A 222409-nucleotide genomic window follows, 5' to 3' on the forward strand; every position below is an offset into this window, starting at 1 on the left:
ATTTAGCTCCAGAAAACATGATAACTTCCTGTTCGAAACCTCACAGTCAGAGCTGGCACCGCCCGGCCTCAGTGTCCAGCCCCACCCCAGTGTCCACCCTCTGCCCGCCCCGCCCTCTGCACACACATTCCCTGTCAGTATTCTGCCCAACACTGACCTGTTATCACTACAGCATTGCAAATAACAGCCCTACATCGGTCTCTACACCCCACACCACATCGGGCTTTGCACCCCACACCACATCGGGCTCTGCACACCACACACATATGGCTCTGCATCACACAAATCGGACTCTGCACCACACACACACATATGGCTCTGCACCGCACACACATCGGACTCTGCACCGCACACACACATATGGCTCTGCTCCGCACACACATCGGACTCTGCACCGCACACACACATCGGACTCTGCACCGCACACACACATAGGGCTCTGCACCGCACACACACATAGGGCTCTGCACCGCACACACCCAATTTTGGAAACTGGACACCTCAAGGATTTTATTCAGAAGTATAGTAAGCATTTTGAATCCACAAGTACTTCACAAAAATGTTGCTGTAGCAACAAATTTCTCACTTTCCGGCTATGTGGCCATGATCCAGCGACACGGCGTCTAGTACACAGTGTCAGCCTTCCTGCAGAGATATGAGGGTTGTCCACGGGAGAGCGCAGCTGCCATACCCACGATTTAGGTTCAGGCTGCTGTGGACTTTCGCTCTATTCTACCTGCAGAGAACACTCTCGTCTCCGCAGGATAAATTGACATGCTGAGGCTCAGGAAGGAGTGCCGCAGGTCAGTTTATGCTGCGAAGAAAAAAAGCACAGTGGGCATAGGATTTCTAAAAATCCTTCCACTGTGCTTCTACTGCACAACGCAGCGTTATGGACGCAGGGAAAACACTGCGCCCAAAACGCTGCAAATCCTGATTGTGGGCACACAACCTAAAATGCTACAATGGATGAATGGATAGATGTCAAACATATATAACGTCCCACCCCCCTGCATATTCTAAGCTGGCGCCCTTTAGTGCCTTTAATGTGGCTCTAAAAAATGCCTAGTCTTGTATTTAGACCCCCCAAAAAAAATAATTAAAATAAACAACGTGGGGTCCCCCCTATTTTTGATAGCCAGCTAGAGTAAAGCAGACAGCTGTAGCCTGCAAACCACAGCTGACAGCTTCCCCTTGGCTGGTGATCAATTTGGAGGGCCCCCAAGCTGTTTTTTTTAATTATTTATAAATAAATAATTAAAAAAAAAAAAAGTGGGGTCACCCCAAATTAAATCACCAGCCAAGGTGAAGCTAACAGCTGGGGTCTGGTATTCTCAGAGTGAGAAGATCCATGGTTATGGGACTCTTCCCAGCCTAAAAATAGCAGGCCGCAGCCGCCCCAGAAGTGGCGCATCTATTAGATGCGCCAATCCTGGCGCTTCGCCCCAACACATCCCGTTGCCCTGGTGCGGTGGCAAACGGGGTAATAAATGGGGTTGATACCAGATGTGTAATGTCACCTGGCAACAAGCCCAGCAGTTAGTTATGTCACGGCGTCTATCTGATACCTGACATAACTAATTGACAGTAATAAAAAAAAATTGACAACAAAAAAAATAAATATTTGAAAAAATAGTCCCCAAAACATTCCCTCTTTCACTAATTTATTGAAAAGAAAAAAAATTAGGTCCCACGACGATTCTGGACCTTCTAGAATATGGGGGGCACGTTCAGGGAACGTATCCCCCATTTTCTAGGAGTGCAGACCCTCCATTTGAGGAGAGTGGGTGCAATGACACTGCATCCACCCTCCCTGGGTCACAGCTGCAGAGAGCGAGCAGCAGCCAGCGTCTCTGAACACAGGAAGCAGAGCTGTCAGCTGCTCTGCACATGTGACCAGCGTCTGCTGTGAAGGAGGAAGGGGCCTCGGGGATCAGAGCTGCAACAGGTACGGGGAACACCGGGGGGAATAGGGGGTGACCTGGCAGGCCCTGGGGAGCAGTTTTCTGTTGCATGTCTCATGGTACATGCGACAGAAAGCAGAGGAAGAGGGTAAATGAGGCCGGCACGCTAATGTGCGCGCGGCCATCTTGGATTTTCGGGAGGGGGTCGGGGGTGGGGCACTTCGGTGACACCGGGGGCCCGGAGGGGACCGGGGAAGAGATTTATCTCCCATCTGACATGTTTGTTCATGCCAGATGGGAGATAAATCATTTTTTACCGGCGCTGTCATTTACTGTAACGTGTTCATCGGTATACGGTGTATACCGGTGATCACGTGAGCGGGGATCGGAAAAACCGGCCTGAATCATGATCTACAGGGTCTCAGCTACCCCCGGTAGCTGAAACCCCGGAGATTTTCTGACGCTGGGGGGCGATATTTACCTTTTTCTGGCCGCTGTTTTAAAACGGCAGAAGGGAATAAGTACCCTTTTTTGCTGCCGTTTTAAAACGTAAGGCTGTCGTTATGGGGTACAAAAAACAAAAACAAAACAATCGACATGGGCTTTGCCCATCAAGCACCAGAGCATTTTACTGCTTAGGCTACTTTCACACATCCGGTTTTTGCTCTGCGGCACAATACGGCGCTCTGCAGAAAAACCGCAACCGGTTTTTTTGCCGCCGGTTGCGGGTTTTTTTTGCACAGACTTACATTAGAGCTGTATTGTGCCGCATGTGCTTGCGTTCGGTCCGGTTTTTGCCGCATGCGGCAGATTTAGCTGATGCCGCTGCCGGATGGAACATTCCCTGGCACGTTTTTTGCTCCGACCGCTGCGGCGCATTTTTCAATGCATGCCTATGTACGCCGGATGCGGCAAAAATGCATCCAGCCGCCGCATACGGTTTCATCCACTGCGCATGCTCAGTAGCGTGCCGCAACCGGAAAAAAACGGACGGGCCGCATGTAAAAACTTATGCAAAGGATGCGATGTTTTCGCCGCATCCGTTGCATAGGTTTCACAGCCGGATTGAGCCGCACTGCTCAAACCGGATGTGTGAAAGTAGCCTTACTCATCCCTACTCCTGACCACAGCGCCAGCAGAACAAATAATCAGATGACTCCAGTGTTGGCCGATTACTTGTTCTGTGTCTCCCTGCATCCATCGCAGCGTGTGCAGGCAGTGAGGTCACCTGAGTTCAGTCCAGCACTGGAGTCAGCTGATCTGAACTCAGCTGAACTCCAGCCCGCACACGCTGCGATGGATGCAGGGGGACACAGAACAAGTAAGGCCTAAGTCACACGGTGAGAAAAACGGTACGAGTGGAGTGCGATAAAACATTGCATTCCATTCGGACCAATATTAGCCTGTGTGTCAGCGCACATGAGCGATTATTTTCTCAGCCCTAATCGGACCGAGAAACAATCACAGCATGCTGCAAATGTAATGCAAGACTCTTTCTCTCGCACCCATTCAAGTGTATGGGGTGAGAGAAAAATCGCACTGTACTCGCGGTACATCGGTGTACCGCAAGTGCAGAGCGCGAATCGCAATAGCCGACTACAGAGGAGAGAGGGAGAGAAATCCCTCCCACCCCTCCTCAGTGGCAGCCCGCCCGTCCCTCCGCAGCGCTGGGCCGCCCCTCCTCAGTGCCGGGCCGCCCCTCCTCAGTGCTTTCCCGCCCCCCACAGCTGAGGTCCGCTTGCACAGTCGGACCTCAGTCACAAGGACACTAGCATGACACTCGGCTCTGCTGTACTGCCAGCGTGAGCCGAATGTCATGCGAGGGGATCGCAGTAAATGGCATAACCAGACTTTCAAAATGGCCGTCGGGGGGTATTGAAAGCGTTTTTCCATTCATCCCCCTCCTTGATCCTAACCAAATTGTACACCCCCCTCAAGTCCAACTTGGAGAACCAATTAGCTCCCACCACCTGGCTAAATAGACCAAGATCCAGAAGAAGAGGGTACGGGTCACGGACTGTGATAAGATTCCGTTCCCGAAAGTCCAAACAAGGACGAAGGCCTCCATCTTTCTTTTTAACAAAAAAAAACCCACCGGCGAAGGTGAAGGTCTAATATGTCACTTCTCTAGACTTTCGGCAATAAATTCCTTCATAGCCTGTCTCTCAGGCCCCGATAAACTATACAGTCTAGATTTGGGTAGCTTAGCTCCGGGAACAAGATTAATAGGACAGTTGTATAGAGATGAGCGAACCGGTCGCGGTTCGGCTCGAGCTTGGTTCGTCGAATGGAGGTCTAGTTCGAGTTCAGTTCGGTGAACCGGTTCGGCGAACCACTCGAACCCGTAGAAAACAATGGGAGGCAATCACAAACACATAAAAACACCTAGAAAACACCCTCAAAGGTGTCCAAAAGATGACAAACAACTCACAACACAAACACATGGGAAAGTGACAAGGACATATACTCATGCGAAAACAAAAGAGCTGGACAAGGAAAAAGAGGAGGAGACACAGATATAGGCATGGCATGCCCTACTAAAATGATGTAAAACACCGCAAGGTGACTCAAAGTGGAGTCTCCCTTTTTTCCAAAAATTGGGCCACACAGACACCCCTTCAGTGGCAGCACTTGTGCCCCAGTTGTACACTTCACAGGTAGATTTGCATCAAGCACATTCAAAAATACGCCATCCTTAACCGTCCCCAGGATGACACCGGGGTGGGTAGCAAAGTCTTTGCTGATCCCAGATCTGTTCATCTTGGATCATTTTTAGAAACACTGCAAGTAAGGGTTACTCCAAGCGGAGTCTCCCTTTTTTCCAAAAATTGGGCCACACAGACACTCCTTCAGTGGCAGCACTTGTGCCCCAGTTGTACACTTCACAGGTAGATTTGCATCAAGCACATTCAAAAATACGCCATCCTTAACCGTCCCCAGGATGACACCGGGGTGGGTAGCAAAGTCTTTGCTGAACCATGACTTGTTCATCTTGGCTCCTTTTTAAAAACACAGCAAGGGTTACTCCAAGCAGAGTCTCCCTTTTTTCCAAAAATTGGGCCACACAGACACCCCTTCAGTGGCAGCACTTGTGCCCCAGTTGTACACTTCACAGGTAGATTTGCATCAAGCACATTCCAAATCCACAAGCATTTACTCTCCCCAGGATGACACGGGGGTAGTAAATTCCTTGTGGATCCATGACTTGTGCATTTTGATGAATGTTAGTCTATCCACATTGTCACTGGACAGACGCATGCGCTTATCTGTCAGCACACACCCTGCAGCACTGAAGACACATTCAGAGACAACGCTGGCAGCTGGACACGACAAGATCTCCAAGGCGTAAGTGGAGAGCTCTGGCCATTTTTCAAGGTTTGAAGGCCAAAATGAGCAAGGCTACATTTGCAAAGTCATGGCATCGATGTTCATTTGGAGATACTCCTGTATCATCCTCTCCAGCCGTTTACTATGTGCCAGACTTGTTGTCTCTGGTGGCCTTGCAAAGGCTGCTGATACGGGTAGACTGTTGAAGATGACAAGACCGTCCCATGTTTGTCATGTTACAACTGGGAGATTCACTCCGTGCACCACGGGTGTTTGGTGAAAAGCCGAGTTAAGATCGAGTAACAGCTTTTGCTGATACTCCTGCATACATGCGTCCCTTTTTATGGCTGGAATTATGTCACAAAATTTGGACTTCTACCGGGGATCTCAGTGTGGCAAGCCAGTAGTCATCATCACTTCTAATTTTGACAATATGAGGGTCATGTTGGAGGTAGTGCAGCAAGAAGGCGCTCATGTGTCTTGCGCAGCCATGCGGACCAAGTCCACGCTGTGTTTGTGGCATAGAGGTGCTAACCATTCTTTCTTCCTCTGACATCTCCCCCGAACCTCTTTCAACTGAAATTTGACCAAGGTCTCCCTCATCCGCTGAGTCTTCCATGTCCATGGACAGTTCGTCCTCCATTTCTTCATGTTCTCCTGCACCTTCCTCAACATTTTGCCTGCTACCATGCGCCCTTGTTGAGCACCAGTGCTCGGCGGTGCTGCCACAGTCGCTGTAACATGTGGAGAGTCGAATTCCAGCGTGTCGGCACATCACATTTCAGGCAATGAACCGGCAGGCCGAAAGACTTCTGGAGCGATGCAAGTCGCTCAGCTGTGGCGGTTGAACGGCGGAAGTGAGCAGACAGTTTTCGTGCCCTGTTCAGAAGGCCATCTAGGCCGGGATAGTGTGTTAAAAATTGCTGGACAACAAGGTTCAACACGTGAGCCATACAAGGCACGTGTGTCACCTTACCCATGCGAAGGGCCGCACCCAGGTTTGCAGCATTGTCGCACATGGCCTTACCAGGCTGCAGGTTGAGTGGAGACAACCATTTACCAAACTCAGTCTCCAGAGCTGCCCGCAACTCAGCCGCTGTGTGACTTTTATTTCCAAGACATTTCAAGACAAAGACCGACTGATGCCGTTGCGCTCTGCTGCCAGCATAGTAATGAGGGGTGCGTGATTCCTTGTGCGCAGTTACAACGCTGGTGGCCTGACCAGGCAGGCTTGGGGCGGAGGTGGAGGACCCAGACGAGGTTGAGGAGGCAGAAGCAGTGGAGGAACTTGGACAGACAGAGGATTGACACACAAGTCATGGGGACGGCAAGACTTGTACAGCAGACCCTTCACCATCTATCACCATAGTTACCCAGTGCCCAGTCAGCGACATGTAATGTCCCTGTCCATGCTTACTGGTCCAAGTATCGGTGGTGAAATGCACCCGTTCACACACAGAGTTTCTCAAGGAAGCGGTGATGCTGTGTGCGATATGCTGGAGTAGCGCAGGCACACCTTTCTTAGAGAAGTAGTGGTGACTGGGCATCTGGAACTGGGGCACAGCGACAGACATTATGTCTCTAAAATCCTGTGTGTCCACCAGGCGGAAAGGCAGCATTTTGGTAGCCAAGAGCTTACAGAGGGATAAAGTCAACCACTTAGCTTTGTCATGGGTCGCAGGAAATGGCCTTTTATTTGTCCACATCTGAGGGACAGAGATCTGGCTGCTGTGTGTAGACGGTGGCGAGTAGGGTATCCCTGGAAAATGCAGGTTTGTGAGGAAGGTGCATGCGTAGACATGATGTTGCCTTCATCCAACGTTGGTGCTATCGATGTCTGAGAGAGCTGTACACACGCACTTGTTTCCCCTTCCAAACCAACTGACGACCTACCAAGCAAACTGCCTGTTGCGGTTACAGTGGTGGAAGTTGTGCTTGGAAAACCAGGTGTGACAGCTGTCCCCACAGTGCTAGAAGAGGAAGAGCGCGCGGATGCACTGGAAGGGGCAGGCGGTGGATGGTCCACTCCGCTAGGCCGCATTGCAGCACGGTGAGCTTCCTACTGGGACATATGATATTTATTCATGTGACGATTCATGGAAGAAGTTGTCAAACTGCTGAAGTTTTGCCCTCTACTAACAGAATCACGACAAATTTTACATATCACATGATTTGGGTGATCTTTTGCTATGTCAAAAAAGGACCAGGCTAGGCAAGGCTTAGAGGGCATGCGACCTGCTGAGCCACCCCGACTAGTGCTCAGAGGCACAGTGGTGGCTGAGGATGAAGTTGTAGACATGCTACCAGTACTCCTCCTCTATCCAGGAAGGCGCAAGGTAACTTTGTCGTCAGTAGCATCCTCCTCCACCGCCTCTGTTGACCTCCTTGAGTGCCTGACTGTGGGTTGACAGTAGGTGGGATCTAGAACTTCCTCATCAAGCGTTGTGTTTGCACTCCCCTCCCCCTCAGACCGAGCCTCTTCCTGCCCTGAACAAATATTTAAGTTGTCATCCCAATCTGGTATCTGCATCTCATCGTGATCAGTATGTTCCTCATTGTCTATTACAACAGGTGTTTCAGTTTGTGAATAAGGGTCAACATTATGCTCAGAAACTTTGTCATAATGGCCTGAATTTGAGTCACAAAGTTTCTGGGCATCACTGCAGACCATTTTCTGGTCTGTACTCACTGTAGCTTGGGAGCAGACCTCTGATTCCCAGGCTATAGTGTGACTGAACAGCTCTGCAGACTCAGCCATCTCTGTTCCACCATACTGTGCAGGGCGGATGGAGATTTGAGAGCTGGGAAAAAGCAAGTGTGATTGGGATGACAACTCAGAGGACTGGTGTTTTTTGGATGCGGTCGTTGAGGTGGAGGAGAGGGCACTTGTTGGACCACTTGAGATCCATTCAAGCATTTTTATTGTTTTGGGCAACATCTACCTTTGTTCCAGTTGTTAGTGTTCGTAAAAAAGGGAGCACATCCGATTGTCCACGGAAAGTAGTAGACATCTTACTTTTGCTGGAAGATGGCCTATCTTCAGCAGATGTTAATGGAGCTTTGCCACCTTCCCCACGGACACAAACTTTTTTTCCTTTTCCAACACGCCTATTCCCCTTTCCACCAGTATCTGTCATTTTGCCACTCATTTTGATTGCAACAAGATTTTCCACTTAAAATGTGGTAGTAAAAATTGAGAGGTGGTGTAGATTGCAGCGGTGGTCTACCTTTATTGACATCAGAACAAACAACAATAACTATCCCGGACAATGAAACTATGGCCCTTAAAATGGCAGCACAGTTTGCTAGTATAATAGCTTAGTAAAAATGAGCTTCAGTGTGCAATGCAGATGTGCTGCAAATAGATTTGCACCAGTGGGACACTAATGAAGTCCAACAGCCACTTTTAGGATGCCACTAAGTTTCCTCAGTGTTTGGTATTATAATGGCTTTGTAACAATGAGCATGAGTGTGCAATGCAGAGGTGCTGCAAATATCTTTGCACTAGTGGGACACTAATGAAGTCCAACAGCCACTTTTAGGATGCCACTAAGTTTCCTCAGTGTTTGGTATTATAATGTCTTTGTAACAATGAGCTTCAGTGTGCAATGCAGAGGTGCTGCAAATAGATTTGCACCAGTGGGACACTAATGAAGTCCAATAGCCACTTTTAGGATGCCACTAAGTTTCCTCAGTGTTTGGTATTATAATGGCTTTGTAAAAATGAGCTTGAGTGTGCAATGCAGAGGTGCTGCAAATAGATTTGCACCAGTGGGACACTAATGAAGTCCAACAGCCACTTTTAGGATGCCACTAAGTTTCCTCAGTGTTTGGTATTATAATGGCTTTGTAACAATGAGCTTCAGTGTGCAATGCAGAGGTGCTGCAAATAGATTTGCACCAGTGGGACACTAATGAAGTCCAATAGCCACTTTTAGGATGCCACTAAGTTTCCTCAGTGTTTGCTAGTATAATGGCTTAGTAACAATGAGCTTGAGTGTGCAAAGGGCAGGAGGGTACAGTGGCCGGGTTGTGGGTCAGTGTAGAGGAAAGGAAGCCTCACTTTCTATCCCTCCTAGCAAGGAACTCCCTGACCTTAGCTACACAGACGCTCTTATCTGTAGCTGTTAAACAACGGTTTCCACGGACCTGACTGTCACCTATGGCTCTGAGCCTGCTGTAATTAGCCCTTACAAGGGCTGAAAGAAACTTCTATCCCTATTCTGTATAGCGCTGTGTGTAGAGCGTACACAGCAGTATCGGAGACAGGAGCTGCGCCAGCGGTGACTGACACCCAGACGCAGAAGGCAGATAATGCCGTGCTGGAACAAAATGATAGATCGTCGGGGTCACGTTTTTTGTGACGCACATCCGGCATCGCTGGCGATGCCGGCCTGTGTGACACTTCCTAACGACGCAGTATCACTCACAAATCGTGAGTCGTGTACTGGTCACTAGGTTCCATAATATAGTTTAATTTAGTTGTTCATCGTTTCCGTGGTAGCACACGCCGCTCCGTGTGACACCCCGGGAACGATGAACAGCAGCTCACCTGCGTCACGCGGCCGCCGCCGACTATGTGAAGGAAGGAGGTGGGCGGGATGTTTACGTCCCGCTCATCTCCGCCCCTCCGCTTCCATTGGCCGGCGGCCGTGTGACGTCGCTGTGACGCCGAACGTCCCTCCCACTCCAGGAAGTGGACGTTCGCCGCCCACAGCGTGGTCGCACGAGAGGTAAGTACGTGTGACGGGGGTTACCGACTTTGTGTGACACGGGCAGCGATTTGCCCGTGACGCAAAAAGGATGGGGGCGGGTACGATCGATTGTGAAATTGCACAATCGGTCGTACCGTGTAAAGCAGCCTTAAGAACATCACCCGTGCATTGAACAACGCAGTTACTGGAAAGGTCCTCTTTATAAACAGACACGTGCTTGTGGACAGGGAGGTTACATTATCCTGACGGCACACTGGGTGAACCTGGTAGAGGTCAAGACTGAGTCGGACCCTGGGACACCACACTTGCTTTAGACGCATAGAAGAGTGGGCCCAGGTTCCATGATGGTAACCCTCTTTTCATACGCCAGTTCCTTTACACACTCCTGCTCCTCATCCTTGGCTGAATTATCCTCCCCATCAGTCCCAAGCTGGAAGCACTGCAGCACCACCTGGGCAAAGCAGCAACATGCTCTGCTGAAACACATCTCTTTAGATGATAAACCACACATTGCAGCAGTGGAAAGGTCTGAAAGACCTAACCAATCAGTGGCTCTCACCTCTGAACCTGGGACCAGGCCTGGTCATATGCATCAATGGGCGTAACATTGTGAGTGCACTGAATCTTCACAACTTGGACCACATTCAATGCCTGGCCCATGTGCTTAACTTTGTTGTCCAGTGATTTCTGAAATCATACCCAGACTTGCTGGAGTTACTTGTCAAGGTATGCCGCGTATGCACCAATTTCAGAAAGTTGCCAACCACCATTGCCGGTCTGGCAGTGCTGCAGCAGCGCTTTCAATTGCCACCTCACCAAATGCTTTGTGACCTGCCCATGTGCTGGAAGTCAGCATTATTCATGTTGGCAAGGCTTAGTGAGCAGCAGAGGGCAATAGTTGATTGGAAGTCCAAGGCGGGCTTTGCACGTTGCGACATCGCAAGCAGATGCTGCGATGTCGCACGCGACAGTCCCCGCCCCAGTCGCAGGTACGATATCTTGTGATAGCTGGCGTAGCGAAAATTATCGCTACGCCAGCTTCACATGCACTCACCTGCCCTGCGACCGTCGCTCTGGCCGGCGACCCGCCTCCTTCCTAAGGGGGCGGGTCGTGCGGCGTCATAGCGACGTCACACGGCAGGCGGCCAATAGCGGCAGAGGGACGGAGATGAGCAGGAATGTAAACATCCCGCCCACCTCCTTTCTTCCATAGCCGCCGGCGGCAGGTAAGGTGATTTTCCTCGCTCCTGCGGCTTTACACACAGCGATGTATGCTGCCGCAGGAGCGAGGAACTACATCGTACCTGTCGCGGCACCGGCATTATGGAAATGTCGGAGCCTGCAACGATGATACGATAACGACGCTTTTGCGCTCGGTCATCGTATCATCTAGGATTTACACACTACGAGATCGCAAGTGACGCCGAATGTGCGTCACTTTCGATTTGACCCCACCGACATCGCACCTGCGATTGCGATGTCGTAGTGTGCAAAGCCGCCCCAACAGGCATGTTGGAGCTGGTAATCAGCCTCTGCACATAATTACTCAGTGGGTTGGATGTCTGACAGCACTAAATTTGCACCTCCTGGCAGAAAACTACACCAAAACAGCGTCAAAACTGTTTTTGTGCATTTTTTTTGCCACAAGATGCAGATTTGGTGCTAACATTTTTACAACATATTCCTGCACCCAATCTACGTCTCCTGATGAAAAATTGCACCAAAACCGCATGCATATAATGCGGTATTAATGTGATATATTTTTGTGGTTTATTTATTTTATTTTTTTTTTTGGCCAGGAGGTGTAGATTGGGTGCATGAATATAATGTAAGAATTCCAGCACCAAATCTGCATCTTTAACAAAAAGAATGTAGTTTTCTGTCAGAAAATGCAGGTCTGTGAACTCGATGACCTCCCCTCTGTGAGTTCATTGAGGTCCCCTGAGGTCATGTTACCTGTGACTGATCACAGGTGCAGGGTCCTGGGAACCTCCAGCTGTGACCGCAAAGAACCTAAGTGACGTCACCGCTAATAGCTGAGGCTCAATCTCTGCCTGAAGCTACAGCGGGCTGTCATGTTCTATGGCCACACGCTGACAGTTCAGATGTAGCACAGCTGGAATTGTCGTGGGATCTCATGTGGATTATGTTGGACCTGGGTCTTTTGGGGTTAATAAAGTGGTGAAAGAGGGTGAGGGGCTTTTTTGTATTTTACTTGAATAAAGGATTTTTTCGGTGTTTGTGTTTTATTTCTTTTCACTTTTAGATTAGTAATTGGGGGGGTCTCATATACACCTCCCATTACTAAAGTATGGCTTAGTGACAGCTACAGCTGTAGGATGCCATTAACCCCTTATTACCCCTATTGCCACCGCATCACGGCAATCGGCAAGAGCCTGGTATAGTTCTAAGATTGTCGCATCTAATAAATGCAGCAATGCTGGGCAGCTGCAGCCTGCTATTTTTAGGCTGGGGTAGCCAATAAGCATGGGTCTCCCCAGCCTGAGAATAGCAGCCCCCAGCAGTCACTTGCATATGACTTGCACCAATGCAATGTGAGAAAATCTCACATTGCACTCAGCTCCATTTAAGACAAACGGACTGAGGAAAAAATTGCTGGTTGTCGCGATTGCCTACGAAAGCAGTGTCACTTGCACACATAAGAGTCTATGGGTGTGAGAAAAACATTGGACTGAACTTTAATGTCATTCAAGTGCAGTGTGATATATGCACAGGCTGACAAGAGAGGAGATAAGAAGATTAGTCCCGCCCTCGCCTCTGCAGCTGTGACCTGATCACAAGATCGGGTCAGTCGCATTACACTCTGCTCACACTCGCAGCAGAGCTTGAGCCAAGAGTCATTAGTATATCGCATCTGTTGCTCTCGCATCGGATGCCATACGCTAATGTGTCCCCAGCCTTAGGGTAGACCGCACACAAATTAAAAAACAATTATTTCAATAATTACAACAAAAAAAAGCCACATGCAGATTCTCTTATTTTGATGCACAGCTAAGGTAAGCGGATGGCTGGGGGCTGCAGCCTGTAGCCGTGCGCCTTATCTGTTCTGGTATCAATATGTAGGGGGACCTCACGACTATTTATTTATGGTTATGACTCACCCCAGGGCTTGGGGCACTCGGTCCTGGGCATGTGCGACACTCAAGGAGATAATCGTGGTCGTGGCCAGTGCCCGATCCCGGACCCTGGGGGGGAGCGGTCAGAAAATACGAGGGGAATGAAAATAAAAAGGGGATTTGTCGTGACTATGCCACTTGCGGTTTGCAGCCAGATTTGGGGGCCGCCACTGCGGAGTTCTGCAAGTGCTAATGGAATATGCAGCTCTTGATGACTTGGGCCGTCCGCAAGTAGGGCCAGGCCCCGGCAGGTGATGATGTTGATAGTAGTGTTTGAAGCTGGTGTTGCAGTGCAGTGTGCTGGCAAATAATTCAGTCCACACGAGTGCTGCAGTTGATGTCACTTTACTCACGGTAAAAGGTGCAGACACCTGGCACTGTCTTCTACCGAGGTGGACTCCAAGGAATACCGTCTTCTCAGACTCCCGTGCCGGTACCGTGTCAGATGAACCCTTCCTGCACCTTCAGTTTCACCAGCGGTTAACAGACAGAACCTGGGCTGAGCTCAGTTACCAGCCCCAGGCTACACACAGCTTCGGCTTGTGCCAGCTCTGGGGTTGCTGCGCCACCAGACCAACTGGCCTCTCTCGACCCTCACTGCTCTCATCCTTTGCTCTGCTCCTCTCTGCCCACTCCTCTGGTCCACCTGACACCGGTGGCCAGGCCGGACCCCAGTCCTAACATCCAGGGCCGCCATCAGGGCATTACTATTGTGCCTGGTGTACTGGGCCCGGTGAAGAGGGGGGACCCGGCTGAGCCAGGGACAATTACTTAGTTTTATTAAGCCCCGGGCCAGCCGGACCCTCCCCCCTCTTCACCGGGCCCCAGTCACAGCCGCAGCAGAGGGGCCTAGCTGTGCTGCTTTTGCCGCTATACACGTGGCTAATTTGCATCGCATGCAAATTAGCCATGTGTGCTGGACATACCGCTTATGCAGCTGCACTGGGCCCCGAGGTTCAGGGGGACTCCCTGGCCTGTCAGGAATGAGAGCAATCTGACCTGTAGCTGCTCAAGGCTCTGGGGGCTCCTGGCCATATTGCCCTCATCGCATGCAGCGTGCAGGGCAGGGAGCGATCCACAGCTCTGTACAGTGTAGAGAGCGGAACTCAGGAGTCCGTCCTCTGCTCCCTGCCCTGCACTTTTCTGTGTGACACAGGCGCGCACTCCTTGATGACATCATCATGCTGCGTGCGCCTGTGTCATTTGAAAAGTACCCGGGAGGTGAATGAAATACTTAAAAAAGTGTGAAACAACTGAAAATATGTCTTATATTCTAGGTTCTTCAAAGTAGCCACCTTTTGCTTTGATTACTGCTTTGCGTTCTCTTGATGAGCTTCAAGAAGTAGTCACTGGAAATGGTCTTCCAACAGTCTTGAAGGAGTTCCCAGAGATGCTTAGCACTTGTTCGCCTTTTGCCTTCACTCTGTGGTCCAGCTAACCCCAGACCATCTTGATTGGGTTCAGGTCTGCTGACTGTGCAGGCCAGGTCACCTGGCGCAGCACCCCATCACTCTCCTTCTTAGTCAAATAGCCCTTACGCAGCCTGGAGGTGTGTTTGGGATCATTGTCCTGTTGAAAAATAAATGATGGTCCAACTAAACGCAAATCGGATGGAATAGTGTGACGCCCTGGACTAGCCAGGTGGTCACAGGTAGGCCCTTACACAAACACCTTGTCCCCCCCTTAATAAGGTGACATCAGCCAAACTATAAAACCCTTGTCACCTCTCTCAGGGTTCAATGGGCACACCAGGGGGGTGGGGACAGACGGTTGGCCATGCCCACCGAGAAGTCCGGAGAGCCTGAGACAGGAAACAGAGTAATTGAGTCTGGACTGTGAAGTGGAGAGTTAAGTTCAAGTGCAGCAGGCCTGAGGTGTAAGGCTTGCAGCGTTAACACTGACCGGTGCCGGGGTCGTAGCCCTGGTACCGTGGGAAGGAGGCAGATGGTGGTGGCCGCCTGCAGGAGCTGGGATTACAGCCGGTGGAACCGTAAGGGACCGGGACCGGGTAGTGGCCCGCCGGTACCGAACCGGGGAACTGATTGGAAACCGGAGCACCAGGAGGGGTACTCAGACCCAGTACGAGGCCCAGAAACAACTAGACCGAGTCAAAGCAACTGATAGAGGACTGGACTTTAGGCCCTTTCCCACCTAGGACCCGACTGAAGAGAACAGCCCAACGATAGGGGTAGAAAGCCACCGCCCAGGCATAGAGACCCCACGGGCCAGCGTCTGTGGGCACATGGACTCTACTGGCATACATCAGGCTGGGGAGCGGATTAACGTTGCTCAGGCATAGGAGTCATGATTTTCTACAAAAGTGAGGTGCAGAAGAAAGGTGGAAACCACCAACCTGAAAAGGGGAAAAGCACAGCCGGCTGCGGGCACCATCCACCATCTTGTTTGGTTTACCAGAGACTCCAGCGTGTTTGTACTAGTGAGTACAACAGTGCCTTCGGGCCACGCGCCGCATCGCACCGACACGCCAGCACGCATCATCCATTCCCCCGCCTCAGCACCTCCCTTGGGCCCCCGGGACCATCATCCCCCTACCCACGGATGGGTCAACACCAAGCTGCACAACACCGTCCCCGGGAGCCTAGTCAACGGCAGCAGTGGTGTCCATCCATTCACCACAACCCGTGGGTGGCGTCACGAACTTAATCCCCAAACAACCGCGGCCCCGGCCGTGGACCTCTCCACCGAACACCACCCCTCACGTAGCGCCAGCGAATCCCTTTCAGAGCGACGTGACCCCTGGGTCCGTGAGGAGCTCGAGCCACCCACCGATGAGCACGGATCCGAGCGGCTCGGCAACCGGCCGAGCCCCGGGGCAGTACAATAGCATGCTGCTGCAAGATGCTGTGGTAGCCATGCTGGTTCAGTATGCCTTCAATTTTGAATAAATCCCCAACAGTGTCACCAGCAAAGCACCCCCACACCATCACACCTCCTCCTCCTCCATGCTTCACGGTGGGAACCAGGCATGTAGAGTCCATCCGTTCAGTTTTCTACAAAGACACGGTGGTTGGATCCAAGATCTCAAATTTGGACTCATCAGACCAAAGCACAGATTTCCACTGGTCTAATTTCCATTCCTTGTGTTCTTTAGCCCAAACAAGTCTCCTCTGCTTGTTGCCTGTCCTTAGCAGTGGTTTCCTAGCAGCTATTTTATCATGAAGGCCTGCTGCACAAAGTCTCCTCTTAATAGTTATTCTAGAGATGAGAAGGTGTGTCACATATATACTGTGTGTATATATATATATTATATATATATATTTATATAGCTATATAATATATATATATAATATATATTATATATATTAATATGTATAATATATATTACATATTGTATATATATCACAGTATATATATATATATATATATATATATATATATATATATATATATACACATATATACACACACACAGTGTATATATATATACAGTTAGGTCCAGAAATATTTGGACAGTGACACAAGTTTTGTTATTTTAGCTGTTTACAAAAACATGTTCAGAAGTACAATTATATATATAATATGGGCTGAAAGTGCACACTCCCAGCTGCAATATGAGAGTTTTCACATCCAAATTGGAGAAAGGGTTTAGGAATCATAGCTCTGTAATGCATAGCCTCCTCTTTTTCAAGGGACCAAAAGTAATTGGACAAGGGACTCTAAGGGCTGCAATTAACTCTGAAGGCGTCTCCCTTGTTAACCTGTAATCAATGAAGTAGTTAAAAGGTCTGGGGTTGATTACAGGTATGTGGTTTTGCATTTGGAAGCTGTTGGTGTGACCAGACAACATGCGGTCTAAGGAACTCTCAATTGAGATGAAGCAGAACATCCTGAGGCTGAAAAAAAAGAAAAAATCCATCAGAGAGATAGCAGACATGCTTGGAGTAGCAAAATCAACAGTCGGGTACATTCTGAGAAAAAAGGAATTGACTGGTGAGCTTGGGAACTCAAAAAGGCCTGGGCGTCCACGGATGACAACAGTGGTGGATGATCGCCGCATACTTTCTTTGGTGAAGAAGAACCCGGTCACAACATCAACTGAAGTCCAGAACACTCTCAGTGAAGTAGGTGTATCTGTCTCTAAGTCAACAGTAAAGAGAAGACTCCATGAAAGTAAATACAAAGGGTTCACATCTAGATGCAAACCATTCATCAATTCCAAAAATAGACAGGCCAGAGTTAAATTTGCTGAAAAACACCTCATGAAGCCAGCTCAGTTCTGGAAAAGTATTCTATGGACAGATGAGACCAAGATCAACCTGTACCAGAATGATGGGAAGAAAAAAGTTTGGAGAAGAAAGGGAACGGCACATGATCCAAGGCACACCACATCCTCTGTAAAACATGGTGGAGGCAACGTGATGGATGGGCATGCATGGCTTTCAATGGCACTGGGTCACTTGTGTTTATTGATGACATAACAGCAGACAAGAGTAGCCGGATGAATTCTGAAGTGTACCGGGATATACTTTCAGCCCAGATTCAGCCAAATGCCGCAAAGTTGATCGGACGGCGCTTCATAGTACAGATGGACAATGACCCCAAGCATACAGCCAAAGCTACCCAGGAGTTCATGAGTGCAAAAAAGTGGAACATTCTGCAATGGCCAAGTCAATCACCAGATCTTAACCCAATTGAGCATGCATTTCACTTGCTCAAATCCAGACTTAAGACGGAAAGACCCACAAATAAGCAAGACCTGAAGGCTGCGGCTGTAAAGGCCTGGCAAAGCATTAAGAAGGGGGAAACCCAGCGTTTGGTGATGTCCATGGGTTCCAGACTTAAGGCAGTGATTGCCTCCAAAGGATTCGCAACAAAATATTGAAAATAAAAATATTTTGTTTGGGTTTGGTTTATTTGTCCAATTACTTTTGACCTCCTAAAATGTGGAGTGTTTGTAAAGAAATGTGTACAATTCCTACAATTTCTATCAGATATTTTTGTTCAAACCTTCAAATTAAACGTTACAATCTGCACTTGAATTCTGTTGTAGAGGTTTCATTTCAAATCCAATGTGGTGGCATGCAGAGCCCAACTCGCGAAAATTGTGTCACTGTCCAAATATTTCTGGACCTAACTGTATATATAGACATATATATATATGAGTCGCCCACCACAGCGCTGCAGCGGTCGCCTCCAGGACACTGTGGGGGCTCCTCTTTAGGGACCGCTCTGGCAACAGGTAGGTCAGGTTGTGTACTTCTAAGTCATGACGCCACTCTCGGTTTTGCGGTCAGGGTGATGGGTGACCGCCACTGCAGTTTAACGAGCGTCTGGGGCTGATGGTACGTGCGTGCTTCATTACCAGGAGTCCTCGTACTCGACTCCTTACTGCTCTCTCTCTTCAGGTGTCTTTCCGACTGACTGTGTGGCAATGTACTCCCCCGTCAGCAGCACCTACACGTGCAGGGTCTAACTAGTGTGTTCGCTCTCCTGCGTCTGCACTTCAGACTCGGCTACCTCCAGCTCCTGTTCCCTTGACTGCCACTGCAACTCCTGGTTTCCAGCTTCTCTACTGCACCACTAGCTGAGATGTGGAGACCACGCCCCCTCCTGGGTCTGCCCAGGGGTCCCCTCTAATGTGTGTGTGAGACCTGGTTACAATGTGTCCGTGCGTACACACCCTACTTAGCCTTTGGGATTACCTGTTTGCACTCACCCAGCATGGGTGCAGTACTCAGTGGCGCCTGACCAGGTCAGGGGCGCCACATTCCCCCTTGGTTATCAACAGCACGTCCTCGGGCTGCAAAGACAACAACAATTTTACTTTTAATACAACTTTAAGACAACTTTCCCCACACAGGAGAGGCATTCACATAAAAATATTTAAAACATTATACCAGGTACCATTCTTTACCACCCAATACCCTCAAGTCCGAAAGTGCTTGAGTGCTTTGGACTTCTTGGGCAATTTGTGCTGCATCTGGAGCTTCTTCTTGAGCTTCATCGTGTGCTTCATTGTGTGCTGTAACTTGAGCTGTATCTAGTGCTGTATCTTCATTGGCACCTTGAGCTGTAACTTGTGCGCCCCCTGCTGGCGGTGATTTTGGGGACCTGGTAGCAGCAGTGGGGGTGGAGATTGGTCTTGCCACTGTGTCCTTAGGGCACTGCATAACATCTAAGGCATACCAGCCTCTTTCACCCATGTGCCTGGTGAATTCTATAACATCTCCCGCTTAGAGGTCTCGATCTGGGTGTCCTCGTTGTAGGTGGGACTGGACATCCCTTCTGGAAACAAATATGCCTTCTCTTACACCAGACTCCACTATGAAGCCAGAGCCTGTGCGCAGCTTACATTCCTCCACTAGCCCACGGTGGAGAGGACCTCTGGCCTGAAACCTGGTCTGCCGCAGGGATTGCTTCTCCTTCAGACCCCTGGCCTCCACTCGCTCTTTCTCTAGGGTAGGCTGCACAAGGGGGTGTCTTGCCCTCACATGCCGCTGTCCTCTGTGGGCTGGCCTCCTCATCACCATCATTTGGTCTTCAGCCGGCTCCCAGGTCACATACATGCTAGGCATATAGGCTGTCAGGTCTTCTTCCTCGGCAGGGAATGCTACGACCCCCTCCGGTCATTTGGGAATCGTCGGTTCAGCCTCCATGCTTCCCCTCCTCCTTAGATGTGCTGGGTACTCCTCCAATTGCTCTGGCTGCGGCTCCGGGGATGAGCTTTCATCAGCTGGCCAGGGTGGTGGACCCCTCTCTGAAATAGAGGGTACTGGGACCACTTCAGGTCTGGATGGAGGCTTTGGGATCAAGTACGTCTCCACCAGGTGTACAGGAAACAGAGTACTCAATTCCTTCTTCAGCTGCAGGAAGACTGGGTCTTCTCCAGGCGGGGACGCAGGACCCGGTTCTTCAGCCAGCGGCTGGGGCGCGGTGACCACCTCCGGTCGGGCAACCAGGATATGAGACGTTGCGGCCTGCTCTGGTCTGGCCGGGGCGGGCGGTGCTGCGGCCTGATTTGGTGACAACGCCAGCGGGGTCAGCACACCCGATCGGGTAGGGGCAATGTGGGACTCACCCAGGGTTAGGCCGGAGATATCCCTCAGCAGGGTCGCTATCGCCGGTGATGACTCAAGATGGGCGTGGGCAGCACCTCCACGTGGGCCTCGCTGCACCAGCATCTGCAGGTTTCTTATGGCCCGTACCATCTCCTTCCTCCACACGGCTATCTCCCGCCTGTTCTGCTCCTTCATCCTGTCGGCCATTCTCCCGACTTCAGCCTCTAGCTCAGCAGCGGTCATCGGCCTGGTCCATCCCAGCTCTTACTGGTCATCTCTTGCGGACGCCGTCTTGCCTTGCTCGCTGTTTGCCAGGTTCCGCTCACACACTCCGCTCAGTTTCGTTTCTTCTACCAGCCCGGGACGTCTCCGCCGTCTAGGGACAGATCCGCCCCCATCTTCTCCTCTCGCAGGGCCAGAGCACTCCAGGGGTTTCAAGGCAGCCATACCTCTTCGTGGGCGATACTCTCTTTCTGCATGAGCTGCAGTCTTCAATTTCGCGTGCTTTTGCAATGTCAATATGGCGGCGGTCCAAATTTTCTGATTGTAGCTCCAAGGCGCACGGTCACCTGTCTTAACAGGTCTAGTTCTTATCCTGTTCGTGACGCCAGATGAGTCGCCCACCACAGCGATGCAGCGGTCGCCTCCGGGACACTGTGGGGACTCCTCTTTAGGGACCCCTCTGGCAACAGGTAGGTCAGGTTGTGTACTTCTAAGTCGTGACGCCACTCTCGGTTTTGCGGTCAGGGTGATCGGTGACCGCCACTGCAGTTTAACGAGCGTCTGGGGCTGATGGTATCTGCAGTTGGATGGTGTGGCCTCCCGAGAGTGAGGCTGGCCCCAGGGGCTCGGGTGTATGTTTGTGGAACAACAGGTCGCAGAAGAACTCAGTCTCAGTCCAGAAATGTCTTTCAACTTGTTTACTCACATGCAGCTGGTTCTGTGAGATAACCCGGGCGATACTGAGATAGACCAGAGAGAACCAGGTATCCTTCAGGCTGGTATAGGGGTGACTGCTGACTCGCCTTCCTAGCACTTCTTGTTTTGGACAACCCCTGACTTAAAGTACCGTGGGATTCATCCAGAGAAGTCGCAACTGCCTTTTCTCCCCTTTCTGGCCCATTTGCTGGCAGCGTGGATCAAGGTGGATAGCTGCAGGCTCGATCCTCCTTATGGGCCCCCTCGTTGCTGCTAATGCTCGGACTCTGTGTTAGTTGGTGTGGAACCTCTAGTCCCACCACCTGCAAGATTTAGCAGACCACTAAATGGATGTCTGGCTCTAGGGACCTGTTCCCTGTGCGTGCTCCATTACCAGGAGTCCTCGTACTCGACTCCTTACTAGAGATGAGCGAACCGGTTGCGGTTCGGCTCGAGCTTGGATCGGTGAACGGAGGTCTAGTTAGAATTCGGTTCGGCGAACCGCTCGAATCCATAGGAAACAATGGGAGGCAATCACAAACACATAAAAACACCTACAAAACACCCACAAAAGGTGTCCAAAAGGTGACAAACAACTCACAACACAACACAAGCACATGGGAATGTGACAAATTCTCATGCGAAAACAAAACAGCGTTACGAGGAAAAAGAGGACGAGACACAGATATAGGCATGGCATGCCCTTCTAAAATCATGTAAAACACCGCAAGGTGACTCAAAGCGGAGTCTCCCTTGTTTCAAAAAATTGGGCCACACAGACACCCCTTCAGTGGCAGCACTAGTGCCCCAGTTGTACACTTCACAGGTAGATTTGCATCAAGCACATTCAAAAATACACCATCCTTAACCATCCCCAGGATGACACCGGGGTAGGTAGCAAAGTCTTTGCTGAACCATGACTTGTTCATCTTGGCTCCTTTTTAAAAACACAGCAAGGGTTACTCCAAGCGGAGTCTCCCTTTTTTCCAAAAATTGGGCCACACAGACACCCCTTTAGTGGCAGCACTTGTGCCCCAGTTGTACACTTCACAGGTAGATTTGCATCAAGCACATTCCAAATACACAAGCATTTACTCTCCCCAGGATGACACAGGGGTAGTAAATTCCTTGTGGATCCATGAGTTGTTCATTTTGATGAACGTTAGTCTGTCCACATTGTCACTGGACAGACGCGTTCGCCTATCTGTCAGCACACACCCAGCAGCACTGAAGACACGTTCAGAGACAATGCGGACAGCTGGACATGAAAAGATCTCCAAGGCGTAAGTGGAGAGCTCTGGCCATTTTTCAAGATTTGAAGCCCAAAATGAGCAAGGCTCCATTTGCAAAGTCATGGCATTGATGTTCATTTGGAGATACTCCTGTATCATCCTCTCCAGCCGTTGACTATGTGTCAGACTTGTTGTCTTTGGTGGCCTTGCAAAGGATGGTCTAAAAAATTATGAAAAGATTCAATAAAATTGCTGTTACCAGCACCAGATACGGTGCTGCTGGTACGGGTAGACTGTTGAAGATGCCAAGACCGTCCCATGTTTGTCAAGTTACAACTGGGAGATTCACTCCGTGCACCACGGGTGTTTGGTGGAAAAGCCGAGTTAAGATCGAATAACAGCTTTTGCTGATACTCCTGCATACGTGCGTCCCTTTCTATGGCTGGAATTAGGTCACAAAATTTGGACTTGTACCGGGGATCTAACAGTGTGGCAAGCCAGTACTCATCATCACTTCTAATTTTGACAATACGAGGGTCATGTTGGAGGTAGTGCAGCAAGAAGGCGCTCATGTGTCTTGCGCAGCCATGCGGACCAAGTCCACGCTGTGTTTGTGGCATAGAGGTGCTAACCGTTCATTATTCCTCTGACATCTCCCCCCAACCTCTTTCAACAGAAATTTGACCAAGGTCTCCCTCATCCGCTGAGTCTTCCATGTCCATGGACAGTTCGTCCTCCATTTCTTCATGTTCTCCTGCACCTTCCTCAACATTTCGCCTGCTACCATGCGCCCTTGTTGATCCCTGTCCCCCATGGTCCCATGCCTGCCACCTTGGTGATGAAGAACGTCTGTACCTTGGTGATGTTGTTGTCCCTTGCGCATATGAATCCTCCTGTACTTCCTCCCCTTCCTGTTGTCCCACCCCCTGACTCCGAATAGTGTTTAGCGTGTGCTCCAGCATGTAAATGACTGGAATTGTCATGCTGATAAACGCATTGTCAGCGCTAAACATATTTGTCGCCATGTCGAAACTGTGCAGAAGGGTGCATAGGTCCTTGATCTGAGACAACTCCATCAGGGTGATCTGCCCCACCTCTGCATCTCGTTGGCCCAGGCTATACGTCATGACATATTGCACCAGGGCTCGGCGGTGCTGCCACAGTCGCTGTAACATGTGGAGAGTCGAATTCCAGTGTGTCGGCACATCGCCTTTCACCATCTATCACCATAGTTACCCAGTGCCCAGTCAGCGACATGTAACGTCCCTGTCCATGCTTGCTGGTCCAAGTATCGGTGGTGAAATGCACCCGTTCACACACAGAGTTTCTCAAGGAAGCGGTGATGTTGTGTGCGACATTCTGGTGTAGCGCAGGCACACCTTTCTTAGAGAAGTAGTGGCGACTGGGCATCGGGAACTGGGGCACAGCGACAGACATAAGGTCTCTAAAATCCTGTGTGTCCACCAGGCGGAAAGGCAGCATTTCGGTAGCCAAGAGCTTACAGAAGGATAAAGTCAACCTCTTAGCTTTGTCATGGGTCGCAGGAAATGGCCTTTTATTTGTCCACATCGAGGGACAGAGATCTGGCTGCTGTGTGTAGACGGTGGGGAGTAGGGTGTCCCTGGAAAAATGCAGGTTTGTGAGGAAAGTGCAGGCGTAGACATGATGTTGCCTTCATCCAACGTTGGTGCTATGGATGTTAGAGAGAGCTGTACACACGCACTTGTTTCCCCTTCCAAACCAACTGACGACCTACCAAGCAAACTGCCTGTTGCGGTTACAGTGGTGGATGTTGTGCGTGGAAAACCAGGTGTGACAGCTGTCCCCACAGTCCTAGAAGATGAGAAGCGCGCAGATGCACTGGAAGGGGCAGGCGGTGGATGGTCCGCTCCGCTAGGCCGCATTGCAGCACGGTGAGCTTCCCACTGGGACATATGATATTTATTCATGTGACGATTCATGGAAGAAGTTGTCAAACTGCTGAGGTTTTGGCCTCTACAACAGATTCCCGACAAATTTTACAGATCACATGATTTGGGCGATCCTTTGCAAGGTCAAAAAAGGACCAGGCTAGGCAAGGCTCAGAGGACATGTGACCTGTTGAGCCACCCCGACTAGTGCTCAGAGGCAGAGTGGTGGCTGAGGATGCAGTTGTAGGCGTGCTACCAGTACTCCTCCTCTGTCCAGGAAGGCGCAAGGTAACTTCGTCGTCAGTTGCATCCTCCTCCACCGCCTCTGTTGACCTCCTCGAGTGCCTGACTGTGGGTTGACAGTAGGTGGGATCTAGAACTTCCTCATCAAGCAATGTGTTTGCACTCCCCTCACCCTCAGACTGAGCCACTTCCTGCCCTGAACGAATATTTAAGTTGTCATCCCAATCTGGTATCTGCGTCTCATCGTCATCAGTATGTTCTTTATTGTCTATTACAACAGGTGTTACAGTTTGTGAATAAGGGTCAACATTATGCTCAGAAACTTGGTCATCACGGCCTGAATCTGAGTCACAAAGGTTCTGGGCATCACTGCAGACCATTTCCTGGTCTGTACTCACAGTAGCTTGGGAGCAGACCTCTGATTCCCAGGCTATAGTGTGACTGAACAGCTCTGCAGACTCAGCCATCTCTGTTCCTGCATACTGTGCAGGGCGGATGAAGACTTGAGAGCTGGGAGAAAGCAAGTGTGATTGGGATGACAACTCAGAGGACTGGGTTTTTTTGGATGCGGTAGTTGAGGTGGAGGAGACGGCACTTGTTGGACCACTTGAGATCCATTCAAGCATGTTCTTTTTTTGGACATCATCCACCTTTGTTCCAGTTGTTCGTGTCCGTAAAAAAGGGAGCACATCGGATTGTCCACGAAAAGTAGTAGACATCTTACTTTTGCTGGAAGATGGCCTATCTTCAGCAGATGTTAATGGAGCTTTGCCACCTTCCCCACGGACACAAACTTGTTTTCCTTTTCCAACACGCCTTTTCCCCTTTCCACCAGCATCTGTCATTTTGCCACTCATTTTGATTGCGACAAGATTGTCCACTTAAAATGTGGTAGTAAAAATTGAGAGGTGCTGTAGATTGCAGAGGTGGTCTAGCTTTATTGACAGCAGAAGAAACAACACGGACTATCCCTGACAATGCAACTATGGCCCTTAAACTGGCAGCACAGTTTGCAATTATAATAGCTTAGTAAAAAATGAGCTTGAGGGTGCAATGCAGAGGTGCTGGATATAGCTTGGCACCAGTGGGACACTACTGAAGTCCTACAGCCACTTTTAGGATGCCACTAAGTTTCCTGAGTGTTTGCTATTATAATGACTTAGTAACAATGAGCTTGATGGTGCAATGCAGAGGTGCTGGAAATAGCTTGGCACCAGTGGGACACTACTGAAGTCCAACAGCCACTTTTTTCGATGGCACTAAGTTTCCTCAGTGTTTGCAATTATAATAGCTTAGTAAAAATGAGCTTGAGGGTGCAATGCAGAGGTGCTGGAAATAGCTTGGCACCAGTGGGACACTAATGGAGTCCAACAGCCACTTTTTGGATGCCACTAACTGGCAGCACTCTTTTCAATTAAAATGGCTTTGCAAAAATGTGCAGGAGGGGAGAATGCAGAGGTGGTGAGACTTGCTTGGCACAAATGCCACAATAATGGAAGACAGCAGCCACTCTTTGGATAGCACTAACTGGCAGCACTCTGCAATTAAAATGGCTTTGCTAAAAATGGGAGGAGGGTACAGTGGCAGGGTTGTGGGTCAGTGTAGAGGAAAGGAAGCCTCACTTTCTATCCCTCCTAATGGTGAAATGCAGCAAGGAAGTCCCTGAGCTTAGCTACACAGACGCTCTTATCTGTAGCTGTTAAAACCTGTTTCCACGGACCTGACTGTCACCTATGGCTCTGAGCCGGATGAAATTAGCCCTGAAAAGGGCTGAATTAAACTTCTATCCCTAATCTGTAGAGTGCTGTGTGTAGAGCGTACACAGCAGGATCGGCGGCAGGAGCTGCGTCAGCAGTGACTGTCACCCAGATGTAGAAGGCAGATAATGGCGTCCAGACGGGAACATTGCCGTATTTATAATGCAATGACATGTGACATGGACAGCCTATGACACATGGCCTTGCTTGTCTGGCAAAAACTCCACTTAGCTGTGTGTGTGTCTGGGATTGGCTGACATGCTGGCCCGCCCCACTACACGCGCGCTTAGGGAAGGAAGAAAAAAAAAAAAGCAGCAGTGATCTGAACGCGCAGTCCCCGCACACTATACGCAGACATTTCATAATAGTGTGAGTCACAGAGTGACTTACACTATTACAGTGAAAAGCCAGCTAGTAATTAGCTAGGCTTTTTGCTGATAGAACCGTTCTCAAACATAACTCGAGCTAACGAACTTTTAGCAAAAACCTCGAGTTCTAGTTTGATCTAGAACACCCCCCAAAATCACTCGAACCGCGAACTGGAGAACCACGAACCACGAACCGCGCTCAACTCTACTCCTTACTGCTCTCTCTCTTCAGGTGTCTTTCAGACTGACTGTGTGGTAATGTACTCCCCCGTCAGCAGCCACTACACGTGCAGGGTCTGACTAGTGTGTTCGCTCTCCTACGTCTGCACTTCAGACTCGGCTACCTCCAGCTCCTGTTCCCTTGACTGCCACTGCAACTCCTGGTTTCCAGCTTCTCTACCGCACCACTAGCTGAGATGTGGAGAGCATGCCCTCTCCTGGGTCTGCCCAGGGGTCCCCTCTAATGTGTGTGTGTGAGAGACCTGGTTACAATGTGTCCGTGCGTACACACCCTACTCAGCCTTTGGGATTACCGCTTTGCACTCACCCAGCATGGGGGCAGTACTCAGTGGCGCCTGACCAGGTCAGGGGCGCCACACACACACATATAGAGATAGATATAGATTTAGCTATAGATAGATATATATATATATATATATATCTCTATCTATCTCAGAATTCCCTGCCTCACCAGCTTTGATAGCAGCTGTTTCTGCGCTAATTAGGCCTGTGACTAGTTGCAGGGGACCGTTGTTTCCCCAGACTAGTCGGCCATCTTTCCACGCTATCCCACCTCTGTGGGCATAATAACATGATTTCCACAAGTTGGCGTCACCGCTAGCTCCTGGAAATTTTGCGCATGCGCTCCGCTATGCTCACTCATCCACACGTCCCGGCTACAGAGAGGCGCACTGAGCATGGTCAGAGGTGCAGAAGCTGTTCCTCCGATCATGTAAAGTGTGCCTGTATATATATTATATATATATTTTTCCAAGAGTAGTGGCAGACTGCGGAAAGTTTGCGGGGTGGAGGCGGAGCAGGGATGGAGCCTGGGTGGAGTCTCAAGGGGGCCCCATAATTTTGCCAGTATGAGGCCCTGAAATTCCTAGTGGCGGCCCTGCTCACATCGCCCAGACTGCGCGTGCCACAGAACTCTCCCTTCAACTTCTTCTTCTCACACCTCACTACTGACTCAAAACTGAATTACTTCCTCCTAGCTCCCATTTACCACACCACTGTTCTCTCCCCCTGCTGGGTCTCTCCCTCCCCCCATTTGGCTGCCTGTTAGCTCACAGTGCCCAGCTCTGTTACCTGGTTCTAAGGGAGTGCCCCAACCTGGTTTTGGGTGTATGTGTGTACCTGATGGTGCTGGTGTGTTAGTGGCTTTTACCGACACAGGAGTCCTTAGAATTCAGGATGGGTATCACACCTCCAGAGATGCATTACCCTGTGGCAACATGGTGTCTCAGGGGCGCCACAGTTATCACTAATATAACACTGTCAAAGAGGGTGGGGCGGTGAATATGTATGAGGGAGAATTATCGGCCCTGGAAGTAGCTTGGAAGTCGCGGCAAGTATGTCCTGCTTTAACCATTTTGCTTCCTTTTTTCATAACCACCTGCTGATACTTCTCCAAATTCTTCAGCATGTAACATGGACCTTGAGGATCCCCAACCAACACAGCAGGGCAATGTTCTTCCTCTATTCCCTCTTGAATTTTGGTGGGTTTGATTTCTAGGATAAATATAATGGGTTGAGTTATTGAAAACTCGATGGCTGCTTTGTTTGTTTTGGTTTTTTTTACAAAGTGGAGAGGTTGACATTTACAACACATGATCTTTTGCAATGAACTGACATTTTCCTGGCCACAGCCACCAACTTTTCTTCAAGCTTCTATATTTGTTAAATAAATGTTGCACAAATTCAAGACCTGGGCCATGCATGGAGTTAATTTCGCTGCACCGTAAGGCAACCAGACAGCTAATGACATTTCCAAGTTGCTGTTCAGGGGGAGCCAGCCAATGTGCAAGTTGATTCTTGATGTACAGCGGTAACTTGTCCACCTTATTCCAGGTGCACACGTTGAGTATTTGAGTTTTTACCTCCAGTATATATAAGCCAAAACGAGGAGTGGGTAGTGGTGTGCATATTTCTATTACAGTTTTCCTCTGATTGTACAACTCCTGGTTTTGTCTTAAAAATAAATACTGAGGTAAAAAAACACACCAAATACTCAACGTGTGCCCGTGGCCAAGATGTAAAACTGCTTTGCAGGGATTTATCTTGCATGAGTGAGGGTGGTGTGGAATCTATGATGTGTTTGTTGGGGATAGGGGATCTTGTCAGTAGGATCCATAGGAAGAAGCTGATAACTACTGCAAAATTGTGGAAAGTCGCAAAGGCTTCACCACCTGTCTAATTGTAGTGGTGCATTGCTGCTGCTAAAATGGTTTACCAGTGAGCTATGAGACTCCTCTATTGTCCCTTTCCAGCTGCCTCAGGGATCTTCAGTGAAGTGTAGTTTAGAGTTCAAATACAAGTTAAGAGCACAAACTGCATTCTCCTTCATGTGAGAACAGGGGTTGGGCGGTTTGTTTTTTTTGTTGTTTTTTTTTGCCAGAAATAATTGCAGTTTTAGGCTATGTGCTCATTGTGTGCGTTTTTGTAATGCTGCGTTTTTGTGCATTTTTGGCCACAAAAAACGCACAAAAACGCACCCGTGGTAAAAATGCACCGTTTGTGCGTTTTTGGCTGTGTTTTGCTGCATTTTTGTTTACTGCGTTTTGCTACGTTTTTCCAATGCATTGCATGGGTGGAAAAACGCAGAAAAGAATTGACATGTTCATTTTTTTTTTTCAGCTTAAAAACGCAGCCAAACAAAACTGCACTGTGCGGACAGCAAAAATGAAATCTTATAGGCTTTGCTAAGGAAGCAAAGTCATGCAATTTTGAGCCCAAAAAACGCACCCGAAAAACGCGCTAAAAAATGCAGCCTTAAAAAAAGACATAGCCTTATAGCTTTCAGTGAGTCTAAGGCTGAGAACACACTTTGCGTTGCCCTACATGCAGTTTTGAACGCACGTTTTTGCCTTAATTGATTTGACCAAAGTTGCCTTTTCCAGAACTTTAGCTCTGAAAACGCATGCGTATTTACCGCGTTTTAGGTGCGTTTTCAGCGCTTTTTGCATGCTTTTTCACCTGCGTTTTGACAGATGCGTTTTGCACATCAAGACACTGCTAAATAAAGTTGAAACTGTCAAAAGTAATGAATAAAGAAAATAAAAAGAATACATCATTTCAGAAATTAAAATGAAAATAGAAATATATAATAAAGTTATAGCGGTAATATAGTATTTTTAAGAAAAATAGCAATAAATTATTAATTTTCTTTAATTTGTCGTTTTTTGTGTGTGTGTAAAGGGACATATGAAATCTTTAATTTGATGTGGAAAAAGCATGCGTTTTGGTAGTCCAAAACGCATGTTTTCTGCAATGAAAAAGCATGTAAAACGCAGGAATGTGTAAGAATCTTGGTTTTTGCCATTTCTCATTGACTTCAATGTTAGCAAAACGTACCCAAAATGGCAAAAACAACTGATATGCTGCTTCTTTGGACGCATGTTTTTTGCCACAAAATATGCAAATTAAACGCAGCGTTTCAAAACGCAAAGTGCGGTCAGGATTTCTTCTTTTTCCATAGACTTTTCTGGAAAACCAAAACACATGTGTTTTGGCACAAAGACGCTGCTGCACAAAAAGCTGCGGAAACGCAGGTAAAAACGCAAAGTGTATTCACAGCCTAAAGGGGGCTTTACATGCTACAACATCGCTAATGCGAACTCGTTGGGGTCACGGAATTGGTGACGCACATCCGGCCGCATTAGCAATGCCGTTGCGTGTGACACCTATGAGCGATTTTGCATCGTTGCAAAAACGTGCAAAATCGCTCATCGGTGACATGGGGGTCCATTCTCAAAAATCGTTACTGCAGCAGTAACAAGCTTGTTTCTCGTTCCTGCAGCAGCACACATCGCTCCGTGTGACGCCGCAGGAACGAGGAAGCTCTCCTTACCTGCCTCCCAGCCACTATGCGGAGGGAAGGAGGTGGGCGGGATGTTCGTCCCGCTCATCTCCGCCCCTCCGCTTCTATTGAGCGGCGGTTCAGTGACGCAGCTGTGACGTCGCTGTGACGCTGAACGAACCACCCCCATGATTGTGAATCTACAAATTTTAGAGTCATGAAAATAAAGAAAACTCTTTGAATGAGAAGGTGTGTCCAAACTTTTGATCTGTACTGTATGAGCATGACAAGAAGGGGAAGGTGGACAACTTCAGGCTTCCTCTGATTGCTGGATCACTTTGATTGTGCCAAATGAGCAGGTGATGTCACTTCATGTGTTGGAGAGCTGCAGTTCATTGTTTACACAAACTGGGACATCCATAGATTATTTTTCTTTTGCACATACTGCCAAAGAACAAAGAATCATCTGATGGAAACATGCAAAAGAAATGCCCCCAGTTTTCATGACAGTGAAAAGCCCGTGCAGCCACTGATGAGCCTCCTCCAAGAGCTGCATTTATGGCATCATTTGATCCATAGTTGGTGGCAGAAAAAGTTGATTTTGCCCCAGAGGATCTTTTAGCAAAGCTTTGCCTACGTTGTTTATCGCTGAAGCAAACACCCTTCTCCTTATAATCTCCTCACCAATTTCTGATTCCCAGATTTTCTGTACCGCAGAATTATCATTATCTCTGATTTTGCTGATGGTGCAAGAGGATGCACCATCCATCCGGTACCCCAGGGAGTCTTCTGCATTTGCCATCTACCTCTTGGTGTTGTCCCCTGATAAACCCCTAGCACGTTTGGGGGGGAAATACATCGGGACTGCGTCTCTGGACACCGTCATCAGATAAGTTACCATTTGTTGGCCCACCGTTGCACTGCGATGGGGGTTAAATTTGTGTATATATGATGTTTTTAGTCAGTGTAGGGTATAACAGGGTGATTTAGGGATACCTGCTGGTGAATGGGGCGCTACAACCCTAGGGCGTCATACCCTCCATTGCTAGGTAGGGAGAGCCTAATTAGGGCCAGTTTATATTTATCTCCATTTCCCACTTAGCTATTGTTACTATAGACACTGCACCCTATCTTTTCTCTGAATTTGTGTGTTGTTGGTCACTTGCCTTAGGCTATGTGCGCACTTTCCATTTTCACCTGCGTTTAAGGTGCGTTTAGGATCAGTTTTGAACTGCAGTGTTTTTGTGCCCAAATGCATGCGTTTTGGTTTTCCATTAAAGACAATGAGAATTCATAATTTCTTGTCCGCACTTTGCGTTTCAAAACGCATCTCAAATTTGCATACATTTGGTCAAAAACCATGCGTTCAGAAAAGGACCCTGTCAATTGTTTTTGCCATTTGTGGTGCGTTTTGTTAACATTGAAGTCAATGAGAAGTAGCAAAAAGCAAGAAATATCAAAATTCCAGCGTTTTACCTGCTTTTTCATTGCAGAAAACATGCATTTTGGACTACCAAAATGCATGCTTTTTGGACATCAAAATAATGATTTGATATGTCCCTTTACACACACACATAATCCGACAATTAAATTTAAGAATAATATGCATTTATTGCTATTTTACCGATAAAATGTATATTAACGCTATAATTTTATTAAATATATCTTTTTCCATTATTTTTCCCATTAATATAGATTTGTCCCTTTTTTTTCTACATTTCCATTCCGTTTGACTGTTTAAACTTTATTTAGTAGTGTCTTGATGCTCAAAACGCATCTGTCAAAACGCAGGTGAAAAAGCATGCAAAAAGCGCTGAAAACGCATCTAAAACGCTGTAAATACGCATGCGTTTTCTGCGCTAAATTTCTGAAAAAGGCAACTTTGGCTAAATCAATTAAGCCTAAAACGTGCGTTTACAACTGCATGTAGGACGACGGAAAGTGCGCACATAGCCTAACACTCAAGTGATATGACTTACTAGGATGCTTGTTGTAGCTTCAATTAAATTAGTGTTTTATCAACAGGAAATTATCCCTACTCGACTACCGTAGTTGTCTCTTGCTATGTAGTCTACCTGCTTCGAACTACAATTTTTTCTAGCATTGGTCCTTCTATGGTCTATATGCTGTGTTGCATATGGCTGTTTAATACTTTTGTCTGAATGTGCCCTAAGAAATATTTGTTTTAACACCTTAAGGACGAAGCCAGTTTTGTAATTAAAGGGAACCTGTCACCAGATTTGGCGACTATAAGCTGTGGAAACCACCAGTGGGCTCTTATATACAGCATTCTAACATGCTGTGTGGAACATAAAAATCACTTTATAATACTCACTCACCTAGGGGGACGGTGCAGTGCAGACTGGTTGGATGGGTGTCTCCGTTCTCCGGTACCGGCGCCTCCTCTTTTGGCCATCTTGGTCCTTCTTTTTCTGAAGCCTGGGTGCATGACGCGTCCGACATCATCACACTAGCCGGCATTGAGGTCCTGCGCAAGCGCACTACAATGCCAGCTACTGTGGATGCCGTCGGATGCTTCATGCGTCAGAAGAAGGAGGACAAAGATGGCTGAAAGAGGCGCCGGTATCGGAGAACGGAGACACCCATCCGACCTGTTTGCACCGCACCGCCCCACTAGGGGAGTATTATAAAGGGATTTTTACGTTCTACACAGCGGCCTGGGCTCCTATATACAGCATGATAGAATGCTGTATGTAAGAGCCCACTGGTGGTTGCCACAGTTTATAGTCGCCAAATCTAGTGACTGGTTCCCTTTAATGCCCAGGCCATTTTTGGTAATTCTGACCAGTGTCATTTTGTGAGACTATAATTTTAGAACGCTTCAGTGGATCTCTGTGATTCTGCGATTGTTTTTTCGTGACATATTGTACTTCATGATAAATGGTACATTTAGGACAATACTTTTTGCTTTTATTTCTGAAAAATCAGAAACTTAATGAAAATTTTGAAAATGTCACAATTATTTTTCCACCCATCAATAGGACAGGAAATCCACTGAAGATAAAAGGGTAGCACCTCTCTACTGCATCAGCTCTGTTTCCTGTCCCAGGATGGGAGACCCAGAAGTGCTGTGGCGCTGCCAAGTGAAGGCGTCACAGCTCTGACCCCAAGGCTCTGGACTCCCCGCTCTGTTTTTTTAAAAAAAAAAATATATCAAGATCTCTTTTATAGCTTTTTACGCCTTGCAACTGTTGGGGCATTACGATCTTGTGGCTTGGGTCTCACTGCTTCTCTGCCTTTGACCTTCACTGCTTATTTCCTGGCTCTCTGCTTCACAGGCATGCCCTCCAGGGTGCCTCCGGGATTGTCCTCTGGGCCTGTGCCTCCGGGCCTGTGCATTGTGCCTCTGTGCCTTTGAGCTTGTGCCACTTGCTTCCAGGCTTGGGCCTCGGACCTCTGAGCTTGGGCCTCTTGCCTCCGGGCTTGGGCCTCAGGACTCCGAGCTTGGGCCTCGGGCCTCTGCGCTTGGGCCTCGGGCCTCTGAGCTCTGGCTTCTGAGCTCGGGCCTTTAAGCTCGGGCCTCTGAGCTCGGGCCTCTGAGCTGTTGCCTCGGTGCCTCAGAGCTGTTGCCTGGGCGCCTCAGAGCTGTTGCCTGGGCGCCTCAGAGCTGTTGCCTGGGCGCCTCAGAGCTGTTGACTGGGCGCCTCAGAGCTGTTGACTGGGCGCCTCAGAGCTGTTGACTGGGCGCCTCAGAGCTGTTGCCTTGGTGGCCTGGCGCCTTGGTGGCCTGGCACGTTTTTGGCCGTGCACCTTTTTGCCTCACGCCTGTCACCTGGCATCTTTGGCTGCATACTGTGCATCCAGGGATTTTTCCTCGACTCCGGTTAGAGGAGCCTTGTTCTTTTGGACCTGGGCTTTGCATAGCATAATAAGCCCTATCATTAGCTTGCCATTATAATTCCCCTCCCTACTGTTTCGGTATAGGACTCTAGGTTCACCTACAGTCCAGTCTCTTGTTAGTCGGGGGTTCACTGTTCTTAGGCCCAGCCTCTCCTTTATATCTTATTGCTAAAGAGAGAGGGTTATAGAATTCATTCTTTCACGTATCAGGCCCCAGTAGAGGCCTTTTTTGAATATTCTTCGGAGGGGTTTGGAGTGGGCTTCTCTGTTAACATCTTAAAAGGTCCAGATTGTGGCTTTAGGTGCCCGCTACAATGACAACTTAACAAGTAGGTGAAGACATTTATCTCCTCTTGTCAGTGATCTATGCCTGTCCCCTGTTTAGTTTCCTCCTTGGGAGTTACATTTAGTTCTTGACTCATTAACAGGCCTCCCTTCAAACCCCTTCCTCAGTCTCCTTACCCTTAACATAGTCCTACTGGTTGCTTTTAACTCAGCTAGGAGGGTGTATGCCCTTTAAGCCTTTTATGTCAGTTCCCCTTTATACATACTGGAAGACAGAGTAATCCTATGCACGGACCCTGCTTATTTGCCTAAGATGGCCAGGGCTTCCACAGGTTAGGGGATAGTCCTTCCCTCCTTTTGTTCTTTCCTGAAGAGGAGAGACTCCATACCTTAGCTGTCAAGAGCACTTTGCTAGTGATTGGAAGAACGATCCAACATTATTCATCGTTTCTAGGATGCTAGGAAGGGTTTTTTCGACTTCTAAAGGATCCTTAGTTAGGTGGGGTTGCAGAGGCGATCAGGGAGGTCTATTTAGCCCAACTTAGACAGTTACCGCAGGGGGATTACTGCTCATTCTTCCAGGTGGGTGGCGACCTCCTGGTCTGAGTTGGCGGATGTGCCCTTGAAACAGATCTGTTCAGCAGCAACTGGGTCTTCTCCTATGACCTCTTTTAATCACTATCGATTTAACTTGTCTGCCACAGTGGATTTGACTTTAGGTAGAAGGGTGCCACAGGCTGTGGTCTCTCCCTAATGTTTTTTATCTTCAGAATCTCTCTGGTGGCGCTGTCGTTGTGAAGGGAAAAATCGAAATTACTTACCGGTAATGTTTTTTTCCAGAACCCTACGACAGCGCCATTGCTTACCACCTCTTTTACATATTGCACCCTTCAGGGTTTGGTATCCACAGTTTTACAGGTGTCTCATTCATATGGTGGAGGTTTTGGTTATATTGTTTATATTATTATTTCTGGTATTCCTCTCTGTGCTCTGTAACCTAACTGTTGCGGTAGAGAGGTGCCGCCCTTTTATTTTCAGTGGGTTTCCTTCCCTAATGATGGGTGGACCTCTCTGGTGGCGCTGTTGTGGGCTCTGGAAAAAAACATTACTTTTAATTTTTATGCCCTTAACCCAGAGAGTTACATTCCCCACATGTCTACTTTACAGCAGCGCAATTTATTTATTTCTTTTAAACTTCTTTTTATTATGTCTCAAAAGTTGCAACATGTAATTTGTATGTCAACAGTAATAATGACAAGAATTAAGACATTAATATATCAAATAAATCATCAAAACCGACCCCAACACCCTCCCCCCCACCCCCGGAATTGTTTTAAATCATTTTTTGGGGTTAGGAAGTTAGAAGGGTTCAAAGTTCATCAGCAATTTCAAATTTTTTTCAACAAAAATTACAAAACCATTTTTTTATGGACCACATCACATTTGAGGCCTAGGTGACAGAAAATACCCAAAAGTGACACCATTCTAAAAACTGCACCCCTCAAAGTACTCAAAACCACATCCAAAAAGTTTATTAACCCTTCAGGTGCTTCACAGGAACTAAAGTAGTGTGGAATTAAAAAAAAAAAATAAAAATTATCATTTTACCTGAAAATATTGCTCTAGATCCAATTTATTCACTTTTAGAAGAAATAACACAACAAAATAGACCCCAAAATACCCCACATATGGTCAGAAACCTCTGTTTGGAGAAATGTGAGGGCTTCGAACAGAAGGAGCAATATTTGAATTTTGGAAAGCAAATTTGGCTGAAATAGATTGTGGGTACCATATTGAATTTGTAGGGCCCCTAAGATACCTAAACAACAGAAACCTCCCACAAGTCAACCCATTCTGGAAACTAGACCTCTCAAGGATTTTATCCAGGGGTATAGTGCGCATTTTGAACCCACAGGTACTTCACAGAATTTGATCATCCTAGGTGGTCCTATTGAAAATTTTCTTTTTCTTTCACAAAAAATGTTGATTTGGCACCAAATTTCTCACTTTCAACACGCAAAACCAAAAATGGACCCCACAGTTTATCCAATTTCTTATGAGTGCGATGATACCCCACATGTGGCCAAAAACCTCTGTTTGGACAAAAGGGAGGGCTTAGTATGGAAGGTGCACCATTTGAATTTTAGAAAAATTGAAATAAATTGTGGGCATTATGTCGCATTTGCAGGGCCCCTAGGGTACCTATACAGCAGAAACGCCCTACAAGTGACCCCATTTTGGAAACTAGACCCCTCAAGGATTTTAATTAAGGGTACAGTGAGAGCATTTTGAATCAACAGGTACCGTATTTTTCGTTTTATAAGACACACCGGATTATAAGGCACACTCCAAATTTAGAGGAAAAAAATATGGGGTCGATTTTATAATCCGGTGGGGGCGGCAGCGGTGGTCACAGGAGGCAATGGCAGTGCTGGAGTACAGCGATGCTGCGGGTGGTGCAGAGAGGGGCCCAGATACTCTCTATGGGCTCTGCTCTGTCCTGGGGCTTCAAAGAAATGGAGGCAGGAGTCGGAGCGTGAATTATGAGAGCTCCATCTGCGCCAATTCTAGACGCCATTATTTGAAGTACTCACCGCTGACATCTTTACATTGGCCCGTGCGTCGCCACACAGAGCTTCGCAGCCTCTTCACAGAGCAGCGCCACTGCATGGCCCCTACCTCCTGTGACCCCTCTCCACCACCCCCTGGTGAGCTACATTTGTTTTTTAAGATGCACCCCTCATTTTCCTCCCACATTTTTGGGAGGAAAAGTGCGTATTATAATCCGAAAAAATATGGTACTTCACAAAAAATGTTGCTGTAGCAGGAAATGTCTCACTTTTAGGCTATGTGCCCACAATCTGGCGACACTGCGTCTAGGACACAGTGCCAGCCCTCCTGCGGAGATGTAAGGGCATGTGCGCACGTTGCGTTCTGCCGTGACAAATATTCTGCAGCGTTTTGTCACTGCATGTGCGTTTCAAAACGCAGCCAAAATGATGCGTTTTGGATGTATTTTGAATGCAGAATGGCTGCAGAATTCATGCATTCTGGATGCCAGTTCTCCCATAGACAGAGTGGTAAAAGCATCCAAAACGCACAAAAGAAGTGGCATGTTGCTTTTTAGAAGGCATCGATTTTGTAAAAAATTTGGCATGCAAAACGCTGCGCTTTAAAACGCAACGTGAGCATGGAATTTGCTAAATTCTCATAGGCTTTGCTGAGGACGCAGAATGCATGCATTTACGCTGCAGTTTAAAACGCTGCGTAAACGCATAAAAAACGCAACATACGCACAGAATAGGCTACATGCGCACGCTGCTTTTTTTCCTGCTTTTTTGCTGCTTTTTTGGCTGCAGTTTTGTTGTCAGAACTTTCTGACATTTGACTTCCCAGCAAAGTCTTCATGCGCACGTTGCAGTTTATTTGTCAGCGTTTTATTTGTCAAAGGTTTGTGACCAATGAAATGCAGCATGTTCATTCTTCCTGCGTTTTTGTCAACATTTGTCACAAAAACGCAGCAAAAACGCAGGGTGTGAAAAACGCACCAAAAACGCACCGAAAATGCACCAACAAAGCACCTAAAATTACATGCGTTTTTTGTGACATTTCCAGGCACTCTCTGACAAGGTGCAGTTTTGGCTGCATTTTGGCTGCAGTTTTGGCTGCAGCTTTGGCTGCAGTTTGTGAACACAAAAAGATGCAGCGTGCGCATGTAGCCTTAGGCTACATGCGCACGCTGCTTCTTTTTCGTGTTCACAAACTGCAGCCAAAACTGCAGCCAAAACTGCACCTTGTCAGAGAGAGCCTGGAAATGTCACAAAAAATGTAGGTGCTTTTTTGGTGCATTTTTGCTGCTTTTTTGGTGCGTTTTTGGCTGCAGTTTTGTCAACAATTGTTTCATGTATTTTTCAGTTCAACAAGCCCATAAAGCTTGTTGAATTGAAAAAAAAAAATTAGAAATAAATAAATAATTAAAAAAACTGGCGTGCGGTCCCCCCCAATTTTAATGCCAGCCAGATAAAGCCATACGGCTGAAGGCTGATATTCTCAGGATGGGGAGCCCCACGTTATGGGGAGCCCCCCAGCCTAACAATATCAGTCAGCAGCCGCCCAGAATGGCCGCATCCATTAGATGTGGCTGTTCTGGGACTGTACCCGGCTCTTCCCGATTTGCCCTGATGCGTTGGCAAATCGGGGTAATAAGGAGTTATTGGCAGCCCATAGCTGCCACTAAATCCTAGATTAATCATGTCAGGCGTCTATGAAACACCCTCCATGATTAATCTGTAAATTACAGTAAATAAACACACACACCCGAAAAATCCTTTATTAGAAATAAAAAACACAAACACATTCCCTCATTACCAATTTATTAACCCCGACAAAGCCCTCCATGTCCGGCGTAATCCAGCATGCTCCAGCGTCGCAACTAGCTCTGCTGCATGCAGGTGACCGGAGAAGCAGCAGACACCGCCGCTCCGGTCACCTCCATGCAGCTAATGAAGACAGCCGCGCGATCACCTGAGCTGTCACCGAGGTTACCCGCGGCCACCGCTGAATCTAGCGGTGGCCGCGAGTAAACTCAGTGAGAGCTCAGCTGATCGCGCTACAGCGTGGAGCCGGCAGGAGCGTGGAGCCGGCGGCAGGAGCGTGGAGCCGGCGGCAGGAGCGTGGAGCCGACGGCAGGAGCGTGGAGCCGGCAGGAGCGTGGAGCCGGCAGGAGCGTGGAGGACGGGACTTTCAGCGGTGGTGGCAGTGAGAGGGGTCCATCATCTCCCCTGTGCGTGCACGCTGGGGACAGCGGTACTTCGGGGAACACGTGGAGGACGGGACTATCAGCAGCGGCAGCGAGAGGGGGATGGACATTGGCAGCTGAAAACATTGATTTTTCCCTCTCGCTGCCGCCGCTGTTGATAGTCCCGTCCTCCACATCATCTCCCCTGTGCGTGCACGCTGGGGACAGTGGTACTTCGGGGAACACGTGGAGGACGGGACTATCAGCGGCGGCAGCAGCGAGAGGGAAAAATCAATGTTTTCAGCTGCCAATGTCCATCCCCCTCTCGCTGCCGCTGCTGATAGTCCCGTCCTCCACATCATCTCCCCTGGGGACAGCGGTACTTCGGGGAACACGTGGAGGACGGGACGGGACCACTTGCCTGACCTCACTTCCTGACAAATCACCTGCGTTTTTGCTAGCAAAAACGCAGGTAAAAGGCAGGTAAAATGCACCACTTTTGATTAGCATGCATTTTTCCTGCGTTTTTGATGCCCTCATTGTTTTCAATGGGTGACAAATGTTGACAAAAACGCAGGAAAGAATGAACATGGTGCATTTTTTTTGTCACAAACTTTTGACAAAAAAAACGCTGACAAATAAACTGCAGTGTGCGCATGACAAATCTGACTTCTCATAGACTTTGCTGGGAAGTCAAATGTCAGAAAGTTCTGCTGACAAAACTGCAGCCAAAAAAGCAGCAAAAAAGCAGGAAAAAAAGCAGCGTGCGCATGTAGCCTAAGGCTACATGCGCACGCTGCTTCTTTTTCGTGTTCCCAAACTGCAGCCAAAACTGCAGCCAAAACTGCACCTTGTCAGAGAGAGCCTGGAAATGTAACAAAAAATGTAGGTGCTTTTTTGGTGCGTTTTTGCTGCTTTTTTGGTGCGTTTTTGGCTGCAGTTTTGTCAACAATTGTTTCATGTATTTTTCAGTTCAAACAAGCCCATAAAGCTTGTTGAATTGAAAAAAAAAAAATTATAAATAAATAAATAATTAAAAAAAACTGGCGTGCGGTCCCCCCCAATTTTAATGCCAGCCAGATAAAGCCATACGGCTGAAGGCTGGTATTCTCAGGATGGGGAGCTCCACATTATGGGGAGCCCCCTAGCCTAACAATATCAGTCAGCAGCTGCCCAGAATTGCCGCATACATTAGATGCGACAGTTCTGGGACTGTACCCGGCTCTTCCCGATTTACCCTGGTGCGTTGGCAAATCGGGGTAATAAGGAGTTATTGGCAGCCCATAGCTGCCAATAAGTCCTAGATTAATCATGTCAGGCGTCTCCCCGAGATACCTTCCATGATTAATCTGTAAATTACAGTAAATAAACACACACACCGGAAAAATCCTTTATTAGAAATAAAAAACACAAACACATTCCCTCATTACCAATTTATTAACCCCGACAAAGCCCTCCATGTCCGGCGTAATCCAGGATGGTCCAGCGCCGCATCCAGCTCTGCTGCATGGAGGTGACCGGAGCTGCAGCAGACACCGCCGCTCCTGTCACCTCCATGCAGCAAATGAAGACAGCCGCGCGATCAGCTGAGCTGGATACAGCGGTGGCCGCGAGTAACCTCGGGAACACGGGGAGGACGGGACTATCAGCGGCGGCAGCAAGAGGGGGATGGACATTGGCAGCTAAAAACATTGATTTTTCCCTCTCGCTGCCACCGCCGCCGCTGTAAGTCCCGTCCTCCACATCATCTCCCCTGTGCGTGCACGCTAGGGACAATGGTACTTCGGGGAACACGTGGAGGACGGGACTATCAGCGGCGACGGCAGCGAGAGGGAAAAATCAATGTTTTCAGCTGCCAATGTCCATCCCCCTCTCGCTGCCGCTGCCGCCGCTGATAGTCCCGTCCTCCACATCATCTCCCCTGTGCGTGCACGCTGGGGACAGTGGTACTTCGGGGAACACGTGGAGGACGGGACTATCAGCGGCGGCGGCAGCGAGAGGGAAAAAATCAATGTTTTCAGCTGCCAATGTCCATCCCCCTCTCGCTGCCGCCGCTGATAGTCCCGTCCTCCACATCATCTCCCCTGTGCTTGCACGCTGGGGACAGTGGTACTTCGGGGAACACGTGGAGGACGGGACTATCAGCGGCGGCAGCGAGAGGGGGATGGACATTGGCAGCTGAAAACATTGATTTTTCCCCTCTCGCTGCCGCCGCTGCTGATAGTCCCGTCCTTCACATCATCTCCCCTGGGGACAGCGGTACTTCGGGGAAGACATGGAGGACGGGACGAGACCACTTGCCTGACCTCACTTCCTGACAAATCACCTGCGTTTTTGGTACCAAAAACGCAGGTAAAAGGCAGGTAAAATGCACCACTTTTGATTAGCATGCATTTTTCCTGCGTTTTTGATGCCCTCATTGATTTCAATGGGTGACAAATGTTGACAAAAACGCAGGAAGAATGAACATGCTGCATTTTTTTTGTCACAAACTTTTGACAAAAAAAACGCTGACAAATAAACTGCAATGTGCGCATGACAAATCTGACTTCTCATAGACTTTGCTGGGAAGTCAGATGTCAGAAAGTTCTGCTGACAAAACTGTAGCCAAAAAAGCAGCAAAAAAGCAGCAAAAAAAGCAGCGTGCGCATGTAGCCTAAGGGTATGTGCGCACTTGGCGTTTTTTTCACGCTGCGTTTTTATGTGCGTTTTTGTCAAAAAAACGCACCCGCGGCTAAAAAACCGCGGCAAAAACGCGTGCGTTTTTGCCGAGATTTGGTGCGTTTTTTGCTGCGTTTTTGCTCACTGCGTTTTTAATCAGTGCACATTGCCATTAAAGATTGTTGATGAAAAAAAAAAAGGTCTGATGTCATTTCCTTCTTCAAAATGTTCATTGTATGCAGGAGAGCAGACAGCTGCAGAACTAGTGTATGCAGGAGAGAAGACAGCAGCTGCAGAACTACAAGTCTCAGCATCCTCCATTCACTAGTGTATGCAGGAGAGCAGACAGCAGCTGCAGAACTACAAGTCTCAGCATCCTCCATTCACTAGTGTATGCAGGAGAGCAGACAGCAGCTGCAGAACTACAAGTCTCAGCATCCTCCATTCACTAGTGTATGCAGGAGAGCAGACAGCAGCTGCAGAACTACAAGTCTCAGCATCCTCCATTCACTAGTGTATGCAGGAGAGCAGACAGCAGCTGCAGAACTACAAGGCTCAGCATCCTCCATTCACTAGTGTATGCAGGAGAGCAGACAGCAGCTGCAGAACTACAAGTCTCAGCATCCTCCATTCACTAGTGTATGCAGGAGAGCAGACAGCAGCTGCAGAACTACAAGTCTCAGCATCCTCCATTCACTAGTGTATGCAGGAGAGCAGACAGCAGCTGCAGAACTACAAGTCTCAGCATCCTCCATCCAGGACTGTATGCAGTTTTTTGCCCAAAAAGAAAAAAAAAATGACATTTTTGTATGCTAGCCGGGTACAGCAGGCAGGTACGGGCTGCCCCCAACCCCCAGCTGCCTATTTGTACCCGGCTGGGAACCAAAAATATAGAGAAGCCCTTTTTTTTTTAATTATTTCATGAATTTCATGAAATAATTTAAAAAAAAATGACGTGGGCTTCGCCTAATTTTTGAGTCCAGCCGGGTACAACTAGGCAGCTGGGGATTGGAATCCACAGTGCAGGGTGCCCATGCTTTCTGGGCACCCCCACTGCGAATTACAGTCCGCAGCCACCCCAGAAAATGGCGCTTTCATAGAAGCGCCATCTTCTGGCGCTGTATCCAACTCTTCTAGCTGCCCTGATGCCGGGTGGCTAGCTAGGTAATAATGGAGTTAGGGCTAGCTGTATATTATCAGCTAGCCCTAAGCCCGAAATTCATGGTGTCACGCCAATATTAGACATGGCCACCATGAATTTCTAGTAAAGATAAAAAAAAAAAACACAACACAGAAAAATATTTTTATTAGAAATAAAACACAACACAATTAGTGACTCCATCTTTATTGAAATAAACCCCCCTCCGCAGTAATCCTGGGTCAGGGTCCCGCGCCGTCCAATCCGGATCCAATATCATCTGATCGGTTTGCTGGAAGGCAAAGCGATCTGATGATGTGTCAGGATCAAGTGCCTGAATTCCATCACACATCAGCTGATTGTATAAAAGCCGATTATACAATCAGCTGATGCATCAGTGCCAAAAAAAAAAAAAAAAAAATACATACTCACTTATGTGCTGTGGTGATTACCGGCAGCTCCTGGAGCGATCGATTGGACAGGAGTCTGATCCCGTCCGATCGCAGCAGGAGCTGCCGGTAATCAGCTGATGAAGTCCCCTGACGGCAGGATCAGCTGATAGCCGGCCGGGCGCGAAGAAGCCGGCGAGACTACGATCAGCTGATGCGTCAGGTGACTGCATCAGGTGATCAGCGCCAGGTCCTGCAAGCAAGGTCCTGCCCCGGGGAGACTGCACACAGCCAGAGCGGCGGTACCTGGAGGAGCTGGGAGCGGGCATGGCACCGGGACCCTGCGGACAGGTGAGTATATATGACATTTTTTTTTTTCTACTGTTCACTTTGGTTTTCGCCGCTGCCTCCACCTCCCGCCCAGACATGGCGCCGCACGGAGCTGACATGGCACCGGGCGGGCTGTGGACGCAGCGGTGACGGTACCGGGAGGATTCACACTTCTGTGTTTACCAACAGAAGGAATCCTTCCTGTACACGTCACTGTAGTGCCCACCCCTTGCGTTTATAGCTGCGTTTTTAGTCATAGAAACGCGGCTATATGTGTTTTTCATTGCGTTTTTAACATCTAATTGAATTCAATGGGTGAAAAACGCAGTGAAAAACGCAGAAATAATTGACATGCTGCGTTTTTGTGGTCACCACAAAAACGCAGCTAAAAAAAAACCGCTGTGTGTGGACAGCACTTATGAAAACCCATTGACATTGCTGGGGAAGCAATGTCACTGCGTTTTCAGCACAAAAACGCGGTAAAAAACGCCGCTAAAAACGCGGCAAAAACGCCTAGTGCGCACAAGGCCTTAGTGTTGTCCACAGGAGAACGCAGTTGCCGGGTGCCCAAGCTTCGGGTTCAAGCTGCTGCGGACTTTAGCTCAATTCTCCCCGGGGAGAACAGTCTCGTCTCCGCAGCATAAATTGACATGCTGAGGCTCAGGAAACCGCGATGTAGGTCAGATTATGATACGAAGAAGAGAAGCGCAGTGGGCAGGAGATTTCTAAAAATCCTTCCACTGTGCTTGTACTGCACAACACAGTGTTATGGACGCAGCGAAAACACTCTGCGCCCAAAACGCTGCAAACCCCGATGGTGGGCACATAGCCTAAAAAGCTACAGTGGATGAATGGATAGATAAATAGAGGTAAAACACATATACAGTGGAACCTTGGTTTACGAGAACAATCCGTTCTGAGAGTGTGCTTGTAAACCAAGATACTCGTCTAGCAAAGCAAAATTTCCCATAGGAAATAATGGAAGCTCAGACAATTCATTCCACAACTTGTTCAATGTCCCATCCTGATCCCCTATTGTGCCATTCCACACACGATCAAACACACACGCACACACATATTATGCTCACCTTACCATCTGTTCCCTCGCCGGCCTCCTGGTTCTTGTAGTCCGAAGGTACAGAATGTGTATCTGGTAACCATCGCGACCGATGCTGGAGCGTCCGCTGCCAACGCGCTGACCAATCAGAGGCATGTGGCTCATCCCTTTGTCTGCCTTTGAGAAGCGGCTTGCACTCTGATAATGCTAAAGTATGGAAACCATGAATATGTGAACATGGACCTGCATTACTGCTAAGGAAAATCTGAGAAAAATGAGATATTTAGCATATATAAATGGCCATTTGTATATCTGCCCAGTTGCCCCTTCACGGCATATCTCGTAACTGGGTCCCTGATGCTATGCTGAAGCCTCTCTCTAGGTTAGCGAGATATGCCGTGAAGGGGCTACTGGGCAGATATACAAATGGCCATTTATATATGCTAAATATCTCATTTTTCTCAGATTTTCCTTAGCAGTAATGCAGGTCCATGTTCTGCTTTCCATACTTTAGCATTATCAGAGTGCAAACTGTTTTTTTGTATTTTATGTCATGTTCAGTTATGCACCTGTTCACAGGTCAGGTCGAGGAGTGCAGTCAGTCTTTTTTGTCTATTTGAGAAGCGGCTGACAGCGGAAGTTCCGGCATCGGTCGCTATGGTTACCCGATACACATCCTGTATCGGCAGACTACAAGAACCAGGAGGCCGGTGAAAGAAGGGAAGGTAAGGTGAGCAATTAGGCCATGGCCACACGGGGATTACTGTGATCCTCTCGCATGACACTCTGCTCACGCTGGCAGTACAGCAGAGCTGAGTGCCATGCGAGTGTCCATGCGACTGAGGTCTGATCGTGCGAGTGGACCTCAGCTGTGGGGAGCGGACCAGCTCTGCGGAGGGCGGGCCGGTGCTGCGGAGGGGAGGGATTTGTCTCTCTCTCTCCTCTGTTGTCGGCTATTGCCATTCTCGCACTGCGCTCGCGGTACACCGGTGTACCGCGAGTGCAATGCAGTTTTTCTCTTGCCCAGTAGAGTTGAATAGGTGTGAGAGAAACAATGATCGCGTTACAGTCACAGCATGCTGCAATTGTTTTCTCGGTCTGAGAAAATAAATCACTCATGTGCGCTGGCTGACACATAGGCTAATATTGTGATGTTTTATCGCACTCCACTCGCACCGATTTTGATGTCGTGTGGCTTAGGCCTAATGTGTGTATGCGTATGTGTTTGTGCGGACTGCAAAAGCGGCTCAGAGCGCGGTGAAAGTACGGAACCAGAAGTGTGTGCTGTATTTGCTCGTACAGCAAGCTTTGCTCATATAGCGAAATACTCACACACCAAGTTACTGGTAAACAAAGGCGTAATTAGAGTTTGATGGGCCCCGGTGCAAAGTTCAGACCTGGGCCCCCCCTCCACGTACATTGACATTTAGGGTACAGGATAATGACACTGACACTCGGGGTACAGGATAATGATGCTGACACTTGGCTTATACCCACATCACCCAGATTTCCCATGATCTGAAATCCCTCTATCAGCACCCAGCTTTCCTATTTTCTGATATCCATCTTGTCCTCGGCACACTGCTTCCCCATGCTCTGCTATACATCTTTCCCTCAGCACCCAGCTTTCCCATATCAGAGCATGGGAAAGCTGAGTGCTGAGAGAAGATGTATAGCAGAGCATGGGAAAGCTGGGTGCTGAGAGAAGATGTATAGCAGAGCATGGGAAAGCTGGGTGCTGAGGGAAAAGAGCCTTTTTCCCTCAGCACAAAACATTCCCATCCCCTGCTTGTTCTTTGTCCCCCCTTGTATATAGTTCTCCAAATACAATAATGGCACCCACATAGCCTTCCAAATAGTATAAAGGGTCCCACATAACCCTTCATATATTAGAATACACTTCCATAGTACTCCATGTATTATAATGCTTTTCCCATAGTTCTCCATGCATTATAATTCACCCCATAGTACTCAATATATAATACTGCACCACATAGTCCTCCATATATTATAATGCACCCCCATAATCCTCCATGTATAAAGTAGCCCTTCAATTATTATCTTGAATTTCTCATAGTTCTCTATGTATTATATTTCACCCCATAGTTCTCCATGTATTATACTGCACCACATAGGCCTCCATATATTATAATGCAGCCCTATAGTCCTCCTTGTATAAAGTAGCCCTCCAATTATTATAATGAATTTCTCATAGTTCTCCATATTATAATTCACCCCATAGTTCTCCATATATTACACTGCACCACATAGTCCCCAATGTTTTATAATGCACCCCCATAGTCCATGTATAAGGTAGCCTCCATAGTCCTCCATATATTATAATGTAGCCCCCATAGTCCTATATGTATTATAACGCAACCCCATAAAACTTCATATTGCATTATGCAGCCCCATACTCCTCCATGCATAAGGCACCCCTATATTCCATGTATAAGGTGTCCTTCATTTTGTATTATGCAACCCTCCCAGACCTCCATATAGAATAATGCAGCCAGCCACTCCAGGCCTCCATGTATAACAATGCACCCAGCCTCCTCAGGCCTCCATGTATAATATAGCACCCAGTCTCTCCAGACCACCTCCATGTATAACAATGCACCCAGCCTCCTCAGGCCTCCATGTATAATATAGCACCCAGTCTCTCCAGACCACCTCCATGTATATATAACAAGCCTACAACCTACAATAGCCCTCAGCCCAGTAGACCACTGCGCAACCAGCTCTGTCCTCACCTATTGTACCATCACCCATTCCCTGTAGACTGTGAGCCCTCGCGGGCAGGGTCCTCTCTCCTCCTATACCAGTCTGTCTTGTACTGTTAATGATTGTTGTACGTATACCCTCTTTCACTTGTAAAGCGCCATGGAATAAATGGCGCTATAATAATAAATAATAATAATAATAATAATAATAATAATGTATAACAATGCACCCAGCCTCCTCAGGCCTCCATGTATAATATAGCAGCCAGCCTCTCCAGGCTTCCATGTATAACAATGCACCCAACCTCCTCAGGCCTCCATGTATAATGCAGTATCTCCAGGCCTCCATGTATAAAGCAGCCTCTCCAGGCCTCCATATATAATGCAGCCTCCTCAGACCTCCATGTATAAAGCAGCCTCTCCAGGCTTCCATGTACAATAATGCAGCTTCCCCAGAACTGCCTTCCCAAGCCTCTGGCCACCGTTTACTCACTTATATTAAAAAAAAAAAACAAGTACTCACCTTCTCTCTTCCTTCCAGCGCTGCTGTCCTCCCCGCTGCTCGTTCTCCCGGTGCTGCGGTCGGCGTCCTCCTGTCCTGCACTCTGTGCACTCAGCACAGCAGTCGCTCGGGAGTTACGTCATCGCACAGGGGGAGAATGGTGATGCATAGCGCGGCACCGGCCGCGCTATGCTTCATCATTACTGTGCGCGGTGACGGGGGAGACGCCGCAGCCGCTGACACCAGGTAGGGGGCCCAGGTGCCGCCGCTGACATCAGGCAGGGGGGCCCGGTGTCGGCGGCGGCAGCGGGTCAAATAGCAGCCGCGAGGTCTGTGACAGATCAGCGCAGCTCCTCTCACACTGACAGGAGCTGGCTGCTGATCTGCCTGGCGGCCGCCGGGCCCCTAACCTCCCGGGCCCGGTCGCGTCCGCTGCGACCGCGGTAGTTACGCCACTGCTCGTAAACCAAGGTTCCACTGTATAATGTCCCATCCCCCTGCATAGTCTAAACTGGTACCATTTACTGACTTTTGTGTGACACTAAAGGGTGTTTAGCATTGTATTTAGCTAAAAAAAAAAAATTAAGAAAGCAACGTATTTTTGATAGCCAGCTAAGATAAAGCAGACGGCTGCAGCCTCCAGACCACAGCGCTCAGCTTTACCTTGGCTGGTGATCCAATTTGGAGGGCACCCCATGCTGGCTTTTTAATTATATATAAATAATAAAAAAAAAAAGTAGGGTCCCCCCAAAATGGATTGCTAGCTAAAGAAAAGCAGACAGCTGTGAATTGGTATTTTCAGGGTCTGAAGAGCCATGGTTATTTGGCCCTTCCCAGCCTAAAAAAAGCAGGCCACAGCCGCCCCAGAATTGGCGCATCCATTAGATGCGCCAATCCTGGTGCTTCGACCCAGCTCATCCCATTGCCTTGGTGTGGTGACAAACAGGGTAATATATGGGGTTGATACCAGCTGTGTAATGTCATCTGGCATCAAACCCAGCAGTTAGTGATGTCACGGCGTCTATATGAATATAAGATACCCGACATCACTAACTGTCAGTAATTAAAAAAAACAAACACTTTTTTTATTTGAAGAAAAAAAAAAAAACACTCCCCAACACATTCCCTCTATCCCCGATTTATTGAGAAGAAAAAAAAAACAAATCCGATCCATTTTGGAGGTCCCACGATGTTCCAGGAGATGAGGGGCACGCTCAGGGAACGTATCCCCCATTTTCTGGGAGTGCAGACCCTCCATGCGAGGAGTGTGGAAGCAGTGATCTGAGTGAGACTGCTGCACTACACTCACACTGCGATCGGGAAGCCGCCTGACAGCCGCTCTGCGCATGCGCCAGCATTTCCTCTGACCGCAAGGAGAAGGAGGGGAGGCGGGAGATAAGAGCTGCAAGAGGTAACGGGGGACCGGAGCAGGACCGGGGGGGAGAGGGTGGGTGACAGCCTGACGGGGGGGAGGACCTTACTGTGCCATCTGTCATCTCGGGTTGCACAGAACTCAGAGGAGACGGAGGATGGCTGCGGCTGACACACAACTCGTGCGGCCGCCATTTTAGATCATCGGGACGGGGACCGGGGGGGCTGACCTTGGCCACACCGGGACCGGGGCAGAGCATTCATCTCCCATCTGATATGTTTGATCAGGCCAGATGGGAGAAGAATCTTTTTTTACCGGCTCTGCAGTAATTTGCACATGGTCGCTGTTACACGGTGTATAACGGCGATCATGTGACCTGGGACCGAAAGAAACCGGCCCGGGCCGTGATCTCCAGGGTCTCAGCTACTCCCGGTAGCTGAAATCCCGGAGATCCTCCGACGCTGGGGGGCGCTATTCCCTTTATCCTGAGCGCCGTAATAAAGCGGCGCAGAGGAATAAGCACCTCAGGTAGGGGCCGTTAGGAGGCGTGCGGGCGCGCGCTCTGGGGTTAACGCATTAGTGACCGGGGGAGTTTGGGGCTCACCTTTTCTTTCCATCTTCCTTGTAATTTTCCATGTGAAATACACAATGAGTTCGGGTTTTCTGCAGAGAAGCGCTAGTCTAGGGATGACGTCACTCTGCAATGTACCGACCAATGAGAGAGCTCCAACCGGAGGAAACGGGAATGGCACGGAATTTCCCCCATAGGTGTGTGTGGTCCATTGTGATCCGGGGCCGTGATTGCAGCAGCCCCAGACTTGTGCCAATGGAGTATAGAACGCAATAAAGACTACAATGGTTTCCTTCTCTGTAGCAATTTCTCCTAAACCTCTTCCCTGTGGAGCCATCGGTTTCTTGCTCCTAATCTGGAGCACAGAGCACATATCCCCTCCATCAGAGGAAGAGATTGAAAGACTCCACACAATCATTTATTTTATAGTCTTCATTTTATACAAAACCAGATATTATTTTCCCTTTTAATATTCCGGGTGCCGCGTCCCTTCCTGTTCACCCCGTCGTTCCGTCAGCAGGGCGCCCGTCTCGCAGGCTCCGTGTGAGGATCTCATAGCATGGGGCGACGCCGAGCTCCCGCTCCAGCCCACCGCAGACAGCCGAAGCCCTGAGGAGGTGCATCCAGGCCCGAATGCCGGCTTTTGGTAAGAAACCAAACTTCCACACCGGGTCGGACCTGGGAGAATCCGTGGGTTCGTCCCATCAGGACAGGAAACCAAACTGATGTGGAGGAGAGGTACCGCCTTTTTATCAGTGGGTTTCCTGTCCTGATGTGGGCGGAACCTCTCTCTCAGGTGGTGCTGTCATGGGCTTCTGAAAATCCCATTACCAGTAAGTAATTAAGATTTTCCCTTTTAATATTTGGACTGGGGAAAGGAGGGGATTTCTAGGTGTTTATTGTATGTTTATAGACTTTCTATATCACCTTTAGCTGATCCTGCGATCCTCTGATCCTTGCACTATAGGGGTGCTTGGCAGTTGGTGAACCCTTCAAGATTTTCCAATATTTTTGCATAGATTTGGCCTAAAATCATACATCAGATTTTCACACAAGTATTAACAGTAAATGGTGAATAAAGATTTTTTTTTTTTTATCATGGAAAATGATCTGATATTGCATGTCTGTGAGTGGCAAAAGTACGTTCCGTATTTTTCGGATAATAAGACGCACTTTTCTTCCCAAACATTTGGGAGGAAAATGAGGGGTGCATCTTAAAATCCAAATGTAGCTTACCGGGGGGTGGTGAAGAGGAGTCAAAGTAGGCAGGGATGATGCTATGCGGTGTGCTGCGGGCTCTGCTCTGTGCAGTGCATCTCTACTCTGTTGGGCAGTGAGGGATTGGCCATTCTGAAGATGTCTGTGGTGAAGGCTTCAAATAATGGCGCCTAGAGTCGGCGCGTGCACAGATGGAGCTCTCATCTTCGTGTGCACTGACTCCGGCCGCCATTACTTGAAGCCCTCACCGCCAAAATCTTCAGAATGGCTGGAGCCACGCCGCACAGACCAGTGCCCATAGTAAGTATCTGGGCCCCCTCTTTACCACTCGCAGAATCACTGTACTCCAGTACTGCTGCCCCCCCCTCCCTGGTACGACACCACCAGATTATAAAACAGACCCTATATTTTATTTTTTTTTTTTTTATTACTTTTTCTTCATCGTTCCTCATGGGAGACCCAGACCATGGGTGTATAGCTTCTGCCTCCGGAGGACACACAAAGTACTACACTAAAAAGTGTAGCTCCTCCCTCCGAGCATATACACCCCCTGGATGACCAAATCTAGCCAGTTCAATGCTTTGTGTTCAGGAGGATCACACATGCATTTTCATCTGATTTTTGATTTTAAAGAGTTGGAAGAAAAGCGGGTCCAAGCTGGACCCCCGGCATGTCCCTTCTCACCCCACTGTGTCGGCGGTGCTGTTAAGGTTGATTTCAAGGCTGGAGCCTTTACATGCCGCGCTCCTTCACCATCCCTCGGGCTCTGGCTTGAAGTGGGAGCCAGCACGGTTCTCACTGCTTTGCAGGAGACCGGTCTCCATCCGCAGCCCTCTCAGGACCCTGCCGGACGGAGCACTCATCCCTCAGGGACCTGGCCCTGCGTCTCTCAAGCTAAGTATTGAGACGTTATTGTCAGGGGGTCCCTTGCATTTTTTATTGTTGGGGAGAGTGTGTTAGTTATTTTGGTGACATTTCCGGCCGGTTCTCTGGGTTTCCCCTGAGAACCGCGCCGAGGGTGCCTGCTCGCCGGCCGCACTGTAAAATTTAGTCCCCGGCTTCAGCTGCGGCCTACTTTCGGTTTCACTGCCCCTGCATGTCAGTCAGGCAGAGGGACAGTGCGGCGCCTCCCACCGGCCGTTCAGCAGAGGGGAGGACACTCCTCTCTGAGGAGATGTTTCCCTCCCCTGTATATCCCCTTGGCCCTCCGGTTCCCGCTCTTGGACTAGGCCCCCCCCTCCTCACTCCGGCGCCATTTTATCAGCGTTCTCACACTGATCGGCGCTGGCTGCTGCATCTCTGCAACCTGTCTGGGGGTCTGAGTTGTGGGATCCGGTGGGCACTCAAATCGGTCTGGTAAGCCACAACCTCTGGTTGTGGACTTTATTATACACTCTCTGGGGGTCATTCTGAAGGAGTGTGTTCTTACTGCAGAGCCTCCACCTCAGCAGCATCTCACACTAGGAGCAAGGCTGTACTCAATATGCACTGCATGTAAGCTCGTACTGCCTGAACCGAGCACATATCCACATTGTGATGCCTGCTCTAACATGGTGGTGCCTCAGCCTGGAGTCTCCCCAGTGGTCCCTCAGGCTGCTCCGGCCCCGGTGGCTGAACCCCCGGCTTGGGTAGAATTGTTTACTCCCCTTCACAGGGTGCCTCTGCTGCTTCGGCTCGCTCTCCAGAGCTCAGAGGATTCTTCATCTGCTCCCAGACCCCGTCCTCCTAAAAGGAAACGCAGGAACCCCTCTCTCCTTCTTCGTCCCGCGGCTCCGATTCACGAGCCGATTCGCAGGACGAGGAGGATGTCTTTACTGGGGGCTCGGACGCTACCTCTATGTGCCCCATTGATCTGACTGAGGGGGATGCAGATGTTAGTGATTTGATTGCGTCCATTAATACTGTTCTGGACCTCAATCTGCCAGTATCAGAGGAGAAACCCTCTCTGGCAGAAAAGCACCAGTTTACTTTGCCTAAGAGACCAAGGAGTGTGTTCTTTAACCACTCCAGTTTTCAGACCATTGTGTCCAAGCCCAGAGCCTGTCCTGACAAACGCTTTCCTAAGCGTGGTTCTGATGACCATTTTCCTTTTCCACCAGAGGTGGTCAAGGAGTGGGCTCTCTCACCAAAGGTGGACCCTCCGGTGTCTAGACTCTCAGCCCGGACAGTTGTATCTGTGGCTGATGGCACCTCACTCAAGGATCCCACTGACCGCCAGGTTGACCTCCTGGCCAAGTCTGTCTATGAGGCGACAGGGGCCTCGTTCTCCCCATCTTTTGCAGCAGTGTGGGCTCTCAAAGCCATCTCTGCTTCTCTGGAGGATATGCATACCCTCACTAGGGACTCTATGCCTGAATTGGTTGCTTTAACTTCCCAGGCTTCAGCCTACGCCATGTCTGCCATGCTGGAGGCCTCTCACCGCACTGCAGTGGCCTCCGCCAATTCCCTCGCTATCCGCAGGATCTTGTGGCTTCGTGAGTGGAAGGCGGATGCTTCCTCAAAGAAGTACCTTGCTGGGCTCCCATTTGCTGGGTCCAGGCTGTTCGGTGAACAGCTGGATGAAATTATTAAGGAGGCTACTGGCGGGAAGAGTACTTCCTTGCCACAGACTAAAGCCAGGAAACCTGTCCAGGGCAGGAACCAGTCGAGCTTTCGTTCCTCTAACTGGTCATCCTCTAAGCCCTCGGCCTCGTCCACTAACTTGGCCAAGGACCAGAAGCCCACCTGGCGCAAGAAGCCGCGTCCACAAGGGTCCGCAGGAACTGCTGCCACCAAGGCAGCCTCCTCTTGACTATCTGGTCGAGCCAGCAACGTCTTTGGTCGGTGGCAGGCTCTCCCACTTTGGCGACGTGTGGTTTCAACACGTCTCCGACCAGTGGGTGCGGGATATCATCTCCCACGGCTACAGGATAGAGTTCTCTTCCAGCCCGCCAAACAGATTTTTTCTGTCAACTCCCCCCTGCTCCAAGGCCGCTGCCTTCTCTCAGGCCGTGGCATCCTTGCAGGCCAACGGAGTAAATGTGCCGGTTCCCGCCAGGGAACGGTTCAGAGGTTTCTATTCAAATCTCTTCCTAGTCCCCAAAAAGGACGGTTCCTTCCGGCCCATCCTGGATCTCAAGCTTCTCAACAAGCATGTTCAGGTGCGGCATTTTCGCATGGAGTCTCTGCGATCAGTCATTGCCTCAATGACCCAAGGAGATTTCCTGGCATCCATCGACATCAGAGATGCCTATCTGCATGTGCCAATTGCAGTTTCACACCAGCGTTGGCTACGTTTTGCAATCGGAGAGGAACATTTCCAATTCGTGGCTCTCCCCTTCGGGTTAGCCACGGCCCCTCGAGTATTCACCAAGGTCATAGCAGCAGTGGTTGCGGTCCTGCACCTCCAGGGGTTGGTAGTAATTCCTTACCTGGACGACCTTCTTGTCAAGGCTTCATCCAGCGCAGACTGTCAGCGGAGTGTCTCGCTCACTCTCGCCACTCTTATTCAATTCGGGTGGCTTGTCAATCTGCCCAAGTCCACTCTGACCCCGACCCAAAAACTCACGTACCTAGGGATGCAATTCGAAACTCTGCCGGCACTTGTCAAGCTGCCCTTAGTCAAACAGCAGTCCCTCCATCTGGCGGTGCGCTCTCTGTTGAGGCCCCGCCGTCACTCCATCAGGCACCTTATGCAGGTGCTGGGTCAGATGGTGGCGTCAATGGAAGCGGTTCCCTTTGCCCAGTTCCATCTGCGTCCTCTGCAGCTGGACATTCTCCGCTGTTGGGACAAGCGGATTTCTTCCTTGCACAGGTTGGTGGCTCTGTCGCCACAAGCCAGGAGCTCTCTTCAGTGGTGGCTTCGGCCTCTCTCTCTGTCTCAGGGACGCTCCTTTCTGACCCCGTCCTGGGTGATCCTCACCACGGATGCCAGTCTTTCCGGCTGGGGAGCAGCATTTCTCCACCACCGAGCACAGGGCATTTGGACTCCGTCCGAATCAGTCCTCTTGATCAATGTGCTGGAAATCAGAGCTGTGCTCCTAGCTCTCGTAGCCTTTCACCACCTGTTGGCGGGCAAGCACATTCGAGTCCAGTCAGACAACGCGACAGCAGTTGCCTACATCAATCACCAGGGCGGGACTCGCAGCCGCCTGGCAATGTTGGAGGTTCAACGCATCCTGCAGTGGACAGAGGACTCCAAGTCCACCATATCCGCAGTCCATATCCCAGGCGTGGAAAACTGGGAGGCAGATTATCTCAGCCGTCAAACCGTGGACAGCGGCGAGTGGGCTCTGCATCAGGCAGTGTTCCGGTCGATCTGCCGCAAGTGGGGCACTCCGGAAGTGGATCTAGTGGCATCCCGGCACAACAACAAGGTCCCGGTTTACGTGGCTCGCTCCCACGATCCTCAGGCCTTTGCAGCGGACGCGCTGGTTCAGGATTGGTCCCAGTTTCGTCTGGCTTACGTGTTTCCCCCTCTAGCTCTCTTGCCCAGAGTCCTGCGCAAGATCAGAATGGAGGGCCATCGGGTCATACTCATTGCCCCAGACTGGCCCAGGCGAGCTTGGTACCCAGACCTGCTCCGTCTGTCCGTAGAGGTGCCGTGGCGTCTCCCGGACCGCCCAGACCTTCTCTCTCAAGGTCCGTTTTTCCGCCAGAATTCTGCGGCTCTCAGATTGACGGCGTGGCTCTTGAGTCCTGGATCCTGTCGGCTTCCAGCATTCCTCCCGAGGTCATCTCCACTATGACTCAGGCTCGGAAGTCTTCCTCGGCAAAAATTTACCACAGGACTTGGAGAATTTTCCTGTCCTGGTGTCGTTCTTCCGGCCATGCTCCTTGGCCTTTTTCCTTGCCAACCATCCTGTCCTTTCTACGGTCCGGTCTGCAGCTAGGACTATCCCTCAATTCTCTTAAGGGACAGGTCTCGGCTCTGTCAGTGTTCTTTCAGCGGCGTATCGCCCGACTGGCTCAGGTGCGCACCTTGATGCAGGGCGCATCTGACATCATTCCACCTTACCAGCGGCCTTTGGATCCCTGGGACCTTAATCTGGTCCTCACTGCCTTACAGAAACCCCCCTTTGAGCCTCTTAGGGAAGTTTCTTTGTTTCGACTTTCACAGAAAGTCATCTTTCTGGTGGCCATAACTTCTCTCAGGAGAGTCTCTGATTTGGCCGCGCTCTCTTCGGAGTCACCTTTTTTGGTTTTTCACCAAGACAAGGTAGTTCTCCGTCCGACTCCGGACTTTCTTCCTAAGGTGGTGTCTGCTTTCCACCTTAACCAGGACATTTCATTGTCTTCCCTTTGTCCGGCCCCTGTTCATCGCTTTGAGAAAGCGTTGCATACTTTAGATCTGGTGCGGGCGCTCTGGATCTATGTGTCACGCACCGCCGCTCTTAGGCGGTGCACCTCTCTTTTTGTGCTGACCACAGGTCAGCGCAAGGGTCTCTCTGCTTCTAAACCGACCCTAGCTCGTTGGATTAGGTCGGCCATATCCGATGCCTACCAGAGTACTCAGGTGCCTCCCCTGCCGGGGATCAAGGCACACTCGACCAGAGCTGTCGGTGCCTCTTGGGCTTTCAGGCACCAGGCTACGGCTCAGCAGGTCTGTCAGGCTGCCACTTGGTCTAGTCTGCACACCTTTTCAAAGCACTACCAAGTGCATGCTCATGCTTCGGCAGATGCGAGCTTGGGCAGACACATCCTTCAGGCGGCTGTCGCCCATTTGTGAAGTTAGGTTTTGCCTACTTCTCAGTTTTCTGTTTATTTCCCACCCATGGACTGCTTTGAGACGTCCCATGGTCTGGGTCTCCCATAAGGAACGATGAAGAAAAAGAGAATTTTGTTTACTTACCGTAAATTCTTTTTCTTATAGTTCCGACATGGGAGACCCAGCACCCTCCCTGTTGCCTGTTGGCAGTTTTCTTGTTCCGTGTGTTTTCACCGGCTGTTGTTGTAGTCAGAGGTTCCGGTTGTTCCGGGTTTTGCTCTGTCTCTACTTGTGGGTGGATGTCCTCCTTCAGCTTTTGCACTAAACTGGCTAGATTTGGTCATCCAGGGGGTGTATATGCTCGGAGGGAGGAGCTACACTTTTTAGTGTAGTACTTTGTGTGTCCTCCGGAGGCAGAAGCTATACACCCATGGTCTGGGTCTCCCATGTCGGAACTATAAGAAAAAGAATTTACGGTAAGTAAACAAAATTCTCTTTTTTTTTCTTAAAATTTGGGGTGCGTCTATAAAACGAAAAATACAGTAGTAATAATAATCATTTATATAGCACTATTAATTCCACAGCGCTTTACATACATCAGCTCTGTCCCCATGGGGCTCACAATCGATCTCTACATCTTTGGAGTGTGGGAGGAAACCAGAGTACCCAGAAGAAACCCACGCAAGCTCAGGGAGAACATACAAACTCCTTGCAGATTATGTCCTTGCTGGGATTTGAACCCAGGACCTCAGCGCTACAAGACTGCGCTGCTAACCACTGAGCCACCATGCCGCCCATACGTTATCAATTGTATTCAGTCCATGATGTGATCCCTTTGTGCAGCAATAATTGTACCTAAACATTTTCGGTAATTGTTGTTTAGTCCTGAATAGTGATGGGCAAATTCAATCTGTAGAGTTCGGGGTTCGTACTGAACATAGTGTTCATGCACACGATCCCGAACACTAGCTTTCTGGGAAGCTCGTGTTACAGTTCGGGTCCGGGGGCTGTAATAATAAAAAAAACTCCACACATTAAAAAACATTATTATTATTATACATACAGGTCCCAGGACACGTCCTGCAGACTGTCTCCCGGCCGCTTCTGCTTCCATGTCCGATCAGTGCTGTGCCGCCCGGTAAGCACCACTGAATAAAGGACCTTCCATGACGTCATTGCCATGTGACTAGTCTGGTGTGAATGTTGTACAGACATTGGCTTACAGACTAGTCACATCGCTATGACGTCATTGAAGGTCCTGTTAACTTACGGTGGTATTCACTGCACTGTTTGTCACTCGGCAGTCTTCAGCTGTTTTCGTCCTTGTTCGCAGTTACCTCAGGGTTTACCCGAGTCCATGGCTCATGGACTCGATTGAACTTTGTGTGTCACAGCGGCATGACCTGGTACGGCCACACACTCTCCTGACAAAAGCAGTCGGCTGCATGTATTTCTATGTATGCTGAGGCGCTCGTGTCCGGACAATGTCAGTCCGTGTCGGGTGATGGAGATGCGAGACTGCACAAATCATACGCAAGTGGAACTCTGGCCTCAGTGTCAGCCTGCTTCTCACTCTGTATAGACGCTGTCTATACAGACTGATGAAACAGAGCTGACAATGCTCCACCTGTGACGTCCAAACTCTTTAGAGATGGGTTTTGTAACCTTTTTTTTCACCCTGATGAGCAACAATTCATCTTCTAATGTCCTCAGAAGTCTCCTTTTCATATCGTGACACACTTCCACAAGTATTTGTTGTGCAGATTGATAGGTCCCTATTTTTAATTAAAAAAACAAAAAAAAGGGGTCTGACCAGAGTTATTGGTCGGCGTTCCATGGGCACTACCGGTTTTGGATATTATGACCGATGCCAGCGTAGTCGGCTGGGGGTGTCGGGGGGTTCTTCCAAGTCGGGGAACTGTGCACTTGGGAAAGGTTTTTCTGCTCTCTCCTCTGCTAGCGGGTCGCCATGTACGGATCCTATTGGACAACAGGGGGGTAGCTGTGTCACACATCATTCACCAGGGGGTACACGGTCAACCACCCTAATGAGGCTAGCACGCCATATATTCTCCCTAGCTCAAGTCCACTTATTGTCTCTTACAGCTCTACACATCAGGGGGATGGACAATGCAGCTGCCAAGTTCCTCAGTCGCATCGGTCAGGGAAGTGGTGTTTTCACGAAGAGGTCTGGATCCTGTGGGGGAGACAGACTCTTCTCCTTCAGGGCCCGATTCTTTCTTTTCAATGTTTTATTTAAATTTCCATATAAACATATGTTAGGGCCAGATGGACGGGTAGACCCTGGAGGTGGATCCACTGGGCCGAACTCCCGGATGAGGGAAAGGAGTCCGGTAGCCGGAGCACTGTAGGTAGCAGGACAGTCCGTGCACTGGGAGAAAATGGAGAAGTCCCTGGGACCACGAGGTCACTGATGGTGGTCCGGGTGACGGAGCTCAGGTTCGGAAGCCGTGATGATGTCAGGCGGGGTCCGGAACCGTTGGAGCGAGATGACGGGTCACCGCAGGGATCCGAGATGGTACGGACTGTCAGGATGGCAGATGGGCAGCGTTCGGGGTTCGAGGTACCGCAGGACCGGATGGCGATGCAGGATCGGCTCTAGAAGACAGAGAGGTAAGTATCTCACAGAACACAAGGAGACCTGACTCCTAGCTTGGGAAACACGAAGAACAGGCCCCGCTCCCTTGGACATTAACCCCCTATATACCCTGTACCTGTGTGCCTCATTTCCTGTTAATTGACACTGGCCCTTTTAAGAAAGGGTCAGTGACCGCGCGCGCGCCCTAATGCGCATGCGCGCGGCCCGGGTGCCAGAAGCCAGGGCAGGAAGCTGAGGGGAGGACGCAGGGGAGCCGGCCAGGGACTGGGAAGCCGTCGGGCGCCGGGAGCGGAGACCAGGGGGCCTGGGAGGTACGGGCACCGGAGGCTGGAGAGCGGGGAGCGTGGCAGGTGAGCCGGGGAGCAGAGCAGAGGACCCGGGGAACGGAGCAGAGGACCCGGGGAGCGTGACAACATACAGCCCATTAGAGCACTTTGCAAAAAACAACATTATATATCACGGACAACAAAATCGTGAATACAGGTAGCTATTACAGCATGCCACTCAAAAAGCCAGAGTTTAGCCTCAGCCACGTGGTGGCGCCACCTCACTGCTTACATTGGACAGGGCCCTCTTCTTCATCCTCAGGTTCAGGCCTCCATCTACGGCCTGGATTTTAAGAGGAGCGGTTAGAGAATCGGAGTTTTCCTCGAACCTGGTGCCACTCTTAAGTAGTAGGAAACCTTCTCCCCCTAGTTTTTATAAACAGAGTATGACAGAAATTCCTTCCTCTACAGGTCGTTACCCGGGGGAAGAGGCCCCTGTTCACACGATTCTGCAGTCCAGGGTGGTCTGGAATTGGGGTTGTCAGTCAGTGCCTTAAAAATGCAGGGGGTCAGCCTTAGGGGGCACTGTTGTAAGGTGTTACGGTAAATATTGTTTGTATAGAGTCTAGTACAAGGGAAAGGCCTAAGCCACACGGCGAGAAAATCGGTGCGAGTGGAGTGCGATAAAACATCGCATTCCCCTCGGACCAATTCTAGCCTGTGTGTCAGCACACATGAGCGATTATTTTCTCAGCCCTAATCGGACCGAGAAAACAATCGCAGCATGCTGCGATTGTAATCCGAGACTCTTTCTCTCGCACCCATTCAAGTGAATGGGGCGAGAGAAAAATCGCACTGCACTCGCAGTACACCGGTGTACTGCCAGTGCAGTGCGAGAATGTCTATAGCCGGCTACACAGGCGAGAGGGAGAGAAATCCCTCCCTCCCCTCCTGAGTGCCGGCCCGCCCCCCGCAGCTGAGGTCTGCTCGCACGAACGGACCTCAGTTGCAAGGACACAAGCATGAGACTCGGCTCTGCTGTACTGCCAGCACGAGCCGAGTCTCATGCAAGGGGATCGCAGTAGTCCCCGTGTGGCCCCGGCCAAACACAGAGACACAGCTTTAAACGCTAAACAGTTCTTGTATTACTTCATACAAGTAATTGCACAAAACATGAAGGGTTAAACAGTTGCAGGGTGCAGAGGCTGAGAAAAAATTAAGCAAGAATGGATCCTCAAAGTTCAGCAGAAGTGTCAAAGTATAATTCAGTCTCTTTTACTGTACTTGTAAATATCCATGGCAGAGCAGAAGGTTCCTGTGTGGACACGAGTTCCAGGGATTCAAAACAGAGGATGGCAGAAAAGTAGTTTTTCCAAAGACTTCAGGAGATCAGGTTACAGGCAGACTGCAAGCAGGATTCAGAAACACTGGTCCATCAGCTGAGATGGCTTAAGCAGGTAATTGGCAGGGAACAGGGCGGGAACATAGAAGCTGAGGAATCCATATTGACTGAGGGCAAAGGTGAGGGCAACAGAACAGGAAGGACATCTTGATGTCCAATGAAGAAAAAACAGATTAAAGCAAAATGTCAAAACAAGGCAAAAAGTCAGAAATCCTCACATTACTCCCCCCTTAGGGACAGCTACTGGACGGCCCCAGACCAGGCTTGTCTGGGTATCTCTGATGGAACTGGCGGAGTAAGCAGGGAGCATTGATGTTGTCAACTGGTTCCCAAGTGTTGTCTTCCGATGAGTAGCCCTGACACTTAATCAGGTATTGTAGCTGATTTCTGTGCAACCTTTGAGTCCAGGATCTTCTCCACTACAAATTCTTCCTGACCATCAAGTAACACTGGATCAGGAGGGGAAGGAGAACGTCCAGGAAATGTATTAGGTACTGCTGCCTTTAGGAGAGAAACGTGAAACACAGGATGGATTCTCATAGTTCTGGGCAGTTGAAGACGACAAGCCACAGCACTTACAATCTTAGTGATCTTGTAGGGTCCAACATACCTTTGTCCCAATTTAGATGATGAAATTCTCAACTTAAGGTTTCTGGTTGATATCCAGACCAAATCTCCTACCTTGAAGGCTGGTGCAGGCTTACGAAACATATCAGCTGCTTTGTTATACCTCTCTTGAGCCCAGGTTCTCCTTTAGAAGATCAAGATTCTGCTGTAGCGAAGAGATTCTGTCAGCCACAGCTGGTAAGGGCGAATCTATGGGAAGGCGAGGAAGAATATTAGGGTGATAGCCTAGATTAGCATAAAAAGGAGACTGTTTAGTGGAGGCGCTCTGAGAGTTGTTATATGAAGAGGCTGCTTTCACACATCCGGTTTGTGCTGAGCGGCACAATCCGGCTCAAAAACCTATGCAACGGATGCGGCGAAAAAAACGGATCCATTGCATAAGTTTTTCCCATGCAGCTCGTCCGGTTTTTGACGGATGCGGCTTGATACTGAGCATGCTCAGTACAAAAAACCGCATCCGGCGGTTTTTGCCGATGCGGCGTCCATAGGCTTGCATTGTGAATCGCGCTGGATCCGACGCGATGCGTTTTTTTCGCCGCACAAAAAACGTGCCAGGCAATGTTCCATCCGGCCGTCGCATGCGCTAAATATGCCGCATCCTGCAAAAAACCGGACGCAACGCAAGGCCATGCGGCACAATACGGCGCTAATATAAGTCTATGCGGGAAAAAACGCAACCGGCGGCAAAAAAAAGGTTGCGTTTTTTCTGCAGAGCGCCGTATTGTGCTGCAGGGCAAAAACTGGATGTGTGAAAGCAGCCAAACTCAGCCAGTGGGAGAAGATCCACCCAGGCATCTTGTAGATGGCAGATGAAACAGCAGAAATACTGTTCCAAGGTCTGGTTGGGTTCGCTCAGTTTGTCCATTTGTCTGGGGGTGAAAGGCAGAAGAAAGATTAACTTTGATGTCTAATGCCGTACAAAAATTCTGCCAGAACTTTGAAGTGAATTGCACCCCTCGATCAGAAATAACCTCATCTAGTACTCCATGCAACGGAACACATTTTGAATGATTAGGTCAGATGTCTGTTTTGCAGTGGGTAAGCCGACACAGGGGATAAAATGAGCTGCTTTCGTTAAACTGTCCACCACCACCAAAATAGTGTTCTTCCCTTGGGAGGTTGGCAATTCTACAATAAAGTCCATTGCAATGGAACCCCATGGACGGGATGGAATAGGTAGGGGCTGTAATAGACCTGTAGGTGAAGAACGTGGAGTCTTGAATCTCGCACAGACTTCACATGAAGTAACGTAATTTTGAACGTCTCTTCTGTAAGTGGGCCACCACAAGAAACGAGAAAGGAACCTCTCCCCCCCTCCTCTCCCCCCCTCCCCTCTCCTCTCCCCCCTCCCCTCTCCTCTCCCCCCTCTCTCTCCCCTCTCCTCATCCCCCCTCCCCCTCCCCCCCTCTCCTCTCCCTACTCTCCTCTCCCTACTCTCCTCTTCCTCCTCTCCTCCCCCTCCTCTCCCCCCCCCCTTTCCCCTCTCCCCCCCTTTCCCCTCTCCTCTCCCCCCTCTCCCCCCCCCCCCCTCTCCTCTCCCTACTCTCCTCTCCCTCCTCTCCTCCCCCTCCTCTCCCTCCCCCCCCTTTCCCCTCTCCCCCCTTTCCCCTCTCCTCTCCCCTCCCACCTCTCCCCTCCCCCCCCTCTCCTCTCCCTCCTCTCCTCTCCCCCCTCTCCCTCCCCTCCCCTCCCCCCCCCTCCTCTCTCTTCTCCTCTCCTCTCCCCCCCCTCTCCTCCGACTGACCAACAGAAACAGTGGGTGGAAAATGCTACCAAAATGCACTGAAGAAGTGACATGCTGCTTTTTTTTACTCAACGATTTTGTCAAATAGTTGCCATCCAAAACGGTGCCTAAGGCCTCTTTCACACGTCCTTGTCTCCGGTACTTGTTTGGTCCTTTTCCTCACGTACCGAGACACGGGCACACGTAGACCCTTTAAAATCAATGGGTCTGCGCTCATGTGCGTGTTTTGCCATGGACCGTGTATACGTGTGGAGCATTTGTGTGTCCGTGTGCTCCACACGTCAACATGTCCGTTTTTCCCCGGCATCACGGGTGTCACACAGAACGCAAACGGACCACACGGAGGTGTTCTGTGTGACACGCGCCGGAGAAAACACACGTATCTCAGAAAAAAAAACTTGACTCACCTTCTCCAGCCCTCCTGTCTCTGCTGCTGCTGTCACTTGCTGCCGACCGCCGCTCATTATGCTCATTGCATATTCACTTCACTGCGGCCGGAAGCTGCAGCAGCGGGGAGTGGGCAGGACCAGAGACCGAAGATCAGCACCACGGACAGCGATGCCAGGGACAGGTGAGCAGAAAGTTCCCGTTCTCCGTGTGTTATCACGGATAACACACGGAGAACACACGTATGCCATAAACACGGTTCACGGAGGGGAAAACGCACCTTTCACACGTCCGTGAAAAACGTGCGTGATTTTCACAAACGTATGAAAGAGGCCTAAAAAAAAGCAACGTGCGCATGGAATTTGCTGACTTCTCATAGACTTTGCTGGGGAAGCAAAACACATGCATTTTGTCAATGACAGTGCAGTTTTAAACGCAGCCAAAATGCAGGAAAAAATGCAACGTGCGCACACAACCTTACTGTTTCCCTATAATAGTTTACTTTATGTTTACGCCTCCTTGCCATGGCGACCGGCCACTGCTGCTAGAAGTTGTCCAGGATCACTGGATCAGGCTGTTACTACGTTTTCCTGGCCAGCTTCAGCGCAGTAATTGCAAGCTAAACAACCGCGGTGGTCAGCCTCCTAGGCAAAAGAAGTGTTAATATCTCATGAATAACTCCCAATCTTAATAAGTAAAGTGCTCATTATTACAAGCACTATTTGACAATAGCCATCTTGTATCTGTTCATTTCAATAGACTCCTGACAGTAAGAAAATGGATGGAGTTCCTTTCAAAACACGTCTGGAAAGAAGCCAGCACAACTTTCACATACGAATGATGGCCATATATGAGAAGGTTAGTATTTTTTTTTCCCTCATACCACAAATGCAGGCCTCAAAAATTAAATTCTTTGTTTTAGAAACTATGAAAAAGGGGAGAAAAAGATGTTACACAAGCACAAGACAGTATAATGTGATAATACAAAAACCATTATTGAACAACAGTAAAATCAATTAAAATACAAGACTACACACCCTGTAACCCATGGTCTCAAATAACCTCATATGGTAATATTATCACGGTGCAAAACAATCAAGTGTTAATAATAGATCACAGAAGTATCGAACCCCAGTATGACACATCTATGACCGGCAATTATATTATTCAACCCTGTAGCCAAATGACAATACAATCACAATTCGAATAACGAGACAAAAGCTATGCTGGTCATTAGTACCTACATAAATGGTAGTGCAATCATAAGATTAGAGCAAAACTAGAGAATAGAAGATTGAAATAACAGAAGGCTCTGGGAATTACCCGCAAACCTGGAGGAAAAAGTGGCCAACCAGGAACTCTGCATAAGAATTGATAGGGACACAGGGACGCCTGGACCGCTGCAGAGCGAGATGGAGAGAAAGCCTGGTAAGAACACCGATGCAAGAGCAGAGCGGCCAGGGGAGGGAGCTCCTGTGTCATGAGACCAAGGTGGGTAAGCGGGTGTGCAGCCAAGCCCCATGCGTATCGCTGTTGCTGCAGCTTCGTCAGGGAAAGTGTGGGGATGTAAGGTTCAAGAGGCTTATATATATGTTTATAACAAAAGATAATATTATAATCACCTGTTTGTGGACGCTGGCACAGCCCGAGCCATGGAACAGGAAGTGCGGGCACGTGCGCAGTAGCAGGTGGACGGAGAGCAGGATAGGACAAAAGCATGGGATCACAGCGACCGTAATGGCACAGGGCAGGATGCAGGCACAACTACCGCATATACACAAGGGAAAGTGTCAGTGTGTATGGCAGAGGTCAGCTTGGTGCTGAAAGATGTAGGAGTGTATAGCTCATTAGATGCCATAAGAAACAAATAAGGCAATATATTGCATAAGTGTTGGTAGATAAAAAATTGAACACTAGCAACATATTACAACCATCCTAAGATGGACAATAATTAAGATGGTTGTAAATTGGAGGATAGTGAGCATATTCCCACACGTGCAGAGTAGCATTGATCTGCACATGAAGGAAATGCACAAAAAACAAGAAAGCCCCGGGGCGGAAGACATTGGAAAAAGCAATGGAACATAAGGGGGTACACATGATTACTACCCCTGTATATGTTGAGGAAACTTATGCATCTGAGAACTGTGAGAAACTGTGCCTAGGTGGTCAAAAGGACAATGGAAAAGGTACACCAAGGTTCACTCAGAAGTCAAGTAGAACCCATATGTATAACCGGGAGGAAAATGCAAACCCTAGAGAAACCATGTGTGGCCGCACATCACAAGGGTACACAAAACAATAAAGGGGATTGAACTCTGAAAGGTTCAGAATGCGGAACCAACACCACACAACATGGAGAGAAAAAAAACACAAAGGGTAAACACAAAACCGGTTAAGGATGAACATTATGTTAGAAAATGTATTTATCAAAACATAAAAGAACCGGAATAGGGCATACAGTTGAAGGGAAGTCCTAAAGAGGACATTAAATCATAGGGGCATCCAAATGGGTGAGCAGGGCTAGCTGAAATCCAAGCAGGAAGCAGGGCACAGATGAACAGGCACAGTCCATAGCATGTAGTTTCCAAGGCAAAAGGATCCGACGACAACAGATCCAATGTTGATAATACGACACGGCATAATTCATATTTGTTGATGAGACAAGATATCTTCTAAATTAAGAAATCATTTTCTTTAGAACACCGAGGGTAACTTGATGCCAGGAAAGGTGCAGAGACCTAGGGATGGCAAAAAAGTGGTCTTTATTAATATTATAGTAATAAGAGATCAGTACCAAAAGTCAAAGAGCCAGGTTATCCAAGGAATCCTGTGAGCAAAAGTTCTTTGTTTAAACTGCAGGGGCAACCGTGCGTAAAAGGAAAATCCATTTGGATTCATGTTGCTGTAGCCACTTATGGCATGAGCCTCCCCTGCCATTCTCGACAAACTTCTGTAGGCCAAACACCCGAATGTCACGTGTGCTTCCCTGGTGGTGAACTAAGAAATGGGTAGCCACCGAAGTAACAAACTTGCCTTTTTTCAGGTCAGACGCAGCCAAATTGATGTTAGAAAAGTGTTTCTGAATCCTTTTGCGACATTCTTGCATTGTTTGTCCCACGTAGACCTTATCACAAGGACATAAGAAACAGTAAATCATATCCCTGGTCTTACAATTTATGTAGCTGATAATGGCGTAATCCTTGGAGTCTTGTGGGTTTCTAAAGACATTGGGTGTAGGGTGCATGAAACTGCACACATTACATTCCCCACAGGGAAAAGACCCTCTGAGGACAATGCCCCGATGAAGTCTGGTCAGCGGCCTAACAAAGTGACTTCTAGTAATGAGGTCTCTTAAATTGGGTGCCCTGCGTGCTGTAATCTGGGAATATGAGCATACCACATCTGATGTTTGTATATCCGTGGTCAGAACCGGCCACCGATTGTGTAGTATGTTCTTAATTCTGTTCCACTGATCATTAAAAGTGATGATGAATCTGGCCTTACCGTCAGTCCACCCAGTAGTACCAACAGCAAGAGAAGCCTGTGTCTCCAAAGAAGCATGTTGATAAGCTTTAGACAAAACCCTTTTAGGGTATCCATGGGCAAGAAACCTGTTGGTAAGCAATTTGGCCTCTTGACGAAAGTCACTATCTTCGGAACAGTTACGTCTGATACGAAGAAACTGACCTGTGGGGACCCCGTTCTTAATATGCTGTGGATGAAAACTGTTATATTCCAGGAGGTTATTAGTTGCTGTCTTTTTCTGGAACAGGGTAGTAGACAAACCATCTTCCTTCACCTAGACTTGTAAATCCAAATAGGACACACTGATGCGTGAACTGTTGTGGGTCAAAAAGATGTTAAATACGTTATTATTGAGGGATGAAATAAAGTCCCCACATTCATCTTCCGTCCCAAGCCAGATAAAGAAAATGTCGTCGATATATATCGACACCAGTGGCGAACCAGACTTTGCAACCGTTCAGAGGGGAACACAACAGTAGCCTCCCACCACCCTAAGAACAGGTTGGCGAAGGCAGGCGCACATCGCATACCCATCGCCACGCCTGAAGTTTGTCTATAGAACTCTCTGTCAAACAGGAAATAATTATGATTGAGCATGGAGTCCAGAATGTCAATCAGAAAGGAATCGTGCATTCGGTCAGAGTGTCCCTGTGCATCCAAAAAGTACGTGACCGCATGCATTCCCTCATCGTGCCTAATGTTGGAATATAAAGACTCCAGGACGTTGCTTCGGCCTCGCGCCTTGTTTGTAATGTGTATATTTCCGATTTCTGGTGGTTCTTCCTGCGGAAGCCCCTATTGCGTCCCCCTCGTCTGGTCCTGTGTCTGGATCGCTGCCGGTTGTAGACAAAAAAAATCACTGGAACTGGCATCCCTGGAGATGGCGTGTCCCTGGGAATTTGCCAGATAGGTCCTAGCGGGTTTAGTCTGACGATTGTTCCCCTTATGTTTCCATCTAAAGATGGTTTTGAAGTCAAAATCAGAACGGTCCCTCTGGAATTATTTACGCTTTTTGTCAATAATATCATGCTCATAGCGATCAACAGACTCATTAAGCTTGCTCTGAAAAGCTGAAACCATTGATTGATCATCCAATTTACTAAGCTTGGCTTCCAGATCTTTAATATTGGTCTTGGTGGTGGCAAGGAGCGTCCGATCATGTTTGATTACTATGTTGGAGCATCTGAGGAGGCCCTGTTCCCAAGCCGGAAAGATGGAAACTCTTAACCCCTGCGGTAGAATACCAGCCCTTAGGTACTCCTCAAGGCTGCATGTATTCCACCATAATCTCACGCCTGTTTTGTGAGCCGCAGTCAAATCTTATGTAAGTATGGAGAACTCATCAGATGCATGGGAGGGCGTACTCCCTGATAAAAACACGCTACCTGATTCCTCGATTGCTGATTCCTGATACCCGAGGGTTAAGAGTTTCCATCTTTCCGGCTTGGGAACCCTCGGTTGCGTTTCAAGACACTTGGGAACAGGGCCTCCTCAGATGCTCCAACATATTAATCATGAAAACGGAACGAGAGAGAAAAATAGTGAATTTAGAAATTATAGGGCATCATCAATTCATTACGAATCGACACCTTGCATACAGAAATGCTATGATATGAAACCTATGACCCGCCCCTAAAACATTGAATGCTGGTCACGCATATGGCGCTCATTTAACTTTGATGCTCAAAGTGGCCGCCGTCAGCTACAATGCACATCTGGACAGCATACTGTATCTTGCTGCACGTTGTGCAATATGGTAGGTGACACGTTTGTACAAGCATCTATGATACGTTGTCTTAGGTCCTGCAATGTTGGTGGAGGGGTCGCATACACCTGCTGTTTCATGTGACCTCACAGAAAAAGTCCAATGTGGTTAGTTCAGGTGAGCGTGGAGGCCACTCCACGCAGCCACCATACCCAATGACATGTAGGAAGGTCTCCATGAGGTATCGCTTCACGTCCGCAGCCTTTTGAGTTTTACATGTTCTAATCATAGCATTTCTGTATGCAAGGTGTCGATTAGTATTGAATTGATGATGCCATACAACTTTGTAATTCACTTTTTTCCTCTATCTCGTTCCATTTTCGAGATAAAAATGCTAACTCCGGAGTTTTTCACCAGGTGGCGAAATAGGTGGTTTCATTGCGTAGCGCATGGCTACTTTACTATACCTAGACACCACTTTTATGCTTATAGCAGCCGCCATTCTCAAGTTAATGGCGGTGGACAGGATATGGGTGGACACACTGTGCGTGAATGTATGTATGTATATATATATATATATATATATATATATATATACAAACACTATGTAATAAACTATGTGGCAAAAAAAAACAGTTTTTAACAAAATATCCTAAATAATATTGTGCAGTCTATGAATTTGTTCTAAGAAATAGAATAGCCTCCATCAGATCCTCCTTCATAGATGACCTCAAATCTGACCTGATAATTTTAAGGCTAGAGAACAACCTCTTTACACTAACTTGGGTTGGAGGCAAAAGGCAAAGCCGTAACCACATGGGCAACATCTCTTAACAATTTCCGAGTATAAAGGAATTGCCTCATGCAGTCAGTTTTGATGAACGGTTGAATTTTTCTATTATTTGAGAGCAAGTGAAAAATGTTGCTGAAATATGGTCAATGTGCTTGCTATAGGAGACGGAATTAAATATTTTTCCTTGTGGCAACGCTTTGCCTGCTCCTTGTCCAAATAGTTGTCAAAGTTAAACTCCTCATCTGATGAGGATGAAAATATGGCAGCAGTAGCACTGTCAGGACCCAAGTCCTCTTGCGCCTGGGACTCCTGTAGGCCACTCATGCTAACTGCTACCTCAGTCAGAGCTTCTTTTCCTTTAGTAAGCTGTTGATCATTAAGCAGTAAACGATGACTTGGGTCTACATAAACAGCTGCCAGAAGAGTATTATTTTCCAATAGCTGTGTCTCTCCATTTCATTAAAGCAGAAATGCCATCTGGGATTAAATCTCTTTGGGACAGGCAAAATAGCAAGTTCTTCCACTGCCTTATAAAAATGCCAGGAGTTAAATCCTCGGCTTGTAATTTTTAGTCACAGTAAATGGGTGGTTAAGCAATTCCTTCAATTCAGCCACCTGTGTCCATTGACCTTCATTTAGTGTTACCTGAAGGTTCGCCATATCTATAAGAAATGGTTTTAGTTCAAGCAATCACTCAATCATTAAATAAGTGCTGCCCCACCGTGTGGCTTGATCAACAATTGCCCCTTTCCCAGCACGTCTCTTCAAAATGGAATCAATTTTAGGGGTTCTGGCGGCAATAACCAATTTCCTCACTTTTCCAATCAGATTTCCAGCATTACCCTCTTGCAGACTATGGGGTACTTTGCACGCTGCTACATCGCTAGCGTTCTCGTTAGCGATGTGAAATGCTAGATCGCAAGTGCGATCTTTCGAGATCGCACATGCGTAAAATGACCTATGTGCGATCTCGAAAGATCGCACTTGCGATCTAGCATTTCACATCGCTAACGAGATCGCTAGCGATGTCGCAGCGTGCAAAGTACCCCTATCTCTTATTGCCAGCTGCAGTGTGTGAACAACACAGCGCATGTGATGAATATGAAAGTGTTTTGAAGCAGCTTCAACAAGATCATCTAATTCTAAAGTATCATTTTGCTGTTCTTCTGTTGTAATATCTGTTTGTTCCTCAGTTACATGAACAGCACTGTGGCCTTCCGTCTCAAACATTCTGAATCCTAAATTTTCTTCTAGCTGTTGTTCATTACTCTCATTCATTAGTTTAATTGTACTGATCATGTTTGAAGCATTGTTTTGTGAGGATCCGTTTTTGGGCTCATAAATGGATCCTCACGAAGAATGAGCATGTAGGTTTGTGTAGCGTTTTTCTAATCTGCTTTTGCTATTGAAAACAATATCTATTAGCTCAAAAATCTTTCAGGTGATGCGGTTTTTTAAAAAAAACGCTGTGTGTGAAAGTAGCCTTATTGGCACTTTACACGCAGCGATATCGCTAGCGAGCATACCCGCCCCCGTCAGTTGTGCGTCACGGGCAAATCGCTGCCCATGGCGCACAACATTGCTAACACCTGTCACACTACTTACCTGCCTAGCGACGTCACTGTGGCCGGCGAACCGCCTCCTTTCTAAGGGGGCGGTTCGTGCGGCGTCACTAAGCGGGCGCCCAATAGAAGCGGAGGGGCGGAGATGAGCGGGACAAACATCCCACCCACCTCCTTTCTTCCTCATTGCAGGCGGCCGCAGGTAAGGTGATGTTCCTCGTTCATGCGGTGTCACACATAGCGATGTGTGCTGCCGCAGGAACGACGAACAACACCATACCTGCAGCAGCAACGATAATCGAGAATGGAACGACGCGTCAACGATTAGGTAAGTAATTTTGATCATTAACGGTCGTTCGTGCGTTTCACACGCAACGACGTCGCTAACGAGGCCGGATGTGCGTCACAAATTCCGTGAACCCAACGACGTCTCGTTAGCGATGTCGTTGCGTGTAAAGCGGCCTTTAGATCAGGCATAGAACAGCCATTTATAGGACATTTCATAACTTTCCCAAATTCCTATGAAAAAATATTCCGCACATTCTGCATTGAATTACTGTACGCAATTCTGGCCAATGCCAGATTTGCCAGTCCCTGTGGTGGGCCGGAGCCTGTAGTGGGCCGCTGTATCTGCAGTCACCGCCACGCTCCTCAACAGTCTGTGCATGCCGGGCACACTAGCTGCAGCAGGACCAGGAGGCAGCGCTGCGCTTTCCCTGCTGTGTGCCCGGCATGCACACACTGCTGAGGAGCTCGCCGGTGCCGGTGACCGCAGATACAGCGGTCCACCACAGGGACCGGCCCATCTTTCAGACGTAAATACATTTGAACAGTGCACCGGGACTGGGCCCCGCCCCTGACGTGCAGCAACGTGATGAGATCAGCATCTTGCTGACATCATCACAGTGCTGCGGGCGCCACACAGGAGACATCAGGGAGCGGTAAGCGCTCCATGGAGGAGCCGAAAATGGCAGGTTTAATTATTGAGGATGAGTGGGGAGGGACTGAGGACACATAATGGGGAACATTTGTGAAGGAACACAGCTTTGTGACAGGCAGAGGGGGAGTGCTGTATTCCGAGGGAGGGGGGAGGCAGGAGTGTGTAGTGATGGGGTAGTGTAATTTGTGTGTGTAAGGGGTGATGGGGGGTGCATTGTATTATGTCTGGGGAGGGGGTAATGGAGGGTGCATTGTATTGTGTGTGGGGCGGAGGGATAATGGGGGCTGCATTGTAGTGTCTGTGTGTGTGTGTGTGTGTGTGTGTAGAGGGTGATGGGGGGTGTATTGTATTGTATGTGGGGGGAGGGGTAATGGAGCGTGCATTGTATTGTGTGTGTGAGTGAGGGTAATGGGGGTGCATTGTATTGTGTGTGTGGGTAATGGGGGTGCATTGTATTGTGTGTGGGGAGGGGTAATGGAGGTGCATTGTATTGTGTGTGTGTGTGTGTGTGAGGGTAATGGGGGTGCATTGTATTGTAGGTGTGTGTGTGTGTGAGGAGTGGTAATGGGGGTGCATTGTATTTGTGTGTGTGTGTGTGTGTGTGTGTGTGTGTTGGGGAGTGGTAAGTACTCACATAATGCCATACGGTGCTCACTTAATGCCATATAGTACTCGCATAGTGTCATACAGTACTCACATAGTGCAATACAGTACTTACAATGCCATACAGTACTCACATAATGCCATACAGTACTCAGTGCCATACAGTACTCACATAATGCCATACAGTACTCACATAATGCCATACAGTGTCAAATAATGCCATACAGTGCTCACATAGTGCCATACAGTACTCACATAGTGCCATACAGTGTCACATAGTGCCATACAGTGTCACATAATGCCATACAGTGCTCACATAGTGCCATACAGTGCTCACATAGTGCCATACAGTACTCACGTAGTGCCATACAGTACTCACATAGTGCCATACAGTGTCACATAGTGCCATATAGTGTCACATAGTGCCATACAGTGTCACATAATGCCATACAGTACTCACATAGTGCCATACAGTGTCACATAATGCCATACAGTACTCACAGTGCCATACCGTACTCACATGCCATACAGTGTCACATAATGCCATACAGTGCTCACTTAGTGCCATACAGTGCTCACATAATGCCATACAGTACTCACATAATGCCATACAGTACTCACATAGTGCCATACAGTACTCACATAGTGCCATACAGTACTCACATAGTGCCATACAGTGTCACATAGTGCTATACAGTGACACATAGTGCCATACAATGCTCATATAATGCCATACAGTACTCACATATACAAGTGCAGAAATATATCACACATTCACCATGCGAAAAGTGGGCCTGTGCACCCCCAAATGCCTGGACTGAATTTTAGTCCCAGTCCGGCACTGACCCAATTCATTATATATTTTAGGAGTCGGACCATTTTATACCGACTCCGACTCCACAGCCCTGGTTCTAACAGGCCAAGTGTCAGTGTAAAATGGAGAGGTCTTGTGTCCTTCCCTGAGGTTTTCCTGCAGTAGGCAAAGCCACCTGTCTTTTTCTTAAAAGTTTTTTATGGTGGTCTTGCCATAGTTTTTACAGCGTCTCCACCGCTGGCAACTTATAGGCTAAATTGTAAACAAAAAATATCTAGCAGTTCCTAACAGAAGTCACCTGGAAGGTTAGCACGCTACTATTAGGCTGCTTTCACACTACGTTTTTCTTAACATTTTTTTTAACGCAAAAACGGATCCAGTGCAAATGCATTTTCATTTCAATGCATTTGCAATGGACTCGCGTCAACATGCGTTCACATGCGTTTGCGTGCGTTATAGTGAGGATCCAGCGACTTGCAGTTTTTTAACTTTTTTCAAAACCGCTACTTGTAGCATTTTTGAGCTGCGTCCAAATACTGTTTTTCACTGGATCCTGACTATACTGCACGCAAACGTATGTGAACGCTGGCATGCTGATAGACAGGATCCTGCTTGCTCTACTGAGCATGCCCAGAAACCAGCCTGGCGTGATCAGTCTCTCTCTCTCTCCCCCTCCCTCTCTCTCTCCCACCTCTCTCTCCTGAGAGCGGCGGACGCTCGTAACCAAGGTAAATATCGGGTAACCAAGCAAAGCGCTTCGCTTAGTTACCCGATCTTTACCTTGGTTACGTGTGCAGGGAGCAGGCAGCCCGGCTCCTAGCAGCTGCGGACGCTGGTAACCAAGGTAAATATCGGGTATCCAAGCAAAGCACTTCGCTTAGTTACCCGATGTTTACCTTGGTTACCAGCGTCCGCAGCTGTCAGATGCCGGCTCCCAGTCTATCACGTTCAGTTCCCCCCCTCCCGATCATATGACTCCAATGCCCGCCCATAAACTTCAAGTGACAGGATCCTGCAAAATAACACATGCGTTTGCATGTGTTTTTCTTTGTAAAAACAGGATCCACTTTTACAACAAAAAAACGTTCTAGACGCATGTTAAAAAAACGTAGTGTGAAAGCAGCCTTAGAAGTTTCTCAGTTTCCAAACAGAAGCGATTAAAAAGTAAGTTACAAATGCTGAACTTGCGCACGCAATGTTGTTTTTACATTGCTGTGCATTATTTCTTTTTTGCTGAGCATTTTCACCTGAAAGACATGCACACATCTATCCTGTGCTCTACCCTGAGCACCTACATCTGGGTTACGTTCCAAATCCCCTTAAAAAATTGATTCATACAAAACCCCTGATTGAGCCATTTATTATAATGCGGCAGATGGTGTCACTTTGGACTCCCTCAGGCCTCTATATCATTAGTGTGACCTCTTTTTACTGTATTTTTGCATGCACCTAAAATAGATGGGAAAACACCTGGAAACAGAGACCAGACAGTCCAAATTGATTACCAGTCTTATTATAGTGATTTGTTCTGTCTGGGGTTTTATATGAATTGCATTTTTTGGGGGGATTAAGACAGTCCGATGTAAGCGCTCAGCAGGGAGCACAGTATGTATACCGTAAATATGGACTAAGCCTTATACTGATATTTATTCCAAAACTGTGGGTTTCCACTTTACTGGTAGTCCAAAGTCTGCATAAAAGCAATATAAACTCCACTCCCCCAAAAAATAAATAAAAAATTATTCTGTAGAATTGTGCTCCCAAATGCCCAACTCCCATCTGATCTTCCCAATGAGCCTAATCCACCATTAACTCCATATTTCTGCCATGAAGAACCCACCTGACTATATACATGATGCATGTTTCTAAAAGCACAAGCTGGGCACAATGTATGGGTAGTAAGCTGGCATATATGCAATTATATCTCTGAAATGTCACATCATGAGTAGTGATGGGTGGACCCGAACTGTAAAGTTCGGGGTCCGTACCGGATACCTAGTGTCCGTGCACAGACCCCGAACAATGACTTCTCAGGGAAATCTATGTAGCTGTTCAAGTTCAGCTACCCAAATAATGATAGAAATTTAAAAAAGAAAATCAAAATAAGGAATAAAGCAGGAGCGTTATACTTACCCACTTTCCCCACAGCTGTCACAGTGCTTCTGGGTCTGCTCATTAGCCCTCAGACATAGCCACTGCTTCCACCACGCGTCTCTGATTGGTTGCAGTCAGACTGCGCCAACACCCTGTGTGACAGCGTCTGGTCGGTTGGAATCCTACACGCTGTCTGCTTTGTGTTTGCTAAGAAATGCATTTTTGTGCTGAAATTATACACCAAATTCCTGCACCAAATGTCCACCTCCTGGCAAAAAAGTCACTTCAAAACTGCATCGCATTGTTTAGATATATATCTATATATTATAAAAAAAAATAGGTATTTGATTCTTCCCAGCCTAAAAATAGCAGCCCACAAATGCCCCAGAGGTGGCACATGTATTAGATGCGCCAAATCTGGCTCTGTACTTTTCTCTTCCCATAGCCCTGGTGCGGTGGACATCTATAATAAATGGGGTTGATGCTAGTTGTGACTTGCCATCTGGCATCAAGCTTTTGTATTAGTAGAAATATTAAACATTTTCTTTCCGCCTTCTAACTCACATCCAGTTGAGCAAGGCAGGGACTGGGGTACCACGGCGATCTCCCGCTCCTGTCTTCATCTCACGGAGCGCTTACCTTTCCCCTCCTAGCTGCTGCGTCCTCACCACCTCCATGGCTTTGCGTTGCCTTTAGCAGTGTGATGAGATTGCAAAGTGATAATCTCATCACACTGCTGAACATTGGGCCACGAGATGGCACAATGGCACAATGCTCTGCTCCACTGACCTTGCCTCCTCCACATGGCTAATTTGCATGTGATGCCCCTGAAGTGCTTTGCATACAAATTAGCCACTGTAGTGACCAAAGCAAAATGGCCGGGCCCCTCTACTGTGACGAGGGTCCTGTAAAGAGGGGAGCCTGCGGCTTAATAAAACTAAGGAATTACCCCAGTCCCCCCTCTTCACCATATACCAGTCATGGTTGTCATGCCCTGGTTTTGAGGTACTGTGAAAAACTCCAGCTGTGACCACACATAAACTCAATGACGTCACAGCTACGGCTCAGTCAGTCTCTGCCTGCAGCCACAACGGGCGGTCATGTTTTGTGCCTGTTCGCTATGACTTCAGGATGTAGCAGAGCTTTGTCAGACCTGTGTGTTTTGGGAATTAATAAAGGGGTGAAAGAGTGGTGTTTAATCTTTTATTTCAAATAAAGGATTTTTTCTACAGGATTAGTAATGGGGGGAGGAGGGTCTCATAGACCCTACTCATTACTATTCTAGAGCTTATTGGCATCTGTGAGCTGTCATTAACCCTTTTATATTAACCGAATTGCCACATCACCAGGGCAATCTGGATGAGCCTGGATTGTCCCATCTAATGGATGTTACATTTCTGTGTGGCTGCAGGCTGCTATTTTTAGGCTAGGGGGCCCAATAACCATGGGTCTCCCAAGCTTAATAACACCAGCCCGCAGCTGTCGGCTTTATCTTGGTGAGTATCAAAATTGAGGTGGAAGGGGGCTGCATGCCGGTTTTAATTTATTTAAATAATTAAAAAAAAAAACAACAACCCGCCTAGGGTCCCTCTTATTTTGATAACACAGCCAAGATAAGCACACGGCTGGGGGCTGCAGCCTGTAGCCTTATGCTTTATCTGTGCTGGGTGTTATAATATGGGGGAACCCTACGCATGACAGCGCGATCAAAATGGTTAACAGGCGCAAGTCACCCTCACTTGTTAGCTACACATGTGGACTGATCTGATTAGAACATGTCGACTGATCCCCGTGTCAAAGGGAGGGAGGCAACCTACGATGTCTATTTACATCCTAGGTCGTTAAGGGGCTTTCCAATGAACAATGTCAATTTTAAAATTTTATTTAAATCTGTGGATCTTGGCATAGTAAATTCCATAATTGGATATTTAAAAAAAAATTCCTGTACTGAGATTATTATGATTTCCTACTATGCTGTGTAATGGATGTGTCTGACTGAGCAGGGATATGGTCTGATCATACCACAGCTCCTGAGCAGGGGAGGACAGAAATCAAGAGTATTCAGACAGCACAACAGAGGATCATAGCTGATTCTGTTTGTGATGCAAACCATTTCCCTGTGTGGAGTGGGGTTTGTTTTTTTTGTTTTGTTTTTTTTTCTTTCTTTTTACATAAAATCGCAAATATTTTTTTTTTTATGCTGTAATGTCTGTATACATTAAGTTATAATTAAGTTATAAGTTCCTCCCTGGTCCAGGAGATGTGGTATGATCAGATTTTGTCAGTGTACGGTCAGACACAGCCATTACACAGTACATGGCAGGGACACATTTATGAGATTACCTCAACACAGGAACATTTTATTTATTTATTTGTAAAACACATTCAACTGTGGAACTTATTATTCCTAGATTTATTGATTAAAATGAACTTTGTTCGTGAGAAAACCTCTTTTTAAAGGCATCAGTCAGTAGGTTTTTGCAATGTAAGCTGAAGACAGCACGCTGCAAGGGTTACAGCATAGAATTCAAGGATTCGTGTCTTGTCATGTTCCGTCCCATTGTTTATTTGCTTAAGGCCCCGTTACACGGGACGATATATCGTGCGATTGCAAAAGCGATCGCAACCGTCATTTGTGCGTCATGGGCAATTAGTTGCCCGTAGCGCACAAAGTCGGTAACACTCGTCACACGTACTTACCTCCCGGACAACGTGTCTGTGGGCGGCGAACATCCTCTTTCTGATGGGGGAGGGACGTTCGGCGTCACAGCGACGTCACACAGCGGCCGGCTAATAGAAGCGGAGGGGCAGAGATGAGCGGGACATAACATCCCACCCACCTCCTTCCTTCCGCATAGCCGGCGAGACGCAGGTAAGGAGATGTTCGTCGTTCCCGGGGTGTCTCACGTAGCGATGTGTGCTGCCTCGGGAACGATGAACAAACGACGCACAGAAGGAGGGACGATATGAAAATGAACAACGTGTCAACGAGCAACGATAAGGTGAGTATTTTTGCTCGTTCACAGTCGTTCGGTGGTGTCACACGCTACGATATCTCTAAAGATGTCGAATGTGCGTCACGAATTTTGTGACCCCCAACGACATATCGTTAGATATATCGTCCCGTATAACGGGGCCTTTAAACATCAGGATTGATTGTTGCTCGGACCACACTGTCATGCACGTGGCAGTCTGCACTTCCCCTCTTCTGACTGAGCATTGACTTTCAAGATGTCAATCTGTATAGAGTCTGGTATGGGCGGGGGCAGCTTTCTCAGCTCAGCTACATGGCTAAATCTAAAATTTGCACCCAATAATCTAACTGATATATTGTTGGATTCAGGGTGTCTGCTATCTCTTCTGAGAGCAGCATGATGTAGACAAAAAGCTGCTGACAGATTTTAATTGGGGTCCTGGTGCTGAGACCCCCACAGATCACGAATACTGCACAGTGGAACTATTCACTACTCTCCTCATAGACTGACGACTGCTTCCCTAGAATCCTCTTCAGTCTGGGAGGAGAGACTGAGACTGTTCCTCAGTTTTAGTGATCACTGGAGGTCTCTGTACCACAACCCAAAGCAAACATGACTTCCCTGTGGTTGCCCTTTTAAAGGGATTGTTTGTGCCATGTCCCCTAAGTTATGGTGTTGTTTTGGTAAAGTTTGGGTAACTCAAAGATTCCTTTTATTAATTTGGGACTTAAAACCTTTTATGCTTATGACCAACTCTACAGCCTTCTGTGCTGGAGCTAGATAATGCACATTCTGCCCATCTGTTCTATACTGGTTTTCACTGAATGTCATATCTGATAATGAGTGTTATGCCACTTACATACAATGTTAATTTGTTCTTATGTTTCCTAAATTTAGTACGACCGACCCTTTGAGGATGATATTGTTGTGAGCATGGAAGATCTGGCTTATGACACCCCCAGAGGTAAGCAAAGTTTTTGTGCTTTAAAAAAAATAAATAAATGAAAAAAAGTTTTATTTTGGGGGGGTCCAATTTCATCTTTACCATTTTTCACTATGTTTATAATTGATGCAACATTTATTGATATGTAATAACATTATAGGATTGCATTTTAAAGGGAACCTGTCACCAGAACGTTCGCTATTAAACTAAAAGAATCCTCTTCTGCAGCTCCTGGGCTGCATTCTAGAAAGGTTCATCTTGCTACTGGCCCCCCTTTCAGACCTAATAACAACTTTATAAAATATTACCTTTTGCTATGGTAATGAGGTTTGCTGGCCCCGTGGGCGGGCTGTATTTTACCTGTTATCCCACCTCCTGCCACTGTTTGCCGTCCCCCAGTGTTCATTTACATAGATGAGGCCGCCGCCCTCATGTTCCGCACAGTACTCCTGGAGTCTCACGCATGCGCAGCAGGACTGAGCACTGTTTTCAAATCGCGAGCGCCGTTGATGTTATTGCGCAGGCTCGAGATTATAGGTGGGTACTTGGATGACGCTGGTGATGACATTCACAGCGCCGCCCATAATCTCGCGCCTGCACAATAACATCACCGGCGCTCGCGATTTGAAAACAGTGCTCAGTCCCGCGATAGTGCCACTGCGCATGCGCGAGACTCCAGGAGCACTGTGCGGAACATGAGGGCGGCGGCCTCATCTGTGGAAATGAACACTGGGGGACGGCAAACAGCAGCAGGAGGGGGGATAACAGACAAAATACAACCCACCCACGGGGCCAGCAAACTTCATTACCATAGCAAAAAGGTAATTTCTCTATCGCTTTCATTGGGGGACACAGGACCATGGGTGTATGCTGCTGTGACTAGGAGGCTGACACTAAGTAGAGATAAAAAAAGTTAGCTCCTCCCTAGCAGTGTACACCCTGAGCCGGAGGCGGATCTATGCCAGTTTTTTGCTTAGTGTCGTAGGAGGCTGAAGTGGGCCCATATCTCTGTGGGCCAACCTCAGCCTAGGCTATTCCTATTCGTTTTTTTTGTGCTATACGGCGCCGCTCAGCCTTCTCATCTTTCTAGGTTTTCTTTGTCGCTCCATTGGGAGACCCAGACAATTGACAATTGGGTGTATAGGCTATGCCTCCGGAGGCCGCACAAAGTATTACACTTAAAAGTGTTAAGCCCCTCCCCTTCTGCCTATACACCCCCCGTGCTCCCACGGGCTCCTCAGTTTTTTGCTTTGTGCGAAGGAGGTCAGACACGCACGCACAGCTCCACAGATTGGTCAGCAGCAGCTGCTGACTATATCGGATGGAAGAAAAGTGGGCCCATATAGGGCCCCCAGCATGCTCCCTTCTCACCCCACTCTTGTCGGCGGTGTAGTTAAGGTTGAGGTATCCATTGCGGGTACGGAGGCTGGAGCCCACATGCTGCTTTCCTTCCCCATCCCCCTCAGGGCTCTGGTGAAGTGGGATCCTATCGGTCTCCAGGCACTGAGACCGTGCTTCATCCACAACTCCTGGGAGACTGCTGGATAGGAGCCGGGTATCGTTCAGGGACATGGCCCTGCTACTTGGAGGTACTCTCGTGTCCCCGTGGGGACCGCGCACAGCAACACTCCAGCATTGCTGGGTGTGCTAGTGCACCGGGGACCGCGGCGCTGACCGGGTTAATATGTGCCATTACACACTCAGCGCTGCTGAGTGTGTTTATGTATAGGGACTGCCGCACTAACCGCCGCTGCCAGGGAAACACTGCGGCGCGGCTGGGACTTGTAGTGCGCCGGGGACTTTCGCGCCGGCCGCGCTTTTACAGCGGCCGCGTTTATTACTACAGTCCCCGGCTTTTTGCGGCCTAGTTTCCTTTCCTCCCGCCCACAGCCCTGACAGGCAGGGGAAGGGCGGGACGCTGCACAGAACGAGCAGCACTGAGGGCTGGAGCATGCTTTGCATACTCCACTCCCCTCACTGTGCACAGTGCAGGCACCAGCTCCCGCACTTTCTGAGCCACGCCCACGGCTCCCACCTCTCCTCAGGACGCCGGCAGCCATTCCTGTCAGCTCCTTGGACGCTACATAGGGGGACAAAGTCTGGGAGACTCAGGCAGGGACTCTGGTGGCCTCACAACCGCTTTAAGCGGGTGGTAAGCAGCACCTGTGGTGCTAGCCCCATTGTGCAGTAGTGTAACATTATATGTTTATGGTATACATATTTTACACTGTATGGTGCACAGTTGATTTCTGGCTATATACCCTATTGTGTTACTCAGGGAAGATAATAGCATGGCGCCCACGAAAGGCAGGGGTGCCAAAACACAGGCTTATTATGCTGCCTGCGCCGCATGTATGACCCCGCTACCGGCAGGTTCCACTGACCCTCATTGTGTGCACTGTTCGGCCCCTGTGGCACTTACTCAGCTAGAGCCTCTGCTAAGGGGGGCCCAGGGGGAGCCACCTGCTGACACTGTTCAGGTGACGGGGACAGAGTTTGCAAAACTCTCTGAGACTATGGCTAAGATACTAGAAGCCTTGCAGTCCAGGCCGGTATCTCAGCACAGGGACTCTGTTGAATCTTTGTCCCCTGGCCCACCTCAGTTGGACCAACAATGTCCTCCTGGGGTGTCTCATGGATCCCAGGCTGAGGGTTCTGACACAGACCCCGGCCCCAGACCGACTAAGCGAGCTCGCTTGACAATTCCCTTGACATCCTCATATTGTTCAGGGTCTCAGCGGGGGGAATCTCTAGTTGATGATGCGGACACAGCTGATCAGGATTCTGATCCTGAGGCCGCTCTCAATCTTGATACTCCGGACGGGGACGCCATAGTGAACGACCTTATTGCGTCCATCAATCGTATGTTGGATATTTCTCCCTCAGCTCCTCCGGTGGAGGAGTCAGCTTCACAGCAGGAGAAATTCCGTTTCAGGTTTCCCAAGCGTACACCGAGTATGTTTCTGGACCACTCTGATTTCAGAGAGGCAGTCCAGAATCACCATGCTTGTCCAGATAAGCGTTTTTCTCTGTCGTTTCATTGGGGGACACAGGACCATGGGTTATGCTGCTGTCACTAGGAGGCTGACACTAAGTAAACAGAAAAAGTTAGCTCCTCCCCAGCAGTATAACCCCTGAGCCGGAGGCGGGCTCAATCAGTTTTTTGCTTAGTGTCGTAGGAGGCTGATGTGGGCCGTCTGGGCCCCCTTCAGCCACTTGAATTTTTGCGTTATTTTTTTCATTTTTTCTCGGCGACGCTCGTCGCTCTCATCTGTGGTAATTTTCTTTTTCTGCAGGTATCTTTTCTCTACCTCAGCTCTCGCAGCCCGTGTGGGTACCGCTCCCCTAGGTCGCAGAGGCTTGAGTTGTCGGGCCCTCTCCCACGTCCAATTCCACGGTACCACTCCCCGGTTGGCACGCGGGGCTGAATTTTCCTGGGCACCCCTATTCACCCTGCGGTACCACCCCAAAGGGTCGCAAGGGGCATACAGCAGGGACTGGACCTCCGCAGCGCATCTGGAGTTTTTGGATGGGGCCCGCAACGCTGCTACATTTAGGGGCTTCCACCCCAATGGCGTCCAACTTCCCGCCTTCTTCAGCCTGCTTCCAGGTGCCCGCAGCCATTCCTTCGCTGAGCGGAGCACACAGGAGCATGTGCAGAGTCTCAGCCTGCACACTGGACAGCGCGCCGCGGATCAGGTAGGACCCCTACCTTCTCCCCCCCTCGGACGGCTGCAGAAATTGAGGCCCCGGTCTGGGCCTACTCGCCGGACTCCCCCGCTGCGTCCGTGGAGCTCCCTGCCGGCTCCGAGGTCGGGCGGCCCCGCATCGCTGCTGCGCCGCCGCCGCTTGCGGCCGGGTCCGCCGGCGCTGCCCCTGTACCTTTTAACAGCGCCTCCTGAGGTTGGCTCCGCCGGCGCTGCATCTGTCCGCAACGGCACCTCCGCTCGGCCACTGTCCTCGGTCCCCCAGGCCCCGTCCTCGGCGTGCCCAGGCCGCATCCCGCACGGCGCGCCGAGGATCCTCTCCGCCGCCGCCTGCGGTCGGGTCCGCCGGCGCGGCCTCTGCCCGCGACGGTCCCTCTGCTTGGGCCCCGTCCTCGGCGTGCCCAGGCCGCATCCCGCACAGCGCGCCGAGGATCCTCTCCGCCGCCGCTGCGGCCGGGTCCGCCGGCGCAGCCTCTGTCCGCCCCGGCACCTCCAAAATTTAGCCCCCGGCTTCGGCCCTGTCCTCGGCGTCCCCAGGCCCGCCTCCCGCACGTCGCTATTGGACGCCGGCCTCTCCGTCCCGCCCTCCGCCGTGCTCCAGGCATCACTTGGGAGGTGGGGGATATTTTTTTCCCGCTCACAGCGTCCATTTTAAATAAAGAGAGAAAGGGGAAAAAAAAAAAAAAAAAAAAAAAAAGAGAATGGGAATTTATTCCAGACTACTAGTCTGGGTTTACTGAGGCCTCAGCATCACCTTATTTTTCCAAGGGAGAGACTGAAACACACTTTTCTTAGTGGATATTTTTTATTTTAGGTCGATTTTTATTAAAAATTTTACATACATGAGTTTTTTGCACCTTAACTCCTACAGTACTTTCGGGCACTTGTTTTGTTTCACCTTTTTTATATCGCGCTCCCAGCTCGAGTTTTTAGTTTAGTCCCCTCCGGCGGGTTAATGCCCTGTCTCAGGTCATAGATCCCCTCGCCGCCGTCCCTCGGCTTCGCGCGCATGCGCTGCGTCCCCGGCCAATACTCGGTTATACCTTCCATAGGTCTAGCGCAATCCCCTTGGGGAGGTGAGTCTCGTACCAGGGACCTTTCCTATGCTAGAAGCGGACCCGACAGGTCTCGTCTTTTGTGGCCCCCCTGTTTTCCACCTTATTCCCCAGGTCCAGACTGCTTTTTCTCCGGCAGTCTTCCGACCTCTCGGGTGATGGCCCAGGCTTTCCACCTCTGCTGGACTCCGAGTAGGACCTGGATGTTTTGGCGCATGTCTAAAGGCCTGCTGGAATTGGTGAGTCAGGCCGTAAGGCTACGGACAGCCCCCTTATCTCCATGCACGCAGGTCCCCCTTAAGTCATTTGGAGCGGACCCTGCTCAGACGACATCCAGAGCTCGCTGAGTTACCGCGTGCTCACAGTCAACTGCCATACACGACGTTTACCAGCGGTAAGTCTAGTCATCGTCTTTATTCCCTTCTACAAAAAGGGGTCTCGGTGAGAATGGGCAGGCCACACTGGAGTCGCTGAGTGATCACAGACAACAACCAGACACGGCGTTTACCTGCGGTAAGTCGTGTTATTGTCATTATCATTCCCCCAGAGGGCTCTGGAGAGAGGGGGCATGGCACCTTGCAGACAGGAAGGTGCGGGCCCCTGCGGGTTTTCAGTGGACATCCAGTTCGCCGTGTGACTGCGTGAGCACGGATATTCCTCGGACACAATTTTTACCAGCGGTAAGTCCCTTATATTGTCTTACCCCTTCTCGTAGAGGGCTCCGTGATGAAGGGGCACTCTACCCTGTACTTCACCCGCCTGGGTTCCTCCTGGCTTCTCGTCCCTATCGTGACGCTCCGCAGGGCCTCCACGGTCACTCTACGCAGAGGTCCGCGCTCCACCTATGCCGATCCAGGACTGGTTATCAGCTTCTGTGAGTACCCTCTCTTTACAAAATCTGGTGTCTCCCCGCTACACGGCCTGAGCCTCTAACATCAGGGTACCTACTCGTCGAGAGCTCTGACTCGGGATCAGGAACGCAGATTCGACATCTAGGAAGTCGCTGACTTCCTTTCCGGCTCTCGGGATCGCCCTTTCGGAGATAGGCGAGTCCAGTTATCCCCTAGGCTACGTCAGGGTAGACTGGCTACGTAAGGGAAGGGTACATCCCTTTCCCGGCATCGGCTCTGATGCACCAGGACTCGTTCCCTCACGTTAGGTTCGTCAGGGAACCTTTATCCCTACAACAGCCATCTCCGCTTTGCGTGGCTGCGGACCGTCCCAGCTTTCTAAGAGTGCTTGCAGGGATCACGATCCCTACGCATCCCCAGGCTCTCTCTGCCCAGGAACGACCGGGAGACCCAGAGTCTCCCTTCCAGTACCCTCGCCTTGAGGTTTAGACCATCATCATCACTTTTCGCTACTAGGGTAGCTGAGCTACAGGAAGGAGTCCTCCCAGACCCGGCCCGGTCCATCACTCCTCAGGCACGGTATTCGAGCCGTTCAAGGGTTGCTACTCCTCACGCAGGAGCAGTTTCCCTCCTGGCATAGGGTCCTGCGGCTCTTTGCCTCCCGCTCCCGTTTTTTCCCTTCGGTTTTTTGCTATGCGAGTCCTCGACAGCATGTGGCGGTGTTAGCGATGGTGCACATACCAGATTTCATCCCGGACTCTCCAACGGAACACACTGAAGAGCGGGGACAGGAAGGCTCCGTCTTCGAGGGTGACCGGCCAATTTCCTCCTAGATGACCAATCTTCCTAATCATCCCTGGGAAGATTCCCTTTCCTCCTCTGGAGCTTGTTATCAACCGTCACCAGTCTCCCGTACTAGAGTATGCTACCACACCATTCCTCGGCACGGTCCCGAGGGACACCCCTAGAGTGTCGTCTCCCCTTCAGCATTCCGGACTCGGAGCCATTCGGTTAGCCCGGTTACAATTTCTTCTCTGGGTTGTATTGTCCAGTCAGGTTCCAGTCGGACCATGCCACAGCAGTGATGCGCATCATCCACCAGGAAGACGCAAAGAGCGTCATGGCAAGTGAAGAGGCCAAGAGGTTCTTGCTCTGGGACAGGCTCTTTCATTCGCTAATCTCGGCAGCACATCCCGAGCGTGGCCGATTTCCGCGGTACGATAGGTCTCGCGTAGGGAAAGGACTCCAACAGGGATATCAACAGCCAGATCTCTGGCGAAGGAAGACCTACAGTCGTGACTTTTTGGCCTTCCGATCCAACTCTCAAGTCAATGGTGCGTCGAGTACGCCACCGGCTCTGGACTAGAGGACGACGCCCAAGCCCGGTCGTGTTGCCTGTTCAGGCTCTCGTGCATCTTCCCGCTGCGTTCCATGTTCTCGAGGGTTCTCAAGAAGGACCTAGGCAGGCGATAGCTCGGGAGTGGCCCAGGCGAGCATAGCTTCGCATAACTTACTCATCTCCTCGCAGATGCCCCGTGGCTTCTTCCAGACCGCCAGATTCTTCCGTGTCGGGGCCCCTCTAGTCTACCAGGACTCAGGAGTCCCAGGTTCCATGGCCTCACCAGTGGATCCCGGGTGCTGGCTCGGTCAGGTCTGTGAACAAGATGATGGCAGACATTGAGGAGGGCATGGAATCCAGTTCCCTCGAAGATTTATTTCCACGTGGAAAGAGCTCCCCCGGTGGTGTGAGGACCGCATCTTCAGAGACTTTTCACTTTCCGTCAATCAGGGCCTTCGCTCAGAGAAACGTCCATCTGGCTCGGCGTTTTTCATCGTTCACTAGAAAAGTGGGACCATAATCCAGTGATGAGTTTGCTCAAGGTACCCCTTTTTTCCCTGCTCCCACCTGTTTTGATAGGTGGGCTCCTTGTGGCCATCTGGTTGTTATAGACGGCATCAGGGCGGACAGCCCTCTCGTAGTCTTTTCTCCCCCTTTTTCCGCTCCGCCAGCAGGATAAGGGGGGGTTCCAGCCAGAACCCTTCGTTTCTGTCCGAGACACCTCGGCTTTCCTTCCAGAAGAGGTCTTTAGGTTTCGTTTTTGTCGGTTCTAGGCTCCCCTCTCAGCCTGAAAGAGGCATAGTTCGTTCTAGGGCTGGTACGAGCCCTCAGTCTTTCGTGTCGGCAGGACACCATTTTTTTGTCGGTTACACCGGCTGTCAGTCCATCCTTCCGCCCTTTCCCAAGAAGCATAGGCCGGCGCAAAGGGCCTGAATATCACATGGATCCTTTCCTCCATATGTGAAGACTATCGCATGAAGGTCGGACTTCCGCCGCGGTCTACCGAGCAAGGGGCACCCTTGCACGATTGGGCTCCGGACGTCGGTCAACCAGGTCCTCTGGTCCACCACCCGATCTAGTCGGCGTACCTTTGCTAGTTTCTAACAGGTTCTCACTCAAGCTTCGGCAGAGGCCAGTCTTGGTGCAAGGTTTGCGGGTGGCAGTGGCACACCTGTAACAACGTAGGCGCTTGTAGGTCCGGGTCAGCCCGGCAAGGGGAAGCGACTTCCTTCCTATCTCCGGTGATGGTTTTCTTCCCACCCAGGGACTGCTTTTGGACGTCCCATGGTCCTGTGTCCCCCAATGAAACGACAGAGAAAGTAGGATTTTTGTGTACTCACCGTAAAATCTCTTTCTCTTAGTCTTCATTGGGGGACACAGCACCCACCCTGCTTGTGTTTTTTCGTTATATATGACATGCCTGTTTCCCCAGTGCCCACATTCCCAGGTCACTGGTCACACGACTGTTCGTCATAGTTTTTTACCTTGTTTTTTATCCAGGATTGTTTGGCTCTCCTCCTACTGCTTGTGCACTAAACTGATTGAGCCCGCCTCCGGCTCAGGGGTTATACTGCTGGGGAGGAGCTAACTTTTTCTGTTTACTTAGTGTCAGCCTCCTAGTGACAGCAGCATAACCCATGGTCCTGTGTCCCCCAATGAAGACTAAGAGAAAGAGATTTTACGGTGAGTACACAAAAATCCTACTTTCTAAGCGCCTTAAGGATACACGTTATCCCTTTCCCCCTGACGTGGTCAAAAGTTGGGCTCAGTGTCCCAAAGTGGATCCTCCAATCTCCAGACTGGCAGCTAGATCCATACTTGCAGTGGAAGACGGGGCTTCACTCAAAGATGCCACTGACAGGCAGATGGAGCTCTGGTTGAAATCCATCTATGAAGCTATCGGCGCTTCTTTTGCCCCAGCATTCGCAGCCGTATGGGCGCTGCAAGCTATCTCAGCAGGTCAAGCGCAAATCGACGCAGCCACACGCACGTCCGCGCCACAGGTGGCGTCCATAACCACACAGACTTCGGCATTTGCGTCTTACGCTATTAATGCTGTTCTGGACTCTGCGAGCCGTACGGCGGTTGCAGCCGCCAATTCGGTGGTACTCCGCAGGGCCTTGTGGCTACGGGAATGGAAGGCAGATTCTGTTTCCAAAAAGCGCTTAACCAGTTTGCCAATTTCTGCCAACCGATTGTTTGGCGAGCGTTTGGATGAAATCATCAAACAATCCAAGGGAAAGGATACATCCTTACCCCAGCCCAAACCGAAAATACCCCAACAGAGGAGGGGGCAGTCGAGTTTTCGGTCCTTTCGGGGCGTGGGCAGGTCCCAATTCTCCTCGTCCACAAGGCCTCAGAAAGATCAAAGGAACTCTGATGCATGGCGGTCTAAGTCACGTCCTAAAAAGGCCACCGGAGGTGCCGCTACCAAAGCGGTTTCCTCATGACTTTCGGCCTCCCCACTCCGCATCTTCGGTCGGTGGCAGGCTCTCCCGCTTTTGCGACACCTGGCTGCCACGGGTAAAAGACCGTTGGGTGAGAGACATTCTGTCTCACGGTTACAAGATAGAGTTCACCTCTCGTCCCCCGACTCGATTCTTCAGGTCATCCCCGCCTCCCGAGCGAGCCGAGGCTCTTCTGCAGGCGCTGGGCACTCTGAAGGCAGAAGGAGTGGTGGTCCCTGTTCCTATTCAGCAACAGGGTCACGGTTTTTACTCCAACTTGTTTGTGGTCCCAAAGAAGGACGGGTCTTTCCGTCCTGTCCTGGACCTGAAACTTCTCAACAAACACGTAAAGACCAGGCGGTTCCGGATGGAATCCCTCCGCTCCGTCATCGCCTCAATGTCCCAAGGAGATTTCCTTGCATCGATCGATATCAAGGATGCATATCTCCACGTACCGATTGCTCCAGAGCACCAGCGCTTCTTGCGCTTCGCCATAGAAAACGAACACCTGCAGTTCGTGGCACTGCCGTTCGGCCTGGCAACAGCCCCACGGGTTTTCACCAAGGTGATGGCTACTGTAGTAGCGGTCCTCCACTCTCAGGGTCACTCGGTGATCCCGTACTTGGACGATCTGTTGATCAAGGCACCCTCTCTAGAGGCATGCCAACACAGCCTCGACGCTACCCTGGAGACTCTCCAGAGTTTCGGGTGGATCATCAATTTTCCAAAGTCAAATCTGACACTGGCCCAATCGACATATCTTGGCATGGAGTTTCATACCCTCTCAGCGATAGTGAAGCTTCCACTGATCAAGCAGCGGTCACTACAGACAGGGGTACAATCTCTCCTTCAAGGCCAGTCACACCTCTTGAGGCGCCTCATGCACTTCCTGGGGAAGATGGTGGCAGCAATGGAGGCAGTTCCGTTCGCGCAGTTTCACCTGCGTCCACTTCAATGGGACATCCTACGCAAATGGGACAGGAAGCCGACGTCCCTCGACAGGAACGTCTCCCTCTCTCAGGCGACCAAAGCTTCCCTTCGGTGGTGGCTTCTTCCCACTTCATTATCGAAGGGGAAATCCTTCCTACCCCCATCCTGGGAGGTGGTCACGACGGACGCGAGTCTGTCAGGGTGGGGAGCGGTTTTTCTCCACCACAGGGCTCAGGGTACGTGGACCCAGCAAGAGTCCTCGCTTCAGATCAATGTTCTGGAAATACGGGCAGTGTATCTTGCCCTGAAGGCGTTCCAGCAGTGGCTGGAAGGCAAGCAGATCAGAATTCAGTCGGACAATTCCACAGCGGTGGCATACATCAATCACCAAGGCGGCACACGCAGTCGGCAAGCCTTCCAGGAAGTCCGGCGGATTTTGATGTGGGTGGAAGCCACGGCCTCCACCATCTCTGCAGTTCACATTCCAGGCGTGGAAAACTGGGAAGCAGACTATCTCAGTCGCCAGGGCATGGACGCAGGGGAATGGTCCCTTCACCCGGACGTGTTTCAGGAGATCTGTTGCCGCTGGGGGGTGCCGGACGTCGACCTCATGGCGTCCCGGCACAACAACAAGGTACCGGTGTTCATGGCACGGTCTCAAGATCCCAGAGCTCTAGCGGCAGACGCCTTAGTTCAGGATTGGTCGCAGTTTCAGCTCCCTTATGTGTTTCCTCCGCTGGCACTGTTGCCCAGAGTGTTACGCAAGATCAGGGCCGACTGCCGCCGCGTCATCCTCGTCGCTCCAGACTGGCCGAGGCGGTCGTGGTACCCGGATCTGTGGCATCTCACGGTCGGCCAACCGTGGGCACTACCAGACCGACCAGACTTGCTATCTCAAGGGCCGTTTTTCCATCTGAATTCTGCGGCCCTCAACCTGACTGTGTGGCCATTGAGTCCTGGATCCTAGCGTCTTCAGGGTTATCTCAAGACGTCATTGCCACTATGAGACAGGCTAGGAAACCAACGTCCGCCAAGATCTACCACAGGACGTGGAAAATTTTCCTGTCGTGGTGCTCTGCTCAGGGTTTTTCTCCCTGGCCTTTTGCCTTGCCCACTTTTCTGTCCTTCCTTCAATCTGGACTGGAAAAGGGTTTGTCGCTCGGCTCCCTTAAGGGACAAGTCTCAGTGCTCTCTGTGTTTTTCCAGAAGCGCCTAGCCAGACTTCCACAGGTACGCACGTTCCTGCAGGGGTTTGTCACATCGTTCCTCCTTACAAGCGGCCGTTAGAACCCTGGGATCTGAACAGGGTGCTGCTGGTTCTTCAGAAACCACCATTCGAGCCAATGAGAGATATTTCTCTCTCACGCCTTTCGCAGAAAGTGGTTTTTCTAGTAGCAGTCACTTCACTTCGGAGAGTGTCTGAGCTAGCAGCGCTGTCATGCAAAGCTCCTTTCCTGGTTTTTCACCAGGACAAGGTGGTTCTGCGTCCGGTTCCGGAATTTCTCCCTAAGGTGGTATCCCCCTTTCATCTCAATCAGGATATCTCCTTACCTTCTTTTTGTCCTCATCCAGTTCACCAATGTGAAAAGGATTTGCACTTGTTAGATCTGGTGAGAGCACTCAGACTCTACATTTCTCGTACGGCGCCCCTGCGCCGCTCGGATGCACTCTTTGTCCTTGTCGCTGGCCAGCGTAAAGGGTCACAGGCTTCCAAATCAACCTTGGCTCGGTGGATCAAGGAGCCAATTCTCGAAGCCTACCGTTCGGCTGGGCTTCCGGTTCCCTCAGGGCTGAAGGCCCATTCTACCAGAGCCGTGGGCGCGTCCTGGGCTTTGAGGCACCAGGCTACGGCTCAGCAGGTGTAAATAATTCACAAGTTTTGCCTACTGTAACATACTTCCACCACCGAGGTGGTAAAGCTTCTATTACAATTAAATCACACAAAAATCTGTTATGGGTATACAGATATTAAAGAAGCTCAAAGAAGCCAATAATAATAAAAATACTTTTTATTTATTATTTATTAAAAATACATATATGAAAAAACTCCACTATATAGTACCCAAGGACTAGGTTAACAGGTCAGAAGGTTTAATTAATAGTCCCACATTAACATATGGATTCAAGGCTTCATAGTGCCCTATAGTTGATTATATATAAGGCTAAAATAAAATTCAGACCTCCGTTTTCCCAAATGCAGAACCAATTGCATAAACCATAATCATAGCAGCATACTGTGTGGTGACCAATAGCTGGGTGCAAAGTACCAAATACCAATTCTCTAGGTCACTAAGGGATTCTCAGTTAGCATTAATGTGTATCCTGCTATGTGGGCATACAACCGGAGCACCATTCCAATAAGGTTACCCCATAATGCACCGCATAGCTAATCAGTAAGGATAGTAACCCTTAATCCCCCAGGGAGACCACTAGCATGCATTACCTGTTAGAAGACCTGATATCCACGTCCTGCGACCCCATTTCTTCATGCAGCGCAGGAGCGCTCTGCAGCGTTCCCCAAGCTCCCCAGCGCTTCCCCCCTGGTGTCTCCCAGAGGCAGACTGGACTCACCGGCAGCCGCAGCATCAGAGGATGGGGCCGTGGATCAGAGCGACGCCGCCAGGACGCAGGTAGGATCTTCTCCGCGCGCAGCGCTGCGCTCCCGGCGGCCGCTCAGTAATTTAGCCCCCGGCTTCGGGCCTACCTCAGGCTGGAGCGACCGCCCCCCTGTTTGCGCGCGCGCTTTTCCGGCCACCCCCCCCTCTCCTTCTGCCCGGAGACAGCCAGCTCAGTCCTGCAGCACGCCCCCCCATTCCTCCCAGCGTCCCCTACGATGCAGGATCCATGGGGAGGATCACAGCTGCAGCGCAGGAGCGCTCAGCAAATCCAGGCTTCCCCAGCGTTTACTTTTTCCCTGGGCCCAGGCAGGGGATCGTGGTGACCACAGCACAGTAGCGCTCGGCAGTTCTCCCCAGGCACCTTTCCGGCAGGCAGGATGGGGCCGAGGATCACAGCGACGCCGGCACAACGCAGGTAAGACTCCTCTGCGCTGCGCTCCCGGCGGGCCGCCCACTACTCTAGCCTCCTGTTTCGGCCTGCCTCAGGCCTTCAGTCCTCCGCCTCCCCGTTTACGCGCGCGTCTTTTTTTCCCAAGCTGTACCCCTGCATTTCCTGCCCGGTCCTAAGCCGGCCTGCCCCCCCTACTGTAAAAAAAAAAAATGAATGAAGGGCTGCGTTTTTTCTCCAGCAATGCTGTCCCCGCAGTTTCTGAGACCTCTGCTGACCTTAACCCTAGCCTCTCCATCCAAACCGGGGCCCCTTTATAGTTTCTTATGCATGCACAGCCTGCTAGGTAAATTCCTCCCAAGCCAGGCTACGCCCCCGCTCGGCTTGCACCCCAAACCATCCTGTCACCTCCAGCACCCGAGCTCCGCTGCGCTCCCTTACCCCGAGTGGTAGACCCCCTATCCCAGTCTGTGGACTCTCTGCCAAGGGCGTCTATGACCATCGCGCAGGCGTTGCAGTCGCTCCCTCCGCCCGGGACATGCTCCCCCGGTCCAGCTGGCTCTGGACTATAGTCGGTCTGATCCAGACCTACTACTGGAGCGCAGAAGGGGACCGGCTGGGCCTCCTCTCAACCCCTCCCGGAGATCTCTATCACCTCCAGGCCCCGAGTGCTCCTCGTCTCCGCGACCGGCCGACCTTTTCTCAGGAGAAGAGTCGGATGCAGCCTCGATGCTGATTCCAGATCAGAGGGCTGATGTCAGAGGTAGGGTGGATAGTCCGGTCAAAGTGGTAAGTCATACACAAAAGCCCCAGACGGGCTCCGTGACTACCCAGTGCTTGCATGTCTCCTTCTAACTGGTTAAACGGGCACACAGGCAATTCGGTAACCATTCAGACTTTGCTGAAATTCTATACTAGTACAGATGACAACCGGTCAAGATATTCAACAATGGTAGGTCGTTTGATTTACTTTTCTTCGGCGCTCCATTGGGAGACCCAGACGATTGGGTGTATAGCACTGCCTCCGGAGGCCACACAAAGCAATTACACTAAAAAGTGTAAGGCCCCTCCCCTTCTGGCTATACACCCCCAGTGGGATCACTGGCTCACCAGTTTTCTGCTTTGTGCGAAGGAGGTCAGACATCCACGCATAGCTCCACTGTTTGTAGTCAGCAGTAGCTGCTGGCTATATCGGATGGAAGAAAAGAGGGCCCATATAGGGCCCCCAGCATGCTCCCTTCTCACCCGCGGTGGTGCTTGTAAGGTTGAGGTACCTATTGCTGGTACAGAGGCTGGAGCCCACATGCTGTTTTCCTTCCACATCCCCTGGAGGGCTCTGTGGAAGTGGGATCTTGCCGGCCCCCAAGCCCTGAGGCCGGGCTCCATCCACAGACCCAGAGAACCTGCTGGATTTGGAGCATGAGTACAGTCAGGGACAAGGCCCTGCATCATTCAGGTACTCGGTGTCCCCGGCAGGCACGGACACTCTCAAGGCTTGCTGAGCGTTATAGTGCGCCGGGGACATTAGCGCTGGGGTTAGGTCACTGCAGCTTTGCTGAGTGACGTTACATGTTGGGAACTACTGCGCCGACCGCTCCTGGAGCGGCGGCGCAGCTGCGACTTGTGGTGCGCCGGGGACTTAGCGCCGACCGCGCTTTTACGGCGGCGCTTCTAACTATAGCCCCCGGCTTCTGCGGCCTAGCGCCGCTTCGTTCCCGCCCCCACCCTGTCAATCAGGGTAGGGGAGAGACGCTGCTCAATTGGCAGCGCCGAGGGCTGGAGCTTTATTTACATGCTCCAGCCCTCTCACTAGGCACAGTGGGAAGCAGGCTTCCCGCTCTTCGTCTGTATACACCCAGGGCCCGCCCCCCCTCTCCATAAGGACGCCGGCAGCCATTACACATGCGGTCTGGCTGGGGAAAGGCAGCAGGCTCTGGGAGACCCAGACTAAAGGGATTTCGGCGACCACACACCCGCTCCTAAGCGGGCGGTAAGCAGCACTTTAGTGCTGGCCCCACTAGTGCCTCAGTGTTATATTAGTGTACTTTTTTCGTGGTACCATATATATATATAGTTGCACTGTAAGGTCGCTTCTTGGCTGGACACCCTGTACTGCTCTGAGGAGGCAGCAACATGTCATCCGCAAAACGCAAGGGTGCCAAGGCACAGGCTGTGTACACTGTTTGTACTGCATGTGGGGCTGATCTACCGGCAGGCTCCAATGACTCACATTGTGTGCAATGTTCAGTCCCTGTGCCACTTCGTCAGCCAGAGCCTATGGTGGTAGTAGTGGCCCAGGCAGAGACGCCTGTGAACCCTGCCCCGGTGACGGGGACAGACTTTGCAGTTTTTGCTGATAAAATGTCTGTGACTATGACAAAAATCCTGGAGACCTTGCAGTCCAGGCCAGTTACTCAGACCATGGACACTGCTGTGTCTATGCTCTCCGGTCCCCCTCAGTTGGAACTAATCCGTACTTCAAGGGGGTCTCAAGCATCACAGGCTGAAGTCTCTGACTCAGATGACAGTCCCAGGCAGCCTAAGCGAGCTCGCTGGGAAAGACCCTCGACGTCATCACACTGCTCAGGGTCTCAGCGAGAAGAGTCTCTCTGTGATGAGACTGAGGACGGTGATCAGGATTCTAATCCTGAGGCCCCTCTCAATCTGGATGCCCCTGATGGTGACACCATGGTTAATGACCTTATATCGGCAATTAATAGACTGTTGGATATTTCTCCCCCAGCTCCTTCAGCAGAGGAGGCAGCTGCACAGCAGGAGAAGTTCCATTTCCTGTATCCCAAGCGTAAATTAAGTGCTTTTTTGGACCACTCTGACTTCAGAGAATCGATCCAGAAACACGACGCTCATCCAGACAAGCGTTTCTCTAAACGTTCTAAGGATACCCGTTATCCTTTTCCCTCTGAGGTGGCCAAACGCTGGACCCAGTGTCCAAAGGTGGATCCCCCAATTTCCAAGCTTGCGGCTAGATCCATAGTCGCAGTAGAGGATGGCGCTTCACTTAAAGATGCCAACGACAGACAGATGGACCTTTGGTTGAAATCTGTCTATGAAGCTATCGGCGCGTCGTTTGCTCCAGCATTCGCGGCCGTGTGGGCACTCCAAGCTATTTCAGCTGGTTTAGCACAGGTGGATGCTATCATACATCCAGCAGTACCGCAGGTGGCGTCCCTAACTTCGCAAATGTCTGCGTTTGCGACCTATGCTATCAATGCTGTCCTAGAATCTACGAGCCGTACCGCTATGGCGTCCGCCAATTCTGTGGTTTTGCGCAGAGCCTTGTGGTTAAAGGACTGGAAAGCAGATGCTGGTTCCAAAAAATGCTTAACCAGCTTGCCATTATCTAGAGACAGACTGTTTGGTGAGCCATTGGCTGAAATCATAAAACAGTCCAAGGGTAAGGACTCTTCCTTACCACAGCCCAGAGCAAGTAAACCTCAACAGAAAAAGTGGCAGTCGAGGTTTCGGTCCTTTCGAGGCTCGGGCAAGGCCCAATTCTCCTCGTCCAAAAGGACTCAGAAAGAACAAGGGAGCTCAGATTCCTGGCGGGCTCACTCACGCCCCAGGAAAGCAAATGGAGGAACCGCTTCCAAAGCGGCTACCTCATGACTTTCGGCCTCCTCCCTCCGCATCCTCGGTCGGTGGCAGGCTCTCCCGCTTTTGCGACATTTGGCTGTCACAGGTCAAAGACCGGTGGGTAACAGACATTTTGTCTCGCGGGTACAGAATCGAGTTCAGTTCTCGGCCTCCACTTCGGTTCTTCAGAACCTCCCCACACCCCAACCGAGCAGATGCCCTGCTGCAGGCGGTGGACTCTCTAAGAGCAGAAGGAGTCGTGATCCCTGTCCCCCCTCAGGAACGGGGGCGAGGATTTTACTCCAATCTCTTTGTGGTTCCAAAAAAGGACGGCTCCTTCCGTCCTGTTCTGGACCTAAAACTGCTCAACAAGCATGTGAACGCCAGGCGGTTCCGGATGGAATCCCTCCGCTCAGTCATTGCCTCAATGTCTCAAGGAGATTTCCTAGCATCAATAGACATCAAAGATGCTTATCTCCACGTGCCGATTGCTACAGAGCACCAACGCTTTCTACGCTTCGTGATAGGAGACGACCATCTTCAGTTCGTAGCTCTGCCATTTGGTCTGGCGACAGCCCCTCGGGTGTTCACCAAGATCATGGCGGCAGTGGTAGCAGTCTTGCACTCTCACGGAGTGATCCCTTACTTGGACGATCTACTGGTCAAGGCACCCTCTCAAGAGGCATGCCAACTCAGCCTGAATGTTGCACTGGAGACTCTCCAGGCGTTCGGGTGGATCATCAACTTCCCAAAGTCAAATCTGTCACCGACCCAATCACTAACGTATCTTGGCATGGAGTTTCATACTCTCTCAGCGATAGTGAAGCTTCCGTTGGACAAGCAGCGGTCTCTACAGACTGGGGTGCAGGCTCTCCTTCAAAGTCAGTCGCACTCCTTAAGACGCCTCATGCACTTCCTCGGGAAGATGGTGGCGGCAATAGAGGCGGTTCCGTTTGCGCAGTTTCATCTGCGTCCACTTCAATGGGACATTCTCCGCCAATGGGACGGGAAGTCAACATCCCTGGACAGGAAAGTCTCCCTTTCCCAGACGGCCAAGGACTCTCTGCAGTGGTGGCTCCTTTCCACCTCATTATCACAGGGAAGATCCTTCCTACCACCGTCCTGGGCGGTGGTCACGACAGACGCGAGTCTGTCAGGGTGGGGAGCAGTGTTTCTCCACCACAGGGCTCAGGGTACGTGGACTCAGCAGGAGTCCACCCTTCAGATCAATGTTCTGGAAATCAGAGCAGTGTATCTTGCCCTACTAGCCTTCCAACAGTGGCTGGAAGGGAAGCAGATCCGAATTCAATCGGACAACTCCACAGCGGTGGCATACATCAATCACCAAGGGGGGACACGCAGTCGGCAAGCCTTCCAGGAAGTCCGGCGGATTATGATGTGGGTGGAAGCCACGGCCTCCACCATATCCGCGGTTCACATCCCCGGCGTAGAAAACTGGGAAGCAGACTTCCTCAGTCGCCAGGGCATGGACGCAGGGGAATGGTCCCTTCACCCGGACGTGTTTCAGGAAATCTGTCGCCGATGGGGAAGGCCGGACGTCGACCTAATGGCGTCCCGGCACAACAACAAGGTCCCAACCTTCATGGCACGGTCTCGCGATCAAAGAGCTCTAGCAGCAGACGCCCTAGTGCAAGATTGGTCGCAGTTCCGGCTCCCTTATGTGTTTCCACCTCTGGCACTCTTGCCCAGAGTGCTACGCAAGATCAGATCCGACTGCAGCCGCGTCATACTCGTCGCTCCAGACTGGCCGAGGAGGGCGTGGTATCCGGATCTGTGGCATCTCACGGTCGGCCATCCGTGGGCACTACCAGACCGACCAGACTTACTGTCCCAAGGGCCTTTTTTCCATCGGAATTCTGCGGCCCTGAACCTGACTGTGTGGCCATTGAGTCCTGGATCCTAGCGTCTTCAGACTTATCCCAAGGGGTCGTTGCCACCATGAGACAGGCTAGGAAGCCCACGTCTGCTAAGATCTACCACAGAACGTGGAGGATATTCTTATCCTGGTGCTCTGCTCAGGGAGTGTCTCCCTGGCCATTTGCATTGCCTACCTTTCTTTCTTTCCTGCAATCTGGGTTAGAAAAAGGTTTGTCGCTCGGCTCCCTTAAAGGACAAGTCTCGGCGCTATCCGTCTTTTTTCAGAAGCGTCTAGCACGACTTTCTAAGGTGCGCACGTTCCTACAGGGGGTTTGCCATATCGTTCTCCCGTACAAACGGCCGTTAGATCCATGGGATCTGAACAGGGTATTAGTTGCCCTCCAGAAGCCGCCCTTCGAGCCTCTGGGGGAGGTTTCACTTTCTAGACTATCACAGAAAGTGGCTTTTCTGGTAGCGATCACATCTCTTCGGAGAGTGTCTGAGCTAGCAGCGCTGTCTTCCAAGGCTCCCTTCCTGGTCTTCCACCAGGACAAGGTAGTGCTACGCCCCATTCAGGAGTTTCTCCCGAAGGTGGTATCCTCTTTTCATCTTAATCAGGATATCTCTTTGCCTTCGTTTTGTCCTCATGCAGTTCATCGGTATGAGAAGGATTTACATTTGTTAGATCTGGTGAGAGCACTCAGAATCTACATTTCCCGCACGGCGCCCCTGCGCCGTTCGGATGCACTCTTTGTCCTTGTCGCTGGTAAGCGCAAAGGGTCGCAGGCTTCTAAGGCCACCCTGGCTCGATGGATCAAAGAACCAATTCTTGAAGCCTACCGTTCTGCGGGGCTTCCGGTTCCATCAGGGCTGAAGGCCCATTCTACCAGAGCCGTGGGTGCGTCCTGGGCATTGCGACACCAGGCTACGGCTCAACAGGTGTGCCAGGCAGCTACCTGGTCGAGTCTGCACACTTTCACCAAACATTATCAGGTGCATACCTATGCTTCGGCGGATGCCAGCCTAGGTAGAAGAGTCCTGCAGGCGGCAGTTGCCTCCCCGTAGGGGAGGGCTGTCTTCGCAGCTCTAACATGAGGTATTTCTTTACCCACCCAGGGACAGCTTTTGGACGTCCCAATCGTCTGGGTCTCCCAATGGAGCGCCGAAGAAGAAGGGAATTTTGTTACTTACCGTAAATTCCTTTTCTTCTAGCTCCTATTGGGAGACCCAGCACCCGCCCTGTTGTCCTTCGGGACTTTTGGTTGTTTTTCGGGTACACATGTTGTTCATGTTGAACGGTTTTCAGTTCTCCGACGTTACTTCGGAGTGAATTTGTTTAAACCAGTTATTGGCTTTCCTCCTTCTTGCTTTTGCACTAAAACTGGTGAGCCAGTGATCCCACTGGGGGTGTATAGCCAGAAGGGGAGGGGCCTTACACTTTTTAGTGTAATTGCTTTGTGTGGCCTCCGGAGGCAGTGCTATACACCCAATCGTCTGGGTCTCCCAATAGGAGCTAGAAGAAAAGGAATTTACGGTAAGTAACAAAATTCCCTTCTTCCCCTTCCCTGAGGCTCCCAGGAAGTAATGGGCAGGCTCGCCTATGGTCGTCCTTCGTTTTTTTTCCGTCTGTCATCTTCCAGTACTATCTTCCCCGCACGGGGCATCGTTCCAAGACGCCACGGATCAAAACACCGAGAGAGTTGCCTGTTCAGTTTTTTCTTCACACGGCAGGCACGGTTCCCCTACCGCCTTCGCCGCCATCCGGCTGACAGCATCCATGATGTCCTGGGACGATAACCTCCACAACGGTCTTCGCGCGGGATCGAGCAATCCGAAGTTCACAACATGGCTACACAGATTGCTCTAGTGGATGAGTACATACTCATCGCAGCTCTGTCAGCAACCAACTGCGCACTGCAGTCGGCTAGCAGCAAGGGGGGCCATCTGTCGGGCGATCTGGCTCAGCCTGGTATGCGGACGCGGCTTCTAGGATATCACTTACAGCCCCTCCCCTTTACAAAAGGTCGTCTGTTTGGGGACTGGCTGGATCAGATTATCGACGAGATCACAGGAGCTTCGGTTCCACACACACAAGAAAACCAGGTCCCCGCAGAGGAACAGGAAGATTCTGTCCCTCAATACATACCTTTTCGGGCATGTCTCAGCCACGCCAGCCGTCAAAGACGACGTCCGGATCACAGCGCTATCCCGCTAGATGACTCTTGTCGTCGTGCGCGGGCGCAGACCTGGTTGAGGTGGGCCTGTATCATCTCAATCAAGTCTGGCGGACTTGGATCACGGACGCCTGGGTCGGAGAGATGCTGGTCGCAGGGTACACAATAGAGTTGTTCCGCAAGTCTATCGTCGGACATACGGGGCACACCTAATTTGCCAACAGAACAGATGTTTCCTGCGTTTCGCAATAGCAGACGATCATTTTTGGTGATTCCGTACCTGGACACCTTGCCGATCAGGGGTTCTTCTTTTTGGCGACTGTCTCCTAAGTGTTCAGGTCACCATCGATATCCTGTCCCGACTCGGCTAGCTCATCAATCGGAAGAAGCCCTCTCTGACCCCGGCCAGCAGGATTACCTGTCTAGGCATGGAGTTCGATACCATCCAAGGATGCGTGTCCCTCCAAAGAGACCTCCAGATCCTCCGTCACTCCAAGCTGGAGAGTCCTCAGTCGGATGGTGGCGGCAATAGAGGCGGTTCCGTTTACCGCTTCCACCTTCGTCTCCTGCAGCTGACTTGGTCGAACAGATGGGACAATTCTCTATTCACCTTGAATCGCAGGATCCAATTGTCTCCGGGAACCCGCTGCTCGCTTCTATGGTGGGCCAGCGGCCCTCATCGGTCCAGAGGAATGTTCTTCATACCAGTACACTGGCAGGCAGTCACCACGCTGACTGGGGAGCGGTGTTCCGAACCACACGGCTCACGGTCGGTGGTCCTCCCAGGAGAGCCGTCTGCCTATCAATTCTTTTTTAGGGATCAGAGTTTTTTCTCCGAGCCCTACAGATTTTTCAGCCCTTCATACAAGAATCGCCATCCAGGATCCAGTCGGACATCACCTGGGCGGAACAAGGAGCGTCATGGCGATGACATAGGTGAATAAGATCTTACAGTGGGCATGACCTCACCTCTCCAGAATTTGTCCGCAATCATTTTTCCGCCGTGGAGAATTGGACAGCAGACAATATCAGCAAGGTCTGGCGGCAGGCCGAATGACCCCTCAACAGAGAGGCTTTCGAATGGATCTGCCTAAGATGAGGTATTCCGAATGTGGACCTGATGCCCTCTCGATTCAACAATCAAGTCACACAGGTCATCTCCCTTTACCACGACCGGCAAGCGCCAGGAGTCGACGCTTGCATACCTCCGGGGAATCAGTTTTCAGGTTTCCCTTCATCCTTCTTCCGCTTCCACTGATCCCAAGAGTCCTCAGGAAACTCAGGGGGGTATCCCAGTGTCTCTCATTGCCATGGATTGACCCAGGCAAGCGTTGTTCGCAGAGCTCACGCAGCTTATCAGACACCCCATGGTAGCTTCCAGATCGTCTGAACTTCCTGTCGTAAAGTCCTCTTTTCCATCAATGTTTAGGGGGTTCTCGTTTCCACCGCATGGCTGTGGAACCATGACTACTAGCCCAGGCAGGCTTTATCCCACAGGTGATACAGACTATGGTCAGAACTCAGAAGTCTCCATCTTCAAACAGCTACTACCACACCAGAAAGGCCTTCTTTCAAGAGTGTGAGCTCAACGTCAGCTCATCTCCACTGGTTCTGTCACTCCCAGCGTTACTGGCCTTCCCACAGTCAGGCTTACAGGCGGGCTCTCGCTAGCAACCTTCAAAGGGCAGGTGGCGGCTCGATCTGTCTTTCCAGAGAAATCTTGCATCTCGGCCGCAAGTCAGGCCGTTCATCCAAGGAATCGAGCATCTGGCACCTCTAGATCGTTTCCCGCTAGAACCATGAGACCTCCAGCTGGCTGTAGTGTCTCTTCAATTAGCCCTGTTCGATCCTCAATCTCACGCCTATCTGGGAAGGTGGTTTTTGTTGATGGCAGTCACTTCAATCAGTGGAAGGTCTGAACGGTCAGCCCTCTCATGCGGGTCTCTTTTTTCTTGTTTCCACCAAGACAAGGTTGTTTGGCACCCATCTCAGGTTTTTTCCTAACGAAAGTAGTATCTGAATGTGGTGATCGTGCTTCCATCCTTCGGTCCAGCCTCCATTCGATCCTCGGAGAGGTCACGGCTTACATCGGATCTAGTGCGAGCTCGGAGGAGTTACGTTTCGAGATCCGCGCCCTTCTGCAACTCAGACGACCTATTCGTCCTGCCTACTGGGCCCAGGAGGGGCATGCCGGCGTCCAGGGCTACCATTGCAAGTTGGATCAGGCCGACCATATCAGAGGCCTGCAGGATTAGAGTCAGGTTTTTCTCCGAGGGGTGTAAAAGCCTTTCCTCCTGTACAATTGTGGCGTCTAGGACAATCAGACGCAGGCGTCAGCCGAGCAAGTCTACAGAGCCGCCGCGTGGTCAAGCTTTTCATACCTTTCTTTGTCGCTCCATTGGGAGACCCAGACAATTGAGTGTATAGGCTATGCCTCCGGAGGCCGCACAAAGTATTACACTAAAAGTGTAAAGCCCCTCCCCTTCTGCCTATACACCCCCCGTGCTCCCACGGGCTCCTCAGTTTTTTGCTTTGTGCGAAGGAGGCAGACATGCACGCATAGCTCCACAGATTAGTCAGCAGCAGCTGCTGACTATGTCGGATGGAAGAAAAGAGGGCCCTTAACAGGGCCCCCAGCATGCTCCCTTCTCACCCCACTGTGTCGGCGGTGTTGTTAAGGTTGAGGTATCCATTGCGGGTACGGAGGCTGGAGCCCACATGCTGTTTTCCTTCCCCATCCCCCTTAGGGCTCTGGGTGAAGTGGGATCCTATCGGTCTCCAGGCACTGAGACCGTGCTCCATCCACAGCCCCTGGGGATTCTGCTGGATAAGGAGCCGAGTATCGTCAGGGACATGGCCCTGCTACTTTGAGGTACTCTGTGTCCCCGTGGGGACCGCGCACAGAAACACTCCAGCATTGCTGGGTGTGTTAGTGCGCCGGGGACCGCGGCGCTGACCGCACTTGTGCCATCACACGCTGCAGCGTGGCTGGGTGTGTAGTGTATTGGGGACTACCGCGCTGACCGCCGCTGCCATTGTTATACATGCGGCGCGGCTGGGACTGTTAGTGCGCCGGGGACATCCGCGCCGACCGCGCTTATACGGCGGCCGCGCTTATAACTATAGTCCCCGGCTTCTGCGGCCTAGTCTCATTCTCTTCCCGCCCCCAGGCCTGCCAGTCAGGGGAAGGGCGGGACGCTGTACAGAATGTCAGCACTGAGGGCTGGAGCATGCTTTGCATACTCCTCCCCCCTCACTGTGCACAGTGGGGCACCAGTTTCCCGCACTTTCTAGGGCACGCCCACGGCCCCCTCCTCTCCTCAGGACGCCGGCAGCCATTCCTGTCAGCTCTTCTGACGCTGGAGAGGGGAGACAAGCTCTGGGAGACCCAGGCAGGGATTCTGGTGGCCACACAACCGCTTTGAGCGGCCGGTAAGCAGCACCTCAGGTGCTGGCCCCACTTGTGCAGAAGTGTACTTATAGATTATATGATTATAGGCTATACTTTACACTGTATAGTGCACGGTTGATTTTTGGCTATATACCCTCCTGGGTTGCTCAGGGGAGACAACAGCATGGCGCCCACAAGAAGCAGGGGTGCCAAAACACAGGCTTACTATGCTGCCTGCGCCGCATGTACGGCTTCGCTACCGGCAGGTTCCACTGACCCTCATTGTGTGCACTGCTCGGCCCCTGTGGCACTTACTCAGCCGGAGCCTCTGCTAAGGGTGGCCCAGGGGGAACCACCTGCTAACACTGTCCAGGTGACAGGGACGGAGTTTACAGTTTTTACTGAAAGGCTTTCTGAGACTATGGCTAAGATACTAGAAGATTTGCAGTCCAGACCGGTATCTCAGACCATGGGCACTGTGGAATCATTGCCCCCTGGTTCCCCTCAGTTGGAACAACCATGTCCTCCCGGGGTGTCTCATAGATCCCAGGGTGAGGTCTCTGACACGGACCGCAGTCCCAGACCGCCTAAGCGAGCTCGCTGGGAAATTCCCTCGACATCATCACATTGTTCAGGGTCTCAGCGGGAGGACTCTCTGTATGGTGAAGCGGAGGTAGCTGATCAGGATTCTGATCCTGAGGCTGCTCTCAACCTTGATACTCCTGATGGGGACGCCATAGTGAATGATCTTATCGCGTCCATAAATCAAATGTTGGATATTTCTCCCTCAGCTCCTCCAGTAGAGGAGTCAGCTTCTCAGCAGGAGAAATTCCGTTTCAGGTTCCCCAAGCGAACAACGAGTATGTTTCTGGACCACTCTGACTTCAGAGAGGCAGTCCAGAAACACCGGGCTTGTCCAGATAAGCGTTTTTCTAAGCGCCTTAAGGATACACGTTATCCCTTCCCCCCTGACGTGGTCAAGGGCTGGACTCAGTGTCCCAAGGTGGATCCTCCAATCTCCAGACTGGCGGCTAGATCCATAGTTGCAGTTGAAGATGGGGCTTCACTCAAGGATGCCACTGACAGACAGATGGAGCTCTGGTTGAAATCCATCTATGAAGCTATCGGCGCGTCTTTTGCTCCAGCATTCGCAGCCGTATGGGCACTCCAAGCTATCTCAGCGGGTCAAGCGCAAATTGACGCACTCACACGTACGTCTGCGCCGCAAGTGGCTTCCATAACATCTCAAACGTCGGCATTTGCGTCCTACGCTATTAATGCTGTCCTGGACTCTGCGAGCCGTACGGCGGTTGCAGCCGACAATTCGGTGGCAATACGCAGGGCCTTGTGGCTACGGGAATGGAAGGCAGATTCGGCTTCCAAAAAAGTGCTTAACCGCTTTGCCATTTTCTGGCGACCGTTTGTTTGGTGAGAGATTGGATGAAATCATCAAGCATTGCAAGGGAAAGGAAACATCCTTACCCCAGGCCAAACCAAACTTACCCCAACAGAGGAGGGGACAGTCGAGGTTTCGGTCCTTTCGGGGTGCGGGCAGGTCCCAATTCTCCTCGTCCAAAAGGCCTCAGAAGGATCAGAGGAACTCCGATTCATGGCGGTCTAAGTCACGCCCTAAAAAGACCGCCGGAGGTGCCGCTACCAAGGCGGCTTCCTCATGACTTACGGCCACTTCACACCGCATCCTCGGTCGGTGGCAGGCTCTCCCGCTTTTGCGACACCTGGCTGCCACAGGTAAAAGACCGTTGGGTGAGAGACATTCTGTCTCACGGTTACAGGATAGAGTTCAGCTCTCATCCTCCGACTCGATTCTTCAGGACATCTCCGCCTCCCGAGCGAGCCGATGCTCTTTTGCAGGCGCTGGACACTCTGAAGGCAGAAGGAGTGGTGGTCCCTGTTCCTCTTCAGCAACAGGGTCACGGTTTTTACTCCAACTTGTTTGTGGTTCCAAAGAAGGACGGGTCTTTCCGTCCTGTCCTGGACCTAAAACTGCTCAACAAACACGTAAAGACCAGGCGGTTCCGGATGGAATCCCTCCGCTCCGTCATCGCCTCAATGTCTCAAGGAGATTTCCTTGCATCGATCGATATCAAAGATGCTTATCTCCACGTTCCGATTGCTCCAGAGCATCAGCGCTTTCTGCGCTTCGCCATAGGAGACGAACACCTTCAGTTCGTGGCACTGCCGTTCGGCCTGGCGACAGCCCCACGGGTTTTCACCAAGGTCATGGCTACAGTAGTCGCGGTCCTCCACTCTCATGGTCACTCGGTGATCCCTTACTTAGACGATCTGCTGGTCAAGGCTCCCTCTCAAGAGGCATGCCAGCACAGCCTCACCGCTACTCTGGAGACTCTCCAGAGTTTCGGGTGGATCATCAATTTTCCAAAGTCAAATCTGACACCGGCCCAATCGCTGACGTATCTTGGCATGGAGTTTCATACCCTCTCAGCGATAGTGAAGCTTCCGCTGAACAAGCAGCGTTCACTACAGACGGGGGTGCAATCTCTCCTTCAAGGTCAGTCACACCCCTTGAGGCGCCTCATGCACTTCCTGGGGAAGATGGTGGCAGCAATGGAGGCAGTTCCTTTCGCGCAGTTTCACCTGCGTCCTCTTCAATGGGACATCCTACGCAAATGGGACAGGAAGCCGACGTCCCTCGACAGGAACGTCTCCCTCTCTCAGGCAACCAAAGCTTCCCTTCGGTGGTGGCTTCTTCCCACTTCATTATCGAAGGGGAAATCCTTCCTACCCCCATCCTGGGCGGTGGTCACGACGGACGCGAGTCTGTCAGGGTGGGGAGCAGTCTTTCTCCACCACAGGGCTCAGGGTACGTGGACCCAGCAAGAGTCCTCACTTCAGATCAATGTTCTGGAGATCAGGGCAGTGTATCTTGCCCTGAAAGCGTTCCAGCAGTGGCTGGAAGGCAAGCAGATCCGAATTCAGTCGGACAACTCCACAGCGGTGGCTTACATCAACCACCAAGGAGGAACACGCAGTCGGCAAGCCTTCCAGGAAGTCCGGCGGATTTTGATGTGGGTGGAAGCCACGGCCTCCACCATCTCCGCAGTTCACATCCCAGGCGTGGAAAACTGGGAAGCAGATTTTCTCAGTCGCCAGGGCATGGACGCAGGGGAATGGTCCCTTCACCCGGACGTGTTTCAGGAGATCTGTTGCCGCTGGGGGATGCCGGACGTCGACCTAATGGCGTCCCGGCACAACAACAAGGTCACGGCATTCATGGCACGTTCTCACGATCACAGAGCTCTGGCGGCAGACGCCTTAGTTCAAGATTGGTCGCAGTTTCAACTCCCTTATGTGTTTCCACCTCTGGCACTGTTGCCCAGAGTGTTACGCAAGATCAGGGCCGACTGCCGCCGCGCCATCCTCGTCGCTCCAGACTGGCCGAGGAGGTCGTGGTACCCGGATCTGTGGCATCTCACGGTCGGCCAACCGTGGGCACTACCAGACCGACCAGACTTGCTGTCTCAAGGGCCGTTTTTCCATCTGAATTCTGCGGCCCTCAACCTGACTGTGTGGCCATTGAGTCCTGGATCCTAGCGTCTTCAGGATTATCCCAGGAGGTCATTGCCACTATGAGACAGGCTAGGAAACCAACGTCCGCCAGGATCTACCACAGGACGTGGAAAATATTCCTGTCATGGTGCTCTGCTCAGGGTTTTTCTCCCTGGCCATTTGCCTTGCCCACTTTCCTGTCCTTTCTTCAGTCCGGATTGGAAAAGGGTTTGTCACTCGGCTCCCTTAAGGGACAAGTCTCTGCGCTCTCTGTGTTTTTTCAGAAGCGCCTGGCCAGACTTCCACAGGTACGCACGTTCCTGCAGGGGGTTTGTCACATCGTTCCTCCTTACAAACGTCCGTTGGAACCCTGGGATCTGAACAGGGTGCTGATGGTTCTTCAGAAACCACCGTTCGAGCCAATGAGGGATATTTCTCTCGCACGCCTTTCGCAGAAAGTGGTTTTCCTAGTAGCAGTCACTTCACTTCGGAGAGTGTCTGAGCTGGCAGCTCTGTCATGCAAAGCCCCCTTCCTGGTGTTTCACCAGGACAAGGTGGTTCTGCGTCCGGTTCCGGAATTTCTCCCTAAGGTGGTATCCCCCTTTCATCTCAATCAGGATATCTCCTTACCCTCTTTTTGTCCTCATCCAGTTCACCAATGTGAAAAGGATTTTCACTTGTTAGATCTGGTGAGAGCACTCAGACTCTACATTTCTCGTACGGCGCCCCTGCGCCGCTCGGATGCACTCTTTGTCCTTGTCGCTGGCCAGCGTAAAGGGTCACAGGCTTCCAAATCAACCCTGGCTCGGTGGATCAAGGAACCAATTCTCGAAGCTTACCGTTCTGCTGGGCTTCCGGTTCCCTCAGGGCTGAAGGCCCATTCTACCAGAGCCGTGGGTGCGTCCTGGGCTTTGAGGCACCAGGCTACGGCTCAGCAGGTGTGTCAGGCGGCTACCTGGTCGAGCCTGCACACTTTCACGAAACACTATCAGGTGCATACCTATGCTTCGGCAGATGCCAGCCTAGGTAGGCGAGTCCTTCAGGCGGCAGTTGCCCACCTGTAGGACGGAGCCGTTACGGCTCTATTATGAGGTATTATTTACCCACCCAGGGACTGCTTTTGGACGTCCCAATTGTCTGGGTCTCCCAATGGAGCGACAAAGAAGAAGGGAATTTTGTTTACTTACCGTAAATTCCTTTTCTTCTAGCTCCAATTGGGAGACCCAGCACCCGCCCCTGTTTTTTTGTGTACACATGTTGTTCATGTTGAATGGTTTCAGTTCTCCGATATTCCTTCGGATTGAATTTACTTTAAACCAGTTTATAATTTTTTTCCTCCTTCTTGCTTTTGCACCAAAACTGAGGAGCCCGTGGGAGCACGGGGGGTGTATAGGCAGAAGGGGAGGGGCTTTACACTTTTAGTGTAATACTTTGTGCGGCCTCCGGAGGCATAGCCTATACACCCAATTGTCTGGGTCTCCCAATTGGAGCTAGAAGAAAAGGAATTTACGGTAAGTAAACAAAATTCCCTTCTTTCCAGGGTTTCCAGGATACAGCAAGCGGCTGTCGCACACCTATGATAAGTCGGTATACTTTTGCACCGAGCATTCTTACAGAGTTTTGGATATGTTTTGAATCTGTATGATTGCTCCTGTTCCCACCCAGGGACTGCTTTTGGACGTCCCATGGTCCTGTGTCCCCCAATGAAAGCGATAGAGAAAGAAGGATTTTTGTGTACTCACCGTAAAATCTGTTTCTCTGAGTCTTCATTGGGGGACACAGCACCCACCCTGTTTGGATATTGGGTTGCTCTTAGTTTGCCGGATGTTACTGGTTCTTTATGGGAACACGTTCTTCTGTACCCGGCTTATTTATGTCTTTATATATATATATATTTATATACAGTATAGGTTTAGATAAGATACTGTGTGTTTCTTGTTATTACCTTGATTAGTTATGGTTGTTCAGGTTTCTCCTACTACTGCTTGTACACTAAAATGGCATAGATCCGCCTCCAGCTCAGGGTGTACACTGCTAGGGAGGAGCTAACTTTTTTTATGTCTACTTAGTGTCAGCCTCCTAATCACAGCAGCATACACCCATGGTCCTGTGTCCCCCAATGAAGACTCGGAGAAAGAGATTTTACGGTGAGTACACAAAAATCCTTGTATTTTATAAAGTTGTTATTTAGGTCTGAAAGGGGGGCCACTAGTTCAAACTGTACTTGTTCTTTATCTTGTGTCAGTGAAAAGCTGCATCCTCTTCTAAGTGTGACAGAAGACAGAATGAATGAATTATTTTGCTACTGTACCATGATCATTTACTGAAGCTGAAATCCTTATTGTCTCTGCCTCCTTCCAGGGGAAATTTTGCATTGGATTTAGTGAATTATCAGTTCAATGGGAACGATTGTGGGGAGACGAGTATAAAATGATGAGATGTGGAGAAATTAGTAAAAAAAAAATTCTCTGATATACCTCCAAGTTTTTTATACTTTTGAGTATTATTTAACCTCTTTAAAGCAGTGATCCCCAACCTTTCTGACCTTGAGAGCCACATTCATATCTGAAGGAAGGTCACGAGCCACATCTAGCTGCCGCCCCTCACAGAAGTGACACCAGAGCCCTGAGAACCAGTATAATGAGAGCCATAGCTTTACCACAGATATCGCCACACACAGTATACAAGTATCCAGGGGTTCTTACCTCCATTCCGATTTGTTCTTCAGTGTATGGCTACTCACATGTCACCATCTGGAGGCTGCTCTAAATAGCTGTCTGCAAGATCTGGTGCTAATGCAATAGCTGACAGCCGGGAGCCACACATCATGGGCCCGCAAGTAACGTGACTCCTGAGCCTCAGGTTGGGGACTCCTGCCTTAAAGGGAACCAACTAGCAGAATTTTGCTACATAAAGTAAAGCCATTGCCACACTGGTGCTAGGAAGCTGAATGCAATGATACCATTACTTCACAGATTGCTGAAATATCTTTAATCCAAGTCCCAGAAATGCACTGCTCGTTTGTTTGGGGTGGGACTATGTGGGTCTATTCATGCTTTCTCTTTGCCTGGACTTTCTTCCCTGTCGCCGACATTTCCTACGTTGGCAGTATCATTGTGAAGTATTTTAATCAACTTCACTAAGATGGAGTCTGCGCCTGCGCATAGCACTATCCCCTGCACCATCTTATTGAAGATGTCTCCTCCCGCTTCGTACTCCTCTGATGCTGTTGCCAAGGACAGCACATGCTCCCTCGCCTCCTTTTCCCTCTTCAAGACCCCTTGAGTGCATGTGGTCACAATAGAAGAGGAGCCATTACCACAACTAAAGCCAACAGGATGGCAACAGTCTTGAAGAGGGAAAAGGAGGCGAAGGCGCGTGTGCTGCCCTCAGCAACAGCATCAGATAAGTAGGAAGCCGGAGGAGACGTCTTCAATAAGATGGCGCTATGCACAGGGGCTGACTCCAACTCCATCTTAGTAAAGAGTTGATTAAATACTTCACGATGATATTGTGTGTGTGCACAGGAAATAAATGAAATGGCAACGATGGGGGAGAAAGACCAGGCAAAGAAAATGGGGCTGATTAAGAATGCTGGACCCGACCCACGTAGTCCTGCCCCGATGCACACGCCAAACAAACGAGCAGTGCATTTTTGGGACTTGATAAGATATTTCAGCAATCAAGCATGGAATCTGTGAAGTGAAGGTATCATTGCATTCAGCTTCCTAGCACCATTGTGGCACTGGCTGTACTCTATACAGCAAAATTCTGCTGGTTGGCTCCCTGTAAGGACTGGGAGTTTTTTGGGGGGATTTTTTGCTCGTTTTTTTTTTCCCCTCCCCTTATTCCAACAGGATTTGTTTATTTACATGATGAGTTCTACCTCTAAATGTCACAATACATTTCTTTGTCACTCCATTGGGAGACCCAGACAATTGGGTGTATATCTTCTGCCTCCGGAGGCCACACAAAGTATTACACTTTAAAAAGTGTAACCCCTCCCCTCTGCCTATACACCCTCCCGTGGACCACGGGCTCCTCAGTTTTATGCTTTGTGTGGAAGGAGGCACACATCCACTCATGCATTCTCATAACTTAGTTGTCGGTTGGAAGAAAAGAGGACCCCCACGGGGCATGCTCCCTTCTCACCCCACTAAGTCGGCGGTGTTGTTAAGGTTGAGGTACCCATTGCGGGTACAAAGGCTGGAGCCACATGCCGTCTCCTTCACCATCCCTTATGCGGCTCTGGGAGAAGTGGGATCTTGAACGGTCATCCATTTACTGGGACCGTGCTCCATCCGCAGCCCCTGGTGGAACCTGCCGGACCGGAGCCTTTTCAACCCCAGGGACCGGGCCCTGCTACTTAAAGGTACTCTGTGTCCCCATTGGGGACTGTACAGGGAGCGCACCTTCTTCCCGGAAGCCGCGGTAGTCGTATAACTGAGGAGGCAGATGGACTTCCGCGCCGACCGGGCCTGCTTGTCGGGCGCGGCCTCAACTTTAGCCCCCGGCTTCACCGCGGCCTAGTCGCGAAAATCCTGCCCCGGGGCCTGCCTGTCAGGGGTAAGGGCGGGATTACCGACATGATGTCGGATGTGACGGCTGGAGCATCTTGCATATCTTCCTCTCCCCTCACTGGCCACTGTGGAGGCCCCAGATGGTACCCATTGCGGGTACGGAGGCTGGAGCCACAGGCCGTCTCCTTCACCACCCCTTATGCGGCTGGGAGAAGTGGGACCTGAGCGGTCATCCATTTGCTGGGACCGTGCTCCATCCGCAGCCCCTGGTGGAACCTGCCGGACCGGAGCCTCTTCAACCCCAGGGACCGTGCCCTGCTACTTAAAGGTACTCTGTGTCCCCATTGGGGACTGTACAGGGAGCGCACCTTCTTCCCGGAAGCCGTGGTAGTTGTAAAACTGAGGAGGCAGGTGGACTTCCGCGCCGACCGGGCCTGCTGGTCGGGTGCGACCTCAAATTTAGTCCCCGGCTTCACCGCGGCCTAGTCGCGAAAATCCCGCCCCCGGGCCTGCCTGTCAGGGCTAAGGGCGGGATTACCGACATGACGTCGGATGTGAGGGCTGGAACATCCTGCATGTCTTCCTCCCCCCTCACTGACCACTGTGGGGAACCCAGACTCCCGCTCTTTGCTGGCGCCGCCCTCGGCCCCGCTCCTCCCCTGAGAGCTCCGGCGGCCATTTTCTGGCATTCTGCCGGTGGGTGCTTCTCAGGGGAGCTCAGGGTGAAACAGCACCCAGTGCTGGTCCCCCTAGGGTGCCGGATACATATGTATATATTATATATATTTCGGTTCGGACAGACTGTATACCTTTTGTTCACATTTAACCTTCAGTGGTCACTCTCCTAGGAGACAACAGGCACAGGTTTTTCTCGCGGTCTGTACCTCTTGTGGGGCTATGTTACCGGCGGGATACACCTACCCTCACTGTGAGCAATGCTCGACTCCTGCCTCGCTTGCTCAGCCGGAGCCTCGGGCACTGGTGGGCCCCTCGGCTCATGTAGACCCCCCTGCTCCCCCTGAGCAGGCTGCAGGGACAGAGTCACCGGTGTTGTCCCTCAGTCGTTTTCATATGATCAAATGGTCTTCTAGGCTCCTTGAGACATTGCAGTCCAGACCGGACCTTTCACAGGCCCTGGCCCTGTTAGCTTGTCTCATCCAGGCCCCGCTTGGTTAGCGCCGCAGCGCGCTCCCAGGTTGAGCCCTAGGACTCAGGCGGAGGACTCCTGCCCGGACCGCAGTCCAAGACCGGCTAAGCGGTCTCGCTGGGACTCTTCCCCGACTTCCTCACGCTGCTAGGGATCCTAGCTTGAGGACTCTCAGGAAGACGAGGCAGACGGGGGAGCTCAGGGCTCTGGCCCTGACTTCACCCTTAACCTTGATACTCCTGAGGGGGACGCCTTAGTAAATGATCTTATCTCGTCCATCATCCAGGTGCTGGTTCGCTCTCCTCTTGTAGAGGAGTCGGCTTCTCAGCAGGAGAAACACCAGTTTCGGTTCCCCAAACGTACACGCAATACGTTTTTTGATCACTCTAACTTCAGGGATGCTGTCCAGAAACCCGGAGCGGTCCCGGACAAGCGCTGGGTTAAACGTCACACTGACACGCGTTACCCCTTTCCATCTGAAGTCGTTAAGAGTTGGGCTCGTTCTCCCAAGATGGATCCTCCAGTCTCCAAATTGGCTGCTAGGTCCGTGGTGTCTGTTGCAAATAGCTCATCCCTGAAGGATGCAGCTGACAGACAGATAGAGCTCTTGGTGAAGTCCATCTATGAGGCCACGGGCACGTCTTTTGCCCCGGCCTTTGCAGCCGTGTGGGCTCTCCAAGCAATCTAGGCTTGTCTGAAGGAGTTTAATGCTGTCACACGGAATTTTGCTCTGCATGTCCCGTCTTTGACTCTCGGGCATCAGCCTTTTCGTCCTGCGCCATGAACGCCGTCCTGGACTCCACTAGCCGCACGGCTGTAGCATATGCTAACTCCGTGGCAGTTCGCAGGGCCATGTGGCTGCGCGAATGGGAACCAGACTCGGCTTCAAAAAGGTTCTTAACTGGTTTGCCTTTTTCTGGCGACCGTTTATTTGGCGAACGATTGGATGATATTATTAAGGTATCCAAGGGAAAGGTCTCCTCCTTACCCCAGTCCAAACCTAAGAGACCTCAGCAAAGAAAAATCCAATCGAAGTTTCGGTCCTTTCGTCCCTCCGCCAAGCCACATTCTTCTTCGTCCAACAGGCCGGAGAAAGGCCAGAGGAACTCATATGCGAGGCGGCCCACGTCACGACCCCAAAAGGCCGCAGGGGCACTGCCTCCAAAACGGCCTCCTCATGGCTCTCAGCCTACCCTAGCCGCATCCCCGGTCGGTGGCAGGCTCTCCCGCTTTAGCGGCGCCTGGTGGCCACAAGTTCAAGATCGATGGGTGAGAGACAGTCTGTCTCATGGTTACAGGATAGAGTTCAGTTCTCGTCCTGCGGCTCGTTTCTTCACCTCTGGGCCCCTTCTCAGGTGGCGTGTCAACAAAGCCTTGCCGTCGCTCTGGCGACTCTCGAGGGACAAACAGCTTTCTCTGCAAGCGGGGGTGCAATCACTTCTTCGGAGTCAGTCACACCCCTTAAGGCGCCTCATGCACTTCCTGGGGAAGATGGTTGCAGCTATGGAGGCAGTGCCGTTCGCGAACCAAGGCGGCACTCGCAGTCGTCAAGCCTTCCAGGAAGTCCGGTGGATTCTGCAGTGGGTGGAAACCACAGGCTCCACCATCTCTGCAGTTCACATCCCGGGCGTAGAAAACTGGGAAGCAGTTTTTTTCAGTCATCAGGGCATGGACGCGGGGGAATGGTCTCTGCACCCAGAAGTGCTTCGAGAGATCCATCGCCCCTGAGGAACGCAGGACGTTGATCTCTCAAGGTCCCGGCCTTCATGGCACGGTCTCAGGATCACAGACCTCTAGCAGCGGACGCTTTAGTCCAGGATTGGTCGCAGTTTCGACTGCCTTATGTGTTTCCCCCTCTGGCGATGCTGCCCAGGGTACTACGCAGGATCAGGTCCGACTGCCGTCGCACCATTCTCGTCGCTCCAGACTGGCCGAGACGGTCGTGGTATCCGGATCTGTGGCATCTCACGGTGGGTCAACCGTGGGCACTTCCAGACCGCCCAGACTTGCTGTCACAAGGCCCGTTTTTTCCATCTGAATTCTGTGGCCCTCAACTTGACTAGGTGGCCATTGGTCCCTGACTCCTAGAGTCTTCAGGGTTATCTCAGGATGTCATTGCCACCACGAGACAAGCCAGGAAGCCAACGTCCGCCAAGATCTATTACAGGTCTTGGCAAGTCTTTCTATCCTGGTGCGCTGATAACGGCTTTCCTCCATGGCCGTTTGCCTTACCCACATTCCTTTCATTCCTACAATTTGGAATGGACAAGGGTTTGTCCCTCGACTCTCTCTCTAGGGCCAAGTATCCACGCTCTCCGTGTTTTTCTTTCAAAAGCGTCTAGCCAGGCTTCCGCAGGTCCGCACGTTCCTGCAGGGGGTCTGCTACATGGTCCCACCTTGCAAACGTCCGTTGGAACCCTGGGATCTTAGCAGAGTCCTGACGGCTCTTCAAAAGCCGCCTTTTGAGCTGCTGCGGGATGTCTCTCTCTCCCGTCTTTCGCAGAAGGTGGCCTTCCTGGTGGCAGTCACATCACTTCAGAGAGTGTCTGAGCTTGCAGCGCTGCCATGCAAGGCTCCCTTCCTGGTTTTCCACCAGGATAAGGTGGTTCTTCGTCCTGTCCCAGAATTTCTCTCTAAGGTGGTATCTCCTTTTCATCTAAATCAGGATATCTCCTTGCCTTCCTGTTGCCCTAATCCAATTCACCAGTGTGAAAAGGTTTTGCACTCTTTGGATCTAGTGAGAGCACTCCGGCTCTACGTGTCTCGCACGGCGCCCCTGCGCCGTTCAGATGCGCTTTTTGTCCTTGTCGCTGGCCAGCGTATGGACTCTCAGGCCTCCAAGTCGACCTTGGCTCGGTGGATCAAGGAACCGATTCTTGAGGCCTACCGTTCTTCGTGCCTTCCGCTCCCTTCAGGGCTGAAAGGCCATTCTACCAGAACTGTAGGTGCGTCCTGGGCATTGCGGCACCGGGCAACGGTTCAGCAGGTGTGTCAGGCAGCTATGTGGTCTAGTCTGCACACTTTCACGAAGCACTATCAAGTGCATACCTATGCTTTGGCAGACGCCAGTCTAGGTAGGCGAGTCCTTCAGACGGCGGTTGTCCACCTGTAAGAGAAGGCCGTTTTCGGCTCTTCTTATTGAGGTATTCTTTTACCCACCCAGGGACTGCTCTTGGACGTCCCAATTGTCTGGGTCTCCCAATGGAGCGACAAAGAAGAAGGGAATTTTGTTTACTTACCGTAAATTCCTTTTCTTCTAGCTCCTATTGGGAGACCCAGCACCCACCCCTGTGCCCTTTGGGCTGGTTGTTCTTTCGGGTTATGGTCTTCAGTTCTCCGAACATCCTTCGGATTGAATTTACCCTAGACCAATTTATAAGTTTCCTCCTTCCTGCTTTTGCACCAAAACTGAGGAGCCCGTGGTCCACGGGAGGGTGTATAGGCAGAGGGGAGGGGTTACACTTTTTAAAGTGTAATACTTTGTGTGGCCTCCGGAGGCAGAAGCTATACACCCAATTGTCTGGGTCTCCCAATAGGAGCTAGAAGAAAAGGAATTTACGGTAAGTAAACAAAATTCCCTTCTTTATCATATGATGTAATGGTAAGCGGGGAAAAAAATCCAAATGTGGCAAAATGGCAAAAGTGAATTTCTGCAGTTTAAGTGGTGAAAAAATATAAATTTTGAAAAAAAAAAAATCTTGCTTGTCATGACTTTCTGAGAGCTTTAACATGTTCAATTTTTGTCATATGGAGCTCTGTGAAGGCTTATTTTTCGTGCCCCGAGCTGATGTTTTAAATTTATTATTTTCGAGTATATCCATGGAATGTTTGATCTTATTGTAGTTTTTATTTTTTTTCTGTTGTAGTTGTCAAAAAACTGAAATTCTGTCATTTTTTTTCTTGTTACTGTTTACCGTTTACTGATCAGATTAATTTATTTTATATTTTGATACATCATACTTATACGAACACAGTTATACCACATGTGTACATTTTTTTTACTTTTAATGTGGTAAAAAGTGTACTGTGTTTAATTTTGAACCTGCAATAGTTTCATCACTTGTCCTATATTGGTGTGTGTGTGTGTGTGTGTGTGTGACACAAGGGTTGTCACAGAAGACAACACATCGGCGTCATGGGCACACGATGAGGGGTCAGAACAGTGCACCCTCTGTCAGTGTCATGTTAAATGCTGCTCTCAGAGATTGACAGCTGGATTTAACATCTTAAGAGCTGTGTGCAGGGAGGCAGTTGAAGGCTGAATCATTCAGCCATCATCTGCAGGGAAAGATGTGGGCTTGGCCTGCGAGCCCGCATCAATGGCTGGGAAACGACATATGATGTGTATAGCACGTCATGGGTCCTTAAGGGCGTTAAAGTAGTCATGTCAAAAACAGTGCATATACAGAATTAAGTACTAAGTATAATTTTTATCATTTTTATTCCAGGTCGACGACGGTCATGGATAGGTGAAAGATTGAAGTCAAAAAAAGTGGTACATGTTCTTTATTCATATAACTGTAAAATGTTTTAGCTTTCACACACATAAATGCAGCTAACACATTATTTTTCATTAGTAAGACAATAAAAACTGTTTTCATTGAGACATTTTAACTCAATATGTGCTCTTCTATTTCTGAATATCTTATGCACTATAACTTCGCCACCAAAACTTGGGATTGGAATCTACCCTTTTTCTTAAATGGGTTGGCCACTTTATCATTACTGTAACTGATGTGTTAGGGGACATGATTGATTTATTAATTTTTTAAGCACTTACTAAAATAGAGAGGCATAGGAGCATTTTCCTTACGAGATGGGTGGTCTTATGTCAAAGTAACTTTCCTCCTAAAGTGTTATCAGGGGCAGAGGTTGCATCCTGTGCCACCTCCCCTCTAACAAAGCATCATCAGTGAAGCTCTTTTCAGGAACTGGTTTAGTTCCACCTGGCTGTGCACATTGACCATGCGCTCTTCTTTTTTTTTTTTTTATTATTATAATATTGTGGGCTCAGCTCAGTCGTAGAGAGCCAGCAACAGAGCTGTGTCAGAATAACCGGCGTGCACAGATCAGAGCCGCCTCCACAAGTGACATCACTAGTCTCTGCACACTAGGTAACCAAACACCGCTCTGTTGCCCGATTGTTTCTCCTGATCTGATCCAACAACAGAGTGTGCGCTGGTATCGTAGACCAGCCCCAGAAACGATCACCACTGAAGACGCCTAGTCTCAGAGAGGGGGCAGTGGCTGCAGCAGTGACCAGTCTATGGCCCCTGATGACCGCTCTTTTGCGTATCCCAGCATGCACTGAAATTCTTAAAAGAAACCTAATCAAAAAGGGGAAAAAAAATACAATAGCAGATTTTTAGTTAGGGAATTTTTAATGGTACAGTAATGGCTGAAACTGTTGGCACCCTTGAAATTGTTCCAGAAAATGATGTATTTATCTGAAAATTATTGAAATGACACGTTTGTTTCCTTTGTGTGTATTGGAATAACACAAAAAGCTGAAGAGGGGGAAAAGCCAAATTAAACATAATTTTACACACAACTCCAAAAGTTGGCCAGACAAAATGGTTGGCACCGTTCCAAATTTGTGCGTAAACAACCTTGTTTCAAGCATGTGATGCTCTTTCAAACTCACCTGTGGCAAGTAATAGGTGTGGGCAATATCAAAATCACACCTGAAACTAAATAAAAAAGGCAGAAGTTGACAGTCTTTGCATTGTTTGTGTGCCACACTAAGCATGGAATTCTGAAAGAGAAGACAACTGTCTGGGGACTTAAGAACTAAAATTGTTGGAAAATAAATCGGCAATCTCAAGAGTACAGAGCCACTTCTGGAGAGATTGATGTTCTTTTGTCCATGGTTCGCAACTTGAATTTTACAACCCATGACACTATAGCTAATCTCCGTGGATGTGGACAACAGAGAAAAATTGAAAGGTTGGAACGCAGGATAGTCTGGATGGTGGATAAGCAGCCCCAATTAAATTCCAAAGAAATTAAATGAAGGTCACCATATGTTCGTCAGAACCACAAATTTTCAGCAGGTGCACGGATCCTTGTAGCTGATGTCCGGAGGAGCAGAGAAGAAAAATTGGTAGAGGATCTGGCACTTTATTTTCAACTAGAAGGTGGCCCGATTCTACGCATCGGGTATTCTAGAATTTACGTATTGTGTAGTTCATGTATGATTTTTGTTATATATAGATAGATATATATATATATATATATATATATATATATATATATAGATGTTGTTGTGTGTAGTTACCAAGTGTTTGTGTAGGGCGCTGTACATGTTCTGGGTGTTGTCTGGGTGTGGCGGGGGGTGAGAGCGGTGTTGTATGTGTGTTGCGTTGTTTGTGGAGCGCTGTGTGTCTGTAGCGTTGTGTGTGTGTGTTGCGCGGTTTGTGTGGGTGTGGTGTGTTTTGGGGGGAGGTATGTTTTGTGCAATGTGTGTGTTGTGCGGTATGTGCGTATATTTATGTATGCCGCAGTATTTGTGTGTTGAGTGTTGTGTGTGTGCGGCGTTGTCTGTGTCTGTGTATGGCGGTGTTTGTGGTTCCCAGTGTGTGTGTTGTGTGTGTTGGAGGGAAGTGTGCACCTCCCATCGCGCTCCATCCCCCATGCTGCGCATCCCCCATCGTGCTCCATCCCCTATGCTGCGCATTCCCCATTGTGCTCCATCCCCGATGCTGCGCACCCCCCATCGTGCTCCATCCCCCATGCTGCGCACTCCCCATCGTGCTCCATCCTCCATGCTGCGCACTCCCCATCGTGCTCCATCCCCCATGCTGCGCACCCCCCATCGTGCTACATCCCCCTTGCTGCGTACCCCATCGTGCTCCATCCCCCATGCTATAATAGTTCTCCTATTATACTCAGAGAGGAGTATAATAGGAGGACTATAATAGGAGGAGTAGTCCTGGGGGGAGAGGAGTATAATGCCGGCTCCCTGCACATGTGTACCGGGAGCCAGTGTACGCTGGTAACTATGATACACATCGGGTAACTAAGGGACCTTAGTTACCTGATGTGTATAATGGTTACCAGCGTTCACCGGCTCCGTCAAGATCCCAGCATCGCAAGGTTATGTCTGGCGCTGCTGGGATCGTGACGGAGCCGGTGTACACTGGTAACTATGATACACATCGGGTAACTAAGGGACCTTAGTTACCCGATGTGTATAATGGTTACCAGCGTTCACCGGCTCCGTCAAGATCCAAGCATCGCAAGGTTATGTCTGGCGCTGCTGGGATCGTGACGGAGCCGGTGTACACTGGTAACTATGATACACATCGGGTAATTAAGGGACCTTAGATACCCGATGTGTATAATGGTTACCAGCGTTCACCGGCTCCGTCACGATCCCAGCAGCGCAAGGTTATGTCTGGCGATGCGTGCGGAGGGCCGGGGCGAGTGGCCAATCCATGCGGAGGGCGGGGCCAGGCCGAGGCGAGCGACCAATCCGTGGGGGGGGCGGAGGCGAGGCGAGCGGCTAATCCGTGCGGGGGGGCGGGGCCATGGCGAGCCCAGCGGCCAATCAGCTTTGTGTCACCGTAAGGACACAATTTTGGAGCAAGACATACAGACAGAATAAGGCAATTGTATATATAGATAAAATAATTTCTTTTATTGGAACTTCTTAAAAACAGTGACTTAAAATCACATGTGCATGAGCCGCTGAAATCTCCTGCCTCATGTGTTTCGGACATATGTCCTTACTGATAGGCATGGTATAATAAAAGAAACATATACAAAATCATAGTGACATGCCCCAATGGAGACTGATAATAAATTCATTATATTGCACGAGACAGAACCTATATGGCAAGGTGTTGAATGGGCTGCATTTTGAACACGCCCCTCTATCACGTGACAAATGACGTCATACCTGGAAGGAGCTCGTACATTCTAGCATCTACCATACCAGGATGGGGACATATATATTTATATATAAATTTGGCTTTTATGTTTTGTATCAATAAAAGCCATGTTTAGATCTAAATTGCTGGGTGTGCACATTTTTTTTTTCTATCCAGGTTTTTTCCTCATGTTCCAATCCTTTTTTTTTTTGTGTAGCTTTTGCTAGCACCCTTTGTTTATATTCACTACCCTGTGATGCCCACTACTTTCTTAACAAAGTGCTGTGAGGAGCAGTGTGTGTGGAATAGTATACAGAAGGGCAGTGTGTGTGGGAGGATATTGTAAAGAGGGGCGATGTATTATCATGTCTGAGGGAAATGCTTCCTTTTCTAGAACAACTTCAAGGGTGCTAACACCTTCAGCCGTGCGTGTGTGTACACACATCCTCTATTACATATACTGTATATATATATATATATATATATATATATATATATATATATATATTTATACAGCCAGCAGATGGTGTTTGATGTAAACTGTTAATGTGTGATTTGGTGAGTATGTAGTGCAGAAATTGAGTTTTTCCAAGAGTGGCGGTTGGAGTCGGTACTGTGAAAGGTTTGAGGGGTGGAGGCTGGGCTGAGTCTCAAGGGGGCCAGTGTGGTGTTCTGAAATTCCTGGTGGCAGCCCTGCCAGAAGCCCAATGATTTTAGGACACTGGGTCACAGTACATCATAGTCCATCAGTATCACACTTCTCTCTGTTTTAGAGCCAAGTGCCGAGTGGTATACATGGACAAGGCCTTAAAGTATAGCGGCACCGAAAACTTCTATGGCCCCAACAGCAACACACACATTTTCTTGTCACGGCACTAATCCTGTGTTCTCTGCTGGAACCAGAGAGATCACGCTGCTCAGGGCAGATGGATCACTTCTGTAATGAGGATCCTCTAGGCATGCTGGGAGCTTCCATTCCAGATGCCTTACTTCAACTGTCAGTAAATAATCATTACTTTGCATACCATTTTATTCAAATGCCTTTAACTAATGATTTTTTGTTTCATTTATGTTTAGAAAAAATATTTTTTCTAAACATAAATGAAACAAAAATTTATATTACTCATTACTATTCAGAGCCTAAATAAATCAGTTAGCGACACTACTGCCCCTTCTGTTGTTATATCTTGCACATTGTGTAGATGGAAAGCTGGGGGTATGGAGGAGGTGGCTTCTGTTCTAAACGGTTTACAAAATTTATTAACCCCTTTAACCCCCATGCGATTTTTCGTTGTTTTTTTGCTCCCCTTCTTCAGAGAGGCGTAAATTTTATTTTTCCGTCAATCTTGCCATATGAAGGCTTTGCTTTTTGCCGGACGAGTTGTACTTTTAAGTGAAACCATGAGTTTTACCATATAATGTACTGGAAAACAGCAGAAAAATTCCGAGTGCAGAAAAATTGCAAATAAAGTGAGATTGCACAATTTGGTTTTGTGATATTTTATTCACTGTTTACTATATGGTAAAACTGATGTTGATGTGATTGAGGTCAGTACAAGTTTGTAGACAACAAACATGTATAGGTTTACTTTTATCTACGGGGTTAAAAAAAATTCAAAGTTTGTCCCAGAAAAGTGGCACACTTTTTGCGCCATTTTCCATTACCAGTAGCGTTTTCATTTTTCAGGATATGGGACTCAGTGATGGCTTATTTTTTTGCGTCTTGGGCTAACTTTTTTAATGGTATTATTTTTGCGCAGATGCTACATTTTGATCGCTTGTTATTGCATTTTGCACAAAATTTGCGACAATTGAAAAAACATAATTTTGGCTTTTGGAACATTTTTGCTGCTACGCCGTTTTCTGATCAGATTAATTAATTTTTATACTTTGATAGTTCAGGCATTGCTGAACGCGGTGATACTAAATGTGTGTGTTTTTGTTTTTTTAACCCTTTAATTTTCAATGGGGGGTGATTTGAACTTTAGGTTTTTTGTTTTTTCTTTATCGTTCCTTTGGGAGACCCAGACCTTGGGTGTATAGCTTCTGCCTCCGGAGGACACACAAAGTACTACACCTAAAAGGTGTAGCTCCTCCCTCTGAGCCTATACACCCCCTGGTGAACCAGTCACAACCAGTTTTTCGCTTTGTGTTCAGGAGGCATACATCCACACATGCGTTCTCATATGATTTTTTTTTTTCCTTTTTTTGGAAGAAGATTGAAGAAATGCGGGTCCACGTCTGGACTCCCGGCATGTCCCTTCTCACCCCACTGTGTCGGCGGTGTTGTAAGGTTGATTTCCAAGGCTGGAGCCTTACATGCCGTGCTCCTTCACCATCCCTCCTGGGCTCTGGATTGAAGTGGGAGCCAGCGTGGTCTCCATGCTTGGCAGGAGACCGGTCTCCGGCCACAGCCCCTTGAGGACCCTGCTGGACCGGAGCACTCACCCCCAGGGACCTGGCCCTGCGTCTCAGCAGCTAAGTACCTTGAGACGTTCATATGTTGGGGATCCCTGTCATTTATTGTGGGGGGAGAGTGTGTTTACTGTGTTTTTTAGCATTTCCGGCCGGTCCTCTGGCTTTTCGCTCGAGAACCGCGCCGATGGTGCCTGCGCGTCGGCCTCGCTGCTTAAATTTAGGCCTCGTCGGAGGCCTAGTTTCTGTTACCTGCCCTCGCATGTCACTCATGCTGAGGGACAGGCATGGCCCCTCCCGGTGGCCGTCCTGCACAGGGGAGGGATCCTCCTCACTGCTTGTGTGTGACTCCCCCCCTGCAGGCCTCTATGGCCCTCCAGATTCCGCCCTTCCTACAGGGACGCCCAAGGTTCCGCCCCGTCTCTTCGCTCCGGCGGCAGGTTTCACTCTGTTCTGGCCCGTCCTGCACTCTGCATCCCTGCTGAGGTGCTGTGCATTGGGGGTCCGGGCTTCGGGATCTGGAGGGCACACAACACCGCTTCCAGCGGTCTGGTAAGCCACAGCCGGTCTCCGGTTGTGGACCTCTGCTATATTCTCCCTGAGATTCCCTTTATAGAAGCTGTTTCCCCCCACTCAGGCAGCATGTCTCACACAAGGAGCAAGGCTCCAAAGCTTCCGCTGCCTGAAGCGAGCACCTATCCACATTGTGAGGTCTGCTCTAACTTGGAGGTGCCACGGCCTGGGGTCTCGGCCCCAGTGGTCTCTCAGGCTGCTCCTGCACATGTGGCTGAACCCCCGGCCTGGGTAGAGTCCTTTTCTAGGTCTATCTCCCAGTCATTTGCTGAGTCCATGGGACTTCTGTCCAGGACTTTGATGAATATGCATCAGCCCCCTTCACAGGGTGCCTCTAATGCTCTTGCTAAGGGGCTTTTAGGACTGGAGCTCACAGAGGATTCATCATCAGGGCATGGACCCCGTCCGTCTAAGAGGCTCCGCACGGTTCCCTCTCCCTCCTCATCGCGTGGCTCTGATTCAAGGGCTGAGGACTCGCAGGATGAGGAGGATGCCTATACAGGGGGCACGGAGACTAACTCCATGTTCCCTATTGCTCCTTCCAAGGGTGACTCAGAATTTAGTGACTTGATTGCTTCCATTAATTCTGTACTGGATCTCAATCCGCCAGTATCAGAGGAGCAACCCTCTCTGGCAGAAAAGCACCAGTTTACCTCGCCTAAGAGAGTAAAGAGTGTGTTCTTTAACCACTCCAGTTTTCAGGCCGCTGTGACCAAACCCAGGGCCTGTCCTGACAAACGCTTCCCAAAGCGTGGTTCTGATGACCGTTTTCCCTTTCCACCTGAGGTGGTCAAGGAGTGGGCTCACTCCCCAAAGGTAGACCCTCCGGTGTCTAGGCTCTCAGCCCGGACCGTTGTGTCGGTGGCTGATGGCACTTCCCTTAAGGATGCCACTGACCGTCAGATTGACCTTCTGGCCAAATCCGTGTATGAAGCGGTGGGGGCGCGTTTTCTCCAACTTTTGCAGCAGTGTGGGCCCTCAAAGCCATCTCTGCTAGTCTGGAGGAGATGCATTCCCTCACCAGGGAATCTATGCCCGAGATTGTTGCCTTAACTTCTAAAGCTTCAGCTTTTTCTTCTTATGCCATGTCTGCCATGCTGGAGGCTTCTCACCGCGCTGCGGTGGCTTCGACTAATTCCCTCGTTATCCGCAGGACCTTGTGGCTTCGAGAGTGGAAGGCAGATGCTTCTTCAAAGAAGTACCTTGCTGGGCTCCCTTTTGCTGGTTCCCGTCTGTTCGGTGAACAGCTGGATGAAATTATTAAAGAGGCTACTGGCGGGAAGAGTACTTCCATGCCACAAACTAAGACCAGGAAACCTGCCCAGGGTAGGATTCAGTCGAGGTTTCGCTCCTTTCGTTCCTCCAACTGGTCGTCCTCTAAGCCCTCCGCCTCGTCCGCTAACTCAGCCAAGGACCAGAAATCCAGCTGGCGCTCCAGAGCGCGTCCGCAGAAGACCGCAGGAGGTCCTGCCACTAAGGCAGCCTCCTCGTGAATCTCTGTCCGATCCAGCCACGTCCTTAGTCGGTGGCAGGCTCTCCCACTTTGGCGACGCTTGGTTTCAACAAGTCTCCGATCAGTGGGTGAGAGATATCATCTCTCACGGCTACAGGATAGAATTTTCTTCCAGCCCGCCAAACAGATTTTTTCTCTCAACTCCCCCCTGCTCCAGGGCCGCCGCCTTTTCACAGGCCGTGGCAGCCTTGCAGGCCAACGGAGTAATTGTACCAGTTCCCGCCCGGGAACGGTTCAGAGGTTTCTACTCAAACCTCTTCCTAGTTCCCAAAAAGAACGGTACCTTCAGTCCCATCCTGGATCTCAAGCTTCTCAACAAGCATGTTCGGGTACGGCACTTTCGCATGGAGTCCCTGCGATCAGTCATTGCCTCAATGACCCAAGGGGATTTCCTGGCATCCATCGACATCAGAGATGCCTATCTGCATGTGCCCATTGCGGTTTCACACCAGCGTTGGCTACGCTTTCAAATAGGAGACGATCATTTCCAATTCGTGGCTCTCCCCTTCGGGTTAGCCACGGCCCCTCGGGTATTCACCAAGGTCATGGCAGCCGTGATTGCGGTTCTGCATCTTCAGGGGTTGGCAGTGCTCCCCTACCTGGACGACCTTCTAGTCAAAGCGCCATCCAGCGCAGACTGTCAGCGGAGTGTCTCGCTCACTCTCAGCACTATAGCCCAATTCGGGTGGCTTGTCAATCTTCCCAAATCCACTCTGACTCCGACCCAGAGTCTCACGTACCTAGGGATGCAGTTCGAGACTCTGCCGGCCGGCACTTGTGAAGTTGCCCTTAGACAAACAGCTGTCACTCCAGTTGGCGGTGCGCTCTCTCCTGAGGCCCCACCGTTATACCCTCAGGCGTCTGATGCAGGTACTGGGTCAAATGGTGGCGTCCATGGAGGCTGTTCCCTTTGCCCAGTTCCATCTGCGCCCCCTGCAGCTTGACATTCTCCGCTGTTGGGACAAGCGGCCTTCCTCCTTACACAAGTTAGTGACTCTGCCGCCACGGACCAGGAGCTCTCTTCAGTGGTGGCTTCGGCCCCTCTCCCTGTCCCAAGGGCGCTCCTTCCTGGCCCCGTCCTGGGTGATTCTCACCACGGATGCCAGTCTATCCGGCTGGGGAGCGGTATGTCTTTACCACAGAGCACAGGGCACTTGGACTCCGTCCGAGTCAGCCCTTTCAATCAATGTGCTGGAAATCAGAGCCACACTTCTAGCTCTCCTAGCATTTCACCATCTGCTGGCCGGCAGGCACATTCGAGTCCAGTCAGACAACGCGACAGCGGTTGCCTACATCAACCATCAAGGCAGGACACGCAGCCGCCTAGCAATGATGGATGTACAACGCATTCTTCAATGGGCGGAGGACTCCAGGTCCACCATATCCGCAGTCCACATCCCAGGCGTGGACAACTGGGAGGCAGATTATCTAAGCCGTCAAAGCGTGGACGGTGGCGAGTGGTCCCTGCACCCGGCAGTATTTCAGTCGATATGCCGCAAATGGGGCACTCCGGACGTGTACCTAATGGCATCCCGTCACAACAACAAAGTTCCTGTCTACGTGGCTCGCTCCCACGATCCTCAGGCCTTCGCCGCGGACGCTCTGGTTCAGGACTGGTCCCAGTTTCGTCTGTCCTACGTGTTTCCCCCTCTAGCCCTCTTGCCCAGAGTCCTGCGCAAGATCAGAATGGAGGGTCGTCGAGTCATCCTCATTGCACCGGACTGGCCCAGGCAAGCTTGGTATCCGGACCTGCTCCAACTGTCCGTAGAGATGCCGTGGCCTCTCCCGGACCGTCCAGACCTACTCTCGCAAGGCCCTTTTGATAAAGCGTGGCGAAACGTACGTCAGGGGTGGAGGGACGCATGGCCAGATAATCTAACGTACAATGTAAGTACTTCTGCCTTTGTGATGTTAATGATGTCAACTATTTTATAATTGGCGGTATTGGATTACTGTGCTTAATTCCATAGACAGTGTTATAAATTGCCATAACCGGATGATGTTTTTTCTGGTGCTAAATGAAGGTGACATGATGGGATTAATTATCAAGGGTGATGGAGGATGGCGTGGTATATAGGATGATGGCATTGGCTAAACACTATATAATATGTAATATGCTTGTGTTGAGGATTCACAAGTAATAGGTAGCTGATTTAGCCATATGTTTGTAATCTTAGGCCACATATCATTGCCCTGGATATAAATAGACCTTTTATCCCATGTTGTGTCACACTGCAGTAACTGGATAGTAGATGGTGTAATATATGGTATATGTCACTGGTCTGTACGATAATTTAAACATCTGTTATAAGGGATAGGAAGGATATTTAAATTTCTTTGTCGCTCCATTGGGAGACCCAGACAATTGGGTGTATAGCTATTGCCTCCGGAGGCCACACAAAGTATTACACTCAAAAGTGTAAGGCCCCTCCCCTTCTGGCTATACACCCCCAGTGGGATCACTGGCTCATCAGTTTTCATGCTTTGTGCAAGGAGGTCAGACATCCACACATAGCTCCACTGTTTAGTCAGCAGCAGCTGCTGACTATGTCGGATGGAAGAAAAGAGGGCCCATACTAGGGCCCCCAGCATGCTCCCTTCTCACCCCACTTTATGTCGGAGGTGTTTGTTAAGGTTGAGGTACCCATTGCGGGTACAGAGGCTGGAGCCCACATGCTGATTCCTTCCCCATCCCTGTTACAGGGCTCTGGGCGAAGTGGGATTTTAACGGTCTCCAGGCACTGAGACCGTGCTCCATCTGCAGCCCCTGGAGAAGACGCTGGATATGGAGCGGAGTATCATCAGGGACAGGCCCTGCTTCCTCAAGGTACTCTGTGTCCCCGTGCATTTCGCACGCACACCGCAGCATTGCTGGGTGTGTTAGTGCGCCGGGGACATCAGCGCTGCTGCGCTTGTGCCATTGTCTCACTTCAGCTCAGCTGAGTGGGCAGACTTATGTAGAACGGTCGCGCCGGCCGCTGGGACTGCGACGCGGCTGGGACTTGTGGTGCGCCGGGGACTTCCGCGCTGGCCGCGCTTATAAATCGAGTCCCCGGCTTTTGCGGCCTAGTTCGTTCGTTAACGCCCACAGGCCTGCCAGTCAGGGTAGGGGCGTGACGCTGCACATCACGGCAGCCCGGAGAGCTGGAGTATGTTTTGCATACTCCACCCCTCTCACTGTGTGCACTGTGAAACCGGATTCCCGCACTTTCTCAAGCACGCCCACGGCTTCCTTCTCTAACACAGGACGCCGGCAGCCATTATTGTCAGTTCTTTCTATAGCGATAAAACAGACAAGTGTGGGAACACCCTGACAGGGATTCTGAAGTTCACACAATCGCTGTGAGCAGGCGTTAAACAGCACTTGTGGTGCTAACCCCACTAGTGCCGAAGTGCATTGAGACATATGCTTCTACGCTATGCATTGCACTGTTTTGGTCGTACTTTTGTATATATCCTCCTTATTGTGCGGAGGAGATTACAGCATACTGTCTGTGGAAAACAGAGGTGCAGAAGCACATGTTTTCCATGCAGCCGGTACAGCAGGTACGGCTATATGGCCGGCAGGTTACATACACCCCCATTGTATGCAACTCAGCCGGAGTCTCTGCTAATGATCCAGAGGCTGGGGATGAAGTCTGCAGTGTTTACTGACAGATTTTCTGAGACTATGGCTGTGATACTAGAAGCCTTGCAGTCCAGACAAGTCTCTCACACCATGAGCACTGTTGAATCATTGATCCATGGTCCCCCTCAGTGTGAACAATTACAGCTCCGGGGGGGTCACGTGCATCCCAGAGTCACGGCTCTGACACGGACGACAGTCCCAGACAGCCTAAGCGGGCTCGCTGAGCGGCCCTCAGTTTCATCGCACTGGTCAGGGTCCCGCAGGTGGACTATCTGGGTGCTGAAGCGGAGATAGCTGCTCAGGAGTCTTATCCTGAGACCGCTCTCAATCTCGGTACACCTGATGGGGACGCCATAGTGTATTATCTTATAGCGTCCATCAATAGAATGTTGGTCATTTCTCCCTCAGCTCCTCCTGTGAAGGAGCCAGCTGTACGGCAGGAGAAATTCTATTTCAGGTATCCCAAGCGTAAATTAGGTATTTTTCTGGACCACTCTGCCTTCAGAGAGATAGTCCAAAAACACCACGCTTATCCAGAAAAGCGCTTCTCCAAGCGGCTTAAGATACACGTTATCCCTGCCCCTGACGTGGTCAAGGGCTGGACCCAGTGTCCCAAGGGACATCCTCCACTCTCCAGGCTTGTGGCTAGATCCATAATTGCAGTGGAAGATGGGGTTCCACTTACAGATGCCGCTGACAGACAGATGGATCTCTGGTCGAAATCCACCTATGAGGCTGTAGGCGCGCCGTTGGCTCCAGCATTCGCAGCCATAGAGGCACTCCAAGCCTTTTCAGCTTGTCTTACACAGATGGACACAGTCACACGTACATCTGTACCGCAGGTGGCATCCTTAACCTCTCAAATGTTTGCATTTGCGTCTTACGCGATTACGCCTGTCCTACACTCTACGAGCCGTACGACAGAGGCGTCCGCTCACTCCGTGTTTTTACGCAGACCCTGGTCGTTAAGTGAATGGAAGGCAGATTTTGCTTCCAAAAAAGTACTTAACCAGTTTGTTTTTTTCTGCGGAACGACTGTTTGGTGGGCGTTTGGATGAAATCATTAAACACTCCAAGGGTAAAGATTCATCCTTACCTCAGCCCAGACAAACAAACCCCAACAGAGCAGGGGTCCCCTCGTCCAAAAAGGACTCAAAAAGATCAGAGGAGCTCAGATTCGTGGCGGGCTCAGTCACGCCCAAAACAGACAGTCTGAAAACCCGCTTCCAAGGCGGCTTCCTCAGGACTTGCAGCCTCCTCTCTTCGCATCCGCGCTCGGTAGCAGGCTCTCCCGCCTTGGCGATATTTAACTGCCATAGGTCAATGGCCGTTGGGGGAGAGACATTCTGTCTCACGGGTACAGGATAGAGTTTAGTTCGTCCTCCAACTCGATTCTTCAGAACTTCTCCACCTCCCGGCCGAGCCGTTGCGCTTCTGCAAACGATGGGCACTTTATAGGCAGAAGGAGTGGTGACTACGTTTCTCTTCAGGACCAAGGTCACGGTTTTTGCCCCAATTTATTTCGGGTGCCAAAAAAGGACGGGTCGTTCCGTCCCGTTCTGGATCTAAAACGGCTCAACAAGCTCGTGAGCACCAGGCGGTTCTGGATGGAATACTCCGCTCCGTCATCGCCTCAATGTCCCAAGGAGGTTTTCCTAGCATCAATAGACAGGATGCTTATCTCCACGTGCCGATTGATCCAGAGCACCAGCGTTTCTGCGCTTCGTTATAGGAAACGAACACCTTCTGTTCGTAACTCTTCCTTCCTGCTGGCGACAGCCCCACGGGTCTTCGCCAAGTTCATGGCAGCAGTAGTGACAGTTCTGCACTCTCAAGGTCACTCTGTGATCCCGTATTTGGACGATTTCCTGGTCAAGGCACCCTCTTAGGGAACACTGCCCGTATGTTGCGCTGGAGACTCTCCAGAGTTTTGGGTGGATCATCAACTTTCAATGTCAGATCCGACCCTGACCCAATCGCTACCATATCTAGGCATGGAGTTTCATACTCTCTCAGCGATAGTGAAGCTTACGCTAAATCAACAGCGTTCACTACAGACAAGGCTACAATCTCTCCTTTAAGGACCAGTCGCACACATTGAGACGCCTCATGTACTTCCCAAGGTCCTTCCTACTCCCATCCTGGGTGGTAGTTACGACAGACGTGAGTCTATCAGGGTGGGGAGCAGTTTTTCTCCACCACAGGGCTCAAGGTACTTGGACTCAGAAATAATCCAACCTTCAGATCAATGTTCTGGAAAACAGAGCAGTGTATCTTGCTCGACTAGCCTTCCAGCAGTGGCTGGAAAGCAAGCAAATCCGAATTCAATCGGACAACTCCACAGCGGTGGCATACATTTACCACCAAGGAAGAACACGCAGCCGGCAAGCCTTCCAGGAAATCCGGCAGATTCTGACGTGGGTAGAAGGCACGGCATTCACCGTATCCTCAGTTCACATCCCAGGGGAAGACTGGGAAGCAGACTTCCTCAGTCGCCAGGGTATGGACGCAGGCGTATGGTCTCCTCAAGATCTGTCGCCGCTGACAGATGCCGGACGTCGACCTAATGGCGTCACGGCACAACAACATCGTCCCGGCTTCATGGCACGGTCTCACAATCTTCGATCTCTGGCGGCGAACGCCTTAGTTCAGCATTGGTCGCAGTTCTAGCTACCTTATGGGTCACGCCGCTGGCATTGTTGCCCAGAGTGCTGCGCAAGTTCAGGCCCGACTGCCGCCGCGCCATCCTCGTCGCTCCATTGGCCGAGGATGACGTGGTACTCGAATCGGTGGTACCTCACGGTGGGCCAACCGGAGGCACTACCAGACCGATCAGACTTGCTGTCTCAAGGGCCATTTTTCCATTTTCTTCAGCGCTCTATTGGGAGACCCAGACGATTGGGGTATAGCTACTGCCCTCTGGAGGCCACACAAAGCACTACATCAAAAGTGCAAGGCCCCTCCCCCTCTGGCTATACCCCCCCGTGGTATCACGGGTTCTCCAGTTTTAGCTTTGTGTGCGAAGGAGGTCAGACATCCACGCATAGCTCCACAGATTTTAGTCAGCAGTAGCTGCTGACTATTTCGGATGGAAGAAAAGAGGACACATATAGTGTCCCCAGCATGCTCCCTTCTCACCCCTGGATGGTGTTGTAAGGTTGAGGTACCTATTGCTGGTACGGAGGCTGGAGCCCACATGCTGCTTTCCTTCCACATCCCCCTGAGGGGCTCTGTGGAAGTGGGATCCTGCCGGCCTCAAAGCTCTGACGCCGGGCTCCATCCACAGACCCATTTGAACCTGTTGGATACGGAGCTGGAGTACCGTTCAGGGACATGGCCCTGCACCATTACAGGTACTCTGTGTCCCCGTACACACAGACACAGCACACTCCAGACTTGCTGGGTGTGCTAGTGCGCCGGGGACAGTAATGGGTTACAGTCACTGCAGCTTTGCTGAGTGACTTTGTGTTTTGGGAACTACCGCGCCGGACGCTCCGGGAGCGGCGGCGCGGCTGGGACTTGTAGTTCGCCGGGGACTGGGCGCCGACCGCGCTTTTACGGCGGCGGCGCTTATAAATCCAGTCCCCGGCTTCTGCGGCCTAGTGCCGCTTCGTTCCCGCCCCCTCCCTGTCACTCAGGGAAGGGGACAGGCGCTGAGCAATCAGCAGCGCCGAGGGCTGGAGCCTTTTTACATGCTCCAGCCCTCTCACTGCACACTGTCGGGCGCCGGATTCCCGCTCTGCCTTGGGGGCACGCCCACGGCCCGCCCCTCCTCACACGAGCTGGGGAAGAAGCCGGCAGCCATTACTGAAGTCCGAGCTCGGATTTTCAGCAACCAGGCAGGACGGTGGCGATCATACACCCGCTTATAGGCGGGCGGTAAGCGGCACACATAGTGCTGACCACAGATAACTGCAGTGTGTACATGTGTTGTTTTTGACTGCACAGGTCGCTATATGCAACAAGGTCCCGGCATTCCGGGCCATACCCGCTTGGGGAGCGACACATTAGCAGCAGGAAAGCAGGTGTGCTAAGGCACAGGCTTTCTAGGCTGCTTGTATTGCACGACTGAGGTGTTCATTTGTGTTTATGTGTTATACATTGCACTGTACAGTCGCTAGTCTTAGCTATATTCTCCTGGAATGGCTAGACTACAGCAGCAGAAAACCAAGGGTGCTGGGGCACAGGTTTTTTTCTATGCTGCTTGTATTGCATGGGCTGCAGTGTGCATTTGTACTTGTGCTTGTATGCTATACATTGCACTGTATGGTCACTCTTCCGGGCCATATTCCCCTAGATGACTTGTCTACAACAGCAGAAGAGCTGGGGTGCCAGGGCACAGGCTTCTATGCTGCTTGTATTGCATGTGCTGCAGTGTTCATTTGTACTTGTGCTTGTATGCTATACATTGCACTGTAGGGTCACTCTTGGCTATATTCCCCTAGATGACTAGTATACAGCAGCAGAAGAGCAGGGGTGCCAGGGCACAGGCTTCTATGCTGCTTGTATTGCTTGTGCTGCAGTGGTCATTGTACTTTATGCTTGTATGCTATACATTGCACTGTACGGTCACCAATCTTGGCTATATAATTCTAGATAGCTAGTCGGCAGCGGCAAAACAGCAACACAGATTTTCAGTGCTGTTTTTACTACATGGGATGCTGTTCATGACACCGTCCCATGGTGTGCATGTTCCCCCGTAGCACGTGCCGGGGTCTCTAGCACTTCGTCTGCCTGGGTCTCTACTAGTTGTGGCCAAAGAAACCACCTGTCAACTCTGTCCATGGACAGGGACGGAGTAGTCATAATATAGAGACTTGCAGTCCAGACAGGCCATGGGCAATCTACTTGACCAAAAGGCAGCTCTTCAGGGCTTTGATACTGACATAGCTATCGATCCGGATACACCGGGTGGTAACGCCATACGGAATGATCCTATACCGTCCATCAATGGAAGGTTGGATCTTTCTCCCTCAGCTCCCCCAGTGGAGATAGGAGACGAACAGGAGAAGTCCCTTTTCAGTATCTCACACAGATGTTGAGTATTTTTCTGGCCACGCTGACTTCAGAGAAGCAGTCCAGGAACACCACGCTTACCAGATAAGCGTCTTCTCCAAACGTTTTTAGGATACACGTTATCCCTTTTCCCCTGACGCGGTCAGTGCTGGACCCAGGGTCCAAAGGTGGATTCTCCAATCTCCAGGCTTGCGTCTAGAGACATAGTTGCACTGGAGATGGGGCTTCACTTAAAGACGCCAGTCACAGACAGATGGACTCTGGTTGAAATCTGTCTAGGAAGCTATCGGCGTGTCGGTTGCTCCGGCATCCACAGCCGTATAGGCAACCTAACCTTTTCAGCTGTTCTTGCGCAGCTGGCCTTGAGCATAGGGACATCTGTACCGCAGAGGCGTCCGTAACCCGCAATGTCTGCACTGCGACTTACTCTGTTAATACTGTCCTAAAAGTACAGTCGAGGTTTCGGTCCTTCCCAAGCTCCGGTAGGTCCCAATTGTCCTCGGGCAAAAGGGCTACTAAACCTCAGACGGGCTCAGATTCCGGCCGGGCTCAATCACGCCCAAGGAAGGCAGTCGGAGGAACCGCTACAAGGCGGTCTCCTCAGGACTCTCAGTTTTCTCTCTCTCTCCGCATCCGCGGTTGATGGCAGAACCCCCCGCCTTTGGCGACATTTAGCTGCCACAGGTCACAGACCGGTGGGTGGCGAACATTGTGCTCACGTGCACAGGACACTGTTCTAATCTCGTCCTCCGACTCCATTTCCCTGCTGCAGGCGGTGGATGCTCTAAGAGCAGAAGGAGTGGTGATCCCTGTCCCCCCTCAGGAACGAGGGCGAGGGTTTGTACTCCAATCTCTTTGTGGCTCCAAAAAGGGACGGTTCCTTCCGTCCCGTTCTGGTCCTGACACTGCTCAACGAGCATGCGAACTCCAGGCGGTTCCGGATGGGATCCCTCCGATCCGTCATTACCTCAATGTCTCGAGGAGACTTCCTTGCCTCAACAGACATCAAAGATGCCTATCTCCACGTGCCAATTGCTACGGAGCACCAACGTTTTCTACGTTTTGTGATAGGAGACGAACATCTTCAGTTCGTAGCTCTGCCATTCAGTCTGGCGACAGCCCCACGGGTGTTCACCAAGGTCATGGCAGCAGTGGTAGCAGTCTTGCACTTTCAGGGACACCCGGTGATTCCATACTTGGACGATCTACTCGTCAAAGCACCCTCCCTCGAGGCATGCCAACGCAGCCTGAATGTTACGCTGGAGACTCTCCAGACTTTCGGGTGGATCATCAATTTGGCAAGGTCAAATCTGTCTCCGACTCAATCACTAACGTATCTCGGCATGGAGTTTCATACTCTATCAGCAATAGTGAAGCTTCCGCTGAACAAGCAGCGTTCACTGCAGACAGAGGTGCAGTCTCTCCTTCAAGGCCAGTCGCACCCCTTAAGGCGCCTCATGCACTTCCTAAGGAAGATGGTGGCAGCCATCGAGGCAGTTCTCTTTGCGCAGTTTCATCTGCGCCAACGGCAATGGGACATTCTCCGCCAATGGGACGGGCAGTCAACCTCCCTGGACAGGGAAGTCTCCCTTTCCCAGACGGCCGAGGACTCTCTGCTATAGTGGCCATAGCCCCCATCCTGGGCACTGGTCACGACAGATACGAGTCTGTCAGGGTGGGGAGCAGTTTGTCTCCGCCACATGGCTCAGGGGACGTGGACTCAGCAGGAGTCCACCCTTCAGATCGATGTTCAAATCGGGGCAGGGTATCTTACCCTATTAGCCTTCCAGAATCCAGTCGGACATCTCCACAGCGGTGGCATACATCAACCACCAAGAAGGGGCGCGCAGTCAGCAAGCCTTCCAGGAAGTCCGGCGAATCCTCATGTGGGTGGAGGACACAGCATCCACCATATCCGCAGTTCACATCCCGGGCGTAGAAAACTGGGAAGCAGACTTCCTCAGTCGCCAGGGTATGGACGCGGGGGAATGGTCCCTTCACTCGGACGTGTTTCAGGAAATCTGTTGCCGCTGGGGGGTGCCGGACGTCGACCTAATGGCGTCTCGGCACACCAACAAGGTCCCGGCATTTATGGCACGATCGCGCGATCACAGAGCTCTGGCGGCAGACGCCTTAGTGCAAGATTGGTCGCAGTTCCGGCTCACATATGTGTTTCCACCTCTGGCACTCTTGCCCAGAGTACTGCGCAAAAATCAGATCCGATTGCAGCCGCGTCATACTCGTCGCACCAGACTGGCCGAGGAGATCGTGGTACCCGGATCTGTGGCATCTCACGGTCGGCCGACCGTGGTCACTACCAGACCGACCAGACTTACTGTCCCAAGGGCCGTTTTCTCCATCGGAATTCTGCGGCCCTGAACCTGACTGGGTGGCTTTTGTGTCCTGGATCCTAGCGTCTTCAGGATTATCCCAAGGGGTCGTTGCCACCATGAGACTGGCTAGGAAGCCCACGTCTGCTAAGATATACCACAGAACGTGGAAGATTTTCTTATTCTGGTGCTCTACTCAGGGAGTGTCTCCCTGGCCATTTGCATTGCCTACTTTTCTTTCCTTCCTACAATAGGAGTCAGAAAAGGGCTCGTCGCTCGACTCCCTCAAAGGGCAAGTCTCAGCACTATCCGTGTTTTTTCAGAAGCGGCTAGCACGTCTTTCTAAGGTGTGCACGTTCCCGCAGGGGGTTTGACATATCGTACCCCCGTACAAGCGGCCGTTAGATCCATGGGATCTGAACAGGGTTCTAGTTGCTCTCCAGAAGCCGCCTTTCGAGACTCTGAAGGAAGTTTCTTTTTCTCGCCTGTCACAGAAGGTGGCGTTTCTCGTTGCGATCACATCGCTTCGGCGAGTGTCTGAGCTGGCAGCTCTGTCATCCAAGGCTCCCTTCCTGGTGTTTCACCAGGACAAGGTAGTGCTGCGCCCCATTCCGGAGTTTCTCCCTAAGGTCGTATCCTCGTTTCATCTTAATCAGGATATCTCCTTATCGTCTTTTTGCACTCATCCGGTTCACCGGTATGAGAATGATTTACGTTTGCTAGATTTGGTGAGAGCACTCAGAATCTACATTTCCCGCACGGCGCCCATGCGCCGTGCCGATGCACTTTTTGTCCTTGTCGCTGGTCCGCGCAAGGGGTTGCAGGCTTCTAAAGCCACCCTGGCTCGATGGATCAAAGAACCAATTCTAGAGGCCTACCGTTCTGCGGGGCTTCCGGTTCCTTCAGGGCTAAAAGCCCACTCAACCAGAGCCGTGGGTGCGTCCTGGGCATTACGTCACCAGGCTTCGGCTCAACAGGTGTGCCAGGCAGCTACCTGGTCCAGTCTGCACACTTTCACCAAGCATTATCAGGTGCATACCTATGCTTCGGCGGTTGCCAGCTTAGGTAGAAGAGTCCTGCAGGCGGCAGTGACACCCCCGTAGGGGAGGGCTGTTTTGCAGCTCTAACATGAGGTATTTCTTTACCCACCCAGGGACAGCTTTTGGACGTCCCAATCGTCTGGGTCTCCCAATAGAGCGCTGAAGAAGAAGGGAATTTTGTTACTTACCGTAAATTCCTTTTCTTCTAGCTCTTATTGGGAGACCCAGCACCCGCCCTGTTGTCCTTCGGGATGTTTTTTTGTTGTTTGCGGGTACACATGTTGTTCATGTTGAACGGTTTTTCAGTTCTCCGATGTTATTCGGAGTTAATTTGTTTAAACCAGTTATTGGCTTCCTCCTTCTTGCTTTGGCACTAAAACTGGAGAACCCGTGATACCACGGGGGGGGTATAGCCAGAGGGGGAGGGGCCTTGCACTTTTGATGTAGTGCTTTGTGTGGCCTCCAGAGGGCAGTAGCTATACCCCAATCGTCTGGGTCTCCCAATAAGAGCTAGAAGAAAAGGAATTTACGGTAAGTAACAAAATTCCCTTCTTTCCAGTTGAACTCTGCGACCCTCAACCTGACGGTGTGGCATTGAGTCCTGGAGCCTTGCGTCTTCAGGATTATCTCAGGACGTGGTTGCCACCATGGGACAGACTAGGATACCAACGTCCGCCAAGATTGACCACAGGATGTGGAAGATATTCTTATCTGGGTACTCGGCTCAAGGGGTTTCTCCCAAGCCGGTTCCATCGTCTATGTTTCCTTCCTTCCTGCAATCTAGGTTGGAAAATGGGTTGTCGCTCAGCTCCCTCTCGGGACAAGTCTCAGCGCTGTCTGTATTTTTTCAGAAACGCCTAGCACGACTTCCGCAGGTACGCACGTTCCTGCAGAGAGTTTGTCTTCTCAGCACTCCGTACAAGCGGCCGTTAGAGCCCTGGGATCCGAACAAGGTTCTAATTGCTCTTAAGAAGCCGCCTTTCGAGCCTAGGAAAGATTTTCCCTTTCCCACCTTTCACGGGAAGTGGCCTCTCTAGTACGGTCACGGCTCTTAGGAGAAGTTTTCGAGCTAGTAACGCTCTCATACAAATCTTACTTCCTGGTCCTTTACCAGGACAAGGTAGTTCTGCGCCCGATTCCGGGATTTCTCCATAAGGTGGTATCCCACTCTCATCTCAATCAAGATATCACCTCACCTTCTTTGTGTCCTCATCCAGTCCACCAGCTTCAGAAAGATTTGCAGCTGTTGGATCTGGTGAGCGCACTCAGGTTCTACACGGATGCACTCTTTGTCCTTGTCGCTGGTCGACGTAAAGAGTCGCAAGCTTCCAGATCCACCCTGGCTCGGAGGATCGAGGAACCAATTCTTGAAACCTACAGTTCTACTGGGCTTCCGGTTCCTTCAGGGCTGAAGGCCCATTCTACCAGAGCCGTGGGTGCGTCCTGGGCATTACGGCACCAGGCTACGGCTCAGCAGGCGTGTCAGGCACCCACCTGGTCGAGTCTACTTACTTTTACCAGGCATTATCAGATGCATACCTACGCTTCGGCAGACGCCAGCCTAGGTAGATAAGTCATTCAGGCGGCGGTTGGCCACCTGTAGGAGAGGGCCGTTTGACGGCCCTATCATGAGGTATTCTTTTACCCACCCAGGGATTGCTTTTGGACATCCCAATTGTCTGGGTCTCCCAATGGAGCGACAAAGAAGAAGGGAATTTTGTTTACTTACCGTAAATTCCTTTTCTTCTAGCTCCAATTGGGAGACCCAGCACCCGCCCTGTTTTCTCGGGGTTTTTTTCGGTTTTTTCGGGTACACATGTTGTTCATGTGGAATGGTTTCAGTTCTCCGATGTTCCTCGGATTGAATTGGTCCTTAAACCTGTTATTGGCTTTCCTCCTTCTTGCTTTGGCACTAAAACTGATGAGCCAGTGATCCCACTGGGGGTGTATAGCCAGAAGGGGAGGGGCCTTACACTTTTGAGTGTAATACTTTGTGTGGCCTCCGGAGGCAATAGCTATACACCCAATTGTCTGGGTCTCCCAATTGGAGCTAGAAGAAAAGGAATTTACGGTAAGTAAACAAAATTCCCTTCTCTGGAACCATGTGCCCCCCCAGGTGGCTCTCTTGTTTGATAATTAAATGTATTTATTGAAAATAAAATAAGAATTTACAGTAAATTGTATTGATTCACTTCATTCTTGGTCGGTATTCCGATGTCAAGTTGTGTTAGTTAAGCTTGGTATCCGGACCTGCTCCAACTGTCCGTAGAGATGCCGTGGCCTCTCCCGGACCGTCCAGACCTACTCTCGCAAGGTCCGTTCTTCCGCCCGAATTCTGCGGCCCTCAAATTGACGGCGTGGCTCTTGAGTCCTGGATTTTGACGGCTTCTGGTATTCCCCCTGAAGTCATCTCCACTATGACTCGGGCCCGTAAGTCTTCGTCCGCTAAGATCTATCACAGGACTTGGAAAATTTTCCTGTCCTGGTGTCGCTCTACCGGCCATTCTCCTTGGCCATTCTCCTTGCCGACCCTTCTGTCTTTTCTACAGTCCGGTCTGCAGCTAGGTCTGTCCCTCAACTCTCTCAAGGGACAGGTTTCGGCCCTGTCAGTCCTGTTCCAGCGGCGTCTCGCTCGGCTGGCTCAGGTCCGCACCTTCATGCAGGGCGCGTCTCACATCATCCCGCCTTACCGGCGGCCCTTGGACCCCTGGGACCTTAACTTGGTTCTCACGGTCTTGCAGAAACCCCCCTTTGAGCCCCTTAGGGAGGTTTCTTTGTATCGTCTCTCACAGAAAGTGGCCTTTCTGGTTGCTATAACTTCTCTCAGGAGAGTTTCTGATTTGGCTGCGCTCTCCTCGCAGTCACCCTTTTTAGTCTTTCATCAAGACAAGGTGGTTCTCCGTCCGACTCCGGACTTCCTTCCTAAGGTGGTCTCTCCTTTCCATCTTAACCAGGACATTACCTTACCTTCCTTCTGTCCGGCCCCTGTTCATCGCTTTGAAAAAGCTCTACATACTCTAGATCTGGTGCGTGCTCTCCGGATCTATGTGTCTCGCACCGCTGCGCTTAGGCGGTGTACCTCTCTTTTTGTGCTAACCACAGGTCGGCGCAAGGGCCTCCCTGTTTCTAAGCCGACCTTAGCGTTGGATTAGGTCGACCATTTCGGACGCCTACCAAAGTTCGCAGGCTCCTCCCCCGCCGGGGATCAAAGCGCACTCGACCAGGGCTGTCGGTGCCTCTTGGGCTTTTCGGCACCAGGCTACGGCTCAGCAAGTCTGTCAGGCTGCCACTTGGGCTAGCCTGCATACCTTCTCGAAGCACTACCAAGTGCATGCTCATGCTTCGGCAGATGCGAGCTTGGGCAGACGCATCCTTCAGGCGGTGGTCGCCCATTTGTGAAGTTAGGTTTCTGCCTACTTCTTAGTTTTTTTGTTTATTTCCCACCCAGGGACTGCTTTGGAACGTCCCAAGGTCTGGGTCTCCCAAAGGAACGATAAAGAAAAAGAGAATTTTGTTTACTTACCGTAAATTCTTTTTCTTATAGTTCCGTCTTGGGAGTCCCAGCACCCTCCCTGTTGCCTGTTGGCTATTTCCTTATTCCGTGTGTTTTCACATGCTGTTGTCGTGAACAGAGTCTCCGGTTGTTCCGGCTCTTGCTCTGTTCTACTTGTGGGTGGCTATTCTCCTTCAGCTTTTGCACTAAACTGGTTGTGACTGGTTCACCAGGGGGTGTATAGGCTCAGAGGGAGGAGCTACACCTTTTAGGTGTAGTACTTTGTGTGTCCTCCGGAGGCAGAAGCTATACACCCAAGGTCTGGGTCTCCCAAGACGGAACTATAAGAAAAAGAATTTACGGTAAGTAAACAAAATTCTCTTTTTTTACTTAGTTCCCCTAGGAGCCTTTAACCCCTTCACGACCATGGATGGAAAGATCCGTCATGATGCCCTGGGCCTTAAAGACCAAGGACGGATCTTTCCGTCATGGCGGAATCGCGGCACCGGAGCCCCCAGTGACTGCGATCGGTTAACACAAAGCGCAGATTCGGGGAGGAAGGGACCTGTACCTGACCTCAGGAGGGGTGGTGCCCCCTCCCCGGACCTACGGAGGCTGTGATTGGCTGACGAACGCCGCTCAACCAATCACAGCCACTGTAATGTTCCAGCCATTTAAAGTGACTGAAACATTGAAATCCAGCCATGATCAGTGCAGCTGTAGCACTGGCAATTGGCTGGAGCTGGGTGACCTCACTGCATCACCCTCCCCCAGCTCCAGTAGCTCTGATTGGAGAGATCGGCCTTGTGACCGATCTCTCTAATCACAGTGGACCTGTTGCCGGTGACCTCCCCCATCAGCTTCACTTGTCGGTCCCTGCAGCACGCCAGCACAGTGAGTGTATACAGTGCAATGGCAGGGCGACAAGCTCCAGTCTCATGCTGTTATGTGACGGGAGCATGGGACCCGGAAGTTGCCGCGCTGCCATTGCACTGTATGAAACTGGAGAAAAGCCTCCCAATCCGCCGCCGCCCTCCATCTGCCACAGTGCTACCGCTCCCCCCGATCTGCTGCCCGACCCCTCCCCCTCGTGATCGGTGCCCGCCCACTCTCCTCCGTTATGTGCTGCGCGCTCCCTCTCCTCCGTTATGTGCTGCCCGGCCCCTCCCCCTCGTAATCGGTGCCCGCCCCCGCTCCTCCGTTATGTGCTGCTCGCCCCCTCCTCTTCGTGATGTGCTGCACGCTCCCCCCACCTCTCACCCCCGTGATCGCCTACCCGCCCCCTCCCCTGTCACCCCCGTGATCTGTGCTCCCTCTCCTGTCACCCCCGTGATCTGTGCTCCCTCCCCTGTCACCCCCGTGATGTGTGCTCCCTCCCCTGTCACCCCCCCCGTGATGTGTGCTCCCTCCCCTGTCACCCCCGTGATGTGTGCTCCCTCCCCTGTCACCCCCGTGATGTGTGCTCCCTCCCCTGTCACCCCCGTGATGTGTGCTCCCTCCCCTGTCACCCCCGTGATGTGTGCTCCCTCCCCTGTCACCCCCGTGATGTGTGCTCCCTCCCCTGTCACCCCCGTGATGTGTGCTCCCTCCCCTGTCACCCCCGTGATGTGTGCTCCCTCCCCTGTCACCCCCGTGATGTGTGCTCCCTCCCCTGTCACCCCTGTGATGTGTGCTCCCTCCCCTGTCACCCCCGTGATGTGTGCTCCCTCCCCTGTCACCCCCGTGATGTGTGCTCCCTCCCCTGTCACCCCCGTGATGTGTGCTCCCTCCCCTGTCACCCCCGTGATGTGTGCTCCCTCCCCTGTCACCCCCGTGATGTGTGCTCCCTCCCCTGTCACCCCCGTGCTGTGTGCTCCCTCCCCTGTCACCCCCGTGATGTGTGCTCCCTCCCCTGTCACCCCCGTGATGTGTGCTCCCTCCCCTGTCACCCCCGTGATGTGTGCTCCCTCCCCTGTCACCCCCGTGATGTGTGCTCCCTCCCCTGTCACCCCCGTGATGTGTGCTCCCTCCCCTGTCACCCCTCGTGATGTATGCTCCCTCCCCTGTCACCCCCCGTGATGTGTGCTCCCTCCCCTGTCACCCCCCGTGATGTGTGCTCCCTCCCCTGTCGCCCCCGTGATCTGTGCTCCCTCACCTGTCGCCCCCGTGATCTGTGCTCCCTCACCTGTCGCCCCCGTGATGTGTGCTCCCTCCCCTGTCACCCCCGTGATGTGTGCTCCCTCCCCTGTCACCCCGTGATGTGTGCTCCCTCCCCTGTCACCCCCGTGATGTGTGCTCCCTCCCGTGTCACCCCCGTGATGTGTGCTCCCTCCCCTGTCACCACGTGATGTGTGCTCCCTCCCCTGTCACCCCCGTGATGTGTGCTCCCTCCCCTGTCACCCCCGTGATGTGTGCTCCCTCCCCTGTCGCCCCCGTGATCTGTGCTCCCTCACCTGTCGCCCCCGTGATCTGTGCTCCCTCACCTGTCGCCCCCGTGATGTGTGCTCCCTCCCCTGTCACCCCCGTGATGTGTGCTCCCTCCCCTGTCACCCCGTGATGTGTGCTCCCTCCCCTGTCACCCCCGTGATGTGTGCTCCCTCCTCTGTCACCCCCGTGATGTGTGCTCCCTCCCCTGTCACTCCCGTGATGTGTGCTCCCTCCCCTGTCACTCCCGTGATGTGTGCTCCCTCCCCTGTCACCCCCGTGATGTGTGCTCCCTCCCCTGTCACCCCCGTGATGTGTGCTCCCTCCCCTGTCACCCCCGTGATGTGTGCTCCCTCCCCTGTCACCCCCGTGATGTGTGCTCCCTCCCCTGTCACCCCCGTGATGTGTGCTCCCTCCCCTGTCACCCCCGTGATGTGTGCTCCCTCCCCTGTCACCCCCGTGATGTGTGCTCCCTCCCCTGTCACCCCCGTGATGTGTGCTCCCTCCCCTGTCACCCCCGTGATGTGTGCTCCCTCCCCTGTCACCCCCGTGATGTGTGCTCCCTCCCCTGTCACCCCCGTGATCTGTGCTCCCTCACCTGTCACCCCCGTGATCTGTGCTCCCTCACCTGTCCCCCCCGTGATCTGCTGTCCGCTCTCCCTCCACCTCTCACCCCCGTGATCTGTGCTCTGCTCACCTGTCACCCCCGTGATCTGCTGTCCGCTCTCCCTCCATCTCCCACCCCCGTGATCTGTGCTCTGCTCACCTGTCTCCCCCGTGATCTGCGCTGCGCTCCCTCTCCCACCTCTCACCCTCCCCGATCTGCTGCCTCCTTCATCTCCTGTGATCCTGCTGCCTAGATCCATCCTGTAGGGTAACTATCCCCAATCTCACCTCCCACTCCCCTTCCCTCCCATCCCCCCTTCCCCCCATCCTCTGCCGCTCCTGCATCCACTGCGCCCTCTCCCATCTGCCCCACCCTATCCCAGCCGCCGCCGTCTCACATTCACAGATGCTCCCTTTATATGCCGCTGCCCCCCCCATCTGCCGCCCCCCCATCTGCCGCAGTTCTGATCCATCCTGTAAGTATTCTTCGTGGCTCTTTTCTAACTATCTCCAATCGCATCTCCCACTCCGTCTCCCCCCCTCCTCCCCCACCTGCTTGCCACCAAGTGCTGATCAGCTACGTGATTGGCTGATCAGGTACGTAATTGTTGCTCTAGTTTTTGCTTTTTTTGTGCACCCCAAATAAAAAAAAACAAACAAAACAAAACTTGAACAATTATGTACCTGATCAGCAATCGTCCTGCAGTCATACTCGACTTTGGACAGGACTTCTTTTTTCCATCCCACCTAGTCCCCCCCTTTTTTTGCAGAACATTTGTGCATGCGCCCTATTTTTTTTCTCTATGCCATGGGGGTCTAGTTTCCAAAATGGGGGCACATGTGGGGGTGCTCCACTGTTTCGGCACCTCGGGGGGTCTCCAAACACAACATGGAATACGCTAATTATCCCAGACAATTTTGCGTTTGAAATGTCAAATGACACTCCTTGTATTCTGAGCCCTGCTGTGCGCCCAAACATTTGATCTCCACCACATATGAGGTGTCTGTGTACTCAGGAGAAATTGCACAATACATTTTATGGTGCAATTTTTCCTGATACTCTTGTGAAAAAAAAGCTACCTGGTTGAAGTAACAATTTTGTGGAAAAAAAATATTTTTTATTTTCACGGCTCAACTCTATTAACTTTTGTGAAGTCCCCAGAGGTTCAAAGTGCTCAATAAACATCTAGATAAATTCCATGAGGGGTCTAGTTTCCAAAATGGGGTCACATGTGGGGGAGCTCCACTGTTTCGGCACCTCAGGGGCTCTCCAAACGCAACATGGTGCGGTTAACGATTCCAGCTAATTTTCTGTTCAAAAAGTCAAATGACGCTCCTTCCCTTCCGAGTCCTGCCGTGCGCCCAAACAGTGGTTTTTCGCCACATATAAGGTATCTACATGCTCAGAAGAAATTGCCCAAGAACTTTTGGGGGTTCATTTAATCCTGTTACCCTTGTGAATATGCAAAATTTGAGGCTAAATTAACATTTTTGTTGCAAAAAGTAAAATGTTCATTTTTTCCTTCCACATTGCTTTAGTTACTGTGAAGCACCTGAAGGGTTAATAACCTTCTTGAATGTGGTTTTGAGTAGAGATGAGCGAACCGGTCCCGGTTCGGCTCGAGGCCGGTTCGCCGAACGGGGGTCCCGTTCGAGTTCGGTTCGTCGAACGTTCGACGAACCGAACTCGAACGTATAGGCTATAATGGGAGGCAATCACAAACACATAAAAATGCATTATAAATGTACACAAACAGTTAATAAACATTGCCATAACACTTACCGGTCCTCGCGATCCCTTCTGCACTCTGTCTCCTGCCGCTATTCCATCCGATGATCGCTGAATCCTCCCGGTGACCTGCACTGCCAGCAGAGAAGCAGGACCTATCGTGACGTCAAAATAGCCATGTGACCAGTCACGTGGCTATTATCTCATTGGCTACAGACTGGTCACATGACTATGACACGTCATGTAGGACCTGCGAGTGCATCTCTCCGGTACACGGTGCACATATGTGTATCGCCGTGTACCGGCGACATGCTCTAGCACACAGTCGACTCCCCGTTCCGTTAGGGACCGGCTGACACAGCCGGTCATTAACGGAGATCACCGTTGCCATAGCAACGCAGTTAGCGGTGACGTCACCGCTAACCGCGGCTCCGGGAGCACCGTTGCTATGGTAACGCGTCTGTCAGCGTTACCGCTAGCAGCCAGCAGTGATCACTCACGGAGTGAAGGCTGCACGCTGCTTCCCGATTGTAGTGAGCATTGTAGTTAGGATGGAGGTTCCCCAGCCCCAAGTGATGCCCCTCACTACAATCGTCACTACTACTACACTAGAAAGAAAGAAGACAGAAGAGCAGGATCGTGGAGGGCTGACAGGGGTAATAAAGATGGAGTCTCTAATGTGTCTGTGTATTTATTTCTATTAAAGTATTTTTTCTCTGTGTGGTGTCTTTTTTTAACCCTTTATTGGAGATTCTTAATGGCCGGGTCAAACGTGCCTGACATTAAGAATCTCTGGCTTAATACTGGCTGGTAAAACAAAGCCAGTATTAACTCATGATTACCCAACAAGCCACCCGGCTCCAGGGCTGTTGGAAGAGTTGGATACAGCGCCAGATGATGGCGCTTCTATGAGAGCGCCATTTTCTGGGACGGCTGCGGACTGAAATCCGCAGCAGAGGCGCCCACAAACCTCGGGCTAACCTGTGCTGCGGATTCCAATCCCCAGCTGCCTAGTTGTACCCGGCTGGACACAAAAATAGGGCGAAGCCCACGTCATTTGTTTTTTAATTATTTCATGAAATAAGTGAAATAATTAAAAAAAAACGGGCTTCCCTATATTTTTGGTTCCCAGCCGGGTACAAATAGGCAACTGGGGGTTGGAGGCAGCCCGTAGCTGCCAGCTGTACCTGGCTAGCATACAAAAATATGGCGAAGCCCACGTCATTTTTTTGGTGGGCAAAAAACTTCTGCATACAGTCCTGGATGGAGTATGCTGAGCCTTGTAGTTCTGCAGCTGCTGTCTGCTCTTCTCCATACAGACAGACAGCAGCTGCAGAACTACAAGGCTCAGCATACTCCATCCAGGACTGTATGCAGAAGTTTTTTGCCCCCTGAAAAAATTATGTGGCTTCGCCATATTTTTGTATGCTAGCCAGGTACAGCAGGCAGGTACGGCTGCCCCCAACCCCCAGTTGCCTATTTGTACCCGGCTGGGAACCAAAAATAAAGGGAAGCCCTTTTTTTATTATTTCATGAATTTCATGAAATAATTAGAAAACAAATGACGTAGGCTTTGCCCCATTTTTGTGTCCAGCCAGGTACAACTAGGCAGCTGGGATTGGAATCCGCACCACCGGTTGGCCTGAGCTTTCTGGGCCCCACTGCTGCGAATTGCAGTCTGCAGCCACCTCAGAAAATGGCATTTTCATAGAAGCGCCATCTTCTGGCGCTGTATCCAACTCTTCCAGCACCTGCCTGCTATACCTGGCTAGCATACAAAAATATGGCGAAGCTCACGTCCTTTTTTTGTAGCTTTTTGGCAAAAAAAAAAAAAATGCTTCCCTGGATTTTCCATTGCCAGTGAAGGTAACACCAAGCAGTGGGGGTTAGCAGCCAGTAGCTGCTTGGATTACCCTTAGCTAGCAATACAAAAAATGCAGTGGGAGCTAACATATATTTTTTTTAATTATTTATTTAAATAACTAAAAATAAAATGGGCTTCCCTGTATTTTGATTGCTGGACATCACAGTGCTGTAAAAATAAATCTTTAAAAAAATGACGTAGCGCTCCGCGGTATTTTTGATTCTCAGCGCAGATAAAGCAGACAGCTATGGGTTGCCACCCCCATCTGCCTGCCGTTACCTTGGTTGGCAATCAAAATACAGGGAAGCCCATTAATTTTTTCTATTTAAAAAATAGTTAAAAAAAAAAAATTACGTTGGGTCCCCCCATTTTTGATAGCCAGCTAGGGTAAAGCAGACGGCTGTAGCCTGAAAACCACAGCTGGCAGCTTTACCGTGGTTGGGGATCCAATGTGGAGGTCCCCTCAGGCTCTTTTTTATAATTATTTTATAAATATTAATAATTACACAATAAAAGTAGGGGACCCCCCAAATTGGATCACCAGCCAAGGTAAAGCGGACAGCTGTGGTCTGGTATTCTCAGGGTGGGAAGGTCCATAGTTATTGGGCCTTCACAGCCTAAAAATAGCAGGCCGCAGGCACCCCAGACGTGGCGCATCCACTAGATGCGCCAATCCTGGCGCTTCACCCCAGCTCATCCCGTGCCCTGGTGCAGTGGCAAACGGGGTAATAAATCGGGTTGATACTAGCTGTAAAGTCACCTGAGATCAAGCCCAGCAGTTTGTGATGTCATGGCGTCTATTAGATACCCAACATCATAAACTGTCAGTACTAACAAAAACAAAAAATCGACAAAAGAAATTTATTTGAAAAAACAGTCCCCAAAACATTTCCTCTTTCACCAATTTATTGTAAGAAAAAAAATAAAGGGGTCCCACGACGACTCTGGACCGTCTAGAATATGGGGGGGAGACACTCAGGGAACGTATCCCCCATTTTCTAGGAGTGCGGACCCTTCATGTGAGGAGTGTGGGTGCAATGAATCTGCACTCACTCTCCCCGGGTCCACAGCAGCAGAGTCCATGTCGTAATGGTTGCTACCAAAGCTGCAATGCCCTGCTCATGAGGTAAGGGCATGCCTAATCAGGAGAACTACTGTAGAGGAAGCTCTGCTCACTGGTATATAGGTGCTCAGAGGTAATAATAGATAAAATTAGTGAGTAACCTCGGCACTCTATATCTCCCAGACTAAGTCAGTAAGTCACAACGGATAGTAATGCAAAATCACTCTTTATTGGTCCGTATTAAGAAAATTTTTTTTTCATAAGCATATATGTTTTTGTCCAAAACAAGTTACAAATGACGTTTCGGCCTGAGCCTTCGTCAGATTGGACTTATCTGCATGTAATCATGAAAAATGACAATAATCAGTATCACATAAGAGTGAGAGAACAATAACATAAACTCGAACAATGTAGAGGTACAATTGGGATGCAGCAAAAAAATTGCAACACAGCAAGAAATGAAACACATGATACAAATGTCATAATACAGTACAAGGACAATATAGTAATGACAAATATGGGGTCAGAGTAGACTTAGACAGCTCTGGTACGAAAGAGATGTCAATCATAAAGTAACATGTGCAGTAGGTGTAGAGCTACACTATGCATGGCAGAGCTAATGGGTAGACCGACCATAGAAAAAGTAGAGAAAAAGTGGAGAAAAAGTGGAGAATAAGTGGAACATAAGAGGAGAAAAAGTGGAGAAAAAGTGGAGAAAAAAGTGGAGAAAAAGTGGAGAAAAAGTGGAGAAAAAGTGGAGAAAAAGTGGAGATTAAGAGGAGAAAAAGTGGAGAAAAAAGTGGAGAAAAAGTGGAGAAAAAGTGGAGCATAAGTGGAGAAAAAGTGGAGAAAAAGTGGAGAAAAAGTGGAGCATAAGAGGAGAAAAAGTGGAGAAAAAAGTGGAGAAAAAGTGGAGAAAAAGTGGAGCATAAGAGGAGAAAAAGTGGAGAAAAAGTGGAGCATAAGAGGAGAAAAAGTGGAGAAAAAGTGGAGAAAAAGTGGAGCATAAGAGGAGAAAAAGTGGAGATTAAGAGGAGAAAAAGTGGAGAAAAAGTGGAGCATAAGAGGAGAAAAAGTGGAGAAAAAAGTGGAGAAAACGTGGAGAAAACGTGGAGAAAAAGTGGAGAAAAAGTGGAGCATAAGAGGAGAAAAAGTGGAGAAAAAAGTGGAGAAAAAGTGGAGAAAAAGTGGAGCATAAGAGGAGAAAAAGTGGAGAAAAAGTGGAGAAAAAGTGGAGCATAAGAGGAGAAAAAGTGGAGAAAAAGTGGAGAAAAAGTGGAGCATAAGAGGAGAAAAAGTGGAGATTAAGAGGAGAAAAAGTGGAGAAAAAGTGGAGCATAAGAGGAGAAAAAGTGGAGAAAAAAGTGGAGAAAACGTGGAGAAAACGTGGAGAAAAAGTGGAGAAAAAGTGGAGAAAAAGTGGAGCATAAGAGGAGAAAGAGTGGAGAAAAAGTGGAGAAAAAAGTGGAGAAAAAGTGGAGAAAAAGTGGAGAAAAAGTGGAGATTAAGAGGAGAAAAAGTGGAGAAAAAGTGGAGAAAAAGTGGAGCATTTGAGGAGAAAAAGTGGAGAAAAAAGTGGAGAAAAAGTGGAGAAAAAGTGGAGAAAAAGTGGAGAAAAAGTGGAGATTAAGAGGAGAAAAAGTGGAGCATAAGAGGAGAAAAAGTGGAGAAAAAAGTGGAGAAAGTGGAGAAAAAAATGGAGAAAAAGTGGAGAAAAAGTGGAGAAAAAGTGGAGAATAAGAGGAGAAAAAGTGGAGAAAAAGTGGAGAAAAAGTGGAGAATAAGAGGAGAAAAAGTGGAGAATAAGTGGAGAAAAAAATGGAGAAAAAGTGGAGAAAAAGTGGAGAAAAAGTGGAGCATAAGGGGAGAAAAAGTGGAGAAAAAGTGGAGAAAAAGTGGAGCATAAGAGGAGAAAAAGTGGAGAAAAAAGTGGAGAAAAAGTGGAGAAAAAGTGGAGCATAAGAGGAGAAAAAGTGGAGAAAAAGTGGAGAAAAAGTGGAGCATAAGAGGAGAAAAAGTGGAGAAAAAGTGGAGAAAAAGTGGAGAAAAAGTGGAGCATAAGAGGAGAAAAAGTGGAGAAAAAGTGGAGAAAAAAGTGGAGAAAAAAGTGGAGAAAAAGTGGAGAAAAAGTGGAGAAAAAGTGGAGAAAAAGTGGAGATTAAGAGGAGAAAAAGTGGAGAAAAAGTGGAGAAAAAGTGGAGCATAAGAGGAGAAAAAGTGGAGAAAAAAGTGGAGAAAACGTGGAGAAAACGTGGAGAAAAAGTGGAGAAAAAGTGGAGAAAAAGTGGAGAAAAAGTGGAGCATAAGAGGAGAAAAAGTGGAGAAAAAGTGGAGAAAAAAGTGGAGAAAAAGTGGAGAAAAAGTGGAGAAAAAGTGGAGATTAAGAGGAGAAAAAGTGGAGAAAAAGTGGAGCATAAGAGGAGAAAAAGTGGAGAAAAAAGTGGAGAAAACGTGGAGAAAAAGTGGAGAAAAAGTGGAGAAAAAGTGGAGAAAAAGTGGAGATTAAGAGGAGAAAAAGTGGAGAAAAAGTGGAGAAAAAGTGGAGCATAAGAGGAGAAAAAGTGGAGAAAAAAGTGGAGAAAACGTGGAGAAAACGTGGAGAAAAAGTGGAGAAAAAGTGGAGAAAAAGTGGAGCATAAGAGGAGAAAAAGTGGAGAAAAAGTGGAGAAAAAAGTGGAGAAAAAGTGGAGAAAAAGTGGAGAAAAAGTGGAGAAAAAGTGGAGATTAAGAGGAGAAAAAGTGGAGAAAAAGTGGAGCATAAGAGGAGAAAAAGTGGAGAAAAAAGTGGAGAAAACGTGGAGAAAACGTGGAGAAAAAGTGGAGAAAAAGTGGAGAAAAAGTGGAGATTAAGAGGAGAAAAAGTGGAGCATAAGAGGAGAAAAAGTGGAGAAAAAAGTGGAGAAAAAGTGGAGAAAGTGGAGAAAAAAATGGAGAAAAAGTGGAGAAAAAGTGGAGAAAAAGTGGAGAATAAGAGGAGAAAAAGTGGAGAAAAAGTGGAGAAAAAGTGGAGAATAAGAGGAGAAAAAGTGGAGAATAAGTGGAGAAAAAAATGGAGAAAAAGTGGAGAAAAAGTGGAGAAAAAGTGGAGCATAAGAGGAGAAAAAGTGGAGAAAAAGTGGAGAAAAAGTGGAGAAAAAGTGGAGCATAAGAGGAGAAAAAGTGGAGAAAAAGTGGAGAAAAAGTGGAGCATAAGAGGAGAAAAAGTGGAGAAAAAGTGGAGAAAAAGTGGAGCATAAGAGGAGAAAAAGTGGAGAAAAAGTGGAGAAAAAGTGGAGCATAAGAGGAGAAAAAGTGGAGAAAAAGTGGAGAAAAAAGTGGAGAAAAAAGTGGAGAAAAAGTGGAGAAAAAGTGGAGAAAAAGTGGAGAAAAAGTGGAGATTAAGAGGAGAAAAAGTGGAGAAAAAGTGGAGAAAAAGTGGAGCATAAGAGGAGAAAAAGTGGAGAAAAAAGTGGAGAAAACGTGGAGAAAACGTGGAGAAAAAGTGGAGAAAAAGTGGAGAAAAAGTGGAGAAAAAGTGGAGCATAAGAGGAGAAAAAGTGGAGAAAAAAGTGGAGAAAACGTGGAGAAAAAGTGGAGAAAAAGTGGAGAAAAAGTGGAGCATAAGAGGAGAAAAAGTGGAGATTAAGAGGAGAAAAAGTGGAGAAAAAGTGGAGAAAAAGTGGAGAAAAAGTGGAGCATAAGAGGAGAAAAAGTGGAGAAAAAAGTGGAGAAAAAGTGGAGAAAAAGTGGAGAAAAAAATGGAGAAAAAGTGGAGAAAAAGTGGAGAAAAAGTGGAGAATAAGAGGAGAAAAAGTGGAGAAAAAGTGGAGAAAAAGTGGAGAATAAGAGGAGAAAAAGTGGAGAATAAGTGGAGAAAAAAAAATGGAGAAAAAGTGGAGAAAAAGTGGAGAAAAAGTGGAGAAAAAGTGGAGCATAAGAGGAGAAAAAGTGGAGAAAAAAGTGGAGAAAAAGTGGAGAAAAAGTGGAGCATAAGAGGAGAAAAAGTGGAGAAAAATTGGAGAAAAAGTGGAGCATAAGAGGAGAAAAAGTGGAGAAAAAGTGGAGAAAAAGTGGAGCATAAGAGGAGAAAAAGTGGAGAAAAAGTGGAGAAAAAAGTGGAGAAAAAGTGGAGAAAAAGTGGAGATTAAGAGGAGAAAAAGTGGAGAAAAAGTGGAGAAAAAGTGGAGCATAAGAGGAGAAAAAGTGGAGAAAAAAGTGGAGAAAACGTGGAGAAAAAGTGGAGAAAAAGTGGAGAAAAAGTGGAGAAAAAGTGGAGCATAAGAGGAGAAAAAGTGGAGAAAAAAGTGGAGAAAACGTGGAGAAAAAGTGGAGAAAAAGTGGAGAAAAAGTGGAGCATAAGAGGAGAAAAAGTGGAGATTAAGAGGAGAAAAAGTGGAGAAAAAGTGGAGAAAAAGTGGAGAAAAAGTGGAGAAAAAGTGGAGCATAAGAGGAGAAAAAGTGGAGAAAAAAGTGGAGAAAAAGTGGAGAAAAAGTGGAGATTAAGAGGAGAAAAAGTGGAGCATAAGAGGAGAAAAAGTGGAGAAAAAAGTGGAGAAAAAGTGGAGAAAGTGGAGAAAAAAATGGAGAAAAAGTGGAGAAAAAGTGGAGAAAAAGTGGAGAATAAGAGGAGAAAAAGTGGAGAAAAAGTGGAGAAAAAGTGGAGAATAAGAGGAGAAAAAGTGGAGAATAAGTGGAGAAAAAAATGGAGAAAAAGTGGAGAAAAAGTGGAGAGAAAGTGGAGAAAAAAATGGAGAAAAAGTGGAACACCCTTTGGTACCTTTCATGTGGCACTAAGGGGTGCTTAGCTTTGTATTTAGCCAAAAAAATGAAAAAAAAATGACATAGGGTTCCCCCTAGTTTTGTAGCCAGCTAGGGTAAAGCAGACGGCTGCAGCCTGCAGACCACAGCTGGCAACCTCACCTTGGCTGGTAATCCAAAACTGAGGGCACCCCACGCTGTTATTTTAAATTAAATAAATAATTAAAAAAAAAAACACGTAGGGGTCCCCCAAAATTGGATCACCAGCCAAGGTAAAGCAGACAGCTGGGGCCTGATATTCTCAGACTAGGGAGGTCCATGGTTATTGGAATCTCCCCAGCCTAAAAATAGCAGGCCGCAGCCGCCCCAGAAGTGGCGCATCCATTAGATGCGCCAATCCTGGTGCTTCGCCCCAGCTCATCCCGCGCCCTGGTGCGGTGGCAAACGGGGTAATATTTGGGGTTAATACCAGATGTGTAATGTCACCTGGCATCAAGCCCTGGGGTTGGTGAGGTCAGGCGTCTATCAGATACCCGACATCACCAACCCAGTCAGTAATAAAAAAAAAATACACGACAAACACATTTTTATTTGAAAAAACACTCCCCAAAACATTCCCTCTTTAACCAATTTATTAGAATGAAAAACAAATCCAGGTCTGGTGTAATCCAAGGGGTTGCCATGACGATCCACACTGTCCCAGTCAATGAAGAGCAGGATGTTCCCCATTGGCTGGGAGAGCAGTGCAGTGACCTGAGCTAACATCAATGGGTCAGCCCAGGTCACTGCAGGGGGGTGACAAGTGCTGCTGTCAGTGAGGTACATTACCTGCGCTGATCTCCAGCACACTGACAGCCCCTGTCACTGAGGTCAATGACCGGCGCCTTCACATCAAGTATCGCGAGAGGTCCGTGACGTCACCGCCAGTGTCAGTCTCGGGTCGGAAGCGATAGGTGATGTGACAAGCGGCGGCCATGGAGGACAGTGACAGCGCTGAGGTCGGGATGGCGGGACTTCATCACCGCAGGTAAGCCGAGCGAGCGAGCGAGCGAGCGGGCGGGCGGGCGGGCGGGGGGGGGGGGGGGGGGTGGATGTGTGTGTGTGTGTGTTTGTGTATGTGTATGTATGTGTACATGCCGCGGGCAGGAGGGGGTGGAGCGAGCTGAGCGGGGAAGTGTGGGCTTCCTGCACGTAACTAAGATAAACATCGGGTTACTAACCAAAGCGCTTTGCTTGGATACCCGATGTTTATCTTGGTTACCAGCTTGTGGCAGGCTGCCAGCGATGGCTCCTGCACACTCTAGCTGTAAAAAGCCCTGCTTTTTGCTGCTAGAACCGTTCTCGAACGTATCTAGAACTATCGAGCTTTTAGCAAAAAGCTCGAGTTCTAGTTCGATCTCGAACAGCCCAAAAATCACTCGAGCCTAGAACTGGAGAACCACGAACCACGAACCGCGCTCAACTCTAGTTTTGAGTAGCCTGAGGGGTGCCGTTTTTGGAATGGTGTCACTTTTGGGTGTTTTGTGTCATGTAGATCTTTCAAAATTGCTTCAAATGTGATCTGGTCCCTAAAAATAGTGGCTTTGTAAATTTTGTTGTAAAAATGAGAAATTGCTCATAAACTTTGAACCCCTCTAACTTCCTTAAATTTTATTTTTTTTCCCCCAAAATTGTTCTGATGTAAAGTAGACATGTGGGAAATGTTATTTATTAATTATTTTGTGCCATATGTCTCGTTAGTTTTAGAGCATAAAAATTAAAAGTTTGAAAATTACAAAATTTTCACAATTTTTGCGAAATTTCCATTTTTTTCACAAAGAAACGCAAAAAATATCGGCCTAAGTTTACCACTAACATGAAGCCCAATATGACACGAGAAAACAATCTCAGAATCACCGGGATCCGTTGAAGCGTTCCAGAGTTATAACCTCATAAAGTGACACTGGTCAAAATTGCAAAAAATGCCTTGGTCTTTAGGGTCAAAATAGGCTTGGGGCTGAAGGGGTTAAGGTTCAGTAGTCTAATCTCTCATTCATTTCTCCTTATCAGAGCTGCACAGCTCAGAACAGGCAAAATACTCGCCTTCTGTTACAGCTGCTGCTCTGCCGGCTGTAACAGAAAGTGAGTTATGATAGCGACAAGAGTTACCACATGATCCTGTGCTACCATGGCAACCATAGGCTCCCCGTTATCACGTCACGGGGCCCCCGATGGCGGCGGGTAAGTGCGTATTTTCCACTGCGGCCATTTAAATCATGTCACATTTTGACAGCGCTATTTAAGGGGTTAACAGGTCCAGGTGGATCGCAGATCCACCCGCACCTGTAAGCCACACGTCTGCTCTACAAATCCTCAGACATGTGCTGGAATCACTACCGGCTCACCCCTTCATGATTTAGGACGTACCGGTACATCCTCGGTCGTGAAGGGGTTAAGTAAAATATAATGGTTATATACTTCTTGGAACTTAAAGCAAATTAAGAAATAAAGTCTCACTGACAACCCATGCAACTTAGGGACGACCACTTACGATGATTCAATAAATAATCAGAATTATGTAAATTGTACAAATAGTCACAGCAGCGGCTCTGCCTCTGTGCACAGCTGCAGAACATGCTGATGCTATACAAGCAATGGGAAATATATCTAGCTGCTGTGTGTAAATGGACTTTTAGCTTCCTGATCAATATGTGATACTGATTGTAAAATTCTATGCAATTCTCTAACTTTCTACAACGTTCCTTTCGTTACTTGTTTTTGTAACTTGTGTTTTATTTTTTTTCAAGAAATCAGAAGTTGTCGATGACAATATCAGTGGTAATGATTATTTATTTTATTTATTTTTGCGCCATAAACCTAAGTATTTAGGGCTAGTTCTACATCAATGCTTTTTGCTCTTGCAACATCCGGTTGTAAACAGTGTATGGAGATGGGACAACACCGCTCCAATTACTAGTGGTGTAGTGGCTTTTCCATACTATTTCTTTCCTATGTACTGCAGCTTGGCTCTTATAAATTAATTAATTAATTAATTAATTTATAAGAGCCAAGCTGCAGTACATAGGAAAGAAATAGTATGACATTTGCTACTCTGGCTCTGTATACAGTTTACATCCGCCTGCTACCAGCACTACAAACTGTTAGTCTGTGAGGGTGTCTGTCCCCACGTATCCTAAAGATAGGTTGTCAATATATCAGTGGAGGATTATCCCTTTTTAAACTAACTCCAGATTGTAATTTATTTTTCTCTTGTCAGTAGTCCTATCTGAAAATTTGTGGATATTTTCTGATCAGGTCCACTGCGATCACAGTTACTTATGATGATTAAACAGCTCCTTTGAGAAAGTTATGACAGCTCAATCTCAATAACTGAGAGAGGGGAGCCAGCACGATCTGAAATTGGCATGCATCATATAAAAAGGGAAAATTCACAGATTTATTCCAACTGTACTACAATAAAAAAATGAGATTTTTAGCAAATAATTGATCAATTTTTTGAGCCACCCCTGCCAACGTCACGGCAAATCTCAATAGGGGGGTCCTACTCTACATTCTGTATTTCATGTGCCATGCGGCCTCCTAGATAAAGTTAAAAGCAGAACCATAATAGAGCACACATACCTGTAACCTGTATATAACCGCTTCTATGTTGCAAAAAAGGCACTTGTGGATAGAGACCAGCCCAGGTCCCAGCATGTGGAGCAAGCTCTGTACCATACCAGGACTATATCAGAACTGATCCTCCCAGTGCCAAACAGCAACCATTGATAAAGGCGGACCAGATCCAAGATGGTGCTTAATTAGCATTGCCTGTGGAAAGGGGTTGTTGGTAGCTGTTCAGACTCAGTTACCTCACCCCTTTCCACAGGCAATGCTAATTAAGCACCATTCTTGGATCTGGTCCGCCTTTATCAATGGTTGCTGTTTGACACTGGGAGGATCAGTTCTGATATAGTCCTGGTATGTGTAGGGCTTGCTCCACATGCTGGGACCTGGGCTGGTCTCTATCCACAAGTGCCTTTTTTGCAACATGGAAGCGGCTATATACAGGTTGCAGGTATGTGTGCTCCATTATGGTTCTGCTTTTAACTTTATCTAGGAGGCCGCATGGCACATGAAATACAGAATGTAGAGTAGGACCCCCCTATTGAGATTTGCCGTGACGTTGGCAGGGGTGGCTCAAAAAATTGATCAATTATTTGCTAAAAATCTCATTTTTTTATTATAGTACAGTTGGAATAAATTTGTGAATTTTCACTTTTTATATGATGCATGCCAATTTCAGATCGTGCTGGTTCCCTTTTTTTCTCAATCTCAATAACTGTATATTTATACTCCTTTATCCTACTTAAGGGATTATAGAAAGGATAATAATAATTCTATATCACAGCATGAAGAAATGGCACAGTCCATGTAATTTGTGATGTCCAAAAATCATCAGTCATTAATTTTTAAAACTATCTTGTGTATTGTGCTGGTTAAGATGTCAGTATCCAAAATTCATAGCGTACTATTCAATTTATAGCTTTGTTTAGTAAAGATAAAGTGTTGAATATATTAGGTTTTCAGTAGTTTTTATGAAAGTCGTTATCCACTACTTAAACAATCGTCCCGAAATGAAACTGTTCCATGTCAATTAAAAATTGTATATACTGATCTGGACCGTTACTGTCACTGTAGTGTTGGAGTCTTGTCTATGGGTGTTATTACCAGGGCTGTGGAGTTGGAGTCGGTATAAAATGGACCGACTCCTATAAAATATATAATAAATTGGGTACAGCGGTCCAATGCAGAATGTGCTTAATATTGTTTCACAAGAGTTTGGGAAAATTATAAAATGTCCTATTAATTTCTGTTCTATTCCTGATGAAAGAATCTCTCTTTTTTGGTTGAGATGAATCTGTGCTGCACTTTAGCTACATTATATAAGTAGTGATGTTACCATTTTACTACAGTAAATTTATCACAAACATGAGTCATGTATACACTATAAAGACACATCTGCATGTTTTTCTAACTATCTGACATGAAATCAGAATGAACCTTTCCTGTTTTAGGTCAATTAGGAACCAAAATTATTTCTATTTGCCAAATGCCAGAATGAGAGGGCATGTTTTAAGACATTTTTATTATTTTCTGCAAAGTCAAAAGTTTACATACACTAATAGTACTATACCTTTAAACAATATGGAACAGCCCATATGATGATGTCATGTCTTTGGAAGCTTCAGAGTTAGAGACATACATGTGGATGTATTTTACTGCACACCTGAAACACACTGCTTCCTTGTGTAGTATCATGGGAAAGTCAAAAGAAATCAGCCAAGATCTCATGAAGAGAATTGTGGACTTGCACAAGTCTGGTTCATCCTTGGGTGCCATGTTCATCTAGAAAAAATTATACCATTAAACAAGATGGGAATGTCCAGCCATTATACGAAGGAGACCAGAGATGAACATGCTTTGCTCAGACATGTGCCTATTAACCCAAGAACAAAAGTAAATTACCTTGTGGAGATGCTGGCGGAAGCTGGTAAGCTTTTGTCATTATCCACAGTGAAACGAGTACTATATCAACATGGGCTTAAAGGACACTCTGCCAGGAAGAAGCCATTACTCCAAAAGAAACATAAAAAAGACAGATTAATGTGTGGACAGGAACAAAAACCTTAATTTTTGGAGACATGTCCTGTGGTCTGATGAAACTAAAATTGAACTATTTGGCCATAATGACCATCGTTATGTTTGGAGGAAAAAGGGAGAAGCTTTTAAGTCTAAGAACAGCATCCCAACTGTGAAATAGGGGTGGCAGCATCATGCTGTGGAGTTGTATTGCTGCAGGAGGGACTGCACTTCACAAAATAGATGGCATCATGAGGAAAGAAGATTATGTGGCAATACTAAAGCAATATCTCAAGACATCAGCTGGGAACTTAAATCTTGGGCGGAAATGGGTCTTCCAAATGGACAATGACCCAAAGCATACTGCCAAACTGGTTACAAAGTGGCTTGTGGATAATAGTCCGTGTTTTGGAGAGGCCGTCACAAAGCCCTGATTACTGATGTGTGGAAAGCGCTATGGAATTAATAGCGCTATATAAGTGAATAATTATTATATAATATTATTTCAACTCTATTGAAAATTTATGGGCAAAGCTGAAAAGGTCGGTGCGAGCAAGGCGACATACAAACATGGCTCAGTAACACCACTTCTTTCAGGAGGAATGGGCCCAAGTTCCTACCAATTATTGTGAGAAGGTTGTGGAAGGATGTCCAAAGTGTTTGACCCAAGTCTTAAGCGGGCTTTACACGCTACGATATCGTTAATGAATTATCGTCAGGGTCACGGTGTTTGTGACGCACATCCGGCGTCATTAACGATATTGCAGTGTGTGACACTTATGAGCGACCTTAAACGATCGCAAAAGTGGTCAAAATCGTTTGCCGCGGAGAAGTCGTCCTGAAACAAAAAATCGTTTTCTGCTTATTAACGATGTTGTTCCTCATTCCTGCGGCACCACACATCGCTGTGTGTGACACCGCAGGAGAGACGAACATCTCCTTACCTGCGTCCACCGGCAATGTGGAAGAAAGGAGGTTACGTCCCGCTCATCTCCGCCCCTCCGCTTCTATTGGACGCCTGCCGTGTGACGTCGCTATGACGCCGCACGAACCGCTTCCATAGAAAGGTTCGCCGGCCAGAGTGACGTCGCAGGGCAGGTAAGTGCGTATGACGGGGTTAAGCGAGGTTGTGCGGCACGGGCAGCGATTTGCCCTGTCGTACAACCAACGGGGGCGGGTACGATCGCTTGCTATCTCGCGTGTAAAGCCCGCTTTACAGATTAAGGGCAATGGTACCAAATACTAATGAAATGTAAGTAATACAAATGCCTTAAAACATATTCTCTCACGCGCTCTCTCTCGGGTGCGCTCGCTCATTTTGGTTCCTAATTGACAAAACTGGAAAGGTTTATACTGATTTCATGTCAGATATTGAGAAAAACCTGCAGATGTGTCTTTATAGAGAGCGAAGGGAAACTAAGGGTTTCCACTGTATGAGGGAGATGGAGTCGGAGGTTTGGCCTACCGACTCCGCAGCCATGGTTGTTACATGTGTAACAGTGCATGATTGGCGTCAGCTTTCTGGTTATATAACAATGTAACGCATGCACCCACAAACACAGCGCCAACATGTCTAGGACAGTCATGGCGAACCTTTTACAGGCCGAGTGCCCAAACTGTAGCCCTAAACCCAATTTTTTTCCGAAGTGCCAACCAATCCTATTATGTAAATAATTGATTGCAACCTTACCTTTGACGTCTTCCCTTCTCCTCAGCAGGGGGCATCACGCTCATGCATGCTTACCACACATTGAAGCTGAGCCCTTTCCAGACACAGCAGTTGATCTTTCTGGAAAAAAATTGCAGCATATTAGACAGAGATTTTATCCTGGAATGCAATCAGATTTCACCCTGTGATCCACATCTACATTTCAAAGTCTGAACATCTTGAAATCCCATAAAGACGTACGAGTTGCTCCCCTCCCCATCATTGTGTAGTTATGTCCCCTTCCTGGGGCACTTCTTGGTAAACATGTCCCCCATCCTGATATATATTTCTTACATTCTGGTATATTTGTCCCCATCATGGCCCCATCCTGGTAAATATACCTCATCCTGGTAAATGTCCTCCATCCTGGTAAATGTACCTTACTCTGGCATGTTCCCCCATGCTGGTAAATGTACCCCATCCTGACATATTGCCCATCCTTGTAAATGTTCCCCAATCCCGGCATGTACCCCATTCCTGGTAAATGTCCTCCATCCTGGTAAAAGTTCCCAATCCTGGTTAATTTACCCCCATCCAGGTAAATGTACCCCTTCCTAGCATGTACCCCTTCCTGGTAAATGTTCCCCTTCCTGGTAAATGTACCCTATCGTGGCATGTTTCCTCCATCCTGGCATACATGTTTCCTCCATCTTGGCATGTATGTTTTGCCCATCCTTATGGGGAGATAAGGTATGCACACCAGTGACTATGTAAGGGGAATACATGAAATAGCAGAAACTGCTGTGTGAATACTGACTTGAAAAATCCAATAGCTATATGCAAGAGTGAAAATGTGAAAAATGGAATCTGCATTACTGCCATGAACATATGAATCAAGAGAAATTTAGCTACTGAATTGATCAATGCAATAGAGCCCCAACACTACGCCAAAGTATTTCTCTACGTTGGGGTCCCTAGCTTGTGTGTGTCCTCTCATGCAGTTAAAAAACTTACCGTGTATGGGAAGCTGAGACCCAGGCTATTTATGCGTATGATATGGATTGGCAATAGGTGTGGTTGGGGAGGGTTCACAAACGAAAAAATACTAACAAATAGGAATAACGTTTGGAACACCATTCTAAGTCCGAACTGGGTGCAAAAACCTAAAAAAACATCACTATGGGGAGATAAGGTAAGCACACCAGTGACTATGTAAGGGGAATACATGAAATAGCAGAAACTGCTGTGTGAATACTGACTTGAAAAATCCAATAGCTATATGCAAGAGTGAAAATGTGAAAAATGGAATCTGCATTACTGCCATGAACATATGAATCAAGAGAAATTTAGCTACTGAATTGATCAATGCAATAGAGCCCCAACACTACGCCAAAGTATTTCTCTACGTTGGGGTCCCTAGCTTGTGTGTGTCCTCTCATGCAGTTAAAAAACTTACCGTGTATGGGAAGCTGAGACCCAGGCTATTTATGCGTATGATATGGATTGGCAATAGGTGTGGTTGGGGAGGGTTCACAAACGAAAAAATACTTTTTGCCCATCCTGGCATGTATGTTTTCTCCATCCTGCCATGCATGTTTCCTCCATCCTGGCATGCATGTTTCTCCCCATCCTGGCATGCATGTTTCCCCATCCTGGCATGCATGTTTTCCCCATCCTGGCATGCATGTTTTCCCCATACTGGCATGCATGTTTTCCCCATCCTGGCATGCATGTTTTCCCCATCCTGGCATGCATGTTTTCCCCATCCTGGCATGTATGTTTCCTCTATCCTGGCATGCATGTTTCCTCCATCCTGGGATGTATGTTTCCTCCATCCTGGGATGTATGTTTCCTCCATCCTGGCATGCATGTTTCCCCATCCTGGCATGCATGTTTCCTCCATCCTGGCATGCATGTTTCCTCCATCCTGCCATGCATGTTTCCTCCATCTTGGCATGTATGTTTTCCCCATCCTGGCATGCATGTTTCCCGATCCTGGCATGCATTGTTCCCCATCCTGGCATACATGTCATTCCCCCCATGCTGGCATGTGTGTGTCCCCCCCCATGCTGGCATGCATGTTTCCCCCCCATGCTGGCATATGTGTTTCCCCCCATGCTGGCATGTGCGTTCCCCCCCATACTGGCATGTGTGTTTCTCCCCCACCCCATGCTGGCATGTGTGTTCCCTCTCCCCCACCCCATACAGGCATGTGTGTTTCTCCCCCACCCCATGCTGGCATGTGTGTTCCCCCTCCCCCACCCCATGCTGGCATGTGTGTTCTCCCCCACCCCATGCTGGCGCTAGCACTGCCCCCTCCCATCCCCACCTTGGCACAGCAGCACACGAGTTATAAAAAAAAAAGCAACACACAACTTACCTTCCTGCACACGCTCCCCCGCTGCGCGCCGCTGGGTCCTCAGTTCCCACGCGGCCAGAAGACCTCATTATGTCGGCGCCGCTCGCTGACGCTCTTCCGTCTCCTAGGCAACACACCTGCAGCCTGGGGGAGGAGTGTCAGAGCCAGGAGAAATGTCTCTTCCGCTCCAACAAAGCTTTGATCTGCCGGAGCGACTGCACCAGCAGATCAAAGCGGCAGGATCAGGCGACAGCACGCGTGCCAGCAGAATGAGCTCTGCGTGCCCCAGGTTCGCCATCACTGGTCTAGGAGGTATTTGCCATTTTTATTTTACATTGGACATTGTTGATTTTAAGAATGACTTGTCTAAGTATAGTACAACCCTTATAAAAGGGATCCATTTAACTCCCCTGATGTGATTTGTGCATTTGGTAAGTTCTTAAGTTTTTTTCTATTGGACTCATTTAGACACGAATGACCGTCAAGAGAGAAAGCGGACAGTGTTTACGGTAAATGCGAATATTGTTTTGCATGTGATGAAAGAAGGGTTTCTCAATGAATTTCAGTAACACATACACTGCTAATATTGTGTCACGCTCCCGATGCCTCAGCACCGCTCCTTACCCACTGACCCGGTCGCACCATCCCGGCACCGCTCCGTGACCACTGATCCTGTCCACATGTCCACCAGTCATGGCTACCGCCCCCGCTCGTGCTCTCCTGTGTTCTGCTCCTGGTCTCAGGAGTCTGACTCTGACTAATGCCTCTGTATAGGACCAGGCCGCGCCCACTCTCCTGGTCTTATAGGCCCAGCACACCTGAAACAGGAAATGACATAGGGCTGTGCTGGGTATATAAGACTTGCCTTTCCATGTGGGCGGGGCCTGATCAACGTGTCTTGAAACTTAGTTTTGAAAGCTAGGTGCTCAGGTCCCCTTATGCTGTGTCCCGTTACCTGGACTCTTGCTTGTCTTTTCTACCCGGCCACGCCAGTGCCCTGGAACCCCGAGACCCCAGTGACTGTGTTCTTCCCGTCCCCTGTGGGACACGGTTCCCGTTCCGGCCACGCCAGTGCTCCGGCTGCCGTGTACTCTGCCCCTGGTGGGGTGCTCGGTCCAGAGGATCCACCACCTGGGTCCACCAGTCCTCCCGGTCCTGACATATTGCCATCTATTTAGGTGGTCTTAAGTAGAAAATGGGTAACTGCCATTGACTATAAAACTGGTTGGTACTGTTTAGGATTTTTGCAGTCCATTTTGTACTAAAGTAGCCGAATAGGCCCTGTAGCACCCGGCTAGTAATGTGATTGAATGGTTTTTATTCAGGACCATCTAAATGTTGTTTTCCTTTTTCTATTTTATTTTATTTTTTTTCTTCTAGAAGCCAAATTCTGAACGTATAGCAGTTTTGAGTAATGTTTGTGCTATTTAGGGGTTGTTTGGGGTGTTTTGTTGCTTAGGATAGGCCTAGACCTGAAAACTGTCATTAGAAAGCCTAGAAGATTCCATTATGACCAGCTTAATTCTTCACCCAGATCTACCTACTAATACATGGAGCTTAGCAGACAATGGAGCTATGGAGGGTACAGTAAAGATATTGGGGTCTCTCCCCTCATTCTGATTCAGCATAGTAAATACGGAGTGAGAAGCAGCAATCCATGATCAGACAGTGTAATTCTATCATCTGCGCCATACACATAGGAAAGTGCCGTGTCAGCCATGTTCAGCGATTAAATCAAGTTGCCTAAACTATTCTCTTTTTGTCCAGATGATTGAATAGTTCAGGATCTCCAGTATGTGTAATACTCTAATGACTGTGCTGCTCTCTTTTAGGCTAAACCTTTCTCTGGTGAAACGTCTACGGCCTTAATGGAATATAAAAAAGAAAATTCTGATAATGATGGTAAGTTTTCAGGTTTGTGTAATACGTTGCGTATATTGTAATGCACTGTGTGTATTATGTGGAATAAAATGTTTCCGCAGTTGGTTGTAATTGTATTTTAACAGATTTTCCCCAGCTGCTAACATTTCTCCCAATACATTGCAAGCTGCCGGATTCCTTTCAGCCTTAACCACTTAGTGACCAGGCCAAATTTATCAAATCTGATGTCACTTTGTGGCAGTAGCTCTGCAATGTGTCAACAGATCCCAGGGATTTTGAGACAGTTTGGGTTTTTTTTGGAGGGGGTTTGTGTGACACATATTTTATGATGTATGATAACGATAAATGTAGGTCGATATGTTTGTGAGTTTTATTTATTTAAACAAAATCAGAAATTTGTAAAACTTTTAAAAATGTAACAATATTCAATCTTATAGATGATTAATCCTTGAATCCAGCATCATCTGTAAAAAAAAAAATGTTTTATTTTAGGTCATGAAGGGGTTAAAGCTTTTATGACATACTGGTACTTCACTTTTCACGTGTTTTGTTCCCCTTTTTCCGAGAGCTATAACCTTCTTTTCTTTTTTAATTTTTATTTTTTTTTTATTTTTTGTTCAGTCTTTCCATATGTGGGCTTATTTTTTTTTTTGGGACGAGTTGTACTTTTGAATGAAACCATAAGTTTTACCACATATAGTACCTTGTGAAAGTATTCGGCTCCCTTAAATTTTTCAACTTTTTCCCACATTTCCAGCTTCAAGCATAACATTTTAATGTTATGGTGAAGAATCAACAACAAGTGGGACACAATTGTGAAGTTGAACTAAATGTATCCCTTATTTTCAACTTTTTTAAAAATAAATAACTGAAAAATGTGGCGTGCAATATTATTTGTCCCCTTTAAGTTAATACTTTGAAGCGTCACCTTTTGCTGCGATTACAGCTGCAAGTCGCTTGGGGTATGTCTCTATCAGTTTTGTACATCGAGAGACTGAAATTCTTGATCCATTCTTCCTTTGCAAACAGCTCGAGCTGAGTGAGGTTGGATGGAGAACGTTTGTGAACAGCAGTTTTCAGCTCTTTCCACAGATTCTCGATTGGATTCAGGTCTGGACTTTGACTTGGTCATTCTAACACCTGGAGACGTTTATTTGTGAACCATTCTATTGTAGATTTTGCTTTATGTTTGAGATAATTGTCTTGTTGGAAGACAAATCTCCGTCCTAGTCTCAGGTCTTTTGCAGACTCCAACAGGTTTTCTTCAAGAATGGTCCTGTATTTGGCTCCATTCATCTTCCCATCAATTTTAGCCATCTTCCCTGTCCCTGCTGAAGAAAAGCAGGCCCAAACCATGATGCTGCCACCACCATGTTTGATGACAGTGGGGATGGTGTGTTCAAGGTGATGAGCTGTGTTGCTTTTACGCCAAACATATCATTTGGCATTGTGCCCAAATAGTTTGATTTTGGTTTCATCTGACCAAAGCACCTTCTTGCACATGTTTGGTGTGTCTCCCAGGTGGCATGTGGCAAACTTAAACAACAATTTTTATGGATATCTTTGAGAAATGGCTTTCTTCTTCCCACTCTTCCATAAAGGCCAGATTTTTGCAGTATACGACTGATTGTTGACCTATGGACAGACTCTCCCACCTCAGCTGTAGATCTCTGCAGTTCATCCAGAGTGATCGTGGGCCTCTTGGCTGTATCTCTGATCAGTCTTCTCCTTGTTTGAGATGAAAGTTTGGATGGATGGCTGGGTTTTGGTAGATTTGCAGTGGTATGATACTCCTTCCATTTCAATATGATCGCTTACACTGTGCTCCTTGCGATGTTTAAAGTTGTGGAAATCTTTTTGTAACCAAATCCGGCTTTAAACTTCTCCACAACAGTATCACGGACCTTCCTGTTTTGTTCCTTGGTCTTCATGATGCTCTCTGCGCTTTAAACAGAACACTGAGACTATCACAGAGCAGGTGCATTTATACGGAGACTTCATTACACACGGGTGGCTTACCGTATATGCCGGCGTATAAGACGACTGGGCGTATAAGACGACCCCCAACTTCTGCCCTAAAAATATAGAATTTGGGATATACTCACTGTATAAGACTACCCCGCTCCCAAATGAAAAAAAGTCTGCTTTGATTGCAACATGTTAATTTTAATTCCGCGAGAGCCGTACAATATGTTTTTAAAGGGCCATTGACAAATCAATCGCTCCAATGTTCACTTAGTACAGCAAGGAATGCTCCTCCCTGCTGTATAAAGCCACAACTGGACTGAAACAATGGTACTACACTCTGCTACAAACAGACACACACAACTCTGCTACAAACAGACAAACACACACAACTCTGCTACAAACAGACAAACACACACAACTCTGCTACATACAGACAAACACACACAACTCTGCTACATACAGACAAACACATACAACTCTGCTACATACAGACAAACACATACAACTCTGCTACATACAGACAAATACACACAACTCTGCTGCTCTGTGGGGCCTGCACCCGCGGCTCGGCGGGTACAGCACCCGCAGCATCGGCGGGGGGGGATTGGCAGGGCATACATCTGGGGGGTTAGAAGCAGCTCACCGGGGCCCATAATGGGGAGGCGGGGAGGGCATTTACCCGATTAGGTCACGGTGGAGAGGGGGCCCACTCAGCGCCGGACAGAAACTCGCCTCCTTCATCTGTGGGACTGAGAAGGCGGTAGCTCCGCCCACAGATGAAATTCAAAACAGGATGTCTGCGCGCCTTAAAGTGACGGCGCCGCAGATTGCTGCCGAGGACTGTGGTCCCCGGAACTCGGCCGGGGGCAGCAGAACTATAAAGGCGAGTGGGCCCCGGCCAAGGGACAGGAGAACTGACGAGGCCGAGTGGGCCCCCCCGGCTCTCCAGGGCCCCGGCATTTGCCCATAGACAGGTAGGAGCCCTGTCTGCGAGCCAGATACGGCCATCAAAAGAGCCATATCTGGCTCGCGAGCCATAGGTTCCCGACCCCTGCTGTATGATATATACCGTATTTTTCGCTTTATAAGACGCACCTGATTATAAGACGCACCCCCAAATTTGGTGAAGGAAAAGAGAATTTTTTTTTTTTAATGTTAAATGGGGTCCATCTTATAATGCCAGTGTCCCTCTAACAAATCATATAGGGTATATGTCCCTCATAGCCCCCCATCCTAAAATTAGCCCCCTTAATCTGGATATGGCCCCCTTATATTGAATATAGCCCCCTTGTGATGGCACACGTTCCCCTGTGCTGCCTATGGTCCCCTATGGATTGCACACGTTCCCGTGTTAGATAACGCCCCCATGCTGCTGCCCATGGCCCCTATAGATCGCACAAGTCCCCCTGTGTTAGATATCGCCCCCATAGTGCTGCCCATGGCCCCTATAGATCGCACAAGTCCCCCTGTGTTAGATATCGCCCCCATAGTGCTGCCCATGGCTCCTATATAGATCGCACAAGTCCCCCTGTGTTAGATATCGCCCCCATAGTGCTGCCCATGGTCCCTATAGATCGCACAAGTCCCCCTGTGTTAGATATCGCCCCCATAGTGCTGCCCATGGTCCCTATAGATCGCACAAGTCCCCCTGTGTTAGATATCTCCCCCATAGTGCTGCCCATGGTCCCTATAGATCGCACAAGTCCCCCTGTGTCAGATATCGCCCCCATAGTGCTGCCCATGGCCCCTATATAGATCGCACAAGTCCCCCTGTGTCAGATATCGCCCCCATAGTGCTGCCCATGGCCCCTATAGATCGCACAAGTCCCCCTGTGTCAGATATGGCCCCTAGGCTGCTGCCCAAAGTAAAATAAAACACTCTTTCCTTATCTCCTCCAGCGCTGAGCTCTTTCCTGTCTGGCTCCGTGCTTCTGTTCTTCCACTTCCTGGTTCTCAGTGCGGTCATGTGATCGGCACAGCAGGCTGAGCTCTCTGCCTGCCTGATCACAGTGGAAGCAGGGACACGGGGAGAAACGCTGCAGGGGTAAGTAAAGCTTTTTTATTTTAGAATGAGCAGCAGCCTGGGGGCCAAATCTAACACAGGGGTGGGCATGTGCGATCACACTGGGACGCAGGCTCATATAATATGCACCGCTGCCCCAGCCCCTCACTGCGTGCGATTTCAGCACCATTGGAGATGGACAGCGGCTGTGCATATTATATGAGCGGGTGCAGGAGATCAAAGGCTGCAGCCCGCAGCGTTCCCCTGTGCTCCAGAGCTGCTGCCCCCACCTCCCCTGGACGCTGCAGTGTACATATATATATACACAAACCCCCCCCCCCCGTATATCTGGCGTATAAGACGACCCCCCACTGTAGCCATTATTTTAAGGGGGTAAAAAGTCGTCTTATACGCCAGTATATACGGTATATTTATCATCATCAGTCATTTAGGACAACATTGGATCATTCAGAGATCCTCAATGAACTTCTGGAGTGAGTTTGCTGCACTGAAAGTAAAGGGGATGAATGATATTGCCCAATTTTCAGTTTTTTATTTTTTACAAAAAATTAAAATAAGCAATAAATTTCGTTCAAATTCACAATTGTGTCCCACTTGTTGTTGATTCTTCACCATAACATTAAAATTTTTATCTTTATGTTTTGAAGCCTGAAATGTGGGGAAAGGTTGAAAAATTCAAGGGGGCCGAATACTTTCGCAAGGCACTGTAGTGTACTGGAAACTGCAAGCAAATATCAGTGTGTGATGAAATTGCAAATAAAAGTGCAATTATATTTGGACTATTTTATTTAGTGTTCACTAACATGTCAGTATGATGAATCAGGTCTGTACGAATTCGTAAATACCAAACTTGTATAGTGTTATAAGAAAAAGGATCCAGCATCCCACGTAAAATGTAAATGTAAAATCCACGAACGTTTATTCAAAAGAATTTAAAAACATTACAAGAAAATTAAAAAAGACCCGGTAAAAACAGATATATCTCAGGTCAGGGCAAACATGTTTTGGACAAACCTTTGTGATTTTACACATGTGGGATGCTGGATCCTTTTTCTTGTATCATTGGACTTTGCACGTGAACCATCAGTGACGTCTCCTGCTGTGGAGTGTGGTGAGCTGACTTTTTTTGCTTGTGGTATTGCTTTTCATATGTATACTTTTACTCTTATCTAAGGGGTTAAAAGAAAATTCAGTGCCTTTCGCGCCATTTTCCTAGATCCTTAAGGTTCTCATTTGTCGACATCTGGGGCTTAGCGACAGCGTATTTTTTGCATCTTGAGCTGAAGTTTTTAAGTACTCCATTACTTACAGTACATCATTGGTTGTGAAGGGGTTAATGCGGGCTCTTGGGACTAGTCCGCATGTTTCCTCACACATGTGCAAACAACATGTGTGGGTGACGCTCTGATCCACCTGCACCTGTTAACTATTTGAATCCCGCTGTATAATCTGAGTGTACAGCCCAAGTGATAAGATCACAGCTTCAAGTCCCCTAAGGGAACTAATAAAAAAGAATAAGGCTAGGTTCACACACTGCGTTTTTTTGACACTGCGTTTTTGTGCGTTTTTTGCGGCAAAAAACGCACCCGCGTCAAAAAAACACGGCAATAAATGCACGCGTTTTTGCCGCGATTTGGTGCGTTTTTTGCTGCGTTTTTGCTTACTGCGTCTTTATGCGTTTTTTATCAGTGAACAAAAAGAAAAGGTCTGATGTCATTTCCTTCTTCAATATGTTCTTCATTCTCCACTAATGTATGCAGGAGAGCAGACAGCTGCAGAACTACAAGGCTCAGCATACTCCATCCAATAGTGTATGCAGGAGAGCAGACAGCAGCTGCAGAACTACAAGGCTCAGCATGCTCCATCCAGGACTGTATGCTGGAGGGAGAGTCAGGGGGAGCAGACCTACAAGGCTCAGCATACTCCATCCAATAGTGTATGCAGGAGAGCAGACAGCAGCTTTCGAACTACAAGGCTCAGCATCTTCCATCCAATAGTGTATGCAGGAGAGCAGACAGCAGCTGTCGAACTACAAGGCTCAGCATCCTCCTTCCAGGACTGTATGCAGGATTTCTTTGCCCCCCCAAACAAAAAAATTACGTGGGCTTCGCCATATTTTTGTATGCTAGCTGGGTACAGCAGGCAGGTACGGGCTGCCCCCAACCCCCAGCTGCCTATTTGTACCCGGCTGGGAACCAAAAATATAGAAAAGCCCTTTTTTTTGTAATTATTTCATGAATTTCATGAAATAATTAAAAAAAAAATGACGTGAGCTTCGCCTAATTTTTGTGTCCAGCCGGGTACAGCTAGGCAGCTGGGGATTGGAATCCACAGTGCAGGGTGCCCATGCTTTCTGGGCACCCCCGCTGCGAATTGCAGTCTTCAGCCACTCCAGAAAATGGCGCTTTCATAGAAGCGTCATCTTCTGGCGCTGTATCCAACTCTTCCAGCTGCCCTGATGCCGGGTGGCTCACTGGGTAATAATGGGGTTAGGGCTAGCTGTATATTATCAGCTGGCCCTAAGCCCGAAATTCATGGTGTCACGCCAATATTAGGCATGGCCACCATGAATTTCTAGTAAAGATAAAAAAAAACACAACACACAGAAAAATATTTTTATTAGAAATAAAACACAACACAATTAGTGACTCCATCTTTATTGAAATAAAGAACCCCCCTCCGCAGTAATCCTGGGTCAAGGGTCCTGTGCCGTCCAATCCAGATCCAATATCATCTGATCGGTTTGCTGGAAGGCAAAGCGATCAGATGATGTGTCAGCTTCAAGTGCCTGAATCACATCACACATCAGCTGCTTGTATAAAAGCCGTTTATACAATCAGCAGATGCATCGGTGCAAAAAAAAAATAAATACTTATGTGCTGATTACTGGCAGCTCCTGGAGCAATTGGAGGAGTCTGATTCCGTCCGATCGCTGCAGGAGCTGCCGGTAATCAGGGATGAAGTCTCCTGACGCATCCGCTGATAGGTTAAACCGGCCGGCCGCTGGCATCACCCCGAGACTTACGATCAGCTGATGCGTCAGGTGATTGCATCAGGTGATCCATCCCAGGTCCTGCATCCTGCAGGCATACGTACCCGGGGAGACTGCACACACCCGGAGCGGCGGTACCGGGAGGAGGAGCTGGGAGCGGGCATGGCACCGGGAGTCTGCAGACAGGTGAGTATGACATTATTTTTCTACTGTTCACTTTTGTTTTCGCAGCCACTTCCACTTCCTGCCTGTACATGACGCCGCATGGCAGCAGACATGCACAGGACGGGAGGTGGAAGTGATGGTACCGGGAGGATTCACGCTTCTGTGTTTACTGACAGAAGGAATCCTCTTCCTGTACATGTCACTTTACTACCCACCTCCTGCGTTTATAGCTGCGTTTTTGGTCTTAGAAACGCACCAAAACGCACCTATTTGCGTTTCTCATTGCGTCTTTCAACATCCCATTGCACTCAATGGATGAAAAGCGCAGTGAAAAACGCGGGAATAATTGACATGCTGTGTTTTTGTGGCACCACAAAAACGCAGCTGAAAAAAAAAGCTGTGTGCAGACAGCAAAAATGAAAACTCATAGACTTTGCTGGGGAAGCAAAGTCATGCAGTTTTCTGAGCAAAAACGCACCCGAAAACTGCGCAAAAACGCCGCAAAAAACGCACTGTGTGAACTTACCCCTAAGGGTATGTGCCAACGATCAGGACTCACTGTGTCCTGGACGCAGCGGGTCCAGACCTGCAGCGCCGCAAGTCTCCTTCGCAGATAAACGCAGCTGCTCGTACCCATGATCAGGGTTCAGTGCACTACAGTCTCTCGCTTGTGTCTCCCTACGGAGGACGCATGCGAATCCGCAGCAATCAATTGACATGCTGCAGTCTGGAAAGCCATACCGCAGGTCCGTGTTTGCTGCGGAAAAAACAAGAATAGTGGGCATGGGATTTCTAGAAATTCTGTCCACTATGCTTGAACTGTACACCGCAGCGTTTTGGACGCAGCTGAAGCATGCTGAATCTAAAACACTGCAAATACTGATCTTGGCCACCACCCTTAAAAGCGTTAAAGAAAGGTTTGTTTGTTTTTTTTAAATTAAAAAATTAAATCACATTCAAATCACCCCTTTTACCCCATTGAAAATAAAACAATTTAAAATGAATGTTTAGTATCATCACATTCATAAAAGCCTGAGCTATTAAAATATAAAACAAATTAATCTGATCAGTAAAGGGCGTAACGAGAAAAAACATCAAAACACCAAAATTACGTTTTTATGACCTATTAATTAAATCCGGTTTTTGTGTTTAGTTTTGGCAATGTTTTTTTTTGTTTTTTGATATGACTATCTGTAATACAAATACATATCTCCCAACCGTCCCAGATTCTGCGGGACTGCCCCGATTTTAGAGGTGTGTCCCGCACTCCCGCGGCTCACAGCTGATGTCCCGGCTCCTCTCCTTAGTGCAGTGAATAAATTAAATTATCATCAGCTCTGGATTATAGGGGCGACTGGGACGCAAACCCGTGAACCATGAGAGCTCATTGTTCCATAGGCAGCAGCTCTACCACTGAGGCACTGCCTGTATTGAAAATCATAGGCAGTTTTGGTTATGTTGACCTCTATATTGCTGTTGAGAAACCAGAAGCAGATTATTCAGCTGCAAAGATGGATGGAGGGATGGATGAATGGAGGGAGGATAGAGGGATGGATGGATGATAGAGGGATATATAGATACATGACAGATAATAGATAGATGGATAGATACGATACACTTTATTGATCCCGTGGGAAATTATGGTATCACAGCAGCACAACTTAAATCATAACATGAATTACTTAATTGACAAGACAGTAGAGTTGACAGAAGAACATTATACATTAGATTAGGACATACACAGAGGGTGAACTGAAAGTAGAAGAAATAAAGTAGACATAATAGATAGATAGATATAATTGATAGATAGATAGATAGAAGGATAGATATAATTGGTAGATAGATAAAACTTAGATTCGAACCAGCAAACTACAGCTTTCCTAGCTGCTATAGCTGTTGAGCCACTAGGAATTGATGATGTAAGAGGGTGGATTTTATATGAATAAACCTACAATACAGCCTCTTACACAGCAGATTACACAGGACACAGCTCCATTGTACACAGCAGTGTCTCTATCTCCTGTATTCTAGAGGGAGAGGAAAAGAGGGGTTTTTTTCTTCTAATAAAAGTACTAAAAATAATTAAAAAAATAGAATAATGTAATTTTTATTACACTTTTTTATAAAATAATAAACATCACAAATCAGCAAATAACATGGACATATTTGGTGTCCCTGTAATCGTAACGACCCGAACAAGACAGCGATCAGATTATTGATGGGGATCGGTAAATGGTATAAAAAAAATGTCGCAATTTATTACTTTTCTTTATTAAAACCCATAAAAAATGTAATAAAAATGTATCACTGATGCCGTGTTCACACGGAGCGTAAATGCTGTTTTTTTCTGCCGCTATCCGCACCGCGAGCGCAATAACATTCTTCTCTGATTATTGCGTGTTTGCGGTATTTTTTATGCATTGTCTCTTTTTTGATACATGTTTGGGGCAGATGTGAATCCTGAAGATTATAAAAGAAAAAAACCCTCCAAATCCACACAGTTCAGCGGCGAGTTTAGACACCAGCGGCGAGTTTAGACACCAGGGGCGGAGATTTCATGATGTCTCATCCACTTTGCTTGGACATTTAGTCTGTGTTCACATGTAGTGTAAATGCTGCATTTTTTTTCTGCTGTTTTTTTTGCATATTTATTCTGCTGTGTTTAATTATCCAAGTAAAGTGGATTCCATGAGAAGACGCCGCTGAACTGTGCGGTTTTGATGCTTTTTTTTCTCTGGAGGTTTCTATGTGGAGCGTAAAAAAACCCAGGAAAAAGCTTCTCAGTACAATAAAAAAAGCAGATTCACATCTGAACCAAAAACACATTAAATAATGAAGAAAAGGCAGAAAAAATGCAGCAAAAATGGAATAATCAGAGAAGATTATTATTGTGTAGTTTGGTGCCGACAGCGGCAGAAACAAAAATACCTGAAATTATGCAACGTGTGAACACGGCTTTATGGGCACAAATAAGCAACATGTCATATAGTGACACATATAAATATAAGAAAATTCTGGCTGCTATGACTATTAACGAACAGTCCGGGACATCTGCTAAATTACCCTTACTGACAAATGGGTGTGGCTAGGGCGTGGTCAAAATTTGTCGCACCGCGCTGTGCGCGCCGCTTACTTTGTCCCTCTTTCCTTTCTTCAAAATTTGGGAGTTAGGCAAATAAAAAATGGAAACCTTGTAATTTTAACATTAGCTGTGGAGAATGTTTTTTAGATTCATACATACTTTTGTTTCAAGAAACACCACCTATACATGGCCACAATAGTCAGATCCCGACCCTTTTTTTTTTTTTTTGTATTGAGAGCAGTTTAGTCGGACAGGCCCTTCTCATTTCCCATTTTTGTCCCTTGTAAAATAAAAAAACTTAAACAGTGGAACCTCGGTTCCCGGGTAACTTGGTGTTTGAGTATTTCGCTATATGAGCAAAGCTTGCTGTAAATTTGTAACTCAGTTTACGAGCAATCTTTGCTGCACGAGCAAATATTCACCGCACACACTTATGGGTCCGTACTTTCACCGCACTCTGACTTGCTCTTGCAGACTGCACAAACACATACGCACACACACATATTATGCTCACCTTACCTTTTGTTCCCTCACTGGCCTCCTGGTTCTTATAGTCCACATGTACAGTATGTATATCCGGTAACCATCGCGACGATGGAGGAACTTCCGCTCTCAGCCGCTTCTCAAAGGCAGCGCGCTGACCAATCAGAGGCAAGCAACTCATGCCTTTGACGTCAGTGTGCTGGCCAATCAGAGGCAAGCGGATCCTGCGTATGACATTATGACATCTACTGCTGAAGCTCTGAAAGCGGAAGGTCTGGCATCGGTCGCTATGGTTACCGGATACACATACCTGCAGACTACAAGAAACAGGAGGCCAGCAAGGGAATGGAGGGTAAGGTGAGCATTTGCGTGAGTGTGTGTGTGTGTTTGTGCATGTGTGGAATGGCACAATAGGGGACCAGGATGGGACATTGAACAAGTTGTGGAACGAATTGTCTGAGCTTCCATTATTTCCTATGGGAAATTTTGCTTTGCTAGACGAGAAACTTGGTTTACAAGCACACTCTCAGAACGGATTGTTCTCGTAAACCAAGGTTCCACTGTACTTTCTTCAAGTGCCAACGCCATTCCAGCAGTGTTGGCACTCGTGTTCCCGTGTCTCATTTGATATTGTTACATCAAGTGAGCCTGACACCAAATCACCACCAGCTTCACTCACTCCGCCTTCGGACTTATTAAGTAATCAGGAAGAAGCAATCACTGGAGAAGCTGTATACAGAGCTCGTCCCTGCACAGCGCCCGGGAATCTGTCCTCTGATATAAAGCTCTGTCAGCGGCAGTCCCTGATGCTGCTTGCTGTGTGTAGGCCCTGCAGCCCCCTTGCTGATCGTTGCCTGTGCAGGGGCCACCGCTGACAGAGCTCTATATCAGAGGACAGATTCCCAGGCTCTGCGCAGGGACGAGCTCTCTGTACAGCTTCTCCATTGATCAGCCTCTGACCTTTTGATTGTCCGGCGACTGATCATTGCAGTAGCTGTATAAAGAGCTCATCCCTGCGCAGCCCCCGGGAATCTGTCTTCTGATATAAAGCACTGTAGGCAGCGGCCTCTGATGCTGCTTGCAGGGTCGTGGCCCCTTTGCTGGTCACTGCCAGTACAGGGGCTGCCACTCACAGAACTTAATATCTGAGGACAGATTTCCAGGTGCTGCGCAGGGATGAGCTCTGTATACAGCTACTGCAATGATCAGCTGCCAGCCAATCAAAGGTCAGCAGCTGATCACTGGAGAAGCTGTACAGAGAGCTCTTCCCTGCTAAGCACCCGGGAATCTGTTCTCTGATCTAAAGCTCTGTCAGTGTGGCCCCTGCACTGGCAGCGTTACAAAAACAGGACACCTAGTGAACGAGGATAGGTGAGAAGAATTTGTCTTTTGTTTTTTTTGCGTGTGCGAAGAATGGCACAATATGGGACACTACTACAGGATGGAGCATTGCTACAAGGAGAGGACTAGGAAAAGGGACATTACTACAAGATGGGCACAAGGATGGGGCACATTACTATATTATGGGGATAAGGATGGGCACATTACTACATTATATGTGGGGTGAGGTGAAGTGATTGTGCTGTCACAGATGAGATGTAGTATCCAGTGGCGTAACTAGAGTTTGATGGGCCCCGGTGCAAAGTTTGGACCTGGGCCCCCCCCTCTACGTACACCGACACTTGGGGTACGGGACGATGACACTGGTACTCGGGGTACGGGATAATGACGCTGACACTTGGCTCTTACCCTCAGCACCCAGCTTTCCTATGTTCTGAAATCCCTCTATCAGCACCCAGCTTTCCTATGTTCTGATATCCATCTGGTCATCGGCACCCAGCTTCCCCATGCTCTGCTATACATCTTTCCCTCAGCATCCAGCTTTCCCATATCAGAGCATGCGAAATCTGGGTGCTGAGAGATGTATAGCAGAGCATGGGAAAGCTGGGTGCTGAGGGAAAGAGCCCTTTTCCCTCAGCACAAAACGTTCCCATTTCATGCTTGTATCTTTGTCCCCCTTGTATATACTTCTGCAAATACTATAATGGCCCCCACATAGCCTTTCATATTGTATAAAGGGTCCCACATAACACTTCATATATTAGAATGCAGCTCCATAGTCCTCCATGTATTATAATGCATTTCCCAGAGTTCTCCATATACAGTGGAACCTTGCTTAACGAGAACAATCCGTTCTGGGACTGTGCTTGTTAACCAAGTTACTCGTTTAGCAGAGCAAGATTTCCCATAGGAAATCATTGCAAGGCAGACAATTTGTTCCACAACTAGTTAAATGTCCTATCCTGGTCCCCTATTCTGTCATTCCACACATGCACAAACGCACACAAACACACAAGCACGCACGCGCACACATATATGCTCACCTTACCTTCCGTTCCATCGCCGGTCTCCTGGGACTTGCTGTTCTCCGGTGCGGGCCGTGTATCGGGTTACCATAACGACGAGGGAGGAACTTCCTGCCAGAGCGCTGACGTCAAAGGCAGAGCCGCTTGCCTCTGGTTGGCCAGCGCGCTGCCTTTGAGTAGCGGTGACAGGAACCAGGAAGTTCCTGCTTCGTCGCTATGGATGCCGATGCACAGCCTGGAGTGGAGCGGCGAGGCGAACTACAGGACCCAGGAGGCCGGCGATAAAACGGAAGGTACACATATTATATGCTCACCTTACCTTCCGTTCCACCGCCGGCCTCATGGTAGCATGTCGCGATGTACCCGGGAACTACAAGAACCATGAGATCGGCGGTGGAACGGACGGTAAGGTGAGCATAATACTGTATGTGTTTGCGTTCTTGTGTATGTTTGTGTGGACTGCAAGTGCGGGTCAGAGCGCGGTGGATGGACGGAACTGGAAGTGTGTGAGGTGAGGGTTTTGCTCGCACAGCAAAGCTTTCTCGTAAACCGGGTTACAAATTTACAGAAAGCTTTGCTTGTTAAGCGAAATTCTCGTTAAGTGGGTTACTCGTTACACGAAGTTCCACTGTATTATAATTCACTCCATAGTACTCCATATATTATAATTCACCCCAGGCCTCCATGTATGATGCAGCCTGCCCCCCATGCTTCATGTACAGTGCCTACAAGTAGTATTCAACCCCCTGCAGATTTAGCAGGTTTGATAAGATGCAAATAAGTTAGAGCCTGCAAACTTTAAACAAGAGCAGGATTTATTAACAGATGCATAAATCTTACAAACCAACAAGTTATGTTGCTCAGTTAAATTTTAATAAATTTTCAACATAAAAGTGTGGGTCAATTATTATTCAACCCCTAGGTTTAATATTTTGTGGAATAACCCTTGTTTGCAATTACAGCTAATAATCGTCTTTTATAAGACCTGATCAGGCCGGCACAGGTCTCTGGAGTTATCTTGGCCCACTCCTCCATGCAGATCTTCTCCACGTTATCTAGGTTCTTTGGGTGTCTCATGTGGACTTTAATCTTGAGCTCCTTCCACAAGTTTTCAATTGGGTTAAGGTCAGGAGACTGACTAGGCCACTGCAACACCTTGATTTTTTTCCCTCTTGAACCAGGCCTTGGTTTTCTCGGCTGTGTGCTTTGAGTTGTTGTCTTGTTGGAAGATGAAATGGAGGAGCGGAGGTTCTTGGCCAAAATCTCCAGGTAGGCCGTGCTATCCATCTTCCCATGGATGAGGACCAGATGGCCAGGCCCCTTGGCTGAGAAACAGCCCCACAGCATGATGCTGCCACCACCATGCTTGACTGTAGTGATGTATTCTTGGGGTCGTATGCAGTGCCATCCAGTCTCCAAACGTCACGTGTGTGGTTGGCACCAAAGATCTCGATCTTGGTCTCATCAGACCAGAGAACCTTGAACCAGTCTGTCTCAGAGTCCTCCAAGTGATCATGAGCAAACTGTAGACGAGCCTTGACATGACACTTTGAAAGTAAAGGTACCTTATGGGCTCATCTGGAACGGAGACCATTGCGGTGGAGTACGTTACTTATGGTATTGACTGAAACCAATGTCCCCACTGCCATGAGATCTACCCAGAGCTCCTTCCTTGTTGTCCTTGGGTTAGCCTTGACTCTTTGGACAAGCCTGGCCTCGGCACGGGTGGAAACTTTCAAAGGCTGTCCAGGCCGTGGAAGGCTAACAGTAGTTCCATAAGCCTTCCACTTCCGGATGATGCTCCCAACAGTGGAGACAGGTAGGCCCAACTCCTTGGAAAGGGTTTTGTACCCCTTGCCAGCCTTGTGACCCTCCACGATCTTGTCTCTGATGGCCTTTGGAATTCTCCTTTGTCTTTCCCATGTTGACCAAGTATGAGTGCTGTTCACAAGTTTGGGGAGGGTCTTAATTAGTCAGAAAAGGCTGGAAAAAGAGATAATTAATCCAAACATGTGAAGCTCATTGTTCTTTGTGCCTGAAATACTTCTTAATACTTTAGGGGAACCAAACAGAATTCTTGTGGTTTGAGGGGTTGAATAATAAATGACCCTCTGAATAAACTTTTCACAATTTAAAAAAAAAATAAAAAAAGAAATAACATTCTTTTCTTTGTCGCTCCATTGGGAGACCCAGACAATTGGGTGTATAGCTTCTGCCTCCGGAGGCCACACAAAGTATTACACTTAAAAGTGTAAAGCCCCTCCCCTTCTGCCTATACACCCCCCGTGCATCACGGGTTCCTCAGTTTTCATGCTTTGTGCGAAGGAGGCAGACATCCACGCATAGCTCCACAGCTTAGTCAGCAGCAGCTGCTGACTATGTCGGATGGAAGAAAAGAGGGCCCATAACAGGGCCCCCAGCATGCTCCCTTCTCACCCCACTCTTGTCGGCGGTGTTGTTAAGGTTGAGGTATCCATTGCGGGTACGGAGGCTGGAGCCCACATGCTGTTTTCCTTCCCCATCCCTTTAGGGCTCTGGGTGAAGTGGGATCCTAATCGGTCTCCAGGCACTGAGACCGTGCTCCATCCACAGCCCCTGGGGACTCTGCTGGACAAGGAGCCGAGTATCGTCAGGGACAAGGCCCTGCTACTTTGAGGTACTCTGTGTCCCCGTGGGGACCGCGCACAGAAACACTCCAGCATTGCTGGGTGTGTTAGTGCGCCGGGGACCGCAGCGCTGACCGCGCTTGTGCCATCACACACTGCAGCGTGGCTGGGTGTGTTAGTTTACTGGGGACTACCGCGCTGACCGCGCGCTGCCATTTCACACTGCAGCGCGCCTGGGAGTGTTAGTACGTCGGGGACTACCGCGCCGACCGCGCTTATACGCCGGCCGCGCTTATAACTTTAGTCCCCGGCTTTTGCGGCCTAGTCTCACTTTTTTCCCGCCCCCAGGCCTGCCAGTCAGGGGAAGGGCGAGACGCTGTACAGGACGTCAGCGCTGAGGGCTGGAACATGCTTTGCATACTCCACCCCCCTCACTGTGCACAGTGGGGCACCAGATTCCCGCACTTTCTAGGGCACGCCCACGGCCCCCTCCTCTCCTCAGGACGCCGGCAGCCATTCCTGTCAGCTCTTCTGACGCTGGAGAGGGGAGACAAGCTCTGGGAGACCCAGGCAGGGATTCTGGTGATCACATAACCGCTTTGAGCGGGCGGTAAGCAGCACCTGAGGTGCTGGCCCCACTAGTGCAGAAGTGTACATATAGATTATATGCTTATAGGCTATACTTTACACTGTATGGTGCACGGTTGATTTTTGGCTATATACCCTCCTGGATTGCTCAGAGGAGACAACAGCATGTCGTCCGCAAAAAGCAAGGGTGCCAAAGCACAGGCTTACTATGCTGCCTGCGCCGCATGTACGGCTATACTACCGGCAGGTTCCACTGACCCTCATTGTGTGCAATGCTCGGCCCCTGTGGCACTTACTCAGCCGGAGCCTCTGCTAAGGGTGGCCCAGGGGGAACCACCTGCTAACACTGTCCAGGTGACAGGGACGGAGTTTGCAGTTTTTACTGATAGACTTTCTGAGACTATGGCTAAGATACTAGAAGCCTTGCAGTCCAGACCGGTATCTCAGACCATGGGCACTGTGGAATCATTGCACCCTGGTCCCCCTCAGTTGGAGCAACAATGTCCTCCCCAGGGCTGTGGAGTCGGTAAGCCAAACCTTCGACTCCGACTCCTCAAATTCTCTTGCACCGACTCCGACTCCGGCTCCGACTCCGACTCCGGCTCCGACTCCGACTCCTACATATATTGCTTAGTTAGGTGAAAAATTTATTGTAGTACATGAATATGTGTATGTGAACATCAGACATTTAATAATTTTTATGATACGATAATCAAGATATTTGGATAGAACATAAAATATATTTATTGGAATACAACTTTAGAACACAAAAAACTGTAATAAATTGTAAATATGTAATACACTATGTAATATACAGTAGATTACATATATATCTTGTGTGTGTATATACACTGTGTGTGTATATATATATATATATATATATTACATATTTACAATTTATTAGTTTTTTGTGTTCTAAAGTTGTATTCCAATAAATATTTTATGTTCTATCCAAATATCTTGATTATTGTATCATAAAAACAATTAAATGTCTGATGTTCACATTGTACTACAATAAATTTTTCACTTAAATATAAGCATTATACTAAATGTTATTATTTAGTAAAATATTCAGCACATTCTGCATTGCACTCCTGTCCCCAATTTATTATATATTTTAAGAGTCGGAGTCGGTGCATTTTATACCGACTCCGACTCCACCAAAATGAGCTCCGACTCCACGACTCCGACTCCGACTCCACAGCCCTGGTCCTCCCGGGGTGTCTCATAGATCCCAGGGTGAGGTCTCTGACACGGACCGCAGCCCCAGACCGCCTAAGCGAGCTCGCTGGGAAATTCCCTCGACATCATCACATTGTTCAGGGTCTCAGCGGGAGGACTCTCTGTATGATGAAGCGGAGGTAGCTGATCAGGATTCTGATCCTGAGGCCGCTCTCAACCTTGATACTCCTGATGGGGACGCCATAGTGAATGATCTTATCGCGTCCATCAATCAAATGTTGGATATTTCTCCCTCAGCTCCTCCAGTGGAGGAGTCAGCTTCTCAGCAGGAGAAATTCCGTTTCAGGTTTCCTAAGCGTACAACGAGTATGTTTCTGGACCACTCTGACTTCAGAGAGGCAGTCCAGAAACACCGAGCTTGTCCAGATAAGCGTTTTTCCAAGCGCCTTAAGGATACACGTTATCCCTTCCCCCCTGACGTGGTCAAGGGCTGGACTCAGTGTCCCAAGGTGGATCCTCCAATCTCCAGACTGGCGGCTAGATCCATAGTTGCAGTGGAAGATGGGGCTTCACTCAAGGATGCCACTGACAGACAGATGGAGCTCTGGTTGAAATCCATCTATGAAGCTATCGGCGCGTCTTTTGCTCCAGCATTCGCAGCCGTATGGGCACTCCAAGCTATCTCAGCGGGTCAAGCGCAAATTGACGCACTCACACGTACGTCTGCGCCGCAAGTGGCGTCCATAACCTCTCAGACGTCGGCATTTGCGTCCTACGCTATTAATGCTGTCCTGGACTCTGCGAGCCGTACGGCGGTTGCATCCGACAATTCGGTGGCAATACGCAGGGCCTTGTGGCTACGGGAATGGAAGGCAGATTCGGCTTCCAAAAAGTGCTTAACCAGTTTGCCTTTTTCTGGCGACCGTTTGTTTGGTGAGCGATTGGATGAAATCATCAAACAATCCAAGGGAAAGGATACATCCTTACCCCAGGCCAAACCAAACATACCCCAACAGAGGAGGGGACAGTCGAGGTTTCGGTCCTTTCGGGGCGCGGGCAGGTCCCAATTCTCCTCGTCCAAAAGGCCTCAGAAGGATCAGAAGAACTCCGATTCATGGCGGTCTAAGTCACGTCCTAAAAAGACCGCCGGAGGTGCCGCTACCAAGGCGGCTTCCTCATGACTTTCGGCCTCCTCACACCGCATCCTCGGTCGGTGGCAGGCTCTCCCGCTTCTGCGACACCTGGCTGCCACAGGTAAAAGACCGTTGGGTGAGAGACATTCTGTCTCACGGTTACAAGATAGAGTTCAGCTCTCGTCCTCCGACTCGATTCTTCAGAACATCTCCGCCTCCCGAGCGAGCCGATGCTCTTCTGCAGGCGGTGGGCACTCTGAAGGCAGAAGGAGTGGTGGTCCCGGTTCCTCTTCAGCAACAGGGTCACGGTTTTTACTCCAACCTGTTTGTGGTTCCAAAGAAGGACGGGTCTTTCCGTCCTGTCCTGGACCTAAAACTGCTCAACAAACACGTAAAGACCAGGCGGTTCCGGATGGAATCCCTCCGCTCCGTCATCGACTCAATGTCCCAAGGAGATTTCCTTGCATCGATCGATATCAAAGATGCTTATCTCCACGTACCGATTGCTCCAGAGCATCAGCGCTTCCTGCGCTTCGCCATAGGAGACGAACACCTTCAGTTCGCGGCACTGCCGTTCGGCCTGGCGACAGCCCCACGGGTTTTCACCAAGGTCATGGCTACAGTAGTTGCGGTCCTCCACTCTCAGGGTCACTCGGTGATCCCTTACTTAGACGATCTGCTGGTCAAGGCACCCTCTCAAGAGGCATGCCAACACAGCCTCAACGCTACTCTGGAGACTCTCCAGAGTTTCGGGTGGATCATCAATTTTCCAAAGTCAAATCTGACACCGGCCCAATCGCTGACATATCTTGGCATGGAGTTTCATACCCTCTCAGCGATGGTAATGCTTCCGCTGAACAAACAGCGGTCACTGCAGACAGGGTTGCAATCTCTCCTTCAAGGTCAGTCACACCCCTTGAGGCGCCTCATGCACTTCCTAGGGAAGATGGTGGCAGCAATGGAGGCAGTCCCTTTCGCGCAGTTTCACCTGCGTCCTCTTCAATGGGACATCCTACGCAAATGGGACAGGAAGTCGACGTCCCTCGACAGGAACGTCTCCCTCTCTCAGGCAGCCAAAGCTTCCCTTCGGTGGTGGCTTCTTCCCACTTCATTGTCGAAGGGGAAATCCTTCCTACCCCCATCCTGGGCGGTGGTCACGACGGACGCGAGCCTGTCAGGGTGGGGAGCAGTCTTTCTCCACCACAGGGCTCAGGGTACGTGGACTCAGCAGGAGTCCTCCCTTCAGATCAATGTTCTGGAGATCAGGGCAGTGTATCTTGCCCTAAAAGCGTTCCAGCAGTGGCTGGAAGGCAAGCAGATCCGAATTCAGTCGGACAACTCCACAGCGGTGGCTTACATCAACCACCAAGGCGGAACACGCAGTCGGCAAGCCTTCCAGGAAGTCCGGCGGATTTTGATGTGGGTGGAAGCCACGGCCTCCACCATATCCGCAGTTCACATCCCGGGCGTAGAAAACTGGGAAGCAGACTTTCTCAGTCGCCAGGGCATGGACGCAGGGGAATGGTCCCTTCACCCGGACGTGTTTCAGGAGATCTGTTGCCGCTGGGGGATGCCGGACGTCGACCTAATGGCGTCCCGGCACAACAACAAGGTCACGGCATTCATGGCACGATCTCACGATCACAGAGCTCTGGCGGCAGACGCCTTAGTTCAGGATTGGTCGCAGTTTCAACTCCCTTATGTGTTTCCACCTCTGGCACTGTTGCCCAGAGTGTTACGCAAGATCAGGTCAGACTGCCGCCGCGCCATTCTCGTCGCTCCAGACTGGCCGAGAAGGTCGTGGTACCCGGATCTGTGGCATCTCACGGTGGGCCAACCGTGGGCACTACCAGACCGTCCAGACTTGCTGTCTCAAGGGCCGTTTTTCCATCTGAATTCTGCGGCCCTCAACCTGACTGTGTGGCCATTGAGTCCTGGATCCTAGCGTCTTCAGGGTTATCTCAAGAGGTCATTGCCACTATGAGACAGGCCAGGAAACCAACGTCTGCCAAGATCTACCACAGGACGTGGAAGATATTCCTATCTTGGTGCTCTGATCAGGGATTTTCCCCCTGGCCATTTGCATTGCCCACTTTTCTTTCCTTTCTTCAATCAGGATTGGAAAAAGGATTGTCGCTCGGCTCCCTTAAGGGACAAGTCTCAGCGCTCTGTGTTCTTTCAGAAGCGTCCTGCCAGGCTTCTCAGGTACGCACGTTCCTGCAGGGGGTTTGTCACATTGTCCCTCCTTACAGGCGGCTGTTAGAACCCTGGGATCTGAACAGGGTTCTGATGGCCCTTCAGAAGGCACCTTTTGAGCCTTTGAAGGATATTTCTCTTTCTCGCCTTTCGCAGAAGGTGGTCTTCCTAGTAGCAGTCACATCACTTCGGAGAGTGTCTGAGCTAGCAGCGTTGTCATGCAAGGCTCCTTTCCTGGTGTTTCACCAGGACAAGGTGGTGCTGCGCCCGGTTCCGGAATTCCTTCCTAAGGTGGTATCCACCTTTCATCTCAATCAGGATATCTCCTTACCTTCTTTTTGTCCTCATCCAGTTCATAAATGTGAAAGGGATTTGCATTTGTTAGATCTGGTGAGAGCGCTCAGAATCTACATTTCCCGTACGGCGCCCCTGCGCCGCTCGGAGGCACTCTTTGTCCTTGTCGCTGGTCAGCGTAAGGGGTCACAGGCTTCCAAATCCACCCTGGCTCGGTGGATCAAGGAACCAATACTCGAAGCCTACCGTTCTTCTGGACTTCCGGTTCCCTCAGGGCTAAGGGCCCATTCTACCAGAGCCGTGGGTGCGTCCTGGGCTTTACGGCACCAGGCTACGGCTCAGCAGGTGTGCCAGGCGGCTACCTGGTCGAGCCTGCACACTTTCACCAAACACTATCAGGTGCATACCTATGCTTCGGCGGATGCCAGCCTAGGTAGACGAGTCCTTCAGGCGGCGGTTGCCCACCTGTAGGAACGGGCCGTTTTACGGCTCTATTACGAGGTATTATTTTACCCACCCAGGGACAGCTTTTGGACGTCCCAATTGTCATGTTGTTCATGTTGAATGGTTTCAGTTCTCCGAAATTTCTTCGGATTGAAGTTACTTTAAACCAATTTATTTGCTTTCCTCCTTCTTGCTTTTGCACTAAAACTGAGGAACCCGTGATGCACGGGGGGTGTATAGGCAGAAGGGGAGGGGCTTTACACTTTTAAGTGTAATACTTTGTGTGGCCTCCGGAGGCAGAAGTTATACACCCAATTGTCTGGGTCTCCCAATTGGAGCTAGAAGAAAAGGAATTTACGGTAAGTAAACAAAATTCCCTTCTTTTGCTGCAGTGCATTTCACACTTCCAGGCTGATCTACAGTCCAAATGTCACAATGCCAAGTTAATTCCGAATGTGTAAACCTGCTAAATCTGCAGGGGGTTGAATACTACTTGTAGGCACTGTATAATGGAGCCAGCCCCCCATGCTCCATGTATAATGCAACCAACCTCCAAGGCCTTCATGTATAATGCAGCCAGCCCCCCATGCTCCATGTATAATGCAGCCAGCCCCCCATGCTCCATGTATAATGCAGCCAGCCCCCCATGCTCCATGTATAATGCAGCCAGCCCCCCATGCTCCATGTATAATGCAGCCGGCCCACCATGCTCCATGTATAATGCAGCCAGCCCACCATGCTCCATGTATAATGCAGCCCCCATGCTCCATGTATAATGCAGCCCCCCCATGCTCTATATGTAATGTAGCCAGCGCCCCATGCTCCATGTATAATGTTACCCCCCATGCTCCATGTATAATGCAAGTCCCCAATGTTCCATGTATAATGCAGTCAGCCCCCCATAGTCCATGTATAATGCAGCCAGCCACCCATGTTCCATGTATAATGCAGTCCCCCATGCTCCATGTATAATGCAGCCCGCCATACTCCATGTATAATGCAGTCCGCCATACTCCATGTATAATGCAGCCCCCATGCTTCATGTTTAATGCAGCCCCCATGCTTCATGTTTAATGCAGCCAGGCCCCCCCATGGTCCATGTATAATGCAGCCCCCATACTCCATGTATAATGCAGCCCCCCCATGCTCCATATGTAATGCAGCCAGCGCCCCATGCTCCATGTACAATGCAGCCCCCTATGCTCTATGTATAATGCAGCCCGCGCCTCATGCTCCATGTATAATGCAGCCCCCCTATGCTCCATGTATAATTCTGGCAGCCCCCCATGCTCCATATGTAATGCAAGCCCCCCCATGCTCCATGTATAATGCAGCCAGCCACCCATGTTCCATGTATAATGCAGCCCCCCATGCTTCATGTATAATGCAGCCAGCCCCCCCCATGCTCCATGTATAATGCAGCCCCCATACTCCATGTATAATGCAAGCCCCCCATGCTCCATGTATAATGCTGTCAGCTCCCCATATTCCATGTATAATGCTGGCAGCCCCCCCATACTCCATGTATAATGTTGGCAGACAAACCCCCCCCCACCCCGTCCACCGTGTACGCACTGATTTTTTAAAAAACAACAAACAAGTTCTTACCTCTCCTCCGTTCCCCCTCTGCTCCGGTCGGCGTCCTCCTGTCTTGCGCTCTGTTCTCTCAGCACAGCAGTCGCACGGGGCTTGACGTCACCGCGCAGGCACAGAGGGAGAATGATGAAGCGTGGAGCTGCACGGGCTGCTCCACGCTTCATTGTTGCTGTGTGTGATGACGGAGAGGGGGGCCCAGTGCCGCCGCTAATAACGGGCATATAGCAGTCGCGTGGTCTGCGACAGATCGGGGCAGCTCCTCTCACAGAAAGGAGCTGGCTGCTGATCTGCAGAACGGGCCCCTAAGCTGCCGAGCCCGGTCGCAGCCGCGACCTCGGTAGTTATGCCCCTGGTAGTATTACTGCTCTGTATTACCAATGCTGGAGCGATCAGTGCTGAGCAGAATACTAACTGCCTATGAGTGTGCAGAGGGCTGAGCTACACAGTGAGGCCGGGTGGTGCCAGCTCTGACTGTGAGGTTTAGCAAACAAGGAAAGGAAAAAGTCAAGTTTGCTTGAGCTACAGGTCAAAAAAGTGGCTGCAGAGAATAAAGTGATAACTCAAGAGAAATAAAAGTTAGAAAACAAAAGAGAACCAATGTAGGAATGTTTTAATGACAATACAGCAAATATTAGCTTAAAAAAAGTTTGGAGTTTGTCAGACAACTTCTTTAATTTATTTCAGTTATTCAATTCAAAAAGAGAAACACATAGATCACTCTATTCGTAATGAGTCTATATAATATATTTCAAGTGTGTTATTTCTGTTAATGTTGATGATTATGGCTTACAGCCAACAAAAACCCAAGTCATTCTCAAAAAATTAGAATAATCACCACAAAACACCTGTGAAGGCTTCCTAAGCGTTTAAAATGGTCCCTTAGTGTGGTTCAGTAGGCTACACAATCATGGGGAAGAATGCTGACTTGACATATGTCCAGAAGGCAGTCATTGAAACACTCCACAAAGAGGGTAAGCCACAAAAGGTCATTGCTAAAGAAGCTGGCTGTTCACAGAATGCTGTATCCAAGCATATTAATAGAAAGTTGAGCGGAAGGAAAAAGTGTGGTAGAAAAAGGTGCACAAGCAACCGGGATAATTACAGCCGTGATAAGATTGTGAAGCAAAGGCCATTCTAAAATCAGGAGACAGATTCTCATGTAGATCTGTGTCTGGCTCTTAGCCTGGAACAGCTCATTTACATATAAGAAAAGCGTAGTTTTCTCTGGAATAAGTAATTGGATCGCAGATATCAAAGTATCATTTTATTCAACTTTCAATGACCTACATGCCCATATAGACAGCTTAGAAGGGCTGATCCTACTGACAGTTTTCCTTTTAAATAGATAATTATCTGGTGACTGCTTCCCTTTTAATTGGGTGTATGCTGTTTTTTTTGTTGTCTTAGTTTAACTTTTGATTTAGAAGCATATTAAAGTAACATTTCACTGAGTTATTCACTACATTGATATGTTTCCATTTCCAGACTGCAAAGGATTTCCATCAACCCCATATAGTGCTGTGCCAAACAATTTTATCAACATGAACAACAAACAAGTCTTATTAAAGTCTCCTAGAAGGTCCAATGTAGCGGAAGCCAGCTTCTCTAGGCCAGGGAATGCAACCATTGAAGAGCTTTACCCACAAATGATTGTGCGCATGAACAGGGCTCGGAATATAAATTTTAAAAACAGAGCTGCTGGTAATGTCCGGAGTGAAAGACACCAACTTTGGTGTAAAAATAAGATGGAAGCCATGAAAATGATCAGCAAGTGTCTTAAGACGACAATACGCCCTGCACCAAATTTAGAGGATACTGTGAGTGTGATTAAATAATGTCCAATTATTTTTTTTTCAAGTAAGTTAGATAGATCTTAAATACCTGTTTACCCCAACATCCCTATTACCATGCATATTCAGCTTTTAGACTCGGCATATTCTGTGCCTTGAACATTTCAATGCAGTATGTGGATCTCTGAGAATTTCCTACTATGTGCATTCGATTCCTGACATAGGAGTTGCCTCTACACTGTTTGACCCTCCTGAAATATGTTTGGCAAATACCGTATGAGACGCACCCCAAATTTAGAGAAGAAAGGGGGTATGTCTTACGATCCGGTGGTCTCTTACCGGGAGTAGGATGGCAGCGGTGGTGGAGCGGGGCCACAGGAGGCAGGGGCAGTAGTGGGGTGGGTCAATGTTGCGGATGGTGCGGCTGGCGGGTGTCCCAGATGCTGTGAGGTAACTTCAAGAAACTGTCGGTGGTGCGAGCTTTAAACAAAGGAAGCTCAGAGTCGGCGCGTGCGCAGATTGAGCTATCTTCTCAATGACAAGCCGAGATCTCATCTGTGCACGCGACACCTCCAGGCACCATTTTCCTTAAGTCCGCTGGTCCAGAAATGGCGCTTGCGCAGATGAGATCTTGAGCGTAGAGCGAGCCTGCGTGCACAGCCGCCTCCGGGCACCATTATTTGAAGCCCACACCTTTGACATTTTCAGGATGCTCCTGCCTTACCGGTGGCAGCAGCGCACCCAGCACAGCACCCCGCAGGATCCCTCTCGACTACCTCCCGATAAGGTGCATTTGGGTTATAACCGGCACCCCTCCTTTTCCTCCCAAATTTATGGGAGGAAAAGTGTGTCTTGTAATTTGAAAAATACGGTACTTTAGAAGCCATATTTCATCATTTTATTCTGTTAGATTTATTTTTCTCTTACAGTATTTGCTGCTGTTTTTAATTTGGATAACCTCTTTAAAACATTTTTATTTTCAGGTTGTTGCCTCAGGTCATATGTTCCATCACAGCCCAGGGTCACAGAGTAAGTAAACTTTGAATCTTTTAGGCATGAAAAAAATCATCTTAATGCTTAAAAGATAAGAATAAAAGTTTATTTTTGGTTTAAAAAAAAAAAAATCTCTATATATATTTTCTTGTTATTGAGAACAATAAAATTGTTATAATAAAATTGGGTTAATAGTTAACTCTTATAGATATAATAAATGTTTGCAGTTTGCTTTCCATTTTTGCTCAAGGTTGGGTTTTTCCTCCATGGGGTACGATACATTTGAGATTGCAAATACAGGGTCCAATTCACCAAAGTCTTTACCTATTGCGTGTTCAGAAAGAAAAACATAGTGTAGGTAAAAGAAAAATGCAAGGAAAAAGCAGAAGTGCACGATAGTTTAGAAATCTCGTTCATTGTGATGTAACAGTAAAATGCTGTGTTTTATGTAGGGTTTTTCTGTTTTTCTTTTTACAGAGTCCTATAACTCAGGAAGGAATGCTGGAAGTCCTAAAACACATGCATGGTATAGTATTGATATATATGTATAGTTCATCTTTTTAGAAATCGTTTTGCTGACCGCGAGGAGCAGGGGAGTGTTTAGATGACGCATCCTGATGTGGAAAAAGTGCTTCAATAGTTTTTATAGGAGAAAAGCTCTTAAATTGATCTTGTATGTAGTAGATAAATACATGTCTCTTTATTTGGGGCCTATTCACGTTTGCTGACATAAACTGGATGTGTTTCTTTCAGAAATCAATTTAATCCCTTCATATTCTAAGCTGCTCTGGAAAATTAAACCCAGTGACATGATTTTATTGCTAAGAGTACCACCGCTATTTGTGTATTGCACCATTATTATAGATGAAATACATTACAATTCATAGAACAATAGTCCGTGTGTGGGAGCAGAGCCCATTATGTTAGGCCTCATTCACACTGTGTATAAAGCCTGCTTTACATGTTACGATTTTGCATACAATATCGTATGCGATCGTAACCGCCCCCATCGTATGTGCGGCACGTTCAATTTGTTGAATGTGCCGCACAAACGATTAACCCCCGTCACACGTACTTACCCGTCCATACGACCTCGATGTGGGCGGCGAACGTCCACTTCCTGGAGTGGGAGGGACGTTCGACGTCACGCAGCAGCCGGCCAATAGAAGCGGAGGGGCGGAGATGAGCGGGACGTAAACATCCCGCCCACCTCTTTCCTTCCGCATTACCGGCCTGGAGCCGCAGGACGCAGGTAAGATCTGTTCAATGTTCCCAGGGTGTCACACACTGCGATGTGTGCTGCCTTGGGAACATTGAACAACCCGACGTGCAATTCGTCAGGATTCAACGACGTGTATGCGATGAACGTTTTAACGTTCAATCGCACGTACCTGTCACACACTACAATGTATCTTTCGATGCCGGATGTGCGTCACGACGTGACCCCGCCGACACATCGTAAGATATATTGTAGCGTGTAAAGCGGGCTTTATGCTCACAAATCCCACACTGATTGCAATTCTACCAACTTGCGCTATTGGCACGTAGATCTCTACGATACTGTTAGTCCAGGTCCTTGATTTGGAGAATATAACTCATTCCTGAAGATTATTCTCTTAGAAATCTGCTGCACACACTCATATTTGTAACAGGTTTATCTTGGTCTTGGTTTTCTCATTTCTCTCTTATGTTGCTAACTTGTCATTTTATTTCTTTACATAAAACGTGTGCAGGAAACGGATTTGCCAAAAAGACAACAACTAAAGGAGTCTCCGCTAAGTCATCTCTATGCAACTGGAAAGAAAAAAAGCTTGTTCACTGGTTTTACATGTTGTGTTTGTGGAATATTCCTGTGATACCGTATCAATATCCTAACTTACAGGGAGTCTTTTAGTCACAAGATGCATATTAAAGTACATAAGTAGTTATGTAGTGGACCCTCTGTAGAAATCATCATACAAGCAGTATACATTTGCATGTTTTCTATGTGACATGGAAATGAGGGAGCTTCGTTTCATCCTTTGTGTGACTAAGGGCTCTGAACTTACTGCCCTTCAATTTGCATTATGAGCGTATATTCTGATTGACAGCTGTCGCTTGCCTGAACTTTCCTCGGCACACTGACACTGAAAGAACCCAGTGGCACGCACACAGTGTGAATGCAGGTGTACCCTCATTCCTGGCTCTTGTCTGTAAAATTAAAGTCCATTTCTCAGTCACAAAATACTAAAATGTATACTGTTGGTATGATCTTTATATTGGCCAGGTCTCCATGTAAGGGTTTAAATGGGTGGTTCACTACTCTTTAATAGTGGCCACATCCCTTTAAAACTGATAGAAAAGGCTTTTTCTAAATTCTAAATACCTTGTTCATCCAATTCTGCCTCTGAGTGGCGCTATTGTGGTCCTCTCATCCCCATGAAGTGACCCCCACCCCCGAGCTCCGTGATCTGGTGATGTTATGTCAACTTCCAGTTGACCCAAGGTGACCAAGCCCGGGCCTGGTCTTCCTGAGTTTCAGGGCTGTGAGCGGAGTTTCACCACTCGTCACAGCCCAGTGTGTTCGCTGTAGAGCGCCACAATCGAGAGTAATGCTGGGCTGTCACGAGCAGTGAAACTACACACACAGCCCAGTTACTCAGGGAGACTTCGGCCCACCTCGGTGATGTTGGGTCAACTGGAAGTTGACGTGACATCACCGGATCTCAGAGGTCACGGAGCCCCGAGGGTCACTTCATGGGAATAAGTGGAGCACAATAGCACCGCTCAGAGGCAGAATTGGCTGAACAAGGTATTTAGAAAAAGCCTTCCGTATCAGTTTTACAGAGATTTGACCACTATTGCAGAGTAGTGAACACCCCTTCAATATGCATTTTGGGGGTGACAGGTTTTCTTGTTTTTATGTCATGCCAAATCAAACACTGGAGACATAGATAAATGTTACAGGTCTTGTTTTAATTCCTTGATGTTAATGTTTCTATATTTGCATTTATTACTGTAAAAGTTTTTATCCAAAACCTAATAATGGCTATAATAGTGAGAAATCTTAGGTTGGAGCAGCTACCCGAGGCTTACAATTGTTTCCTATTATTGCAGTGGTCCATTCTAGTAACAATAATTGCAGCATGAGTTGCTGAAAAGCAAATCCATTAGTGACACTAAATGTGGCGGCACTTCCAAAGTTCCGGCCAAAGTTGCACAATTATTGGCTACTGCTATAAAATCTTCTTTCTGTGGCCATCTCTCAAATGAGTCAGGAAATTTTACTTAATGGTGTCCACAACTCTGACAACCCCTTCTCAATTACAATATTCCCTCAAATAAATACACTGTATTGTCCTTAGGTGCTGGCGTCATTCCAGCGATGCCTGGCTTGTGTGACATTGCCAAGTGAGTCCTGCAGCCAATCTGCAGTCGCTAATGGGCTGCTTCACTGTCATTTCCCACAGATGGCCGTTTCTTCTTAAGGAAGTGAGAGTGAAGCAGCCTCTGATTGGCTGCAGGACTCTCACATGACTTAATGTCACTCGAGACCTGTAACGGTGCCAGAGTTGACAAGGAGTTGTCTGAGTTGTGCACAGCCCCTCGAAAGATTTTATGTACTACTACCACATGGGTTGTTTTATTTTATGTTTTACCATATTTACCCAACCATTTCCCCCACTGCAGTTGTTCTGCCATTCTTACTGTTAAACATTAACACGTGAAAAACACCAAACACCACCTGAATTTTGAAAATTCATAGGAGGGCACAGGAAATCTATGATGTACCCTTATTTCTTCATGTCATCATTTTGGAATTGGAAAACTTTGCTTAGGACCCGTCTCTCCCTGAGTTCTCAGGTTTTGAATTTGGTTGGGTTTTAGGCAATTTTAGAGCAAATTGTTGCAAAAATAAATAGTTTTATTGTTTTCCACTGTTATTTAGTATGTAATAATACCATGTTTTACAGAAATATTTGATGTTTTAAGAAGAAATAAATACTTTCAATAGTTTGTGTTTGTCTCTTTTGTCCACCTGACACAAAAGCATATCGGATATGGAATGGCGGAAATATTTTTGGTTTTCTTCACCCTGTTCTGATCAGTCTGGTTTGAGTTAGACAGAGGGAAGAAGAGAGTTTTGCTTAGCAAAATAGCCACAATCAAGCCCACTTCTGTGTATTATGCATCAGTACTGATGCAGCGTCAGCCCAAATTTTATAACTGGTGGATGGTTTATAGAGATGAAGTAGTACCGTAATATTCGTACTCGCTATACTCGTAACGAGTACTTTGTAATATGCGTGCATTCGTTCCGAAGCGAGTACAATGCAAGTCAATGGGAAATGCAAGCAATTTTCCACTGGACCCAACAAAGAGATCTGGGGGCGTAAGGAAAAGGCTGAAATGGATGGGAAAATGATGAAACTGAATGAGAAGAGCCTGGAGAATATGCCTGCATGCATTCCTAACTCATATGGTTTCTAGGAATGAGGATGTCACAGTATTACGCCACTTTTACAGATGCACAAGAACACCTACCTAACCTAAATTGCATTTTACAAGCCAAAAAGGTTAGCACTGTTTTTCCTGCATAATTGCTTGTATATATAAGCAACATCTGAATATAAATGGGGACGTGAAAATGACCCACAGTGTAGGTCAAGACTCACCCTAAATAATGAGTATAATACCAAAATATGTGATAGAGGCCCTGAAATATTTAATTCAACCTATAAACCAAAAAGAGCCATGCAACTACCAGGTTGAATACAGAAAATAATTTTCTTTATAAAATGACCATAGAATAATAACACCACAAAATAAAAATAGAAGAATTAGTGCTGATGAGGATAAGAAAAGGGATACCCAGACACAAAAAATTAATTGGAGGTGGGTATAAGGTGCCAATGCACAATAGCAGCCAGATTGTAAATATTGCACAAAAAAGAAGGGGAGTCCAGCCATGCACTTCAAAAATATAGTAACCAGTAAACAAGGGCAATGCTGGAAGTACACAATCCAAATAAAGTGCATATGCATAGTGCTGCAAGATGTATTCAGCCGCCTATAAATGAACACTCACCCATAATAACTCCTTGTCTGTGAGGGGATGTACCTCCAGGACCACGACGTGTGTTTCGCGCGGGCTTCTTCGGGGGAGCCATAAAGGTGAGTGTATTCCCAAGGGTATATATAGCATACACTCCCTAAGTCAACGTGTACTGCCGTCCAGTGCGGCGCATGTGTTGTCTGCTGAAGCGCCAGACGGAAGCCATGTAAGCACTACAGGGACAGGGCTGAGGAGGGAATACGCCTTCAGACTTCATGCCCAGACCATCGCTTGTAGGAGACGTCAGCAACCTGCGTCTACATTTTGTAGGTCACTTTGTTATACATAATTTCTAGTTAGCTATTCCCCAGCACTTTATAAGGCCAACTAGAACGTGCCCGTTGGTATGTTGATCTTTGATCTGAGGGGCCTCAAGCGGTCCTGTAACATACTTTTTGAGGGACTGCTGTTACTTATACATTTGGACGTTCCCTCCCTCATTTAGAGTCAGATAGTGGAATACATATTCCATAGCAGTGTACAGTGTGCCCATTGTGGCAGTGGTCTTTATCCTCCTCTTCCACCATGTCATTCTGCGGCCCTCAATTCAAGTTTTCAGAGGGCCATTAGTTGTTCATCAGTTATCAACAATCATTGTAAATTGCTATCGAATTTGTATCCCCTATCTCAGTTACAATGTGAGACAACCCAGGGATGTTTTTTTGGCACCTATAGTGACTGACAGTAGATTTCTATTGAATATGTATCCCGTATTTCAGTCACAATGTAAACAACCTCTGACATGGGTCTCCAATGACAAATATTAGTTTGGTAGGACTACTGTCCTTTTTTTGTCCACCACTGCACAATGTGCCTAGTGTTTACAAAAATTCGCCCTATGACCTGAGTCATGGTTGTCGCAGGAATGAAACACTTAATATGGGAAGGGGTGGATGTTTACAGCAGTAGTAAAAATCAACAATTTGGGGGAATTTACTTTGGCTTGCTCTCATCTGGAGGGATTACAAACTAGAGAAATCCAGTCCTTTTTTAATTTAATCAGAGTAACACTGCCTGCTTTTTCTGTGAAAAGACATGTGTGCCTATCAGAGATGATTGCCTCAGCAGAACTGACAACACGCTCTGACATCACACTAGTAGCCGGGCAGGCCAGCACCTCCAAGGCATATAAGGAGAGGTCGGCCAAGTGTTCAGCTTGGACACCCAATAATTAAAGTGAACTGACATGTCAGAAAGGACGCAGGTATGGTCACTTAAGTACCCCTTGACCATATTGTGCAACTTCTCCCTGCTTGACATTGTTACAGGCACAGATAACCCTTGCTGATGTGCTGGTTTATTGAAAATGGCCCAGTTTGCGCACATTTTCCTCCCACCTCTGTTGGACTTGGTGTTGGTGTCTCTCCCCATACTCCTTTGTGTTGAAAAGACCCTCCAGCGTTGTCTGAGGGTGATGTTTTCAGGAACGTATCTACAATGACCCTCTTAAAGGCTTTGTTAAGGGGCCATAATTTACAGTGATGCAATCCAAGTTATGTATCTACCTTTACCCCATCTGCATCCAAATCATGAGTCATTTTTCATTAGAATGCTATTCATCTACACTGGACCAGTAAGAAATGGTACACTAATCGAGGTAGAAGATATGACTGACTTTATTGCGGATGTTAAGATACATTTAAAGAAATCCATTGGCTAGGAGACAAAAATACGTAACACGTCTCCTATTGGGTAAAGTGTAGAAGAGCTTATTCTGTGATATATATATATATATATATATATACATATATATGTGTGTGTGTGTGTATGTATATATATATATATATATATACATACATACTGTATAGTGTTTCCTCATTTATATTAAGCTAAGTCAGCATAATTCAATTAAAATAGGAAAGTCCCAGAATGAGTCTTATGTCTGCTGAATGCAGATATATGTGTGGTACACAGTTCAAGCTTCAATCACCATCTTAAATTCTGTTTTTGAATATCTTCATATAATTCCTAATGCTCCATAACAGTTCATAATTATGTCCATAACATTCCCCCCTTTTGGAGATGGCCAAAAATCTTTCCTTACTTTCGTCGAGTCTATCGATCTGTCTTTGTGTCGATGGTTACCTCACTTGCCTACGAGATAACCCATCTGTCACTGGGAGTATGGTTTATCCAGGGTCTCCTGTGCTGACCCTGTGACTGGGGACCCTGTGCTCTCCCTCATCCCGACAGTAGACCTAATGGTGGTCAGGGCTGAGCCTCAAGAGTATTCCTATCTCCTGACAGACCCTTGCTTAATTCCCCTTGATTGACCTTTTGGCTATGTTCCACACTCTCGTACAGCTTCTGGGGGGAAGGAGGTGGTGGTCCTCTCATCAGTTCATATTCATCGGGGTTGGTTGCACTCAGAGCCTCATTTTCCTCAGGCGGTGATGGTGGGACATCATCAAAGGCGCGATGCACAGTCATCTTCTGGTCCACAAGCTTGGGTAGAAGAGGGAAGACAGCCATCTCCTGGGTCCAGGTCCGACAGCATTTGTAGTGGGATGCATGGATCTTTGACAGAAAGGAAGAGAGAGAGTGAGAAAGGAGAGAGAGGGGAATATGGAGAGCGAGTGAAGAGAAAGATCTAGATCTGGTTGGATCTGGAGGAGAAAACTCAAGCACATATATTAGTGAAATGTTTCAGTTAAAGGAGTTGTCTGACATAAACTCAAACATTTTTGTTAAGCTAATCTGTGCTGTATTGTCATATAAAACACCCCTACATTGTTATTTTGTTTTCTAACTTTTGTTCCTCTTGAATTATCCCTTTATTCTCTACAGCTCTTTGTTTACATTTAGCTCCAGAAAACATGATAACTTCCTGTTCGAAACCTCACAGTCAGAGCTGGCACCGCCCGGCCTCAGTGTCTAGCCCCACCCCAGTGTCCACCCTCTGCCCGCCCCGCCCTCTGCACACACATTCCCTGTCAGTATTCTGCCCAACACTGACCTGTTATCACTACAGCATTGCAAATAACAGCCCTACATCGGTCTCTACACCCCACACCACATCGGGCTTTGCACCCCACACCACATCGGGCTCTGCACACCACACACATATGGCTCTGCATCACACAAATCGGACTCTGCACAGCACACACACATATGGCTCTGCACCGCACACACATCGGACTCTGCACCGCACACACACATATGGCTCTGCTCCGCACACACATCGGACTCTGCACCGCACACACACATCGGACTCTGCACCGCACACACACATCGGACTCTGCACCGCACACACACATAGGGCTCTGCACCGCACACACACATAGGGCTCTGCACCGCACACACCCAATTTTGGAAACTGGACACCTCAAGGATTTTATTCAGAAGTATAGTAAGCATTTTGAATCCACAAGTACTTCACAAAAATGTTGCTGTAGCAACAAATTTCTCACTTTCCGGCTATGTGGCCATGATCCAGCGACACGGCGTCTAGTACACAGTGTCAGCCTTCCTGCAGAGATATGAGGGTTGTCCACGGGAGAGCGCAGCTGCCATACCCACGATTTAGGTTCAGGCTGCTGTGGACTTTCGCTCTATTCTACCTGCAGAGAACACTCTCGTCTCCGCAGCATAAATTGACATGCTGAGGCTCAGGAAGGAGTGCCGCAGGTCAGTTTATGCTGCGAAGAAAAAAAGCACAGTGGGCATAGGATTTCTAAAAATCCTTCCACTGTGCTTCTACTGCACAACGCAGCGTTATGGACGCAGGGAAAACACTGCGCCCAAAACGCTGCAAATCCTGATTGTGGGCACACAACCTAAAATGCTACAATGGATGAATGGATAGATGTCAAACATATATAACGTCCCACCCCCCTGCATATTCTAAGCTGGCGCCCTTTAGTGCCTTTAATGTGGCTCTAAAAAATGCCTAGTCTTGTATTTAGACCCCCCCAAAAAAAATAATTAAAATAAACAACGTGGGGTCCCCCCTATTTTTGATAGCCAGCTAGAGTAAAGCAGACAGCTGTAGCCTGCAAACCACAGCTGACAGCTTCCCCTTGGCTGGTGATCAATTTGGAGGGCCCCCAAGCTGTTTTTTTTAATTATTTATAAATAAATAATTAAAAAAAAAAAACGTGGGGTCACCCCAAATTAAATCACCAGCCAAGGTGAAGCTAACAGCTGGGGTCTGGTATTCTCAGAGTGAGAAGAGCCATGGTTATGGGACTCTTCCCAGCCTAAAAATAGCAGGCCGCAGCCGCCCCAGAAGTGGCGCATCTATTAGATGCGCCAATCCTGGCGCTTCGCCCCAACACATCCCGTTGCCCTGGTGCGGTGGCAAACGGGGTAATAAATGGGGTTGATACCAGATGTGTAATGTCACCTGGCAACAAGCCCAGCAGTTAGTTATGTCACGGCGTCTATCTGATACCTGACATAACTAATTGACCGTAATAAAAAAAAATTGACAACAAAAAAAATAAATATTTGAAAAAATAGTCCCCAAAACATTCCCTCTTTCACTAATTTATTGAAAAGAAAAAAAATTAGGTCCCACGACGATTCTGGACCTTCTAGAATATGGGGGGCACGTTCAGGGAACGTATCCCCCATTTTCTAGGAGTGCAGACCCTCCATTTGAGGAGAGTGCGTGCAATGACACTGCATCCACCCTCCCTGGGTCACAGCTGCAGAGAGCGAGCAGCAGCCAGCGTCTCTGAACACAGGAAGCAGAGCTGTCAGCTGCTCTGCACATGTGACCAGCGTCTGCTGTGAAGGAGGAAGGGGCCTCGGGGATCAGAGCTGCAACAGGTACGGGGAACACCGGGGGAATAGGGGGTGACCTGGCAGGCCCTGGGGAGCAGTTTTCTGTTGCATGTCTCATGGTACATGCGACAGAAAGCAGAGGAAGAGGGTAAATGAGGCCGGCACGCTAATGTGCGCGCGGCCATCTTGGATTTTCGGGAGGGGGTCGGGGGTGGGGCACTTCGGTGACACCGGGGGCCCGGAGGGGACCGGGGAAGAGATTTATCTCCCATCTGACATGTTTGTTCATGCCAGATGGGAGATAAATCATTTTTTACCGGCGCTGTCATTTACTGTAACGTGTTCATCGGTATACGGTGTATACCGGTGATCACGTGAGCGGGGATCGGAAAAACCGGCCTGAATCATGATCTACAGGGTCTCAGCTACCCCCGGTAGCTGAAACCCCGGAGATTTTCTGACGCTGGGGGGCGATATTTACCTTTTTCTGGCCGCTGTTTTAAAACGGCAGAAAGGAATAAGTACCCTTTTTTGCTGCCGTTTTAAAACGTAAGGCTGTCGTTATGGGGTACAAAAAACAAAAACAAAACAATCGACATGGGCTTTGCCCATCAAGCACCAGAGCATTTTACTGCTTAGGCTACTTTCACACATCCGGTTTTTGCTCTGCGGCACAATACGGCGCTCTGCAGAAAAACCGCAACCGGTTTTTTTGCCGCCGGTTGCGGGTTTTTTTGCACAGACTTACATTAGAGCTGTATTGTGCCGCATGTGCTTGCGTTCGGTCCGGTTTTTGCCGCATGCGGCAGATTTAGCTGATGCCGCTGCCGGATGGAACATTCCCTGGCACGTTTTTTGCTCCGACCGCTGCGGCGCATTTTTCAATGCATGCCTATGTACGCCGGATGCGGCAAAAATGCATCCAGCCGCCGCATGCGGTTTCATCCACTGCGCATGCTCAGTAGCGTGCCGCAACCGGAAAAAAACGGACGGGCCGCATGTAAAAACTTATGCAAAGGATGCGATGTTTTCGCCGCATCCGTTGCATAGGTTTCACAGCCGGATTGAGCCGCACTGCTCAAACCGGATGTGTGAAAGTAGCCTTACTCATCCCTACTCCTGACCACAGCGCCAGCAGAACAAATAATCAGATGACTCCAGTGTTGGCCGATTACTTGTTCTGTGTCTCCCTGCATCCATCGCAGCGTGTGCAGGCAGTGAGGTCACCTGAGTTCAGTCCAGCACTGGAGTCAGCTGATCTGAACTCAGCTGAACTCCAGCCCGCACACGCTGCGATGGATGCAGGGGGACACAGAACAAGTAAGGCCTAAGTCACACGGTGAGAAAAACGGTACGAGTGGAGTGCGATAAAACATTGCATTCCATTCGGACCAATATTAGCCTGTGTGTCAGCGCACATGAGCGATTATTTTCTCAGCCCTAATCGGACCGAGAAACAATCACAGCATGCTGCAAATGTAATGCAAGACTCTTTCTCTCGCACCCATTCAAGTGTATGGGGTGAGAGAAAAATCGCACTGTACTCGCGGTACATCGGTGTACCGCAAGTGCAGAGCGCGAATCGCAATAGCCGACTACAGAGGAGAGAGGGAGAGAAATCCCTCCCACCCCTCCTCAGTGGCAGCCCGCCCGTCCCTCCGCAGCGCTGGGCCGCCCCTCCTCAGTGCCGGGCCGCCCCTCCTCAGTGCTTTCCCGCCCCCCACAGCTGAGGTCCGCTTGCACAGTCGGACCTCAGTCACAGGGACACTAGCATGACACTCGGCTCTGCTGTACTGCCAGCGTGAGCCGAATGTCATGCGAGGGGATCGCAGTAAATGGCATAACCAGACTTTCAAAATGGCCGTCGGGGGGTATTGAAAGCGTTTTTCCATTCATCCCCCTCCTTGATCCTAACCAAATTGTACACCCCCCTCAAGTCCAACTTGGAGAACCAATTAGCTCCCACCACCTGGCTAAATAGACCAAGATCCAGAAGAAGAGGGTACGGGTCACGGACTGTGATAAGATTCCGTTCCCGAAAGTCCAAACAAGGACGAAGGCCTCCATCTTTCTTTTTAACAAAAAAAAACCCACCGGCGAAGGTGAAGGTCTAATATGTCACTTCTCTAGACTTTCGGCAATAAATTCCTTCATAGCCTGTCTCTCAGGCCCCGATAAACTATACAGTCTAGATTTGGGTAGCTTAGCTCAGGGAACAAGATTAATAGGACAGTTGTATAGAGATGAGCGAACCGGTCGCGGTTCGGCTCGAGCTTGGTTCGTCGAATGGAGGTCTAGTTCGAGTTCAGTTCGGTGAACCGGTTCGGCGAACCACTCGAACCCGTAGAAAACAATGGGAGGCAATCACAAACACATAAAAACACCTAGAAAACACCCTCAAAGGTGTCCAAAAGATGACAAACAACTCACAACACAAACACATGGGAAAGTGACAAGGACATATACTCATGCGAAAACAAAAGAGCTGGACAAGGAAAAAGAGGAGGAGACACAGATATAGGCATGGCATGCCCTACTAAAATGATGTAAAACACCGCAAGGTGACTCAAAGTGGAGTCTCCCTTTTTTCCAAAAATTGGGCCACACAGACACCCCTTCAGTGGCAGCACTTGTGCCCCAGTTGTACACTTCACAGGTAGATTTGCATCAAGCACATTCAAAAATACGCCATCCTTAACCGTCCCCAGGATGACACCGGGGTGGGTAGCAAAGTCTTTGCTGATCCCAGATCTGTTCATCTTGGATCATTTTTAGAAACACTGCAAGTAAGGGTTACTCCAAGCGGAGTCTCCCTTTTTTCCAAAAATTGGGCCACACAGACACTCCTTCAGTGGCAGCACTTGTGCCCCAGTTGTACACTTCACAGGTAGATTTGCATCAAGCACATTCAAAAATACGCCATCCTTAACCGTCCCCAGGATGACACCGGGGTGGGTAGCAAAGTCTTTGCTGAACCATGACTTGTTCATCTTGGCTCCTTTTTAAAAACACAGCAAGGGTTACTCCAAGCAGAGTCTCCCTTTTTTCCAAAAATTGGGCCACACAGACACCCCTTCAGTGGCAGCACTTGTGCCCCAGTTGTACACTTCACAGGTAGATTTGCATCAAGCACATTCCAAATCCACAAGCATTTACTCTCCCCAGGATGACACGGGGGTAGTAAATTCCTTGTGGATCCATGACTTGTGCATTTTGATGAATGTTAGTCTATCCACATTGTCACTGGACAGACGCATGCGCTTATCTGTCAGCACACACCCTGCAGCACTGAAGACACATTCAGAGACAACGCTGGCAGCTGGACACGACAAGATCTCCAAGGCGTAAGTGGAGAGCTCTGGCCATTTTTCAAGGTTTGAAGGCCAAAATGAGCAAGGCTACATTTGCAAAGTCATGGCATCGATGTTCATTTGGAGATACTCCTGTATCATCCTCTCCAGCCGTTTACTATGTGCCAGACTTGTTGTCTCTGGTGACCTTGCAAAGGCTGCTGATACGGGTAGACTGTTGAAGATGACAAGACCGTCCCATGTTTGTCATGTTACAACTGGGAGATTCACTCCGTGCACCACGGGTGTTTGGTGAAAAGCCGAGTTAAGATCGAGTAACAGCTTTTGCTGATACTCCTGCATACATGCGTCCCTTTTTATGGCTGGAATTATGTCACAAAATTTGGACTTCTACCGGGGATCTCAGTGTGGCAAGCCAGTAGTCATCATCACTTCTAATTTTGACAATATGAGGGTCATGTTGGAGGTAGTGCAGCAAGAAGGCGCTCATGTGTCTTGCGCAGCCATGCGGACCAAGTCCACGCTGTGTTTGTGGCATAGAGGTGCTAACCATTCTTTCTTCCTCTGACATCTCCCCCGAACCTCTTTCAACTGAAATTTGACCAAGGTCTCCCTCATCCGCTGAGTCTTCCATGTCCATGGACAGTTCGTCCTCCATTTCTTCATGTTCTCCTGCACCTTCCTCAACATTTTGCCTGCTACCATGCGCCCTTGTTGAGCACCAGTGCTCGGCGGTGCTGCCACAGTCGCTGTAACATGTGGAGAGTCGAATTCCAGCGTGTCGGCACATCACATTTCAGGCAATGAACCGGCAGGCCGAAAGACTTCTGGAGCGATGCAAGTCGCTCAGCTGTGGCGGTTGAACGGCGGAAGTGAGCAGACAGTTTTCGTGCCCTGTTCAGAAGGCCATCTAGGCCGGGATAGTGTGTTAAAAATTGCTGGACAACAAGGTTCAACACGTGAGCCATACAAGGCACGTGTGTCACCTTACCCATGCGAAGGGCCGCACCCAGGTTTGCAGCATTGTCGCACATGGCCTTACCAGGCTGCAGGTTGAGTGGAGACAACCATTTACCAAACTCAGTATCCAGAGCTGCCCGCAACTCAGCCGCTGTGTGACTTTTATTTCCAAGACATTTCAAGACAAAGACCGACTGATGCCGTTGCGCTCTGCTGCCAGCATAGTAATGAGGGGTGCGTGATTCCTTGTGCGCAGTTACAACGCTGGTGGCCTGACCAGGCAGGCTTGGGGCGGAGGTGGAGGACCCAGACGAGGTTGAGGAGGCAGAAGCAGTGGAGGAACTTGGACAGACAGAGGATTGACACACAAGTCATGGGGACGGCAAGACTTGTGCAGCAGACCCTTCACCATCTATCACCATAGTTACCCAGTGCCCAGTCAGCGACATGTAATGTCCCTGTCCATGCTTACTGGTCCAAGTATCGGTGGTGAAATGCACCCGTTCACACACACAGTTTCTCAAGGAAGCGGTGATGCTGTGTGCGATATGCTGGAGTAGCGCAGGCACACCTTTCTTAGAGAAGTAGTGGTGACTGGGCATCTGGAACTGGGGCACAGCGACAGACATTATGTCTCTAAAATCCTGTGTGTCCACCAGGCGGAAAGGCAGCATTTTGGTAGCCAAGAGCTTACAGAGGGATAAAGTCAACCTCTTAGCTTTGTCATGGGTCGCAGGAAATGGCCTTTTATTTGTCCACATCTGAGGGACAGAGATCTGGCTGCTGTGTGTAGACGGTGGCGAGTAGGGTATCCCTGGAAAAATGCAGGTTTGTGAGGAAGGTGCATGCGTAGACATGATGTTGCCTTCATCCAACGTTGGTGCTATCGATGTCTGAGAGAGCTGTACACACGCACTTGTTTCCCCTTCCAAACCAACTGACGACCTACCAAGCAAACTGCCTGTTGCGGTTACAGTGGTGGAAGTTGTGCTTGGAAAACCAGGTGTGACAGCTGTCCCCACAGTGCTAGAAGAGGAAGAGCGCGCGGATGCACTGGAAGGGGCAGGCGGTGGATGGTCCACTCCGCTAGGCCGCATTGCAGCACGGTGAGCTTCCTACTGGGACATATGATATTTATTCATGTGACGATTCATGGAAGAAGTTGTCAAACTGCTGAAGTTTTGCCCTCTACTAACAGACTCACGACAAATTTTACATATCACATGATTTGGGTGATCTTTTGCTATGTCAAAAAAGGACCAGGCTAGGCAAGGCTTAGAGGGCATGCGACCTGCTGAGCCACCCCGACTAGTGCTCAGAGGCACAGTGGTGGCTGAGGATGAAGTTGTAGACATGCTACCAGTACTCCTCCTCTATCCAGGAAGGCGCAAGGTAACTTTGTCGTCAGTAGCATCCTCCTCCACCGCCTCTGTTGACCTCCTTGAGTGCCTGACTGTGGGTTGACAGTAGGTGGGATCTAGAAATTCCTCATCAAGCGTTGTGTTTGCACTCCCCTCCCCCTCAGACCGAGCCTCTTCCTGCCCTGAACAAATATTTAAGTTGTCATCCCAATCTGGTATCTGCATCTCATCGTGATCAGTATGTTCCTCATTGTCTATTACAACAGGTGTTTCAGTTTGTGAATAAGGGTCAACATTATGCTCAGAAACTTTGTCATAATGGCCTGAATTTGAGTCACAAAGTTTCTGGGCATCACTGCAGACCATTTTCTGGTCTGTACTCACTGTAGCTTGGGAGCAGACCTCTGATTCCCAGGCTATAGTGTGACTGAACAGCTCTGCAGACTCAGCCATCTCTGTTCCACCATACTGTGCAGGGCGGATGGAGATTTGAGAGCTGGGAAAAAGCAAGTGTGATTGGGATGACAACTCAGGAGGACTGGTGTTTTTTGGATGCGGTCGTTGAGGTGGAGGAGAGGGCACTTGTTGGACCACTTGAGATCCATTCAAGCATTTTTATTGTTTTGGGCAACATCTACCTTTGTTCCAGTTGTTAGTGTTCGTAAAAAAGGGAGCACATCCGATTGTCCACGGAAAGTAGTAGACATCTTACTTTTGCTGGAAGATGGCCTATCTTCAGCAGATGTTAATGGAGCTTTGCCACCTTCCCCACGGACACAAACTTTTTTTCCTTTTCCAACACGCCTGTTCCCCTTTCCACCAGCATCTGTCATTTTGCCACTCATTTTGATTGCAACAAGATTTTCCACTTAAAATGTGGTAGTAAAAATTGAGAGGTGGTGTAGATTGCAGCGGTGGTCTACCTTTATTGACATCAGAACAAACAACAATAACTATCCCGGACAATGAAACTATGGCCCTTAAAATGGCAGCACAGTTTGCTAGTATAATAGCTTAGTAAAAATGAGCTTCAGTGTGCAATGCAGATGTGCTGCAAATAGATTTGCACCAGTGGGACACTAATGAAGTCCAACAGCCACTTTTAGGATGCCACTAAGTTTCCTCAGTGTTTGGTATTATAATGGCTTTGTAACAATGAGCATGAGTGTGCAATGCAGAGGTGCTGCAAATATCTTTGCACTAGTGGGACACTAATGAAGTCCAACAGCCACTTTTAGGATGCCACTAAGTTTCCTCAGTGTTTGGTATTATAATGTCTTTCTAACAATGAGCTTCAGTGTGCAATGCAGAGGTGCTGCAAATAGATTTGCACCAGTGGGACACTAATGAAGTCCAATAGCCACTTTTAGGATGCCACTAAGTTTCCTCAGTGTTTGGTATTATAATGGCTTTGTAAAAATGAGCTTGAGTGTGCAATGCAGAGGTGCTGCAAATAGATTTGCACCAGTGGGACACTAATGAAGTCCAACAGCCACTTTTAGGATGCCACTAAGTTTCCTCAGTGTTTGGTATTATAATGGCTTTGTAACAATGAGCTTCAGTGTGCAATGCAGAGGTGCTGCAAATAGATTTGCACCAGTGGGACACTAATGAAGTCCAATAGCCACTTTTAGGATGCCACTAAGTTTCCTCAGTGTTTGCTAGTATAATGGCTTAGTAACAATGAGCTTGAGTGTGCAAAGGGCAGGAGGGTACAGTGGCCGGGTTGTGGGTCAGTGTAGAGGAAAGGAAGCCTCACTTTCTATCCCTCCTAGCAAGGAACTCCCTGACCTTAGCTACACAGACGCTCTTATCTGTAGCTGTTAAACAACGGTTTCCACGGACCTGACTGTCACCTATGGCTCTGAGCCTGCTGTAATTAGCCCTTACAAGGGCTGAAAGAAACTTCTATCCCTATTCTGTATAGCGCTGTGTGTAGAGCGTACACAGCAGTATCAGAGACAGGAGCTGCGCCAGCGGTGACTGACACCCAGACGCAGAAGGCAGATAATGCCGTGCTGGAACAAAATGATAGATCGTCGGGGTCACGTTTTTTGTGACGCACATCCGGCATCGCTGGCGATGCCGGCCTGTGTGGCACTTCCTAACGACGCAGTATCACTCACAAATCGTGAGTCGTGTACTGGTCACTAGGTTCCATAATATAGTTTAATTTAGTTGTTCATCGTTTCCGTGGTAGCACACGCCGCTCCGTGTGACACCCCGGGAACGATGAACAGCAGCTCACCTGCGTCACGCGGCCGCCGCCGACTATGTGAAGGAAGGAGGTGGGCGGGATGTTTACGTCCCGCTCATCTCCGCCCCTCCGCTTCCATTGGCCGGCGGCCGTGTGACGTCGCTGTGACGCCGAACGTCCCTCCCACTCCAGGAAGTGGACGTTCGCCGCCCACAGCGTGGTCGCACGAGAGGTAAGTACGTGTGACGGGGGTTACCGACTTTGTGTGACACGGGCAGCGATTTGCCCGTGACGCAAAAAGGATGGGGGCGGGTACGATCGATTGTGAAATTGCACAATCGGTCGTACCGTGTAAAGCAGCCTTAAGAACATCACCCGTGCATTGAACAACGCAGTTACTGGAAAGGTCCTCTTTATAAACAGACACGTGCTTGTGGACAGGGAGGTTACATTATCCTGACGGCACACTGGGTGAACCTGGTAGAGGTCAAGACTGAGTCGGACCCTGGGACACCACACTTGCTTTAGACGCATAGAAGAGTGGGCCCAGGTTCCATGATGGTAACCCTCTTTTCATACGCCAGTTCCTTTACACACTCCTGCTCCTCATCCTTGGCTGAATTATCCTCCCCATCAGTCCCAAGCTGGAAGCACTGCAGCACCACCTGGGCAAAGCAGCAACATGCTCTGCTGAAACACATCTCTTTAGATGATAAACCACACATTGCAGCAGTGGAAAGGTCTGAAAGACCTAACCAATCAGTGGCTCTCACCTCTGAACCTGGGACCAGGCCTGGTCATATGCATCAATGGGCGTAACATTGTGAGTGCACTGAATCTTCACAACTTGGACCACATTCAATGCCTGGCCCATGTGCTTAACTTTGTTGTCCAGTGATTTCTGAAATCATACCCAGACTTGCTGGAGTTACTTGTCAAGGTATGCCGCGTATGCACCAATTTCAGAAAGTTGCCAACCACCATTGCCGGTCTGGCAGTGCTGCAGCAGCGCTTTCAATTGCCACCTCACCAAATGCTTTGTGACCTGCCCATGTGCTGGAAGTCAGCATTATTCATGTTGGCAAGGCTTAGTGAGCAGCAGAGGGCAATAGTTGATTGGAAGTCCAAGGCGGGCTTTGCACGTTGCGACATCGCAAGCAGATGCTGCGATGTCGCACGCGACAGTCCCCGCCCCAGTCGCAGGTACGATATCTTGTGATAGCTGGCGTAGCGAAAATTATCGCTACGCCAGCTTCACATGCACTCACCTGCCCTGCGACCGTCGCTCTGGCCGGCGACCCGCCTCCTTCCTAAGGGGGCGGGTCGTGCGGCGTCATAGCGACGTCACACGGCAGGCGGCCAATAGCGGCAGAGGGACGGAGATGAGCAGGAATGTAAACATCCCGCCCACCTCCTTTCTTCCATAGCCGCCGGCGGCAGGTAAGGTGATTTTCCTCGCTCCTGCGGCTTTACACACAGCGATGTATGCTGCCGCAGGAGCGAGGAACTACATCGTACCTGTCGCGGCACCGGCATTATGGAAATGTCGGAGCCTGCAACGATGATACGATAACGACGCTTTTGCGCTCGGTCATCGTATCATCTAGGATTTACACACTACGAGATCGCAAGTGACGCCGAATGTGCGTCACTTTCGATTTGACCCCACCGACATCGCACCTGCGATTGCGATGTCGTAGTGTGCAAAGCCGCCCCAACAGGCATGTTGGAGCTGGTAATCAGCCTCTGCACATAATTACTCAGTGGGTTGGATGTCTGACAGCACTAAATTTGCACCTCCTGGCAGAAAACTACACCAAAACAGCGTCAAAACTGTTTTTGTGCATTTTTTTGCCACAAGATGCAGATTTGGTGCTAACATTTTTACAACATATTCCTGCACCCAATCTACGTCTCCTGATGAAAAATTGCACCAAAACCGCATGCATATAATGCGGTATTAATGTGATATATTTTTGTGGTTTATTTATTTTATTTTTTTTTTTGGCCAGGAGGTGTAGATTGGGTGCATGAATATAATGTAAGAATTCCAGCACCAAATCTGCATCTTTAACAAAAAGAATGTAGTTTTCTGTCAGAAAATGCAGGTCTGTGAACTCGATGACCTCCCCTCTGTGAGTTCATTGAGGTCCCCTGAGGTCATGTTACCTGTGACTGATCACAGGTGTAGGGTCCTGGGAACCTCCAGCTGTGACCGCAAAGAACCTAAGTGACGTCACCGCTAATAGCTGAGGCTCAATCTCTGCCTGAAGCTACAGCGGGCTGTCATGTTCTATGGCCACACGCTGACAGTTCAGATGTAGCACAGCTGGAATTGTCGTGGGATCTCATGTGGATTATGTTGGACCTGGGTCTTTTGGGGTTAATAAAGTGGTGAAAGAGGGTGAGGGGCTTTTTTGTATTTTACTTGAATAAAGGATTTTTTCGGTGTTTGTGTTTTATTTCTTTTCACTTTTAGATTAGTAATTGGGGGGGTCTCATATACACCTCCCATTACTAAAGTATGGCTTAGTGACAGCTACAGCTGTAGGATGCCATTAACCCCTTATTACCCCTATTGCCACCGCATCACGGCAATCGGCAAGAGCCTGGTATAGTTCTAAGATTGTCGCATCTAATAAATGCAGCAATGCTGGGCAGCTGCAGCCTGCTATTTTTAGGCTGGGGTAGCCAATAAGCATGGGTCTCCCCAGCCTGAGAATAGCAGCCCCCAGCAGTCACTTGCATATGACTTGCACCAATGCAATGTGAGAAAATCTCACATTGCACTCAGCTCCATTTAAGACAAACGGACTGAGAAAAAAATTGCTGGTTGTCGCGATTGCCTACGAAAGCAGTGTCACTTGCACACATAAGAGTCTATGGGTGTGAGAAAAACATTGGACTGAACTTTAATGTCATTCAAGTGCAGTGTGATATATGCACAGGCTGACAAGAGAGGAGATAAGAAGATTAGTCCCGCCCTCGCCTCTGCAGCTGTGACCTGATCACAAGATCGGGTCAGTCGCATTACACTCTGCTCACACTCGCAGCAGAGCTTGAGCCAAGAGTCATTAGTATATCGCATCTGTTGCTCTCGCATCGGATGCCATACGCTAATGTGTCCCCAGCCTTAGGGTAGACCGCACACAAATTAAAAAACAATTATTTCAATAATTACAACAAAAAAAAGCCACATGCAGATTCTCTTATTTTGATGCACAGCTAAGGTAAGCGGATGGCTGGGGGCTGCAGCCTGTAGCCGTGCGCCTTATCTGTTCTGGTATCAATATGTAGGGGGACCTCACGACTATTTATTTATGGTTATGACTCACCCCAGGGCTTGGGGCACTCGGTCCTGGGCATGTGCGACACTCAAGGAGATAATCGTGGTCGTGGCCAGTGCCCGATCCCGGACCCTGGGGGGGAGCGGTCAGAAAATACGAGGGGAATGAAAATAAAAAGGGGATTTGTCGTGACTATGCCACTTGCGGTTTGCAGCCAGATTTGGGGGCCGCCACTGCGGAGTTCTGCAAGTGCTAATGGAATATGCAGCTCTTGATGACTTGGGCCGTCCGCAAGTAGGGCCAGGCCCCGGCAGGTGATGATGTTGATAGTAGTGTTTGAAGCTGGTGTTGCAGTGCAGTGTGCTGGCAAATAATTCAGTCCACACGAGTGCTGCAGTTGATGTCACTTTACTCACGGTAAAAGGTGCAGACACCTGGCACTGTCTTCTACCGAGGTGGACTCCAAGGAATACCGTCTTCTCAGACTCCCGTGCCGGTACCGTGTCAGATGAACCCTTCCTGCACCTTCAGTTTCACCAGCGGTTAACAGACAGAACCTGGGCTGAGCTCAGTTACCAGCCCCAGGCTACACACAGCTTCGGCTTGTGCCAGCTCTGGGGTTGCCGCGCCACCAGACCAACTGGCCTCTCTCGACCCTCACTGCTCTCATCCTTTGCTCTGCCTCCTCTCTGCCCACTCCTCTGGTCCACCTGACACCGGTGGCCAGGCCGGACCCCAGTCCTAACATCCAGGGCCGCCATCAGGGCATTACTATTGTGCCTGGTGTACTGGGCCCGGTGAAGAGGGGGGACCCGGCTGAGCCAGGGACAATTACTTAGTTTTATTAAGCCCCGGGCCAGCCGGACCCTCCCCCCTCTTCACCGGGCCCCAGTCACAGCCGCAGCAGAGGGGCCTAGCTGTGCTGCTTTTGCCGCTATACACGTGGCTAATTTGCATCGCATGCAAATTAGCCATGTGTGCTGGACATACCGCTTATGCAGCTGCACTGGGCCCCGAGGTTCAGGGGGACTCCCTGGCCTGTCAGGAATGAGAGCAATCTGACCTGTAGCTGCTCAAGGCTCTGGGGGCTCCTGGCCATATTGCCCTCATCGCATGCAGCGTGCAGGGCAGGGAGCGATCCACAGCTCTGTACAGTGTAGAGAGCGGAACTCAGGAGTCCGTCCTCTGCTCCCTGCCCTGCACTTTTCTGTGTGACACAGGCGCGCACTCCTTGATGACATCATCATGCTGCGTGCGCCTGTGTCATTTGAAAAGTACCCGGGAGGTGAATGAAATACTTAAAAAGTGTGAAACAACTGAAAATATGTCTTATATTCTAGGTTCTTCAAAGTAGCCACCTTTTGCTTTGATTACTGCTTTGCGTTCTCTTGATGAGCTTCAAGAAGTAGTCACTGGAAATGGTCTTCCAACAGTCTTGAAGGAGTTCCCAGAGATGCTTAGCACTTGTTCGCCTTTTGCCTTCACTCTGTGGTCCAGCTAACCCCAGACCATCTTGATTGGGTTCAGGTCTGCTGACTGTGCAGGCCAGGTCACCTGGCGCAGCACCCCATCACTCTCCTTCTTAGTCAAATAGCCCTTACGCAGCCTGGAGGTGTGTTTGGGATCATTGTCCTGTTGAAAAATAAATGATGGTCCAACTAAACGCAAATCGGATGGAATAGTGTGACGCCCTGGACTAGCCAGGTGGTCACAGGTAGGCCCTTACACAAACACCTTGTCCCCCCCTTAATAAGGTGACATCAGCCAAACTATAAAACCCTTGTCACCTCTCTCAGGGTTCAATGGGCACACCAGGGGGGTGGGGACAGACGGTTGGCCATGCCCACCGAGAAGTCCGGAGAGCCTGAGACAGGAAACAGAGTAATTGAGTCTGGACTGTGAAGTGGAGAGTTAAGTTCAAGTGCAGCAGGCCTGAGGTGTAAGGCTTGCAGCGTTAACACTGACCGGTGCCGGGGTCGTAGCCCTGGTACCGTGGGAAGGAGGCAGATGGTGGTGGCCGCCTGCAGGAGCTGGGATTACAGCCGTGGAACCGTAAGGGACCGGGACCGGGTAGTGGCCCGCCGGTACCGAACCGGGGAACTGATTGGAAACCGGAGCACCAGGAGGGGTACTCAGACCCAGTACGAGGCCCAGAAACAACTAGACCGAGTCAAAGCAACTGATAGAGGACTGGACTTTAGGCCCTTTCCCACCTAGGACCCGACTGAAGAGAACAGCCCAACGATAGGGTAGAAAGCCACCGCCCAGGCATAGAGACCCACGGGCCAGCGTCTGTGGGCACATGGACTCTACTGGCATACATCAGGCTGGGGAGCGGATTAACGTTGCTCAGGCATAGGAGTCATGATTTTCTACAAAAGTGAGGTGCAGAAGAAAGGTGGAAACCACCAACCTGAAAAGGGGAAAAGCACAGCCGGCTGCGGGCACCATCCACCATCTTGTTTGGTTTACCAGAGACTCCAGCGTGTTTGTACTAGTGAGTACAACAGTGCCTTCGGGCCACGCGCCGCATCGCACCGACACGCCAGCACGCATCATCCATTCCCCCGCCTCAGCACCTCCCTTGGGCCCCCGGGACCATCATCCCCCTACCCACGGATGGGTCAACACCAAGCTGCACAACACCGTCCCCGGGAGCCTAGTCAACGGCAGCAGTGGTGTCCATCCATTCACCACAACCCGTGGGTGGCGTCACGAACTTAATCCCCAAACAACCGCGGCCCCGGCCGTGGACCTCTCCACCGAACACCACCCCTCACGTAGCGCCAGCGAATCCCTTTCAGAGCGACGTGACCCCTGGGTCCGTGAGGAGCTCGAGCCACCCACCGATGAGCACGGATCCGAGCGGCTCGGCAACCGGCCGAGCCCCGGGGCAGTACAATAGCATGCTGCTGCAAGATGCTGTGGTAGCCATGCTGGTTCAGTATGCCTTCAATTTTGAATAAATCCCCAACAGTGTCACCAGCAAAGCACCCCCACACCATCACACCTCCTCCTCCTCCATGCTTCACGGTGGGAACCAGGCATGTAGAGTCCATCCGTTCAGTTTTCTACAAAGACACGGTGGTTGGATCCAAGATCTCAAATTTGGACTCATCAGACCAAAGCACAGATTTCCACTGGTCTAATTTCCATTCCTTGTGTTCTTTAGCCCAAACAAGTCTCCTCTGCTTGTTGCCTGTCCTTAGCAGTGGTTTCCTAGCAGCTATTTTATCATGAAGGCCTGCTGCACAAAGTCTCCTCTTAATAGTTATTCTAGAGATGAGAAGGTGTGTCACATATATACTGTGTGTATATATATATATTATATATATATATTTATATAGCTATATAATATATATATATAATATATATTATATATATTAATATGTATAATATATATTACATATTGTATATATATCACAGTATATATATATATATATATATATATATATATATATATATATATATATACACATATATACACACACACAGTGTATATATATATACAGTTAGGTCCAGAAATATTTGGACAGTGACACAAGTTTTGTTATTTTAGCTGTTTACAAAAACATGTTCAGAAGTACAATTATATATATAATATGGGCTGAAAGTGCACACTCCCAGCTGCAATATGAGAGTTTTCACATCCAAATTGGAGAAAGGGTTTAGGAATCATAGCTCTGTAATGCATAGCCTCCTCTTTTTCAAGGGACCAAAAGTAATTGGACAAGGGACTCTAAGGGCTGCAATTAACTCTGAAGGCGTCTCCCTTGTTAACCTGTAATCAATGAAGTAGTTAAAAGGTCTGGGGTTGATTACAGGTATGTGGTTTTGCATTTGGAAGCTGTTGGTGTGACCAGACAACATGCGGTCTAAGGAACTCTCAATTGAGATGAAGCAGAACATCCTGAGGCTGAAAAAAAAGAAAAAATCCATCAGAGAGATAGCAGACATGCTTGGAGTAGCAAAATCAACAGTCGGGTACATTCTGAGAAAAAAGGAATTGACTGGTGAGCTTGGGAACTCAAAAAGGCCTGGGCGTCCACGGATGACAACAGTGGTGGATGATCGCCGCATACTTTCTTTGGTGAAGAAGAACCCGGTCACAACATCAACTGAAGTCCAGAACACTCTCAGTGAAGTAGGTGTATCTGTCTCTAAGTCAACAGTAAAGAGAAGACTCCATGAAAGTAAATACAAAGGGTTCACATCTAGATGCAAACCATTCATCAATTCCAAAAATAGACAGGCCAGAGTTAAATTTGCTGAAAAACACCTCATGAAGCCAGCTCAGTTCTGGAAAAGTATTCTATGGACAGATGAGACCAAGATCAACCTGTACCAGAATGATGGGAAGAAAAAAGTTTGGAGAAGAAAGGGAACGGCACATGATCCAAGGCACACCACATCCTCTGTAAAACATGGTGGAGGCAACGTGATGGATGGGCATGCATGGCTTTCAATGGCACTGGGTCACTTGTGTTTATTGATGACATAACAGCAGACAAGAGTAGCCGGATGAATTCTGAAGTGTACCGGGATATACTTTCAGCCCAGATTCAGCCAAATGCCGCAAAGTTGATCGGACGGCGCTTCATAGTACAGATGGACAATGACCCCAAGCATACAGCCAAAGCTACCCAGGAGTTCATGAGTGCAAAAAAGTGGAACATTCTGCAATGGCCAAGTCAATCACCAGATCTTAACCCAATTGAGCATGCATTTCACTTGCTCAAATCCAGACTTAAGACGGAAAGACCCACAAATAAGCAAGACCTGAAGGCTGCGGCTGTAAAGGCCTGGCAAAGCATTAAGAAGGGGGAAACCCAGCGTTTGGTGATGTCCATGGGTTCCAGACTTAAGGCAGTGATTGCCTCCAAAGGATTCGCAACAAAATATTGAAAATAAAAATATTTTGTTTGGGTTTGGTTTATTTGTCCAATTACTTTTGACCTCCTAAAATGTGGAGTGTTTGTAAAGAAATGTGTACAATTCCTACAATTTCTATCAGATATTTTTGTTCAAACCTTCAAATTAAACGTTACAATCTGCACTTGAATTCTGTTGTAGAGGTTTCATTTCAAATCCAATGTGGTGGCATGCAGAGCCCAACTCGCGAAAATTGTGTCACTGTCCAAATATTTCTGGACCTAACTGTATATATAGACATATATATATATGAGTCGCCCACCACAGCGCTGCAGCGGTCGCCTCCAGGACACTGTGGGGGCTCCTCTTTAGGGACCGCTCTGGCAACAGGTAGGTCAGGTTGTGTACTTCTAAGTCATGACGCCACTCTCGGTTTTGCGGTCAGGGTGATGGGTGACCGCCACTGCAGTTTAACGAGCGTCTGGGGCTGATGGTACGTGCGTGCTTCATTACCAGGAGTCCTCGTACTCGACTCCTTACTGCTCTCTCTCTTCAGGTGTCTTTCCGACTGACTGTGTGGCAATGTACTCCCCCGTCAGCAGCACCTACACGTGCAGGGTCTGACTAGTGTGTTCGCTCTCCTGCGTCTGCACTTCAGACTCGGCTACCTCCAGCTCCTGTTCCCTTGACTGCCACTGCAACTCCTGGTTTCCAGCTTCTCTACTGCACCACTAGCTGAGATGTGGAGACCACGCCCCCTCCTGGGTCTGCCCAGGGGTCCCCTCTAATGTGTGTGTGAGACCTGGTTACAATGTGTCCGTGCGTACACACCCTACTTAGCCTTTGGGATTACCTGTTTGCACTCACCCAGCATGGGTGCAGTACTCAGTGGCGCCTGACCAGGTCAGGGGCGCCACATTCCCCCTTGGTTATCAACAGCACGTCCTCGGGCTGCAAAGACAACAACAATTTTACTTTTAATACAACTTTAAGACAACTTTCCCCACACAGGAGAGGCATTCACATAAAAATATTTAAAACATTATACCAGGTACCATTCTTTACCACCCAATACCCTCAAGTCCGAAAGTGCTTGAGTGCTTTGGACTTCTTGGGCAATTTGTGCTGCATCTGGAGCTTCTTCTTGAGCTTCATCGTGTGCTTCATTGTGTGCTGTAACTTGAGCTGTATCTAGTGCTGTATCTTCATTGGCACCTTGAGCTGTAACTTGTGCGCCCCCTGCTGGCGGTGATTTTGGGGACCTGGTAGCAGCAGTGGGGGTGGAGATTGGTCTTGCCACTGTGTCCTTAGGGCACTGCATAACATCTAAGGCATACCAGCCTCTTTCACCCATGTGCCTGGTGAATTCTATAACATCTCCCGCTTAGAGGTCTCGATCTGGGTGTCCTCGTTGTAGGTGGGACTGGACATCCCTTCTGGAAACAAATATGCCTTCTCTTACACCAGACTCCACTATGAAGCCAGAGCCTGTGCGCAGCTTACATTCCTCCACTAGCCCACGGTGGAGAGGACCTCTGGCCTGAAACCTGGTCTGCCGCAGGGATTGCTTCTCCTTCAGACCCCTGGCCTCCACTCGCTCTTTCTCTAGGGTAGGCTGCACAAGGGGGTGTCTTGCCCTCACATGCCGCTGTCCTCTGTGGGCTGGCCTCCTCATCACCATCATTTGGTCTTCAGCCGGCTCCCAGGTCACATACATGCTAGGCATATAGGCTGTCAGGTCTTCTTCCTCGGCAGGGAATGCTACGACCCCCTCCGGTCATTTGGGAATCGTCGGTTCAGCCTCCATGCTTCCCCTCCTCCTTAGATGTGCTGGGTACTCCTCCAATTGCTCTGGCTGCGGCTCCGGGGATGAGCTTTCATCAGCTGGCCAGGGTGGTGGACCCCTCTCTGAAATAGAGGGTACTGGGACCACTTCAGGTCTGGATGGAGGCTTTGGGATCAAGTACGTCTCCACCAGGTGTACAGGAAACAGAGTACTCAATTCCTTCTTCAGCTGCAGGAAGACTGGGTCTTCTCCAGGCGGGGACGCAGGACCCGGTTCTTCAGCCAGCGGCTGGGGCGCGGTGACCACCTCCGGTCGGGCAACCAGGATATGAGACGTTGCGGCCTGCTCTGGTCTGGCCGGGGCGGGCGGTGCTGCGGCCTGATTTGGTGACAACGCCAGCGGGGTCAGCACACCCGATCGGGTAGGGGCAATGTGGGACTCACCCAGGGTTAGGCCGGAGATATCCCTCAGCAGGGTCGCTATCGCCGGTGATGACTCAAGATGGGCGTGGGCAGCACCTCCACGTGGGCCTCGCTGCACCAGCATCTGCAGGTTTCTTATGGCCCGTACCATCTCCTTCCTCCACACGGCTATCTCCCGCCTGTTCTGCTCCTTCATCCTGTCGGCCATTCTCCCGACTTCAGCCTCTAGCTCAGCAGCGGTCATCGGCCTGGTCCATCCCAGCTCTTACTGGTCATCTCTTGCGGACGCCGTCTTGCCTTGCTCGCTGTTTGCCAGGTTCCGCTCACACACTCCGCTCAGTTTCGTTTCTTCTACCAGCCCGGGACGTCTCCGCCGTCTAGGGACAGATCCGCCCCCATCTTCTCCTCTCGCAGGGCCAGAGCACTCCAGGGGTTTCAAGGCAGCCATACCTCTTCGTGGGCGATACTCTCTTTCTGCATGAGCTGCAGTCTTCAATTTCGCGTGCTTTTGCAATGTCAATATGGCGGCGGTCCAAATTTTCTGATTGTAGCTCCAAGGCGCACGGTCACCTGTCTTAATAGGTCTAGTTCTTATCCTGTTCGTGACGCCAGATGAGTCGCCCACCACAGCGATGCAGCGGTCGCCTCCGGGACACTGTGGGGACTCCTCTTTAGGGACCCCTCTGGCAACAGGTAGGTCAGGTTGTGTACTTCTAAGTCGTGACGCCACTCTCGGTTTTGCGGTCAGGGTGATGGGTGACCGCCACTGCAGTTTAACGAGCGTCTGGGGCTGATGGTATCTGCAGTTGGATGGTGTGGCCTCCCGAGAGTGAGGCTGGCCCCAGGGGCTCGGGTGTATGTTTGTGGAACAACAGGTCGCAGAAGAACTCAGTCTCAGTCCAGAAATGTCTTTCAACTTGTTTACTCACATGCAGCTGGTTCTGTGAGATAACCCGGGCGATACTGAGATAGACCAGAGAGAACCAGGTATCCTTCAGGCTGGTATAGGGGTGACTGCTGACTCGCCTTCCTAGCACTTCTTGTTTTGGACAACCCCTGACTTAAAGTACCGTGGGATTCATCCAGAGAAGTCGCAACTGCCTTTTCTCCCCTTTCTGGCCCATTTGCTGGCAGCGTGGATCAAGGTGGATAGCTGCAGGCTCGATCCTCCTTATGGGCCCCCTCGTTGCTGCTAATGCTCGGACTCTGTGTTAGTTGGTGTGGAACCTCTAGTCCCACCACCTGCAAGATTTAGCAGACCACTAAATGGATGTCTGGCTCTAGGGACCTGTTCCCTGTGCGTGCTCCATTACCAGGAGTCCTCGTACTCGACTCCTTACTAGAGATGAGCGAACTGGTTGCGGTTCGGCTCGAGCTTGGATCGGTGAACGGAGGTCTAGTTAGAATTCGGTTCGGCGAACCGCTCGAATCCATAGGAAACAATGGGAGGCAATCACAAACACATAAAAACACCTACAAAACACCCACAAAAGGTGTCCAAAAGGTGACAAACAACTCACAACACAACACAAGCACATGGGAATGTGACAAATTCTCATGCGAAAACAAAACAGCGTTACGAGGAAAAAGAGGACGAGACACAGATATAGGCATGGCATGCCCTTCTAAAATCATGTAAAACACCGCAAGGTGACTCAAAGCGGAGTCTCCCTTGTTTCAAAAAATTGGGCCACACAGACACCCCTTCAGTGGCAGCACTAGTGCCCCAGTTGTACACTTCACAGGTAGATTTGCATCAAGCACATTCAAAAATACACCATCCTTAACCATCCCCAGGATGACACCGGGGTAGGTAGCAAAGTCTTTGCTGAACCATGACTTGTTCATCTTGGCTCCTTTTTAAAAACACAGCAAGGGTTACTCCAAGCGGAGTCTCCCTTTTTTCCAAAAATTGGGCCACACAGACACCCCTTTAGTGGCAGCACTTGTGCCCCAGTTGTACACTTCACAGGTAGATTTGCATCAAGCACATTCCAAATACACAAGCATTTACTCTCCCCAGGATGACACAGGGGTAGTAAATTCCTTATGGATCCATGACTTGTTCATTTTGATGAACGTTAGTCTGTCCACATTGTCACTGGACAGACGCGTTCGCCTATCTGTCAGCACACACCCAGCAGCACTGAAGACACGTTCAGAAACAATGCTGACAGCTGGACATGAAAAGATCTCCAAGGCGTAAGTGGAGAGCTCTGGCCATTTTTCAAGATTTGAAGCCCAAAATGAGCAAGGCTCCATTTGCAAAGTCATGGCATCGATGTTCATTTGGAGATACTCCTGTATCATCCTCTCCAGCCGTTGACTATGTGTCAGACTTGTTGTCTTTGGTGGCCTTGCAAAGGATGGTCTAAAAAATTATGAAAAGATTCAATAAAATTGCTGTTACCAGCACCAGATACGGTGCTGCTGGTACGGGTAGACTGTTGAAGATGCCAATACCGTCCCATGTTTGTCAAGTTACAACTGGGAGATTCACTCCGTGCACCACGGGTGTTTGGTGGAAAAGCCGAGTTAAGATCGAATAACAGCTTTTGCTGATACTCCTGCATACGTGCGTCCCTTTCTATGGCTGGAATTAGGTCACAAAATTTGGACTTGTACCGGGGATCTAACAGTGTGGCAAGCCAGTACTCATCATCACTTCTAATTTTGACAATACGAGGGTCATGTTGGAGGTAGTGCAGCAAGAAGGCGCTCATGTGTCTTGCGCAGCCATGCGGACCAAGTCCACGCTGTGTTTGTGGCATAGAGGTGCTAACCATTCTTTCTTCCTCTGACATCTCCCCCGAACCTCTTTCAACTGAAATTTGACCAAGGTCTCCCTCATCCGCTGAGTCTTCCATGTCCATGGACAGTTCGTCCTCCATTTCTTCATGTTCTCCTGCACCTTCCTCAACATTTCGCCTGCTACCATGCGCCCTTGTTGATCCCTGTCCCCCATGGTCCCATGCCTGCCACCTTGGTGATGAAGAACGTCTGTACCTTGGTGATGTTGTTGTCCCTTGCGCATATGAATCCTCCT

The 222409-nt window shown here is 49.1% G+C and overlaps 1 protein-coding gene across 2 annotated transcripts; it reads left to right on the forward strand.

The window, feature by feature from the left end:
• The first annotated feature begins 49569 nt into the window (after nt 1–49569).
• LOC142289849 (uncharacterized) lies at nt 49570–195266 on the forward strand. 2 transcript variants are annotated; one of them, XM_075333793.1, is made up of 11 exons: nt 49570–49646; nt 64888–64986; nt 80040–80106; nt 118101–118147; nt 156720–156750; nt 164031–164071; nt 165395–165464; nt 190047–190378; nt 191335–191380; nt 191822–191870; nt 193078–195266. In XM_075333793.1, the coding sequence occupies exons 2-11, from the start codon at nt 64906–64908 to the stop codon at nt 193106–193108; spliced, it is 795 nt and encodes a 264-aa protein (XP_075189908.1). In that variant the 5' UTR covers nt 49570–49646; nt 64888–64905; the 3' UTR covers nt 193109–195266. The 2 variants fall into 2 exon arrangements, with proteins under 2 accessions (XP_075189908.1, XP_075189909.1); XM_075333794.1 differs by lacking the exons at nt 156720–156750; nt 164031–164071.
• The last annotated feature ends 27143 nt before the right edge of the window (nt 195267–222409 follow it).

The sequence above is a fragment of the Anomaloglossus baeobatrachus genome, chromosome 2 (assembly GCF_048569485.1).
Source record: "Anomaloglossus baeobatrachus isolate aAnoBae1 chromosome 2, aAnoBae1.hap1, whole genome shotgun sequence".
Taxonomy (NCBI): Eukaryota; Metazoa; Chordata; class Amphibia; order Anura; family Aromobatidae; genus Anomaloglossus; species Anomaloglossus baeobatrachus.

Excerpts from the sequence above, each read along its gene's own strand:
- LOC142289849 (XM_075333793.1), top strand. The coding sequence starts at position 64,906 with ATGGATGGAGTTCCTTTCAAAACACGTCTGGAAAGAAGCCAGCACAAC. Across the intron at positions 118,148-156,719 it reads GATTGAAGTCAAAAAAAGTG|AAATCAGAAGTTGTCGATGA; the intron begins GTACATGTTCTT and ends TTTTTTTTCAAG. Across the intron at positions 191,871-193,077 it reads AGTCCTAAAACACATGCATG|GAAACGGATTTGCCAAAAAG; the intron begins GTATAGTATTGA and ends AAACGTGTGCAG.